The sequence below is a fragment of the Hemitrygon akajei genome, chromosome 4 (assembly GCF_048418815.1).
Source record: "Hemitrygon akajei chromosome 4, sHemAka1.3, whole genome shotgun sequence".
Classification (NCBI taxonomy): Eukaryota; Metazoa; Chordata; class Chondrichthyes; order Myliobatiformes; family Dasyatidae; genus Hemitrygon; species Hemitrygon akajei.
Genome location: NC_133127.1, coordinates 134,651,580 through 134,939,937, shown reverse-complemented (window position 1 = coordinate 134,939,937; position 288,358 = coordinate 134,651,580). Strand labels below are relative to the sequence as shown.

The 288,358-nt window shown below is 41.6% G+C and overlaps 3 protein-coding genes across 4 annotated transcripts; 2 read left to right on the top strand and 1 right to left on the bottom strand.

Moving 5' to 3' along the window:
- The first annotated feature begins 54,448 nt into the window (after positions 1-54,448).
- LOC140726673 (beta-1,4-galactosyltransferase 3-like) lies at positions 54,449-82,518 on the top strand. The gene is made up of 6 exons (XM_073043353.1): positions 54,449-54,958; positions 57,993-58,228; positions 65,755-65,945; positions 76,880-77,002; positions 77,486-77,590; positions 79,835-82,518. The coding sequence occupies exons 1-6, from the start codon at positions 54,709-54,711 to the stop codon at positions 79,971-79,973; spliced, it is 1,044 nt and encodes a 347-aa protein (XP_072899454.1). The 5' UTR covers positions 54,449-54,708; the 3' UTR covers positions 79,974-82,518.
- A 10,427-nt stretch (positions 82,519-92,945) lies between these two features.
- On the top strand, positions 92,946-205,642 carry naalad2 (N-acetylated alpha-linked acidic dipeptidase 2). Its single transcript, XM_073043352.1, has 19 exons — positions 92,946-93,503; positions 93,767-93,872; positions 116,711-116,897; positions 124,908-125,009; positions 127,794-127,919; positions 129,416-129,602; positions 141,796-141,883; positions 151,378-151,473; positions 152,709-152,794; positions 153,110-153,229; positions 154,304-154,386; positions 157,709-157,772; positions 167,977-168,044; positions 172,146-172,237; positions 189,312-189,402; positions 192,746-193,010; positions 195,907-195,988; positions 197,253-197,345; positions 203,269-205,642. The coding sequence occupies exons 1-19, from the start codon at positions 93,419-93,421 to the stop codon at positions 203,453-203,455; spliced, it is 2,208 nt and encodes a 735-aa protein (XP_072899453.1). The 5' UTR covers positions 92,946-93,418; the 3' UTR covers positions 203,456-205,642.
- A 14,362-nt stretch (positions 205,643-220,004) lies between these two features.
- LOC140726671 (cysteine and histidine-rich domain-containing protein 1-like) lies at positions 220,005-273,966 on the bottom strand. Of its 2 annotated transcripts, XM_073043349.1 has the most exons (11): positions 273,776-273,963; positions 265,562-265,611; positions 261,867-261,923; positions 256,697-256,845; positions 251,088-251,194; positions 249,921-249,979; positions 245,877-245,947; positions 244,539-244,644; positions 243,086-243,205; positions 224,702-224,764; positions 220,005-222,159 (listed from the first exon to the last, which is right to left on the bottom strand). In XM_073043349.1, exons 1-11 carry the CDS (start codon positions 273,837-273,839, stop codon positions 222,001-222,003), a joined length of 1,005 nt encoding a protein of 334 aa, XP_072899450.1. In that variant the 5' UTR covers positions 273,840-273,963; the 3' UTR covers positions 220,005-222,000. The 2 variants fall into 2 exon arrangements, with proteins under 2 accessions (XP_072899450.1, XP_072899452.1); XM_073043351.1 differs by lacking the exon at positions 224,702-224,764 and having other exon boundaries at positions 273,776-273,966.
- Between the last annotated feature and the right edge of the window lie 14,392 nt (positions 273,967-288,358).

The window sequence follows — 288,358 nt, the reverse complement described above, 5'->3', positions numbered from 1 at the left end:
CCACCAAACTCTGCCCTTCCTTTTTCTTTCCTTTCACATATCCATTCTGTCTCAGGGCATGTACTTTCTTGTACACTCCAACTTCTCCCTTCTCCTTTTTCTTCTCTCACTGATCCACCGGGGTATCCCCTGTTCTTTCTCAGGGTATATTTTATTCCTCCCTCTTCACATTCCTCTTTTTCTTTTCCATAACATTGGTCATTTACATGTGAATGTGACACAAGGGCCCCGGGTCGTTCTTTTCCTTTCTCCAAAACTCGGTTCCTACACTTGTCACATTTCCCTTCTATTTTTCCCACATACAGAATTAAATATATTACAGTCAATAATGTAACAGTCCACATTGAGTTCATTTTTGTTGCCTTTTCAGTTTCACCACCAACGGTTCTTCACTGGGAACACAGGTCCACTCCGTGTGTCCCTCAGGCTTAACTGGTCCCTTTATTCTGGATGCGTGGGTCCACCCTTTCTCTTTTGTTCGTACGGCCGCCTCGGTGATTAACAGGACCTGGAAAGGGCCTTCCCACTGTGGTTGTAACTTCTCCGGTTTCCAGGTCCGTACCAGAACCCAATCTCCAGGCACGATCTGATGTAAAGCAAAGTCGAGCGGCGGAGTCTGGGCCAAGAGACCCTTCTTCCGCAGTTCTGCAAAGGAACGAGATAGTGCCAGTAAATAGTTCCTTATAAAAATATCACCCCCTTGTAGCGTGGGGTACCCTTCTACCTTATTCCAATACGGGAGTCCAAACAGCATTTCATAGGGGGAGATTCCTATATCCTTCCTGGGTGCTGTTCGGATTCTTAACAGGGCGATGGGGAGACACTTAGTCCAGGGTAACTTGGTTTCTAGCATTAATTTGGTCAATTGCGCCTTTAAGGTACTGTTCATCCTTTCCACCCGTCCCGAACTCTGGGGATGCCACGGGGTATGGTATTTCCATTGGATACTCAATGCATCACAAATCAACTGGTGCGTCTTGGAGGCAAAGTGTGTCCCTCTGTCCGAGTCTATGGACCCCATGATCCCATATCTGGGGATTATGTTTTCTAGTAGTATTCGGGCTACTGTAGGCGCATCGGCCTTTGTGGTCGGGTATGCTTCCACCCAGTGGGTAAAATGATCCACTATTACTAACAGGTACTTCCATCTCTGCACTGAGGGTAGTTCGGTAAAGTCGATCTGGACTCTATGGAACGGTCTCATGGCCAGTGGCTGGCCACCTCTTGGAGTGGATCGCATCACTTTCTTGTTTATCCGCTGGCACGTCGGACATCCAGTTATCTCTTGCTGGGCCAGTGTGTATATTCCTTTGCATACATAGTCCCTCAGAATTGTGTCGCACATGGCCTGTACTCCCCAGTGGGTTTGATGGTGCAACTGTTGGAGGATGTTGCGGGTTACTTCCTTATTTAGTACCTGTCTCCCATCCGGGACCGTCCATTTACCATCAGTGTCTTTTCGGGCTCCTAGTTGGTTCATGCTATCAATCTCTATTTGGGTAAACATAGGTTGTTTAGTAAGTCCTTCCCTCACTGGTATCAAGGTCAGGAGTTGGATCGGGTCTTCAACGGCTGCTCGTTTGGCCTCCCCATCGGCTAGACGGTTCCCTACTGCTTCAGGTGTTGATCCTTTTTGGTGTCCGGGTACATGTACTACCGCAATCTCAGTTGGTAGGGCCAGGGCTTCCAATGTCATACTTATCATTTGCTCGTGTGCCAGTCCCTTTCCTCTGGCCGTTATCAGTCCTCTTTCTTTCCATATCTTCCCAAAGGTATGTACTATCCCATAGGCGTACTTAGAGTCAGTGTATATTGTTCCGATCCTCTTCTCCAATATCCTCAGAGCCCTCTGGAGTGCGTATAATTCGCATGACTGGGCCGACCAGTTTCCCGGTAATCTCCCGGACTCCACTATTCTTTCAGTCTCTCCGTCAATGATGGCATATCCGCTGTGCCGTACTCCATCAATACATCGTGAGGATCCATCTATATACAATTCCTGTCCTTCTCCCAGGGGAACTTCCTGTAAGTCCTCCCGGCTCTTTGTTTGCAAGTCCAGCAATTCAATACAGTCGTGTTCTGACTCCTTTTCTTCTAGTCCTCCATAGAGGAACTGGGCTGGGTTGCAACTGGAATCCTTTGCGAAGTTTAGGTCTTCTCCGGTCATCAGTATAGTTTCGTACTTTAGAATGCGGGAGTCAGTGAGCCACCGATGTGCCTTCTGGGCTAGTAGGGTGCTGACCGAGTGGGGAGAATGCACTGTGATCTTCCCTCCAAAGGTTAGTTTCCGGGCTTCCTCTACCAATACCGCTGTCGCTGCCACTGCTTGGATACAGGTGGGCCATCCACGCGATACCGGGTCTAACATTTTTGACAGGAAAGCCACGGGTTGCCGCTTTCCTCCTCTTAGTTGGGTGAGTACCCCTTGGGCCATTCCTTCGGCATTGTTGACGTACAGCTGGAATGGTTTTTCCAGGGCTGGCAAGACTAACACCGGAGCACGGATCAATTGCCCCTTGATATAGTTGAATTTTTGCTCCTCTTCCTTTGTCCATTTTACTGTTTGCTCATCTTGCCCGAGTTTATCATACAGAAATTTCACCAGGGGAGTATAATTCTCAATCCAGATTCGACAATACCCCACTAACCCCAGGAACTGTCGTATCTCCTTCTTGGTACGAGGTAGCGACATCCCTGTTATTCCAGCTATCCTTTCTGGGGTAATGCTTCGCTGTCCCTTACTGACCCGGTGTCCCAGATACCTTACTTCCTTTTCCACGAATTGTAACTTTTTCTTGGAGACCCGTAGCCCCTTTTTCCCTAGGAAGTTCAGTAATCTGATGGTATCTTCCTGCACCCCTTTCTGTGTTGGCCCGGATAGTAATAAATCATCCACATACTGTAGCAGTTGGTTCTCTGGAGCACATTGGAATTCCGCTAGTACTTGCTCCAAGACCTGCCCGAATAGGTTAGGTGACTCAGTGAATCCTTGCGGCAGGACCGTCCATCTGAGTTGTCTTTTCCGCCCTGTTGTAGGATTTTCCCATTCAAACGCAAACATGTCCCGACTGCTTTCTTCTAGCGGGCAACTCCAGAAAGCATCTTTTAGATCTATTACACTGAACCATTCATGGTCAGGGGAGATTTTACTCATCAGGGTGTACGGGTTGGGTACTACCGGGTATCGGGTCTGGACTACTGCATTTAGACCCCGCAGGTCTTGTACCATCCGATAAGTCCCGTCCGGCTTTCGCACCGGGAGGATGGGGGTATTATATGGCGACATACATTCTTCCAGCAGTCCATCTGCGATCAGCCCTTCAATTACCGGCTGCAGCCCTTTTCTTCCTTCCATCGCAATGGGATACTGCTTCCTCCTTACTGGGCGACCGTCCGGTAGCAAGGTGATCTGTAGAGGGCTAATGTTCAATCCTCCCCTATTTCCCTCTCTATACCACACCTCGGGCTCTATTTTCTGGTCGTCCTCTTCTTTTAATGCGAATAATTTTACTATTATTTCTCCATTGTTCGGCACTGTTCCAATGCCCAGTTGCACTTGCAGGTCCCTTCCTAATAGGTTGAATCCTGCCGAGGGCAGCAGGAGAAGGTCTTGCCTTGTTGCCCTATCTTCATATCCGACTTCCACATTGCCCACAATGGACACTTGTATCGTTTTTCCTCCGATACCGGATACCTTCATTACTCTTGTTCCTGTTCGGGCGCCGGGAGGTATCTGGATTACACTGGATCTTTCAGCACCCGAATCTACCATAAAGGTTGTATCTGACCCTTGGGGACCTAATTTCAGATTTACCAGGGGTTCCTGTCGATAGTTTCTTCTCCCCAAGGGTAGGAACCCCCGACCCCCCTAGTCTTCGTCCTCCATCATGGCATATGACCTGACCTCTCGCCGATACTTAGGACATTCCCGTTTAAAATGTCCTTCCTCGTTACAGTGGAAGCATCTTAGAGTCCTTCGCGTTTTCCTTCCTGGTTCTTGGCCATTGCCTCGGTCTGACCACGTTCCCCTCTTTTCCCTGTTTTCTGTGGTTACTTGCCGTACTGTCTGAACCATTATCCTAGCGGTATTTTTCTGTTTCTCCTCGTCTCTTCTTACAAACACTTTCTGCGCTTCTCGCAGTAATTCACTCAAGGGTTTTGAATTCCAGTCCTCTATCTTCTCTAGTTTCTTCCGAATGTCTGGCCAGGCTTTCGATACAAATTCTACCCTAATTAGCTGTTGTCCCACCTCTGTCTCCGGGTCTACCCCCGCATATTGTTGCATATTTTTCCGAATTCTATCCAGGAAGTCAGTTGGGGTCTCATCGGGGTTCTGGTGGCTTCCGAACGCCTTAGTGAAGTTATGACCCTTGGGGACCGCTTGTCTTATTCCCTTTATCAGGAATTCCCTCATGTCTCTCATGTTTCCTTGACCTTCTCCGGTCTGCTTATCCCAGTTCGGGTTTAACAGGGGAAACTTAGGTTCCCCGGCATTCCCCTTCTCCTTCCTCTGTGACCCTTTCTTTGCTCCCGAACGGGTCTTCATCTTAGGGAGTCGGGACCTCGGGGGATCCTTTCCTTCCTCTTCCCTCTTTCTGTCTCTATCTATCCATTCTTTTCGCTCCTCATCTCTTTTCTCTTCTTCTTCCTCCCATTCCTCCTCTTCTTTCTCTCTCTCCTCTTCCGCCTGCCGTTGCGGATCATCCGGATGCGGAGCACTAGCAGCTTGTTCGGGCTGCTGGGGCCGGGGAACATAAGGGGGAGGTAGATGATTCAACACTTCCCAAGGAGGCTCTTCCTCCTTAGTTTTAGTTTCTAGTTTAAAACTTCTTGCGGAGTCTCCTGGTCCGGGAACCCAGCAAGAGGCATACTCATTTTCTTCCTCTCTCACATTTGGTTTAGAGTTTACATATATGTTTAAGGCCTGTCTAACCCAATCCTCATCTGACCCAAATGGTGGCCACCATACCGAGGACCCTTTTATTGGCTGTTTGGACCATAATTTGCAATATTCTACCATTCTCTTTTTCTGCTTTCCCTTTGTTCGTCCATATCCCCATCCTGCAAACATTCTACCGAGGGGGCTATCAGGAGGTACCTTCGGGAACAAACCCGAACTCTCCGGCTCCTCTTCCTTTGAGCTTCCCCCTCCCATTATTCCCTTCCCGGCCCGGTTCTTTTTACTCTAGGTGTCGTCACACCTAGTTTACCCGGTCACACCCACCTAGATCTCAGTTAGCTAGTCTCACTTACCCGGTGTGCCGTAGAACCGTCTCCTTTCCTCCCTGCTTTGCCGCCTTGCGCTGTCCGGATCTCACTCGCTCAAGCCGTTTCAGACGACGAGCAAGGAATCAGGGACTGCCGAACTCGGCAGGGTGCACCTTCTCCGATGTCCTTCCTCTCGCCCTCCACGACCGGAGTGGGGATCCCGGACGAGCCCCCAGCTGTCAGAAATAATCCTACACTCTGAGTCTCAGCAAACTGCAAAGCGGCAAAGCTTTATTTTTCACGAGTCTGCAGAGTCGGACCCAAAACTGCTCCAGCAGTATTGAGCCCAGAGCATTACATTTCATTTCCTTTTATACAGTTTCAAGTAGGTTATCACGTGTCCCTCAGTTGCTGTATCATTCCTACAATTATTCATAGTCAGCTCCACTCTCCCCCTCCCCACAGGCTTGTACATTTCGGGGGTCACATACACATTTTCTCATATCCTCTGTCCTTGGAGTTAGCCATCCGCAGAGCCATGTCTGCCAAGTTTTCAAAACACTCATCGGCCTTGGAGTTAGCCACAAGAGTACAGCTTATCTCCATCTGTTTCATAATCCTCCGCTCTCAGCTCCTAGCTTAATGACTCCTTTTTAGTTCTTCATGATTACCACAAGGTACAGATTGTACCTATACAGTTTTGCAAGAATCTTATATCCTTATTTAGCAATGTGTCAGCATATGTTTTGTAAGCTTAGATCTTAGCACAGTCTAACCTTAACCCTTTCTCTTCCTTGGGGACACTCTCCAAAATAGCTTTTGTGTGGTTAATCAAAGTAGAAAGGTCTGCTCTACATTGGGAAGCGTGATGCTGGGTGGTATTGTTGAGGTATAAGTCCATGTGAGTGGGTTTCCAATAGATGCCATGTCCAAGGCTACCATCTGGTTTCCATCACATTAGAAAGTCCAGCAATGGGAGGCAACCATCCTCCTCCATCTCCATCATACATTGAATGTTTGGATGAATACTTTTCAAATGGTCGTGAAACTGTTGGAGTGCCTGGAGTCCATGAGGCCACACTACAAAGGTGTCATCAACATATCTGAAGAAGCATTTGGGGTGTGCCAGCTGGTGGCGTAGTAGCATCAGCGCTGGGCTTTGGGGTGGAAGGTCCCAAGTTTGAATCCAGCCGCTCCCGTGCACACTTTCTATCCATGCAGGGTTGAGCGTCGAGCTAGCAACTTGACCTCGTGAAGAAAGAAATTGCCTGTTACAGAAACATCAACAGTAAAAAAGTTGATGGCCTAAGCTCTCTCGTGAGTTGAAAGGTAATTTCTCTTTTATCCTTCATTTGGGGTGTAAGGACAATGAACTCTGAGCCCTGTCCTCAAAGTGCTCCAAGTAGAAATTAGCAACAGCTGGCAACAAATTTGTCATTGAAACATCTGTTATAATTGATACCTGTACCTGGCTGGAAGTTCAAGAAGAATTTATTCATCACAATATTGCTTACAAAACATCTGCCTAACCTTCCCCAACTCTGGAATAAGCTACAATTCAAATTTCAAACAGATTATAAAAATCATTATTTTTCAACTGTCCATAAGAGAGAAAACACTTTTTTTAACACTGACAAAACATTTACTCAACTCTCTACACATTTTTTTTAAATCAGTAAGTCTTATGAAACATTCACAGAAATCTCAGCAACCTGAAAAAAACAATATTTGAAATTTAAAGCACCTTCTTATAGTCTCTATTGGTGCATTGGTGAAGTCTTTGGAAGATGGAGGTCATTTTGTTCTTGTAGCTGGCCTATAGGAGATTCTGGCAGAGTATGTCTGGTACTGTGGATGGCTCTCCTCTTCCTCTCTCCCTCGATGCCCAAATTGCTGAAGGCTCTGGCTAAGGAACAGGCTGCAAATCCCCTACAACCAACTTTCACTGGGAGACTCCTCGCTCTCTATCCAGCCTACTGGCAGTTGCTGACCAGTCCTGCGTACTTCGATAGCTTCCTTTCAAAGGCCTTTTCCAAGTGATCTTCCCGTGGGACTGTCAGCTCCAGCATCACCACCTGCTTCGTAGACTCAGACACAAGGAGAATGTCTGGGAAGAGAGGGGACACAAGAGAGGGGAGCCATGGAGTCATGTGTAGCTAGCCATCTGGACACAAGCTGGGGTCTGATCAGCCCCAGCTGGGTCACCTGGAGAAGGGTGTATGATGTTGAAAGACCCGAAACACTCGATAATTCCAGAAACATCACTGATGATGTGTCCAGAAGCATCAGTAGATGTATGCACACAGCTGCTATAAAAGTTTTTACTGTCTATCTTTTCTTATCAGCAACCCTTTTGTTTTTCTGATTAACTCTCACTGTTATCTCTTCAGTCTCTGTTCGTGCTTTGATAATTATAAGATGATCTTACGTTTTCCTGTCACCCTTTTTTTTGTATCTCTTGCTTCCTCTTTCAAAGTACTGGTGATGTTCCACTGGGTCTTCTTTAATTGTGTCTCCGTATTTTTTAATCGGTCTGTTGATGATTTTGGGGCCATTTTGCCAACTTCACAACCAGTTGTGTGATGGTAAAGGATTGTGATGCTAATGATATTTCTCAGTTTTTAAAGAAAAAGTTGGTTAAGTCTTGCACTTGCTAACTCGACTGGATAGTTAGGTTATAAATGTAATTTAAATATACAGAAATAAAGTGAAGTTATTGATTTTTCAGTTAAAGCACAAATAGTAACTCGTTTGGTAATGACACATAACAAACATCCTCTCAGATCAGGAGGTATAAATTACTCACATTCCTAGACATCAAAATGTTAGTCTTCTGCCATGACAGCCATATGCTCCCCTGTCACTTCTCATTGTTATGGCAACGGCATAAACAGTTGTTTGAAAAAACTTGATAGGTTTTTAAAATGTGTTGACTGTTGGGGAAAGCAGTTCTTTGTCATAAAAAATGTACAAATTGTATAAAGAATACCCTGCATGAATTGACATGTGATTTAAAAGCTCTTGTAAGAAAATACAAACTAGAAGTTTCATGAATTTAATACTTTAATTTGAAGACAAAATTAGAGTCTTGATAGGGAACAAGCCCAAAATAGTGACATCTGGCACACTTAAGTTTTTCATTCACTCAAAATTTAAGTAAATATTATTATGAAGCATACTGAAAAAAATTTAGAGTTACTATTATGTTACTTTTAAAACCAGAATACCTGTTTTAGTAAAAACTATTTTTTATCTTGAACATCTACTCCAGGGACCAAAAAGTTACCCTAATTAAAGAATCACCTCTTTATGTCATGTGGAGTGAATTGAATTGGCTGAGATTTTAAAAGAAAGCCAAGGTAAACAATTGTAAATGCTTCAGTCTATTTTTTAAGCACTCATTTGCTGGTTTGTGTCATCACTGAAGATGGCAAAGTGCTTGCAAACTTCTCACTTCTGCTGTTTAATTGTTTAATACCATTCATTATTTAAAAAACTTCATTGGTTGTGGGATTACTCTTCTGTCTATTGCATGCTGTATTTGCAGTTTAACACGCAAGTAATTCTGTCCTGCTTCTTCACTGGGCTGGCACCCTAGCAAGCACACCTGCATTCTTGATAGAACTAGGGTTGATCATTGGTTTGATAGCAATGGCAGAATAAGAAATATGCCAGGACATTAAGTTATTGTTTGCAGCATCATGGGTACATAACATTACATACACATCATTCATAAGAAAAATATAAATTATACAAAAATTCCACAAGAAAGAACACAGTTATAAATCTTACATTTTTTTTGCACCTGTATTTACTCAGGAGCTGGACACGGAGTCTTTTGAAGTGAGGCAAAGTGACGTCAACTTCACAGACCTTATCCAGATTACAGATGAGTAGGTGTTTGCTGTCCTGAGGCAAGATAGGGTAGATAAATCCTCAGGGCCTGACAAGGTGTTCCCTGGACCATGTGGGAAGCAAGTGCAGAAACTGCTGGGGCCCCGGCAAAGATATTTAAATAATCCTTAGTGACAGGTGAGGTACCAGAGGATTACAGAATAGCCAATACTGTTCTGCTATTTAACTCTAAAAGGCTCTAAAAAAACCCAGAAAATTATAGGCTAGTAAGCCTGATATCAGTAGTGGGAAAGTTTTTGGAAGGTATTCTAAGGGACAGGATATATAAGTATTTGGATAGACACGGACTGATTAAGGATAGTCAGCATGGCTGTGCCATGGTAGGTCATGTCTAACCAATAGAGTTTTTGAGGAAGTTACCAGGAAAGTGGATGAAGGCTAGGCAGTGGATGTTGTCTACATGGACTTTAACAAAGCATCTGACAAGGTCCCACATGGGAGGTTGGTCAAAAAGGTTCTGTCGCTCAACATTCAAGATGAGGTAGTAAATTGGATTAGACATTGATTTTGTGGTAGAGTGCTAGTAGATGTTTGCCTTTCTGACTGAAGTTTTGTGGCTACAGGGATACAGGGATCGGTGCTGGGTCCATTGTTTGTATCTATGTCAACAATTTGGATGATAATGTGGTTTACCTGGATCAACAAATTTGCAGATGACATCAAGATTAGGGGTGTAGTAGATATTGAGGGATGCTATTATGGTGTGCAGCAGGTTCTGGACCAGATGGGGAAATGGGCTGAAAAATGGCAGATGCAATTTAATACAGACAAGTGTGAGGTATGGCACTTTGATAGGATCAACCAGGGTAAGTCTTACACAATGATCGGTAGGGTACTGAGGAGTGCAGTGAAACAAAGGGATCTGGGAATACAAGTCCATAATTCATTGAAAGCGCTATCACAGGTAGATAGGGTCGTAAAGAAAGTTTTTTGTACATTGACCTTCGTAGATCAAAGTATTGAGTACAGGAGATGGGATGTTATGTTGAAGTTGTATAAAACATTGGTGAGGCCTAATTTGGGTATTTTGTGCAGCTTTGGTCACCTACCTACAGGAAAGATGTAAATAAGATTGAAAGTGTACAGAGAAAATTTACAAGGACATTTCCAAGTCTGGAGGACTGGAGTTATAAGGAAGGATTGATTTTTTATTAGGACTCTATTCCTTGGAATGTAGAAGACTGAGGTGAGATTTGATAGAGGCATACAAAATTGAGGGAATAGATGGGGTAAATGCAAGCAGGTTTTTTCCACTGAGGCTGGGTGGAACAACAACCAGAGGTCATAGGTTAAGGGTGAATGGTTAAAAGTTTAAGGTGACCGTGAGGGGAAATGTCTTCACTCAGAGGGTCATAAGAGTGTGGAATGAGCTGCCAGCACAAGTGGTGCATGCAAACTCAATTTTACCTTTTGTTTGAATAGGTACATAGATGGGAGCGGTATGGAGAGTTATGGTCCCGGTGCAGATCGATAGGAGTAGGCAGTTTAAATGGTAAATCTGTGGACTTTGTTGCGATGAACAGCTGTGGAGACCAAGTCATTGGGTGTATTTAAGGCAGAGATAGATAGGTTCTTTATTAGCCAGGGCATCAAAGGGTATAGGGAAAAAGCAGGAGACTGGGAATGACTGGAAGAATTGGATCAGCCCATGATCGAAAGGTGGAGCAGACTTGATGGGCCGAATGGACTACTTCTGCTCCTATATCTTATGGTCTTATGATAGCACTAATGAAGACTGGGAGCTGTAAATTGAGAGGGTTGAACTGCATTGTAACATGAACAACATGTAGGAGCAAAAGAAAGCTCCCATGCTTGTTAGCTTAATGAGCCCAAGAACATATAGTCCCTTACACAACCTAGTAACCCCAAAAAACCAGCATGCAAGACATTCGATGAAACCGTTACAATTTTACAAAATCACTTGAGCCCTAAACTGCTGGCAATAGCTAAGGGATTTAGATTTTACAAAGGGAACCAGTCAAAAGATGATAGCCTTTCTGAATACTTTGCATAACTGTGCAAACCTTCCCAGTTTTGTGACTTTTGAGATGGACTTTCTGATGCAATAAGCGACAGGTTTATATGTGGCATGCATAGTCAAGGCACTCAAAAGAGGCTATTCTCAGAAAGAGACCTAGCCTTAGAACAGGCATTGACCAGACATTATACCAATGAAGGCAACTACCTTAGCAAAAACAGTTTCCACTCTGAGGACTATCTTTGCCAGAACTGGCTTACTAGAAGAAATTGTGAGTGACAACAGACCACATACACATCAGAAGAATTCCGACTGTTCATGAAGAAAAATGGCATCAGACATTTCAAGTCAGCTCCTCATCACCCAGCAATGAATGGATTAGCTGAAAGGTTTATCCAAACCTTCAAGAAGTCCATTAAAGCAATGATCAAGGAGGTCATTTGTCTACAGCACAAGGTGGACAACTTCCTTTTTGTGTATTGGAACACTTCATGCAATGACATATCAAACACCTGCAATGCAGTTCATGAGCAGGAATCTGAGATCTCACGCATACCTCCTGAAACCAGACCTCCGGAGGGAAGTACAGAATAAACAGTTCAGCCATTTGCCAAGTGAAGCAGCAAGGAGCATCAGGATTAGACAGAAAGTCCTAGCAAGTGATTACCGACAAGACAAGTGGACACCTGGTAGGATAGATATAAGAACTGGTCCACTCATGTACACAGTGGATATTGAAGATCATACAGGGAGATGTCATATCGGCCAAATACTGGAAGTTGAACCGATAGTTCACCTGGACAAGATGGTGAACATAAGAGGGTTCTGAAAGAGCTGGCTGAAGCGATTGTGGAGGCATTAGTAATGGCCTTTCAAGAATCACTAGATTCTGGAATGGTTCTCCAGGGCTGGAAACTTACAAACATCACTCCACTCTTCAAGAAGGGAGAGAGGCAGAAGAAAGGAAAATATAGGCCAATTAGTCTGATGTCAGTGGTTGGGAAGATATTGGAGTCAATTGTTAAGTATGTGGTTTGCAGTACTTGGAAGCACATGATAAAATAGGCTGTAGTCAACTTGGTTTCCTCAAGGGCAAATCTTGCCTGACAATTCTGTTGGAATTCTTTGAAGAAGTAACAAGCAGGTCTGTGTTGGGACTGATTCTTTTTATGTTATATGTCAATAATTTGGATGATGGAATTGATAGCTTTATTGCAAAGTTTGCAGACGATACTAAGATAGGTGGAGGGACAGGTAGCTTTAAGTAAATAATCTACGGAAGGACTTAACAGATTAGAAGAATAGGCAAAGTAGTGGCAGATGGAATGCAGAGTTGGGAAGTGTATGGTCATACACTTTGGAAGAAGAAAATAAGAGTTGACTATTTTCTAAATGGAGAGAAAATACAACAATTTGAGTTGGAATTGGGACTCCTTGTACAGGATTTTTTCAAGGTAATTTTCAGGTTGAGTTTGTGGTGAGGAAGGCAAATGCAATGTTCAATAGGTTCAATAGGTACATTTAATGTCAGAGAAATATATAAAATATACATCCTGAAATGCTTGATGCAGCAAGCATCAATAAAGATACAGACTTGCAGTACCCCAAAGACTACTTGTCCACCCAGTAATTCAACATACCACAGACTCTCTCTTTCCCTAATAAGGGGAAAAAAAGGTGTTCCCGTTTCACAGCGAGAGGGGAGAAATAACAAACAACTCACTGATTTACGATGTTAAAAGTCTGTTACATTGCTTTTTCCGAGCTCCGCACCCAGAGACTCGGCTCCAGAGCGCAGCTCTCTGGACACACAACCCCCAGCATCTCTTGATGTTCCATGTTCTCCCGCAATGCCTCAGTCAGGGGTACCGGCCTAGAATCAGCACATCTCCAGAGCAATGAAAATCTGGCACCCTGAAGGCATGCCCACCTTCCAGGCTGCGTCCTTGGGATATCAAAAAGCGGATGGTTGTGAAGCCCTGAGAGCAGGTCCCATTCCAGCAAAGAACCAAAGGCAGAGTGTAATTCCAGGTCAGTGTCTTCAAAAGAGTCTTGCAAAGGAAAAAAAAAGTTATCAAAGGTAGAAGTAGGACTGTTTCAGAAGATGCAAGCAAAGGAGGCTGTTTAGTACCAGGATTAAACAACTTGTCATATGAAGAGCATTTGATGGCTCTGGACCTGTATTCATTGGAATTCAGAAGAATGAGGGGAGACCTAATTGAAACATCAAATAGTGTAAGGCCTTGATAGGGCAGATGTGGAGAGGATGTTTCCTATGTTGGGAGTGTCTATGACCAGAGGACACAGCCTCAGAAGAAAGGGATGTCCTTTTAGAGTGGAGATGAGGCAGGATTTCTTTAGCTAGTGGGTGATAAATATGTGGAATTTGTAGCCACAAGCAGCCATGGAGGTCAAGTCTTTATGTACATTTAAGGCAGAGGTTGATAGATTCTTGATTGATCAGGGCATGAAGGGATATGGGCAGGAAAGACAGGAAATTGTGGCTGAGAGGAAAAATGGATGAAATGATGAAATGGCGAAGCAGGCTCAATGGGCCAAATGGCCTAATTCTGCTCCTACATCTTATGGTCTTATGATCTTTTTAAGGATCTAAGTATTAGTCTACTGAGGTATAGTGAAAAACTTTGTATCTATCCAGAATGGCATTGGTACAGTAGGTGCAACAGCCACACACTTCTTTTGAAGACAATTGCATTATTTGGAATGGTAGTAACAGATACAGTAAATAACATAAAAGCTTGTATAAAAGCTTGATAGAGTTGAGTGGAAAGAGGAACTTAGTTTGGTGAATTTTTGGCTGTTCCAAAGAGCCAACACAAACATAAAAGGCCAAGTAGCTTCCTCCTATGCCATATAATTCTATGATTCATGGCCAGAAGATCAGTATCAGAGTTAGTATTCCATAGAAAAAGAAAATTTAACAAATTTAAGGAGCCAAATGGTTTATTTCTCTGCTACAAGCTTCTTGCTATTCAATTATACATTATTTGTTGCAAGATGCATTAAAGAATATGTATTAATTTTTATTTTATTAATAGCAAAAAAACCACAACAAAGTATACTCATTTTCCTGAGCATACTTTGATAGCATGCAAGTAACTGCCAAACACATGCTTACACAAGCAGATTTTCGGTCACTAAGTGGCCTCCTGTGTTCCTTATTAGGCTTTCCCTGTAAGGATTACATTTTAGAATAAATAGCCAATCATTGTTGAAATGCTTAATACAAACCACAATATAACCACTGGAAAAACCAAACATGCTGCAAACTGCAAAACAGTACAACAACCAAAGACCAAATGCCAAATGTATGTGCATATGCTTTCCAGAAGATGTCTGTACCAGCTGTAGGAATATCTTCTGTTGTCACAACACAGAAACCAACAATCCTTAAAAATAACAAACTGTCGTAATGCCAAACCAACGCAAGTCCTCTCTTGCAAATCAATTTTAAACACTTTCTGTCTGTTTCCCTTCATTTCAATTTTGACTTGATCTCTGAAGGGCTTTATTTTTTTTATCTTTTTATGTTTTTGGCAACTTACATGTTATCAGCTTTGAGAGTCAGGTTTCATTCATTTTCAAGATGCTGCTATGAACTAAAGTGCAGATGTGCAAATGTTGGCTAGTCAAGTCACAAGATATGTAAGCTTTACCTAAAGATTACAATATTTTATTTTTATTTTCAGTAACTTATGTTGTGGTCAAAGGCAGATTAGTGAGTCATTCTAGCAAGGTATAAACTTTGAATTTACAAACACATAGGGAGGTGTTACAAACCAATGCAACTTAGAAACCTATAAATTATTTCCAAGCATTCTAGAAGATAATTGATTAATACATTTGTTAGTCTTTCCTTTGTGAGCTACTTTAGCCCAAGTGTTAACTTATTTCAAATAAATGTTTCTAATTGTTTTATATATTAGTCTTAGGGTTTAATAAATTACTGATTTACTCATAACAAGTTTCAACACATTTCAAACTTCTTTTTTATGCTCCCGTGCAATGAGTAGAAATTACTGACAAATGAGATATGACAGAGTGTCAGCAGGTGATTCAGCTGGGGTAATCAAAAAAGACAGTGCTGGGGAATAAAATTCCTGTCCCCATCAGATATCCTCTTATAAAGACCTCTTGCAGAGTTTTCTCAAAAGAGTGCAAAAAGCATCGAAGAAGGTTGATTGAGGATACATGTAAACAATTTTAAAAGTTCAAGGCTTGGATATTACATCTATAATATAGAAAATGTTTCATTCATCTTGCAGACGAAAACCAATGTATTCAAGGCAAGTTATCAGCTAACAAAAACTTCTGATTACAGACTGTCTTCCTACATACCAAGGCATTCAATAGATCTCCATCAGTAAAAACAACTACTTTGACTCTCAGCTCCAGAAGAATATATCAGGAAAAATGAATTAAAACATGGTTAAATGGTATGTTTTAAGAAAGAGATCCAATAGAAGTTTAAGAAGTGAATTCCACAGTTTATGGCTAAAGCAGCTGAAAACACATCTGCCATTGGTGTTGGAATTAAAACTAGGAGATATACAAGAGACTGGAACTAGAAAGCAGAGTTCTCAAAGGCTCAGAGAGAGACAAGGCCATAGAGAGACATGAAAACATAGATGAGGATATTTAGAGACTTGGACAAGAATTAGTGAAGGTAAGTGAGTACAGGTAGAATGAGTAAAGAGCAGCATGAAACAAATTAATATATGATCAGTAGGGTTTGAAAGGTAAAACAGTGCAAGATATTATGAATTGAACTTTTCATCTGATGGTTATAAATATTTTGAAAACTAAATTTCATTGACTACTTCAGTTAGTAATGAAATGATAAGGAACGTGCAGAAAATGAAACTTCATACTAGTTCAGAACAGAACAAATTGCTACAAATTGGTAACTGAATAACTTTAGAGCATCTGTTTTTCAATATCTTCTTATTATACCCTTGGTAACAGTTTTAAACCAAATTGTTAAGCAGGAGCCTTTAATTATTTTTAATTAACTGTTTGAATTTAAATACTTTTCAGAGGTTTCTAGTTATCCAGTTTTTGTTCTATGTTCCTCAAAAATAAAATATGAAAACTATTCCATTAAAATGACTTTCTGCTCATATCCCAAATTACAAAACTACAGAAATACAAACATATTCTGATTTTGCTACAGTTGGTTTCATTCTGTTTTGGACTATGCCATTAAGATCATAAGACATAGGAGAAGAATTTGGCCATTTGGCCCATCAAGTCTGCTCTGCCATTCAATCATGACTCATTTATTATCCCTCTCAAACTCACTTTCCTGCCTTCTGCCCATAATATTTGACACCCTTGCTAATCAAGAACCTATCAACCTGCACTTTAAATGCAGACAATGACTTGGCCTCCACAGCTGTCTGTAGCAATGAATTCCATTGATTCATCATCCCCTGACTAAATAAATTTCTTTTCATCTCTGTTCTAAATGGATGTTATTGCATTCTGAAGATGCGCCTTCTGTTCCTAAACCCTCCCACTATCCTCTGTTCCTGGACTCTCCCACTACTGGCAACAACCTCTTCGTATACACTCTATATAGGCCTTTCAATATTCAATAGGTGTCAATGAGATCACCCCCATTCTTCTAAATGTCAGCAAGTACAGACCAAGAGCCATCAACTGCACCTCACACATTAACCCTTTCATTTCCAGGCTAATTATTATAAACAATCTTTGGATCATCTCCAATGGCAGCACATCCTTTCTTTGATAAGGGGCCCCAAAACTACTCATGAATACTCCAAGTGCAGTCTGACCAATGCCTTATAAAGCCTCAGCATCACATCCTTGTTTTTATATTCTAGTTCACTTGAATGAATGTTAACATTGCATTTGCCTTCCTTGCTACAAACTCAACCTGCCAGTTAATTTTTAGCACAATCTGCACAAGGTCTCCAAAGTCCTTTTTCACCTTTCACTTCTGAATTTGCCCCCTGTTTATAAAATAGTTTACTTTATTCATTCTACCAAAGTGCATGACCATACACTTCCCTACACTGTATTCCATCTGCTACGTCTTTGCTCATTCTCCTAATCTGTCCAAATTCATCTCCAGGCTTCCTGCTTCCTACATATTACCTGCCCCCCTACACCTACATTTGTATCATCCACAAACATGGCAACAAAGCCATTAATTCTGTCATTGATATAGAAAGTAAAAAGCAGTGGTCTTAACACTGCCCCCTGTGGAATATCACTAGTCACCAGAGGCCAACCAGAAAAGGCCACCTTTATTCCCACAATTTACTTCCTGTCAGCCAGCCAATCTTAGACAAGATCAAAAGACTTAGGAGGAGAATTAGGCTATTTGGACCATTGAGTCTGCTCCATCATGGCTGATCCATTTTCCCTTTCAGCCTGTATCTCCTGCCTTCTCCCTTCATGCCCTGACTAATCAACAATCTATCAACCACAGCCTTAAATATACCCAATGATTTGGCCTCCACATCCACCTGTGGCAGCAAATTCCACGTATTCACCACTCTCTGGCTCTGGCTAAAGAAATCCTTCCCCATCTCCATCCTAAAAGGACGGCCCTCTATTCTGAGGTTGTGTAACCACATCTTAGACTCACACTCACCCAACTGGAAGAATTGGTCAGCCCATGATTGAATGGTGGAGCAGACTCAATGAACCGAATGGCCTACTTCTGCTCCTATATCTTATGTTCTTATGGTCTTAAGATAAAGATTTCTGGTATTTAATCTGTTGTAGATTGTGAGGTGCAAAATATAGTAGGTGACGATTATTACAATTACTTTTTGTTTATGGATTGCTGGCATCATTGGCAAGGGTCAACCTGACTACATTATAGATGGTGCCTTCTTATTAAACTATTGTAATCTTCTTGCTGAAGTTACTCCTATGGGACTCTTAGGTAAAGAGCTTCTAGATTCTGTGTATCTAGTTCCCTTGCCCTCAGTGATTTTAGGATATCAATCCCTTTGCTATTTCTATCTTCCTAATCCAGTTTCACTTATCACCTCCTTTACTTTATCAGATTCCAGAATCTGATGCCCTTGTTGTCTTCCCTTCCACCTTCCAGCCATTATTTCTGCCTCCACCCACCCCGGCTCCATCTATCCTCTTCACCTTATTCCAACAATTGCATACAAGCATCTGCTCCCAATCTACTTTTGTCAGGTCCTCTCCTACACTATTGAAATTAGCCTTCCCCCACTTCAAGACAGTGTTCCCCTACCAACACTTCCAATATATGCCCTGTTTCATTTCTTAGGATAAGGTCAAGTACTGCCCCATCTTTAACAGGAGCCTTTACATATTATTGCAATTTATAATGAATATATTTTAAAGCAGTATTACTTTCACACCCCAAATGTTTTCATCTGTACAGTAATACTTCACTTAACACTAATTCAGTCAAAGTTGATTTTAGTGTTAAGAATCAAAAACTGTGGTTGCTAAAATCTAAAAAACAAAATATTCTAGAATATTCAGTAGATCAGGCAGTATCTTTGGAAACGGAAATTTTCAGTAGTATTGATCCGAAGCATTTATGTTGTTGACAATACCCCACAGATACTGTCAGACTTACTAAATATTTCTAACATCAGTGATATAATGGAGAACATACTGCCTTTCAAGGTTGCAATGTTTTTGGCATTTCTCAACATGCTATATTGAACTACAAAAACACAAGACACTATAGATAGTGTAATCTGAAGCAAAAAGATGCTGAAGGAACATGTGTGGAGAGAAATTTTTTGCTTTGAGACCCCTCATCTGGTCTGGGATATTGAACTATGTAAGTATTTTCTGTCATGTAGATGTAGAGGCTGTATCCTTAGTATCCAGCCTAAGTTTTGGTCTCAATATGCCATCGCACAGCATAGGTGATCTCCATTTCAGAGGCTAATGTGAGAACATCATTTAAACGGATGAACCCTTGTGATGTGTCAGGCCCTGACAGTGTACTTGGCAGGGAATTGAAAATCTGTGCTGATCAACTGGCTGCAGTGTTCAAGGACATCTTGAGCCTCTCGGTGCTGCAGTTACAGATTCCCAACTACTTCAAAAGGACATCAATCATACTGGTGCAGCAAGCTGCAGCTCCTTAGAGACCATGTTAAGGAAACAGAGCTGCAGCTTGATGACCTTTGACTCCTACAGGAAAATGAGAAAGTGATAAATAGGAGCTACTGGGATGTGGTCCCCCCTAACTTGCAGGAGGCAGGTGTCTGGGTAACTGTCAGGTGAGGGAAAGGAAATGAGAAGCCAGTGCAGAGAATCCCTATGGCTGTTCTTTTCAATAATAATTCGATAAAAAAGTATAACGCTTTGGTTACTGATAGGCATTGTTGGGGGGTGGGGTGGAGACCTACCAGGGAAAAACCACTTCAACCAGGTCTCTGTGGCTCCGAAAGGAAGGGAGGAGAAGAGAAGTACAGTAGTGAAAGAGGATTTCATAGTTACAGGAGCACACGGGAGATTTCGTGGATGTGAAAACAACACTCAAATGTAACGTTGCCTCCTATGTACCAGGGTCAGGGATGTCTTGGATAGAGTTCACAGCATTCTAAAGGGGAAAGGTAAACTGCCAGAAGTTGTGATACATATTGGTACCAACGACATAGGTAGGAAAAGGGAGGAGGTCCTAAAGAGAGAATATTCAGAATAGGTAGAAAGCTGAAAAGCAGGACCTCCAGGTTAGTAATCTCTGACTTGCTACCTGTGCCATGTGCCATTGAATGTAAGTATAGGATGTGCAGGGAACAGGATTTCAGATTTCCAAATCATTGAGATTACTTCTCAGGAAGGTACAGTATGGCCTGCACAAAAAAGATGAGTTATACCCGAATCCCAGGGGAACCAATATCCTTGTAGTCAGGTTTACCAGAGCTGTTGGGGAGGGATTAAACTAAGTTAGGTGGGGTGGGAACCAGAGTGATAGGGCTGAGGATAGGGCAGTTGGTATATAAATAGATGTAGCGTGTGGTAAGACTGTGCGGAAGGGTAGGCAGATTATAGGGCAAAATTGCATTCGTTGAGATTAGATAAAGTGTAATATTGGGGACAAAATTGAAAAGGGTGATGAACACAGGAGTGACGGTGTTGTATTTGAATGCACACAGTAAATGGAATAAAGTAGATTATCTTGTACCACATTTAGTGATGGGTAGGTATGACACAGGCATCAGTGAGTCTTGGCTAAAAGAAGATCATAGTTGGGAGTTTAACATCCAAGAATACACAGTGTATTAAAAGGACAGGCAGGTAGGCAGAGAGGGTGGGGTGGCTCAGTTGGTAAAAATTTAATCAAATTCTTAGAAAGTGATGACAGAGAATCAGAAGATGTGGAATCATTGTGAGTAGAATTAAGAAATTGTAAGGGTAAAAAGATTTTGATGAGAGCTTTATACAGGCCTCTGAACAGTAGCCAGGATGTGGGATACAAATTACAGTGGGAGATAGAAAAGGCACATAAAAAGGACAATGTTATGATAGTCATGGGGGATTTCAATATGCAGGTAAATTGGGAAAACCAGGTTGGTGCTGAACCTCAAGAGAGGGAATTTCTAGAGCAGCTTGTGGTTAAGCCCACCAGGGGAAGAGAAGTTCTGGACTGGACATTGTGTAATGAACCTGATTTCATTAGGGAGTTTAAGGTAAAGGAACTTTTTGGAAGCAGTGATCATAATATGATAGAATTCACCCTGCAGTTTGAGAGGGAGGAGATAAAGTAAAGTGAACTACAGAGACATGAGAGAGGAGTTGGCCAAATTTGATTAAAATGGGACACTAGCAGGGATGATGACAGAACAGCAATGACTGTAGTTTCTGGGGGCAAATCGGATTATGCAGTAGAAACATCACAAAGATGAAGAAGTATTTTAAAAGGAGGATGGGGCAACCATGGTTGACAAAGGCAGTCAAAGATGGCATAAATAGAAAAGAGAATGCATACAATATAGCAAGAATTAGTGGAAGGTTAGAGAATTGGGAAGTTTTTAAAACTAACAGAAGGGAATTAAAAAGCCATAAGGAGAGAAAAGATGAAATATGAAGGAAAGCTAACCAATAAAATAAAAGAAGATACTAAAAGTTCTTTTTCAGATATATAAAGAGCAAAAGAGAAGTGAGAGTGGATGTCAGATGTCTGGAAAATGAAACTGGAGAGTTAGTAATGGGGGACAAGGAATTGGCAGACAAACTTAAGTATTGGCATTGTGGTGAACTACATATACCTGTCTGGACATGCCCCCCCCCCCCCCCCGCTGACTGCTCCTGTGGCTCCTCCCACAGACCCCTGTATAAAGGCGATTGGAGGCACTGCTCCTCCCTCAGTCTCCAGGATGTTGTGTGGTGGGCTCTTGCTGCTGATGGTGCTTTCTTCCAGCTAATAAAAGCCTATCTCGACTCACATCTCCGAGAGTTATTGATGGTGCATCAATTTTATTAGCTGGAATTTTAAAACGTGGAAAGTATTTTACGTCCGGAAAAATTGGACATTGATCCTCAAGCCCCAGAAGCAGCTCTTGCCTTTCAACTCTGGCTTGCATGCTTCCAATCATACCTGGAAGAGATTCCCATGACTGAGCCTGCTATCATGCACAAAATCCTCCTCTCCAGAGTCAGTCCGCAGGTATACTCCCTTATCAGGGACCTGCCGACCTACCAGGGGGCACAGGATGCCCTGAAAAGACAGTACCTGCGGCCGGTGAACACCATTTATGCAAGACATTGCTTAGTGACACGGCGGCAGCGGGCTGGAGAGTCGAGTGCTGAGTTTCTCCGAGCCCTACAGACAGTCGTGTGGGCCTGCGACTGCAGGGGACTGATGGCGGAACAGAATGCGGAGCTCCTGGTATGAGATGTCTTCGTTACGGGGATCAGGTCAGTGTACGTGCACCAGCGGCTGCTGGAAAACACCGATCTTACCTTACGCTCAGCGATCGAGCTGGCCGACACGCTGGAGGCTGCTCTGCACAATGCTGATGCTGTCCAGCCACGCGATCTCCCGCTGGCCCCGTGGACGCCACAGAACCCGCCACCCGGCCAATCGACCTCAGCTGCTGCCACTCGTGAGTCCACGAACTCCCCGAAACCCTCCGGCGAAGCGACCACAACTGCTGCCAGTCTCAAGTCCGTGCAGTGTTACTTCTGCGGACTCGAAAAGCACCCCCGAAAACGCTGCCCGGCCCGAGAAGCTACCTGCTCCGGCTGCGGAAAGAAGGGCCATTTTGCCAAGGTCTGTAAGTCTAAACCACGAGCAGGGTCGAGCAGCGCTGCGTGCGAGGCATGGGGGTCACCATCTTGCCTGCCCGCCTTGTGCGAGGCATGGGGGCGGCCATCTTTATCGGCACCACCTCGCCCCGCCTCCAACCCACGGGTGCTTACCGGGCACCAAGACGGCGATTCAACTCTGGCCTCCGTAACATTCGACCAAAGCGCCCCACACCAGCTTGCAAGGTCAATGATGGACATCCTGGTGGAGGGGCACAGGATTAGCTGCCTGTTTGACACTGGCAGTGCTGAGAGTTTTATTCACCTGGACACGGTGCAATGCTGCGGACTCGTGACACGGCCGGTAAGCCAGAGGGTCACCTTGGCTTCTGGGTCGCATTCCACAGACATCCAGGGGGTTGTGTAGCGACATTGGTGGTGCAGGCAACAGAATATCGGGACTTTGTGCTACTGGTCATGCCTCAACTGTGTGCGCCTGTGCTATTGGGGCTGGACTCCCAGAGCCACCTAAAAAGTGTGACTATGGCATATGACGGGCCCCTCCCACCACTCACTGTCAGGAATCCTCAGTTTTGTGGGACTTCGTCATATACCCCGCTACTTACGACACACACACACACCAACCCACACATCCCACCCAGCACCATGCCGACAGCTGCGCTACTGACACCACTTGCAGCCTCTCCACCCTCAAGGTCCCTCCCCCACCGCTGTTCGCCAACCTGACCCCCGACTGTAAACCTGTGGCAACTATAAGCAGGAGGTACAGCGCGGGGGACAGGGCCTTCATTCAGTCGGAGGTGCAGCAGCTGCTCAGGGAGGGGATCATTGAGCCAAGCACAAGTCCTTGGAGGGCCCAGGTAGTTGTTGTTCGGACTGGGCAGAAAAATAGGATGGTCGTGGACTATAGCCAGACCATCAGTAGGTTCACGCAGCTTGACGCGTACCCCCTACCCCGCATCGCGGATATGGTCAACCAGATAGCTCAGTACAAGGTGTACTCGACCATAGATCTGAAATCCACTTACCACCAGCTCCCCATTCGCCCGGAGGACTGCCCCTACACCGCCTTAGAGGCTGGCGGCAGGCTCTATCACTTCCTGCACGTCCGCTTCGGTGTCACGAATGGTGTCTCTGTCTTCCAGAGGGAAATGGACTGGATGGTGGACCAGTGCCAACTGAAGGCCACATTTCTATATCTGGATAACATCACCATCTGCGGTCACGACTGGCCGGATCACAACACCAACCTCCAAGGATTTTTCCAAGTGGCCAAAACTCTGAACCTTACCTATAACAGGGACAAGTGTGTGTTCGGAACCACCCGACTCGCTATCCTTGGGTATGTCGTGGAGAACAGGATCATTGGCCCTGATCCGGACCGTACGCGCCACTGTTAGAACTCCCTCTTCCCACCACCCTCAGAGCCCTCAGACGGTGCCTGGGCTTCTTTTCCTATTACGCCCAATTTCCCTCATTACGCAGACAAGGCCCACCCCCGTTCAAGTCCACCACATTTCCCCTCTCTGCCGAGGCCCGCGCGGCCTTCAGCTGCATTAAAGGGGACATTGCCAAAGCAACGATGCATGCGGTGGATGAGACCATTCCCTTCCAAGTAGAGAGTGACGCCTCCGATTTCGCGCTGGCTGCTACCCTCAATCAGGCAGGCAGGCCAGTAGCATTCTTCTCTCGTACCCTTCAAGGCTCTGAAATTCGGCACTCCGCGGTGGAGAAAGAAGCCCAGGCCATAGTGGAAGCTATTAGGCACTGGAGGCACTATCTCGCCGGCAAAAGCTTCACCTTGCTGACCAACCAGCACTCAGTTGCGTTCATGTTCAGCAACCAACAGCGGGGCAAAATCAAAAATGATAAAATTTTGCGGTGGAGAATAGAACTCTCCACCTACAACTATGATATCCCGTACCGGCCTGGAAGGCTCAATGAGCCCCCTGATGCCCTATCCCGGGGAGCGTGTGCCAGCACGCAGCTCGACCAGCTATACGCCCTCCATGCAGATCTTTGCCAACCGGGTGTCAACTGCTTTTACCATTTCGTGAAAGCCCGGAACCTACCTTACTCCCTTGAGGACATCAGGACGATGACCAGGGACTGCCAAGTCTGCGCTGAGTGCAAACCACACTTCTACCGTCCTGAAAAGGCGCAACTTGTCAAGGCCACCCACCCCTTTGAGCGACTGAGTGTTGACTTTAAGGGCCCCCTTCCCTCCACCGACCGCAATGTCTACTTTCTCAACATTATCGACGAGTACTCGCGGTTCCCCTTTGCCATCCCCTGCCCAGACACCACTGCCACGTCCGTCATAAAAGCCCTGCGCCAGCTCTTCACTCTGTTCGGATATCCCTGCTATATCCACAGTGATAGAGGGTCCTCCTTTATGAGTGATGAGCTGCGCCAGTACCTGCTGGCTAGGGGCATTGCTACTAGTAGGACCACGAGCTATAATCCCCGGGGAAATGGACAGGTAGAGAGGGAGAATGCCACAGTGTGGAAGGCCACACTTTTAGCCCTTAAGTCAAAGGGGTTGCTGGTCTCTCGATGGCAGGAGGTCCTCCCCGAGGCACTCCACTCCATCCGCTCTCTGTTATGTACGTCCACCAATGCCACCCCTCATGAGCGCCTCTTTTCCTATCCCAGGAAGTCTGCCACTGGGACCACCCTACCGGCTTGGCTGACGTCCCCAGGGCCAGTGCTGCTCCGGAAACATGCGCGGAGCAATAAATACTCCCCACTGGTCGAGAGGGTTCACCTACTACATGCGAACCCCCAGTATGCCTACGTGGTCTTACCTGATGGGCGGGAGGACACGGTCTCCGTCCGCGACCTGGCGCCCGCAGGAGCAGCAAATCACTACCCCGAACACTCCACGGTAACTATGAACCCTGTACCCACTGAGGTGTATACCCACCTGACACCGCGCACACCAAGCCCTACATGAACTCCTCACGACACTCCCATACCAGGCACCTCACATATATCGGGCGCCTCGCACACGCATGAGGGATCACTGATGCCTAATGGACTGACACCTCAAGTCAGGCTGGAACCAGTACAACCACCTTCTCCGGTGCAATCACCGCAGGTGCTACGTAGATTGCAGCGACAGATTCAACCACCTGATAGACTTAACCTGTAAATATACTTGTAAGAAACTTTGCCCCATGGGGACTCTCTTTTAAAACAAAGGGGGGGGGGTGAATGTGGTGAACTACATATACCTGTCTGGACACGCCCCCCCCCCCGCTGACTGCTCCTGTGGCTCCTCCCACAGACCCCTGTATAAAGGCGATTGGAGGCACTGCTCCTCCCTCAGTCTCCAGGATGTTGTGTGGTGGGCTCTTGCTGCTGATGGTGCTTTCTTCCAGCTAATAAAAGCCTATCTCGACTCACGTCTCCGAGAGTTATTGATGGTGCATCAGGCGTCAGTCTTCACTGTAAGACACACTAATAGTATGCCAGAAATCCAAGAGTTTAAGGGGACAGAAGTGAGTGTAGTTGCTATCTCTAAGGAGAAGATGCTTGGGAAGCTAAAAGGTCTGAAAATAAATAAGATACCAGTTAATCTGACTTCAGTTGTTGGGAAGATGTTGGAGCCCATTATTAAGGATGAGGTTTCCGGGTACATGGAAGGACATGATAAAATAGGCCAAAGACAGCATGATTTCCTTAAGGGGAGATCTTGCCTGGAAAATTTCTTGGAATTCCTGAAGGAAATACCAGGCAGAATGGACAAAGGAGAGTGAGCAGATATTATTTACTTGGATTTTCAGAGGGCTTTGACAAGGTACCAGAGATTAGGCTGCTTAACAACGTAAGAGACCATGGTATTACAGGAAAGATACTACCATGGATAGAAGATTGCTGATTGGCAGGAGGCAAAGTGTAGGAATAAAGGGGGCCTTTTCTGGTTGGCTGCCAGTGACTAGTGGTGTTCCGCGTGAGTCAGTGTTGGGACCACTTCTTTTCTGTGATATGGATGATGGAATTGATAGCTTTTTGGTAATTCTTGTGAAAAATATGAAGATAGGTAGATGGGCAGGGAGTGTTGAGGAAGTAGAGAGTCTACAGAAGGAATTAAACATATTAGGAGAATGGTCAAAGAAGTGGCAGATAGAATATAATGTATAGATGTGTATACTCATGCAGTTTAGTAGAAAGGATAAAGGCATAGACTGTTTTCTAAACAGGGGAGAAAAGTCAAAAACCAGAGGTGCAAAGGAACTTGGGAGTCCTTGTGCAGGATTCCCTAAAGGTTAATTTGCAGGTTGAGTCAGTCGTAAGGAAGGCAAATGCAACATTAGCATTCTTTTTTGAGAAGACTAGGGTTCAAAAATAAAGATGTATTGCTGAGACTTTATCAGGCATTGGTCAGACCACACTTGGAGCAGTTTTGGGCCTTTTATCTAAGAACAGATGTTCTGGCATTAGAGAGGGTCCAGAGGAAATTCACGAGAATGATCCTGGGAATGAAAGGGTCAACATATGAGGAGTGTTTGATGGCTCTGGTCAGTATTCGCTGGAGTTCAGAAGAATGAAGGGGGATCTCAAAGAAGCCTATTGAATATTGAAAAGCCTAGGTAGAGTGAATCTGGGGAAAATGCTCCCTATAGTGGGTGAGTCTAGGACCAGAGGTTTCAACCTCAGTATAGATGAACATATAGAACAGAGATGAGGAGGAATTTCTTTAGCTAGAGGGAATTCATTGCTATAGACATCTGAAGGTCGTCATTGAGTATATTTAAAATGGTTAATAAGTCCTTGATTAGTTAGTGTCAAAAGTTACGAGGAGAAAGCAGGAGAATGGGATTAAGAGGGATAATAAGTCAGCCACTATGGAAAGGTGGAACAGGCCCTGTGAGCCAATAGGCCTAATTTTACACCTATGTTTTATGTTTTATGGTTTCCAAGAAGAGCAAGGTGAGCCGTCTCAATGATATTGCCCAGTAGCACTCACCTCTACTGTGGTGAAGTGTTTTGCAAGGATTGTTATAAGATCATAAGACATAGAGTAGAATTAGGCCATTTGGCTTCACCACTTAATCATGGTTGATCCTTTTCTTCCCTCCTCAGCCCCATTCCCTGGCTTTTCCCCCGTAACCTTTGATGCCATGTCCAATCAAGAGCCTATCAATCTCTTCCTTAAATACATCCAAAGACCTGGCCTCCACAGTTGCCAGTGGTAACAAATTCTACAAATTCAGCAGCCTCTGGCTGAAGAAATTTCTCTGCATCGTTGTTTTAAATGGACACCCCTCTATCCTGAGGCTGTGCCCTTTTGTCCTAGGCTACCCCACCATGGGAAACATCCTTTCCGTACCTACTCTGTCTAGGCCTTTCAACATTTGAAAGGTTTCAATGAGATCCCCCCCAATCCTTCTAAATTCCAGCGAGTACAGACCCAGAGCCATCCAAAGTTCCTCATATGATAACCTTTTCATTCCTGGAATCATCCTTGTGAACCACATCTGGACCCTCTCTAATGCCAGCACATCTTTTCTTAGATGAGAAGCCCAAAACTGTTATGGCTAGAGTTAACTTATGTCTGAGTAAAGACCTGGACCCATAGCAATCTACATACCAGCACAACAGTGGACACAATCTCACTGGCTCTCCACTTGACTTTGGAGCATCTAGATAACGTATAAAATTCTAAAGGGATTGGACAGGCTAGATGCAGGAAGATTGTTTCCGATGTTGGGGAAGTCCAGAACAAGGGGTCACAGTTTAAGGATAAAGGGGAAGCCTTTTAGGACCGAGATGAGGAAAAACTTCTTCACATAGAGAGTGGTGAATCTGTGGAATTCTCTGCCACAGGAAACAGTTGAGGCCAGTTCATTGGCTATATTTAAGAGGGAGTTAGATATGGCCCTTGGGGCTAAAGGGATCAGGGGGTATGGAGAGAAAGCAGGTACAGGGTTCTGAGTTGGATAATCAGCCATGATCATACTGAATGGCGGTGCAGGCTCGAAGGGCTGAATGGCCTACTCCTGCACCTATTTTCTATGTTTCTATAACAATGCAGGTTTCTGCTTATTGATTACAACTTGATATTCAACATGATCCTTCCATCGGTACTAATCAACAACCTTCAACACCTGAGCTTTGGTACCTCCCTCTGCAACTGGATTCTTACTTCCTCTCAAGAGATCACAGTCAGTGTGGATCAGTAATAAATATCTTCTCCTCTTTGACGATCAACACAGGCACACTCCAAGAATGCCCACTGCTCCACCCTTTCTACACTCATGACTGTGTGGCTAGGCACAACTCAAATGGCATCTATAAATTTGTTTCTGACACCATTGTTGCTGGCAGAATCTCAATGGTAGCCAGGTGTGTGTATGGAGGGAGACAGATTGGCTGGTTGAGTGGTGTTGCAACAACAATCTTACATCCAACATCAGCAAGACTAAGGAATTAATTGTGAACTTAAGGAAGGGTAAGTATAGAGAATATACACCAGTCCTCATTGAGAACTCAGTTGTGAAATGGTGAGCAGATTTAAGTTTCTGGGTGTCAGTATGTTGGAGTATCTATTCTTGGCCGAACATGTTGATGCAATCACAAACAAGCTATGTTCATGACTCTACCTCATGAGGAGTTTGAGGAGATTTGGTATATCACTAAAGAATCTTGCAAATTTCCACTGATGTATGATGGAGAACATTCTGGTAGGTTGAATTATCTGCTGGTATAGTAGAGGCTCCAATGTCCAGGACTGAAAAAGGCTGCAGAGAGTTGTAGACTCAGCCAGCTCCATCATAGACATAACCCTCACCACCATCAAGGACAACTTCAAGAGCTGCTGCCTTAAGAAAGCAGCATCCATCATTAAGGTACCTCATCATCTGCGAAATGGCTTCCTCATAGAGGAGGTACAGGAGCCTGTAGACTCTCACCCAATATTTAGGAACAGCTTCTTCTCATCTGCCATCTGATTTCTGCATGGTCCATGAACACCACCTCGTTATTAGTCTTTTGCACTATGTGTTTGTTTGTTTGTTTATTTATTCATTTAGTAATTTATTGCAGTTTTTCTGCTTTGTACTGCAATGCTGCTGCAAGAAATAAACAAATTTCATGACATATATCAGTGATAATAAATCTGATTCTGATTTAGATTCTGAACACATGTTCAATAAACTTTTATCCTCGTTCAGTGATTCAATCCCTGATAAGCATGTCAAAATCACTGATAATAGTGAGTGTGGTAATAAAATGTATGAATGTCTTGGGAAGATACTTGTGTTATGAATGTACCACAGCTCTGAGGGGCCGAAGGGTGTGGGGGTAGCCCCCTCCTTTGTGAGAATTGCAAGATCATTATTGAGTCAATTCAGGAGACCCAGGAAATTAGAGAAAGACATGCCGAATCCACAAGGCGTTGGAATGTGCCTTGGCCTCCGAGAGGCGGACCCATTGATGCCGGCTATTGTCTCTTGGAGACGGACTTGTGTATTACATCCTGGACGATGCAATCAAAGCCCCAGGCAATGAACCAAGGAGGAGATTGGTGGAGGGATTGCATCATCCCCAACCTGATTGACACCTGAGACCCTGTGAGTCAGAATAAAAAGAGGGTCTGTGGGAACAGCCCCTCAGACGCATCAGAAGACATGCTAGAAATCCTGTGACAGTGTTTAAGAGCGATAGCCGGTGGGGGCTCGTGTGCGTCCTTCCCTTGCCTGGGATTGGCGGCCTTACCATGGAAGAACGGCTTTAGCTAACGGAGAGGCCACAAGTGAACGGCCACCCCCAACGAGACTCCGACGGATCGAACTCATAAAGGTTAGAAAGCCCGCAGGGTAACTGTTCCCATTCTATTCCTATTTCTCTCTCTCTCCAACAAAGTGCAACACAGCGACAACCAAAAGACGGCAGCTTGTGGAACTGCAGTGAACTGTACATTTCCATCGGACAATTCATTATCCCCTAGACAACGATAGAGCTTATTTCTTATTGATTATTATTATACCCACACCTTTAGATTTAGTATTGAAAACGTATATTATCTGTATGTTTGCATTGATATTATTTTTGTGAATCTTTACTAATAAATACTGTTAAAAATAGTACCATCAAACTTCAACGGACCTCTCTATCTTTGCTGGTAAGTGACCCAGTTACGGGGTACGTAACACTTGGTATTTTACAGCATTTTGATGTTGGAGAACAGCATCAGAAGAGTGCTCAGCAACTTCCCATAATGTTGAGAACAATTATTAATTATGCTGATAAATCAAAGTGCTCAAATGGTCATACCTGTAGATCTCACCAATAACATAGTCTAGAAGCTAGTTCATGAAAATAGTACAGAAGTTCTTACCTTTTGGATTGAAGACAAAGCCAACAAACCTTTTAGTGTGATATTCATGTGAAAACTGGAAGTTGTTAAGATGACTTTCAGAATGAACAGGGCAAAAATTCACAATTGGAAAATGGTCTGGTTAGTTGTGGTTTGTTTGGATCTTTTAAGGCAGATAGCAATTTGTACAACTTCAAAGTAATGGGTAAAACAACTAGTCTGATGCCGAAGTGCCCTGGAATGTTTCTTGTCCACTTGATAAAAAATGATTAAAGGGGTCATCTGCTCACTGTAACAAGTCTTTATTGCTGATGAGACAGGGTTTTATGGAATCACATGCCGCAAAGAACAAACACTTATAAAGAGCAAATGACTGCACCAGGCTTTAAATTGGCAAAATACTTAACTCTCCTTCTTGGTGGAAACACTCCAAGAGATTTCAAATTGAAACCCTTAGTGGTGAACCTTCAGAAACTCCAATTGTATTGAAGGGCTATTCTACAGAACATTCGTGTGTTATTTAGTGATCTAATAGGAAGCCTAGGTACAATTTTTCAAGAATGGTTTTCTTGCAGTGCCATTCCTGACAAAGCAAGTCTTAACCTCATGAAAACACTTATTCTAGATAATCCCCCAGATCATCCCAGGAACCTTAACAACATCAGAGAATGTTAATGGTGCTTTCCTGCTATCCAGCATGACTTTTATAGCCATAGTCCATGGCTCAGGGGCCAATACCACTGTTCAAACCTTAATATTTATGTTATAAATTGAGGAGACATGATGAAGATGAATCAACAACTAAAACTTTTGATATAACTATAATATCCTCAAGATTTTGAAAATACTGTTGATTTGCCAAATGAAATTCCATCAACATGTCAAGTCAAGTCACTTTTTATTGTCATTTTGACCATAACTGCTGGTACAGTACATAGTAAAAATGAGACAACGTTTTTCAGGACAATGGTGCTACATGAACAATACAAAAACTACACTGAACTACATAAACCAACACAAAAACTACACTAGACTACAGACCTACCCAGGACTGCATAAAGTAACACAGAACAGTTCAGGCATTACATTAAATAATAAACAAGACAATAGGCACAGCAGAGGTCAGCAGGTTGGTAGTCCAATGGCTTAGGAGAAAGTCTGTTACATAAATAATAGGTGTGCAGCAAAAAGGCTTACGTGACAATAACTTCAAAGGATTTCATGATGTTATTCCCAAAGTTCAATACAAATTTAGCAGCTTTACAGCATTATCAGCATTCAAGGTCAGCATTGAAGAGGTGGGGGAGGCTGCTGTGGTGGAATTAAGTTGAGAAAAATCTGTCAGATGAGAATTTAATGCAGTAGCAAGTACAATAAGCATTAGAAGGAAAACAAACTATTGAGGAACAACCTCTTCAATATCATTAAAAAATTATGGTCTACGATTCTTCAGCTTACTAGAGAAGCAACGTAATTCTTTACTGAGAATGGTCTACCCAACGAGTGCATTTACAAAGTAAAAATCAGGAACAATTAAAGTCATACAGTCGAAGAGATATACAGCATAAAAACAAGATCCAATTGGTCCATGCTGACTAAATGCCCATCCAAGCTGGTCCCACTTGCCAGTGTTTGGCCCATATCTTTCAAAACCTTTCATGTCCATGTCCTTGTCCAAACAGATTTGAAATGTTGTTATTGTACCTGTTTCAGCCACTTCCTTTGGCTGCTCATTCCAAATAGTATTATATGTACCATCCTCTCTGTAAAAAAAAGGTGCCTCTCAAGGTCCAATTGAAGATTTCCAGTCTCGCCTGAACCCATGCCCTCTAGTTCTTGATTCACTGGGAAAAAGACTGAGTGCATTCACCCTCTCTATGTCTTCCATAATTTTATACAACTCCATTAGATCACTTTTCAGTCTCCTACACTCCAGTAAAAAAGTCCTAGCCTATCCAATCTCTCCCTAATTATTACATTAAATGTTTCAAGGACCTTTAACAATAAAATACATTACAAGTGTTGCAACAAATTTAGCATTTTTTTGAAAGAGAAAGGGTTGAAAGAGGATAGATGATCCAACCCTTGCCCTTCCGTCTCTTAATACTCCACAATCATCATATAAGTAACTTGCTTAAACTTTTACAATAGACGGATTATTCTTTTATAGAGAGATATCTATTTTAAAAGTCTTCACCCTCAAAAGGACTTCGGATAGCTTCAGCCAATACTTTTATCTTTTTTCCCCATGAGGCAGCAGCGGCCTTTCAGACCTGGTGTTACTTTAATTTAATTTTCTAATTTAAGTTTGAATACACAACTTTTGATTAGGGCACATGGATAACAGAGCGACTATCTACGATTGCCAGATACTACTACAATACAGAGATTGCCCAAAAACAAACCTTCACAAAGATCTACTGGTTCAATTACGTGACCTCGGCTTGCTGAGGGGGAACGGGCCTACAATCCACGGACTCGCCTGATGCTGGTAGCCAGAGATGGAGATGTTGTGAGCGATGTGTGAGGAAGTGGAAATGAGGCAAGTGTGTAGGGATCCGTGCCAGTCAAAAAGCAAACCCTAGCCGGCCGGCTCTCCAGTCCATTCTGCTCTCCAATGTCTGCTCCCTGGACAATAAATTGAACTACATGTGGTGAACTACATATACCTGTCTGGACACGCCCCCTGCTGACTGCTCCTGTGGCTCCTCCCACAGACCCTGGTATAAAGGCGATTGAGGCCTGAGCCCGGCCCACATTCTCCAGGATGTAGTATGGTGGTCAACTACTGCTTGTTTTTTCTTCCAGTCAATAAAAGCCGATATCTCACCTTTACGTCTCAGAGAGAGTTATTGATGGTGCATCAATTTTATTGACTGGAAGTTTTAAAACATGGAAAGCGTTTTACGTCCAGAAAAATAGGATGGTCGTGGACTATAGTCAAACCATCAATAGGTTCACGCAGCTTGACGCGTACCCCCTACCCCGCATCGCGGATATGGTCAACCAGATAGCTCAGTACAAGGTGTACTCGACAATAGATCTGAAATCCGCTTATCACCAGCTCCCCATCCGCCCAGAGGACCGCCCCTACACCACCTTCGAGGCGGGCGGCAGGCTCTATCACTTCCTGCGCGTCCCATTTGGTGTCACAAATGGTGTCTCGGTCTTCCAGAGGGAAATGGACCGGATGGTGGACCAGTGCCAACTGAAGGCCACATTTCCCTATCTGGATAACTTCACCATCTGTGGTCACGACTGGCCGGATCACAACGCCAACCTCCAACGATTTTTCCAAGTGGCCGAAGCCCTGAACCTTACTTATAATAGGGTCAAGTGTGTGTTCGGAACCACCCAACTCGCTATTCTTGGGTATGTCGTGGAAAACGGGGTCATTGGCCCTGATCCCGACCGTATGCGCCCCCTGTTAGAACTCCCTCTTCCCACCACTCTCAAAGCCCTCAGACGGTGCCTGGGCTTCTTTTCCTATTACGCCAAATGGGCCCCCCATTACGCAGACAAGGCCCGCCCCCTGGTCAAGTCTACCACTTTTCCCCTCTCTGCCGAGGCCTGCGCGGCCTTCAGCTGCATTAAAGGGGACATTGCCAAAGCAACGATGCATGCGGTGGACGAGACCATTCCCTTCCAAGTAGAGAGTGACGCCTCCGATTTTGCGCTTGCTGCTACCCTCAATCAGGCAGGCAGGCCAGTAGCATTCTTTTCTCGTACCCTTCAAGGCTCTGAAATTCGGCACTCCGCGGTGGAGAAAGAAGCCCAGGCCATAGTGGAAGCTATTAGGCACTGGAGGCACTATCTCGCCAGCAAAAGCTTCACCTTGCTGACCGACCAGCACTCCGTTGCGTTCATGTTCAGCAACCAACAGCGGGGCAAAATCAAAAATGATAAAATTTTGCGGTGGAGAATAGAACTCTCCACCTACAACTATGATATCCTGTACCGGTCTGGAAGGCTCAATGAGCCCCCTGATGCCCTATCCCGGGGAGCGTGTGCTAGCGCACAGCTCGACCAGCTATACGCCCTCCATGCACATCTTTGCCATCCGAGGGTCACCCGATTTTACCATTTCGTGAAAGCCCGGAACCTGCCGTACTCCTGGAGGACATCAGGACGATGACCAGGGACTGCCGAGTCTGCGCTGAGTGCAAACCGCACTTCTACCGTCCTGAAAAGGCGCAACTTGTCAAGGCCACCCGCCCCTTTGAGCGACTGAGTGTTGACTTTAAGGGTCCCCTTCCCTCCACTGACTGCAATGTCTATTTTCTCATTATTATCGACGAGTACTCGCGGTTCCCCTTTGCCATCCCCTGCCCCGACACCACTACCACTTCTGTCATAAAAGCCCTGCGCCAGCTCTTCACTCTGTTTGGATATCCCTGCTATATCCACAGTGATAGAGGGTCCTCCTTTATGAGTGACGAGCTGCGCCAGTACCTGCTGGCTAGGGGCATTGCTACTAGTCGGACCACAAGTTATAATCCCCAGGGAAATGGACAGGTGGAGAGGGAGAATGCCACAGTGTGGAAGGCCACACTTTTAGCCCTTAAGTCAAAAGGGTTGCCGGTCTCTCGATGGCAGGAAGTCCTCCCTGAGGCACTCCACTCTATCCGCTCCGTGTTATGTATGTCCACCAATGCCACCCCTCACAAGCGCCTATTCTCTTTTCCCAGGAAGTCTGCCACTGGGACCACCCTACTGGCTTGGCTGACGTCCCCAGGGCCAGTGTTGCTCCGGAAACAAGTGAGGAGTAATAAATACTCCCCGCTGGTCGAGAAGGTTCACCTTCTACATGCGAACCCCCAGTATGCCTACGTGGTCTTACCTGACGGGTGGGAGGACATGGTCTCCGTCCGCGACCTGGCGCCCACAGGAGCAGCAGACCACTACCCCGAACACTCCACGGTAACTGTGAACCCTGTACCCAAGGTGACACCGCGCACACCAAGCCCTACACAGACTCCTCACGACACTTCTATACCGGGCATCTCGTACGTGTATATACCAGGCGCCTCGCACACGTGTGAGGGATCACTGACACCTAGCGGGCTGACACCTCCAGTTAGGCCGGAACCAGCACAACCTCCGTCTCCGGTGCAATCACCACCGGCACCTGTGCAATCACAGCCGGTGCTACATAGATCGCAGCGACAGATTCGACCACCTGATAGACTTAACCTGTAAATATACTTGTAAGAAACTTCGCTACATGGGGACTCTCTTTTAAAACAAAGGGGGGGTGAATGTGGTGAACTACATATACCTGTCTGGACATGCCCCCTGCTGACTGCTCCTGTGGCTCCTCCTACAGACCCCGGTATAAAGGCGATTGAGGCCTGAGCCCGGCCCTCATTCTCCAGGATGTAGTATGGTGGTCAACTACTGCTTGTTCTTTCTTCCAGTCAATAAAAGCCGATATCTTGCTTTTACGTCTCAGAGAGAGTTATTGATAGTGCATCACTACATCCAACTACAACAAAATACTCGGCGGGAGTATTTCTACTCTGCGTATGTTTTTATGGAAACATGGCTCACTGAGGGAATTTCGGTTGCTTCCATTCAGCTGGACGGGCTCGCCTTGTTTCGAGCAGACGGATGCAGCTCTCTCTGGTGAGACTCGCGGTGGTGGTGTGTGTATTTACATCAACACAGAATGGTGTAAGAACTCTGTGCTGGTTTCCAGACACTGCTCATCGCTAGTGGAGTTTGTGGCTGTTAGATGCAGACCATTTTATTTGACACGGGAATTCACCTCTGTTCTTATATCCGGTGAGTACATTTCCCCCAGCGCTAATGCTAAGGAGGCACTCTGTGAACTGACGGGGCTATTAGCGAACTGCAGAACGCACACCCTGATGGACTGTTTATTGTCCCCGGTGATTTTAACCATGCGAACCTGAAGTCAGTGCTCCCCAAATTCCATCAGTATATGGACTTTGCAACGAAGGGGGAGAACGCATTGGACCTAGTTTATACAAATATTCCTGACGTGTACCGGGCGGAGCCCTGCCCCCACCTCGGTTACTCAGACCACATCTCTGTTATGCTAATCCCAGCATACAGACCGCTTGTCAGGTGCTCCAGACCAGTTCAGAAGCAGGTGAATACCTGGCCAGCAGGAGCCATCTCTGCTCTTCAAGACTGCTTTGAGCACACTGACTGGCACATGTTCAGGGAGGCTGCAACTGATGGCGACTCTACCAACTTAGAGGAGTACACAGCATCAGTGACCAGCTACAGCAGCAAGTGCATTGATGATGTTACTCTGTCCAAGACCATCATTATGCGTGCTAACCAGAAGCTATGGATGACCGCGGAGGTGCGTGCGCTGCTGAGGACCCATGACTCCACCTTCAGAGCAGGTGACAAGGCAGCCCTAACAGCAGCAAGGGCCAAACTGTCCAGGGCCATTAGAGGGGCAAAGCGTGCACACCCAGTGAATCCACAGCCACTTCCAGGACAGTGGCAACACGTTGCGCATGTGGAAGGGCATCCAGGACATCACCAATTACAGGACAACATCACCTGACTGTGCGGGTGATGCCTCCCTCCCAGAAGCATTGAATTTCCGTTTTGAGGCGGAAAATGATGTGTTGGCGAGGAAATCCACCCCACCTATAAATGACCAGGTGCTGTGTCTCACCGTGGCTGATGTGAGAAGAACCCTGTGCAGGGTCAACCCACGGAAAGCTGCTGGACCAGACAACATTCCTGGTAGAGTGCTCAGAGGATGTGCAGACCAGCTAGCAGATATTCTCACTGACATCTTCAAAATCTCCCTGAGCAGCGCCACCGTTCCAACGTGCTGCAAGGCCGCCACCATCACCCCCGTGCCGAAGAAGTCTTCAGTGTCCTGCCTAAATGACTACAGTCCCGTTGCACTCACATCCATCATCATGAAGTATTTCGAGAGGCTCGTCATGAGGCATATCAAGACCCTGCTGCCCCCCTCACTGGACCCCCTGCAGTTTGCGTTCTGTCCCAACCGCTCAACAGACGACGCCATTGCCATCACCCTCCACCTGGCCCTAACCACCTGGACAAAAAAGACACATACATTCGCATGCTGTTCATAGACTTCAGTTCAGCATTCAACACAATCATCCCTCAGAAACTGATTGGAAAGCTGAGCCTACTGGGCTTGAACACCTCCCTCTGCAACTGGATCCTAGACTTCCTGACTGGGAAACCTCAGTCAGTCCGGATCGGGAGAAGCATCTCCAACACCATCATACTGAGCACGGGGGCCCCCCAGGGCTGTGTGCTCAGTCCACTGCCGTTTACTCTGCTGACCCACGATTGTGCTGCAACACACAGCTTGAACCACATCATCAAGTGATGATGTGAAGCACATCATCAGCAAGAACGACGAGTCAGCTTACAAAGAGGAGGTGCAGCAGCTCATGGACTGGTGCGGAGCCAAAAACCTGTCGCTTAATGTGAACAAAACAAAAGAGATGGTTGTTGACTTCAGGAGGGCATGGAGCGACCACTCCCCGCTAAACAGTGACGGCTCCTTGGTAGAGACCATTAAGAGCATCAAATTTCTTGGTGTTCACCTGACGGAAAATCTCACCTGGTCCCTCAACACCAGCTCCATAGCAAAGAAAGCTCAGCAGTGCCTCTACTTTCTGCGAAGGCTGAGGAAAGTCCATCTCCCACCCCCCATCCTCATCACATTCTACAGGGTTTGTATTGAGAGCATCCTGAGCAGCTGCATCACCGCCTGGTTCAGAAATTGCACCATCTCGGATCGCAAGACCCTGCAGCGGATAGTGAGGTCAGCTGAGAAGATCATCGGGGTCTCTCTTCCTGCCATCATGGACATTTACACTACACGCTGCATCTGCAAAGCAAACAGCATTATGAAGGACCCCACACACCCCTCATACAAACTCTTCTCCCTCCTGCTGTCTGGGAAAAGGCACCGAAGCATTTGGACTCTCTCGACCAGACTATGTAACAGTTTCTTCCCCCAAGCTATCAGACTCCTCAATACCCAGAGCCTGGACTGACACCTTACTGCCCTATCGTCCTGTTTATTATTTATTGTATTGCCTGCACTGTTTTGTGCACTTTATGCAGTCCTGGGTAGATCTGTAGTCTAGTGTAGTTGTTTCTTTTCTCTCTGTGTTGTTTTTTACATAGTTCAGTCTAGTTTTTGTACTGTGTCATGTAACACCATGGTCCTGAAAAACGTTGTCTCATTTTTACTATGTACTGTACATAGCAGTTATGGTAAAAATGACAATGAAAGTGACTTGACTTTTAGAAACATAGAAAATAGGTGCAGGAGTAGGCCATTTGGCCCTTTGAGCCTGCACCACCATTCAGTATGATCATGGCTGATCATCCAACTCAGAACCCTATACCTGCTTTCTCTCCATACCCCCGAACCCTTTAGCCACAAGGGCCATATCTAACTTCCTCTTAAATATAGCCAATGAACCGGCCTCAACTGTTTCCTGTGGCAGAGAATTCCACAGATTCACCACTCTCTGTGTGAAGAAGTTTTTCCTCATCTCGGTCCTAAAAGGCTTCCCCTTTATCCTTAAACTGTGACCCCTCGTTCTGGACTTCCCCAACATTGGAAACAATGTTCCTGCATCTGGCCTGTCCAATCCCTTTAGAATTTTATACGTTTCAATAAGATCCCCCCTCAATCTTCTAAATTCCAGTGAGTATAAGCCTAGTCGATCCAGTCTTTCTTCATATGAAAGTCCTGCCATCCCAGGAATCAATCTGGTGAACCTTCTCTGTACTCCCTCTATGGCAAGAATGTCTTTCCTCAGATTAGGGGAACAAAACTGCACACAATATTCTAGGTGCAGTCTCACCAAGGCCTTGTACAACTGCAGTAGAACCTCCCTGCTCCTGTACTCAAATCCTTTTGCTATGAATACCAACATACCATTTGCCTTTTTCACCGCCTGCTGTACTTGCATGTCCACCTTCAGTGACTAGTGTACAATGACACCCAGGTCTCGTTGCACCTCCCCTTTTCCTAATCGGTCACCGTTCAGATAATAATCTATTTTCCTGTTCTTGCAACCAAAGTGGATAACCTCACATTTATCCACATTAAATTGCATCTGCCATGAATTTGCCCACTCACCTAACCTATCCAATTCACCCTGCATCCTCTTAGCATCCTCCTCACAGCTAACATCGCCGCCCAGCTTCGTTTTTATCGCAAACTTGGAGATGCTGCATTTAATTCCCTTGTCTAAATCTTTAATATACTTGTATATTGTAAACAACTGGGATCCCAGCACTGAGCCTTGCGGTACCCCACTAGTCACTGCCTGCCATTCTGAAAAGGTCCCGTTTACTAACACTCTTTACTTCCTGTCTGCCAACCAATTCTCTATCCACATCAATATCATACCCCCAATACCGTGTGCTTTAAGTTTGCACACTAATCTCCTGTGTGGGACCTTGTCAAAAGCCTTTTGAAAATCTAAATATACCTCATCCACTGGCTCTCCCCTATCCACTCTACTAGTTAAATCTTCAAAAAATTCTATAAGATTAGTCAGACATGATTTTCCTTTCACAAATCCATGCTGACTTTGTCCGATGATTTCACCTCTTTCCAAATGTGCTGTTATCACATCTTTGATAACCGACTCTAGCATTTTCCCCACCACAGATGTCAGACTAACCGGTCTATAATTCCCCGGTTTCTCTCTCCCTCCTTTTTTAAAAAGTGGGGTTACATTAGCCACCCTCCAATCCACAGGAACTAATCCAGAATCTAAGGAGTTTTGAAAAATTATCACTAATGCATCCACTATTTCTTGGGCTACTTCCTTAAGCACTCTGGGATGCAGACCATCTGGCCCTGGGGATTTATCTGGTTTAATCCCTTCAATTTACCTAACACCACTTCCCTACTAACATGTATTTCCCTCAGTTCCTCCACTTCACTAGACCCTCGGTCCCTTACTATTTCTGGAAGATTATTTATGTCCTTAAGGTTATTATTTTATGGTAATACTTTACGTATGTTGGGGAGGACAAAGTCAAATAAGATTTTGTCCTTTAAATGAAAGCAGAAAATGCCTCAAACTCTCAAAGGGCCATACGGCACCGATAGAGAGATTCTTTTCTTTGGTATTAATGAACATCAACCCAGTTCTAATAAAAAGCTGTCAACCTAAAATATTAACCATCGCTCCCTTCATAGTGACTGTCTAAAAACAGAGCACTTTCTGCTCTTACTTCAAATTTCAAACATTTACATTTTTTTTCTTTTGTCTTTTCCCAGTGTTGACTCCCTTGCTGCATGCTACAAGGCCAGTCTAGAGCTATGTCTTCAAGATTCAGCCAGTTCAGTCGATCACGTGTTGAACAGTAAAGTGTTCAGATAGTATTAAACCTGTACCTTTACTATCTTCAGCATATCTTCTGAATGATTGTCAATATGGAATGGTATTGATTCGTCAGTGGTTCAAGGTTGCTGGTGGTAACCTTCAGTTAATTTTTGTTGCCAAGTCTGAGAAGTATGCAACCTTTAACTGGTATTGATGGACATGAGTGAAGGAGTCTCCAAGATCAACTCCACCTTCAGTAATCATAAAATTCTGTATGAGTACAAACAACAAAACTGTCGCATTTACAACCATCTTCAACTAAAAGTGCTAAATCAATGTCAGTTGCCTGTTGAGGTCTCCAGCATCACAGAAAATTTATTTTTGATTATTTGTTTCATGACATTAAATATAGGAAAGCTGAACAAAATAGAAGCAGTAAATGTAATGGGATTTGGGATATGACAAACAACCCTGGTGTAGTACTGCAATTTCTATTCCAGAATCACCTGTACCACTAATTAGTAGCTACAATACTAGTAAAGTAAAATCTTGTGTACACATGATCTATCACAAAAAATAAGTTAGATCTAATCTAATTACTACTCATCAGAGCACTTTTAAACAAATGGAAAATTATGAAGGCACAAAGTCAGATTATTGTGACTGTTACAGATCAGTTATCGAGGCCCCCAGGTACAATTCCAGGCCAGTTTCAGGGCCAGTCTTATTTTCCCATTTCATTGTTGATCTTTCCTTGATTTTATAGTGATAAAAATGGTAATGTTCACTTTAATTAAATATTTTTTAAAGTCAACTGGCCAATTAAAACCATGTAGTTAATAAATGCATATTTCGTTTGTGAATTATATTCTGATGGCTTATATTGGGATGGCTTACAAATACAGTTTAAGTCTCCTTTTTGCATTTTTATTCTACATGAGTAGGGTAAATTGGGTATATAAAATAGGGCATAGAATTGAAATGAGCTCTGTATAGGTGGTGGTGAATTCTGCGTTTTTTGTTTATTGGCATAACATTGCCAAAGTCATTCATTAATATCTATTGCCCCCTAAAGGAAAGTAAAGGAAAGGCTCTAAAAGCCAAACTAGATCCAAATGAAATTCCATTGTTATTAATTTTGATTATACTTTTTAATGAAATTATTATATTAGATGCTGCTTGACCCACTGAGTTTTACCAGCAGTTATTTGTTTGAGATTACAGCAATTTTTTCTTGTAGGTATCAGTTGTTTTAGAGAATGCTGTAATGCCTTTTAAGCACATTATAGGTATATCAGTTTTAAAGTGTTATTTGAAAGCCATCACGTGACAATCTCCATGTAGCTCAAGCCAGAATGTTTTATATCTATCTTTCTATCTATAATCTGATAGAATTAAACATGGAGATTATTATACCTGTAATGTTCTTAAAATGCATTACAGCTGTCTCTAAATCAACTGATATCTAAGAGCAAATGTCGTAATCTTGAACAAACGACAACTGCTGGTAAAACTCAGTAGGTCAGGCAGCATCTGTGTGGCAAACATTTACTTTTCATTAATTGCATACAAGTATTTCAGAACAACCCCAGTATTAAAGTGCAATTTGATTTTCCTTGCTGTACTCATATGTAGTAGTAAAATAAGACTCATCTTAATATCTGCAAGCACCAAATCATTGGCAAGCGAGGGATAAAAGATTATCTAGCAATGGTACCGCTTAACTTGACACAATTATTCTTGAAAATCAATGACAACTTTACATCTGAAAATAACATGACTGTTGATTGGTAAGGTGTAGTCTGGGAGTACATTGTTAAATTATATGACAAAAATATATGATTCAGTATGCAAGCCTGTAAAAATACTTACAAATTCTAAGCAAATTAGAATGAAATTCTGTTAGGAGCAATTCGTATTCATATTACAGCAATAATATGAATTTAATCCATGTTTATACTTTAAACATTGCCATGATTAAGAGATTCTTGTCTTGAATAATCTTTTCATTATTTAGGAGAAGCCCCAAGCCACAATAATGCCATACTACACAATGGAAGATCAACAGGACATGCCCACTTCAGGTTAGTATCAGCAGGGAGGACTCAATGTTTTGAGAACAGCTTCTTCCTTTCCATCATTAAATTTCTGAATCATCCATAACCATGAACACTCGCTTTCTGCCTTTTGCACTATTTATCTTTGTAACTTATAGTAATGTTTACATTTGTACTGCTGCCACAAAGCAGCAAATTCTATGACACATGTCAGTGACAATATACCTGATTCTGATTCTTAAGTAATTTATTTATGAAGTGCGTTAAAGTAATATTTGTAAGTGAAAATACTTAATAAATTTGAAAACAAACTTTAATTAGAATATTTTCTTTTTAACATCCTTGTGACATTCTGTGGTGACCATCTTGCAAGTGGGATCTAATGGCCTATGTTACAAAGCAGTCGCCCCACAGGTTGCAGGAAATCTGCCTCTCTTTCCTAGGGGTATTTGCAGGCATGCAGGTCCACGAGAAACTCTTGCCTTTGGTAAGCTACCTACAGTATACAACTTATAAACAAAAGGAAATCTGCAGATGTTGGAAATAAAAGTAATACATACACAATGCTGGAGGAACCTGATGACCTCGGCCCAAAATGTCGACCATTTACTCTTTTCCATAGAAACTGCCTGGTCTGCTGATTTCCTCCAGCATTTTGTGTGTATTACAATATGCAACTACCTGCCAACTGAAGATACCACCTGAAATGTCAGAGGCAGAGATGAGAGAGAAATGCTCTTTCATAGAGACAGTGCAGCAATGCCTGGTTCCAGAGAACCTTGCAGGAAACTAGCTAGACACATGATGTTATAACCTGCAATGACCTCTTTTGTGCCACCATCGCATTACTCTCTACAGCCATTCCACTTAGATTCTTCTAGAAGGATCAATCTGCTAAAACACAGCTTCAACTCTTTTTTGATCTTCTTATCACCCTTATGTTCCTCTTAGCAACAGAACCATTACAACACTTTTGCCCACATTGTCCAACCTCACTTCCTGACCACTATGTTAGCTCTTATTGTTTATATTGAAACAAAAAGGGCATTGCTCTTTCCTCAGAGGATATTTTTCTTCTGTTTCAATTTGGTGTCAGCTTCTCAACAAAAACCCATACAAATACCAATTGCCTTCTTTTCCTTTCTAGTTCTTGAATCTAGCATTAATTGGATCATTACCCCTCCCACTGCCTCTTAGTTTCTTGTGCACACACACATGCGCACATACACACATTAAACTAAAGATATATTTAGTGGTAGGATCCCTTTGGAAATGGTGGAAGTTGTGGAGGATAATGTGTTGGATGCGGAGGCTGATGGGGGTGGTAGGTAAGGACAAAGGTACATTTAATGTCAGAGAAATGTATACAATATACATCCTGAAATACTTTTTCTTCTCAACCATCCATGAAAACAGAGGAGTGCCCCCAAAGAATAAATGACAGTTAAATGTTAGAACCCAAAGCTCCCCCCAGTTCCTCCCTCCCACGCATAAGCAGCAGCAAAGCCACGATCCCTCCTCCTGCACCAGTAAAAAAAGCATCGGCACCCACCACCGAGCACTCAAGTGTGAAGCAAAGCATCAGCAAAGACTACGCATTCAGCCAGTATTTGACATCCCACTGGCTGTCTCTCCCTAATAAGGGAGAAAGAGGGGCTCTATAACTATTACGGTGGAGGAAAGATGGGGTGAGCGTAAATGTAGAGGAATTGCAGGAGATATGGGTGAGGACAACATCAATAGTAGTGGGAAGGAAACCCATTCTTTAAAGGAGGAGGACATCTCTGATGTCTAGGAATGGAAAGCTGCATCCTAGGAACAGATGCAGTGAGGTTAAGAAACCAAGAAAAGGGAATAGCACTTCCACAGGAGATAGGGTGGGAAGAGGTATAGTCGATATAACCATGGGAAACAGTAGGTTTATAAAAGAAGTCAGTTGACAGTTTGTCTCCAGAGATGGAGACAAAGTGATCAAGAAAGGGGAGGGAGGTGTCAGAGACGGACAAAGTGAACTTAAGGACAGGGTGGCAGTTAGAGTCAAAATTGATAAAATTGATGAGCTCAGCATGGGTGCACGAAGCAATGCCAAATCAGTTGTCAATGTAGCAGAGGAAGAGTTGGGAAGTACAACTGGGGAAGGCTCCAAACAAAGACAGTTCTACATAGCCGACAAAGATACAGGCAGAGCTTGGGGTCCATGTGAACAGTGTTGATTTTCAATCCACAGGAGGACATTCCACTTACAGCAGCAACACAAATGCAGAGATGTGCTCTGCTTCTTGAAGGACTCAGTTGCAAGATTGAATACAAGAGAATGACTAATCATGAAAATGCTGATGGATTGTCCTGTTTACCCTTAGAAATGAAAATATCAGAAAAATTTACAAAACGTCAACTGTACGTCTTCCTATAGATGCTGCCTGGCCTGCTGCGTTCCACCAACATTTTGTGTGTGTTGTTTGAAGTTGACACTGCATCGTCAAGAAGTCAATCCCAGCTATCGAGGAGAAAAGGCAGAAGAGATATGAAGCAGGTCATGAACGCAGACATTCGGTGTTAGACCAGTCAAATCACAAATGCAACCGATGTGGGAGACAGTGTCGATCCAATGCTGGTCTTGTGGCCCATAAACATGCCCATATAAATGCCTGCAGAGACTAAACTCTTAGCACAGTCAACATCGAAATCGATGGACAGCCGAAGAAGAAGATTTATTTATTTATTTATTTATTGAGATGAAGCACCGAATGAGCCCTTCTGGCCTTTGGAGCTATGTCACACAGCAATCCCCTGGTTTAATCCTAGCTTAGTCACTGGACAATTTACAATGAACAAATAATCTACCAACTGGTACATCCTTGGACTGTGGGAGGAAACTGGAGCATCCGGAGAAAACCCATGTGTCATGGGAAGAACGTACAAACTCCTTACAGGTACTGGCGGGCACTGAACCTGGGTTGCTGGTACTGTAAATCATTGCACTTTGCTGCAATGTCGCGTAATATCAGCAAGTGTGTTTTCCTTTTTAAAGAAGTATTAATTATTGGACTTAATTGAAAGAAAATTAAACTTTAACAAATTAAAATATTTACAATAATGTTAAGTTTTGATACACAGAGCATGCTCAGATACTCCAAAGTATTATGCAAGTAAAAAGAAACGAAGACTTCTTTGTTGATCTCAAAAATGTTACTCCCACCAGGCACTACAATTGATTTAATGGCTAATAAACTTATATCAAAAGAGTAATATAAATACTGCCATATGATATTAACTTAGAACCACCACTTTATTAACAACAGAAATGCATTTCAATTTACATATTTTTAACAGCTAGTTTAAGATTAAAAGTATAAAATAAATAGAGCTATAAGGATATTAATTTTGCACCAGTACCTATTATGTGCATTATCCTGTAATTTATCATATTCATTTCTGTCTATTTTATTCTTTATTCCTGATTAAGGAGAACTTTACAAGCACAATTGCATTTTTTAAATGATTCAAGAATAACTATATTGTATTTGAATAATTTCCTCCTACAACATAGATGAAAAATACTATTCCATAATCTTTGTGAATTAAGAAAAATGCACATTGGTAGTGGGTTAAATTAATAGTAATCTAAAGTAACAATCAAAGCTCTAATTACACTCAAATGGTTCCAATAGACAGCCCATATAATTTACATGCTTAACACCATTTTCCCAAAACATGCTCTTTACTCTGATCTAACACATTAGATTATGACAGTAGGATAAAGGAAACAATTCAAAGATGTTAACAAACCCCCTTGAAAAAGAGTAACATCTTCCCCAAATCCCTCCATCAAGGGGAGAAGCAGATTCAAAATGTATATAAACCCTTGATCAGGAGAATGAAGAAGCCCAGCAAAACCCGTGAAAGAAACACAGCACCTCTCAAGCTCCTCAAATGTCTTTCTAATCAAGCATCCCCAAAACATCTGTTTTAGAGTCCAAGGCCAACAGTTTTAGAACACAGAACACAGAATAGTACAGCACAGTACAGGCCCTTTGGCCCACAATGTTATGCCATCCCTTAAACCCTGCCTCCCATATATCTCCCCACCTTAAATTCCTCCATATACCTGTCTAGTAGGCTCTTGAATTTCACTAGTGTATCTGCCTTCACCACAGACTCAGGCAGTGCATTTCACGCACCAACCACTCTCTGAGTAAAAAAGCCATCCTCTAATATTCCCCTTGAACTTCCTACCCCTTAACTTAAAGCCATGTCCTCTTGTATTGAGCAGTGGCACCGTGGGGAAGAGGCGCTGGCCGTCCACTCTATCTATTCCTCTTAATATCTTGAATACCTCTATCATGTCTCCTCTCATCCTCCTCTCCAAGAGTAAAGCCCTAGCTCCCTTAATCTCTGATCAAAATGCACACTCTCTAAACCAGGCAGCATCCTGGTAAATCTCTTCTGTACCCTTTCCAATGCTTCCACATCCTTCCTATAGTGAGGCGACTAGAACTGGACACAGTACTCCAAGTGTGGCCTAACCAGAGTTTTATAGAGCTGCATCATTACCTCGCGACTCTTAAACTCTACCCTCGACTTATGAAAGCTAACACCCCATAAGCTTTCTTAATACCCTATCTACCTGTGAGGCAACTTTCAGGGATCTGTGGACATGTACCTCCGGATCCCTCAGCTCCTTCACACACTACCAAGTATCCTGCCATTTACTTTTTACTCTGTCTTGGAGTTTGTCCTTCCAAAGTGTACCATCTCACACTTCTCCAGGTTGAACTCCATCTGCCACTTCTCAGACCACTTCTGCATCCTATCAATGTCTCTCTGCAATTTTCGACAATCCTCTACACTATTCACACCACCACCATCCTTTGTGTCATCTGCAAACTTGCCAACTCACACTTCTACCCCCACATCCAGGTCGTTAATAAGAATCATGGAAAGTAGGGGTCCCAGAACTGATCCTTGTGGGACACCACTAATCACAACCCTCCAATCTGAATGTACTCCGTCCACCACGACCCTTTGCTTTCTGCAGGCAAGCCAATTCTGAATCCACCTGGCCAAACTTCCCTGGATCCCATGCCTTCTGACTTTCTGAATAAGCCTACCGTGTGGAACCTTAACAAATGCCTTACTAAAATCCATGTAGATCACATCCACTGCACTACCCTCACCTATATGCCTGGTCACCTCCTCAAAGAACTCTAACAGGCTTGTTAGACACGATCTGCCATTCACAAAGCCATGCTGACTGTCCCTAATCAGACCATGATTCTCTAAATGCCCATAGATCCTATCTCTAAGAATCTTTTCCAACAGCTTTCCCACCACAGACGTAAGGCTCACTGGTCTATAATTACCCGGACTATCCCTTCTACCTTTTTTGAACAAGGGGACAACAATTGCGTCCCTCCAATCCTCCAGTACCATTCCCGTGGACAACGAGGACATAAAGATCCTAGCCAGAGGCTCAGCAATCTCTTCCCTCACCTCCTGGAGCAGCCTGGGGAATTTTCGGTCAGGACCCAGGGACTTACCCGTCATAATGTATTTTAACAACTCCAACACCTCTTTTCCCTTAATATCAACATGTTCCAGAACATCAACCTCACTCATATTGTCCTCACCGTCATCAAGTTCCCTCTCATTGAATACCGAAGAGAAGTATTCATTGAGGACCTCGCTCACTTCCACAGCCTCCAGGCACACCTTTCCACCTTTATCTCTGATCGGTCCTACCTTCACTCCTGTCATCCTTTTGTTCTTCACATAACTGAAGAATGCGTTGGGGTTTTCCTTTACCCTATTCGCCAAGGCCTCATGCTCCCTTCTTGCTCTCCTCAGTCCCTTATAAAGCTCCTTTCTTGCTATCCTATATTCCTCAATAGACCCATCTGACCCTTGCATCCTAAACCTCATGTATGCTGCCTTCTTCTACCTGACTAGATCTTCCACCTCAGTTGTCACTCATGGTTCCTTCAACCTACCATGCATTATCTTCCTCACTGGGACAAATTTACCCTTAACATCCTGCAAGAGATTCCTAAACCTTGACCACATGTCCGTAGTACATTTCCCTGCAAAAACATCATCCCAATTCACACCCACAAGTTCTAGCCTTATATGCTCATAATTTGCCCTTCCCCAATTAAAAATGTTCCTGTCCTCTCTGATTCTATCCTTTTCCATGATAATGCTAAAGACCAGGGAGCAGTGGTCACTGTCCCCCAGATGCTCACCCACTGAGAGATCTGTGACCTGACCCGGTTCGTTACCTAATACTGGATCTAGTATGGCATTCCCCATAGTCCGCCTGACAACATACTGTGACAGGAATCCGTCCTGGACACAGTTAACAAATTCTGCCCCATCTAAACGATTGGAACTAATCAGGTGCCAATCAATATTAGGGAAGTTAAAGTCACCTATGATAACAACCCTGTTATTTTTGCACCATTCCAAAATCTGCCTCCCAATCTGCTCCTCAGTATCTCTGCTGCTACCAGAATACTCCCAATAGAGTAACTGCTCCCTTCCTGTTCCTGACTTCCACCCATACTGACTCAAAAGAGGATCCTGCTGCATTATCCACCCTTTCTGTAGCTGTAATAATATCCCTGACCAGTAATGCCACCCCTCCTCCCCTTCCCCCCATCCCTTTTAAAACACAGAAATCCGGGAATATTGCGAATCCATTCCTGCCCTGGTGCCAGCCAAGTCTCTGTAATGGCCTCTACATCATAATTCCATGTATGTATCCAAGCTCTCAGTTCATCACTTTCATGTACCTTTTACAAATGACCCAGCAACATCATGTGAAATTGAATAATTTCTTTACAAAACTTCTGGTAAAACAAGTTACTATTATTCTCAAACAGGTGATATCACTATAATCTTACAGTAGTTTGTCCATACTGGTCTCAACTGTATAATATTAATTTATTAAGCCAACTAAGTTAAATAAATTTATTTCTGAATTAATTTCAGATGTAAGGATCTCACTTCATCAAAGCAAAATCTTAGAAAAGTTTATTGATAATTATTTTATTGTAGTAGGTACTACTGGCTGCAACTTTATTGCTTTGTGAGAATTGATCCATTCTATTTAGATGAACATTAAGATAAAAGGCCAAAAACATAAGAGGTCTGTCATTATAAATAATGTTGCTACACTTTCCTTAATTTCTTGGATAGAATTAAAGTCACAATCATACTATATTACACTGATAGTGCAGTTTGTATAGGTTACTATCATTTTCCAATATCTTATCCATAACCCTCATGATTGTATAAAACTTCAATGAGGTTACCTCTCATTCTCCTACACTACAAGGAATAAAGACCCAGTGTGGCCAATCTCTCTATAACCTAGGCCCTCTAGTCCAGGCAGCACCCTCATAAATCTCTTCTTTGCCTTCTCCAGCTTAACAATGTCTATTCTATAATAGTGCAGCCAAAGCTGTGCACAACACTCTAAATGCCTCACCAATGACTTATTTAACTGCAGCATAATGCCCTACTCCTAAACTTGATACACTTCCTTATGCTCTTCTTCTATTGATTCTGCCTCTGTGCCTATTTGGTTGTTATGCTGGCACCGATGATCCCTTCTCATGCCTCCAACACTCAACTGCCTTATGAATACCCCCTTCAGGCCTTTTACACTCTCAATATATTTCCATCTCGAATTGCTGCTGTGATATCAACTGCCTCAACTTCTCCACTCCCCTGGCCCACTCCAACCTCTCCCCTCAAATGCACAACTAATTTATTCACACTAATCACTAGCTTGTCACCTAGTCTTTAGACAAAGGGCAGTGGCATTATTGTCTGGCAGATCGACCTCTACCCTAGAGAGGCTAGACAATGGTTCTCAGATATCTAAATCTGATATCCCTGGATGATATACCCACCAACAAACACCAGGCCATTCTCTCACTCAATGTCACAGATCTCAACACAGCAGGAGATCTCCACCACAGCTTCTAACTTGATAGTGCCTCAATCCTGCCTTACAATAGTGCAAAAATTAGTGGGAAGGTAGAGGATTGGGAAGCACTTAAATACTAACAGAAGGCAACTAAAAAAAGTCATTAAGAAGGTAAAGATGGAATACAAAAGTAAGCTAGCTAACAATATTAAAGAGGATACCAAAAGTTTCTTCAGATATATAAAGTGTAAAAGAAAGGCGAGAGTGGATATTAGACCGCTGGAAAAAGATGCTGGAAAGGTAATAATGGAGTACAATGAGATAGCAGATGAATTGAATAAGTTTTGCATCAGTCTTCACTGTGGAGCACGCTAGCAGTACGGTGGAACTTCCAGCTGTCAAGGGTCATGAAGTGTGTGAAATTGTGCTTCTTGGGAAACTGAAAGGCCTGAAGGTAGATAAGTCACCTGGACCAGATGGTGTACACCCCAGGGTTCTGAAAGACATTTCTGAAGAGATCATGGAAACTTTAGTAATGATCTTTCAAGAATCCCTAGATTCTGGAATGGTTCCAGAAGACTGGAAAAGTGCAAATGTCACTCCACTTTTCAAGAAGGGATAGAGGCAAAAGAAAGGAAACAATAGGCCAGCTAGACTGACCTCAGTGTTTGGGAAGATGTTGGAGTCAATTATTAAGAATGAGGTCTCAGGGTACTTGGAGACATGTGATAAAATAGGCCATTGTCAGCATGGTTCCCTCAAGGGAAAATCTTGTTTGCCAGATGTGTTGGAATTCTTTGAAGAAATAACAAGCAAGATAGACAAAGGAGAATCAGTTGATGTGTAATTGTATTTTCAGAAAGCCTTTGACAAGATGCCACACATGTAGCAAGCTGCAAGCATATGGCATTACAGGAAAGATTCTGGCATGGATAAAGCAGTGACTGATTGGCAGGAGGCAAAGAATGGGAATAACTGGAGCCTTTTTAAGGCTGGCTGCCTGTGACTAGAGGTGTTCCATAGGGGTCCGTAGAAACATAGAAAACCTACAGCACAATACAGGCCCTCTGGCCCGCAAAGATGTGCCAAACATGTCCTTACCTGAGAAATTACCTAGGATTACCCATAGCCCTCTATTTTTCTGAACTCCATATACCTGCCCAGGAGTCTCTTAAAAGAGCCTATCACCTGTGTTGGGACTGATTCTTTTTATGTTATATGTCAATGATTTGGATGATGGAATTGATGATTTTGTTGTAAATTTTGCAGAGGATATGAAAATAGGTGGAGGGGCAGGTAATTTTGAGGAAGTAGAGAGGCTACAGAAGGACTTAGACAGATTAGGAGAATGGGCAAAGAAATGACAGATGGAATACAGTGTCTGGAAGTGTATGGTCATGCACTTTAGTAGAAGAAATGAAAGGGTTAACTATTTTCTAAATGGAGAATAAATACAAAGGAACTTGGGAGTCCTTGTGCAGGATTCCCTAAAGGTTAATTTGCAGGTTGAGTTTGTGGTGAGGAAGGCAAATGCAATGTTAACATTCATTTCAAGAGGACTAGAATATAAATGCATGGATGTAATGTTGAGACTTTATAAAGCACAGGTGAGGCCTCACTTGGAGTATCGTAAGCAGATTTGGGCCCCTTATCTTAGAAAGGATGCGGTGAAACTGGAGAGGTTTCAAAAGAGGTTCATGAAAATGATTCTAGGATGAAATGGCCTGTGACATGAAGAACGTTTGATGACTCTGGGCCTGTATTCACTAGATTTCAGAAGAATGTGGGGTGACCTTATTGAAACCTGTCGAATGGTGAAAGCCTTGACAGAGTGGATGCTTCCTATAGTGGGAGAGTCTAAGACCAGAGGACATGATCTCAGGATAGAGGGGTATCCTTTTGGAACAGAGATCAGGAAGAATTTCTTTAGCCAGAGAGTGGTGAATCTGTGGAATTCTTTGCCACATGCAGCAGTGGAGGCCAAGTCTTACATGTTTACTTAAGGCAGAAGTTGCTAGATTCTTGATTGGTCAGGGATGAAGGGATACGGGGAGAAGACAAGAGAGTGGAGCTGAGAGGAAAATTGGATCAGCCAGATGCAATGAACCAAATGGCCTAATTCTGCTCCTATGTTTTATGGTAGTATAGTCTTGTCCCTAATCAGGAAGATCATAAAGCCCTCAGTTTCTTTCTACAATAAAGATGAAACCAAATCTCCTCCATCAATACCCTCATCCATCTGGTTGAAGTTGTTCTTAACTTTTTTCTCATGCCTCTGCTCTCACACTGCCTCCTTCCAGATCGAGTTCCCCTAATTCTCACCTTTCATCCATAAGCCCTCACATCCAGTATATCATTCTTAACCATTTCCACCAGCTGTAACAAGATCCCATCACTGGACAAATCTTCTCCTCCCCACTCCCTTTTCACCTTCCTTCAGGATCACACACTCCATAACTCTCTTGTCCGTTCATCCATCCACACTCATCCCTCCCTGACAGTAGGTGTGAAGTGGGTGAGAAAGATAAACGGCTGGAAAAGAAGGAATCTGAGAGGAGAGTGGATTATGGGGAAAAGGGAAGGAGGAGGGATCCAGGTGAAGGTGATAGGCAGGTGAGAAGAGGGAAGGGACCAGAATGTGGAATAGAAGAAGAGGGAAGGGGAGGGAAATATTTTATTACCTGAAGGAGAAATCAGTATTCATGCCATCAGGTTGGAGGCTACCCAAATGATATATAAGGTGTTGCTCCTCCACCTTGAGGGTGGCCTCATCCTGGCTAGGTAAATACATTATTCTGCTAATAGATGGTGCTTAAGCATTCATTGGAACTCCCTGACTATCTCATTTTGTTTTGCTAGTTGAATAAATTAACCAGAAACCTTTCCTACTAAGTGATAACACATTTCTGAGTTACCTTGAGAAGGTATTCCTTAAATTTGTTTGTAATGGAATTTCCTTATTGTGTGTAAAGCATTAAAAAAAAACATCCGGGATGAAATTGATAAATTAATTGCACTAAGTGTCCTATATTACCTTGGAAGTCGTAAGAGATGCTTCCTTTACAATAATGGTCATTGCTTCTGCTGGGAGAAGTTAATTAGGACACCTCAGCTTTTCTATTTCAGTTCTTTCTGGGCGATACGCATCACTAACTAGGTCAGAAATTAATATGCATCACGAATCCTCGAGAATGTGATCGGGTGAGGGTGAGAGCTGCTCTCCAATGAATACCCCCATCCTACTCGCACTGACTGTTCCTCCCAACCCGCCGGTTTGGACGTTAGGGTACATCAGCGCGCGGAGGCTGCGGGCGGGCAGCGCGCGGTTACAGTTGCTCCTCGCGCCTCCTGTCCCTGGCAGTGAGAGCCAATGAGGAGGGGAGGCGGGGAGTGGGCGGAGTGGGAGTGCGAGTGCGACGCGCTCCCGAGCAATGCGCAGGTGTGGGTGGGCAGTGTTTATTCGCGTGCTGACTCGCTGTAAGGCAGCACGGTGCCGAGCGGGAAGGAGATCGGCAGCCGCGCTTTAACTCCTGCGGTGTCACCGTCCTGTCTTGGTACCAAGCTGCCATGCTCGTCCATTCCGGGGAGTGTAGAGGCTTGACAGCTCTCAGCAATGTAGTCGGCGGCGGCGCCGGGGACGAGTGGGCGCTGTGAAGCCGAGAGGTGGCCCGGATGGGCTGTATACGCGGGCTGCAATGACCCGCCTGTGCTCCCCAAGCCGGCCTTGTAGCCTGCTTGTCCTTGCTTTGCTGCAACTGGCTTTCGTCCTCTTCCTGTACCGCCGCAGCCTCTCCAACTCCTTCACCAGTCTGCTGTATGAGGATGACCACGGCGGCCACTGGGATTACACGAAAACCCACGACGTTTACACCAATCTCAGCCTGATCACCCCAGGTCCTGACCGGGAAACTTTAGTACAGTGTCCCGCCCAGTCGCCGCTGCTTGGTAAGAACACTTGGTGCATGAAGGGCACTGGATTGCTCTGTTATTTAACTCTTCTGACAGCAGAGCACTGGGGTTGAAGTTCATGCCGCAAGTCCGGGCTCCTGTTAAACTGTTTGATTTCCAGGCACTTTGCATCAGGTCGGGGGGGTGGGGGAGCGATATGAATTTCTTTTTGCACTTTGAAGGTAAGGGGGAAGGATGTGGTTCATTTAATGGGGAAGTGAAGATTAAAATGATGGAATAATTTGGGTAAACTTGAGTTGTAGATCTTGGTCCCTTGTAGAGAATTAGCGATTTCAGAGTTTCCATGTTTTGAACGGGAGACTGCTACTATTTTGGCTTACTATGTCAGAACTGATTAAAGCTCATCTCTGGGATTTGAACTCGTGCCTATGGACTATTAAGAAATTGCTTTGAAGCCAGGAGAGGGATTTTCGATAAAATGTCGGTCTATGTAAACAGTGTATAAAGCCAAGTTGTGTTTTGTGTCATGTGGGTTAATATTTCCCTTTCGGTCAACGTTAGTAAAATATTTCTGCGGAGTTACTTCGTGGTTATTGGCGACTGTTCGCTTCCTTTGGCTGCAACTCAACAATATTGACTCTTAGTACTCTGGACACAATTTAACTAAATCCTTTAAAACGTTCTTACTGTAATTTATTCTTGTTGAAGTTTTCGTTGTTATGTAATCTGCTTCTCACTTCCCACACTTGAACCTTTATTAGTGTTTTGTTTACTCGAGACTTTATATTCGCTCTCCCTAATTTCAGGTATGCAGAATTTCAGTATTCGCGTACTAATCCACTTGTACATTGCCCTTGTGCAGGCAATGTTATTGTCTCCTAGTTAAGTAGCCGCCTGCCTTAAAAATGTCTGCATTGCTCAAGTCCCTTTTTCCAATGTATTTGTTCTACTACTGTCCTTCTGTGGAGGGAAATAAACAGTTGACGTTTCGGGCTGAGATCCTTCATGAGGACTCGGATCTCAACCCGAAACGTCGACTGTTTATTCCCCTTCATTAATGCTGCCTGACTGGCTTAGTTCTTCCAGCATTCTGTGTGTGTTGCTCCAGATTATCAGTATTTGCAGAATCTCCTGTTTATACTTTTGTCACCAGGCCTTTCAGCTGCACTTGTATCCTAAGCAAGTTTGAAGATTTTGAAAATCTTGTGCTAAGCGTGCTTTGGCATGTTTTGCTGTTATAGTAACTCAATTTCTATAACAGCAACAGCTTTGTTTATAACAACATTGACCTTCACTACTTCTCAGCTGCTTGTTCTTTCCAACTTCAGTCAACTTGTATCCTGTCTCCTTGTTCATAATTTCCTTCCTACTCTTAATTATAAAAATGTTCTCCATTGGCTGTACAGTATTTTTAATTCCTTTTCAGTTTGCTGCTTAATTTCTGTTAAGTACTTTAGTAAGGTGAATCAAGTGGAGGCTGTAGAATGGATAGTTTGGAAATGCATGTTGATTTGAAACTAGATTGAACTAAATTTTCTATACATGTCTGATGACAGTCTGAAAAACCTGCTCTCCAGCATTCTTAAATGCATGCTGAAGCACATCATTATCAAATAACTTTGGGGAAAAACCATTGCCCTCTTTAATAAACACTTAGAGTTGCAGTAGATCACTTTGAATGTTTGTATGTATATTCTGGGTACGTTAAGTATATGCACACTGTTTCAAATACTTTGCTACTCATTTTAATTGACAGTATGCCTTGGCCTAAATCAGTTTAACCTTGTGGACAGATCACCCACGCTTCAGTTTACCAGGTCATTAAGTTTTGCAGATTCTTGCTTTCCCATTGCTATTTCTGTACCAAATTATATTAACAAGGAATAAATTTATACTGATAACTTCCTGGTGTGTGTTCTCTGAATGTATTCTGAAATATTATAGCTACTTAATTCTGTAGTTGCAATCTTAGAAAAAATGCAACTTCCTACTTCCCATAAATGGGTATAAACAAGTTAATAGCTGTAATGTACACCCAGCCAGGTTTCCAAGGCAATATACTTCTCTAACTGTTACCTTTTCTGTTGGTTTCATTGACTTTTGTCACCTTTTAAAATTTTAGTGCAGGTTTTGAATAAAACAATTGATAAAATTTTATTTAAATAAAATATCCACAATTGGTTGAAAAAGCTCACATCACTTTACATAGTTCAATTGACTTTTTTTTCTGTATAGAAGACGGTATTGGATAAGCTATGAAAATCCATTAGATACATGGTTTAATTGCATCAAAATTTGAGATTGGTGTGCAACATTTAAGAATTCTTATGACTGCAGTATAAGAAAAATCTAAGTAGTTATAGAAATTTTTATGAATTAAATGACTGCAGAGTGTTTCAAATGTAGCTTTTTAAAATAATATTTGAGGGTATTGCAAGAAATAACTTCCTACCAAACTGAATAAGCTATTGTATAACAATGGAAAAGGTCATTCGTGCTAATAAATGTAATACCTTGAAATAATTGGTGGCAAAAAAGTTCACTTTATGTCCCAAGTATTTCAGACATTGCTATTGTTACACCAAATCCAAGCAGACTAATATTTATTGTATTTGTGCAGAACAGTAAGATTTGATCTTCAGTTGGATTTTTTTTCTAATTATTGAGAACAAATTCTTGTTCTTTACCATATGTGAATAAACACCAGGCATTTGTGGATGTAAACAATTCTTTGCCACCGAATCTTGGTGCCATAGTGCTAGTGGGAAGAGAAGTTCTTGTTTTTGATGGCAATCTATGCAGTATCATAGCAAAATGTATTTTGCAGGATTTTAGCAAGGTTTGATTGCAAACATTTCTGCCTAAACTTCATTTAGTCTGAGTAACATATTCTATGTTTTCAAATCTGCATGTTTGAACTTTATGCTGAACTCTTCAGAAAGGTTTGGCAGTCTAGTTCATAGATTTTCTGTTTCTTTGGGAATGTCATATACAGAACTGCTTTATGATTAAGAATGTTTTTATGATTTTGACCATATAGAATATACATTTCTGTTGTCAACATTTACAGTTGGACCACTGACAATCAGCTTTCAGAAAATTCCAATTATGAGCAAAATTGAAAGAAAAAATCCGTATGTAAAATCTGGTGGGCGGTATACTCCTCCATACTGCAAAGCTTGGTATAAGACAGCAATTCTTGTTCCTCATCGAAACAGGGAGCCACATTTGCGCCAACTTCTATATTATCTTCATCCATTCCTGCAGCGTCAACAGCTTCAATATGCAATATATGTCATCCATCAGGTAATTAATTTTTGTTAATAATGAAATGTTCTTTTGTTACTTAGTTGTAAGCTTCAGCTTTTTAATGCCAATTAGTCTACAGGCAGTCCCCGGGTTATGAGCGAGTTCCGTTCCTGAGTCCATCTTTAAGTCGGATTTGTACGTAAGTCGGAACAAGTACATCCGGTATTATTTAGCGTCAGTTAGTCAAACATTTGTCTTAGTATATGTTTTACCTTTCTATGCATATCAAACACTTATGAAATGTTAATTAAACCACTGCATTGCTTAGTAATAATTGTAGCTTTCATCGGGGCAGGTCCTTTCACATGTTCCATTATTCTCACTTTATCCTTTAAAATTGTTCCGATCGTTGACCGACTGTAGCCTAATGCTTTTCCAATGACCAATGGTGTTTCACCTCTTTCCAAACGCTTTATTATTTCCACTTTATTTTCAATTGCAATCGCTTCCCGTCAGTGGAACAGAAACACTGCGGGCAGTGAGTCCCAACCTCCACCAAATCCTAAGCACCACCGCACTGAATTCCCCGGGTCCTAAGGTTAAATGGGACAAGTGGAGGCTGGCTGGGTTTGGGTATTTGATCCTCCACAATATTCCGTGTGGGAATTTAAACTGGAGGTGGCAGTGCTTTTTACGAGGTTGAGTTGTGAGCTTGACATTAACCCAGCACGGATGGTATGGGAGTCACTGGATCGACATCAACCCGGCACAGGAGCGTTCTGTCACTGGATCGAACTCAGGAACCACCGTTCTTGAGCCCGGCGCTGATCTCACTGCACCACCAGCCAACTGGAATGGGTGGTGGTGAGGTCAGGGTGAATCTTGCTAAGAAAAATTTAAGCCAAATACAAAGTTACACACTCAACACAGTGTCAATGGCAACGACTTAAAATGGCGGACGGCGTTGCGATCCGACTTAAAATGGCGGATGGGCTTCTCCTTCCTCGGTTCATAAGTATGAATTGTCCGTAAGTCGGATGGTCGTATCTCGGGGACTACCTGTATACTAAATTATTTGTGGATCAGACTGTCATATTTTTATGGAAGTTCTTAATTACAACGGGAGAGGAAATATAGTTTTGTTTGAACATTTTCAGCTGGTAAAAATTTCCTAATAGTTTTTGTTATTTAAAGATGCTTAACTAATTCCTGAGATTTAATATTTTACTTCAGTTATTTGTCTTCAATGTAAAATCATTTGATTTAGCCTATGTAATTGAATTACTGCTTGTTCAATATTTGCCAACATGATTTTTTTTCATTGCTTTGTTTCTTGTTTAACTACTTGAACCTAAAACTTATTGCAGGGTCAAAATACATGCTGGATTTATTATTTTTCCACTTCATTAACTTCCAATTGTTCTGGTGAATTAATTTAAGTTCATACTTGTCACTCTGTTGATTGCATCATACTTGTAGCTTTTCTTTGAGAAACCTTGAGAAAGGCAATTACACTGATTTTCAAGCACATGATGCAGATGTTAGGACAAGTTATAAGGATGTTATGATAATTATTCCACTCTGTATTAGGGTAATAAAGACTTAGTAGTGAACATCTACACCACATCACTGACAGAATAATCTAGATCACTTTAATCAATTAACAGTCATTTCTATGGAGATTGAAATCACTTGGATTAAAGATGCAGGATTTAAATGTAGGGGCCAAAGTGGATATTATTCAAAGTAATTGATTATCAAAGTATGTATACCATACACAACCTTGAGATTCATCCTCTTGCAGGCACCCATAGTAAATTAAAGGAATAAGATAGAATCCATGAAAAACCACATCCAAATACCAACAAATATACAACATGTGAAAAAGAACAAATCATGCAAATAATACATAGAACATGAGCTGTAGAGTCCCTGAAAGTGAATGCACAGGCTGGGGGAGTCACTGAGGCAAGTGAAGACAATCCAGCAGCCTAATGGCTGCAGGGCAACAACTGCTCCTAAACCAGTAGTGTGGGCCAAAACCTCCTGCCTGCAGCTGCATCTCGATGGCTTCGTCCTTGTATAGGAGAATGTGAAGGTGGTAAATGCATGTTACAGGGTAGAAGTTGCACCAGAAGCATAGAGTGGTGGTGACAGGGCATTCAACAGTTAGGACAACAGACAGGAGACTGTGGATGTGAAAGAGATCATGGATGGTATTTTGCCTCCTTGGTGCTCGAGTCGGGGACATCTCAGTCCATAGCATTATTAAGGGGAAGGGTGAACAGCCAGAGTCATGGTACATAATGGTACCAATTATATAGGTAGGAAAAAGAATGAGGTTCTGAAAAGAGAGCACAGGAAGCTAGGTAGGAAACTGAAAAGCAGGAAAAGGGTGGTAATTTCTGCTTTGCTGTCTGTGTTACGTGCCAGTGAGGGTAAGAATAAGATGATTTGGCTAGGTGTGTGGCTGAAGAATTGGTGTAGGGTGCAGGGTTTCAGATTTATGGATTATTGGGGTATCTTGAGGAAGGTGTGACTTGTACAAAAGGTACAGGTTACACCTGAACTCGAGGGGTCTCGCTATCCTTACAGACAGGTTTGCTAGAGCCATTAAGGAGTGCTTAAAATAGATTAGCAGGGGAATGGGAACCAGAGTGATAGTTTGGAGAATTGGGCAAAAAGACAATTTAGAATTGTTTTCAATGCTGTGATTTCAAGCATTCAGGCTTGGAGATGCCTGAAATGGCAGACTGAAAATGAAACTATTTCACTTCTTCAAGTTGGGATCTATGAAGAATTTGAAGGTATTGACTATCATCTTGAATGTTACAGCGAAAATGATTATTTAAAGAATGCAATCATCAAAAGCACTGTATGAAGGCAGTCCATTATCTGCACTGAGTGCACTAATTTTGTTCATTTACAGTCAATCAAATTGAAAAGGTAGCATGCTGATTGTCCATATCCAATGATGACAGTGAAACCTGTGTGGGAGAGTTGTTAAAGTGGAAAAGAAGTTGTACTGTGCAGTTCCATTCTCTCTACCTCAAACGTCTGGGTCCAGTGGTACAAGAAGTTATCATAAACTAGTATTCCTTGGTTGCAGTGGTGCAGTTGACAATCAGACTTCTGTGCCTTATCATACCTTTAACTCTCCACCGCTGCCTTGGCCATTGGATCTCACTGTTGATCTCATCCACCCAGTCCACTGGAGCTAACTTCACATGGTAGGACAGGCATGTCCATATTTCGCTGGGGTATGAAGCCCACTAGCTATCCTCACATGGTTTAGCCAGCCTGTTAAAGCAGTATACCAGGTGTGGCCACTGTCACATACAACCAGGAACTTGGAGCCACAGGTGAGAGCTGAGTGTCAAGTGAGGACCAAAGGTGAGTGTGCTGCCCCAGAAAGGACCAGACAAGACCTTTCAACAGAGATACTACCCTCCCTGGGTACCCTATACATGACAGTGTACACTGGATGAATTCCTCTGTAAATAAGTTCTAGGAGCTGAAATAGTTTTGTAGTACTGTAGTAACATTGGTAGTGTTCAAATTTGTTCTGTATTTAATTTAAATATTGTTACTCAGTTAAAAAAGTAGTTTGTGTTTTTTATACCTTTTTACTATTTCCTTGAAACTTTAGCTAATTGAGGCTCAGGGTATCCCAGTTAACTGGAACCATTGTACTTTGATAATTGTTCAAAGTACGTAGATTATGTCAATGGGAGAAATGGAGTTGGCAGCTAAAGAGTTTGTCATTATAAGTCTGAAAGTTACTTTTCCTGCAGAATTGTTTAATAAATGTGTTTTAAATAGCTGTTTATTTTGCCACTGCAAGTTCAAAACTCCTGGAGGCTGTATTTTACATTGTTTAATAGACTATCATGATCACTTGGCAATTGTAAGTTGTCTTCTGCAGTGAAACTGGCAGCCCGAGTTGAGAGGAGATGGTGTTTGATTACATGTACTGTAAATGTTCTTTTCAAAGCAGCCTTTTCTTTGCTAATTTCCAGAGTATATCGAGTGGTTCCCTGATTTTTTTTTTTAAAAAAGGTTATAACCAATTTGTCCTGCACAAGTTTTCCCAAATTTATCAACAACATTCCCAAATCACTTTATACAGACCATGTTTTAAAGTTGAACTACCTATAATCCTTCTCCGCCCAAAACCAGATATCTTTTGATTTTCATAGGATGTATTCAATATTAAGGAATGAAATTAAATAGATTGACTACATCCTGTAAGTGGTGTATCTCCAGTATCCTTGTAAGCTGTTGCAAAAAAAAGGCCATTTATTCCTAAATATTATTACTGAATATTAGTATGATCACTGTAGGTATATAGATATTTCCATTAGTTACAGGAAATTATATAGTCATTCGCCTTGAGTCTCAAGGAGATCTTTGCATTATCCCTGTGGCATAGGAGTGGGAGCAGAAGATTGGAGGATGTTCCATTATTCAAGAAAGATAATAGGGATAATTCTGGAAATAATAGACCAGTGAGTCTTATTGTTCTGATTAAACCATTGAAGAGGATACTTAAGCATTTGGAGAACATAGAACATAGAACCATACAATTTGGCTCACGATGACTTGCTCCATCAATATAACCTTTCCCTCCCACATTGCCTTTCATTTTTTTCATCCATGTGCCTGTTTCAGAGTCTCTTAAATTTCCTTAATGTTTCTGCCTCTACCACCACCCCACACACCTACCACTTTGTATGTTTAAAAAAATAAACAACACTTATCTGTGACATTCCTCTATACTTTCCTCCCAACACCTTAAAGTTATTCCTTTAGAGTTGTATTTAGCCTTGTCCACCCTGGGTAAGTCTCTGTCCGCTTGACCTATGCCTCCTATCTCGTACACCTCTATCAAGTTATCTCTCCTCCTTAGGCAGCACACAAAATGCTGGAGGAACTCAGCAGGCCAAGCAGCATCTATGGAAAAGAGTACAGTCAACGTTTTGGGCTGAGACCCTTCAGTAAACATCGCCTGTACTATTTTTCATAGGTGCTGCCTGGCCTACTGAATTCCTCCAGCATTTTGTGTGTAGCTTGGATCTCCAGCATCTGCAGATTTTCTTTAATACTCATAAGTAGGGTGATTTGAGTTCAAGCGTCATGAAGAAATTTAGCAGCTTTATGAAACTCTAGGTCAGACATAGAGTATTGTGTTCAGTTCTGGTTGCTTCTTTAATGGAGGGATATTGAAGCTTCAGAGAGAGACCAGAATGTGTCGTGGTTTTTCGTGCCTTACAAATGACCAGGAGACGCAGAAGATTCTTCAAGAAGGGTTAAACTTTAATTTGCAAATCAAAGCTGAGACAGTCATTGAGCTAGTCGCTGATTGCCCACCGATCCTCGGACACAGCAGCTTTTATAGCAATCTCTAGTTGCATTTTACATGTGCTGCAGGTACATTGTGCATAGCAAATAATAAACTCAGAACTGAGCAATGTTCTAATCTACATTTCTTTAGTTCTTTAGCTACCTCTCAATAACACACCATTGTCATCTTAAGACTGCAGTCTCCTACCAAATTGGGTGCATGCATAGCAAATAGCAAACTCAGAACTGAGCAATGTTCTAATCTACATTTCTTTAGCTCTTTAGCTACCTCTACATTCCTAAGATTTCATTCTACTAAATTGAGTACATGCATAGCAAATAACTGACTTCATAGTTAAAGTTTATACTTTTATACTCCAATAAATGCTGCTTGGAATGCTATCTGGTGAGGAAAGGTGTAGCCAGCTATGTCTGTCCTCTATAGAGAGTCAGAACATGAGAGATGACTTGATAAAGGTGACATGAAAGATTGAGAAGCATAAATAGAGTAGACAGCATTTACCGTTTTCCCAGGATGGTAATAGACAATACCAGGAGACATCTGTTTAGGGTGAGTGGAGGGAAGTTTAGGAGTTTCTGGAAGACGTCAGAAGTAGTTTTTTTATTTTACACAGTGGTATGTGCCTGGAATGCACTGCCAGGCCTGGTGTTAGAGGCCAATACAATTGGGACTCTTAGGCTCATGGATGTATGAAAAATTGAGGGTTATGGGATGTGTAGGAAGGAAAGATTAGATTGATGGTGGAGTAGGTTTTTTAATAGGTCAGATTGAAGGGTATGAACAATGCTGTGCTGTATTGTTCTATATTCTGTTTCAGATGACAAAGAAGTTGATGGAATCTAGCAAAAACTGTTTATTCTAGCAGCACCCTGGAACAAAAAATGTTAAGAGATGTAATATAGTAAATAATGGGAGGGATTTTGATAAAGAACTTTTTTGTGATGAATAATAAGACTTGTTGCCCAGGATTTTAGATAAACACAGGAAGGCAATGATGTGATTTTGTAATGTACTGCTTAGATGTTGTGGAAACAATGTAAATAAATTTCAATTTGCCCTTTCTTTTGAAGAAAGTGCTTACAGAAGGGCTGGCAGGAGTGGGCAGGGGAATGGATATGCGTCTTTTCCAAGATCCACTGGGGTATGATGGGGGTAAATGACCTCTGACTCTTTATTCAATGCCTTAAAAGAGGCATACTTGATTTTAAAAAAATGTCAGGAATGCTTGAAATTAAATAGTGAAGTCTGGAACTCTCTTCAAACATCACTGAGGCTGATCAATTGAAAATTTAAGAATTGAGTTTTGGATTTGTGTTAGTGGTATTAAACACTAAATGCCAAACTTGGTCAAGAGATTAAATTCAGATTGATGCAAGTTGCAGAAGGGTTTGAGACAATCCATTGTTCCTAGACTTGTGTAATTATCCTTATTGCCAATCACTATCCCTATAACGATGAGCCGATGTTTAGGCAATTTAAGTGCTGGGCTAGATTGAAAAGGTCAAGGTATCTGGGCTGGAGGTGAGAAACGTGTTAGTGTTTTGTTCGCTGCTCCATGAGGTTTACTCAGCTCTGCGTTGAACTGAAGTTGCGGACTACAACAAATGGGCTGCTGGACTGGCTGCATCGCTGAACTGACTCCGTCGCTGTGGACTCACCTTCATGAACTTTAGTTCTGAGTGGTATTTGTTTTGTTTTTATTTGCACAATGTGTTGTTTTTTTGCGCATTGGGAGTTTGACAGTCTTTTTATTTGGTTCTATTGGGTTTACTTGATTTTATGGGTGTAGGAAGTCAAATTTCAAGGTTGTATATAGTGTACATGTGCATACTTTGTACTTTGAATGATAGGTTCAATCCTGCTCCATAATTTGTGGCACCTTGCAGCAGCAGAATGGGGCTATTTTATCTATGGTTGCACTTTTTTTTTTAAGTTTAAAAACTGTCCAGTCAAATGTTTCTAGTTTCTGATAAACTAGAAGGCAACTAACTGGAAAATTTGCACTGGGATTCTGATTTTAATGTGACTTGTTGCATTACAATGTTAATTTTTGGTACGGTTAAGACTATAATGACAGTTTGAAAGTTGACCAAGTGTTTTGAAATTGAATTGTTTATGCCAATGACTTTATTTTCCAGCATATCACTTAATTACATAATGCAAGACTGGTTACACTTGTTTATATATTTTGTTTGAATGCAAATTATTTTCTCTTCAGACCGGAAATCGTACATTTAACAGAGCAAAACTGCTTAATGTTGGAGTGAGAGAAGCACTTAAGGATGAAGACTGGGACTGTCTGTTTCTACATGATGTTGACCTAATTCCTGAGAATGATCACAATTTGTACGTTTGTAATAAAAGATACCCCAAGCATGTATCCAGTGCTATGAATAAATTCAAGTACAGGTATTGAAAATTACAGGAACAAATAATTATTTTCTCATTCTTATATATTTTATTAACTGTTATTGCAGATAATTCAACTACTTACTAGACTGACTGCTACTAATGTAATGCACTCTTATGGCAGATGCTGCATTTCATTATAACTTTCTTTCCACCATTGAAAGTAGTGTGATGTGTCATTAATTATTAATCATAATTTGGGCTTTTCATTTCTTGGTTCCAAGGAACGCACAGTAAATGCTATTCCTTTTGTCTTTTTTTAGAACTACTGGATTGCAATTTGGTTTTTTGCTCTAGTAATATCTAATTTGGCCTTGGTGTCCCCAATGTACTATCTCATTTGAAAGATTCTGAACCATTTGTTCACCAACATAAACTGATTAAAACATTGCACTGGAAAATCGTCTCACTTCAGGGAAGAAACTGAAATTTAATCTGTGGCTAACCACTTTGTATGTGTAGTCAAGCTTAGTTGTTAAAAAGTTACTTAGGTTTGGCTTTGGAATTATGTTACACTGTTAGTAGAACTCATCACTAAATAACTTCAGCTTTTTTTTAAGGTATCAACTTAAAATACTATACTAGCAAAATTCATCTTTGGAGACTGCCTTTAAGTTTTTTAGTAATGTAGTGCAGCACAGTTGGAAGCTTAGGGTCTTCGGGAAATTGTATTTTGTTTTTGTGTCCACAGACAATTTTTGGGTTCAGTTATACTTTATTTTTCTGTGCATGTATTTTGTTTTTGTTATTGTCATTTTGGTGGCAAGCATACTTGTCTTTAAACTAAAGACCTGGTTCTTCCTGTCAACATTTATAAAGCTTAGTACACATTTAAAAATCACCTGCATATTTGACACTATCATTAATTTTAATTCCAGTTCTTTATCATTTCATTAATAATTATTAACTCCACACTTCAGTTGGAAGGATCAATTTAGCATTTCTACTTTTTTATAGTTGTTTTTTTCCGCCCCTGCTATTTTACCTTATTTCATTTATGGTTATTGACCTCTCATTTAATATGATCGCTCCAGAGTTATTAATGTTCAACTGTTTTCTATCTTTATTGATTTGGTCTCTATTAAATGAGTTTTCACTTTTGTCCTAACTGCTTCGCATAGTATGACCCAAACTATCATTTCTTGAAGTTTAGTGGACCCAGACATGAAGGCAATTTTTGAACAAATGGTCTAATCATTCAATACCATATTTGGCTAGACCATAAAGCACTAGTGTCTGCCAAGCTGCTCACTACTGAAGGATTATTCAGAGGGGCAAAAATAAACTGGATTTTCTACTGCAGCTTCCTTAAATGTTTCTCATTTCTCCATGTTCACCTTTAACAAATATGAAGAGCTCATGGATTTCTTTTCTACTGTCTTGGTTAATTTCCTACTTCCTGAGTCCTGAGCCCAATTTTGCTCCTTGTCAATTTTGAACTTTTTTTTTATAGGTTGAATCTTATCTCCCCTGATGCTGTACATGATAACCTTGGAGAGATCATTTTCTGCCTCTGGTCATTCTCTTGCTTTTCTCCTGATGACCCACCTTTTCCTTGCTGAGCCCCATATTTACTGATGGCAATGGTGTTCTTGCATATATACTTTTTAAAATGTTCACTGTTTTTAAAGAAAATACTGCCATCTTCAGCATCTCTTTTCCTATCAAGTGCATAATCAAAGTGTAGTCTCCCCAATTCATGTCCTTGATCTTGTTTGAATTCCTCAAAAGCATTTTCCACCTTTGTTACACAAGCAGAATGGCACTTATCAAAGTTACCAAAGGCATTCTCTCTGGCTGTGGTATTGTCAAAAAGTGAAGGGTCTTTTATGATATCAGATATTTAAAGACAAAAAAAATCTCTGCATCATAGCCATTCAGGCAGCATAGGTGAAAAGAGAAAGTTGATTACCCTCATCTTGATTTGCTTTTGATTTTTTTATAAAAATATGCATCCTAAGTTTTTCACCAGGATTTTTTTTTGTTTTGAAAATGTGTTGACTTTTGAAGGACCATGAGTGAAAAATGGAAAGTAGCTAAATTCCATAGAGACAGGATAAGGGGATTGAAATGTTCAATAAACTTTTATCTGTTGATTGTAATGAACTCTCAATGTTCTCTTAATGTTTCGAGGATCCAGAGTGCCAACTGCTTTCTGATTGCATGCATCAGTAGATTGCCAATGTTGAGCGGTTAGTTAAGGCTACGTCCACACTACACCAGATAAAACTGTAACTGAAGCTTTTTCTCTTCGTTTTTGCCCTCCATCCACACTAAAATGGCGTTTTCGTCCCCCGAAACCAGAGCTTTTCAGATACGCTGTCCAGGGTGTGTAATTTTGAAAATGCCGCTTGGGCAGATCAGTGTGGACAGGGTAACTGGAGAAATCTGAAAATGCTGTCAGACGGCAGCGCGCCATTTCATTGTTTTTCTGAACGCAACCCCCCACATAATCTTAACAATTTCAGAACAGACAGCAACGAGACTGAAACCAGAAGAGTTAGAAATGTACTCACCAAATACGTTGACCCATAACTTACTGAGTAAATAAGTATACTCATTTTGTCCTGTTTTCTGTCCTTGCTCATATGAAGGTGGTTTACTTATTTATGCAAGTACTTCTGACAATAGATGTATAACAGCCTAATGTAACATTGTATAGAAATACAAGATAATACTGATGCAGACATGTTGTACACATTTAACAAGGTGCTTTATTAATGCAACAGTTAGTCAGTTTTTCAATGTTCGTCATCAGCCGGTTTATACTGTCTGTGAACTCCCTGTCAGTTGCCTCCCATACACTCCAATATTTGTGTTTTTTTTTTTAACTTTTAAGTCCTCTTGCGCGAAAGCCAACAGCTGCCCGTCATTTAAGTTTTTCTAGTCTAACTGCACGAACATGCATTTTCACAGTGAGATTCGACACCAAACATGTCGCTTGTTTTCAGTAGATGTGTCCTGCGCATGCGCAGTAGGAGAAGATTTGCCAAAATCTCCATTTCAATGTGGACAGAGATATTTTAAAAAACGTCTAGTGTGGATGCCTATCGTTTTTACGCGAAACCGGCGTTTTCAAAATTATCTGGTCTAGTGTGGATGTAGCTTAAGACTAATCAAACATCTTAAAAGGCAGTTGCCTGGTTGCAAGCAAAGCTACAAGCTGTTACTACAGGAAGTTATTTGGAACTTCCAGATCCACAACTTCTGCTAAAGTGCAAGGGCAGCAAGCTGTTGTGCAAGTTAGGAAAAAATTTGCATTCCTAAATGTGCATATTCCAATAGCAAAAAAACAGTTGGAGACAGGCAATAAAAGTTGACCTTGCAAGTGATCTCCACGTCCCAAAAAGCTGGTTGTAAGAGTGATAATAATTGGTGATGAATGATTGAGTTTTTTGATACTGCATTAAAGGATTGGTGGAGATGGTGCAAACCAGATGAATTGTCCTATATTGTGAGGTATGTGGCGGCGGGGGGGATGTTTAGAGTTGCTTACGAATGAGCTCAGAAGGAAATGGGAGCAGAAAGCCACAGCAATAAAGTTAGTCATTTCCAAATGTTGTATTTAGTGACTACACTTTTAATCTTCAGAATAAGTACATTTCTATCAAAGTTATGTCAAATGAGTCATACTAAAATTACAGATGTTTAGAGTCTGCATTACTGCAGACCTGATTTCCACATCTCAAGCTTGCATTCACTGCTACTCACTACAGCTACTTGCCCAGCATTTTATCTGATAAGTGCTTTTGTAGGGTAAATATCGCTTTCAGCTAGACAGAGCGATGTGTGTCTTTTGCGGGAGATTGTCTGCCATTATTGGAATGGATTACTGAGGTGATGGCCACTGGCAAGGCTGAACCTGTTAGGTTGGATAATCCTTGTATCAAGCTTTTTCCCCCTATTTTGCTGCATTTTTGGATCATATTCTCTATGAAGTGCAGATGTGAGCATGCATATTTTGTTTTTTTATTTTTTCAGATCCTTGAGATAGGTGGACACCAAAATAGTGGTGAAAATGCATTGTAATGTTTCTCACACTTTAACCCACCGTCTTAGATGTTGAAATTACATAATGTAAGAATAGTTAATGGGTAGCAACCATGTCAGCAGCCAAATGCAGCCATTCCATTCCATGATTTTTCCTGTTTTGCTGCTGTCAGGCTCAAGTTCTTTGCTGAAGGAATCCCAACTAATTATTCCTAAAGGAAGTGAGCTACTAAGTTTGAGAGCTAAGTCTTTTTGAGACTAATTGATCTGGTTTAAGAACAATTGTGAATTTCTGAAGCATCCCTCCTCCTCTTTGGTAACTTTGCCAGGCCTTGAGAAACTTGTACTGCAATAGTTAAAGGCATATTAAATCTGAAGATGTATTCACTTCCAAATAGTACACATTAATTTGATCTACATTAATAAGCCCTAGTTTACTCACATGTATCCAGATGTATTTCAGTTAACAAGAGTTGTGTTGGAGTTTGGTTGCAGTTGCTCTTTCTATTTTTGTTTGATGCATACCTGACTCATCTATTCAATGGTGTTCATATTACTAATCTCGTGTACAACTGATATTTATGTTAAGGTTGAAGGCTTGAGATTTGAAGCATTGCACTGAAGGATGGTAATATTAAATTTTATATATGTCAAAATTAGTTTGTAATTGCCACATTTTCATAGTGGGGAAATGTTTAAATTTAAAAGCTGAATTGAGATTTTTACTCCATACAAGATGCTATATTGAGTAGAAAAGCAAGAGAAACTGCACAGTTAAACCAATTCTAACACGTATTCTAACACATGAGCACTGGTGATCATTTGCAAAGAATTGTGAATGAAAAATGGTAGTCAAATTAAACATGAAACATAAATCACACTGAGCACTGTTATACAAAGGATTTGGAGATCAATGGCAATGGTACAAAACAATACTAATGCTTAAAAATTAAAACCATCAGAAAAAAATTGAATCTTAAACTTGAATCATTAGGCCTATTTAGACATGAGATGATGTGAGGGCTAATGATTTTTAAGATGTAAGACTTGGATACTGTAGATGTAGTTGTTTCCACATGAGAAGAAAACTAACCAGCTAGCATGGTTCGGGAGGGTTTAAACTAATTTGCAAGGGGGATGGGACCCAGAGCGATAGAGCAGTGAAAGAAGTGCATGGAGTAAAGCCAGATCTAACATATAGAGAGGCTTTGAGGAAAGAGAAGCACAATAAAGGGTGTAAAGGTAGTAAGGTAGAAGGGCTAAAGTGTGTGTACTTCAATGCAAGAAGCATCAGGAACAAAGGTGATGAACTGAGAGCTTGGATACATACATGGAATTATGATGTAGTAGCCATTACAGAGACTTGGCTGGCACCAGGGCAGAAATGGATTCTCAATATTCCTGGATTTCAGTGCTTTAAAAGGGATAGAGAGGGGGGAAAGGGGAGGAGGGGTGGCATTACTAATTAGGGATACTATTACAGCTGCAGAAAGGGTGGATAATGTAGCAGGATCCTCTTTTGAGTCAGTATGGGTGGAAGTCAGGAACAGGAAGGGAGCAGTTACTCTACTGGGGGTATTCTATAGGCCCCCTGGTAGCAGCAGAGATACCAAGGAGCAGATTTGGAGGCAGATTTTTGCACCTTTCCACAATAGCAGGGTTGTTATCATGGGTGTCTTTAACTTCCCTAATACTGATTGGCACTTGATTAGTTCCAAGGGTTTAGATGGGGCAGAGTTTGTTAAGTGTGTCTAGGATGGATTCCTGTCACAGTATGTTGACAGGCTGACTAGGGGGAATGCCATACTAGATCTAGTATTAGGTAACGAACTGGGTCAGGTCACAGATCTGTCAGTGGGTGAGCATCTGGGGGACAGTGATCACTGCTCCCTGGCCTTTAGCATTATCATGGAAAAGGATAGAATCAGAGAGGACAAGAAAATTTTTAATTGGGGAAGGGTAAATTATGAGGCTATAAGGCTAGAACTTGTGGGTGTGAAATGGGATGATGTTTTTGCAGGAAATGTACTGTGGACATGTGGTCGATGTTTAGGGATCTCTTGCAGGATGTTAGGGATATATTTGTCCCGGTGAGGAAGATAAAGAATGGTAGGGTGAAGGAACCATAGGTGACAAGTTAAGTGGAAAATCTAGTCAGGTGGAAGAAGGCAGCATACGTGAGGTTTAGGAAGCAAGGATCAGATGGGTCTATTGAGGAATATAGGATAGCAAGAAAGGAGCTTAAGAAGGGGCTGAGAAGAGCAAGAAGGGGGGCATGAGAAGGCTTTGGCGAGTATGGTAAAGGAAAACCCCCTGGCATTCTTCAATTATGTGAAGAACAAAAGGATGACAGGAGTGAAGGTAGGACCGATCAGAGATAAAGGTGGGAAGATGTGCCTGGAGGCTGTGGAAGTGAGCGAGGTCCTCAATGAATACTTCTCCGGTATTCAATGAGAGGGAACTTGATGACGGTGAGGACAATCTGAGGTTGATGTTCTGGAGCATGTTGATATTAAGGGAGAGGAGGCGTTGGAGTTGTTAAAATACATTAGGATGGATAAGCCCTCGGGGCCTGACGGAATATTCCCCAGGCTGCTCCACGAGGCAAGGGAAGAGATTGCTGAACCTCTGGCTAGGATCTTTACGTCCTTGTTGTCCACAGGAATGGTACCAGAGGATTGGAGGGAGGCAAATGTTGTCCCTTTGTTCAAAAATGGTAGTAGGGATAGTCCAGGTAATTATAGACCAGTGAGCCTTACGTCTGTGGTGGGAAAGCTGTTGGAAAAGATTCTTAGAGATAGGATCTATGGGCATTTAGAGAATCATGGTCTGATCAGGGACAGTCAGCATGGCTTTGTGAAGGGAAGATCATGTCTAACAAGCCTGATAGAGTTCTTTGAGGAGGTGACCAGGCATATAGATGAGGATAGTGCAGTGGATGTGATCTACATGGATTTTAGTAAGGCATTTGACAAGGTTCCACACGGTAGGCTTATTCAGAAAGTCAGAAGGCATGGGATCCAGGGAAGTTTGGCCAGGTGGATTCAGAATTGGCTTGCCTGCAGAAGGCAGAGGGTCGTGGTGGAGGGAGTACATTCAGATTGGAGGGTTGTGACTAGTGGTGTCCCACAATGATCTGTTCTGATACCTCTACTTTTTGTGATTTTTATTAACGACCTGGATGTGGGGGTATAAGGGTGGGTTGGCAAGTTTGCAGACGACACAAAGGTTGGTGGTGTTGTAGATAGTGTAGACGATTGTAGAAGATTGCAGAGAGACATTGATAGGATGCAGAATTGGGCTGAGAAGTGGCAGATGGAGTTGAACCTGGAGAAGTGTGAGGTGGTACACTTTGGAAGGACAGACTCCAAAGCAGAGTACAAAGTAAATGGCAGGATACTTGGTAGTGTGGAGGAGCAGAGGGATCTGGGGGGGTACATGTCCGCAGATCCCTGAAAGTTGCCTCACAGATAGCTAGGGTGGTTAAGAAAGCTTATGGGGTGTTAACTTTCATAAGTCGAGGGGTAGAGTTTAAGAGACGCGATGTAATGATGCAGCTCTATAAAACTCTAGTTAGGTCACACTTGGAGTACTGTGTCCAGTTCTGGTCGCCTCAGTATAGGATGTGGAAACATTGGAAAGGGTACAGAGGAGATTTACCATGATGCTGCCTGGTTTAGAGAGTATGGATTATGATCAGAGATTAAGGGAGCTAGGGCCTTACTTTTTGGAGAGGAGGAGGATGAGAGGAGACATGATAGAGGTGTACAAGATATTAAGAGGAATAGACAGAGTGGACAGCCAGTGCCTCTTCCCCAGGGCACCACTGCTCAGTACAAGAGGACATGGTTTTAAAGTAAGGGGTGGAAAGTTCAAGGGGGATATTAGAGGAATGTTTTTCACTCAGAGTGGTTGGTGTGTGGAATGCACTGCCTGAGTCAGTGGTGGAGGCAGATACACTACTGAAGTTTAAGAGACTACTTGACAGGTATATGGAGGAATTTAAGGTGGGGGGTTATATGGAAGGCAGGGTTTGAGGGTCGGCACAACATTGTGGGCTGAAGGGCCTGTAATGTGCTGTACTATTCTATGTTTTAAAATACACCTGATCACATCCATTAGTGAAAATGAAAAAAATAATGCTGAAAGGAAAGACCTATTAATTTTGGCCCATTAAGTCTGTGGGCCATGTGAACATGGCTGACTTATTTTCCCCTCTCAACCCAGTTCTGCCTTCTCCCTGTAACCTTTGATGTCCTTTTAATGAAGATCTTATCAACCTCTGTTCTAAATATACCAATCAACTTGGCTTCCACAGCTGACTGTGGCAGTGATTTCCACTGATCCACCACCCTCTGGATTTAGAAATTCCTCATCTCTGTTCTAAAGGGACGTTGTTCTATTCCGAGGCTGTATTCACTGGCACTCTCCCGATATTGGAAACATCCTTTTCAAGTTCACTTTATTTAGGCCTTACAATGTATTGTAGCTTTCAATGAGATCCCCTCATTCTTCTAAATTCTGGTGAGTACATGCCCACAGCAATCATATGCTCTCGTGTGTTAACCCTTTTGTTCCTGTGATCATTCTCATAAGCAACCTCTGATCCCTGTGCAATGTCAACCCATCCTTTCTTAGAAATGGGGCCTGAAACTGATCACAACATTCCTAATATGTGCCTTATAAAGGCTCAGCATTATGTCCCTACTTTTATATTCTAGTCTTCTGGAAATGAATGCTAACATCACATTTGCTTTCCTTACTACCAACTCAATCTGGAAGTTAACTTTTAAGGAATTCTGCACTATGACTCCCAAGTCTCTTACACTTTTGTACAGGAGCCTGAAAGCACACATTCACTGATTCAGGATCAGCTCCCCCTCGTCCATCAGATTTTTGAACCCATGAACATTACATCATTACTTTTTTTCGTTTTGTACTAATTTAATTTATTTTTTAAATATATAAAATTTCATTTTATTATATATTGCCACATAAAAACTAATTTCATGACATATGCCAGTGATATTAAACCTGATTCTGAATTTGTTCCTCATTTAGAAAATAATCTTTGCCTTTTTTCCTTCTACTAAACTGCATGACCATACACTTCCTACACTGTATTCCAACCGCCACTTGTTTGACCATTCTTCTAATTTGTCCAAGTCCTTCTGCAGACTCCGTTTCCTCGACACTACTTTCCCCTTCACATTTTATCATCTGCACTCCTGACCACAAAGCCATCAATTCCATTATCCAGGTCGTTAACATATAATGTGAAAAATATTGAACCTGGCACCGACTCCCTGTGGAACACCATTAGTGACAGCCAGAAAACCAAAAAAGACCCCCTTTAATCCTAATAAAAACACAAAATGCTGGCAGAACTCAGCAGGCCAGACAGCATCTATGGGAGGAGGTAGTGACAACGTTTCGGGCGGAAACCCTTCATAACTCCTGATGAAGGGTTTCGGCCTGAAACGTTGTCACTACCTCCTCCCATAGATGCTGTCTGGCCTGCTGAGTTCTGCCAGCATTTTGTGTTCTTTTTTATTTTTATGTTTATATTTATTTTTATTGTGTTTTTATTTATTTCCAGCATCTACAGATTCACTTGTGTCCCCTTTAATCCTTCTCTGCCTTCTGCCAGTCAGCCAATCTTCTGTCCATGCTAGTATCTTCCCTTTAATACCATGGGCTCTTGTTTCACAGCCTCATGTGCAGTGCCTTGTCAAGGTCTTAAAAATCCACTGACTTTCCTTTGTCTATGCTGCCTGTTATTTCCTTAAAGAATTCAACCACATATGTAGGCAAGGTTTCCCCTTAAGGAAACCATGTTGATTTTGGCCAATTTTATCATGTGCCTCTGAGGACTCCAAAACCTCATCCTTAATGATCAACTCCAATATCTTGCCAACTGCTGAAGTCAGGCTAACTGGTCTATAGCTTATCTTTTGCCTCCCTTCCTTAGAGTGAAATAAATTTGCAGTTTTCCAGTCATCCAGAACCATTCCAGTACCTATTCTTGAAAAATCACTAGTAATGCTTCCACAATCTCTTCAGCTACCTCTTTCAGAACTCTAGGGTGTAGACCATCTGGTTCAGGTGACTTGCCTATCTTCAGACCATTCAGGTTCTCAAGCATCTTCTGAATAATAGTGACTTACATCCTGACCCCTGACACTCATTTTTCTGGCATGTTGCTGGTGAATTCCAAATGAAGACTGACACAAAAACGCTCAGTTCATTCACCATCTGCTTCACTAATGATGAACAAATTTCATTTTTGACCAGTCTTATTTGTATATGACTCCAAATTCCGAACACCACTTGATTCTTAACTCTAAACTAGCTAGTGTTTGCTTCAAGTGAATTAGGGATAGGTAGGAAGTGCTGTCCTAGTCAACACACCCATGTCCATGAACAAGAAAAACATTGGTCCATTTATGGCAAAGTTTGAAAAGCAGATGAATAAGGGAATATAAGGTTCAGTAAGGTGCTCTTGTGGAATATTAACTCTGCCTGATTCATTTCCTGTGCTGTTCATATGTGTTAAACTTGTTTGAATGAAATAGTGCTTATGGCAGAAATGTTGTTTCTCTCGTCACAGCTGGGGCTGGGTGATGTTCATATTAGGAAGCGCTGAATTGAAGTGATTTGCTCTCTTCATGGTTAGTAGATCAATATAGTCTTGCCTATCCCCGCAGTGTATAAATTTCAAGTTGCCTCCAATTTACATTAAACTCAGTTGTATGATAAGGTAAAGTTATTTTTGTTAATTCAGTATACATGAGTGTGCAGCATTTTTTTTGCATGTCTTTAAGGAATATCCATATAGCTTACCCCATATCACTAGTAGAATATTTTCAGTTTTTATCTGCAATTTGATATCTCATTGCATGAAACTGAATGGGACATCTGCATTTTTTCCATTATCTTTATAGGCTACCTTATAGGATGTATTTTGGTGGTGTTTCAGCCTTGACTCCTGATCAGTACATGCGAATTAATGGCTTCCCAAACACATACTGGGGTTGGGGTGGAGAAGATGATGATATCTCTGCTAGGTAAGACTTGCGTCGAAGTTTAGAGTACTGTATTTATTAAAATGGCTTGGTTTACTGTTGTTTAGAAGTAATGCTATAAACTGCTGTAGTTAGTAAGCGACAGGTTTCTATTTAAAATGCTTAATCGTTCAACTAAATTCTTTTCAAAACGATACTGGGTGATTGAAATGCAGCCCATTATTACTGGCAGATCAATTAAATACAGCCATTGTTCATTATCTATGAACTGTTCTTGTATTATTAAACTTTATTAGTATTTGTTTCCATGATTATTGGCTAAATCGATAACTGTGTGTTAGACTAAATAGATGATTAATTGGATTATTGATTTGAACTCCATGATGTATGCTTAAAGCAAGTTATTTATGAAAAGTATTAGCTATCAGCCTTGCGATAATCAAGCATCTAGCTGGGTGATTGTGCAGAGGTTCACATTGGAACAACTTGTAAATAAATCATAATTTTGTTTGTTTTTTTATTTAGGATTTACTTTGCAGGAATGAAGATAATTCGAACACCCCTCTCACTTGGACATTACAAAATGATAACACACAGTATGGATGTGGGTAATGAAAAAAATGAGAAAAGGTACTTTCAAAAGTGGTTTTAATCTGCAAGTCAGCTTTCACTAGGTGCAGGGTGAGGTGAAATTTCATTTCAGCTACCTGAGTTCATTTCACTGATACACAGTGCAGAACAGGCCCTTCCAGCCCTTTGAGCCACAACACCTACAATCCACTATTTAATCCTAGCCTAATCATGGGACAACTTACAATGACCAACTAACCTATCAACTGATCCATCTTTGGATTGTGGGAGGAAGCTGGAGCACCTGGAAGAAACCCACACATGAACAGGGAGAACTACAAACTCCTTACAGGCAGCGGTGGTGGGAATTTTGGGCCAGTTTAGATTTCAAAACAGTGATATAAAATGTATTTTAATTCTTTTGCAGTATTTACTAAGGAATACAGTTTCACTAATTTTGTAAAATAAGCTACATGGGTATTTGAAACAAACTACAAATTTAATGACAATATTTTGATTACTTTTAAAAGTATTTTCTATACTTGACTTCCAAATTTAACTTTACTATGACGGGGATGGTGTATAATTGGTTTTGCACCCATTTGTATTTTTGTCAATTAATTAATTAAAAGGCGGTTATTGATGGTTTTGACCTTAGATTTCCATTTCCTTTCATACTTGCAGTGAAAATTTGTTTCTTTCTTTGAGCACTTGTTACTTAAGTCAATACAGAATTGTTTCCTGATAGGAAAGGAAGATGAAAAGTAATTCTGGTACAGCTACTTTCTCCCCAAGATCCCTCCTAATGGGTAAATGGGTGTTGAATGGCAAATGGAGTTTAATTCTGATAGGTGTGAGATGTTACACTTTGCAAAATCAAATCAAGGTAAGACTCATAGTGAATGGTAAGGTCTGGACGAGTGTTGTAGAACAAAGGGATCTTGAAGTATAAGTGCATGATTTCTGAACATGGAGCGAGGGTGAATGAAGGTTGCTTTTGGCGCACTGACCTTCCATCAGTCAGGGGACTTGGTATAGAACTTAGAGATCGTGGTACAATATGCTGGTGAGGCTACCTTTGGAATATTGTGTCCAGATTTTGTACTCCTGCTGTAAACTGGAAAGAACATAGGGAAGTTTTAAAAGGTTGTTGCCAGGACTTTGGGGGGGGGGGGGGGGCGAGTGGGGGCTGAATTATAGGAAGATAGTGGACAGATTTCTTAGTTTCTCAAACCACATTGTCCGACACTAACAATCATTCCATGGTCAAAGTTGCTTAGATTACATTTCTTCCTCATTCTGATAATTTGACTCAATATCAACTGAATCTCTGCGTCATGACCATGCCTGCATGCTTATATGCATTGAGTTGCTGCCGCATGATTAACTGATTAGATATTTTACATTAACAAGCAGGTGAACCTAATAAAATGGCTACTGAATGTATAAAATCAAGTGTTTCATAGACAGGGTGAATGCGCTTGGTTTTCCCTGCCCCCTCCCCCAAAGTTGGCAATCAAGAACTTGAAGGGGAATTTATCAAATGGTAAATGGTCAGTGTATGAAATGAGCTGCCAAAGCAAATGGTTGAGGTGGGTACAATAACCTCCAAAAGGCCATTGGACAGGTACATGGATTGGAAATATTTAGGTTATGGGACTAGCTTGGATGGGCATTTGGGCCAGAGTCATAGCCAAAATGCTACGTCTCTGACTCTAGCAAACATTATGTTTTCTGGTCTTTTTTTTTGCTTTTACCAATAAAATAAGAAGCAAATCTTAAAATTAGATTGTGAAATAAAATGTTCTCAGCCCCTTGTTCTTCAAAAAGGGCTAATGAGTTCAGAATCAGATTTGTTGTCACTGATTTAATTGTGAAATTTGTTTTGTGGCAGCAGTACAATGCAGGAATAACAAATTACTCTAAGTTACTATAACAAAATTAAATAAGTAGTGCAAAAAAGGCATAGTGAGATGGTGTTCAAGGACTATTAAGAAATCTGAAGGCAAAGGGGAAGAAACATTAACTGTAACTGTTAACATTTTTAGAATGAAACTTTGTTGGTCACAAACTAAGGAACTACAAGGGCTCCTTAAGTAATCTGTTGGAGACATTGATGCCCTTTAATCTGTGCTGCTAAAAGCTGGGGTGCTGGGATTAGCTTTGTAGGCCCTCTGTATTGATTTAATAAGAACAAGATTAGAGAGGCAGGCAATTACTGGCACTGATCATGGTTTGATAAAATTTGACTTTTTAAATTCGCAATTCTAGCCGACTATTCAACACAATTTGATTATTTTACAGATTTGACATGGTAGTGAAGGTATCAAAGTCATGGCGATCTGATGGAATGAATTCTATCGACTATAGTTTACTTAAGAGAGAAGAACTTCCTTTGTATACCAACATTACAGTGGACTTTGGAAACAGCCCAAATGTTTAGGTGAAAGGTCAACTGCAATGTCAATCTATTATATAAAGCTAATAGTATGCTTTAAGGGGTTTCTCTAAATGCTGTAACAAATGGAAGTTACTGGATATGCTGGAAATCCAAAGACAGTCATGAAGTCTGAAGGGACAAATATAAACTCACTGCATCATATTCTTTCTTTGGGAGTTGTATTCAGAATAATATTTCAGATTTTTCAAACATTAGAGCTGTTTGATAATTGTCATCTGTGGAAAACTTTTGTTATTTATTATTTATGTTATGTCTATTTGTGCACATTGAAAACCTAAATTGTGTGACTTTCAGGATAAAGTTATTGAATGGTTAATTTATATTATTAAACATTTAGCTTCATGTTTTGGAAAATCACATGGTCAACTTCATAACTGCTTCTGCAGTGGAATTTAAGAAGTCAATAAACCAAAGGAAATTGATAAATTTATACATTTTTATGAATGTTGCATCTTAACTATTCCCTTTCAAAATTACAGCTTTAAATGGCCACAATATTGTTATAATAATAAGAAAATGTATACAGATACATGAAATTTGTCATAATATGTATATCTGGTTTGCATGTTATTTTCATACTTCAATATTCATCAACACTTGTAGGGTGCACTATGGGTTTGCGATCAATCTGCTAATGAATTTCACTTTGAAGTTAGGAGTTTTTTAAAATGAAAACTTGAAAATAAATTTGGTTCTGATACATAGAAGTACTTGCATATATGCAATATATTAATGAGAGTGTCAGTTTGAAAAAACTATCACTTAATCTGTATACGTTATTTCTATTATTACATTTTTTAGTAAGTTATCTTTTCTGTGCTGAATGCTATTTTGATTCTTTAGTGCTAGTCATTTATTATGATTGTCTTCTATTAAGTTAAATATTTGTCACTACATAAAGTGGTCAGTCTTGTTCTTTACTCAAGTCTTATCCCCTCTTTTCATTTTTCCTCTTGCAGTTCTTAACATGTAGTTACTTTTTCTGTTGACTTATTATAGGTAGCACTATCTGTCTGGCTTCCAAAGGAACATAAATATTTCTCATAAAATGCAGCCTGCTGACTTCCCCCATGCCTTTTTGTTTATTATTTTAAGTATGTGACTTGTGTCAGCAATTTGCTTAGAACAAATCCTCTGCCTCTGATCACATCGTGGCAATATATTATCCAATTGAGATGACTTGTTTCTTCTAAATAGAATGGAATTCTGTAGCACAGCTGTGTACCCATTTCTGTTTTATGTATGTATTTCCAGGTTCTTGCTGTTAACTTCTATGAAAATGACATAATTGAACTGAGTTCATTTGAAATTGTAATATAGCTGCAAAGTAAAATTGATCCAAAAGGATATCTATTTTTAATGTAATAAAGAAAATGTTGGGAATGCTCGGAGGGGTAAGTAGCATCTTTGGAAGAAAAACTAGTGTCTGTCATTGATCTCAAACTTAACCTTGTTTCTCTTTCAAGTTGCTGCTTGATCAGCTAAGCATTATTTAAGTTTTCCAGTAACTGCAGTATTTTGCTTTTATCTTGTAATTTAAGTTAGATTTCTGGGAAGCCATAAAATCCTGCACTGAAGGTAGTCATTTTGCCCATTGTGCCTTTTGTCGCCTTTTTAGAAGAGCTATATAATTATTTTTCACTTAATTACTCACTAAAACCCTGCAAACGTTCATTTTTTAGGCAGAAAACTAATTCCACTTTTGAAATCTAAATTTATACTTGTAATTCGCTGTGAGCTCTTATCACTCCTTTGCTTTCACCTGGTGGTCTATTGTAGGGATGAAAGCGAAGAGATGTTTCTGTACATCCATGGTGAAACCTGTGTCTTTTATATACTAATGTTCTTTGTTGACAAAACAATTTCTCTGCATTCATTCTAAGGTAAATGCCCCAATTGTTAACACCTGTTCAATCTCCGTTCTTTAGGGAGAACAATTTTGTTTTCTGCAGATTACAAAAAGCCCTCACCCCCATTATCATTGTAATTTAAAAAGATGTTCAAGGCCATGGTTTTGCTTAAGGTGTATGTTTATACTTCAAGTACATGGGTTATGTTATTGAATATATGCAAGGAATACTCAACAGTAAGTAAATGGTAGTTACTAGATGAGAAAAAATAATTTTGTTCATTTTCAAACTATACTGATAGTCATTCTGTGTTCATTAAATAGATTACAGATGAAACAAAGCAATGCTTAAGATGATTATTCAACTGGTTCAAGTGCCCTTTGCTTGCCAAAACTTAGTAGAAAAGAAGATTATTTGAAAACTATAATATTACAGTAGGGATCTTTCATGAAGACCCATCAAAGAGCTTGTTGCAGACACTTGAAGGGTTTTCTTCATAGTGAATGAGAATTCCACAACTTTTCCTTGCCTTGTATTGTTTTAAGTTGGTTTCTAATTTGAACATTTACTCATGGAGCTTTTGTTCACTGATGGTAGTCACATCCCTGTTTAAATGGCACATGTTGGCAATTGTTGTCCAAGATTTGTTTTGAGCATATTAAAATATCTGAAATTTGTGTTCTGATTCTTATGTTTTCACTGTAAAAAAAATTGTGTAGTAAAGATACAGTAGTATCCATTCAAACTTGGAGAGCTAAAGATTTGTGATTGTGGTGAAAGCAGTAACCTACCATGTCTTGAAGGGATTCCATCGTAATAAGGAAATGTCAATATTTGTCAGATTTTAGACTATACAGTACAATATTGTCTTGCTATGCAGAATAGGAGTTCCGAACTATCTATAATTTTTGTCTAAAATGGTGGCTGTGCGTAAATGTGTGCTGCCAAGTTGACATTTGTGTTGGATAAATAGAAATGTGGAAATGCAAATATTAACATTTGTTCATTAACTATAATTCTGCAATACACATAAGAATCGCCTGTAGTTTTAAATGTTGGTATTTTTTACTGATCTATAATTTGAAAGTTGTATGAAGTTGAGAAATACTGCTTACAAATAGTTATCATTTTTTTGAATTGCACAGTGAGTGGATTGAGGCTAAGCAAGCCAAAAATAGTTTGCATAGGTTAGCAAATGTTACTGTAAAAGAGCTACTAGTAGACTATTTAGAACATGTAACAGCAAATGTCCTTAAATCTTTGATCAATATTCTTCAATCCCCATATAGAAATGCTTCCCAAGAAAATAGTAGTATTTTGAGATCTGACTTAAGCAGTTAAATACTGTGGCAAGAACTCTTGAAGATTCTAAAATCTTCAAATTTGTAGCATTTTTCAGTCGAGCCTTGGCAGCATATGTGCATTGGTTTGTACCAGCCAACCCAATGATGTGGTTAGAAAGTAAAATTGGTTTACATGACAGTCGTCAAGATTGATAAGAACTAGAAGTTGTACCCATGTTCTTGGAGGTGACTTGTGTTATGGATTGCATGACTAAGTTATGCCCACAATTCCCAGTTGGAAATTCTTAGCCCTGATATCTACCAAGCATCTATAATGCTACACAATGTAGTTGCCATTTCACTAATCCTGTATATAAAGTACATTATTGTGTGCAATTGTTGTATTATGGGAAGCATGCAGAGGCTTTGGAGAAAGTAAGATAATATTTACCAGATGTTGCCTGGACCGGAGAGTATTAGCCATGAGGAGATTTTGGAGCATGGGAACAGGTCATTTGGCCTGTGGTGCTGTGGTGAACTTATTTAACTAATTAATCACTTCTGTCTGCATGTCCAGATACCACCATTCTCTGCACAATTATCTGCCTGTTTAAGAGCCTCTATTTTCTTCCACTACCACATCTGACAGCGCATTACGGGAACCTGCTGTTAAACAGGGGGAAAGAAAACTCCCTGCACACTTCCTTGAACTCCCTCCCCCCGCCTTAATTCCATGCCCTCTATTATTAGATATTACTACCCTGGGGGGGGGGGGGAAAGAAACAAGCTGACAATTCTTGCTAAATTTCACAAACTTCTATTTGGTCTCTCAGCCCTTGACATCCAGAGAAATCCTGTCCAGCCTTTCCCCGTAGCTCATGCCCTTTAATCAGGGCAGCATCCTTATAAACTATTGTTGAAGCTTCTTCAAAACCTCAGTATCTTTCCTATAACTGAGCATTGAGAATTGCATGCAATACCCCAGATGCAGTTTAACCAGAATTGTATAAAGCTTCACAATACATTGTGACTTTTGAATTCAATACCTTGACTAACAAAGACAATCTTTTGAACTATCCATAATGGCATCAATCTTGGTATAATCTGCAGTTCTTTAACCTGCCCTTTCAGGTTTTCATCCAAGATATTTGTATCATATAGTAAAGGTCTCAGTATGGATTCAGACATAATGTAGGATATTTAACCTCTTTCCTACCCCATTTTAGGTTGCCACCTGCTTTAAGGTGACCACTGTCATCTGGTGCTTAATAAATATAAGGTAATGTGCCTTAATGGTGTACATCAACTCCAGTCTCCTGGCCAACTTCAACTCATTGCAATTGATCTACGGATGAAACGGGTCCAAAGGAAATGCCACCTCCCTAGCGCTACATTTCTAGAGCATCTGGACTGGCAAATGCCCATGATGAACTATTGTTTATTGACTACAGCCCTGGTTTTGATATTCCATGTGAATTCATCCCCCAAATTCCTGGACCTGAGCTTCTGTATCCCTGTCTTCCTGACCAACAGCTTGCAGTCAGTACCACTATTATTCTCAAACTGGTCCCACAAGGTTGTGCCCTCAGCTCCTTACTCATTAAACATTCATGACAGCATAGCCAGATTCTGCTCTAACTCCTATGGGTGTGTATATAATACCACCATAGTGGGCTGAATCTGAAGTGTACAGTAAGGACAACAACCTTTCTCAAGGTCATTCAAACAAAAGAACTAGTCATTTCCTACAGGAAAAGGGGTTGGTGTGGAGATGCAATGAACATGTGCCTGTTTACATCAGTGGTGCTGAGGTCGAGAGGTTTGAGAGCTTCAGGTTGCAAGGAGTGAACATTACTAAATAGCTTGTTCTGGTCCAATCACATTGATGCCACAGAGAAAAAAAAACATAGTGCATCCAGCATCTCTACTTTCTCAGGAGGCTAAGGAAATTTGGCATGTACCCTTTGACACTCATCATTTTATATTGATGCACTAAAGAAAGTATCCTTTCCAGATGGCTGCAGCCCAAGTCACTGTGGATCCCATGCATCTTAATCTTCTGGTTGAGGCTACTGTGAGGGATCTTGTCAAACATCTTAGAAAAACCCCTGTTCTACTTTCACTGATCGCCACCTTCAAAAACAATTAGCTTAATAACCTGCTCTGCACAAAGCCATACTGGTGGTTACTCATCATTGCATGCATTTCCGAATGCTTATAAATGCTATATATCCCTGTAAGGACCCTCTCCAATAGCTTCCCTATCACTGACATGATACTTGATAGAGATAATCCTGGAAATTGTAGACTATTTGGATAAGGTTAACTCCGCTCCAGTCCTCTGAGACTTCTCCAGTGGCTAGAGAAGACATGAAAATATTGGTCAAGGCCCCAGCAATCTCATATTTTACACCTCTCAGTAACCTAGGGTACATCCCATCAAGCCTGGTGACGTGTCCACCTTAATATTCTTTAAGCAACTCAACAATGCCTTTATCTCAATAAACTGGCATATTAACACACTGATCACTGTCTTCTACACCCTTCTTGGTAAATACCAATGTAAAGTACGTGTTTAGAACCTTGCCCATATCCTCTATCCAAGCATATGATCCCTCCTTTATTCTTGAATGGTCTTAACCTCTCTCCTTGCTCTTAATGTATGTATCGAATATCTTAAGATTCCCTTATACTTGCAAAGGAGATTTCATGCTCTTCTAATTACCTTGAATTCTTTTCTAGCTGCTTTATGGTTCTTAAGGGCTTCATTTGATTTTAACTTCCCAAACTTTATGCTTTTATTTTCTTGACTAAGTTCACCACCTCTCTCATAATCCAAAGTTTCATTACCTTGTTGATCTTGTCCTCCCTCATATTAAAAGCAGATACAATAGCAATGTTTAAAGAACAACTGTACTCTGTGCAGTTGGTCTTTAAACACTTTTCCCATGTCAGAGGTGGACTTGTCCAAAAACCTGTTTTCAATTAGTTCTTCCTTATTTCTACCTAATACTTTTCTAATTTGACCTTCACCAATTTAATACTTTTCTACATGTATCCTTATCAATTCGTATCCTTATTTATAGCTCCATTAAAACATAAGATAGAATAAGCTTCAATTGTTTTCTATGGAGTGTTGGAAGCTGAGGGATGGGGCAAACTAATGAAAATGAATTAAGAGACATTGTGTGGATAGAGTAGAAATGTCAATTAAAAGGGCATAACTTTAAGATGTGAGGGTACTTTTAAAGTAGATTTGTGAGGCGAGTTTTTTTTTACACAGTGGTAGGTGTCAGGAAGTCACTGACAGGGAAGTACTGGAAGCAGGTACAATAGCAATGTTTGAGGTTTTTAAATATGAACAGCCAGTGAATGGATAATTGTAGACCACATTGTAGACAAATGTGCATTTAAATTGTCATCTTGGGCCACAGAGCCTGTTCCTGTGTTGTACTGTTCTATGCTCTAACTATATGAATATAGTGTTCTCCTATTTATTTCTACCAAATTTTTTGCTCTTTATGGAGGCTCCGTCATATTTTTACTTCCTGAATCCTACATCAATGGACTAACTTGCACCAGTTTTTTCTCAAATCCTACTCTCAACAAAGGAGTAAAAGTTCAAAGTACATGTCTGTTGCAATATACATCCTTGAGATTCATTTTCTTGCAGAAATCACAGCAAATACAAGAAACACAATCGAACCAATGAAAGACCACACCCAATAGGATGGATAACAGTCAATGTGGAGGGAGAAAAACAAACTACAAATACATAAAAAGGGGGAAGAGTAATAGTAGTACATAAACAATAAATGTCAAGTGTATGTGATGATGAGTCCTTGAAAGTGAGTCCATAGGCTGAGGAAACAGTTTAGTAATGGGGCAAGTAAAGTTGTCCCTGATGGTTGAGGGGTAGATTTCAAGTATAAAGCAAGTAGAGCAGGGGCTAATCACACAGCCTGTGATGTACCTGAGCTGAAGAAGATTATGGAGGAGATGTTGCCAATCTGAATGGACTGGTGTTTGCAAGTGAGGAGATCAAAGATGGAATTGTACAAGAACGTATTGAGGCCGAGGCTTGAAACTTATTGTTTAGTTTTGAGGGGGTTATGGTATTGAATGCCAAGCTATAGTCAATGAAGAGCACCCTAATGTATGCTGCTTCACTATCCAGATGTTCCAGGATTGAGTAAAGAGCTAATGAAATGGCATCTGCCATTGAATGGAGTGGATCTAAGTTGCTTCTCAGACAGGAGTTGACATGCTTCATCACCAACCTCAAAGATTTCATTACAGTGGATGTAAGTGCTCCTGCTTGATGATCTTTGACTCAAATTACCACGTTTGCCTTAGGCACTGGTATAAGTGAAGCAGGCGGGTACTTCAGACTGTGGAAGTGAGAAGTTAAAGATCTGTGAACACACCAGCACAGGTCTTTAGCATTTGCCCAGGTACCCCATCTGGGGTGGATGCTTCCTGTGAGTTCACCGTCCTGAAAGATGCTCTCATGTCAGCCTTGGAGACTGAAATTACAGGATTATCCGGGACTGTGGGAGTTTATAAAGGTAGGTTGTAGGAGATGACAGCATTCAAGACCTGTCACAGCTGTTGAGTATCCTGCAGTGATTCGTGTTTGGTCTAGAATTGCCACTTCGTACATGAGACGGTTTTCAGAGATCATACTGGACCTCTTGTATTTAACCTGATCACCAAACCTGAATGACACTGATTAGGCACCTCAAAAGATTGCGGATCTCATAGTTCATCCAGGGCTTCTGGTTAGAGAAGACTGAATGATTTTGTGGGGACACACTTGTCTATGACTGTTATAAAGTTTTTGACATCCGTGCTGAATTTGTTCAGATCTTCGAAGTCTTTGAATGTGGCCCAGTTTACCGACTTGAAGCAATCCTGTAGCCATTTGTCAGCCTCCTGCAACCACTTTTTTGTTCTTATTTCTGGAGCTTTGCTCTTTAGCCTCTACCTGTATGTAGGTAGGAGGAGAGCAGCTGATTAATCAGATTTCCTGAAATATGGTCAAGGCATGGAAAGTTAGGCTTCCCAATCACAGTTTATTGTGGCACTCAATACATCGAGAGTTTGCTTAACATCTGCTATTCTAGAGCATCTCCGGCCTATGGTTAGGCCACACTTAGACCCCCTCCAGTTTGCCTACCAGCCCCAACCAGGAGTTGAGGATGCCATCGTCTACCTGCTGAACCATGTCTACTCCCACCTGGACAAGCCAGTGAGCACTGTGAGGGTCATGTTTTTTGACTTCTCCAGTGCGTTCAATGCCATCCGCCCTGCTCTGCTGGGTGAGAAGCTGACAGAGGTGCAGGTGGATGCTTCCCTGGTGTCATGGATTATTGATTACCTGACTGGCAGACCACAGTACGTGCGCTTGCAACACTGTGTGTCAGACAGAGTGGTCAGCAGCATTGGGGCTCCACAGGGGACTGTCCTGTCTCCCTTTCTCTTCACCATCTACACCTTGGACTTCAACTACTGCACAGAGTCTTGCCATCTTCAGAAGTTTTCTGATGACTCTGCCATAGTTGGATGCATCAGCGAGGGAGATGAGGCGGAGTACAGGGCTACGGTGGGAAACTTTGACACGTGTGGAGCAGAATCATCTGCAGCTTAATGTGAAAAAGACTAAGGAGCTGGTGGTGGACCTGAGGAGGTTCTAAGGCACCGGTGACCCCTGTTTCCATCCAAGGGGTCAGTGTGGACATGGTGGAGGATTACAAATACCTGGGGATATGAACTTAAAATAAACTGGATTGGTCAAAGAACACTGAGGTCCTTTAACAACGGCCGGACGATGCTGAGGATGTTCTACGAGTCTGTGGTGGCCAGTGATATCATGTTTGCTGTTGTGTGCTGGGGCAGCAGGCTGAGGGTAGCAGACATCAACTGAATCAACAAACTCATTCATAAGGCCAGTGATGTTGTGGAGGTGGAACTGGACTCTCTGACGGCAGTGTCTGAAAAGAGGATGCTGTCTAAGTTGCATGCCATCTTGGACGATGTCTCCCATCCACTCCATAATGTACTGGTTAGGTACAGGAGTACATTCAGCCAGAGACTCATTCCACCGAGATGCAACACTGAGCGTCATAGGAAGTCATTCCTACCTGTGGCCATCAAACTTTACAACTCCTCCCTCGGAGTGTCAGACACCCTGAGCCAATAGGCTGGTCCTGGACTTATTTCCACTTGGAATAATTTATGTATTTAATTATTTATGGTTTTATATTGTTATATTTCTACACTATTCTTGGTTGGTGCGACTGTAACGAAACCCAATTTCCCTCGGGATCAATAAAGTCTGTCTGTCTGTCTATTGATGGTATGTAAACTGTGATCAGGATCATGGAGGAAATCTCTTGGTAAGTAGAACAGGTAATCATATGTTCCAGGTCGAGCAAACAAGAGTGTGACAAAACTAATTTATAATGAAACTCAAACCCTTATCTTTTGCCTTCTCCAAATCAACAGTCTGATTCATTGAGTTTATCAAGAAGTTCTTGGGTCTTAATGTGTTCGCCAGGTCCGGAGTGAACTGTTTCTGTGAAACACAGAAATCAGCAATTCCACATTTCTCTCCGATACAGCAATCTTGCCTTAGTACTGTACCTCAATCTTTTCCAGCTATTACATTTGCTAACAAGATAATGGATTGAGGAAGTTTCATTCCCTGGTGTTTCAGTCTGGCTTGGTGTTCTCCCCTCCTCCCTCTCTTTCATCCATGGTCATGCACCTTAGTCTGCTTAAAGATGCCATACTTGCGTGCTTGTGAGTCAAGTTCTCAGAGTCATTTAAAAAAGCATGAAATCACTAGTTTATTAAGGTGGTACATTGCTTAAAGGGAAATTACATACAGGCTGCAGATTGCAGTAAGAGTAATTCATAAGTGTATTTAGAAGTTTTGTAAGCAACTCACAACATATCATTATGGTTCACCGGCACCATTTTTTTTTACAAAAGATGGAAATATTCTTTTTTTGACACCATGTGTTCTTGCAGTTTTGGTTACGGCATGAAATATTTAGAGTCTGGCATTTGAGTACAGAATTGGCCTGTCTATGTGGGCAGCTGCTCAACCTAGAACCTTCCGTCGTTCATTAAATACCAGGGAAATGAACATACAAGTTTCCAATGCCAGAAGCAAATGTGTGCCATATAATGCAAATTGAGCAGAATGAAGTGCATAGATCTGTTAAATGTATCGCTGCTACTAAGGGTCTGATTTTGGACACATTGAACACAGTTTCTAAATTTTGTTCTGAATATGACTGTTCGGAATGAGGTCCAGGGCTTTTGACGTTGCTTCATAACTATAGTTAAACTAGGACTACATAATACCAGTGTTTTCCAAATTATTCCAAATCAATTTGCTGACAAAAGATTACTCCACAACCGAGGAAATAAATTTACTGCTGTTGGGCACAGCACTCTTGTAGCAAAACTTTAAACAAAATAATTATGGCTATATTACTAGTTTCTAATCAAAGGCAAACAAAAATAGATGTCTACATCCCAAGCTGTAGAGCTTTGAAGTAAAAGCAATTTTGATTATTTCTAATACACCTGGGAGCAGGGCTTTTTGGTGTAGTATCTTTGATAGGTATTTCAGGAATTATGTTAACTTGCATCATTTGAAGACATCTTTGAAAAATATCAGTTTGCTGTTGTACTCTGAGGTAACAGGACAGGAATCTGCTTTCTCTAGCATAGGAGATGAGCAATTTCTAGTGACTATCTTTATGTTTAATGCATCTTCTAAACCTGTTATCCATTTTCATCTATTCAACACCAAGGAAACACAGGCTTGTTGTAGTAGTTGCTCTTTAATTGACACCACAAATATAGTGCAATAGTTAATTACATAGTTCAGTTTTTTTAAAGATAATAACAACCCACCAACCTTAAGCTATCCTTAATAGCTAATAGATATATGCATCAAGATAAACATAATTTGTCCTAATATTATTGCCACACCATGGATTTTTATTTCTGTTTTTCCAAAACCATCTGCAGCCAGTTGATCCCTGTAGAAAGGTCAATAATTAGCAACTTTCTAGTTGAAGACAAACTTTTAGTAGTCTATAAACTTAAAGATGTATACGTACCACAAGACTTAGTATACTGTGCAATCCTGGTACTTATTGTGGGCTTGTTTTGAGTTTTATTTATGATCCCTTGCTGTGGATGTTATTTTATGTATAGCTCTCAGACATTGGCTGTGTTTATTCCAGTTTACTTGCTAATGGATATTTGTCTCTACAGGCTCTAGAAAAGACTTCTTTCTAAAAGATTCCATCTGACTTCTATTTTCCTGACAAAATAGGATTACTCCTTAACAAGTTCCAAATTTAGATTATTAATAGAGTTCTCTCTTGCTGTTGTATCCTATTCCAGAGCTCTAAGCTAACGCTTATGTTCTTTCTTGCAAAGGCGAAGATTTTGATTGTCTTTTGATTGTCTTGGCGGTGCTGATTATGTATCTCAGTATTCTTCATGTTCATTATGGGTGTGTCAATATGAGAAACTGGGCAAAATCTGAACTGCAGGAGTATTAACATTGGGCAGAGAGTGACCTGTTAGGTATCTTAGCAATGTGTTGTTTGAATTTGGTGGGCATTCATGCTGATCTTGGCTACTGGTTCCATTTTATCTCATCAAAGAAATCTTTCTGGTGCATTTTGTGTGTGTTGTTGATTTCTATCTCATCAGCCATCTCAGTAACAAGTTATCCACAATGGTGTGGAATTACAACAGTGGAAGAGTGCTGGCCTTGAAGGTTACAGGCATGGGCAATAATGCAGCAGCGTAACTTGTAGATCTGCTGAATGATGTATCCCCTCCCCCATTTAGAGGCATAGCCCCGTGTTCAATGCTGACCTTAATCTTGGGGGTGGCAGTCTGTGTGCATTCCCCATGTCTCCCTGTGATCATATAGGTTTGCTCCCACGTTCTTGGATGTGCAGATCAGTAGGTTAAATTGATTGGGGAGAGGGGTTGGAGAAGAGTTGTTAGAATAGTATTAGTGTATGGTTAATGTAATTGGGTGATTGAAGGTCTGACTGGATTCAGTGAGTTGGAGGACCTGTTTCAACGCTTCTATCTACAATTGTTATCTCTGAGTCATTAAGAACAGAAACAGACTCTTCATGCCAACCACGTTGCCTACTAAACATTTGCCTCCACCTAGCGCTCTGAAAACTTTCCATCCGTGCACCTGTCTATACTCCCTTATGCTATCTAAATTTTTTCAAATGTTGTAATTGACCTGTCTCTACAACTTTGTTTGGCAGCTTGTTCCATGCATTTACCGTGTTCCATATGGAAACATCTCCCTTCAGGTTTCTTTTAAATCTTCCCTTGCTTATGTTTTATAACTTCAAGACATTAAAGTAATTCAAAGGAAGAGGCACGCACGTACAGATGACAGCGTCATGACTTACGTAGTTCGCGTGTTTAAACATGTAACCATAATGAATTATTTAAATAAACAAGAATGCTTAAATACGTCCACACACACCAGATTACTCAAATATTACTGAAATATTTAATACAAAACCCTCACCTTAAATTTATGCCTCTTAGTTTTAGACTCTCCTACCGTGGGAAGTGGGGGGGGGGGGGGCAGTGACACGATGATCATTCAATTTATCTGAGCTACGCCCACTACTCCAGCTCTGAATTGCGAAACAGCCCAATTGGTTCAAATTAAACACTCCATTAGGAGTGTTAGACACCAGGTTCAGAAACAGTTAACGCCGCTCTTGAACCAAAGTGGATAGCTTCATTCAACTTCACCCGCCCCGTCTCACAACTCATAGACCCACTTTGAAGGACTATTCATCTCATGTTTTTGATATTTATTATTATTTATTTTTGTATTTGCACAATACGGTGTCTTTTGCACATTGGTTGAACGCCCAAGACGGTGCGGTCTGCTATTATGGTTACTAGTCTATTATGGATTTATTGAATATGCCCGCAAGAAAATGAATCTCAGGGTGGTTCATGGGGACATATACGTACTTTGATAATAAATTAACTTTGAATATTCATTTGTATTCAATGAGCATATCTAAGGGACATCTGAGTACTTTTTTTTATTTAAGGTATCTGCAAGCTGAGCAATTTGTGCCGAAGATTTAAGTATGGCCAACATTCCCGTAATCTCTCGCAGAGTTTCACGAGGTAGTGAATTGCTCCCAGCACCTCTTCGCTCAGTCTTGGCTTTCTTTCAGCGGGGAGAAGTGATAAGACAGTCATGATGAGGTCGGGAAACGTCTTGTGCAAGTGGACGCGCAGGTCGTTGATATTTTCCGCTGTCTTCTTTGTTGGATTTCTAATAGGTGAGCAAGGCGTATCAAATAATGTGCGCAATTTCTCCGGAGGCCGCTGCAGAGGGCCAGATCGACTTGAAGTTTGCGATTTTGGTTTTAATTAGACCGTTATTTGTATAACTCCTAGTTAAACCATGAAACATCTGCATGTTGTTAAGTGTATTTTCTTAACTACTGCCTGAGCCCGCTTCGAAGTTTAATTATAAGCTATAAATTAAATCCAATTGAATCAGATTAATTTCGTTAACTGAATTTGTAATTTTCTGTTCAAGGATGGATTGGTCGACCGTGTATCCACTTCATTCCGGTGAAAAATCGAGATATTCGGAGCAAATTGCTGCATGAAATGCAAGCTGAAAACATCAGAGCATATCTCCGGTACGGCTCCCAATTCTTCATATCTTGCCCTGTTTCCACCGATTTAAGTCGTTGCAAAATTGCTATCTTTCAAAAAAGTGTAAGCATTCTCCTTACAACAATAAATCTTCCTCTTTCCCATCCCCCTACCCCCCGCAAAAAAAGGCCCTTTTACCGTGCATGTGTGTCTGGGGCCACGTCTATTGGTTTAGTATGGGTTGTCACAGAAACTGTCCAACTTTGGTCCATTTTCCATGTGCACCTACATGGATTAGGGTTCTCTTTGCTAATAAAGATTTCTTGATCTCATCATCCACATTTACCTTATTCCATAAATCGATCAAATGTTTTAATATAAGAGATTCTTTCTTTTCCCGTGTCCATTTGGATTCCCATTTATATATAAAATCTTCTGGTATATTTTCTCCCATCTTATCTAGCTCTATTCTAATCCATGCCGGTTTTTCTTCATCAAAAAAAGATGCAATACATCTAAGTTCATAAAATCACAAAAATCTTGACGTTTTAATAAAATTGAATTAAATGTCCGTCTGTAAATCAATTCCTCCTTATCCATCATTATCATTGTCATTATCAAAGGGGAATGATCTGACAATATTCTTGCTTTATATTCCACACTTTTCACTCTATCCTGAATATTCATTGATAATAGGAAAAAATCAATCCTTGAATAAGTTTTATGTCTATTTGAATAAAATGAATAATCTCTTTCTCGGATTAATTCTTCTCCATATATCAATCAAATTTAAGTCTTTCATCAATGATAAAGTTAGCTTTATTACTTTTGATTTTGTAACAGCCTTAGTTGACCTATCTAGAACTGGGTCTAAACAAAAGTTAAAATCTCCACCTATTAATATTTTATCATGTGCACCAGCCAAATTCAAAAAAGCTTCTTGTATGAATTTTGCATCATTTTCATTTGGTGCATAAATGTTCATAAGAGTCCATAATTCCAAAAAGATTTGACAATGTATAATCACATATCTCCCCACAGAATCAATTAGTACATTTTGTATTTTAATTGGTAAGGTTTTATGAACCAAAATTGCAACTCCCCTCGACTTTGAATTAAATGAAGCTGCAATAACACTTCCAACCCAATCTCTCTTTAATTTCTGATGTTCTGTCTCTGTTAAATATTTCCTGCAAAAAAGCTATATCTCCTTTCATTTTCTTAATATATGTTAAAACTCTCTTTCTTTTCACAGGTCCATTAAGCCCATTAACATTAAAACTTAAAAAATTGGGTAAATTAGTCATTCATAATATCTTGGGGAATCTCTTTAAAATTCTCCATGTTGGTATGTGTCTCTCTCCCCCCCCCCCCCCCACCCCCAATCATCCAGGCAAAAAAAGAAAAATAGAAGAAAGATAGATAGTAAATAAAAAAAAATAACAAAATACCCCCCACTAATGTTGTGAATGAATAGAAACACAACATTACCCCCCTCTGTTTTACGGGTCATGGCAATCGCCATGATTATACACGTGAATCCCGCAGCAATCGATCAGAAGCTCCTCCAGCTCCCCCGTAACAAAAAAAATGTCCGACTTAGATTAGTACAATGCAATTTTTTACATCAATTATATATTACACCACAAAAAAAATAGATTAAACCCAAATTTATCTGACCAATGTTTCCGATGTAATCAAGAAATCTGTACTTTTTTACACTCTACTTGGTCTTGTTTTAAAATTCAACCTTTTTGGATAAATCTAAGACTTTTACTGGAACAAATTATTGGAATACAACTTCCACATAGCCCAATATTATTTTTATTAGGCGATATTGAAGGGATAATACCAAAACCTAAATTGAATAAATATCAGAAAACATTTATAAAAATTGCATTGGCAGTAGCCAAAAAAGCTATTGCAGTTACTTGGAAGTCAGACTTATACTTAACTATGGACTGTAGGAATAATGAAATATATAGCTGCATTCCACTTGAAAAAATTACTTATAATTTAAGAAATGGTTATGATATATTTTTGAAAATTTGTCACCCCTATCTGCAAAAGATAGGACTAAATATATAGGTCCTTTGAAGATAAAATTATTAGTTATTTGGGGGAAAAAATAAAGATATATACTAAAGTTATTTTGAACTCCATGGAGCATGTGGGGATCCTCCGACATCCAGGCAATCCTTTTTTTTCTTTTTTTCTTTTTTTTTTCTTTTTTCTTTTTTTTAGACAGGGATGTTAAGGGGGGAAGGGTTAAGGGGAGGGGGGAAGGCTAATATTAATTTTCATTATTATTCTATTCATTTTATGTAATTCTCTTAAAAATGTAATAAAAAATATATTTTTAAAAAGTTACGTTGCAGAGATGCACTGTCTGCATTGTGAATTTAGTATGACACTGTGGAAATACTTGAGAGGGAAAACTGTGGGGACCCTGTCTGCTTGATCCAGGTACCACAGCTTGGTGGAACTAAGTTTGGAATCTTCTCGTCCTGATATTTCGTCACAATATTGATCCTTTAATCAGGGGCTTGCAGCGGTTAGGAAGGGAGCAGAGAGGCATTCTTGTCATTACTTGTGCGTATTAAACTGACTGCCAAGTGCATCACCCAATAGAGCTATGGTGGGTGGTGACTAAATATATTTGAGACTCAGATATAGATCAGAAAATTCCTCAAGTGATACGGGGTCATTTCAGGAACGTGATGTGAAAATATAGCATAAATTGTGATTATATTGGATGGTAGAGCATGGGAGGTCAAATTGCTGCCTTGTTTCTTGCCTTCTGTCAAATATGAACACCCGTTTGTGAGCTCTGCATTACAACTTTGGTTCTTTATTGACTTCATAATGTGTTTGAAAAGCAATATAAAAACAAACCTCTTTCATATGTACTGTATATGTAATCTATAGCACTGCTGACCAGGACACAAGAACAAAATAAGAATCTGATTACTGAGCAGAAGATACTTCTATGTATGTGCTGGGCCCAGGATAAGACCTCTTGTATGATAATGCCAATGAGTTTAAAGCTGCTGACCCTCTCCATTGCCAATCCAGCAACGTAGACTTCCCATTCTTGAAGTCAACGACTAATAGTTCAGTTTTACTGATGTTGAGTGAGAGGCTTTTGTTGTGGTGCCTCTCAAACAGGTGTCCCCCACCCATGATTTGTTCATCAACAGTGGCATTGGAACTGTATTTAGCCACATGGTCACGTGTGCTAAGAAAGGAATACAAGGGGTGAAGCACGCAGCGTTGAGGTGCACCTGTGTTGATGGTCAGCAAGGCGGAGATGTGGTTACCAATCCTTACTGACTGAGGTCTGCTAATGAGGAAGTTGAGGATCGAGTTGCAGAGGGAGGTACAAAGGCGCAGGTCTTGATGTTTGATGATGAGTTTGGAATGGAAGCTTTGTTTCATTGTAAGGGAATCAAGGGGAATTATACTGGTGTGGCAGGTGGTTTAGAACTGAACAATCAGTTATGATATTGTAGGCATGGGATGTGGGGATACACATAGCTTACACCTGTAATACTTATATCTTCTTTTGTAATGTCTTAGAGGGAGCTTTGAAGTCTCAGAGCCTCAGGTTTTTGGCTCCTGGTTCAACTCCTGCTTTCTTGCCTCCTTTTTGTCAGCCTTCAGTTACAGTGTCAATTCCACAGTTCTCTTACACCTCTTTTTATTGGAAATTTGGCGTGGAGTAAAAGCATAGTTCCCCTTTAGAAATTGTATTTTTGTCCCAATTTGTTACATAATAGCTTCTATGGTCATATTGGCAGTTTCCAGTAAATGTAGTTACATGACATAGGCAATGGAGAAATGTAAGATTAATTGGGCAAATAAAGCGCATAAAAGGCCTAGTTATGGATAAGCTTGAGGTTGCATTGAAGACCAGAAGATCATGAGGGCTGCAAATGTTCATTCAGTATCTCTGTGGAAATCCTATCAATTAAATAAAGAGAAATCTTGCTTCCTCCTTACGCTCATTGTTCAGAGGTAAACTATAACAGAGCAGTACAGCATAGAATAAGTCCTTCATTGTCTTTTTCCACTCCCCTCCCCCCCCACCCCAGTCTGTGCCAACCTAAAATAATTCCATTTGTTTACATGTGACCCATATTCCTTGATTCCCTGTGTGTACATCTGTTCGTCCAAACATCTCTGATATTTGTATCTATCAACTACCCCAGCAGTGTATTTCAAGGCATCTCATACCCTGAGCTTTTAAAATTAATTTGCCTTGTGCATCTTCTTTGAACTTTTTCCCCTCTGACCTGAAAGCTATGCCCTGTAGTATATGTCCCTTTTTCTTTGGGAGTTTCTCCTTCCAGAGAAAAAGGACTGAACTTTCACTCCATCGATGCTTCTCAATTTTATAGATTTCTATCGGGCCACCATCAGCTTTCTAATGTGGGGTGGGGGGTGGTGAGAATCAATTTCCTGCTGCTGAATTGTCATTTATTAAGACAAATTTTGGTGAGCAATAACCAGGTCTTTATTTTGTATTCATTAATAAGGCAACTATTATTGTAGTATGATTGTATTGACAATTCCTTTCCTCACCCATATACTGCTTGACCCGTTGTGTTCTTCTGCGTTTTCTTCAAATTCCCTGCATCCTTTTTATAGTGAGGTGATTAGAACTGCGCACAATAATCCAAATGTAGTCTAACCAAAATTCGACATTGCTGTACTGTGGCTCAGCAACTTTTATGCTCAATGGCCTTATCAATTAGGTCAGCCTGCCAACTGTCCTCTTTACCACTTTATCAAGAAGATTTTGGTTTGCACCCCCACGATTCCTCAGTGTTCCTAGGGGTTCTATCATTTATAGTATGTGTTCCTCTTGTATGCCTAGGGAAGTCTGTCATCCAAACCTGGTCTGGGCTACCTGTGACTCCAGATGTAACGAAATGTTGTTGATTCTGTTCAGGGGCATTTGGGATGATCAATGAATGCCAGCAATCCTCGTCCTGACAAAGATATCTGGTTCACATTACTTGAGCTTGAGGGTGAACTGGTTGTAGAGTCAGAGACCAACACTGTCTTAGAGCATTTCTGTTAGTTTTAATGCAAGCTAGTTTATATACATGATGTTATTAAATAGCATTTCTAACATGACAACATTTTCAAGGCAAGAAGCAGCCTGCATGTAGTGATCTTGTAACAGAGAAGCAAAGGGTTAGTTAAAGAACTGGGAATTTAGATGTCTGTTAAGGTTAAGGAGATAGAAAGGCAAAGAGTTTAATGAGTGTGGCTGTGCTCAGCTGGGGATGGAGAGGAGGAGTTTTAAGGAGACAATGTGGCCAATAATGCTGAACACTACAAAGAAGTTGAAAACGATAAAAGTAGTTGGTCTACCATGTGATGGTCCCACAGGGTGCCATTTGTGGTTTTGAGTGGAGGGCTCAGTACTGTACTCTGGTTTTCCACCCTCCCCCCACCTTCTTTATAGGACACCTGCCCCCTCCTCCTTTAGTCCTGATGAAGGGTCTCAACCCAAAACGTTGACTGCTCCTTTTAAAGGATGCTGCCCGACCTGCTAAGTTCATCCAGCTTTTTTCTACGTCTTGGTTCAGTACTGTAATTGGATGGGAAATCAGTTTTTAAAAAATCAATCATATAGGTCAAGTGAAAATAAGCCCAGGTTTGGAAAGTGACATGTACATGGACTGTGGAGAAAGGAAGTGCACCAGGAATAGGTCTATAGTGAAGTGTAGTTTTTTGTCAGATTTGACAAAGATGGACATACCTAAAAACACTTGTCGATATAACATATGGGGGTTGTAAAAGGAAGTTCACTGCTTGACTATTTGAAGGAAACAATAAGAATGAGTCTGCAAAACTATAAGCTATAGTCCATTCGGGGGGGGGGGTGAACAACACTAGTAATTTTAAGTTGATGTGGATAAATAATGAGGTAAATTGGTATTAAAAGATGTTACTATATGACATTTCATATATGAGGTGCCATCCACATCTGTTACAGGACCACACAAAATTTGTAATCATAGAAGTTATTAGGGCAGGTAACCCAATGTTCTGTCAAGAATCTGTATTTGGAATATTAACAATTATTCAGAGCAATATAAAAAAAATTGAAGACATGCAATTAAAAATTGGGCAAGAGCTACATACATGTAACACCCTGGTAAAGGTTTTATTACTAATGTTGTAGGGTATTTCTGTAATGATCTTTCTGTAGAAGCAGTAGGTTCTGCTGGCAGTGTTTGGGTTGTTGTTAAAAGATGAGGGATGCGTAGGAATGTGTGGCACCCAATCAGGAGAGTGCAACTGGGAGATGATTCTAGAGAATGCTGGGTGAACAGGCTATTGAGACATATGCTGAGGTGGGACGAGGTCTTCGGTGGGAGATGAGAGAAGATGCTGAAGGGAACAGGCTGTAGGATTGGATTGTCAGTTGCAAAATGTGATTCAATAGTGCCCAAGGTGCAGTGGTCTACTGAGGATCGGTGAATATGGCTTTTAGAAGATGCGAGTCCAACCAGTACACATCTGATTAATTATAATGGGCTCTTTTTATTTTTGTTTCTTTACTAGCTCTTTGGTTAAGTTAACACTCATAAATATACTTCCTTTATAATTGTATGCAGTATGTGATCTGTTATTTCTTGCCAATGGACGATTGCAGGGGGCAGTAAATCTCACAGCATTCACACAAACTAGGGTTTGGGTGGGCGAGACATCCCAAGCTCATGGACTTGGCAGCACCAAAACCCAAGACATATACACCCTAGATGTACGAAGCCTGAGAAAGGTAGGTTTCCTCGCTGCGGAGTCTGGTAGCTGTTACCGAGAGGCTAACGAGCCATTTCTAGAGATGCCCAGTTTCATTGTAGGGGCTTCATCTCGGATTGAATTTGTTGAACGCTGTGTGATTTTTGTAAGCATTGATTGTGGGTTTGTGTTTCAGCCTGTCTTCAACTATTGTCTAGGAAAGTGATTAAGATGCAGGGATTGAGCTTTGCTGCAATTGCTTATAACTACTGCTTATGTTCTGAGCGGGGTGCATATCTGCAGCCCAAATGAATTGTTAGAGTTTTAAATACTGTTAGAGCATTAGGAACATTGAGGTGGGTTGAGGTCCTTTTTTGGTGGAAGATGGGGAGAGAAGACACTGGAGAGAACTGGTGGTAGGATTCAGTCTGGTGGGAAAACACGATTCAATGAAGCCCAAGGTGCGGAGGTCTATCGAGGGTCAGTGAATATGGCTTTTGGAAGATTTGAGTTCCAACCTGTGCACAATTGACTGTTTAATTATAATGGGCCCTTTATGTTTTTTTTCTACTTTTCTATACAGCTCTTTGGTTAAGTTAACATTTATAAATATTCTTTTATAATTGTATGCAGTGTATGATCTGTTATTTCATGCTGATGGATGATGGCAAAGGATGGTAAATCACACAGCATTCACACAAACTCAAGTCTGGGTGGGCATGACATCCCAACCTCCTGGATTTGGTACGACCAAGTCCTAGATGTATGCACACAAAAAGCTTGGGAAGGGTGAGTTTCCTCGCCACCGAGTCAAGTGGTTGTTACCGAAAGGCTAACGAGCCGTTTCTAGAGATGCCCAGTATAACGGGGGTTTCATACACAAAAAAAATTACTCATTCTACAGAAATGACATTGGCAGTTGTAGCAGATATTCCTCAGCCTGTTTTCTGCTAGGAGCTCTTTTGTCCAGACAACTTCAGAGGAAATTTGGAATGCACTCTACTGGTGACACTGTGGGAGAGGCTATTGTTCAAAGGGAAATTTAAAAATATTTTCTGAATTTCATTTTGTACAAAATCTGGATGTATAATATGATTTTCTATAATGTGTTGCGGATAAGTAGTTTGTTTCACTGTTGATTGCCTTAGCAATAAATAAAAGGGAGGCAGGTTCTAACAGGGTGGCCATTTTGAGAAAAGCTGCTTTGAAGTAGAAGTGCTATTTGTGATTGAGGTGAAAGTTTTAGTGAACAACAGGCTTCAATGAGCAGGGCAAGCAGTGGCAACTTTCTGGGGGGGTGGGGGAAGAAGAAGAAGGCCCTCAACTCTGAGTGGAGTCATCAGGACGCCGTGGCTTTAGCAGGCTTTCTTGTTTTTATGAGGCCAAGTTGCTAGCTCAATGCTCACCCAGCACGGCTGGAAAGTGTGCAAGGGAGCCGGCTGGATTCAAACTCAGGAGCCTTCGCTCTGAACTCTGGCGCGGATGCCACTACGCCACCAGCCGGCCAACTTTCGGGGAAGTGTTTGTTACTTTTTTTTCCCCTAAGTCTATCTCTTTATTAAAGGGACAATAATGTTAGATAGTGGAATGGTGACATTCAATATGGTGCAATGAAGTTGCGACTATTTGCATGCAGCTCAGACAAGAAACCTCAAATGTTCCTGTTTAATACAACTATGGCTGAAATCTGCAGTCATGGCCTCGGATCATTTTAAGATGTTTTAAAAAAAGATCCATCAATACGCAAAGTCGATGAACCTTAAGTACAGTTCCCCTTTAAGAAAGCAGAAGCAAAGATGCCATGCCTGCCTACACGTTCGATTGAAATGCAGAGGCTTTAGACTTTTACTCCTGACAATTGTGCTGGTGTGGTGAACTACATATACCTGTCTGGACATGCCCCCCCCCGCTGACTGCTCCTGTGGCTCCTCCCACAGACCCCGGTATAAAGGCGATTGAGGCCTGAACCCTGCCCTCAGTAGCCAGGATGTAGCATGGTGGTCAATTGCTGCTTGTTCTTTCTTCCAGTCAATAAAAGCCTATATCTCGCCTCACGTCTCAGAGAGTTATTGATGGTGCATCAATTTTATTGACTGGAAGTTTTAAAACATGGAAAGTATTTTACGTCCGGAAAAATTAGACTTGGACCCTCAAAACTCAGAAGCAGCTCTTGCCTTTGAACTCTGGCTTGCATGCTTCCAATCATACTTGGAGGAGGTTCGTGCGACTGAGCCCACTGTTATGCACAGAATTCTCCTTTCGAGGGTCACCCCAAAAGTTTACTCACTTATCAGGGACCTGCCGACCTACCAAGGGGCACTGGATGCCCTCAAAAGACAGTACCTGCGGCCGGTGAATACTGTCTACGCAAGACATCGCTTAGCGACGCGGCGACAGCGACCTGATGAGTCCAGTGCAGAGTTTCTCCGAGCCCTACAGACACTCGTGCGAACTTGCGACTGCAAAGGTCCGATGGCGGAACAACATGCAGAGCTGCTAGTATGAGACGTCTTCGTTACGGGGATCAGGTCAGTGTACGTGCGCCAGCGGCTGCTGGAAAATGCCGATCTTACCTTACACTTGGCGATCGAGACGGCCGACCTGCTGGAGGCTGCTCTGCATAACGCTGATGCTGTCCAGCCGCGCGATCCCCCGCCGGTCCCGTGGACACCTCAGACCCTGCCACCTGCGAGCGAATTCGCCGTCGCTGCTGCCAGTCGCGAGTCCACGAACTCCCCGAAACTGACCACAGCTGCTGCCAGTCGCAAGTCCGCACAGTGTTACTTCTGCGGACTCGAAAAGCACCCCCGAAAACGCTGCCCGGCCCAAGAAGCTACCTGCTCCGGCTGCAGGAAGAAGGGCCACTTCGCCAAGGTCTGTAAGTCTGAACCACGAGCGGGGTCGGGCAGCCCTGCGAGTGAGGCATGGGGGCCACCATCTTGCCTGCCCGCCTCGTGTGAAGCATGGGGGCGGCCATCTTGCCTGCCTGGATGGGGGCGACCATCTTTGTCGGCGCCACCTCGCCCCGCCCCCGACCCACCGGTGCTTACCGGGCACCAAGACGGCAGTTCAACTCTGGCCTCCATAACCCTCGGCCAAAGTGCCCCACACCAGCTTGCAAGGTCAATGATGGACAACCTGGTGGAGGGGCACAGGACTAGCTGCCTGTTTGACACAGGCAGCACTGAGAGATTTATTGACCGGGACACGGTGCAACGCTGCGGACTCGTGACACGGCCGGTAAGCCAGAGAGTCACCATGGCTTCTGGGTTGCATTCCACAGACATCCGGGTGGGTTGTGTAGCGACATTGGTGGTGCAGGGCACAGAATATCGGAACTTTGCGCTACTGGTCATGCCTCAACTGTACGCGCCTATGCTATTGGGGCTGGACTTCCAGAGCCACCTCGAAAGTGTGACTATGGCATATGAAGGGCCCCTCCCACCACTCACTGTCAGGAATCCTCAGTTTTGTGGGACTTCGTCATATACCCCGCTACTGACCACACACACACACCGACCCACACATCCCACCCAGCACCATGCCGACAGCTGCACTACTGACACCACTTGCAGCCTCTCCACCCTCAAGATCCCTCCCCCACTGCTGTTCGCCAACCTGACCCCCGACTGTAAACCTGTGGCAACTAAAAACAAGAGGTACAGCGTGGGGGACAGGGCCTTCATTCAGTCAGAGGTGCAGCGGCTGCTCAGGGAGGGGATCACTGAGCCAAGCACAAGTCCTTGGAGGGCCCAGATGGTCGTTGTTCGGACCGGGCAGAAAAATAGGATGGTCATGGACTATAGCCAGACCATCAATAGGTTCACGCAGCTTGACGCGTACCCCCTACCCCGCATCGCGGATATGGTCAACCAGATAGCTCAGTACAAGGTGTACTCGACAATAGATCTGAAATCCGCTTATCACCAGCTCCCCATCCGCCCAGAGGACCGCCCCTACACCGCCTTCGAGGCGGGCGGCAGGCTCTATCACTTCCTGTGCGTCCCCTTCGGTGTCAGAAATGGTGTCTCTGTCTTCCAGAGGGAAATGGACCGGATGGTGGACCAGTGCCAACTGAAGGCCACATTTCCCAGTCTGGATAATATCACCATCTGTGGTCACGACTGGTCGGATCACAACGCCAACCTCCAACGATTTTTCCAAGTGGCCAAAGCCCTGAACCTTACTTATAACAGGGACAAGTGTGTGTTTGGAACCACCCGACTCGCTATTCTTGGGTATGTCGTGGAGGACGGGGTCATTGGCCCTGATCCTGACCGTATGCGCCCCCTGTTAGAACTCCCTCTTCCCACCACCCTCAAAGCCCTCAGACGGTGCCTGGGCTTCTTTTCCTATTACGCCCAATGGGTCCCCCATTACACAGGCAAGGCCCGCCCCCTGGTCAAGTCTACCACATTTTGCCGAGGCCCGCGCGGCCTTCAGCTGCATTAAAGGGGACATTGCCAAAGCAACGATGCATGCGGTGGATGACACCATTCCCTTCCAAGTAGAGAGTGATGCCTCCGATTTCGCACTGGCTGCTACCCTCAATCAGGCAGGCAGGCCAGTAGCATTCTTCTCTCGTACCCTTTAAGGCCCTGAAATTCGGCACTCCGCGGTGGAGAAAGAAGCCCAGGCCATAGTGGAAGCTATTAGGCACTGGAGGCACTATCTCGCCAGCAAAAGATTCACCTTGCTGACCGACCAGCGCTCAGTTGCGTTCGTGTTCAGCAACCAACAGCGGGGCAAAATCAAAAATGATAAAATTTTGAATAGAACTCTCCACCTACAACTATGACATCCTGTACCGGCCTGGAAGGCTCAATGAGCCCCCTGATGCCCTATCCCGGGGAGCGTGTGCCAGCGCACAGATCGACCGGCTATACGCCCTCCATGCAGATCTTTGCCACCCGGGCGTCACCCGATTTTACCATTTCGTGAAAGCCCGGAACCTGCTGTACTCCGTTGAGGACATCAGGACGATGACCAGGGACTGCCAAGTCTGCGCTGAGTGCAAACCACACTTCTACCGTCCTGAAAAGGTGCAACTTATCAAGGCCATCCGCCCCTTTGAGCGACTGAGTGTTAACTTTAAGGGCCCCCTTCCCTCCACCGACCGCAATGTCTACTTTCTCAACATTATCGACGAGTACTCGCGGTTCCCCTTTGCCATCCCCTGCCCCGACACCACTGCCACGTCCGTCATAAAAGCCCTGCACCAGCTCTTCACTCTGTTCGGATATCCCTGCTATATCCACAGTGATAGAGGGTCCTCCTTTATGAGTGACGAATTGCGCCAGTACCTGCTGGCTAGGGGCATTACTACTAGTAGGACCACGAGCTATAATCCCCGGGGAAATGGACAGGTGGAGAGGGAGAATGCCACAGTGTGGAAGGCCACACTTTTAGCCCTTAAGTCAAAAGGGTTGCCAGTCTCTCGATGGCAGGAGGTCCTCCCCGAGGCACTCCACTCTATCCGCTCTCTGTTATGTACGTCCACCGATGCCACCCCTCATGAGCGCCTCTTTTCTTTTCCCAGGAAGTCTGCTGCTGGGACCACCCTACTGGCTTGGCTGACATCCCCAGGGCCAGTGCTGCTCCGGAAACATGCGCGGAGCAATAAATACTCCCTGCTGGTAGAGAGGGTTCACCTACTACATGCGAACCCCCAGTATGCCTACGTGGTCTTACCTGATGGGCGGGAGGACACGGTCTCCGTCCGCGACCTGGCGCCCGCAGGAGCAGCAGACCACTACCCCGAACACTCCATGGTAACTATGAACCCTGTACCCGAGGTGACACCGCACACACCGAGCCCTACACAGACTCCTTACGACACTCCTATACCGGGCGTCTCGCACGCGCATATACCAGGTGCCTCGCACACGCATGAGGGATCACTGACGCCTAGTGGGCTGACACCTCCAGTTAGGCCGGAACCAGCACAACCACTGTCTCCGGTGCAATCACCACCGGCACCTGTGCAATCGCAGCCGGTGCTACGTAGATCGCAGCGACAGATTCGACCACCTGATAGACTTAATCTGTAAATATACTTGTAAGAAATTTCGCCCCATGGGGACTCTCTTTTAAAACCAAGGGAGGGGGGTGAATGTGGTGAACTGCATATACCTGTCTGGACACCCCCCCCCCCCCCCCGTGGCTCTTCCCACTGACCGTGGCTCCTCCCACGGACCCCGGTATAAAGGCGATTGGGGCCTGAGCCTTGCCCTCAGTCTCCAGGATGTAGCATGGTGGTCAATTGCTGCTTGTTCTTTCTTCCAGTCAATAAAAGCCTATATCTCGCCTCACGTCTCAGAGAGTTATTGATGGTGCATCAGCTGGTGAATATATGGACTCTGGAAAATAAAATTGAAGACCTCAGCAAGATTGCTGTACCAGAGGGACATCAAGGACTACATAGTTTACTCCATGGAAACATGGTTCATGGGCGCCATTTTGGATGTGGCAATGCAGCTCGATGACTTCATCATTCTCTGCCAATACAGGATAGCTCAGTCTTCTAAAGGCAGAGGTTGGTGTATGTGCTTTATGAATAACTCATCGTGGTGCACAAATATGGCAGCTTCTGTCTCAATCCTGCTCACCCAACCTGGAACATCTGGCAGTCAAAGGTTGTCCTTTTTATCTGCTAAGGGAGATTTCCGCCATTATCTTGGTAGTGGTGTACAGTCCACCTCAAGCCAGCATCAGGCAGGCTCTGGAGAAACTGAGCACTGTGATCAGCAGGCTCGGAACTACGCACCCCGATGCCTTCCCTATCATTGTGGGTGATTTCACCCAAGCCAGCTTGAAAAATTCTCTGACCAAGTACTACCAAGATATCATCTGTGGAAATGGAGGAACCAACACACTTGTCCACTGTTATATCACCATCGAGAACGCTTACCATGCCATACTTCACTCACACCTGGCTGTACTTCTGCTCCCAGTGTATAGGCAGAGACTAGAGACTGCAGTGTCAGTGGTGAAGATCAAGAAGATGGAGCAGTGCATATAGGACTGCTTTGAGTCAGCAGACTGGACAATATTCAGGGTTTCATCTTCCAGTGTGAACAGATATGCCAATTGTTACCAACTTCATCAAAACCTATGTGCATGAATGTGTGTGCTAAATAAGTGGGTTATGACTAAAGAATCAGTGGCTGGAGTTGCTTAGCTATTACTGCAAGGGTGTTTATTAGATACAGTACATCAAAAATCAAACTTAAAAATTAGTGAATAGTGAAAAGATCAATGCCAATATTTACAAAATGATTTCTAAAAGAAAACGCAATAATAGCTCTGTACTTATTGTTGAGTATGAATTCACAGCTCCTATCTCTGTTACTGAGGGCGATGAGTTCCTTTTTTTAGGCATGAGGACATGTCATTTTTACCAAAGTTAACTTGACTATACATGAATTAAAATATGATGCACCTCACAATGTAGCTAGTCATATTATTAAATAAATATATTTACCTTAACTACAGTATATAAACACCATGTACACATTTACACATCCCCATTCCTAAAGAAATTATTATTCTGCAGTGTATTGTGGGAAAGGCACCATAAAGCCAACCTGAGGACATCAACTTGGTTTAGGACCCATTATAATAAAGTATCGGGAAAGACATTGAAGCGCTAAGATGCTCAGCAGCTAAGGCAAGTAATCTGCAGGAATATTCCAATTCCCTGCTTTATGGTGGATGCAAAACTCAAAGGATTGGAGTCTAGGTACCACTGTGTTACTCTGGCATTATGGTTCTTGCTTGTTTGAATGTATGTCAACGGTCTGTGTAAAGGTCAAACTCCCTGCTAAGGAGGTAGTACTGGAGGCTGTCAAGGGCCTATTAAATGACCAGACACTCCTTTTCAATGGTGGAATACTTGGTTTCCCTTGGGAGGAGTTTTAAGGACTCGTCACTCTTCACTACTCCAATGCCTACTCCTGAGGCATCCACCTGGACACAGCACTGTTTGTCAAAGTCAAAGCTCTGAAGGACAGGTGAAGTATGTAGGCTTTAAGGGCTTGACGAGCATTTTCACACCATTGTCCACATTATCTACATCACTGGGTTGCTTACAACTTTCCTAGTAGGATTAATCAGAAGTGTAGCCAAAGTGGTGAATTGGGGAATGAACCCGTGATGCCACCCTACCAGACCCAGGATGGACTTCACTTCCTCGGTGTGAGGTCATGGACTGTTATGGATCACTTCTGCTTTGTCTGTCTGTGCTCGAACGTCTCCAGCTGGCAGCCAAGGTATCTGGTTTCCCATACAATCATTTACAGTCATTATCATCACGCTCTCTCTCAGTACATAGCATATACCTGACAATTTGGTCATCTTAAGAGGAGACACAGAGGACTTATGACCTGGCTGTTTAGAAGAAGATAGCAAAGATTTTTTTGCTCTAATTCTGCAGAGTTACCCTGAGAGTCCCTTGGAGAATTGTTCTCTTTGGCTTCAGAATGATTGTGATGGTGCCCCCTTTTGGGCATTGAGGTACTGCAGGGCAAGACAGGCCACACTGAGTCTATCTACTAGGTCATGCTCTGGTATCTGGAGGAAAAACCTATAGCAGCTGCTCACCAATCTCCTCGTTCGAATCCATGGGTGATAGAGGCCCCTCAAGTGATGTTATGTTGCAGTGGGTAACTACCCTGGTGGTAGAGTACTGGAACCGAAGTGTTGGTAATAGGTTTTTGCCAAGATATAAATTTTAGCAGCAGTGCCTACTTCAGCCCAGATAGTTGTTGGACCTCTCTTTATCCATTGCATTGTAGTCTTTACCTGTCAGAAGTGGCATTAGATGGCAGGCGCATTCCTTCTCTGGCCATTGCTATATTTGAGCCATCCTCGTCAATTAGAGGAGATGGTTCCTAATATCATTACCTTGTTGATAAGAAGGCATCGTGACCCTTCTGCAGACTTTGGCGTTCCTTTCTAAAAGCATTATCTCTCCTCAGCTGGGCAAACAAAAGGTCTCTGAACAGATTTTACAGAGGGTTTGGAGGCCCTTCTACATTTGGCCTGCGTGTGGTCCTGGACTAAAGTTCTTCCTCCTCTGACAACTCTGCTATTTCCCAAGCATCTGCTTCATTTTTAGCCTTGGGCTTTCCTGACTTGGACTGCAATCCTACTGTCCCGAGTTGAGCACACCCCTTTATGACTGGTCATCCCTCTGGTGTCACCATATGTTAGATACAGGGATTATGACCAAAGGGAAAAAAGTGCCTAGAGTCACTAAACACTTTAGTGCAAGGGTGTTTATTAGGTGCGTCAAAAACCAAACATCATATAATTCAATTCAGTATCAGAGAATGTATACAGTACGCATCCTGAAATTCTTACTCTTCGCAGACATCCACAAGCAAGAAACCCCATCGAATGAATGATAGAAACATCAGAACCCCAAAGCACCCTCCCATACACAAGCAGCAGCAAAAGTGTTGACCCTCTCCTCTTCTCTTCCCCCCCCCCCAATTTGCGGAGAGGGAGAAAGGGGGACTGGGTGACTGATACACTGTTTCGTGAATGAACTGGAAGAAGTAACCTGGATCTGCAAAAACTGCTGGCACCACTTTTCCTAGCTCCTCCTTGTTACAAAAACTTAGAAAAATTTGTGAATAGTGAAAAGAAAAATGCCAATATTTACAAAATGATATCTACAAGTAAACACAATAATAGCTCTGTACTTATCCAGTGTGAACTCCTCGCAGCGTGTGCGTGTGTGTGTGTGTCTCTCTCTCTCTCTCCTTTTATTAGGCACTTGGACATAACGTCTTTAATTACCCACAAACTTAAGCTAAGACCGCACATGAGTTAGAATATGCACAATGTAGTTACAATCATTACAAAATAAACAAAAGTATCTAACTTGAGTACTGTATACAAACAGCATGCACATTTACACATTCCCATTACTAAAGAAATTGAATATTTTGCCATGTATGGCGGGGAAGGCACCATAAAGCCAACCAAAGTGTGTCAGCTTGGTTTAGGACCCATTATGAGAATATATCAGGGAAGACATTGCAGTGCACACACTCAGCATGACGACAGCAGAATGACCGGGGGGGGAGGAGTGTGTGTGTTAGTGTTATTTACTGAGTGCTCTATGTCACAGTGTGCCTTTGAGAGCATACAAGACATACCCAAAACCCATATCAAAAGCTGTGGAGGAATCAGGAGATTCATACTCTGCTGAGGGCTTGATTCCTGGACTATACAGGAAAGGCAAGTACAACCTACAGAAGGTTACCTTAAGAGTGGGGGAGGGGAAAAACAATTCTGAATGAGGTAGTGACTGAATTGCATGCATTTCAGCTGTGGTAGGGTTTGCAAGCCTTCATTCCTGACACAGTGTGTGTACAATAATTTCATGAATGGCATTGATACTTCACTCCTAGATGAGAATTTTTACACACTTTGAAAGGGAGAATAAAATTACATCTATGCAAATCCTGCAGCATTGTCAACCCTATCATTTCTGTCTTGGTGGCCAACATCAGATGATCTTTCAAGAGGGTGAACCCTCTGCAAGGCACCAGACCCTAATGGTTTACCAGGGAGTGCTCAAAACCTGCATCATCCACGTGGTGGGAGTGTTCAAAGACCTCTTCAATCTTCCACTGCTGCAGTCAGAGCACCTGCTTCAACAGATCGACAATCATACCAGTGTCCAAGAAGAGCAGGGTTACTTGTAACTGTGGGTCAGTAGCACTCACACTTACTGTGATGAAATGCTTTGAGAGGTTGATCATGGCTCGAATGAACTCCTGCCTCAGCAAGGACCTGGACCTGCTGCTGCTGCAATTTACCTATCACTACAATAGGTCTACAGTGGACGTAGTCTTGCTGGCTCTCCACTCCGCCTTGGACTACCTGGACAATCTTAGTAATTACTTACAGCTGCTATTTATTGACTACAGCTCAGCATTCAACACAATCATACCTAATTTCTAATCAAAAGGCTTCAAAACCACGGTGCCTGTATCTCCTTGCTGACAGTCAAGCTGGTGCACCTCAAGGATGTGTGCTTCACCCACTGCTCTACCTTCTCTATAAACCCATGACTGTGTGGCTTGGTGCATCTTGAATGCCTTCTATAAATTTGCCAGTGACCTAAGTTTTGTTGACAGAATTTCAGATAGTGGTAAGGAGGCGTAGAGGAATGAGAGAGTTCAGCTGGTTTTGTGGTGTTGCAGCAACAGTGTAAGACCAAAGAATTGATTGTGGACTTCAGGAAGTGTAAGTTTTGAGGGAGCACATAACAATTCTCATCAAAGGATTAGAAGTGGAAAGGGTGAGCAGTTGCAAGCTCCTGGCTGTCAACATCTCTGAGGAACTATCCCAACATTTTGATGCAATTATAAAGAAGGCATGATAGTAGCTATATTTCATTAGGTGTTTGAGAAAGATTTGTATGTCACCAAAGACACACAAATTTCTACAGATGTACTATGAAAAGTATTCTAATAGTTCTATCACTGTCTAGAATGGAGGGACAACTGCACAGGATCGGGAAAAAGTTGCAGAAAGTTGTAAACTCAACCGGCTCCATCATGGACACCAGCTTCCAGGATACCTTCAAAAAGCAATGCCTCAAGAGGGAGGCATCCATCATTAAGGACTCCTATCACCCAGGACATGCCCTCTTTTTATTGCTACCATCAAGGAGGAGGTACTGGAACTTGAAGACACTCGGCATTTCAGGATCTGATTCTTCTCCCTCACCATCAGATTTCTGAATGGACAGTGAACCCAAGAGCAACTTCTCAGCATTTTTTTCCACCCTCTCTTTTTGCATTACTTATTTAATTTATTATTATATATACTTGTAATTTTTATTTTTCTTACGATGTATTGCAGTGTATTGCTACTGTAACACAACAAATGTCACAACATTTGTCTGATATTAAACCTGATTCTGGTTCTTGTCTGCCTCTCCTGACAGGTACTGCAGGAGATCAGGGAGCAGTGTAGTATTTCTGGTGATTACATTTGCAGGAAGTATATCTAGCCACAGCTCCTCTCAGGATTGCTCAGAGCAGTAGCTGGGTTTAAGAGTATACAGAAGACAGTGACACAGTAGTTTCTACGAGGTGGTCACACCAAACGGGACCAATACAAGATGTGGGCAAGTAATGGAGGAGTCTACTGTAGTATTTCCCTCTCAAATATACCAGGTTGACGTATGAGCTGTTGGAATGGGATTGGGAAATCAAATTGAATAGGTGGCCATAGGGATGTCCCATCTTTTGTGGCCGATGGAGCAAAGGTGCTCAACAAAGCAGTCCCCCAATCTACATCAAAATGGGAAGTCAAATTCAAATGGGTGGGTACTGGGAAATCCAGTTTTGCATATTGTTTTTGTGGTGGTGGGGATTGGGAGATAACCTCTTTGGGAAGAATCTTGACTAGCTCTGCTGTAAGGCAGGTTAGGCAAAGTATAGGCAACCAACAGTGATAAGGGACTCTTCAGTTAGATATTTTTGTGGCTATGTGCAGGACTCTACAAAGGTCTTGCCTTTTTGATGCGAGAGCTAAGGATGTCTCTGAGCTGGTGCAAGATATTCTGAAAGAGGAAGTTGAGCAGGGGTAGGTCGTGGTCCCTATCTGGCGTACAGTAGGTGGAAAGAAAAATGAGGTCATGCAAAGAAATTTTAGGGAGTTGGGCAGGTAGCTTAAAAAAACTCTAGTGTTGAGCTAGCAAGGCAAAAACTAGAAGTTATTACAATCAAATGGGTGGCAAAGAAGTTGGTATGGGAAAATTTTAGATATATGGATCAGTAGGCTTGCTTCAGGGGCATGTGGGACTTGTACAAGATGTATGAGTTGCACCTTAACTGGAGGGAGATCATTGTATTCATTGGGAAGAATGCTAGTGTGACTTGGGAGGGTGTGTCTATGTGGCAATGGGTTGGAATCCAAAGCAGTTTTGTGGTAGTTGGGAAAGTTGAGGGAAATACAAGTTTTAAAATGAGCAAGTTCAGATGACAGAACAGCAGGGGCTGGACAGGGTCTGAGGAAGGTTTGATAATCCAAACTGCATTTTAATGCAAGAACTCTGATTGGTACAGCAGAGGAACTTGGGCATGGATATGTACATTGGACTGTGATTTATACCCAGTAGATAAGCCTGGTTGACAGAGGGGCAGGACTGGCAGCCCAGTGCTATAGAGGACAGATGCACCATGCATGATAGAGGCAGACATAAAGGAGGAGAAAGAGTTGCATTTTTGATTAGGGAGAACATTATAGCAGTACTTCTTCCATTAACCGTTCAATGAAACTCTGTGGGTGGATAAGAGGAGGAGGATGACCACTTTGGTATTGTCAGTCTTTTTCAAGTCCCAGCGAAAGAAAGGATATTATTTAGCTGGAGAGGATGCAGATGTGGATATTAATGAGACTAGAGTACTTCAGTTATATGAAGAGGCTGGATAGACTGGAATGACTTTTCCCCGGAACATAAGAGGCTGAGGGATGATGTTTTAGCACTATATAAAATCATGAAAGGTGTAGGTGAAAGATGAGCGGGGTACCCAAGGGGCAACTTTTGTACCCAGACTGGTGGGTATATGAAAAAAGCTACCAGAAGAACCTGTAGAGACGTGTATAAGTCATTTAGACAGATACGTGGCTAGGGAGGATATGGGTCAAATGCAAGCAACGAGACTTGGGACTAGCGACTTGGTTAGTTTAAATTAGTTAGACTAAGGGCTTATTTCTGTGCTGTAAAGCAACGACGGAAGTGTCATAACTCATGAGATGGTTAGCTAATTTCAATCTCTATCTGTTTCTACCAATGAAATCTTGACAGGTAACAAACCAAGCTAGCATGCACAAAAAAAAAAAATTGTTGGCATGTGGCATGTAGTGCCACCCGGTGATTCTTTAAACCCCATCCATAATAAAAAGATGCATAATGAATATCTTTACTGTTAAATGGAGCAACAAATTTTTTTTTTTGCCATCTGAGTCCCTAGAGATATTTTCTCAGGAAACATCTCATGCCGGCTTGCTGCCAGCCAGTCAATTGCGAGAACATGTGAGAGATGATATGTTTTGAAATCCTCGCAGATCTGCTGTATCCATAAGTAGTTTGGATAGTAAACAGCTGGGCCAATTGGCATTGGTTTCAGACTGCCTATATCTTCTAGTTATTTGATATTGAACACTGAACATTGGGTTACAATGGTAAGTACTGTCTATAATTTAACACCTAAAATATTTAGTTTTTTGCAATAACACTTGTATTGGTAAAAGTCTTATTTAAATTTATCTATGAGGTTTTTAAATTGTATTTACCCTTTTCAGATTGTTCAGAATACTATGTTCTGAGGCACAATAATAATGAATATAAATTATGACGTTTTCAATTTTTTAAACAGATTAATCTTGAACAGGTTTTTGAAAATGCTTCATTCATTTCAATTGGTCTGTTATACTTTTATTAAAACAATGTAAATATAATAAAACAATGAACACATAAATAAAGAACAGGACTCGTCCTTTTTCCTTAAAGTCCATAATTATTGTATTTCATTAATGATAATTTTTTAGAAGGTTATCACCAATGGGGGCATGGTCTCAGAAAAGGCTTGCTACCCCTTTCCTAACACATCTTGTGCTGTTGTTGAACAGTTAAAGTGAAATGTGTTTCTTTGAAACTCTTTCAGTTCAAAATGCATATTTTTCTTTTCAGCATATCACCGAAAAGTCGGTCAATTTTCTCTTTTGTTTTAGATTACGGTATGGCTTGCTAGAGTAAATGTGATCCGATCCTTTGAAAGCAATATGGGACCAAATAACAATTCAGTCTTGTACAACTTCTTGTACCATCTAAAAATATGAAAAGAATCCTTCACATTACCAATTTTATAATTAACTCAGACATTTAAAATCAGATGGGAAATTTGACAGCATGAATGTGCATGCAATTGTTTTGCTCCTTGGTGACTGTGTGTTAGTGAAGCAATTGTCAGTTATTCAATTAGTTATGAAGCCTGACAGCAGACCAAATGAAGTTGCTGTACAAAAAGGCATGAGGTGAAATCTAACGGAAACATACATGCAGGTGAATCAAAAGAATTAGAGTGCAGGAAATTAAGTTGTGGACAGAGTGCACAAGTTCCAGAAACTCAAAAGAACTGGAGAAACAGATAGCAAACATCCAAAGCAGAGTGGTGTTCCATAATGGAACTATAACTCTTTTAGACTGCATTTTCAAATTTGTGTTCCTAACACGGTAGATGTTTATCAGTGTAATGAATTTCACATGGCCAGGAGGTTGAATGGTAAAGCAAAGGAAATTAATTAGGGCATTGAGCTCAACGTTGACATTTTAAAACTAAGGCTGATACTGCAATTATTAGATTCTGCACTTCCACCACGAGTATTACATTACATGTAAATGCTGAAATCATATTCTGAGTCTGAAATGAGGAACAGGTGAGAATATTTCACATAATTTGCCAACTTGACCCAACTCCGAACTTGGGGAAGCCTTGTACTGAATAATTACAAAGGTTTAATTTATTACTGCCTTAAAACTGGTTGTTCTTCTGTCTTATTTTAGTTGACAGCAAAGCTGATCATCCTGTTGACATATTGTGAATATTGTGAACCTTAAATGATTTAACCCTTAGATTTTATTTTATCATGTTAAATTATTTTAAAACTAATTGAAATATATTGTTCCAACCGAGCATTAAAATTTGAAATGAACATTTCTAGGAATTAATGCTCAGATTTGTTGTACTGAGGCTAAAGTTCACCGGCAAGAAATTAATTTGCTCCCTTAATTAATGTGGCTTTAGATTGTGAAGAATGATAGATAAGCCAGGCAATTCAAGTTGAGCAGGTTTTAATGAAATCATGGAACAATTCAATTTCTATTGCATGTTGTCAAGTCCAAGCATCACCCACAAAATGCTGGAGGAGCTCAGCAGGCCAGGCAGCATCTATGGAAAAGAGTAAACAGTCGATGTTCCCTGCTGAGACCCTTCAACAGGATCCAAACCATTCTGTGTACTTAGACGTTGCTTTTACTTGGCAGATGGATCAGCGCTTGATTACTGATGAGTCTTAATTTTGTTTTAATCAGGAATTGGACGCAATTTCCTCATTCAGCTGGCACTATGAAGAATCTCCAGTTAGCCCAAGAGATACAAAGACAATGGAAGAACTGGGGTCTGGATTCAGTTGAATTGGCAGAATATGATGTCTTGTTGTCTTACCCAAACAAAAGCAGTCCTAATTACATCTCTATCAATAATGAAAATGGACATTCGGTAAAGTGAAACGTCTTGTATTCAAAATATTTGCTTCATCTATTATTGGTTATTCTGAAGTTTTGCACGATTAATAATTTGTATTCTGTGAAGCAATGTAATTATTGACAGTAACACTTGTCATTGCTGGAGCTCAGTATTTTGGAATTTACATTCTAGGCATTGTTTTCTTCTCTCCAGTAGCTGGGTTTCAGCCAACTTGTTGGCTTTTTTATTGATTGATATCAAAATCCATGTTTAAATTCATAAGCTTTCTATATCCTTCTCCCTGTCACAGCACTGAGCACTGTGAGCAATTTTATTTTTCTGATTGAGTTAAGGGTGGCTGCTTTCCAAAATTAAGTCTCCTAATCAATTGGAATACAGTTTTGCCAAATCAGCTGATCTGTTTATAAGAGTGAAAGATGTGTGCAAATAGTAAATCAGCAAGAGCATAATTGCCAACCAGTGACCTCTATATAGTTGTGTCATGAAGACCCCATTGATGTCTGTAAACTAGGGGATGATAATAAACATTTGGCTATTAATACATCAAAACAAAAACTGCAGATGCTGAAAATCTAAGATAAAAACACAGTGCTGTAAAGACTCAAGGCATCAGGCCACATCTGTGGAAATGGAAGAAGCAGCAGTGTGTCAGGTCTGAGTCCCTTCATCAAAGCAGTTTTTGTTTTATTATCTGAAATAATCATTGTGTAAGAATTTCCATTGATTGGAGATTTTAGAGTGGGCATAGTCTAAAACTTGGAGACAGGCCTTTCAGAAGCAAAGTCAGGAAGCAGTTCTATAAATAACAAATAATTCTTAGCCACCTCTTAATTCTAAGTATGAGATTTACATGATTTTTCTTAATAACCAATAATTTTCAAGGATATGGACAAGGGACAATTGCAGAAAGCCCTGTGACCCACTGAGTCTCTGATTCAGTCAGCAGGCTGAAATAAGTGTGATAGGACGCTCATTGGTGATGCATCATGAAATTTAAAAAGAGCTCTGGAGCTTTCAGTTTCTTGTTGGCATGCTGAAATCAGTGTGAGACCGATTTTAAAAATAAAGAAGGTGTAAGCTGAGCAGCCATTGTTGGAATGGGGCTTTGTTAGAGTGGTTCAGCTTTGGCTCAGAAAGCTTGAGTGAAAGTCATCTTGGACAGGCACAGGTGTAAGAAAGTAAGTTTCCGGTAGGTGTTTTTTTTCCCTTTATATACAGAGCTGGTGTGCTGAGAATGGATCTGGAGGTAGTGGCATGTTCCTTATGTGAGATGTGGGAAATTTGGGAGACCACATCTGCATGAAGTCCATCAAGCTGTATTTCCTTAGAGACCACGTTAAGGAACTGGAACCACAGCTGGATGACATTTGGATCAAACGGGGAAATAAGGTGGTAGATAGGAGCTAGAGGGAGGTGACTTAAGTTCCAGGAGGAAGATATCTGGGTGACTGTCAGAAGAGGGAAAGGGAATAGGCAAACAATGTGAAGTACCCCTGTGGTCATTCTCATCAATAACAAGTATGCCAGTCTGAAAACTATTTGGGGGTGGGGTAGGTGGGAACAACCTACTGGGAGAAGCTGCAGTAACCAGGTCTTTGGTACAGAGTCTGACTCTGTGGCTCAGAAGGGAAGGTGGGGCCATTTCTCCTTACAAAACAGCTTCAACTCTGGAATGTTGGTGGGCTTCTGGCATGAACTGCTTGCTTCACGACATTTCTATAAGGTTAAGGTCAGGACTTTGACTTGGCCATTCCAAAACACAAATTTTCTTCTCTTTAAACTATTCTGATGATTTACTATGGTCTTTTGGACCATTGTGCTGTTGCATTATCCAACTTCCATTAGTTTCAGGTGTTATGATCCCAGCCCCCTCCTTCCTGAGAATCGCAAGATCGCTAGTAATTCAGGTCTTGGACCCAGGAAATGAGAGAGAATCCTCAGAAAGACAACGCAACGGATTTTGACCATTGTTTCTTGGAGACACCTTTGTGGATTGCGACCCTATGCTACGTGCCAGCTATCAGGGCAACGTGCACACCCTCGGGCGATGTGGGGTGGGGATTGTATCACCCCACCTTGATTGACAGCTACAACTCTGCAAGTCAAGATAAAAGAGGGGCTGCAGGAGGCAGTCCCCTAGCGACGCACCAGAAGGAGACACCATCGCTCATCGCTCCGGTGGTAACGGGAAGCTATTCGGAAGCCACGTGTGGTTCGTTTCCCCTTGCCTGGGGAACGGGTGGCTGATAACACCAAAAAGGACTTCGAACTGACAACGGGGAACCCACGTTCCCGATTCAACGGTTTGCGTCCAACAGACTGGCAAGTTTCTTTTCTCACCAAAAATCTCTCTCTCTCCAACAAGTGAAACCCAGCGGTCCCCAAACGGCTAAAAGCCTGCATGAACTTGAAAGACTTTTATATTTCCATCGGACAATATTTTTACCCCTAGACAAAACGATAGAGCTACTTCTTATTGATGATTATCACTATACCTGCGCTTTAGATTGAGTATTGACGACGTATATTATCTGAATGTTTGTATTAACCTTACTTTTGTGCCCCTTTATAAATAAAAACGTTTAAAAATAGCACCATCAGACTTCAACGGACCTCTCTATCTTTGCTGGTAAGTGACCCAGTTACGGGGTTCGTAACACAGGGGAAGGACTGATATCCTGACATACTCTGTAAAATGCCTTAACACAATTTTGAATTAATTGTTTACTAAACAACTGCGAACTATCCAGGCCCTGATACATCAAAGCAGCTTCAAACCATGATGCTCATTCCAAAAGACATAGGAGTAGAATTAGGCCATTGAGCCCATTAAGTCTGCTGCTCCACCATTCCATTATGGCTGACCCCGGATCCCACTCAACCCCATACACCTGTCTTCTCACCATACCCTTTGATGCCCTGACCGATCAGGAAACTTTCAACTTCCACCTTAAATATACCCATGGACTTGGCCTCCACTGCAGTCTGTGGCAGAACATTCCACAGATTTACTACTCTCTGGGTAAAAATAAATTGCTTCTTACCTCTGTTCTAAAGGGTCGTCCCTCAATTTTGAGGCTGTGCTCTCTAGTTCTGGATACCCCCACCATAGGAAACATCCTTTCCACATCTGCCCTTTCAACGTTCAGTAGGTTTCAATGAGATCCCCTGGCATTCTTCAAAATTCTAGTGAGTACAGGCCCAAAGCTGCCAAATGCTCCTCCTATGTTAACCCCTTCATTCACAGAATCATGATCATGAACCTCCTCTGGACACTCTCCATTGACAACTCATCCTTTCTGAGATATGGGGTTCAAAACAGTGGGAAAGTGTGTATGGAACCGGAGGAAATAGCAGAGGTACTTAATGAACACTTTGCTTCAGTGTTCACTATGGAAAAGGATCTCGGTGATTGTAGTGATGACTTGCAGCAGACTGAAAAGCTTGAGCATGTAGATAATAAGAAAGAGGATGTGCTGGAGCTTTTAGAAAGCATCAAGTTGGATAAGTCGCTGGGACCGGATGAGATGTACCCCAGGCTACTGTGGGAGGCGAGGGAGGAGATTGCTGAGCCTCTGGCGGTGATCTTTGCATCATCAATGGGGACAAGAGAGGTTCCAGAGGATTGAAGGGTTGCAGATGTTGTTCCTTTATTCAAGAAAGGGTGTAGAGATAGTTCAGGAAATTAAAGACCAGTGAGTCTTACCTCAATGGTTGGTAAGTTGATGCAGAAGATTCTGAGAGGCAGGATTTATGAACACTTGGTGAGGTATAATATGATTAGGAGTAGTCAGCATGGCTTTGTCAAGGGCAGGTTGTGCCTTACGAACCTGATTGAATTTTTTGAGGATGTGACTAAACACTGATGGAGGAGGAGCAGTAGATGTAGTGTATATGGATTTCAGCAAGGCATTTGATAAGGTACCTCATGCAAAGCTTATTGAGAAAGTAAGGAGGCATGGGATCCAAGGGGACATTGCTTTGTGGATCCAGAACTGGCTTGCCCACAGAAGGCAAAGAGTGGTCATAGATGGGTCATATTCTGCATGGAGGTCGGTCACCAGTGGAGTGCCTCAGGGATCTGTTCTGGGACCCTTACTCTTCGTGATTTTTATAAATGACCTGAATGAGGAAGTGGAGGGATGGGTTAGTAAGTTTGTTGATGACACAAAGGTTGGAGGTGTTGTGGATAGTGTGGAGGGCTGTCAGAGGTTACAGCGGGACATTGCTAGGATGCAAAACTGGGCTGATAAGTAGCAGATGGAATTCAACCCAGATAAGTGTGAGATGGTTCATTTTGGTAGGTCAAATATGATGGCAGAATATAGTATTAATGGTAAGACTGTGGAGTGTGGAGGATCAGAGGGTTGGGGTCCGAGCCCATATGACGCTCAAAGCAGCTGCGTGGGTTGGCTCTGTGGTTAAGAAGGCGTATAGTGTATTGGCCTTCATCAATCGTGGAATTGAATTTAGGAGCCGAGAGGTAATGTTGCAGCTATATAGGACCCTGGTCAGACCCCAGTTGAGTACTGTGCTCAGTTCTGGTCGCCTCAGTACAGGACGGATGTGAAAGCCATAGAAAGGGTGCAGAGGAGACTTACAAGGATGTTGCCTGGATTGGGGAGCATACCTTATGGGAATAGGTTGAGTGAACTCAGCCTTTTCTCCTTGGAGCGACGGAGGATGAGAGGTGACCTGATAGAGGTGTATAAGATGATGAGAGGCATTGATCGTGTGGATAGTCAGAGGCTTTTTCCCAGGGCTGAAATGGTTGCCACAAGAGGACACAGGTTTAAGGTGCTGGGGAGTAGGTATAGAGGAGAAGTTAGGGGTAAGTTTTTTACTCAGAGATTGGTGAATGTGTTGAATGTGCTGCTGGCAACATTGGTGGAAGCGGATACGATAAGGTCTTTTAAGAGACTTTTGGATAGGTACATGGAGCTTAGAAAAATAGAGGGCGGTAGGTAAGCCTAGTAATTTCTAATGTAGGGACATGTTTGGCACAACCTCGTGGGCTGAAGGGCCTATATTGTGCTGTAGGTTTTCTATGTTTCTAAAACAGTTGACAATGCTTCACGTGTGGCCTGACTAGTGTCTTATAAAAGCTCAGCATCATCTCCTTGCTTTTATATTCTATTCCCCTTGAAATAAATGCAAACATTGCATTTGCCTTCTTTACCACAGATTTAACCTGCAAAGTAACCTTCTGGGAGTCATGATACAATAGGGTCTTTTAAGAGACTTCTGGGTAGGTCTCTGGATAGAAAAATAGAGGGCTTTGGGTAACCCTAGGTAATTTCTAAAGTAAGTACATGTTTGGCATAGCATTGTGGGCCGAAGGACTTGTATTGTGTTGTATGGTTTCTATATTTGTATGCACTAGCATTCCTCAGTCCCTCTGTACCTCTGATGTTTGACCCTTCATCCCATTTAGCTAATAGTCGGCAGTATTGCTCCTTTTAGCACTGTATTCCATCTGCCACTTTTTTGCCCATTCTTCCTGCTGCAATTGCATTGCTTCCTCAGCACTACTTATCCTCCACCTATCTTCATATCATCTGCAAACATTGCCACAAAGCCATGAAATCCATTATCCAACACACACAAAATGCTGCTGGTACGCAGCAGGCCAGGCAGCATCTATAGGAAGAAGATCAGTCGACATTTTGGGCTGAGACCCTTCGTTAGGACTAACTGAAAGAAAATATAGCAAGAGATATGAGAGGGGGAGGGGGAATCCGAAATGATAGAAGACGGAGAAGGCAGGAGAATGAGGTTGAGCAATATGATGGATCAGCCCTGATGGAATGGAGGAGTAGACTCAATGGATCAAATGGCCTAATTCTGTTCCTATGTCTTCTGGACTTATGATCAGCCATGATTTTATTGCGAGGTATTGCAGTCTCAAAGGGCTCAGTGGTGTATTTCTGGGTAAAAATAATATGTATGATGACTTTCATGACATCAAAAGGTGCAAAATACAGGCATGTAGAGTGACCAGAGTGTATGTATAATAAAAGATCACAAGCAGCATTGATTTAAGTAGTTGATGTGTCTTGTGATGAAGTGAAATACTCCGATCACATTGACAGGAACATCACCATGATTTGTGCCATGGGATCTTTGCCTCTACTTGAATAGTTGATCCTGTTCAATATCTGCTCATTTCTTTGCTGGGTTTAATATTCACCTGACAGTAAGTCAAGCAATGCTTCACGAGTACATACTGTCCCAGGCTAAGTTATTGGATCTTGAAATCTTATCTGTAACACCAATAGTTATTATAGCTTTGCTTGTATTACAAAGATGGCACAGTGTAAAATTAAGAATAATATTCAGTGCTACTGTGCTTCTTGAAGTATTTTGAACAGCTTCACACCCTATAAAAAGGAAATAATATACTGTATCTCTGTGAGCCATTTATTAGAGAAGGTAACCATGAGTTCCTGGTTCTCGTGTAGGCTGCTGGAGCTGGAGCCAGATATGGACATTTGTAATGGTGCATGAGGCTACTGGGGAGGGTGTATTTGTTAATCTGCATGTTTTCTTTTTTGCCTTAATTAATTTAATACAGCATAAATTACATTAAAATATTTCTCGTGACAGATTTACTGAAGGATTTTGAATTTGATGATTTGAAATGGTATACTTGTAGTTTTAACAAAGAGCCCTGAAAAATATTTAGATGCTGCCTTACTTGTACACTATTTCCAGCACTTGCAGCATCTGCAGTTTTTTTTTAATTTTTACAACACTTTTGTTTACTGCGGGTGCATTCTAACGATTTGGTACTGCATAGACACAACATACTTTTGTTTAGGTCTTCTGGCATGTGACACATGTCCTGTAGGATTTCCTAGGAATACAATGAATAATTGACACCAAGTGCATGGTTTTCTGTGGCACAAAAGAGAATTGTGAGTGGAGTGGATCTCAGTTACAGAAGGAGGACTCGAATTGTCCAGGTTCTCCACCACCTAATAAAGCTGCATCATGTTGTTCTGATGCTGCAGAGAATGTCAGTGAAGAAATGTCGAGGCTGGGTTCTTAATTTTCCATTTCTTCTAACATCCTTGCTAACTTTCCTGCCTTGTACCTGCTCCTACCTCACCTACTGACTGGATTCTGCTACTTTTCCATAGTCCTCCATAGCCCGTTGGATCTCTTCCCTTTCCTCAACAATATGTGCTGTATGTGTAACAGCACAACGAACAAGAATTATGGAAGGATCTCCCTGAATTCAAAATATTTTGAGATTATAAACTCTTTAAGCACTTAGATAGCTGCAAGTAATTGCAGTTTCAATCATTACAAAATTCACTATTTTGAGTGTTGATAAGTGGCTTCATTAAATTCAATTTTTGCCATTGAAGCACATATGGACACTCCATATCCAAATACCTTTGATAATTTACAGACATCATCAGCTGCCTTTTACCATTGTACAATGGCTCTCTCTGCAAATGATGTTATTTATACAGCTGTCCTTGTCCTGGTTTGTAATGGTCTTGCTGCCCACATTACATCTGATTTGTAAATAGCATTCAAATCCAACAATCTGCTTGCCTCCACTGCAATTGAATATCTCCCTATCGTGTCCCCACAACCACCACCTTACTGTCTTCTAAATCACCCCCGTGCCCCTCCCCTCTGCTCCCCCTCCCCCGAAGCTGCTGACCTCAGTCTGGGTTTACTATTGCAATCACAGCCAGTTCTCAGTCAAAATAAGAGACATGGACGAGGATAATCAGCTATAGAAGATCAGATAAAAATGAGAAATGAGAGGGCATAAGGAAATAAAATAGTTTCCAGTAAGAAGGAAGAGAGGAAGCACTTCAAGCTCTACAACAGAAAGACAGATTAAATAAAGAATGAGCTGAAATTAAACCATATCTGCTACACAGAAACCGAATGTAACTGAGAAAGAAGTGGGAAGAAAAGGAACAAAAAGCAGATCAGTCTTAATTTTGTGCAAATTATATTTAATATGCATAAAGTAACAAATTGCCATTTTATTTTCAGATCTATAATACATCCCTCTTTGAACCACTGCCTCCTGGATATGAACATGTAGAGGACCTGGAACCACCTTTCAATGCCTATTCTCCACCGGGGATGCCAGTGGTAATTTTTTCTTACTGCAGAAGCATCTTGTTGCTGTCTAATGATTTAGAAATAAATTGGGTGCTTTAGAAACTTTGAGTGTCTCAATAGCAATTTAGATTTCTATCAATCCAGATAATTGCTGCTCATAATCATAGTTAATGGAAAGAAGACAATTACATTTTAAATAGAAACAAGAAAAGGTTACAGGGCTGGAGCTAATTCTTTCATTTGTTAAGATGATGGCTGATGTTTGCATCTTTCTGCCCAATCATTTGATTATCCTGTTTTGCAAACAGCTGTTGATCTCATGTTCTTGCACTTTCACAGTTTTTGGGGGAGGGCACGGTTAGATTTTCCAGGAAAATCTAACTTATTTCAGTCAGGACCAGAATAAAGAGTGGGCTAAGTAATGAATAGTAGAACAATTATTTAATGTAGGAATAAACTGCTGCTCTTCGCTGCATTGCATTAATGTCACAATTAATTTAATATTGTGTAGACAGTTTGTGAAAGTGATTGCTTACAATTTACCAAGCCTTCCCAATTTTTCATATCACATTCTAAGCAAATTTAGAGATCTCATTTTCAAATTAAGTAAAATACTGTTAATATGTCTTTTGTTTCAGTTTTTGCTCAGAAACATTAATTTGAAAGCAACAGTGAAATTTGTAGCTTGTGTAACTGAAAGCCGATAGCAATATAACTGTTCAGCTGTTTTCAGTTTTTTGCTGTGTAGTAAAAGCCACAATAGATTGTAAATTTGCTTACAATGTCAAGCTGTATCATTTTTAAACCTTGTCAGAAATCAAATTAAGAAACTCGGCGCTTTTTAATGGAACTGGTCAAATTTACATGAAGTGTCTTGGTCTGCTGCTGAGGACTCTTTCAAAGATTTCACCAAGTACAAATTACTGTAATGATCAGATTAACATTGAAACAAAGTAGAAATGAACTTCGGGTCATTTTATGTAAGCCAATAACTGATGAAGGCTCAGCATTAAGAGGTTTTGCAAAATACTTTTTTATTTTATTTGCAAACCATTGAACTTGTATTCCTCAGAACTATTGAATGAAGTTAGCTCTGCAATAATGTGATTCTGAGTATTCTTAGCTGAATATCTCATTGTTACTGTGATTTGTTTAGCCTGCAATTAATGGAAGATGGGAAAAGGGTTTTTAATTTGAGTGGTTTTGAAAGGCTTTTCTGAACTAATGCACCTTAATCTCTGGCTCATTGAAGTAACAGAGATAAAGCATAAATTTTGGGTTAAGTTACTGACTGGATGATGGACAGAGCCAGACTAAATTTGAAAACTTAAATTGATTTGGAAGAGAATGAAGAGTGATTTGTTTGAACACCAACAGCACAGAATCAGAAACTCTTCAAACATTAGCCAAGATTGCACAGGAGGGCAACTGAATCTCATGAGGCAGCTTAGAAAATAGTGATTTTGGGAGCGATAATTCAGTAAATTACTCTTCCCCGGTAACTTTTCTTACCCCATTCCATCTATTTATTCTTTTACATACCTGCATTGGTATGTGTCTATATCTTCAAGTTGCACCTTTGTTTTTCCTGAGCATTTTTAGGCTAGCCCTTCATTCTTCATGCCTTTAAATTTAAATTCTTGTTGTTCATTATTATTTCCCACAAAGTTCCAGCTGTTCACTCCCCTTTATTGAACCAAAAACTCCTGAGTTGTCTTTATCAGTTGTATATGTGTGTAAAAGAGATGTCTGGGATAAGTCATAAAATAGTTTGTATATAATTTGGTAGAATTTAAAGTCTTTTAAATGCTTTATAATATCATTCACTATTAATAATAATTCAAGATTTTCTCTATCTAAAATGTAGATCAGAGTGATACAGCATGGTAACAGGACCTTTGGCCCATCTTGTTAGTGCCAGCCATGGATTCTCCATTCTAGTCCCAGTTTTCTGTGTTTGGCCCATAACCTCAAAGCTCCTCTATGTCTTTATCTAAATTACTCTTAAATGTTGCAATTTTACTTGCCTCAATCACTTCCTCTGGCAGCTCATGCCAAGTACTCTCCACCTTTTGTGTAAAGAAGTTACTTCTCAGGTCTCTTTTAAATTATTCCCTTCTTATAGCTATGCCTTGTTTTATAGTCCCCCACCCCTGGGGAAGGACTAACCCTCCAGTCTATCTATATCCCCCATGATATAAACTTCTGTGAGATCAGCCCTCTTCTCCTGTGCTCCAGGGTGTATATACATCCAGTGTTGTCAAACTCTCTCTATAACTTGGGCTCTCCAGTCCAGGCAGCATCCACATAAGACTCTTCTGCACCAGCTTGACAATGTCTTTCCCATAATAGGGTGATCAAAACAGTATGCAATACTCTAAATGTAGCCTTACCAAAGACTCATAAAATTGCAACATAAAGTCCCTCTTCTTAAACTCGATGCCGCAACAAAGGCCAACATGCTAAACATGTTTTTCACCATCTTGTCTACTTGGGCGGCCACTTTTAACAAACTTTGCACCTGTGTTCCCAGGTGCCTCAGTTTGCAACACTCATCAGTGCCCTGTCGTTCACTTTATGTGTCCTACCCTCGTTTGTCCAAAATGCATCACCTCATACTTTTCTAGGTTGAAATCCATCAGTCATTCCTAAGCTCATCTCCTTAAGTGATCAAGATCTCTTTGCAATTTATTGTAACCTGCTTTACTATCAACAAAGCCCCCGAATTTAATGTCATCTGCAAATTTGCTATTGCACTTAAAAATGTGTTTTTCTCCATTGTGCTCTCAAGTGATTCATTGTATTTGTGTGCAGGGGGACTTGATCTATGTTAATTATGCTCGTCATGAGGATTTCTCCTGGCTGCAAAAGCAAATGGGCATTGACTTCACTGGGAAGATTGTAATTGCCAGATATGGGAAAATCTTCAGAGGAAACAAGGTAGTGACTCTTCTATCTATGGCCCAAAAATCATTTTTGAAGAAGAAACGTTGATAAGGTGGAATCTTTTTAAACGGTGTGTTTAATAACCAGGCCTCCACATCTTAGAAGTCCTGAATATGAAGTATGAGGATGTTAAGTACTGACACACTTGCAGGTGTATTTTTGCTATTTCAGTTCAGGCACAAATTTATTTTAACAATATAATTGTGCATATTTATAAAGTGTGTGCATTACTTATTGTATCCAGTCACAGGTTTGCACAATTTATATTAAATGTTACAGATTTCCTGTCTGTGGGGGAACTCACTCATGCATGTAATCCACAGATCCCAAACACAACTGAAATTAATGGCAGAAAAGAACCAAAATGTTTTTGTCAGTTTAACTCGCTACGCATCCTACTTTTTTTCTATTATTATTTTACTTTCAATCATCAGTACAAATATATCCAGTCATTTGGAAAGATTTTAAATTCTTTCCTTGATTCTTTGAATATAGTCTCCATTGATAAAGCCAGTATTCATTGTCCATCCCACTTCTTGCTACCTATGGGAACTTGATGTGGTCCTTGAACCATTGTAGGCTATTGAAAGCCATTGGAAATTAAAGGTTTTATTTATTGACTCAACAACAATATTCAGATCAACACTTTTTAAAATTGTCCAATTTTGCCTACCTTTTTCAATCATAGACATTGAAATAATCACCAGTAACTTTAGAAACATATTATATTTGGAAAAAATGAGAATGAATTGTTCTAAAACTATTAATGCTTAAATAAACATGTATTTACTGTACTTAAATTCAGTACATTTAAACCAACAAAATTTAAATAAAAATACAAAGGGTCCATTCTTTCAGTAACCATTTCTTACCATTGGTTTCAACACACGATGCATTGAGACTCAAGAGCACCAGACCCAGCAAGTCAGGCCGAATTTCAACCTGAAGTGACAGTCAGTGATCTGTCCAGATCGAGTCTCAACATGAAACATCAAGTATGCTTTCCCTTCCAGATCCTAAACTGCTAAGTTCTCTAGTTCAAGTCTCACCCGAAGTCGGTCGGAAAAGCCTGCTTGCATGTACCCCATCTATACCCTCATAGTTTTTGTACTTGTGGATCATGAGTCTCCCAAGTGCTTCAAAATTATCAACCAGCACAGCAGTCTGCAGAGTGGGGGTCTGCTGAGTGACGTGTGGACACACTACTCCAGTTGCTACAATGCACATCTTGCTTTTCAATTGCTGAGTACTTCTCTGTTTTCAAATCGCTGCTGATCAGATGGAGATTGTAGCAGATTCCCAATTCCCCTTCCAGCATTGATTGTTCAGAGTTTTAAGACATTTAACATTCCATACTGAAAATCCGGATATTTGAAAATTATAAAAAGGCCTGAACAATTTCTGCCTAAAAGTTTTAAAAAGTTTACTTTAAAATAAAAGAACCTTTTATTTTCAGTTTAAGTTGATGGTATCTTGTTCCAACTTCCTAGGTTAAGAACGCAGTGGAAGCCGGTGCTAAAGGAATCATTCTTTTCTCTGACCCAGCTGATTATGGCGCACCAGGGGTGCTACCTTACCCAAGAGGCTGGAACCTCCCTGAGACTGGTGTTCAGCGTGGAAATGTATTGCTCACGAATGGAGCTGGAGATCCTCTAACTCCTGGATTTCCAGCTAATGGTATATACTACGGCAAGCAATTTTTATCCTTTGAGCAGAGTGTGACAGATCACTTCGGTAACATGTTAAGTCTCTGCTTTATTTTCTTGAAGCAGATTATTTTAATTTAGCCTAGATTGATACCAGTGTATCAATACTTATAAGTCTTCAGGTTTAAAGCATTGCTCTCTGTTCCAATTTGAACAAAAATTGTTTGATACTTGGTTCAAATTTAGCAAAACATTGAAATGAACAATATAAACCAACTTGTAAATTGTTGCAGTCAAGGAATTGAAGGTCTTCCTGCCCCTTCTGTGTTGGTTATGTAAGATGAGTTATTTTAATTCTAGTTGTTGTGACCATTGGAAAGTTACTTTCTGGAAGATTCTGAACAATACCCATCAAAATGGTGAGATTCTTGAACAACTCTTACCTAATGAAGTGGGATTAAAATAGATTGAAATCTCAGACTACGACAGAACAGCAGAAATCACAACATAGAAACAGAGAAAATAGGTGCAGGAGTAGGCCATTCGGCCTACTTCAAGCCTGCACCGCCATTCAGTATGATCATGGCTGATCATCCAACTCAGAACCCTGTACCTGCTTTCTCTCCATACCCCCTGATCCCTTTAGCCACAAGGGCCATATCTAACTCCCTCTTAAATATAGCCAATGAACCGGCCACAACTGTTTGCTGTGGCAGAGAATTTCACAGATTCACCACTCTCTGTGTGAAGAAGTTTTTCCTCATCTCATGTCCTAAAAGGCTTCCCCTTTATCCTTAAACTGTGACCCCTCGTTCTGGACTCCCCCAACATCGGAAACAATCTTCCTGCATCTAGCCTGTCCAATCCCTTTAGAATTTTATACGTTTCAATAAGATCCCCCCTCAATCTTCTAAATTCCAGTGAGTATAAGCCTAGTCGATCCAGTCTTTCTTCATGTGAAAGTCCTGCTATCCCAGGAATCAATCTGGTGAACCTTCTTTGTACTCCCTCTATGGCAAGAATGTTTTTCCTCAGATTAGGGGACCAAAACTGCATACAATACTCCAGCTGTGATCTCACCAAGGCCTTGTACAACTGCAGTAGAACCTCCCTGCGCCTGTACTCGAATCCTCTTGCTATGAATGCTAACATACCATTTGCCTTTTTCACCGCCTGCTGTACCTGCATGCCCACTTTCAATGACTGGTGTACAATGACACCTAGGTCTCATTGTACCTCCCCTTTTCCTAATCGGCCACTATTCAGATAATAATCTGTTTTCCTGTTTTTGCAACCAAAGTGGATAACCTCACATTTATCCACATTAAATTGCATCTGCCATGAATTTGCCCACTTACCTAACCTATCCAAGTCACCCTGCATCCTCCTCACAGCTAACACCGCCGCCCAGCTTTGTGTCATCCGCAAACTTGGAGATGCTGCATTTAATTCCCTCGTCTAAATCATTAATATACTTGTATATTGTAAACAACTGGGGTCCAAGCACTGAGCCTTGCGGTACCCCACTAGTCACTGCCTGCCATTCTGAAAATGTCCTGTTTACTCCCACTCTTTACTTCCTGTCTGCTATCCACATCAATACCATACCCCCAATACTGTGTGCTTTAAGTTTGCACACTAATCTCCTGTGTGGGACCTTGTCAAAAGCCTTTTGAAAATCCAAATATACCACATCCACTGGTTCTCCCCTATCCACTCTACTAGTTACATCTTCAAACAATTTTATAAGATTCGTCAGACATAATTTTCCTTTCACAAATCCATGCTGACTTTGTCCGATGATTTCACCGCTTTCCAAATGTGCTGTTATCACATCTTTGATAACTGACTCTAGCATTTTCCCCACCACCAATGTCAGGCTAAACCAGGTCTATAATTCCCTGGTTTTTCTCTCCCTCCATTTTTAAAAAGTGGGGTTACATTAGCCACCCTCCAATCCTCAGGAGCTAATCCAGAATCTAAGGAGTTTTGAAAAATTATCACTAATGCATCCACTATTTCTTGGGCTACTTCCTTAAGCACTCTGGGATGTGCAGACCATCTGGCCCTGGGGATTTATCTGCCTTTAATCCCTTCAATTTACCTAACACCTCTTCCCTACTAACATGTATTTTCCTCAATTTCTCCATCTCACTAGACACTTGGTCCCCTACTATTTCCGGAAGATTATTTATGTCCTCCTTAGTGAAGACAGAACCAAAGTAGTTATTCAATTGGTCTGCCATGTCCTTGTTCCCCATGATCAATTCACTTGTTTCTGACTGTAAGGGACCTACATTTGTCTTAACCAATCTTTTTCTTTTCACATTATCTATAAAAGCTTTTACAGTCAGTTTTATGTTCCCTGCCAGCTTTCTCTCATAATCATTTTTCCCTTTCCTAATTAATCCCTTTGTCCTCCTCTGCTGGACTCTGAATTTCTCCCAGTCCTCAGGTGTGCTGCTTTTTCTGGCTAATTTATATGTTTCTTCTTTGGACTTGATTCTATCCCTAATTTCCCTTGTCAGCTACGGGTGCACTACCTTCCCTGGTTTATTCTTTTGCCAAACTGGGATGAACAATTGTTGTAGTTCATCCATGCGATCTTTAAATGCTTGCCATTGCATATCCACCGTCAACCCTTTAAGTATCATTTGCCAGTCTATCTTAGCTAGTTCATGTCTCATACCTTCAAAGTTACCCTTCTTTAAGTTCAGAACCTTTGTTTCTGAATTAACTATGTCACTCTCCATCTTAATGAAGTATTCCACCATATTATGGTCACTCTTACCCAAGGGGCCTCGCACGACAAGATTGCTAACTAACCCTTCCTCATTGCTCAATACCCAATCTAGAATGGCCTGCTCTCTATTTGGTTCCTCGACATGTTGGTTCAGAAAACCATCCTGCATACATTCCAAGAAATCCTCTTCCTCAGCACCAATTTGGTTCACCCAATCTATATGTAGATTGAAGACACCCATTATAACTACTGTTCCTTTATTGTACGCATTTCTTATTTCCTGTTTAATGCCATCCCCAACCTCACTACTACTGTTAGGTGGCCTGTACGCAACTCCCACCAGCGTTTTCTGCCCCTTAGTGTTATGCAGCTCTACCCATATCGATTCCACATCCTCCAGGCTAATGTCCTTCATTTCTATTGTGTTAATCTCCTCTCTAACCAGCAATGCTACCCCACCTCCTTTTCTTTCCTGTCTATCTCTCCTGAATATTGAATATCCCTGGATGTTGAGCTCCCATCCTTGGTCACCCTGGAGCCATGTCTCTGTGATCCCAACTATATCATAATCATTAATAACTATCTGCACATTCAATTCATCCACCTTGTTACGAATGCTGCTTGCACTGACACACAAAGCCTTCAGGCTTGTTTTTACAACACTCTTAGCCCTTATACAATTATGTTGAAAAGTGGCCCTTTTTGATTTTTGCCCTGGATTTGCCTGCCTGCCATTTTTACTTTTCACCTTACTACTTTTTGCTTCTACCCTCATTTTACACCCCTCTGTCTCTCTGCACTTGTTCCCATCCTCCTGCCACATTAGTTTAAATCCTCCTGCACAGCAGTAGCAAATGCTCCCCCTAGGACATTGGTTCCAGTCCAGCCCAGGTGCAGACCGTGCTGTTTGTACTGGTTCGACCTACCCCAGAAGGTCCTGTTGTCAAAAATAATAATGGAAGTGATCAGATTTATTTGTTTGGAACTCATGGGGTTGAAATCTATCCATCACATGATTACACAAGATAAATGCAGAGAAGATGGCTCCAGAGCATCACGGCTCATCCTGAAAAACTGAACCCAATCTCCTCCTCCCCCCAACAGAGTTAAATTGCTCCCCTTTTTTTTACAGGGTTCGGTACAATGTTGAACAAAATTTGACTTTCCTGCCATTAACTTTCTCACCTTCCCTCTTTTTCTCCCACAGTCGAGAGGTTCCTCACAAAACATTAGCTCAGTCTATTACATCAAAGAGGACTGGTAGTCATATTTAGCTGCAACAGATCCAATGGTCTTTGGTGGATTGGAACCATTTTAGGAGGATAAATTCACCTCAAATGTAAATTGGTTTATTCTGTCACGTATACTGAGATACAGTGGATTTATTTTCTTTATGCATGGCATCTGTACAGATCAGTGCAATCACATGCGTGCATAGAGGTAGTATCAGAGAAAGCAACGAAACAGAGTAGAATGTTACAGTTACTGAGGGAGTGCAGTGCAGGCAGATAATAAGATGCAAGTTCATAATGAGGTAGATTTCATGGTCAGAAATTTAATTCTTATTGTACTAGGGGATCATTCAATATTCTTGTAACAGCAGGATAGAAGCCGGTGATGAATGCTTTCAAGTCTTTTTTATATCTTTTTGTCTGATCGGAGGGGGAAAGGAGAGAATGTATGGGGTGTGTGGGGTTTTGATTATGTTGGCTGCATACCAAGGTAGTGAGAAATGTAGACAGTGTATGGAAGGGAGGCTGGTTTTCATGATACATTGAGCTGTGTTTACACCTTAGTGCATTTTCTTGGGTGATCACAGGCAGAGCAATTGCCATACTAAGCCAGGATGCATCTGGGTAGGATGATTTCTGTGACACATCTATCAAAGTTGGTGAAGTTCAAATGGGACATGCCAAATTTCTTTAGCCTCCTGAGGAAGTAGAGGTGCTGGTGAGTTTTCTTGGCCATGGCATCTGTGATTGGACCAGGACAGGTTATTGGTGATGATCATTCCTAGAAACCTGAAGCTCTTAACCTTTATGCTGTAGGCATCCCACCCTTCCCTGAAGTCAATGACGAGTTCTTTTGTTTTCCTGACATTGATGGAAAAGTTTTTGTCAAGACATCATGCATCCAGGATCTTTATCTCCTTCCTATACTTTGACTCATTGTTAAGTGAAATTGTGCCCACTACATGTGGTGATATTTGCAAATTTGTAGATGAGTTAGAGCAGAATCTGGCATTTGTGAGTGTACTTGGAGAATGGTACAGGGCAAAGGATGCAGTCCTGTGGGACACCAATGTTGAGGGTAATCCTAGTGGATGTCTTGCTGCCTATCTTTACTGGTTATGGTCTTTTAACTGCAACGTCAAGGATCCAGTTGCAAAGGGAGGTGTTGAGCCCAGATCTAGGAATTTGAACATGGGTTTGGTTGGAATTATAGTATTGAAGGTGGTGCTATAGTCAATAAACAATAGTCTAAAGTATAGTATGTGTTCTTACTGTACAGCTGATCCTGTGATGCGTTTAGGGCCAGAGAATGGCAGTGGGTTGAGGTTTTCTGGGAGGTTGGCGTAAACACATGCCATTAACTGCCTCTCAAAGTGCTTCATGTTGATGGATCAGAGCCACCAGGTGATAGTTGTTGAGGCACATTGCCTTATATAGTATTTCTTCTGTACCTGGATCATAGTGGTCTTATTGAAGCAAATGGAACCTTGGACTGATGTAAGGAGAGACAAAAATGTATGTAAATACTCCCCATCTCCCCCACTTACCCCCAGCTACTTGATCTACATAGAGTCGAAGGACACAGCCAAGGACATCATCTGGGCCAGTTTGCTTTCACTAGAGAATAGACTTGATGTTTGCAGTGGTCACTGTGGGTACAGGTGCACTGAAAGCTGTCATGGAGGGTAGTAACATTCCATTCCCCTTCTGTTCTAAATGTGATAAGCTCATCAGGAAGGGATGTGCTGCCCTCAGCAATGCTGCCTGATTTTATTTTGTAGCCTGTTATGGCATGTAGGCCCTGCTACAACTGATGACTACTCTTGGAATTGACTTTGGATTGGCATTGCTTCTTGGCATCCACAATAGTTTTGCAGACACAGCATCTTGATATCTTGTGTAGGCCAGGGTCAGTTGATTTCAATGTCACAGTTCTGGATTTCAGTGGATCTCCCATTTCATCCATTGTTTCCAGTTTGGCAACACTCAGATTGACCTGTCTTGGTACACATTTTCTCCATACTATCCATGATGGTACTGACATTATCATCCAGGTTGGCACTCCTTTCCCAAAGATCCCAATAATTCCAATGTGCTAACTAATTCTTGTCCCTTAATTCATTCAAGATGGATGACCTCTTCATGGATGTCTTAGAGTTATACAAGCACAGAAACAAGACCTTAGGCCCACCATGTCTACGGCAACCATAATGTACCTATCCACACTGGTCCCTAACCTACTATTCCTCAGTAATTTAAGTAGTCATCCAGATGATGATTTAAGCATTGTAAGAGTATCAGTCTTCACTAATTTCCTAAGTATGCATTCCAGATTGCAAGCATCTTCTGAAAGGAAAATAAGAATTCTTCCTCGTGTCCCCTCTAAAACTCTTCCTCTAAACTCGTACGTTGTGGAATTGGGCACCTCCAAGATGGTTACTTTCTTCTTATCAATGCTATCTATGCTGTTCCTACTTGAATATACCTCTTTAGGTATCCCCCTAAGCCTCCTCCAAGGAAAGCATCCCAGGCAATTTTCTGTGACCTTTTTATTCACCTTCTAGGGTACAATTACATTACTCCTATGGTGTGATGACCAGAACTGCAAACAGTACTCCAGACATGGCTAACCATTGTTATAAAGTTCAACCAGGGCTTCCCTACATATGCCTTCTTTCTCTTAGATTCCAGTGCTGCCACCTTCACAACTTGTACACCTTAGCCCTTTGTTCCTCAATGCTTCCAAAACCACTAGTTTATTGTATATGTCCTTATTTAACCAAAATGTATCACATTACACTCATCAGGATTAAACTTCATCAGCCATAAAGCAAGGAGATAATGCTGAGCCCTTATAAGACAGCAGTCAGGCCGCACGGAGTATTGGCAACAGTTTTGGGCCCCATATCTTGGAAAGGATTTGGAGAGAATTTAGAGGAGGTTCACGAGGATGATTCCATGATTTAAAGTGTTTACATAGGAGTGTTTGGCAGCTTTGGGCTTGTACTCACTGGAATTTAGAAGGATGCAGGGGGATCTTTTTGAAACCTACCAAATGTTGAACTGACTAGATAGGGTGGATGTGGAAAGGATGTTTCCTTTGCTGGGGGTATCCAGAACTAAAGGGCACAGCATCAGAATTGAGGGGCAACCTTTTAGAACAGAGGTAAGGAGGAATATTTTTAGCCAGAGTAGTAAATCTGTGGAATGCTCTGCCACAGACTGCAGTGATGGCCAAGTCTGTGGATATATTCAAAGCAGAAGTTGATAGTTTCCTGATTGGTCGGGGCATCAAAGGATATGGCAAGAAGGCAGGGTTATAGGGCTCAGTGGGATCTGGGATCAGCCAAGGTGGAATGGTGGAGCAGGCTTGATGGACTGAATAGCCTGATTCTGCTCTGTCTTATGGTCTAAACTTACAAGTAGGTCACTGCCACTCTGTAACTAAGATTATACTTTTTTTTTTATCAACAGCAGTTTTTCATATTTAACAGAAGGATGACCAGAATGAGAGTAAGACTGATCAGGAATGAAAGAGGAAGTGTTTGTGTGGAGTCAATGGTGGTGGGGAGGGCCATAATGGATACTTGGCTTCAGTATTTACCTGTGAGAGGGACCTTGATGAATGTGAGGACTACGTAAAACTGGCTGATATACTGGAACATAGTGATGTTTAAAACAGTATGTTCTCAAACTTTTGAAAAACTTTATGATAGATAATGCTTGGAATGGATATGCAGTATCCCACGTTACTACAGCAATTGAGGGAAGAGATTGCTGAACCTTTGGTAATGATCTCTACATCTTAACTGAGCACAGGAATTGTACCAGAAGATTGGTGGCATATGTTATTCCTTTGTTCAAGAAACTGGGATCTATAGATGAGTGAGCTTGCATTAATGTGGGCAAATTGTTGGAGAAGATTCTTAAAGTCAGGAGTTACGAACATTTACAGAACCAATTAGGATTAGTCAGCATGCCTTTGTGAAGAGCAGGTTGTACCTCTTGAGTTCTTCAAGGAAGTGCCAAAACAAATTGATGAAGGTAGAGCAGTGAATGGAGTGTATGGATTTTAGAAAAAGAATTTGACAAGGTTCCCCATCATAGACTCATTCAAAAAGTCAGGGGGTACGAGAACTTTGGTTGAGTGGATTCAGAATTGGCTTGCCCACAGAAGTCAGAACATTTTAGTATATTGAAAGTATTCTGCCTGGAGTTTGGTAACCAATGGTGTTCTGCAGGGATCTATTCTGGTACCCCTGCTCTCTGTGACTTTGATAAATGACTTGGATGAGGAAATGGAAAGTGTATTAGTAAGTCTACAAATGATACGAAGGTTGGTGGTGTTGTGGATAGTGTAGATCTTTGTTGAAGGGTAAAGCAGGATATTGATATGACGCAGAGCTGGGCAGAGAAGTGGCAGATGGAGTTCAATCCAGTAAAGTGTGAAGTGATACACTTTGGAAGGCTGAAGTTGAAGACAGAGTACAGGGTTAATGGCAGGACTCAGCAGTGCAGAGAAGTAGGGATCTTGTCCACATCCATAGATACTGTAAAGTTGCTATGCACTGTAAATTGACTAGATGGCCAGGAAGGCACATGGTGTATTGGCCTGCATTAGCCAGGGGATTGAATTCAAGAGTTGCAAGGTAATGTTGTCGCTCTCTAAAATTCTGATTAGGCCACACTTGGAGAATTGTGTTCAGCTCTGGTCACCTCATTTTAGATAGGAAGGATGTGGAAGTTTTAGACAGAGGACAGGGATTAACCAGGTGCTGCATGAACTGGAAAGCATGTTTTATGAGGGTAGGTTGAGCGACCTAAAGCTTTTCTCTTTGGGCAGAAGGAGGATGAAAAGTTCTTTTGTAGAGTTGTGTAAGATGATAAGAGGCATAGATAGAGTGGACAACCATCACTATTTTCCCAAGGTTTAATATGAGTAAACGTAATTTTAAAAGGTGGTCTGAAGGAACGTATAGGAGGGATATCAGAGGTAGGATTTTTACGGAGTTGTGGATGCATGGAATGTGCTTCCAAGGGTTGTCATAGAAGCAACTACATTAGGGGCATTTATGAGACTCTCAGACAAATGGATGAAAGAAAAAATGGAGATTTATGTGGGAGGGAAGTTAGATTGAAGCAAGTTAAAAGTTTAGCCTGTACTATACTGTACTGCTGTGTTCTATCTAGAGGTGATGAGGGTGAGCATGGAAGACCTAATACAAAGTTTTCTCTAATAGCATGGAAGGTAATTGGTTATAGAATACTGGACAATCAGTCATTGTAATAACATTTAAAATTGTATCTGCTTCAGATAAATACACCAAAGAGCATTGGTGAACAAATTTTGCTGAAGATGTACTACTCAAGCACTATTTCTAGCTCTATCCATCACTTTAATGATTGAGTGTGAGCTGCTAGAATAGCAATTATATGCATTGAATTTTGCAGATAGGAAATCTCTGGTCAATTTTCCACAAAGTTAGATGCAAGAGTAATAGTAATCCAGAAGTGACAATTCTATTTTAAGAAATTTATGTTACCAGTTAGTTTCATCACTGGGTAGATGCTGGATTGCTGTATAAACCCGATTTATTTATCAAAGTGAAATACATTGTTTGCGCTGAGGATGTGCCCAGAGCAGCCCTTGAGTGTTGCATATGCCCACAATGATTAGTCGGAGGGGTTGTGCTCCAGTAACAGGTATGAGGAGGAACCTGAGAACTGTTGTCTGGTCTCTGTAAGGTGGAGTTCTGTGTACCAGACCACAACAGCACCACCCTTGTTTGTGGGTTTGATGAGGTGAGGATGGAGTGCGTGAGGGACGTCGTTAACTCAGGGAGGTTGAATATCTGCAAAGACCATTGGAGGCTAGAGATGGCCTGGTCTGAGGCTGGAAGTGTGAGTGTGAGTAAGTAAAGGGGCTTGTTTTGCTCCTGTTGCTTTGCTGCTTTGCTGCTTGTTGTGTTCTGTGTTGTTCTGCCGAACTCTATTGGCATCAGAACGTGTAGTGACCCTTGTGGGCTGCCCCCAGCACACGCTTGGACTGTGTTGGCTGTCAACACGTGCCACTTTTCGATGTACATGTGATAAATAAATGAATCTGAAGTTGCAACAGCTGTAGGGAATTTAAAGGTGAAAAGATGGTATAAGGCCAAATGTGGGTATCCAAGAGGAAAGGAGATGGTGAGAAAAGCTCATCTATTAAGTCTAGAGATGGGTAATGACTCCTTGCGAATGGACTTGGAACACGTTGAGGTGTGGGTACATGGGCTGAGGCTGGGCCAAAGTATGGGCTCAGAAAAAGGTAATCAGAGGGAGAGCGTAGGAAGCCAGAGTGGGATGCTGAGGGAAAGGGTACCTTGGGCAGAAGAGAAGGGGAAAGGGTGGTGTTGGGGCTTGTGGTCAGATGTAAGGTCAGAGGAGGATGGATGTTATGGTGAGAATGGCAGAGGGGAAGAAGGACAGGGTCCCTGCGGAGCATTGGTAACGTGGAGCTGGGCAAGGTTTTAATCTTCTGTTAAGAACTGCTTATTGAAAGAGTAAATCCACCAGAGAATGGACTCTGGTGCATTAAAGATTAATGTAAGTGAGTGTTTTTTCTTCAGGATAGGCTTGGTGGGCCAAAGGCCTGTTTCTGTCTTGTATACCCATGAATTTATATTAAAAGAAGCTACTGTTTTTACCAAAGTAAGGTGATAATGATTGAAGATGTACGAAGATTAAAATCTTGCATGGAGATAAAGACAGATTTTATAAGCGACAGATTTATCTGTTGGCAAAAATCACATTTCCTTCTTTTGAAGCAACAATATTGACACTAGAGATATGAATGTTACAATGCTTCCTACCTGAACATTTACTGCCATGTCTATTATGAACAAGTACCATATGTAGAATTTCCAGGCCAGTTGAACAGTAGAGGTCGTAATACATATGGACTGCTCTTCCAGCGTGGAGATGCTTTGGAACAAATGAAGGAAAAGAAAACAAATTGCTGATCATAGCAAGAAATATGAATTTAAAATAATTACTTAAGAATGCAAGAAATTAAATAGGAAATAAAGCACATTAAAAACCAGCCATGTATGGCATCTTGATTTAAGGTGATAGTGAAAGTGGTGTACTTGATGAATGTGTATTTTCAGGATATATATGACAACGTAATATAAATGATTTTGAAGCAGAATTGATTTTAAAGGTAATAGTTGAATGGTAGTAGAATGGCTACAAAAGTAATTAAGGGACAGGGAGTAGAGAGGTGTGATATCAGATTGGAGGAACATAAAGAAGTCCTCCAGGGATTGGCACTAGCACTAAACTTTCTGGATAATTACCTAGACTGGAGTATTGAGGTAATCATATTGAAATATGCAGATAACAGATTAACTGAAAGCATGGTAAACCCTGAGGAGAATATTATCTGGTTCTGGGGAGGTAAAGATTGAGGAAATAGGCATTTGAAGAGGAACACTAACTTCAGTTGAAAAACAGAATTTTAAAGAGGATGCAAGAAAAGCCTGGAGGTGCGTGATTGCGGACACTTGTGATGCACCATCAATAACTCTCGGAGACGGGAGGTGAACGATAGGCTTTTATTAGCAGCAAAATGGAGCACGGCATCTCGGAGACTGAGGGAGGAGCAGTGCCTCCAATCGCCTTTATACAGGGGTCTGTGGGAGGAGCCACAGGAGCAGTCAGCAGAGGGGCGTGTCCAGACAGGTATACATAGTTTACCACAACTTGTTAGGGCGTTCAACTTTAACATGCCTACTCTGCCGTTCAGTCAGATCATAGCGGATCTTTTAACTCAGCACCACTTTCCTGCATGAACACCATATCACTTGATTCCCCTAATATCCAGAATCCATTAATTTTCTAAACTTGATTATTTTTTAATGCAAATGAAATCAAGAATGTAAACTTAAAGTTGACAAAATCATATTAAAATATTTAGTTTTCCCTTTGGTTTGAATCCACTTGAAGTCCTTTCTTTAAAAGTCTTTTGGATAAGAATTTGTCAACCTCCTTGTATAATAATGGAAACCGCGGCTGTTGCTATTTGTATGATTGATTTGAAGTATGTTATCATTGAGAACTTTATGTAAAAATGGATGCTTAAGAAATCACAAAAATATTTCCATTGTCAATAATAAATTGCTGAAAATGAACTCAATGTAGATTCATGCTTTTTGAAACTAAAAGTTTTTCTTATAATAGATTTGATTCTTTCCCCACCTCCCCCACAGAATATGCCTTCAGATTGGATGAAGCTGTTGGTCTTCCAAACATCCCTGTTCATCCTATCAGCTATCGAGATGCAGAAAAGTTGTTGCAGTAAGTTCTCTGAAAATTCTTATAAATTTGGTTTCAAATTTTCACTATAAGGATAGGATTTTAGCTAATGGATTTCCCGGTTAATAGAGTTAATCATGACACCAATAGGTATTTTTGTCATTCAGATATTGCTTTATCTATATCAGTAGCAACCAATGCATGTAATTGTAAAATAACTGAACAATGTTTTTACATGCCTCTAAGCAATTTGTACTAACTATTGTATCCATCGAAATCAAATTTTGTCTCAAAGTATGTTCCAAAGCTACGAGAGATGCTGTCGTTGACATCTTTTTCTTTTCTTTTCAAATGTTTTTATTATTATTATCCAAAACAACAAGAGTACATCAAAGTAGGTAACACTTACAATGTCTCAAAGGAAAAGAAAACAGTGTTTTAAAGATTGAAAAATATGGTGACACAAAAAAAAGAAAAAAAAACTTACTAAAGCAAAGTGAGAGGAAAAATAAAGAACCCATTAGGTGTTCAACCACGGAGTCATGCGTCATACAAAAAACTTCTAATGATAAACATCAAACCGCCAGCAAAAAAATATTGTACCAAAATTTATAATTAGATCGTGGAGGAAATCTATCAATTAACTGAAATGGTAGTAACGAGCAAACGAACCCCATCTTTTCTCAAAATCAAACATAGGTTTGACTTCTAATTTTCTCCAAACTAAGACATAACATCACTTGAGAGAACCATTGTGACAGAGTGGGAGCCGACGTATCCTTCCACTTCAACAGATTGGCCCTCTTTGCTATCAATGTAACAAACGCAATAACATGTTTGTTATGTTGGTCAGATAAAGAAATACCGCGGATATTTTGAGGAGTTATTCCAAGGAGCACAGTTAATTTGTTAGGTTGTAAATTAATTTTAAGTGCTTTAGAAATTGTAGAAAAGGCTGACTTCCAAAACTGTTCCAGTATAGAACAAGACCAAAACATGTGTCAGTGTAGCTGTCTCAGTTTTACATCAATCACAATAACTATCAACATTAGGAAAGATTTTAGACAATCTCTCCTTTGTCAAATAGTAACAATTTTAAATTGAATCAGTGAATGACTAGCACAAATCGAAGAAGAGTTAACTAACTTCAGAATCCGCATCCAGTCCTCTTGTCATAAAAGTCAAATTAAGTTCCTTTTCCCAATCTTTTTTAATCTTAAATAAAGGATGTTTATCCCATTGTAATAATAAATTATAAATTCTTCTGATGGAACCCTTCATCAAAGGGTTCATACTCGTAATAGTATCTAACAGGTTGGCATCCAATATGTAAAGAAAATTACTTAAATATTTTTGTAAGAAATGTCTAACTTGAAGGTATTGTATAAGGTGTGAATATGAAAGAGAATATTTATCAACTAATTGTTCAAATGACATTAGTCTATCTTCTTTAAATAGATCCAAAGAAGAATTAATACCTTTATTTTACCAAAGTAAAAAAAATCGATCACTCAAAGAAGGCTTAAATAATAATTTCAATAAATTAAACTACAAAGTTTAAATTTTTTAAGATTGAAAAAATTACAGAACTGGAGCCAAATTTGAAAAGAATACTTAATCACAGGGTATAAATTTAGATTAGCAACTTTAGCTAATTGTATAGGTAGAGCAGCTCCCAATAACGAGGTTAGATAAAACTGTTTCACAGCTTTCAATTCCAAATCTACCCAAATTGGCTGCTCATTCTTATCAACCCAGTGTAACCAAAAGGACATATATTGCATATTAACAACCCAGTAATACATTCTTAAATTAGGCAAAGCAAGACCTCCATCCTTTTTCAATTTTTGTAAGTGATATTTACTAATTCTTGGTCTTTTATCATTCCAAATAAAAGATGAGATAATAGAATCAATTCGATCAAAAGAACTCCTTAGTCAAAAAAACAGGGATATTCTGAAATAAATATAAAAATTTTGGTAAAATCTTTTTTTTCATATTTTTTTCTATAGAGATATCTAGGTTTTTGTTTTGCAGACACGAAAAGAATTCATGCAAGTTCAGAAGTTTTTCAAGTAGCCTACCTGGGTCATACTTGCAACTGGAAATTGAGTGTTGTAGTTCTCTGAATTGCATCATGCTAACACTTCAAATGATGATATTCTTTGGGGTGTCTTAACATCCATCAAAGCTATCAGATAAATGAGCATTCTTTTTGTATTTTATTTCTTCGTGAAATCACTTTGAGTATATAATCATGCCCGCTGATAGACATTGATGATAAACAGTTGATGAAAAAAGACAGGAGATGGCCTTGACCATATGCAGATTTTGTTAAATTTATTTATGGAATGTAACACTGACAGAGCCAGCTTTTAGCAACCAATCCCTATGATCTCAAACTATCTGGAAGCTGTTCAGGGTCAGAGTGCATGAAATATTATGATTAATCCTAACTGACTGAGTCTGCCAGAAAGTACAGAAGCCATGTACAGATGTGGCACTTTTCAAGCCAAGAATGTTAAATATTTTCAAGGAGGCTTTCAGAACAACTTTGAAGTGTTTCATCTGAGCTCCTACTAATCTCTTGTCATGGTAGAAACCTGGCATTGAAGTAATACAGACTGCCTAGATATTGATAACTTGTACTTTGGTTATGATAATGCCAGTGAGTGTCAAAAGTGGATGGTTAGAGTGTCTTTGGATGCCAGGAATTTGGGTAACTCAAATGCTGTTTGCCTCTTATCAGCTGATTCTTTAATATTACTATTTGGGTTTTAGTGAACCTAATTCTACAATTGTCAATAAATGCCCCCATTTCTGAACTTTAGGATGGAAGGTTATTAATTAGCCAGCAGAAGAGTACTGGGCCTTGGACACTGTCCCTAAGAAACTCCCTGCAGAAATCTTTTGAGGCTGAAATGGACTGGGGTTCATTTTTCTGCACTTGATTAAATACTACAGTACCTTGATGCTCAGAGCAATCACTCCCACCTTGCTTTAGAAATACAGCTCTTTTTACATGTTTACACCCAGTCGCAACATCGTATGAAGCTAAGTGTTCCCATGAAACCAAAACTGAGCATTAGTAAGTATCACTTAACATCATGGTCAATGACACAATCCATGGCCTTGGACCGTAATTAGATGGATCTTGTTTGCCTTGTTATTATCTTTTGATTTCACATACACAGGCATTGTCAAAAGTGCTGGGGCAATATAAATGATTAATTTCCAATCTTTCAAGATGAGAATATTTCATTATGGATCAAAAATAGTTCCTTAACTCCAGCATACAGTGGGTGAAGTAGCAGACTTGGAGATATCATGTCTCACGTCAGCTTGGCAATATCAAGAAGACTTGGGTAGATGCTAAAGTGCTAAGAAGGAGCAAAAGAAACATCAGGACAAAAGGGATAAAGTGAGACTAAGCTGGTAGTTAACATAAAAGGGATTCCAAAGATGTAAAAGAGAGGAGATGCCAGCCAATCAGGATCAAAATGGAGGCCTTCTGGTAAAGGGCAAAGGTCCTAAATGAGAGTCTGTTTTTCTGGGATAAAGAGCTTGTCAAAGTCACAGTAAGCAGAATATATTGGGATACTAAATACGGATAAGGAGGAAATGCTAGCAAGTGTAGAGTCAGTTTCAATGTCATCTCCTCTTAGGCAGAAGAAGACTTGCCACAGGTGGGGTGGGAGGTGTAATGGGCTGGTTTGATCAGACCCAACAATTCGAGTGTCCAGGAGATGTAATAAGTGACAAGCACAACAAAGTAACTTAAGCCTAATTTATTACAATAAAATAGAAAGCTCAAATAAACCACACAAAACATAGCAAGTCACAAACATTTCTGGGTTCACAATCTTTGTCACCACCTAATTGTTGCTGTTGGGGAAACTTTGATTTCTGATTCACTCGTGAAACCCCTGGGCCCTGGACACTGATTGCGATCCCGTTCTGGGTAAAATCCAAAGAAAATATGAAAAAGCAGCCCAATATATTTACAAGCTTCACAAGGCAGACACTCAGAAACAGACAAACTCTTTGGTCTTTTGTCTCCATACAGCCTGTTTTTTTTTCCAAATGCTTCCTGTGTCCATTAATGCAGTCCTTATAAATTAATTAGACATTTTAATGGTCACTGCTTGTTAGCACATAGCACGCAACGTTCCCAGTGTCCAGACACATAACATTCCTTGACCTTACAGAAGGGCATTAATGTTTCCATACAGTATAAGCGATAAGTCCGAAGAAAGAATCCAGCTACAAACAGACATTTAGTCTCTAATAGATCTACAATGTTTACTCTACAGACCTCATGCTGTGAGTTAAGTTGTCATTTGACCTGACAAACATTCATTCATTGTTTTACAAAATCTAATATGACACAGGATGTGGTGTGCTCCTTCCACTGCTTTTGCTGGCCTTGGACATGCAGTTTTCAGTGCCCATCCGAAAAGTTCCTTCTCTATTTTGATCATAGTTTATCAGCCAAAAATTTGCACGCATTGATTCAGATTTCGATTGGTTTATTGTCATGTACACCAGAGTGCAATAAAATTCCTTGTTTGCATAAAACTCTGAGTATGCACTATGCATGGTACTACTAGATACAACAATAATAAATACAGTGATGGGTGCAAAGTGTTGGAATGGTGTAAAGTACATTACTGCAAACTGATGTAGTGCAAAAACAAGTACTAAAGTGACAGTAACTGAGAAAGGTAAAATTAAGGATTGGAGAACATGGCAGTACTACCAGAATAGGGAAGTGAAAGAGATGATTGGTTCAGAGGTCTGATAGCAGTGATGAAAAAGATGTTCATGAGTCAGGTTGTCCAGGTTTTCAAATCCATGTATCTTGTCCTAGAATTTAGAAGAGAGTAAAGGGAATTTCCAGGGGAAATCTCCATCTACAACAGGATCCCACCAACAAGCACATCTTCTCTCCCCTGCCCCACCTCCACTTTCTGCTTTCCGCAGGGATCACTCCCTATGCAACTCCCTTGTCCATTCATCACTCCCCACTGATCTCCCTCCTAGCACTTATCCTTGCAAGCGGAACAAGTGCTACACCTGCCCTTACACTGTCTCCCTCACCACCATTCAGGTCCATAAATGGTCCTTCCAGGTGAGGCAACACTTCACCTGTGAGTCTGTTGGGTCATATACTGTGTCTGGTGCTCCAGGTGTGGCCTTCTGTGTATTGATGAGACCTGACATAGATTGGGAGACTGCTTCGATGAGCACCTATGCTCTGTCCACCAGAAAAAGCAGGATCTCGCAGTGGCCACCCATTTTAATTCCACTTCCTATTCCTATTCCAACATGTCTATCCATGGCCTCCTCCACTGTCATGATGAAGCCACACTCATGTTGGAAGAACAACACCTTATATTTTGTCTTGGTATCCTCCAATCTGATGGCATGAACATGAATTTCTCAAACTTCTGGTAATGCCCACCCCCTTTTTCCCTCTCTCATCTTATATCCTTGCCCGCCCATTGCCTCCCTTTCATGTTCCTCCCCCTTTACTTTCTTCCACAGCCTTCTGTCCTCTTCTATCAGATTCCCCCTTCTCCAGCCCTATATCTTTCACCGATCAACTTCCCAGCTCTTTACTTCATTTCTCCCCCTCAGGTTTCACCTATCACCTTGTGTTTCTCTCTCCCCTCCCCCCATCTTTTAAATCTATTCCTCAGCTTTTTTCTCCATTCCTGCTGAAGGGTCTCAGCCCGAAATGTCAACTGTACTCTTTACTATAGATGCTGCCTGGCCTGCTGAGCTCGTTCAGCATTTTGTGTATGTTGCTAGGATTTCCAGCATCTGCAGATTTTCTTTTGTTTGGAATTTCCAGGGTGGCTGCTTCTCAACTCCAGTGATCTGGTGTTGATTTTGATGTCCAGCGCTGGCTGTGGGGTGTCTGCACCACCAGGTGACTGTGGGTTTCCCTTTGACACTTTTCTTCTAAGTCCCAAACATGTGCTAGTTGATTGGCAGATTGACCCTAGTGCAGGTGAACTGTTTTGTTGTAATGAAGTTAATCAAATTGCTCATGCTTTGAGGTGTCTGAAATGAGGAGTGCATGACTCAGAAGTTTGTAGAAGGGCAGTAATTATGCCAGGTTTGAGGTCTTATTCTTCAATCACTAATTCATTTGTCCACAGACAGGGCTGCTGCACAGAAGGTAATAGTGAAGTTCATCATCAACACCTCCCTTGTAAGAAGTGGCTTTAATAGATGTAAAATGGTCACTGTTTCCCAAACACAAGGAAATCTGCAGATGCTGGAAATTCAAGCAAGACACACAAAATGCTGGTGGAACGCAGCGGGCCAGGCAGCATCTATAGGAAGAAGCACAGTCGATGTTTCGGGCCGAGACAAGGGTCGAGACGAAACATCGACTGTGCTTCTTCCTATAGATGCTGCCTGGCCTGCTGCATTCCACCAGCATTTTGTGTGTGTTGCCACTGTTTCTCAAGCTGTTATTGTTAGCTTAAGTATTTTTGTTAGAGATGTGTGGTTAGTTGGAGTGGGGGTTGATGTGAAAGTATTATGCAGTGTGGGCAGAATGCCCGATATGCTTGATTCTGCAATTAGTTTATTGTAATGCTAACTATATATGTAATGCTTCATAATGCTAAAGTGAACAGGTCTGTGTTGACTTGAGCTTGGCCTGTGGATTTGAATTTTGTTTGCCTGCAGCATTCAATGACCTTGGTTCCTCAGTGAGTACTTTTTTGCAGTCCTTGACTCTGCAGTTGCTGGAGCTGAGAAACAACAACATGACTGCTGTGTTATTTTGATGCCAGGTTTCATCATGGGAGGACCAAGGAAACACTTAAGAGATGGATGTGAGATGTCATACTAAAAAATGAGAGTAGTGTCACGGTGATGACAGTCTTGCTGGATTCCACTTTGCATTGAAATTAGGCCAGTTGTCCTCTGGGTTAAGGTCAGGGCTTCATGTCATCTTGTAAAAGACAAAGTCGGAACTTATTTTTGAGGGCAGCCATACATGAGGATTCTCCCTAGTTCCTCTTGAAGGTATTTGTAAGATCGGAAAAAAGATTGATTGAAACCATTCTGGCAAATTTGTTGTATTTGAGTCTTCTGTCCATTTTGTCTCTTCATGAATTGAATTTTCACTGTGATTCAGGGAGCAGCTCTTTGGTCAGTCAGTCGAAGCAGATGGAAAGAACACTTGTAGTAACTTTTGCTGCAGTAGTCAGCAAGGAGCAATTGGATTTATTATTTATTATTTTTCATGCTCATGACGATGGTTGTGATTAGATAGATAGATAGATACTTTATTCATCCCCATGGGGAAATTCAACTTTTTTTCCAATGTCCCATACACTTGTTGTAGCAAAACTAATTACATACAATACTTAACTCAGTAAAAAATATGATATGCATCTAAATCACTATCTCAAAAAGCATTAATAATAGCTTTTAAAAAGTTCTTAAGTCCTGGCGGTTGAATTGTAAAGCCTAATGGCATTGGGGAGTATTGACCTCTTCATCCTGTCTGAGGAGCATTGCATCGATAGTAACCTGTCGCTGAAACTGCTTCTCTGTCTCTGGATGGTGCTATGTAGAGGATGTTCAGAGTTTTCCATAATTGACCGTAGCCTACTCAGCGCCCTTCGCTCAGCTACCGATGTTAAACTCTCCAGTACTTTGCCCACGACAGAGCCCGCCTTCCTTACCAGCTTATTGAGACGTGAGGCGTCCCTCTTCTTAATGCTTCCTCCCCAACACGCCACCACAAAGAAGAGGGCGCTCTCCACAACTGACCTATAGAACATGGATGGGATTTTTTTTTACTGAGTTAAGTATTGTATGTAATTAGTTTTGCTACAACAAGTGTATGGGACATTGGAAAAAAAGTTGAATTTCCCCATGGGGATGAATAAAGTATCTATCTATCTATCTATCTTCAGCATCTCACTACAGACATTGAATGACGCCAACCTTCTAAGGAAGTACAGTCGACTCTGTGCCTTCCTGCACAAGGCATCTGTGTTGGCAGTCCAGTCTAGCTTCTCGTCCAACTGTACTCCCAGATACTTGTAGGTCTTAACCTGCTCCACACATTCTCCATTAATGATCACTGGCTCCATATGAGGCCTAGATCTCCTAAAGTCCACCACCATCTCCTTGGTCTTGGTGATATTGAGACGCAGGTAGTTTGAGTTGCACCATATCACAAAGTCCTGTATCAGTTTCCTATACTCCTCCTCCTGTCCATTCCTGACACACCCCACTATGGCCGTGTCATCAGCGAACTTCTGCACATGGCAGGACTCCGAGTTATATTGGAAGTCTGATGTGTACAGGGTGAACAGGACCGGAGAGAGTACGGTTCCCTGCGGCGCTCCTGTGCTGCTGACCACCGTGTCAGACCTACAGTCTCCCAACCGCACATACTGAGGTCTATCTGTCAAGTAGTCCACTATCCAATCCACCATGTGAGAGTCTACTCCCATCTCCGTTAGTTTGTGCCTTAAGATCTTGGGCTGGATGGTGTTAAAGGCACTAGAGAAGTCCAGGAATGTAATCCTCACAGCACAACTGACCCCATCTAGGTGAGAGAGTGATTTGTGCAGCAAATACGTGATAGCATCCTCCACTCCCACCTTCTCCTTATATGCAAACTGAAGAGGATCCTGGACGTTCCTGGGCGTTACAGCATCTCTGATGACCTTTGGTGTGTCCTTTACCCAGAAGGGGAGAGGATACTGAGAATTTGTGTCAGAGTCAGCACACTCATTTCTGAACTTTAGTTTCAGAAGCCTTGATACTTTTAAAAGGATCTTTCAATCTCTTGTTGGCCTGAAATGGCAGCAAGACTACTCATAGATGAATGGAAACGACTGAGTTTTGGCTGAGCAGTTCTCAAGCATGTTCTTTCTTGCTGACTTTGCCGGCCTCTGTTTTCAATCAACTCTCTCCATTTCTGCAGGTCCTTAGGAGACTGCCCAGTACCACAGGGAAGATGTGTAAGTGTTAGAAGTGGCTCAGATAAGATTTACTGGAATTGATCTAGCAGTATTGGGTTCATTCACCTGGAGAGACTGGGCAAACTGGGATTGTGCTTCCTTGGAAGAGAAAATGCTGAGAAGGAATTTGGTAGGGTTTATATCTGTGGGAGGTTTAGAAAGAGCAAATAAAGACTGGCTGTTTTCGATAGTTAAATTATACCCCTGGATAAAGACAATGTAATTGGCAGAAGCAGCAGAGGCTTTGTTTGAATTAGAGTGCTTTTATGGAACGGACACTTGGGGTTTAGAATCTTTTGACTGATAGGGAATGGAATTGGATTCCATTGGAGACTTCGAGAGAAGTGGCTAAGTATTTGAAAGAGAAAATACTGTGTGGAACTTGTGGAATGGAAGGAGAGAGACTGTAAAATAGCTACTCATTTAACTGAATAATCCCTTGCTGAGTGGGCTTTGATTTATGCAATGGACTTGTTTTAAAACAATTATATAAGCTGCTATTTCAAATTCATCACTTGCTCTTCTTAACAGACACATGGCAGGATTTCAAGCCCCCCCTGAATGGAAAGGACAACTGAATGTTTCTTACAATATTGGACCTGGCTTCAAGGACAGTTACACCTCACAGTAGGTTGATGTATATGGTGGATAGAGGCGCAGACTGAAGCCTTCATGTGATCAGTAACATTTTATCTTGGCCTCTCCTAATTTTAGTATATTGTGAAAATGTTCGTATGTTACCTCTGCATTGAGGAGCTCAAATCCCAGGGTGGTGTATTTCTTAATATTAATAATTTTAAATGAGGAGTAAGCAAAAATACACCCTATGGGCAATTTGTATTTAAAGGAAGTAAAACTGATCTCATCAGCAGCCTCAGCACCAAATCCCAGGCCATAACTCCTCCCTTGCCTGCACAGCCCCTGGAGAGGAGGGTCTGGACCGCAATTTAAACCAGGACCACATGCACAGTGGCTGTTGTGACTAAGAACCTTGGTGGTAATTGAATTTTGATGGAGTGGGACACCACATAAACCACAGTTCAGCCACCATAATCAGGCCTCTCTTCCTCAGCCTGGTGGTCATTTAAGCCCTCATCTAACTCAGCATTTCAAGCCTTCCATCTCCTCCCTCCCTCTGAGCCATGCCACCCAGCAATCCTAATTTAACCCCAGCCTAATCACGCAACAATTTACAATTTGGGCAGGTAGGGCTCATCAGCCTTGGATAGCAGCCCACCGAGGAGAAGAAAGGTCCCTAAGGCAGTTTGATGTTGTTTACAACTTCACTCTGGCAACCTCTGGTGCTTGCCCTTCCCTTGGACGACATCAGTGATGTGGAGAGCGAGAATGCGCTGCATGGACAACAGCCAGTTCTTCAAATCTTCCCACCCAGACTTGCGCCAGAGGTTGCGCCAGACTTGTGTCCTCTGAGAGGACACGGTCCACCAGAGGCACAAACCCATGATTCCCTAGGATCAACAGCTGCCTATTACCTACTACTACCTAATCACGGAACAATTTGCAATGACCAATTAACCTACCAACCAATACGTCTTTTGACTGTGGGAGGAAACTGGAGCACTCAGAGGAAACCCATGCGATCATAGGGAGAACATACAAATTCCTTACAGACAGCAGACGGAATCAAACCCAGGTCACTGGTACTGTAAAGTGTTATGCTAACCACTACTGTGCTGCCCTTTTCTAGGACCAAGCCTTGCTCATCTATCATTCTATCCTTGCTAGCCAATATAAAGGCAGAACCTTTATCTGTGGTGAAGGGTATGATGTGGATTAATGAGGGTAATTAATCTGAGTATGTACTTTACCTTGAATGCTAAGAGACTTGTTTTCAATTTTAGTAAAGTCCAAATGCATGTCTACACGAGAAACGAGGTGAGAAGAATTTACAATGTCATTGGGAAAATTCAGGGAGCTGTGGAGCCAGGTGAGATTGTTAATGAATTTAATATCATTTGAATTTATTATATTGCTTATTTTTAAAATTGTAGTGATGGACATCTTTTATATTGCAAGATGTTGAATACATTGATGGGAAATGATTTGTAAATAACTTGCAACTAAGTGTACCGTGTTGGAGTTCTGAGTCTGGCCAGGATGAAGAGAACTCCGATCTGGGCACTGACTCAAAAGTTTCATTTTCCAATATAAAATTACATACAAATGGGTGTGAGAGTAGTTACTTGAAAATCAAAGTTTCTTGATGTAGGAGAATAAACTGTGCCTTAATTTGCTCTGACAGATCGGTATGTGATACTAGGAGGTCATCGTGATGCGTGGGTCTTTGGAGGTATAGATCCAACCACTGGAGCTGCTGTCATGCATGAAGCTGTGAGGAGTTTTGCAAAGCTTGTGAAAGAGGGTAAAGAATATCTCAAAACGTGTTGCAGTTTATTGTGATGATAAGCTTGCTGCTGCTAGTAGCTGGGTTTTTCATTCTCCTTTCCTGAAGGCACAGATCTTTCTTCGAATAGACTCGTTTGGTTTTCTAGTACATAATCTAAGTAGCTGTTCATGCGGGAGCCTAAATGATGATGGTCAGCAAGCTTTTATACCAGCTCTCTCCCCTCTTTCTTACACACTAAATAAAGGGTCTCAATCCTTTTTCCTCCACAGATGCTGCTGTGACCCATTTAGTTCCTCCAGTGCTTTGTACGTTATTCAACATAAAGGGCAGCATTGGTCAAATTGGATTGCAATAAAGGTTGCAGTTTAGCAATCAGGAATCTGATCTGGTTGCTTTCTCTTGGTCCAAGTGAACAATTGTGGCATCCCAATATCTGCTTAAGCAACATTACTGAATCCTGTACTTTATATGGAGTACATGTTCCTTCCAGCCTATTAATTTTAATTGAGAATAAGTCACAATTTTTGTTAACATAATCCTTGAGTGAGTTGTGGGGTAAGTTTATTGAACTCTTTATAATCTGGAAACTTGCTCAACTGAAGTGCACATTGGACAATAGGATTATTGAAGCTGCTGTCACAGAAGGAGTCCATTTCACCATTGGGTTTATGTCAATTAAAAAAAAAAGTAAGTCTAATCTAAGAAATAAAAATGGATAAGTTTACAACAGTCTAATATTACAGTTTTTTGTTTCCAAGAGATTCATGTTAACTTTACAAAATTTGACAGCTGTATTTCAACTGAAGAGGGGTAACGTCATTTCAAGGTCTAGCCTTGTTTAAAAAGATTTTCCCAATTTAGGATCTGCTCTAATGATTGGAATATCTGAACCAATGTGACTTGGATGACCATATCCAGTTCTCTAAATCAGTGTTGCAAAGTGAGCTCCAGAGGTCTCAAAATTTAAACAAGTTTTGCCTTGATTGTTTAGAAGAGTCCCATCCTTGTGGCATCTAGTAGCTGTAGAAAGGAGCTATGGGTGAAATCGTAACATTTCAAATGCTAACTCTGTTGCAATTATCCATTTAGGTTGGAGGCCCAGAAGAACCATAATATTTGCCAGCTGGGATGCTGAAGAATATGGTATGTTGGGATCCACAGAGTGGGTAGAGGTAAGTTGTTTAAAATTCAGGCACAAATACACATTTTGGGTATTTCAACCAGATCTTGTACTGTAGAGGCACCTTACTTTGATATTAATCTTCCCTTAGGGTACTTCATTCCAGCACAGCACAATTAGTTGCAAATGTGAAGTTATTTGGGGAATATTGAATAGGAGATAGCAAAAAACTTTAATCTTTAACTGCCGATACTTGCAATTGCTTTCATTTGGACATAGAAAATCGTGCTCTTCCATTTTGTACTTCCTGTTGATATAAAAAGAACACAAATTTGAATTTATGCCCATCCTGTATAAGATTTGAATGAAACAAAATAAATCCCTTAATTTCTTGATGAAAGGGCCCCCAACCTAAAACTTTTTCTGTTTCTTTCTTCACTGATGCTGCCTGATCGGTTAAGTACACTCAGTGGCCACTTTCAGTGCAACTGTAAACCTCGCTAATTTAAATATCTAATCAGCCAGTCTTGTGGCAGCAACACAACGTATAAATGCATGTAGATATACATGGTCAGGAGATTCAGTTGTTGTTCAGATCAAGCATCAGAATGGGAAAGAAAAGAGACTTTGAGCATCTGGCTGGGTTTTGACCCATCTGTATCCAGAGAGCCGTGCCTGTCAAGTGAGAGCATTGCCCTCACCTGGTCGGGAGTCACACCACCTGCCAGTCAACATTTCACCCCTCCCAACTAATCAATGCACACTTAACCATTGGCCACCTTAATTGAATTAACCCATCTAGCACCAAGCCGTTGGCCCCTTGGTGAATCACCTGAGCTGGACCCTCTAGCCCCCCTGACCTATAAAGGGTGCTACATGTGCTTAGCTCGCTCTCTTTTTGCCATCCTTGAGGTACCACCCTGCTTCAATCCAGGCTGAAGACTGCAGAACAGCGCTGGAGACACGTGGTAAGGTGTGCATTGAATAGGGTAGCGGAAGCGTTTATTGTTGTCCCTTTAGCAAAGAGCCGTGCCTGCCCATAGTCAAGGGATGGCAGGTATTGTAGTTACTTTTCCCTTGCTTCTATGTGTACCTGTACTCTGTCCCCACAACGTATTCCAGTGTATTGTACTGCCCACCCGACTTTTCCCACGCTCGTCTGTTCTAAGCGCGTTTGTGCGAATATTGTAGCTGCTTGTGTTGCTCCCAAGCTTTTTCTCCCCTTGTAAATAAACTCGTTATTTCTAACACTGTGTGTCCAGAGCTCTTGCCTTTGAGACCCAAAGAATCTTTCTCATTTCCATCACAATGCCATCCCTCTCTCTTCTCACTGCTGCCAGTGGGCAGGTGGTGCAGTAGTCCTGTGTTCCAAGCCATCAGGTTAGGGAGTGTTGTTGCTCTGCAGCCATTGGGGCTCCTGGACCAGCTTCACTCACCTCAGTGCTGAACTGACTCTGTGGTTGTGGACTCACTTTCAGGGACTTTGCGTATTATGTTCTGGGTATTATTTGTTTGCTTGATTTGTTCTTTTTTCACACATTGAATGTTGGTTGGTCTTCCGTTGGTCCCAGATGGGTTGGTTTGAGTATTTCAGAAACTGCAGACCTCCTGAGACTTTCATACACAACAAACTCTAGACTTTACAGAGGATGCTGCGAGAAACAGAGAGGTAATACAATACAGAGAGGTAATGTTGCAGCTATACAGGACCCTGGTCAGACCCCACTTGGAGTACTGTACTCAGTTCTGGTCACCTCACTACAGGAAGGATGTGGAAACCATAGAAAGGGTGCAGAGGAGATTTACAAGGATGTTGCCTGGATTAGGGAGCATGCCTTATGAAAACAGGTTGAGTGAACTTGGCCTTTTCTCCTTGGAGCGACAGAGGATGAGAGGTGACCTGATAGAGGTGTATAAGATGTTGAGAGGCATTGATCATGTGGATAGTCAGGGGTTTTTCCCAGGGCTGAAATGGCTGCCACAAGAGGGCATAGGTTTAAGGTGATTGGGAGTAGGTACAGAAGAGATGTCAGGGGTAAGTTTTTTACTCAGAAAGTGGTGAGTGTGTGGAATGAGCTGCCGGCAACAGTGGTGGAGGTGGATATGATAGGGTCTTTTAAGAGACTTTTGGATAGGTACATGGAGCTTAGAAAAATAGAGGGCTATGGGTAACCCTAGTAATTTGTAAGGTAGAGAGATGGTTGGCACAACTTTGTGGGCCGAAGGGCCTGTATTGTGCTGTAGGTTTTCTGTATTTCTAAACAAAAAAGGTCCAGTCAGTGACAGTTCTATAGGCAAAAATGTCTTGTTAATGAGAGAGGTTGGAGGAGAATGGTCAGACTGGTTAAAACTGATAGGAAGGCAATAGTAACTCAAGTAACCATGCATTACAACAGTGGTGTGCAGAAGAGCATCTCTGAATGCACAACACATTGAACCTTGAAGTGGATGGGCTACAGCAGCAGAAGACCACAAACATACACTCAGTGATCTTCTGCACTGAGTATATGTTTTAGGTACAGGAGGCCTCTGAATATAGTTGCAGTGTTTTCTGTTTTATGTCAAATTTCCCACATCTGTTGCTATTTTGCTTTTCAGAATATCTGTGTTAATATGCTAATACCCAAGTACCTAAAGATTAATCCTCATATTTTCAAAACCATAGTACTCATCCCTTGAAACTTGATTCCTTGAAGCTGTGAACAGCTGTCCCCATTTTGTGCAAATGAACACAGACATTTCAAGAAGATTAATGTTTTAGCGGAACTTCCCAGGTGGTAATATAAAATATCAATGTTCAAAAGTGGGAAGATTTTTAAAAAGTTTGTTTCATGTGGCAGTAATATATTATGTGGCTATATTCCCAGCACTGATAGGTTAATTAATTTCTAATATTTGAAATTTGGCTTAAATTTAAGCAACATCCCCACAGGAAAAAGCTGTAATGAACATTGAAATGTAATGAAGTCTATATTCTAGAATTTTCTCTGTTAACCTGTGGCAAGCACGTTCCAGTTAGAGAGAGAATGTATTAATTTGTTCTGCATAACAGTATTTGTTCCAAGAAGGAAAACTCTTTAGGCTCAAATGGGATCCACTCAGGGTAATGCAAAAAACTTTACTATAAATCATAATGTTTCCTTTAGATCAGAATTAATATCAACCATTACTGCTTGATCTGTTCTGAATGTATGCAAATTACGTAAACATGTATTGTTTCTTTTTGAAACCTCTTACCATCTGAAAGTGCTTTACAACTAATTTGGCATTTTTAAACTGTGGTTGACAATCATGTAAGCTAACTTTGAACTAGAGGTGATGTCCCTTTGTTAAAGTGGTGTAATCAATAATGCTTTGATATTTTTACATTAAAGGACAATGCCAAACTGCTTCAGGAACGAGCTGTGGCATATATCAATGCAGATTCAGCTATTGAAGGTAACTAAATTGAGTTGACGTAGACAAATAATCTGAGATCTTTCTCTCCCAAAAAAAACACTAAGAAGTGGAATGTGAGCCTGCACTAGGACTGATTGTCATTGTACAGCAGCATGATGGGATGGGATAGTGGCTAGTAAGTGACAGTTACAACCAGAAAGGGTGGGAATAATTAACATATGGAATGAGCTTGGGAAGGAGATAGGAAGAATGAACAAAGGGGAACGCATCTAGGTAGATGTATATGTGTAGAGAGTTTCATGAAATTGGAAACTTCAATATTAATACCACTGGGCTATAAGTTATCCAAGCAGAATACGAGATGTATTTGCAATGTAAGTGTGTTTGGCCTCTGCATATCAATGGAGGAGGCCGAGGATGTGCGTATGGAGTGGGAATGAGAGTTAAACTGACACACAACTGTAAACATATGCTGACCATTACAACCAGGGTGCAGGCGCTCATATAACAGTTACTGATGTAGATGAGATAACATCATGAAAATTAAATGCCATGGACCAGGTTGGAGGAAGTGCAGGTGAACCACCTCTTCACCTGGACGGAACACTTGGGCCCTTGGATGAGGGAGGTGAAGGAACAAATGTTGCATGGTACAGCACCAGGGAAGGATGAGAGAATCGGGGTGGGGTGGGGTGGATGGTCCAGGGTGTCCCTGAGAGCACTGTCTCTTGGCAAAGTAGAAAGAAGAGGAGAGGGGAGAAGTAACTGTGGACAGGATCAAACTGAAGCTGGCAAATATGCAGAGGCAAGTAGAGTGATGGGTGAACACCAAAGCTGTTCTTGGTGATGTTGGTATGAGCAGACAAATGGGGGAAATTGAAGAAATGTGTGAGGGCCCAGGGATGGCACAAGGAAAGCTAAATTTCTAGAAGGAAGAGGATATTTCAGCAGCTGTGGGGCAGGCTTGAGACCAGATGCAGTGGATGTTGAGAAAAATGGATGGCATCATTACAGGAGCAGGCTAGGATGAGATTTTAGTTGAGTTAACTGTGGGAGTCTGTAGGTTTATAAAGTATTAGTGGAAATAAACAGATCCAGAAAAGGAAGAAAAGTCCAGGTGAATACGAGAACAGGACTGAAGTGCAAGAACCTTAGTTTTATATATTCCAACCATCTGTTGCTGATTGGAACATGCTGAGATTGTTAAAGGCTAAGAACATGTGAGGTAGACTGGAGGGTAGTGAATGTTGTGCCTTTGTTAAAGAAGGGCAGCAAAGAAATATCTGGGAACTCTAGACCAATAAGACTAATGCTTGTGGTAAGTTAATTACTGGAGAGGATTCTGAGGGATAAAAAATATGTACATCTGGAAAGATGGGTTAAGTAGAGGTCATCAGTACATCTTTGTGCATGGGAGATCATGTCATACAAACCTGATTTTTTTTTTTGATGAGGTGATCAAGAAAGTACATAAGGGTAGGGTGGAAGACATGGCTTATATTGACTTCAGTAAGGTCTTTGATAAGATTTGTATGGTAGACTTCTCTGGAAGTTTATATTGCATGAAATCCAGGGATTAATGACTAATTGGCTTAATGATAGAAAAAAAGAGTGAATGTGGAAGATTGTCCCTCGACTGGAAGGCCATGATTGGTGGTATACCTCAGGGGTCAGTGCTGGGTTCCTTGTTGTTTGTCATCTATATCAATGACTTGGAGAAAAATGTACAGGGTATATTAAGTTTGCAGACATGATAAGTGGACAGTGAAGAAGGTGATCAAATTTCGCCAACTAAAGTGACGAGGGAAATTGAAGCATCAAGGTGTGTTCGGAAGGTGAGCACTAGCTGCCTGTCTTTTGATTGATCTGCTACAGAGAGGGAAAGTTCTGCCACAGGGCCCGGAGAGTGTTCCCCAGGTTTTTCTGCATTTTTGATGTGGACTTGGACTATAGACTTTTTTTTCAGTCTTATAGTTTTTTAGATTTTGTGTTTTTTGTCCAATCTTGGTTTCTTTTGTGTGGGGAAGGGGATTTGGGGGTCAATGTGCCTGGTCTGCTTTTGTTCAGTTTTTTGATCAGGAAGGGGTTTTTGGGGGTTGATGATCCTGCTACCTTTTCTTGGTTTCATGGCTACCTGAAGAAGAATAATTTCAAGTTGTATACTTTGATAATAAATGAACCTTTGAAATATTACAAGGGTATCTTGATATCTTGATTAGCTGAGTAGGTGCACTGAGCAATGGTAAATGGAGTTTAATTCAGATAAGTGTGAATCATTGCATTTTGGAAAATCAAATCCAAGTAAAACTTTGGCAGTAAATGGCAGGGTCCTGGGGAGTGTTATAGACCAGGGACCTTGGAGTACAAGAATATGGTTCACTGAAAGTAGAGTCACAGGTAGACACCATGATGGAGAAGACTCTTGGCATGCTGGCCTACATCAATCAGGGCATTGAGTATAAAAGCAGGGAGGTCATGATACAGTTGTAGAGGGCACTCGTGAGGCTGCACTTGAAGTATTACTGCTTTTGGTCACCTTGGTATAGGAAAGACATTCTTAAACTGGAAAGACTACAGAAAAAATTACAAGAATGTTGTCAGGACTTGATGTGCTGTGTTATAGGAAAAGGTTTTATTCCTTAGAGTGTAGGAGACTGAAATGTGATCTTTAGGAGGTGTATAAAGTCATGAGGGTCATGGATAGGGAGAGTGCACTCAAGTCATTCCCCCCCCCCCCCCCAGAGTTGGGGAATCAAGGATTAGAGGGCATAGGGTTAATGTTTAGAGGATAACGTTTTAGTAGGAGTTTGAATGGCAACTGTTTTTACACAAGGTATAAACACTTTTTATGTCTGTGGAATGAGCTGCTGGAGGAAGAGATCGCAGCTGGTACAATAACAAATTTTAAGAGATGTAGACAGGTATCGAATTGAATTGTCTTTATTACTTACATCCTTCATATACATGAGTAAACATCTTTACATTATGTCTCCATCTAAATGTGCAATGTGTAATTTATAATAAATAGTATGTACAACAGGTCAGTCAATATTACATACAAATACAATTGTATCAGCATGAATTAGTCAGTCCGATGGCCTGGTGGAAGAAGCTGCACCGGAGCCTGGCTTTTATGCTGCGATACCGTTTCCTGGATGGTAGCAGCTGGAACAATTTGTGGTTGGGGTGACTTGAGTCGCCAATGATCCTTTGGTTCTTTTTACACACCTGTCTTTGTAAATGTCCTGAATAGTGGGAATTTGACATCTACAGATGTGCTGGGCTGTCTGCACCACTCTCGGCAGAGTCCTGTGATTGAGGGAGGTACAGTTCCCATACCAGGCAGTGATGCAGCCAGTCAGGATGCTCTCAATTGTGCCCGTGTAGAAAGTTCTTGGGATTTGGAGACCCATACCAAACTTCAACCGTCTGAGTTGAAAGAGGCACTGTTGTGCCTTTTTCACCACACAGCTGGTATGTGCAGACCACGTGAGATCCTCGGTGATGTGTATGCCGAGGAACTTAAAGCTGTTCACTCTCTTAACCCCAGATCCATTGATGTCAATAAGGGTTAGCTTGTCTCCATTCCTCCTGTAGTCCTCAACCAGCTACTTTGTTTTTGTGACATTGAGGGAGAGGTGGTTTTCTTGACACCACTGTGTCAGGGTGATGATTTCTCTGTAGGCTACATCATTATTTTTTGAGATTAGGCCAATCAGTGTAGTGTTGTCCGCAAATTTAATTAGCAGATTGGAGCTGTGGGTGGCGACACAGTCATGGGTATACAGAGAGTAAAGGAGGGGGATTAGGACACAGCCCTGAGGGGCACCTGTGTTGAGGGTCAGAGGGATAATGGTGAGGGAGCCCACTCTAAACACTTGCCGGCGATCTGACAGGAAGTCCAGTATCCAGCTACGAAAGGCAGGGTGAAGGCCAAGGTCTCTGAGCTTCTTGTTGAGTCTGGAGAGAATTATGGTGTTGAATGCTGAACTGTAGTCCAAGAACAGCATTCTCACATAAGCATCCTTCTTCTCCAGATGTGTAAGGACGGTGTGTAGAGCTATGGCTATTGCATCATCTGTCAATCAGTTCAAGTCAAGTCAAGTCAACTTTTATTGTCATTTTGACCATAACAGCTGGTACAGTGCATAGTAGAAATGAGACGATGTTTTTCAGGACCATGGTGTTACATGACACAGTACAAAAAACTAGACTGAACTATGTAATAAAAAAAACAGAGAAAGCTACACTAGACTACAGATCTACACTGAACTGCATAAAGTGCACAAAAACAGTGCAGGCATTACAATAAGTAATAACAAGGACAGTAGGGCAAGGTGTCAGTCCAGGCTTCAGGTATTGAGGAGTCTGATAGCTTGGGGGAAGAAGCTGTTACATAGTCTGGTCATGAGAGCCCGAATGCTTCGGAGCCTTTTCCCAGACGGCAGGAGGGAGAAGAGATTGTATGAGGGGTGCATGGGGTCCTTCATAATGCTGTTTCCTCTGCGGATGTAGTGTGTAGTGTAAATGTCTGTGATGGTGGGAAGAGAGACCCCGATGATCTTCTCAGCTGACCTCCCTATCCGCTGCAGGGTCTTGCGATCCGAGATGGTGCAATTTCCAAACCAGGCAGTGATGCAGCTGCTCAGGATGCTCTCAATACAACCCCTGTAGAATGTGATGAGGATGGGGGGTGGGAGATGGACTTTCCTCAGCCTTCGCAAAAAGTAGAGACGCTGCTGGGCTTTCTTTGCCATGGAGCTGGTGTTGAGGGACCAGGTGAGATTCTCCGCCAGGTGAACACCAAGAAATTTGATGCTCTTAATGGTCTCTACCAAGGAGCCGTCGATGTTCAGTGGGGAGTGGTCGCTCTGTGCCCTCTGGAAGTCAACAACCATCTCTTTTGTTCACATTAAGAGACAGGTTGTTGGCTCTGCACCAGTCCGTTAGCTGCTGCACCTCCTCTCTGTAAGCTGACTCATCGTTCTTGCTGATGAGACCCACCACGGTCGTGTCATCGGTGAACTTGATGATGTGGTTTGAGCTGTGTGTTGCAGCACAGTCGTGGGTCAGCAGAGTGAACAGCAGTGGACTGAGCACGCAACCCTGGGGAGCCCCCGTGCTCAGTGTGATGGTGTTGGAGATGCTGCTCCTGTTCCGGACTGACTGAGGTCTCCCAGTCAGGAAGTCTAGGATCCAGTTGCAGAGGGAGGTGTTCAGGCCCAGTAGGCTCAGCTTTCCAATCAGTTTCTGAGGGATGATTGTGTTGAATGCTGAACTGAAGTCTATGAACAGCATCCGAACGTATGTGTCTTTTTTGTCCAGGTGGGTTAGGGCCGGGTGGAGGGTGGTGGCAATGGCGTCATCTGTTGAGCGGTTGGGACGATACGCAAACTGCAGGGGGTCCAGTGAGGGTCCAGTTGTGTCGGTAGGCAAATTGTAGGGGGTCCAGTGTGGTGGTAGCATGCTGCGGATGTAATCCTTAACCAGCCTCTCAAAGCATTTGCTTATTATTGAGGTGAGTGTGATAGGACACCAGTCATTCAGATATGTTACCTTGGTCATCTTAGGTACAGGAAGTATGGTGGATGTTTTGAAGCAAGAGGGCACTCTACACTGGGAGAGGGAGAGATTAAAATGTCTGTAAATACACCTGTCGGTTGTGTTGCGCACACTCTGAGATGCCAACTGGTCCCGCAGCCTTGCAACTGTCTGCTCGTTGGAAATGCCTGGATACCTCAGCCTCAGAGGTGACCAAGCTGCAGGTCACATCCACGGCTCTCCTTGAGCCTAGTGTTGGCAACATCGAATCGAGCATAAAAAAATTTGGATCATCTGGGAGAGTGGCAGGGATGTTGGAACTCCACTGCAATTGTGTGTAGACTTTACCATAATCTGTGTGCGTTGTTGGTGGAGAGTTGAGTCTGAATCTTGTCCCTGTATTGTTGTTGTTTTGCTGCCTTCATGACTTTGTGCAGATCGTAGCTGCATTTCTCGAATTCCTGTTAGTCACCGGCAATGTAGCTCTGTGTTGCTCACACGGAACTGTTGATCTCGAGCATATATGTCAAACTCAAGGCCCGGTGGAATTATCTTTGGCCGGCAAGATAATATCTAATTACTATTAAAGCTGGCCCCAGTAATTGAAGTGCCTATGGCGTATGACATGGCTAATGCTGAGTTTATTCAGGTACCAGGTTTTCAGGGTTTTTAGTGTTTATTCGGCAGTCTTGCTCAGCAGTCTTCTTCATAAGAAATGGAATTTGTAAAGAGACACATGAGAGCAGGCTGAAAAAACGGAGGCAACGAAAGCTGCGTTCGCACGCGTCCGACTGATCCGGCCCACATGAAGCTGCATTTTGCTCAATCCGGCCCGTGACCTAAAATGAGTTTGACACCCCTGATTCTAGAGTTTCTGGTTTGGATAGACCCTGACTGATTTTCCGGGGGACAACATCCAATATGCACTTCAGGATGAAACTTGTGACCCCATCCGTGAACTTGGAGACATCCTCATCATGGAAGACATTCCAGTGACATCATCAAAGCAGTCCTGTAGCATGGACACCGATTGGTCAGACCAACAGTGGACAGTTTTAACTGTGGCCACCTCTTGTTTCAGCTTCTGCCTGTACTCGGGCAGCAGCAAAATGGAGGAGTAATCCGATTTTCCATGTGGTGGGCAGAGGAGTGCTTTGAAAGTGTTGCGGAAGAGAGAGTAGCAGTGGTCGAGTATACTATCTCCCTATGTGTTCTCCTGGATATGTTGACAAAACTTTGGAAAGACTGTAGTCAGCGATGCTCCATTAAAGTCACCGGCAACGATGAAGACAGCCTTTGGGTGTGCGGTCTCCAGGGTGCCTGTGGTCTTGTACAATTCCTTGACAGCCACGTCAGTATCAGCTTGCAGTGGAATATACACAGCTGTGATAATAAAGCTGTGAATTCCCTAGGCAACCAGAAAGGCCTACACAGTAGCACAAGGTACTCCAGATCTGGGGAACAAAGGGATTTGAGGGCATGCACATTCTGGGGGTCGCACCAGGCATTATTGCCCATGAAGCATATCCCCACCTCCTTTATTCTTCCCAGAGGGGTTTTCTGGCCTGTCCACCCGGAACAGGGAGAACATGGAGCATTCGATGGCATGATCTGGTATCTCATCCATCAGCCAGATCTCCACAAAGCACAAAACATTACATTCCTTTGTTTCCCACTGGTAGGAGATTCTGTCTCTCAGTTTGCACAGCTTATTGGATTGGCAAAGTTTTGAAGGGGTTTTAGGGAGCAGCTTGGATGGGGCATCTTGCTAGATGCTAAATCTGGCTAGAATGTAGACTCCAAGTTCAAAGTTCAAAATAAATTCATCAAAGTACATACATGTCACCATATACAACCCTGAGATTTATTTTCTTGAGGGAATACTGAATAAATCTATAAGAGAATCAATGAAAGACCACACCAGCTTGGGCATTCAACCTGTGTGTAAAAGACAACAAATTGCAAATGAAAAGAGAAAGAAATTTATGTAATTTCTGTACGTAAACTGAATTTATATACAATGTCATAGATTTCAGAGAATGTAACACTAACTTTATAAGCAAACCATTAAAAGGTAACAAAGTTTGTCTTGATTTTCAGCAACCAATTATTTCAATATCAACCAGAGACAAATAAATACAGTCAATATTTTAGGGACTGTATTGGGAAGAATAATTATTGAGCTGTTTTCACAAACTAGTTAAAGGAGAGATGATGAAGGATCCAGACAAGAGTACAAATTCCCAGTTACTTGATCTTCTTGATGTCACTTTGCTGGAATTCTGCAATCTATCCCTCTAACAAGCAGTTTAATAAGTGCAATCATGGGCAGTGGAAGCAAGGCATGTTCTAGAACTGTATCAGTCTAAAATTGCAGTGAAATTTAACACTTTAAAAAAAATAAAAATTCCTTTGGTAAAAAAGGTGGTGGATTAACACTTAACAGAGTTTCCAAAAGATGCAGCAGTAGGAATTCTATGGGTTATGTGGTACAGTTCCAATAACTATCATTAAAGGAATCAGACCTACAGCAAGGCCTACGTTGTTCACAATTTTCCACCCAGACCTTACCAGGAAGCAGTTAGCCAGTGAAGGCCACTAAATACCTGGCTATCATTTCTGTCATTTTTGGTTTCACCCAAAAATGGACTCTTAAAAACACATACAAAGTCTGTCTTGTTATTGGTATGGTTACTAGCCTGAGCAGATCCAAAGCTGTGAAGTCTATTATTGTGAATCTTAGTTATTTTAAGAAAACCGTTAACATCTTATTGCTATCTCTGAAACCCTGAAGTTGGCAATTTCTCCTGCAACCCAAGTTCATAAAACTACCCCCACCTTTGATCACTAACCCAACCTTGCTCCCTCAACCCAACTGCAAGCTGAGTCAGGTTCTCATCAGAATCAGAAGCAGATTTAATGTCATCAGCATATGTCATGAAATTTGTTAACTTTACAGCAGTACAGTGAAATACACGATAAATACAGTTAATAAAACTGAGTTACATTTAGTATATACGTGACTATAAATTGTTAAGCTAAAATAAGTAGAGCAAAATAACAGAAATAAAAAATTAGTGAAGTAGTGTTCATAGGTTCAATGTTCTTTTAGAAACCAGATGGCAAAGACGAAGCTGCTCCTAAATCGCTAAGTGTGTGCCTTCAGGCTTTGGTACTGCCTTCCCTACAGTAACAATGTGAAGGGGGAATGTCCTGGGTGGTGGAGATCCTTAACGATAGATGCCACCTTCCTAATGCACCACTCCATGTCTTGGATACTATGGAAGCTAGTATCCATGATGGATCTGACTAATTTTATAAGTTTCTGCAACTTATTTCAATCTTATGCAGTAGCCACCCCTCCACCATACCAGATGGTGATGTAGCCAGTCAGAATGCTCTCTGTGGTACATTTGTAGAAGCTTTTGAGTGCTTTGGTTGACAAACTAAATCTCCTCAAAGTCCTAATGAAATATAGCCGCTGTCTTGCCACCTTTATAGCTGCGTCAATATGTTGCATCCAGGTTAGGTCCTCAGAGATATTAACAGCCAGGAACTTGAAATTGCTCACTCTCTCCACTTCTGATCTCTCTGAGTATTGATTTATGCTCCCTCATCTTACCCTTCCTGAAGTCCACAATCAGCTCTTTGGTCTTACTGATGTTGAGTGCAAGGTTGTTGCTGCAACACGACTCAACTAACTGGTATATCTCACTCCTGTACAGCCTCTCGTCACCACCTGAAATTCTGCCAAAAATGGTTGTGTCATCAGCAAATTTGTAGATGCTGTTTGAACTATGCATAGCCACATAGTCATGGGTGTAGAGAAAGTAGAGCATAGAGCTGAGCACACATCCCTGTGGGGCACCAGTTTTAATTGTCAGTGAGGTGGGGATGTTATTTCCAATCCACACAGATTGTGGTCTTCTGGTTAAGAAGTTGAGGATCTGGTTACAAGGCCTAGGTTCTGTAGATTTTTGATCAGTTCTGTGAGAATGATAGTGTTAAATACTGAGCTATAGTCAATAAACAGCATCCTGACAGAGGTATTTGCATTGTCCAGGTGATCCAAGGCTGCGTGGAAAGCCATTAAGATTGCAACTGCTGTAGACTTATAGTGGCAATAGGCAATTTGCAGTGGGTCCAGATCCTTCCTGAGACGGGTGTTGATTCTAGCCCTGGCCAGCCTCTCAAAGCATTTCATCACCATAGATGTGAGCGCTACTGGACGATAGTCATTAAGCCTGCTCACATTACACCTCTTGAGCACTGGTATAATTGTTGCCCTTTTGAAGCAAATTCCATCATATCCTGTCGACTATCACACGAACAGACCTCACCATGGCCAATTGAACATAACCCTTTCCATCACCTTTCGACCTCTGCTCCTGATGCTTTGAACTTGATCCAGGCTTTGAAGTCCAACCACTACCCCCTTCCCCACTATTACAATCTTCTTGTTTGATCACACTGACCCAATCCCAAATTCAGATGTAATGGACCAATTTTTCTTATGACAGATGAAACACATTACAGTGCCCAACTTGTAACACAAAAATTTGTGATTAAATTCACTGTCATTTAATATTGCAACTTAATTCAGATTTGTGCTAAGGATGTAATTATTTTGTCTACTTGTATATTGCTACTTGTCAAGGTTGTAGTTTAATCATGTTCCCTTTTTTTTGTATCTATCTCTTAGGTAACTACACACTGAGAGTTGACTCTAGTCCATTACTCAACCAGTTGGTTTATAACTTGACTAAAAAGGTAAGGAACTATTCACTCACAGAATTTGGTTGTATAGTTTGAAATGTTTACTGAATATTTAAGGAATTTGTTGTAAATCATTTTTCTTACTGAAAGATTCAGTGTATAGAGACATTGTGAAGTATTTCTGAGAGTGCAGTGCTGAGGTGGAAAGTTTAGATACCATGCAACTCTTTCAATGCAGCCAGTATATTTCCAATTGGTGTTCTCCATATTGTACACATGAAAAGAGGTTTCTAAGGGCACATCAGCAGTGTAGCTGGTTAAGTATGGAACTGGATTGAAAAGTATGGATGTTAAAGATCATAATGATGGTTCAGCAGGTTGAATAGTAGAATATGGCAGGGGTCACCAAACTTTTTTGCACCGTAGACCGGTTTAATATTGACAATATTCTTGCAAACCGACCTACCGCGGGGGTGGGGGGTGTTAATCAGGACTGGAATATAGGTGATTAGTCAACTATAAGTCACTTATGAGTGGCTAATACACTCAATTTCATTTCTAAAAGGGTTTATCTAATGAATTTAATATTAAACACACAGCGCATATTTTCCTCGCATGAACATAGTGATAAGTCAATTATAACTCACTTATAAGTCAATAGCATCATAACATTTTAATTAATGTTTGGATATTAAATACACAGCACATATTTTCCTCGTATGAACATATAAAATTATTGCAACACACCAGTGAGAGGACAAGGCAAGGGCTGGAGGTCCCTGTACCGGGGCCGCGGCAGTCGTAGTCCGGAGAGAGAGTGACCGACCGAGCGAGGAGTGTGACAGGGCATGTGCCTGCCGCCCCCTTGTAAGTAGGTAGGATCTATCGGCTGACAAAAGTTTGGCTTGAGGGATGACTTCCAGTAGATCGTAGCGAGGTAGCTGCTCTGCTACTTACGAAACCCTGAGTCTGAATTAGGTTGTCTGTGAATATTTTAGCACCAGGTTCCCCACGAACATTCAGTGTGCTAAACAGGTTTAGAGGCAGCACCCATCTGTCCGCACTCCAGTTCAGTAGCAACGGCACCTCGCCGGCCGCGTGAGGCGGCCAGTTACCCGAGGCCAACCAGTGATCCCTGGCACTAGGATATCACGGTGTTCAGGTGACTAATGACCTCACGTGGGTAATGACCATGCATGCGTACAAGTTCAACAGTGGGCGTTTCAGAGAATGAGGAAAGGTGCAACTGACTCGTATCGTTTCATATCGACAAATCATATTGTTTCTTTGTGGCCCAGTAGCACATGCTTTGCGGCCCGATACCAGTCCATGGCTTGGGGGTTGGGGAGCACTGGAATATGGGATTGAGAAATAACTTTCCTGTAACTTTTTTTGAAATGTAGAGTTTTCAGGTATGTTTTGCAAAAGTACAGTGACGTAGATGTTACGTACCCCGTAACTGGGTCACTTACCAGCAAAGATAGAGAGGTCCGTTGAAGTCTGATGGTACTATTTTTAACAGTATTTATTGGTAAAAATACACAAAAATAATATCAATGCAAACATACAGATAATATACGTTGTCAATACTAACTCTAAAAGTGCAGGTATAATAATAATCAATAAGAAATACTCTATCATTGTCTAGGGGATAATGTATTGTCCGATGGAAATATAAAAGTCATTCAGTTCATACAGGCTTCAACCTTTGGTTGAAGTCAAGAGAGGAATTTTAAACTTGCCAGCTTTTCCTTTTTATGATGTCGATCCTTCGAAATTTCATTGATGGTGGTCTCTTCTTTAGCTAAACCGTCTTCCGTGGTAAGGCCCGCCAATTCCGAGGCAAATGGAAAAGGACGCACGCGGGCCCCCCACCGGCTGTCGCTATTAAACACTGTCACGGGATTTCTAGCGTTTCTCCTGGTGCGTCTGGAGGGGTTGTTCCCCAGACCCTCTTTTATCCTTACTCACGGGGTCTCAGTGTCAATCAGGTTGGGATGATGCAATCCCTCAATCAGCCCACTCTGGTCATTCCCTGAGGGCTTCAATGAATAGTACAGTACTCAATACACAATTCTGTCTCCAAGAGACAATGGCCGGTATCCGTGGCTTTGTATCACAGAGGCCAGGACACATTCCAAACGTCTCTCTCTCATTTCCTGGGTCCTCTGACCTGAATTAATAGCGATCTTGCAATTCTCAAAAAGGAGGGGGCTACTTTGTACCCTTCGGCCCTCAGAGTTGTGGCACATTCGTAACATAGACAAGCATTGTCTAGTAGTTATAGAGGACACAGAAGAGCAATAAATGAACTTTGACATAGCTGTTGATGGAATTGGATTCAGGAATTGATGGATTCATACTCGTTCATTATTGCGTATGGAAAATAAGGACTGTAGCACAGGAATATTGTTTAATACGAATATGAATAAATATGATATATCACGTGTTAAGACGGAATTGAGGACTGCAAATCTGCCTGGAAGAGCATGGACAATGAGATATAAATATATAGTTAACTCTTGTCAAATAAAACAATTGTTAAGAGCATTTCAGTTTTTCATATGCAGTTTTAAATACAATGTTAAACCTTACTGCGGTTCAAAAGACAGGTACCCCTTTACTACTTGGCTTACGTGAAGATTTTAAAATGGAATTTGACATCTGAATTTCAAAGGGGGTATAACATGTTATAATAAGACATATCAGTTTAAATGTCTGCTCTTAGCAGATCATTTTTTATTGATGACCATGATTTTAATATATCCGGTGAGATTGAGACAAGTATCTACTGGATTATCTCTAAATATCAGCTGGATGTGACATTTGTGGAGCAAGCTATGTAGATCCTATGCATCCACTTTCACTGCTGATGTGGAACTGGGCCAGATACAGGTTGGCCGTAGGTGGGTTACGTAAAGGCTTGGAGTCCATCTCACCCACTTCTGAAGTAAAATGCTAGAATCTTATAGGAGGTGAAATGACATCTGCTATGACCTTTCATCCTGCCCCTCTCTACCCCAGCTGTACCCCATGCAGCCACCTTTCTTGTCTTCTGTAATATATGAATCTAGACTTCATTTCCTCTTCCCATTTCCACCTTGAATAGAGGGTCCTTGACAAAGAGAAAATTATAACCCACACATGCCCCAACGACTTGTGGCTGGGCTTTGTGAGCCACAATAAGACCGCCACATAACACAAGATGCAGGGAGCAGCAGAGGCAGAATGGGGCCAAACTATTTCCAAAAACTTACACGTTGTATAAATGATAAATAAATGAAAAAAGTAAAGGAGAAAATACTAAATGTTCTGCCAATGGTCATGAAATTAAACTACTTATTTTTAAAAAATGCAAACCGCAATGTGTGGTGATAAGTGAAAATCCAAAGCTGGAGACCAGTAAGAAAATATGTGTAATCTAATTTATTTTACAATGAAAGACCTATAACGTGCCCCAGTGTTACATACATACAAACATGCTACTAGTGCTGTATCTATGCCATACTGATGGTTTTTGCCCACTTATGCAATGCTCATTGGTCGATAGAGAGGTGTGGTACACCTGTCCTCGACTTGGATGGGATCAAAAGATTTAACCCTTTTGACCTAATCCAATGGGTCTCTGGTTTCTGTTCTGTGCACCTTGCTTAGTCTGGCCCTGAATATGTTCTTAAAGTTTCTGAACCTTCTGCACTGAGGAAGAAGATAAATGAGGTAAAATTTAAGCAGCACTTCAAGTCATTTGCATCCTCCCTGGCAGCTTGGCACTGTTATGAAATTGAAATGATAAGGCCCCAATAATGTTTGATACCACAAACTTGTTCTTAACAATCCCGCAGGCATTTACTTCTAGTACAAATTTCAGCTCCTTTATCAAGCTGGCCTCTCGTTTCAAATAGTTTTAGCAACAGGTCCATCTTGGTTGTTTTTAGTGTCTGAATCTTCACCGTGAAATTGAGCCAATGTCTTGAACCTGGAAGATGTTCTGCTCCCAAAAATTTAGAAAAAGGCCTTCTAATCTTGTATCAGATAAACGTCCCAGGGTTTGACTTTATCAAACATATATACTTATGAATTGGCTGTTTCTGACAGAAGACTAATGAAAGAATGTGAAAATGCTGAAATAAAGGATTCAATTTTGCCTTCCTTCAGATGCCAAGCCCTGATGATGGCTTTGAGGGAAAATCCCTTTACCAGAGTTGGTATGAGAAAGATCCTTGGACAGAGTACAAGGAAGCTCCCAGGTCAGACAGAAATGTTTTTCCTTCACTATTTCTTAACTTATAAATTGTGAGGGGAAAATCTGTTGCTGCTGGAAATGATTGGTTTGGAATGGATACTTCTTAGCTTATATTGGCCTACAGTATCATGTAGAAAAACTTGATTAATTCATCCATTTGAATAATTATTCATTGTTCCCAGCCTGACTTAACAGGTGGTTCTGGGAGGTTGATGTTCTTGCATTTGAAGGAAAGGGAGAATTGGGGATCGATGTTCTTGTTACATTTTTGTTGGTATATTTGTGTGGGGAGAGGGGGATTTGGGGGCCAGTGTTCTTGTGTTTGGTGCGGGGGGATTGGATTTTGGGGTTGTTGATCTTGGTGACGTTCTTTTTCAATGCAGGGGGTGGGTTTGCTGTTTTACTCCAAACTGACTTCCATGGGTTTTCTTTGTTTCGCGGCTTTCTGGAGAAGAGTCTCAAAGTTGTATACTGCATACAGTACATACTTTGATAATAAACAGACCTTTGAACATTAGAACATTTTGCAAAGAACTACTTTTAAAGATAACTATAATGTTAAGGTGTAGGTAAGAATGCGGGAGAATTAGAACATGTGGAACAAAAATCCATGCTTAATCAGCAACACCATACAGGCTTCAAGTGGTTACTGCGTGTTAAATGCCATTAGATCCCTAAACTTTAGCACACCCACTTTAGAAGCAGAGTACAATAAGCAGCCACAAACATTGTGCAGTTAATATTACTTAAGATGAATTGTGGGGGACGTCACGTGATGACGTAGGATCGAGACGTGGAAATCCAGCTCTCCCGTAAAAAGCCAGTAAAATAATATTTAAGTGAAGAAAAGTTAGTAAATACTTTCTAAAAATTACTTATAAACTACTCAGGATTGTCTTTAGATATGTCTCTTAAACAGAAACAGAAGAAAACTACTACTTTGAAGACAGCATGAGTTGGGAAGGAAACAGCCGACCATTATGAGGGAGCCTCGTACTCAGGTTGGACCTCTGCTTGGCGAGGTGCACTTTGCCTCTGGCGGTGCAGAACAGGAAACTGCGGCAACATCAACAGTCTCTAAGAAGAAGCAGCAGGAACTGCACATGCGTGAAGAAATGGGCATGCGCAAACAGGAGCAAACCAAACTACAAATCCCAGCTATGACTGAAAGTGAAAGTGAATCGGAGGTGGAGTCGGATTCACTGGACAACACAGATGAAGATGAGGAGGAAAAAGAAGAACAGCAGGAAGAGGTTGGAAGTGGAAGACTTCCTGGAGACATAAGAAAAGCCTTGGTGCAAATAATGCATGAATTAAAAGAATTAAAAGCATTAAAAGTAATAAAAACAGATATTAAAAATATGAAGATTATGTTTGATAAAGTTGTTAAAAAACAGGAGAAAATGGATAAGAAAGTTAAAAAGCTGGAAGAAATAATGGGAGACACCATTGCTAGAGTGAACAAAATGGAAGATAATATCTTTGCCTGGACATCAGAAAGAAAACGGTTGTTGGAAAAAGTGGACGTGCTTGAAAATTGTAGCAGACAAAATAATATTAAGATTGTTGGTCTTAAAGAAGGTACAGAGGGAGAAGATCCAATCAATTTTTTTCAAAAACGGATCCTGGAAAATTTGGAAATGGAAGAGGGAAATCAGTTAATTGAAATCGAAAGGGCTCATTGAGCCTTAAGACCAAAACCTCAACACGATCAAAAACCCGCGACCAATCGATAAAATGCTTAAGATATCAAGATAAAGAAAGGATCCTGAAGGCGGCTGCCCAATGTGCCAGAAAGAGAAATGGGCCATTGATGATAGAAGGGAAAAGAGTTCTTTTCTATCCTGACATAAGTTATGATCTTTTGAAGAGAAAGAAGGAATTTAACCCAGTGAAAAAAGGCTTATGGGAAAAGGGTTATAAATTTATACTGCGCCACCTGGCAACCGATAATTTTTTTGGATGATGAAAAAAGAAGATTTTTTACTGATTATCAGAAAGCGGAGGAGTTTGCACAAGAACTCCCAAATATTCACTGGACACAGCTAAGAACTTATGGAAGCGAAATGGATTAAAGATGAAGACTGAGATAGTGAATGGAATTGATGGATTTAAGGACAGAAGAATGTACAAATATACTCTTAATTATATGTTAGAGGGGAGAAAGGTAAAAATTTGAGGAATATTAATCGGGAGTAGTGATATTTTCTTCTCTTACGTATACCTTTTTTTTCGTTACGGGGGAGCTGGGGGAACTTCTGATTGATTGCTACAGGATTCATGTGTGTAATCATGGCGATTTCCATGACCCGTACAACGGAGGGGGGTAATGTTGTGGTTTTTTTCATTCACAACATTAGTAGGGAAGTATATTGTTATCTTTTTTTTACAATCTATCTTTCTTTGCCTGGATGATGTGGGGGGGGGGGGTGGGGAGACACATAGCAACATGGAGAATTTTTAAAAAATTCCCCAAGGTACTACGAGAGCTGAAATATGTATTGTTATAGATTGGAGTAACCATATTAAAAATAATGACTAATTTACTGAACATTTTAAGTTTTAATGTTAATGGGCTTAATGGACCAGTGAAAAGAGAAAGAATTTTAACATACATTAAGAAAATTAAAATAGATATAGCCTTTTTACAGGAAACACATTTAACAGAGATAGAACATCAGAAATTAAAGAGAGATTGGGTAGAAATGTTAGTGCAGCTTCATTTAATTCAAAGGCGAGAGGAGTTGCAATTTTGGTTAATAAAACTTTACCAATTAAAATACAAAATGTATTAATTGATTCTGCAGGGAGATATGTGTTTATACATTGTCAAATCTTTTCAGAATTATGGATTCTTATGAATATTTATGCACCAAATGAAAATAATGCAAAATTTATACAAGAGGCCTTTTTGAATTTGGCTGATGCACATGATAAAATATTAATAGGTGGAGACTTTAACTTCTGTCTAGACCCAGTTTTAGACAGGTCAACAAAGGTTGTTACAAAATCAAAAGTAGTAAAATTAACTTTACTATTGATGAAAGATTTAAATTTGATTGATATATGGAGAAGAATTAACCCAACAGAAAGAGATTATTCATTTTATTCAGATAGACATAAAACTTACTCAAGGATAGATTTTTTCCTATTATCAACGAATATTCAGGATAGAGTGAAAAATATGGAATATGAAGCAAGAATATTGTCAGATCATTCCCCCTTGACAATGACAATGATAATGATGGATAAGGTGGAACCGATTTACAGATGGAGATTTAATTCAATATTATTAAAACGTCAAGATTTTTGTGATTTTATGAAAAAACAGATTGTTTTTTTTTAGATACAAACTCACATTCAGTTGATGATAAATTTGCATTATGGGAAGCGATGAAGGCAAATTTGAGGGGCTAGATAATAAGTTATACTTCTAAAATCAAGAAGGAATATATGGTAAAACAGATCAATTGGAAAAAGAGATTACAAAATTGGAAAAAGAATCTCAAAGATATATGACAGAAGAAAAGTGAAGACAACTTGTTAATAAGAAGCTACAATATAATACACTTCAGACATACTGAACAGAAAAAGCAATTATGAGAACTAAACAGAGATATTATGAACTAGGTGAAAGATCACACAAGATTCTTGCTTGGCAGTTAAAAACAGACCAGGCTTCCAAAATGATAAATGCAATTAGAACAAGTGTAAATAAAATTACTTATAAACCTTTAGAAATTAATGAAACTTTTAAAAGTTTTTATTCTGAATTATATCAATCAGAATCACAAAATGATATGATAAGGTTTTTATCACAAATAACTCTCCCAAAATTGAATTCGGAAGAACAGAAGGGATTAGATACGCCTTTTACTTTAAAAGAGGTCGAAGGAGCTCTAGGATCACTTCAGAGTAATAAATCTCCAGGAGAAGATGGTTTTCCGCCTGAATTTTATAAAAAGTTTAAAGATTTATTAATTCCTCCTTTTATGGAGTTAATACATCAAGCGGAAAGAACACATAAACTTCCAGAATCTTTTTCGACAGCGATTTTAATAGTATTGCCAAAAAAAGATAGAGATCTTTTAAAGCCAACATCATATAGGCCTATTTCTTTGTTGAACACGGACTATAAAATAATAGCAAAGATTTTATCTAATAGATTATCTAAATACTTACCAAAATTAATATATATGGATCAAACAGGATTTATTAAAAACAGACAATTGGCAGATAATGTAACTCGGTTACTTAGCATAATTCATCTGGCACAAAAGAGGGAGGAAATGAGCGTGGCAGTTGCTTTGGATGCAGAAAAAGCATTTGATAGATTGGAATGGGATTTTTTATTTAAGGTATTGGAAAAATATGGATTAGGAGTATCTTTTATAAATTGGATTAAAACCTTAAATACTAATCCCAAAGCTAAAGTAGTGACAAACGGCCAAATTTCGACATCATTTCAGTTAACAAGGTCGACTAGACAAGGTTGTCCACTATCACCTGCTTTATTTGTATTGGCGATAGAACCATTAGCTGAATTAATTAGAACTGACTCAGATATTATGGGTTTCAGAGTTAATCAGGAGGAATATAAGATTAACCTATTTGCTGCTGATGTTCTGATTTATCTAACAAATCCATTGTATTTGTTGCATAAATTATCTTCTAGATTGGAAGAATATGGGAAAATATTAGGGTATAAAATAAATTGGGATAAAAGTGAAATTTTACCCCTTACTAAAGGAGATTATAGTCAACGTCGATTAGTAACTCAATTTAGATGGCCGATAAATGGTATAAAGTATTTGGGTATAAGAGTTGATAACGATATAAAGAATTTATATAAATTAAATTATTTGCCATTATTGAAAAAAATTCAAGAAGATCTCGATAAATGGATGATGTTACCAATAACATTAGTAGGTAGAGTTAATGCTGTAAAAATGAATATATTCCCTAGATTACAGTATTTATTCCAAACACTACCAATACAACTACCGCAGAAGTTTTTTCAAGAGTTAAATAAATGTGTGAGGAAGTTCCTTTGGAAAGGTAAGATGTCAAGAATATCATTGGAAAAATTGACATGGAAATTTGACCTAGGAGGGTTACAATTACCAAACTTTAAGAATTATTATAAAACAAATCAACCTAGATTTCTTGCATCTTTTTTTGATGAAGATAAGCCGGCATGGATTAGAATAGAATTAGATAAAATAGGAGAAAATATACCAGAAGATTTTATATATAAATGAAAATCTAAATGGATACGAGAAAAGAAAGAATCCCTTATATTAAAACATTTGATCTATGGAATAAGACAAATGATGAGATAAAGAAATCTTTATTAACAAAGAGACCTCTAATTCAGAATAGACTTATTCCTTTTACAATGGATAACCAACTCATATAGCTAGTTTCAAAAAGGGATTAGATATATAGGAGACTGTTTTGAAGGAGGTATATTAATGTCATTTGGTCAATTAAAGAATAAATATCAAATATCAAATAACACTCTTCTGTTATTTCCAATTAAGAGCTTATTTAAGAGATAAAATCTGGGTCAAACAATGTTAATGCCGAAACCTAATGAAATAGAAACTTTAATTCAAAAAGGGAAAATTAAAAAATTTACTTCGTGTATGTATAATTTCATTCAAAAACAGACAATTAAACAAGGAATTCATAAATCAAGACAAAAATGGGAAACTGATTTGAATATTAAAATTGATGAAACAAGTTGGTCAAGATTATGTCTTGATAGTATGACAAATACAACAAATGTCTGACTTAGATTAGTACAATACAATTTTTTACATCAATTACATGTCAATTACCACAAAAAATAGATTAAACCCAAATTTATCTGATCAATGTTTTCGATGTAGTCAAGAAATTGGTACTTTTTTTACACTCTACTTGGTCTTGTTTTAAAATTCAACCTTTTTGGATAAATATAAGAGTTTTATTGGAACAAATTATTGGAACACAACTTCCACATAACCCAATATTAATTTTACTTGGTGATATTGAAGAGATAAAACCAAAACCTAAATAGAACAAATATCAGAAAGAATTCATAAAAATTGCATTGGCAGTAGCCAAAAAGGCTATTGCAGTTACTTGGAAATCGGATTCGTACTTAAGTATGGATCATTGGAAGAATGAAATGTTTAGCTGCATTCCACTTGAAAAAATTACTTATAATTTAAGAAATAAATATGACATATTTCTGAAAATTTGGCACCCTTATTTACTAAAGATAGGATTACATATATAGGTGTTCCGAAGATAAAGTTATTGGTCATCTGGGGAAAGAAATAAATATATATATTAAAGCTATTTTGAATTCCATGGAGCATGTGGGGATCTTCCGATATCCAGGCAGTCTTTTTTTCTCTTATTCTTTTAGATAGGGATATGGTAGGGGGGAGGGTTTAAGGGGAGGGGGGAGGGCTGATATTATTCTATTCTACTCTATATAACCTATTTGAAAATTTAATTTTAAAACATTTTTTAAAAAAAAGATTAATTGCAGTGCTCTGCAGAAAGACAAACTTTGTTCGATTGCCAGATCTGAGGTAGAGCAATCAATTAGTTCCATTGATCCTCCTTCCTTCAATTAAACTAATTTCTTTATTGCTTCTTACAAGTGAATCTTTATAGTTTCAGCAAGTTCAAATCATTGTAGGTATTTGTAGGCTTCCTATGTGTCACTGGCTGGATCCATTTAATATATATGGGCTTCTGCCTGCTCTGGATCTCTTTATTGCTAATTGCCCACAGAACATCAACCGTCTTGACTTCACCACACTGTGTTCCAATTCCAACCTCTCTCCTTCCGAACGCTCTGCTCTCCGCTCCCTCCGCACCAATCCCAACCTCATTATAAAACCCGCTGATAAGGGGGGAGCTGTTGTAGTCTGGCGTACTGACCTCTACCTGCCCGAGGCACAGCAACAGCTCTCTGATACTTCCTCTTATTTACCCCTTGATCATGACCCCACGAAGGAGCACCAGGCCATTGTCTCCTATACCATCACCAACCTTATCAGCTCTGGGGATCTCCCATCCACTGCCACCAACCTCATAGTTCCCACACTCCGCACTTCCTGTTTCTACCTCCTACCCAAGATCCACAAACCTGCCTGTCCAGGTAGACCCATTGTCTCAGCTTGCTCCTGCCCCACCAAACTCATTTCTGCATACCTTGACACTGTCTTATCCCCCCTTGTTCAATCTCTTCCCACCAATGTTCGTGACACTTCTCATGCTTTGATTTTTTCAACGATTTTAAGTTCCCTGGCCCCCACCGCCTTATTTTCACCATGGACGTCCAGTCCCTATATACCTCCATCCCCCACCAGGAAGGTCTCAAAGCTCTTCGCTTCTTTTTGGATTCCAGACCTAACCAATTCCCCTCTACCACCACTCTCCTCCGTCTAGCAGAATTAGTTCTTACTCTCAATAATTTTTCCTTTGGCTCTTCCCACTTCCTCCAAACCAAAGGTGTAGCCATAGGTACCCGCATGGGTCCCAGTTATGCCTGCCTTTTTGTTGGCTTTGTGGAACAGTCCATGTTCCAAGCCGATACAGGTATCCGTCCCCCTCTTTTCCTTCGCTACATCGATGACTGCTTTGGTGCTGCCTCCTGCACGCATGCTGAGCTCATTGACTTCATTAACTTTGCCTCCAACTTTCACCCTGCCCTCAAATTTACCTGGTCTATTTCTGACACCTCCCTCCCTTTTCTTGATCTTTCTGTCTCCATCTCTGGAGACGGCCTATCTACTGATATCTACTATAAGCCTAGAGACTCTCACAGCTACCTGGACTATTCCTCTTCCCATCTTGTCTCTTGCAAAAATGCTATCCCCTTCTCACAATTCCTCCGTCTCCGCTGCATCTGCTCTCAGGATGAGGCTTTTCATTCCAGGACGAAGGAGATGTCTTACTTTTTTAAACAAAGGGGCTTCCTTTCTTCCACCATCAACTCTGCTCTCAAACGCATCTCTCCCATTTCCCGCACATCAGCCCTCACCCCATCCGCCCACTATCCCACTCGGGATAGGGCCCCCCCTGTCCTCACCTACCACCCCCCCCAGCCTCCAGATCCAACATATAATTCTCCGTAACTTCCGCCACCTCCGACGGGATCCCACTACCAAGCACATCTTTCACTCCCCCCCCCCCCCCCCCCCCCTTTCTGCTTTCCGCACGGATCGCTCCCTACACGGCTCCCTTGTCCATTCATCACCCCCATCCCTTCCCACCGATCTCCCTCCTGGCACTTGTCCTTGCAAGCAGAACAAGTGCTACACCTGCCCTTACACTTCCTCCCTCACCAGCATTCAGGGCCCCAGACAGTCCTTCCAGGTGAGGCGACACTTCACCTGTGATTCGGCTGGTGTGGTATACTGTGTCCGGTGCTCCCGGTGTGGCCTTTTATATATTGGTAAGACCCGACGCAGACTGGGAGACCGTTTTGCTGAACACCTACGCTTTGTCCGCCAGAGAAAGCAGGATCTCCCAGTGGCCACACATTTTAATTCCACGTCCCATTCCCATTCTGATATGTCAATCCATGGCCTCCTCTACTGTCAAGATGAAGTCACACTCAGGTTGGAGGAACAACACCTTATATACTGACTGGATAGCCTCCAACCTGATGGCATGAACATTGATTTCTCTAACTTCTGTTAATGCCCCTCCTCCCCTTCTTACCCCATCCCTGATATATTTAGTTTTTTTTTGTTTTTTCCCCCTCACTTTTTTTCCTTTCTCTCTCTGCCTGTTCTCCATCTCCCTCTGGTGCTCCCCTCCCCCTTTCTTTCTCCCTAGGCCTCCCGTGCCTGATACTTTCCCTTCTCTAGGTCTGTATCCCTTTTGCCAATCACCTTTCTGGCTCTCAGCTTCACCCCAACCCCTCCGGTCTTCTCCTATCATTTCACATTTTCCACTCCCCCTCCGACTTTCAAATCTCTTACTATCTTACCTTTCAGTTAGTCCTGATGAAGGGTCTCGGCCCGAACCGTCGACAGCGCTTCTCTCTATAGATGCTGCCTGGTCTGCTGTGTTCCACCAGCATTTTGTGTGTGTTGCTTTAATCTATTTCAACTGGATTCAGACTTTTCTGTTAATGGGAATAGTTTTTCATCATTTACTGTCAAATTTAAATATTTCTATTTTTAGAATATAGAACAGAACAGTTTCTTAAGCCACGTTGTGCTGAACTAATTAAGCTAATGATGCCTAATTAAACTAATTTCTTCTGCTTTCACACCTCTTCATTCCCTGTGTGTTCATGTGACTACCTAGGAGCCTTTTAAATGCATCCAACAAGTCTAACTTCAGCATCTGCCACTCCAGAGAATACAATCCTAGTTTGTCCAACTCTTGAAATAGCACTTGCCTTCTAGTTATCAAAGTCTATCAAAACTTTTCTGAACTCTCTTCAAAAGACTTAATATTCCTTCTTGTAATTGGGTGACTTGATTGTATGCAATACTCTTCATGCAGCCTAAACAGTATTTTATAAAGCTGCAACATAACTTCCTGACTTAAACCCAAAGCCCCAACTAATGAAAGCAAGCATGTCATGAGCTTTCTTTATCACCCTATTAGTCTTTGTAGCCATTTTAAGGGAGTTATGGACTTGGACCTCAAGATCCTTTTGTATATTGGTGCTTTTAAGGATCCTGGTATTAGCTGTCAACCTCCCCTTTACCACGCACTTTCCCAGATCAAACTCTATATGCCATGTCTCTGTTCATATCTGCAACTGATCTATCTTCCACTAAATTCTTTGATCTTCCACACTATCTACAATGTCTCCACTATTTGTGTCTTTGTGCTATTTGGTCTTATTCAATTGCCTCTTGGTTTAGTCCACTCAAAGGTGAACCTGCACCACTAACAAACCTCCAAATCATTATGGGCATTTCGTTTACACATTTACCCCATATTCACTACAGTGATCATTCTTTCTTGCAAGGCTGTTCAAAACTGCATTCTGGAAAAATATGTACATTGCTCATGAGTTCAGTTATTTGGAGGAGATGGTGTGGGTAATCATAGACGTAGCTGTTAGTGCCTGTGGTGATTTGGAAATCTGAGGATGCTTTTATATCCAATCATTTGCTTTGTCACTTTTTGCCTTTTGCTTGTTGATATCCACATTGTATGATCGCACCTTTGATAATCATTGTGTCCTGTGGCCACTTGAGCAGGCTTCTGCGGTGAAGCCTGTCCCACGATGATATTACATTTTACACTTGAGTCCAGGGCCATGTAGAGTAAAGTTGTACATCATTTTAGGTCCAGGAGTCTCTGAAGAGAAGACTGATGGCCTTCTGTGTGCAGAGGCTGCGAGTATATACATGCTGGGCCATTGCTTGAAAGGTGGCCTTTACAGCAGCCAACCCTACCCCTAGTGAGCAATAACTGTCCAGCTCAGCTGCATCACAGTAAGAGCATGGTTTGTATGTAGAGACACAGGAGAAGAACTGGATTTATAGAAAGGCATTAGTCTGTAATGGAACACACTTGCTCTTGACTGTATGTGTAGAAATGTTTGCCTTGTTGGATGACTTGGTTCTGGCTGTTACAATTTGTGCAGTGGGGAGACTGAGATGAGAGGAATGACAAAGTGGGACTGTTACAAAGTCGAAGCCAGATTTTCTTCATTGGTTATCACGGCTCAATGAGATGCATACCAGTTAGTGCTTATCCTCATTTGCCATAGAGGCTGGTGACACAGAGCAAGGCTTGAGGAAATCCTCAGGAAGTAGTGTGGGAGAACTCCACTGTAGGGAATCAGCAAGCGCATAGGAACGGAACAGTAGGTTTCCACAAGAGGATGATGTGTGTTTTGGGGTTTTCTTGGTGATGTTAAAATATCCATCAGTACTTTGCCCCTGTCAAGTTGTTTCAGGCATTTTCTGCTTAGCTGGAAACTGTCATGACTTGTAACAAACTGTGTTGGGCTGTTGAATGAGTCTAGTGCTTCATACAGATCTCGACATACCACGTTCCTTCCTGCTGAATGGAGCAGAGCAAATGAGGAGTGGCAAGCTCCCAGTCCACTGACCTGGCTCCAATTCCAATTTTCAGTGCTGTCAGTCAAGAGCTTGCACATTCTCCCTGTGACCACGTGTCTTCTCCAGGTGCCAGGCTTTCATTGTGCATCCCAGTGAGGTGGGTTGATAGGTTAATTGCTGTAAATTGGTACAAGTGTACAAGTAATTGATGTAATGCAGGGAAGTGAGTGTGTAGGTGAGTGTTGTAATCCGGGGAGAGCGAGTGTGCAGGTGAGTGTTGTAATCCAGGGAGAGTGAGTGTGCAGGTGAATTTTGTATTCCGGGGAGAGTGAGTGTGCGGGTGAGTGTTGTAATCCGGGGAGAGCGAGAGTGCGGGTGAGTGTTGTAATCCGGGGAGAGCGAGTGTGCGGGTGAGTGTTGTAATCCGGGGAGAGCGAGTGTGCGGGTGAGTGTTGTAATCCGGGGAGAGCGAGTGTGCGGGTGAGTGTTGTAATCTGGGGAGAGCGAGTGTGCGGGTGAGTGTTGTAATCCGGGGAGAGCGAGTGTGCAGGTAAGTGTTGTAATCCAGGGAGAGTGCGTGTGCGGGTGAGTGTCATAATCCGGGGAGAGTGCGTGTGCAGGCGAGTTTTGTAATCCGGGGGAGTGAATGCGCAGGTGAGTGTTGTTATCAAGAGAGAGCGAGTTTGCAGGGGGATTTGACAAGAAATTAGAAGAGGTTTTAGGGAAAATGAGCAGGGGATAGAATTGCTCTGTGAGCAGGCATAGTCTTGATGAGCTGAAATACTTTCTTCTAAATAATCACCAGTTTTAGAACGATTCGACTGGAGGTCGAGAATTTGTCAGTAATTTTGCAGATGTAGAGGACTACTCTTGTGATGGTGGCCTGATCTTTAGAAATTATGAAATGACTTTGAAGTACGGGGATAGAACATACTAGTGGTTCATTTGGGGATGCCTTAGCTCCAAGTCTCCTTTCTGAATCTTTGGGAAGGTTATAACCTGTGTTCTGGCTGGACATAGAGCAGCCACATCCAAACATGCTTGTGTGCTTGAACAGGAACAAGTGTTGTAGTCTGGTCACTGCTGTCTAGATTGTTTTGGAGGTTGTCAGGAAGATTGTGGCTTACATCTTTAGAGGCATAATGAGACCCTTCCTGTTAAGAATAACCGGTCTCAACAAGTTCTGCATTAAACAACCTCTGTTTGGAGCTGCGTAGATACCTGAGAGGTGGAAGTGGGATCAAAGTCTCAGCCCCCTCCGCCTCCTGTTCAGAACCACCAATAAAATGGCTAAAAGCCTTCATTTCTTCCACAAGTTACAGTTACCTCCCAAATTACTGATCAAGATCTGTGTCCTTAATACCAATGAGCTTTTCTGCAAATAATTCCCCTGCAAATAATTCATGACTCCTTTAAGTATTTTAAGCACAGATTGTTTCTGTGGTTCATGTCCATTTTCCTATGTATTAGACTACAGTGATAGCTAATTGCATACAAAGTGAATCGGTTTCACAGTGAGAAAACAATTCAACCTTGCATCTGGATTGCCATTAACCCTGGGCACTCAGTACTTCATGGAAATGTGCACCATTAGCTCCCATTTGCAGGCAGGTAGTGGGTAATCTGTTTTTACCTACAGTTTAGTTGAAGTTACGCAATTGAATAGTTTTCTCTCCCATGTTTATCAGGTTAGCATAGACCAAAGTTACAGCTTGCTTCTATGTTAAGCTTGTATTGGTTTGCTTTTTTAAAAAAAAAATTGGGTCAATCTTGAAAAGTGGATTGGGATTTGCATGTAAATATAGGGTTTTATCATTCTGATTAATTTATCTGAATCATCAGCAAATTAAAAATGCTGAAGCACAGATGGTCCATTGGCAGAAAGGAATTATATTGATGAAGTGACAGTTCTGCCAGAGCAAATTGTAAGCGTAAGCAACAGAAAAAGTGACTTTGAATACAGTTGACTACATCAATCTGTTACTTCTATGTAGCAAAGATAAACAGAGGTGCCCATCCATTCCTGAATTAGTACATAAACTTCCTGCATGCTATTCAACACAACTGAATGCAGAATTTCTTTGTTGTGAATATTATTTTGGAAAATAAAAATTCAAGGAGATAAATTGGAACGTGTGCAATGGATATATGGTGTCCAGTTAACCTGCACCCAACTAACAGAAGGAGACCATGCACAAGATTTGATCCTGATTTAGCACTGTCAGTGCTAATGGAACTGCCTATTGTCATGGACCCCAACCTTGCGAATGGCTGATAAATGCTCAGTCACCTAGCATGAATTTAAGCTAGATTGACCTATCGAAGTGGAGGTGGCTTGTGGCTGCAGAGATCGATTGTTTTGGCATAGGAGGTGCTGGACTTAAACACACAAGCAATTGAAGCTTTTACAATGGAAGAGAGGAGGAGGGTGCCATCTAGCTGCAGGCATCTGGAAATCTTCAGAGTGAGAGGAATCATCATTCAGGTCAATGTAAGGAGTACACTGGGGGTGGGGAGGGTGATGAATGAAGTTTTGCAAACAGATCAGCATTCATAAATGTGGTTAGGATTAGTTAAGGAACCCCTAAGTTAATGCATCTTTAAATGTTACCAGTTGCATCACTACCTGGAACAAAGATTTATGCATCACATCTCCATCAGTGACCTATCAAATTGCTGAAAGGACGTAGACCTAACAATTTCACACACTTGTAAGTACTCCAAACCTCAAATCAGTATCCCAGCCTGCAAATAATCAACCCATCACCTAAACACATTGTGGGACGTCAATACACTTTGCTCTTTCTTGCCAAGAGCTGGGGACCCAAGTGACCATTGCCTGCAGAAAAGAGATCCTGATCATCATTGGAAATCCAAAGACTGACCATATTGGGAATATAAGAATATATTCTCTATTGAGAACCTAAGAGGCAGTAATATACTTACATTAATCATTTGTCTCATACCACAGTTTTCACATAAACTCCACACTACGTCACTTGCAAAGACTACTAGGCAGCAAATCATATCTGATTTAGGAATGAATGTGAGCCAGCTTTACGATCTGTGACTGTTTTAACATCAATACATTCAGGACAATGTGATATTCAAATACAAGAAACTCAAAACAGCTGTTGTGATTCTGGATTTGAGTACAGCTGACATTGGTAGAGATTATCCATAATGAACTGGACAAATCTGTTAACAAAATACAATTGAGGGTTGTGGTGAGAGTACTGAAAAAGAAAACAAAACACCGTAGGAAAACAAGTGAAGGAAAGCAACAGGCAAACATCAGCACGACTTACAGCCGTTTACAGTGTTACGAGGAGTAGGAAAAGATAATCACAAAAGAAATCGAAACTGTAAGGAAAGGAAACCTGCACTGGGTATCAATTTCAACATGATTCCATTTTTATCAAGAGGCATTATGGACAGCATTAAAACAGATAATATTTTTTATTTGGAGATAGAGTGTGGAAAAGTCCTTTTTGGCCCAGTGAGCCCCACTGCCCAGCAACCCACCTAAGCCTAATTAGGCTAATCAGAGGACAGTTTACAATGACACATTAACCTACTAACTGGTACATCTTTGGCATGTGGGAAGAAACCAAAGTATCCAGAGGAAGCCCATGCGCTTAGGAGAATGGCATATAAACTTCTTACAGGCAGCATCGAAATCAAACTCTAAACTCCAGCACCCTGAGATGCAATATTGCTGTGCTAATTGCTATGCTTTTGTGGTTTGTAAATGGCAGCCTTGATTAAGGGCTCTTAGTTTGATTTTCATTATGATACAGGAAGAGGAAAAATATGTTACATATTCCAAACAGAACAATATGGACTCTAAAGACAGAGGCTCACTTGGCCAGCACAAGCAAGTCAACAGTGATGAAGCAAATAGCACGAGACAGTGACAAATCTCCAGGAACAAACAGATGACTTCCGTCCCAGGGTTTAAGATGATATGACAGACCATAGTGCACATTCCAAACTATAAGCTTCAAGATTTCCTAAGACTATATCCATTCATTGACTCCCAAGTCATTTTGCAATTGACTGCTATTTTCACAACATTTTGAAAGCTTTAGTCTTCATAGAGCCGAGCCAAATGATCACATATATCCCCACATTGATGTCTTTTTGCTGGAGTTTTGCATCTTGGAAGTTTAATGCTGCATCCGTAATGCTTACATTATACATTTTGATATCATCAGAGGACTTCTAAACCTGGCTTTTCATCCCCTAATCTAATTTATTTGTAAATAGATTTTAATGGTTGTGACTCCACTACCACTCATTATAGGATATTAGTAGCCATATCCTGCTGATGTAATGTCATAACTGTTCTCCCTCTCTCCTCCATCACATTCAAGTTTAACTGATCTGGTCAAAATCCTAAGCTCCCAATTGCTCCCTCTCTAATTATTATCTTCAAGTAGTTTATTAACCACAGACATATGGCTAACAGATTTCCCTCAATATTACATAGCAATGTTTGATTCAAGAGAATTTTGAAGATGCATCTCACTATAATCTTCTAATATCCTCATCTAATTTCTTCAGAATCTGGGACTGAAAACATCCTGTCCATTATGATTTACTACTCTTTCATAAATTGTTTTTGTTTTCACTGATATATTTAGCTTGCATTAATTCCAGTGAGGCTGCTTCCTGCTTGTTCACCTCAGAATGACTGAGATACTGTTCATTCCCTGTTGTAGTCTGACGGAAGGTGAAGTCTTTTGGAGTAGAGAATGCCAGCAGACACTTTGTTTCAGTGCAGCATTGTGCTTGCAGGCTGTGAAATGTAATATCTGTCCCCTGCACATACTTAAATGCAGCAATAAAGATATTAATGGAAATCTTTAAAAATATTGCTCTTGCAGTTCTAACTTTATTCTTCACCTGCAGCAGTGGCAGCTTTACGTTCAATATCTCCAAGAGCACTGTTGTACTGTAGCAGAATATCCTAGAGCTGAGAAATATGAATGGAAAGTGCTTCCTAACCCCCCCCCCCCCCACAGGATAACTACCTGCACATTACATCACAATGTTGCTTATTTTAGAACTTATTTATGTACTGTACCCAGTAACTTTGCTATATTTTACATTGAATACAATCATATTAGGATCACTTTGTAAACATTTAATCATTGTTAGCCTGTTATTTTAAACCCCCTTTCATGCTAAATCTAATATGGAGACATAAAAGATGCTGGAATTTGGAGCAAGGTAAAAAAACAACTGCTAGATGAATTCAGTGAGTCAAGCAGCAGTTATAGGCAAGGGGATGATCACCATTTTGGGTCGAGACCCTACATCAGAACTGAGAACGTAGAGGCCAGTAGGTGAAAGGAAGGAGCGAATCAGGCTGCTAGGCAATAGATGAAGTCAAGGGGGGAAAGGGTAGACCAGTTTCAGGTGTGTATCTTGTTTTTGGAGAAGATTTTTCATTTCTGTATTGCCTTGTGTGGATCAGCTGCTGCTAGTGACATTATAGCTCCTGGCCAGAATGGAAATGATTGGATAACTCTCCTGCTGGTTGTGCTTGGTGACCACACTGCTAAAAATAACTTGGATTGATTTGACCTGGATATTTTGCTTTATACTTCCTGTTTGAACAGGAGGATGCAATAATTAATTAGCTTCTATCTTCCACAGCAGTCTTTCACCTTGTCAGTTACTGTTAATGAACTCTTAATCAGAAGCTAACAAGATGTGTAATCAATAAAGTCGTTGATGAAATTTGATATTTCTACACTGTGCCATGATTATTTACCTTAAAAACAGTGTCTTTTTTCTTTTAAAATATCTTGTTTGCTAGTTTAAACAGTGAGATGAAGTACCACAGACTTGAAGTGAGGTTGATTCAATATTTGGTTCACAAGAGTGTTTCCTACTAGAAAGTTATAGAATATAGCATATGAATTCTGCATTGAATACATTGCAAATTTGGGCATTTTTTTTATGGGGATCTTGTAAGATGTGTTTATTCATGTTACAGTTGTTCTAATTTGTTAACGTGCATAGGATAAGAAAACTAGGATCAGGCAGTGACTTTGAAGCTTTCTTTCACCGACTTGGCATTACATCTGGCCGTGTGCGATACACAAAAAACAGAGTGAGTATGTGAAATTGTGAAATACAGACTGAGAGTTTTGTTCCGTTTTACGTGAGTGTTTAATATTTGTGGTTCAGAGTGAAAATCTGTTCGATTACGAATATGAAACCTGATTGAGGCCAGTGCAAACCTAATGATTTGGATGACTTTGATACCAGAATTTAACCCATATTTGGTTGGTTTCAAGTTGCAGAGAGTATGGCAGAGGGATGCATAAGATGGGGAATATCTATAATGGAGTGTGGCTAGGGATACCGTGATGAAAAGCTGTTGATGAATCTGCTGGTTGATGAGGGCACCTAGAGAGGTGGGAAACACAAGCAAAAGCTATGGCATGCAGAGATGTAGGAAATGCCCAGCAGGTCAGGTATGTTAGCAGAAAGAAAACCAAGTCTGTATTACACAGAGAGAACCAGATTTAATATCACTGGCATAGGTCGTGAAATGTTAACTTTGCAGCAGCAGTACAATGCATAAGTAAAGAAAAAACTGAGTTACAGTAAGAATGTATATATTAAACAGTTAAAGAAGGTAGAACAAAAAAAAACAAATTAAAAAAAAGTAGTGAAGTAGTGTTCACAGGTTCAATTATCATTTAGAAATTGGATGGCAAAGGGGAAGAAGCTGTTTCTGAATTGCTGAGTGTGTACCTTCAGGCTTCTGTATCTCCTACCTGATGGTAACAGTGAGAAGAGGGTGTGTCCTGGGTGGTGGGAGTCCTCAATGATGGACACTGCCTTTTTCAAATCCAGTCAGTTTTCATGCAAAGTCCAAATTACCTGATTTTTTTCCCCAATAACTTCCCACCTCTTCATCCGTTCTGACCTTGCCCTGTCACTAATATTCCCGTTGCCCTTTCTGTCTCTTCCCCATTCTCTTGACATGATAAAACAAGACAGTTTTCTTAGTTTTCCAGTTCTGACAAAGGGTCTTTGACCTGAAATATTAACACTGTTTCTCTTTCCCTTTGCCTGGCCCGTTGAGTGTTTCCAGCATTTGTTTGTTGTCTAGCAACTCCAGATTTTTTGATCTTTCACATATATGTTTGGTCTTGAGCCTGGTCAGAGTATTACTATTCTTCTCTGAGGTAACAGAGTAGTTAGATAGAAGTTGTTATTTTGCATGTATTTTCTAAAAATAGAATCTATACATCAGTTTTGCAGTATGGCCTGTGAAATTGGAGATACAGCTGCTTTATATCCTGGGCTCCATCTGCACTGCCCATTGCATCGAGCTTCGTGTTTGGATATCATTGCTTCCTGATCCTCCTCCATTGAGACGTGGGGTATAGCAGAGCATCCCTTGATTTTCAGCAACACTTTTTTGGTCGATGAAATGCCACCAGAATTTGCTTTCATTTTGAAACCCTGGCCTTTATTACAAAGTTCCACACCAGATGACTTTCCACTATTTTATTTTAAGGAGCACACTCACAGTGATAGTGTTTCTGCCTATGCAAACCATTATATGGACAAAAATTGACCAGCTAATTTAGTTTTCTGATACAATCAACTGGGAGAGGTGCAGCCTTCATCCGTAATGCATTTTGGAAGGACAAACCAGAAGACTGTGTACAGGGTTAATGGTTGGTTACTTAAGAGTGTGGATGAACAAAGGGACCTTGGGGTTCAAATCCATACATCCCTCAAGGTCGCTGCACAGGTTGATAGGGTAGTTAAGAAGGCCTATGGGATGCCAGGCTTCATTAATAGGGGGATTGAGTTCAAGAGTAGAGAGGTCATGTTGCAACTCTACAAATCTCTGGTGAGACCACACTTAGAGTATTGTGTTCAGTTCTGGTCACCTCATTATAGGAAGAATGTGGAAGCTATGGAAAGGGTGCAGAGGAGATTTACCAGGATGTTGCCTGGATTGGAGAACAAGTCATATGAAGTAAGGTTAGCAGAGCTGGGACTTTTCTCTTTGGAGTGTAGAAGGATGAGAGGAGACTTGATAGAAGTCTACAAGATTATGAGAGGCATAGATAGGGTGGATAGCCAGTACCTGTTTCCCAGGGCACAAATAGCAAACACCAGAGGGCTTATGTATAAAGTGAAGGGAGGGAAGTTTAGTGGAGACATCAGGGGTAAGTTTTTTTTACACAGAGGGTTGTGGTGGTGGTGGAGGCTAAAACATTAAGGGTATTTAAGAGCCTCTTGGCCAGGCACATGGATGAAAGAAAAATAGAGGGTTATGGGGTAGTGTGGGTTTAGTACTTTTTAAAGGAATATATGGGTCGGCAAAACATCGAGGACTGAAGGGCCTGTACTGTGCTGTAGTATTCTAGTGTCTAGTAAATTGACAATTTACATTTATAGTTCAGGATAGCTGAGTATGGGGATAAATTTGGTTGTAAAGTGCTCCTCAGAATGGGTTTCCATTTATTACTGAGTGGTTTCCATTCATTGTGTTGCTGCAACTTTTTTACCTCAAGATCCTGATCCACTGGAGCCCACTTACTGTTTAGTTTTATTTGATATCCATTCTGCCATGCACGAGTTTACATCTTCTATTCTCACCTCTGTCTTTTCATTTTCATCATTTTCTGTGCTAATCATTTGAAACCCTGCTGGTTTTGTTGGCTGTGTAAGTCTAGGGAAGACACACTCCAGTCTCACTAGACCTGTGAGATTAAGATGGCTCTCCCACCCCAAAGCCAGGTTTGTGTGGATGCTGTGTAATTTGCCACCCTGTTACAACTCAGTGCCAAGAAATAACAGACAGCACACTGCATACAATTAAAGGAATTATATTTATGAATCTTTACTTGATTAAAGGGTTAGTAAAGAAAAGAAAGAAAAAAAACAAAAAGGGTCCAATATAATTAAACAGTCAAAAGTACACAAGTTGGAGCTCAACTCTTCCCAAAATTCATATTCACCTTTGCTCAGTTGACTACAGCACCTTGCTTCATCGAATCACGGTGCCCCACCCGGTCGAATCCTACAACTGGCTCTCTCCAGTGTCTTCCCACTTCATCTCCCACCGAACAAAGGACCCAGTTCACATTCCAAAGCATCCATTATTTCTAACCATAACCCAAACACTGCTTCTACAGAAAGACCTTTCCCAGGGTTTTACACATTTAACCACCAATTTACAGAAGAGGGGGAGAATAAATTAATTTTTGCTGATCTTTAGCAGATATAAAATGGTCCTGAGACAATAAGTTGACCCTCACTCCTTGTTGCTGCTCCTGCACAATAGCTAAATTTTCTGTATTTATTTGTCACAAAACTTTGCAAGTGTGAATTGATGATGAATTCCAGGCAAATGTCTTTCATAATGAACTTTACTGTCACTAACATTGGTTAACAGGCTTGGATATTCTTGTCTTTTGCAGAAAATTGACAAATACAGCAATTACCCAATGTATCATACTGTGTATGAAACATTTGAGTTGGTGGAACAGTTCTATGACCCATCCTTTAGAAAACTGCTTACGGTGGCCCAGATAAGAGGAGGATTAGTTTACGAGATAGCGGACTCTACCATCATACCTTTTGACTGCAGGGATTATGCTGATGCTTTGAATGAATATGCAAAAGTAATTTATGAGCAAGCAAAGCAGAATCAAATGCTGCTTGACAAGTATCATGTTGTCTTCGGTGAGTATAGACAACCTGTGTTGCAGGAGAGTCACGTTCCTTGGAAATGGTCCATATCATGGTTTTGTGTTATGAGATGCTGCCTCGTCTGCAAGTATCAGAATGCAAGTTCAAAAGAAATGGCTTAGTTACATTTTTCATATAAATTTCATTTGAGCAATTTTTTATTTCTTATTCCAGACATTTTGATAGTTATTTGTAAATTCTGAAAGGGCAAATTTGAATTGCCCAAACTGCTATAATATGTGGTTTGTTTGGCTGTATGTGGTTTGACTTACAGCTTTAAGATGGCGTTACCAAAGACGTGCGACAGCTTACTTGCGGTTCAAAAACAAAGGAATTTGATTAAAAACATTATCAGTAACACATATTTTGAAGTAAATTGTGGTAGACAATCACTGCAAACAATGAAGAGACAGCTGAGGGCAAGAGATGTGCCCTGCTGCTGTGCTGCAAAATTGACATACTTTGAATTGGAGCCGTGCTGGTTGGAGAGGACAGGACGGAGGAGTTCCGATAGCCGTACAACTTACCTGGGTGCGAGCACGGATCTCTCTTAAGTGCTAAGCTGATTTGGTGAGGTTGAGAATGGCTTCTTTGGCAGCAAAATCCAGGTCTGAAGTGAATCACTGTTTGGAGAATCTAAACACTGGCCCGGATAGACTGGAAAGACATGGTATTGAGAGTTGGATGAAGTTGGATCACTTTAAGTGCCAAGCTGAACTGGAGAGGTTGAGAATAGCTTCTCTGGCAGCAAATCTGGCTGGAGCAATTTGCCATGCTGGGGCCCAGTTCCTAGTGCAAGCTTCAGACAATTTAAACCCTGGCCCAGATAGTCAGGGGGCTCCTCTCTCCATGCCACTGCCCCTGGCTGCTGTACATCTTGTCTGTGAACTTTGTGGTGACTTGCCCTCACTAACACGATGAGCTGAATACCGAGGCTTTGGGCCTACTCTAAGCTGCTTCGAAGATTTGGATCTCAGGACTCAGTACGGTTCGGAATTCTGTTGCTTGCTTCTATTGCATGTGTGATTTGTTTCTTTTCTCTTTCTCTGTCTGCGGGTTGGTATTATTTCAGCTTCCTTGCTTTGTGACTGCCTGTAGGGCAAACAAATCTCAAGGTTGTATAATTTTTACAATTCGTTGATAATAAATTCACGTTGAATCTTGTATGTTTGTATGATGGAAAGTACTCTGTAAATGCACTCCTTACACGTGCATTCACTCACATGCAAACGTGGTCTTGTCATGCTGCTGTCGTTGCAGTGAGTGTACACACGTCAGTGTCTTACCCAGTATATTCTCATAATTAACCCATTGTTTTCTCTCTGCATTCAGAGTCAGACACCAAAGTTTATTTTAATTTCATTCTTTCTTTGTGCTTGATCGTTAAGTATGTGATTGCGTTGAACATTTTGCTGTTCTGTCTCTCACCAGTCTCATGGCATGTTAATGGATTTTGTGCAGTCCCAAGTATAGTGTATCTAATTTTCCTACATATTTGACACTATACCCAAATCATTTTTAATGTATACGTCGTGTTATTCTTTGGAAATTGAAGCACTGAGTTATTGGAAGCCTACTGATAATTGTAGTTTGGATTGTTAATGATGATTATTTGCATGTCATTTTATCACTTAACACACTTGTTAAATTGTTCCTTAATGCTATTAATAGTTGATATGCAGTGAATCATGTTGTAAATCATTAATGCATGAAATATGATCAAAGTTATTTTCAGTGAGCTGACATTTATTCATTGCTAATGAATAAATAAGGACAAAATAGCTTAACAGCTCCAGAGAAATTTGCCTCTTGGCTACCATTACTAAACCCATATGCAAGTATTAGCCACTGGTTGCATTCTCTGCTTGTCAAGAAAAAAATGGGTAAATATCAAAGTAAGCACAGTCAAAACATGCTTTTATGCTGACCGATTCTGAATTTCTCCTTTGATCTGTCTGAAAGATAACCGCAGAGCATCCACCTAAGGTAATAGTAGGACATTGCATCTTTATGATAATTTAAGATACTGAATTGTTACCCTAGTCCATTATAAATTATACCTCCACCCCAAAGATACGGACAATGTTTAATTACAGAATTACAGAAAGATTGTAGCTTGGGTGGAAGCTGTTTGATTGAATCTCTGCTATTTTATTTCCAATCAATTAAAATCTAATCACTTAAATGCTCTGCAGTATATCAAATGGATATTAAAAGAAGAAAATGTTAAGCGTACTTAACAGTTGGGTAGCATCTATGGAGAGAGGAGGTCAAGAGTTGACTTTTCAAATCATGCAAGATTATTGCCCTGAAACATGAACTGTTTTGATATTAAAATATTCTGATGTTATTGACCCTCACCATTGTTTCATTGTATATAGAACAGCGAATGCTATTAATATCATATGCATTGCTAAACACGAAAACAGATTTTTACTGTCCTGGCTGTCAAGAGACTCGAGAATTGAAATATTTGGATGTGTGCAAAGTTGCAGAAATTAGGTCCAGTAATAAAGTACACAGGAACACCGTTTAATGGACAAGTAAATTCTGAAAGGCAATGAATTGTAATTATTGTCAAACAACCTTTTGTGGCACTGAAAATTAACACTTGTTTTATTAATATAGGGTCTGGTTACTTTAAGCTTTCCTGCCAGAGATGTTAAAACAACAAAACATTTTATTATTCTATTTCTTTGCTCTATCTTATAATTATGCAAGTTTGATTCTATGTTAAAGTTAAATTAAGTTTTACTTGTAGAGTTTAACAGACACTAGCAACAATGAAAGTGATTTACTTCTATTTTCAATGAGGGCGAAGTTTTAAAATAATTTTCATTTAATTAAAAGTGCATTCCCTGAAATTAATTTAGTTGCAATTATATTTCAGACTCTTTGTTCTCTGCTGCACTTAACTTTACACGTGTTGCCATGGAGTTTCATGAACGATTAAAAATGATTGACACTAACAAGTGAGTATTAAACGGAATGAAGTTCAAGTTATCTTTTATCCCCTTTCTCTGTTATTGTTCCATCTCTTACCACATTTTCTTTATCCCCCTATTTTTCAATAAGGCAAACCCTGGATTCTGTCCGTTGTTCGACATTGGCCATCATCCATTGTGATTTAGTGGACAAACTGGAATGAGATCTTACACTCTTTCCATTGCGTGATAAAGCTCAAAAGAAAGCATAGTTCAGTATTGGCCCACTTTGGAGTTCCATGAGCTGAACCTGCAACTGTGAATGTATGAATTCATAGATATGAAGAGAGAATAAAAGCAAATGTTTGAATTTAATCAGGCCTGATGAATGAAGGTGATGGCTGATTACTGGAAGGAAGAGTATGCACAACAATTTATTGACCATTTTCAGTGATTGCCCTGATGAATGGTCTTGGCCTGAAGCATCGGCTGTTTATTCATTTCCATAGATGCTGCTTGACCTGCTGAGTTCCTCCAGCACTTTGTGTGGGTTGCTCTGGATTTCCAGCATCTGCAGAATTTCCTGTGTTATTGATCATTTCAGATAGGTTCTGGAGTTTAGACCTTGAAGTGAGAATTGTTCCACAACAACATTCACATAGGTGTGATTTAAAGCAGAGGTCCTATGTGTTCTTCTATTGTAAACATGGTTATCCTGACCACCAGGCTTACAGACTTCAGTTTCTCACTGACTTCACTCTTTTGAGTCCCACCCACCTGCCAATCTAGTATAAACACTCTCTGGTAGTAAAAGATATTGGTTCCCCCTTCTTTTCAAGTACAATTCATCCCTGTTGAACAGGGCATTTCTACCCCAGAAGAGTTCCCAATGATTTGAGAACCTGAATCCCTGCCCCTTTCACCAGCTCTTCAGTCACACATTCACTTGGCCTACCCTTCTATTCCTGAGCTAACTAGCCATAGCACCGTGAGTAATCCGGAGATCACCACTCTCAAGGTCCTGCATTTTAATTTCTTATCTAACTTTGTATACTCATTCTGCTGGATCTCATCTTGTGTTCTACCCGTGTCATTTGTACCAACATGCATAACTACCTCTGGCAGCTGTTCAGAGATATTCTTAACCCATAAGTGGGGAATTCAGATTTATCAGAAAGTCAGCATAGACACAATGGGTTGAGTGGCCTCCTAATTTACCCTGAAATATACTAAAATTATTATTTTAAAAAATTGAGACAAATTAAGTTTTCTTAATGATTGTAATTTGTCACTTTGTGAATGTCTTTAACAGCCCCCTAGTGGCACGAATGTTAAATGACCAGTTGATGCTGTTGGAAAGATCCTTCATTCATCCTCTGGGATTACCAGGAAGACCCTTCTACAGGTAGGTACTGTGAGCCTTTATTGATGGCCCCATTATCTGGTTCTTTTCATCACACTCATCTGCTGTACAAATAACTCCTAAATTCATAGGAAGTTTAGTCAGTCACTATGTTCCCCTTGTTGCTTTTCAGCTTGTTAAAATCACTTGAATTATTTGCTTAATCTAGTACTTAGTCAACTTAATGGATCTTTGTTTTTAAAGTTATATTTTTCTTTAATGACCTCAACTAACCAAAATGGATGAATAATGCGTTTAGCTTCATAGGAGAATAGCCGGAGCTGTTTATGGGAAATTCTAAATAGGCTCATATCTTACTATGAATAAAGGTGGAGACCATGACAGTAATTAGTTGACCACATATGGTGACAAGGTGAGATGAGATGATTATGTGATTTCTCAATCAAATTTTGTGATGATATTGCTACAATTTACTAGCTAATTTGATGTACATAGTTTGTATTTATTCACTAACTACTCTACTTTTCTGGAGTAATTCCTGGCTCCTTGGAAATGTTCCTGCTGTTTGTTTCCTCTGTTCTTTGAGCAGACTCGATTTTCTGAACAAACTGAATTTGTAGAAATTTAAAAAACATGGAAAACGTACGGCACAATACAGGCCCTTCGGCCCACAGTGCTGTGCTGAACATATACTTACTTTAGAAATTACTTAGGGTTACCCATAGCCGTCTAGTCTTCTAAGCTCCATGTACCTGTCCAGGAGACTCTTAAAAGACCCTTTCGCATCTGCCTCCATCACCGTTGCCGGCAGCCCATTCCATGCACTCACCACTGACATCTCTATTGTACCTACTTCCAAGCACCTTAAAACTGTGCCCTCTCGTGTTAGCTGTTTCAATCCTGGGAAAAAGCCTCTGACTATCCACACGATCAGTGCCTCTCATCATCTTATAAACCTCTATCAGGTCACCTCTCATCCTCCGCCACTCCGAGGAGAAAATGCCAAGTTCACTCAACCTATTCTCTTAAGGCATGGTCCCCAATCCAGGCAACATCCTTGTAAATCTCCTCTGCACCCTTTCTATAGTTTCCACATCCTTCCTGTATTGAGGTGACCAGAACTGGGCACAGCTGTGGTCAGCTGTTTGCTGTGAATAGTAATCTTTCTCCATCTCGAACTCGGTAGCCAATAGAATGCTGTCAATGCTCTATAACTGGCTTGGTTTTAGTGCTACTGAGAGTTGCTGAAAAATGTGAGACAAGGGCGCAGGAAGATGCAATAGCCAGCCAGTCTAGAACAAAAATCTGCCTATTTAAATTGATTGATTTTAAAAGTGTTAGTTTTATGTAGTATGTATATTTAAATAGAACGCAAGAAAATGGAGACAAATGGTCCTCAGGCCTGCCCCACATTCAATATGATCAAGGCTAATCTATGCTGGCCTCAACTCTTTTTCTGTACCGGTTCCCAATAAATTTTAATTCCTTGGTCTTTCAAATACTTCTGCCTTAAAAAAAATTCAATGATTTGGTCTCCTTGACTCCCAGGGCAGAGAATTCCAGAGATTCACTATCCTCTGAATCTCATTAAGAAATTTCTATGCAACTCATACCAGCCCCTTTGTTCGTTCTCTCCCCTTGTTAGTGACCTATTAGTGAAAACTACTGTATTTCTGAAGTGTAACCTCTCCAGTCAGCCAGCTTTTTGCGCTATGTTCCTCAGTACTATATTCCAAGCCCAATTTTATGTTCTTGACCCAAACCACTTCCACTTCCCATGGTCAGATTCCTGTCGTCAGCCATGATCTGCCACCTCTTGCACACAGCTCACCTCTGACAGGGTGATCTTCTGACAATAAAGCTCAACAATAAAAAAAACCCTTTGCGTGCTTGAAAACACAAAAGCAAAGGGAATTAAGAAAAAGGACAAGATGGAAACTGCACAAAGGCAGAAAAGTCCCTGAGTAAATAAAGGAAGTCAAAGCAAAAATAGTAGAGGGAACAGGAGTACAAGCAGATTATAAAGGATGAACTTGCAGGCTCTCCCATGCCACTTCTGGTCACGTTTGATGTTACGGGCTGTCACTGTCACTTCACTTCTAAGGTTCAACTCTTTGATCTGTAGTTGGACCAAGGCTCTGACAAACTGGAATTAAACATCAAGATGATGTTTAGATTGATAGGAACACCTTCCACCAATTTGCTGAGTAGATTTACTGGGCAAAAATGGCCAATTTGAATTGTACTGCTCTTGAATATCTGAACAGTTTTCCAAATTGTGAGAGGTAACAAAACTGGAATTTTGATGGATTCATAGCTAGTTCTGGAGCACGAGTTTTCCATTAACCAAGGATAGGCCACAAGATGGAGGAGCAGAATTAGGCCATTGCCCATCAAGTCTTTTCTGCCATTTCATCATGGCTGATCCAATTTTTCCCTCAGCCCCAATCTCCTGCCTTCTCCCCAAATCCCTTCATGTCTTGACCAATCAAGAATCTATCAACCTCTGCCTTAAACATACATAAAGACTTGGCCTCTACCACTGCCTATGGCAAAGAATCACACAGATTTACCCCTCAGTTACATCTGGTAATTGGCCCTCCCTTCCTTACAGGATAAAGAAAATATAGGCAAATGGATTAGGGAAGCAAGCAGGCAAAAGACGGTGTGGAAGAGAGTGGTAGTCGATTGGATGTAGGGGTGTTAAGTGGAAGCTGCTGCTCTGTTATCAAGACATGGTTAAAAACCTGACAGAGGAGCACCAGACTCCAATGATGATGGCAATGATTCATCTGGCCCATGAAATGTAATGTGGTTAGTTTTCTTATTTCTATATGCATCCGTCCACTTGGGTGTAGAGCAAGTATGGGGAAGAATGCTTACCTGTAAATGAATAATCTAAAATTATGTTCTTTTGAGTTAATTGATTGGAAAACTGTGTGAACTCTCATGGGTTTTATGATCACACCTGTTGAACCCTTGGACCCACCTCATTCATTAATTCCAGCCTAAGGAATTCCTTAGGTGCTGCAAAACAATCCAATCATTTCAAAACAACATACAAAACACTGGAGGAACTCAGCAGGCCAGGCAGCATCTGTGGAAAAGAGTACACAGTTGACTCTTCAGGCCAAGACTTTTCATCAGAACTGGAAGCAGAGATGAAAAGTCAAAAGTATGAAGGTGGGGGGGAGGGAAGGAAGTAGTACAAGGGTGAGGGTGAAGTAAAGAGCTGGGAAGTTGATTGGTGAAAGAGATAAAGGACTGGAAAAGGAGGGATCTGATAGAAGAGGACAGAAGACCATGGAAGGGGAGGAGGAGGAGCACCAGAGGGAGGTGATGGGTAGGTAAGGAGATAAGGTGAGAGAGGGAATCAGGAATGGGGAATTTTGAAGGGAGGGGCAATTACTAGATGTTCGAGAAATCAATGTTCATACCATCAGGTTGGAAACTACCCAGACAGAATACAATGTGAACTCTTGCAGTGACTGTTTACTCTTTTTCCATAGATGCTGCCTGGTCCGCTGAAATTCTCCAGCATTTTCTATGTGTTGCTTTAGATTTTCAGCATCTGCAGATTTTCTCGTGTTTGTATTCCAATTATGTCAAATATTCTTGCAATATCCACAAACAGCATTCTTTGCTTCACTGACCATTACCAGACCAATCATCAGTCCAGGTAAGTGAAGATCATAGGTAGAAGCATCAACGCGTGACTTCTCCTCTGCAGAAATGAGCAAAAGGAGATAAAGCTCCAGTTTACACCCATCTTTTCTCTCCACACTGCTACAGAGCTGGGTGGATGTTAAACAGCAAAAGAAACTGTTTTTCTTATGCTTAAGAAGTGTTGATGTATTTTGCAGGATCATTGTCAAATAAAAAGTAACATTTAGGCATGAACGGAAATGGCAGGGCAGGTGATCGAAGGCTTGGTTCAAGTTAATTTGCAACTGTGTCCTAATACCGAGAGAGGATGGGGAGATTTATGGAAGGAATCCCAGAGTACAGGACATACAGCAGAAAGAGAAGCCGTCAGTTGTGATAAACATATACAGTGCTTGCGCTCATCCATGGTCAGTGAGCAGTAATTTGGAAGTTTGGTTGGTCACCGTGCTTGGCAAATTGTTTGCAGACATTTTGACTGCAATCGAGAAGCCATCAGAAGTGCGCAATTGAGGCTGCTGTCTCCTCACAATGACTGCTTATATGCACACCTGGGGTCCAAATGGATATTGATTAGATGTTGGCTGGTTCAAAACACTGTATACAGTTTAGCAGCAGAAATTCTGATTGGTTAACTTCAAGGGAGGTTCATTGGAAGTGTTTGCTTTGCTGTCCACAAGCTCATACACTCCCACCGACATTCTGAGATGACACCCTCCACTGCGCACTGATGGCTTCTCACTTGGAGCCAATATGTCTGCAATCATTTTACTAAACTAAACGATCAACCAAACTTCTACTAGCCAGCTCGAGTTAGTTGCAGAGATGAGTAAACCTTGCGGAACAAGAAGCTCGAACACCCTGACACCCTGACCTTCTCAATCTGGCCCGGCCCTTAAATTGACAAAACCTCAGGTTGTTGGTTGCTCTTGGCCACAGACCGTGCTGCTTCAATATGCTCTCAGGCTCGGGCCTTGTCGCTTTGCTGCAGCCTGTACTCAACCGTTCCAATTTGGCCTGGTGCTTGAATCGGCCAAGCTTCAGGTCCTTCCTCACTCTTGGGCCCCACTGTCTCGACTCAGTTCTGCTGTATCGAATCGTGTCCAAGTCTGCTTCAGTAATGGTCAAACATTGGCTCATTCCCTGCTCTTAGTTCCAGGCCCCACCATCTTGATTCGGGCCATATACGCCCTGCCGCAACTGTCCAGCACCATTGAGACTTGAGTTCACATTGCAAAAATGCCAGGTCATACGGGCATTTCAAAAGCTCAAATTCGAAAAGGAAGTTACAGGCTATCGATTGCAGTGTTTGTAACCAATAAAAAGTGTGATTAATACGGTAATTTAGTTTTGTTTGCTACCAGCTGTGCTTCACCAGCGCTATTTTAAACATTTCTTTATGATATTCATTAATCCTGAACAATGATTAACTGATCCCCTGGTAGTGAGTAACAGATTAATTCTCAAATCAAGATCAACCAAACTGTCTTCATCCCTGATCTATATTACTCATAGCGTAAACTCAAATGATGAAATTCAGATGTGCTATCACTCTTAGAATACTGTAATGTTGAAAGCTGGAAGCTGATGATGCATTTCTTACACTAGAAGCGCAATGGACCAGTTGATTGATCTTTACTTGACAATTATTATTTAATAGCACAATATAAAATTCATAATCTATCATTTAAGATTTTCAAAATTATCAGTTCACATTAGGAATGTAACTCGAATCATTTGAAAGAGTAGATGTAAATATAGGCTTAACTAAATTGCAAATGAATTCAGGAATACATTTTGCAGCGAATACAAGAACTAAGGCTGGAGCCTGAGTTGATTGAATATATTCAATATATAATGGCTACATTTTTAAAGTATATGAAATTTGAGAGTTATGGGGAGTGATTAGGAAAAGTAAGGCCAGGTGTGATCAGATTTACAGTTGTTTTGGATGGGGAAGGCTTAAAGCTCCAATGACTTACTCTTGCTCCTAATTCTTTTGTTCAAACCCACGGGTCTCCATTGTTCTCATTAATGCATCTCTACTTTTCGAGGAATAATGTCCTAGTTTTACCTGGTGCTGTTGGTATGGATATTTTCAACAACAACTTTGTTGCTACAAGTATATTTTTAAAAAAGATTTAATTTATGTAAACTTTAAATCCAGGTTGTTGTGTTTTGGTAGTTTAATTCTGTTAACTTGGAACATTAACTAAGCACCACTAATGTATGTCAAATTCTGACAATGCTATTTGATGGATGTGGCATTTGATTTTTTTTAAACATTTCTTTTCTCTCATAGGCATATCATTTATGCTCCTAGTGCCCACAATAAGTATGCAGGAATACCCTTTCCAGGAATCTATGATGCACTCTTTGACATAGCATATGTTCCAGATCAATATAAAGCCTGGCAGGAAGTGAAAAAGCAGATTGCTATTGCGTCCTTTACAGTGCAGGCTTCGGCTGAGACATTAAAGCAAATGTAATTTAATTGGTTTTATGACTGATGGATGGTATTCAAAACAAAGTTTTTCACTGTGTTTCAGTGCACAAGACAAGAACAATTTACTTTGAGATGCTGTGGAAAAGAAATTAGAAATGGAGCTAAAGATGTATCATTAAGCCCATCCTATCTTGATTAACCATTTCAGAATATAAGGAAATCAAATAAAGCTATCTTTCACACAAAACCAATTATTTGTTCATCGTTCTCTATAATGTACTCTCAGACGTGCTAATTATTATGTTCTGTTTTAGTTGAATCATATTAAAAGCTAATCTTTGTACACAACAGGATAATTCAGGCTAAATATGTTGATGTAAATGTACAATGTACTGTGTATGTTAATCAAAATGGCTTCTTTGGTTTGCTAGAGTAGGAATGCTTTTATGTTTGATAAGTGTTTTCTCTCGCAGTTGTTTAGCTTTGGACTTGCTGATATGGGGATTGTATTTATTTGTTAACCAAAGGGGAATGTTATTTTGTCTTGTGAGGCTGGGAGCTTGGGGGTTTCGCGGTCTTTTCAGGGGAGGCAGGAAGGAGACGCCGAGGAAGGTGAACGTGCACTGCACTGCTCGGTCGACCACCGGGGGTGGTCCCAGGTGCGAGGACGTGGAGGTCGGAGGAAAGTGACGAGGGGTCGAATGGTTCGATGGTTGAGCTCCAATATTGTGCACTAAACTGACTGAACTTTGATAAGTTGGCGCCTTTTACTTTATTTTCTTTTCCTTCATATATATTGCATTGCATAGTACTCTTTTAGTTTTAGTAAAATCTTTAAAGTGTATTGCATAACAGTATCTGGTGTGAGTTTGATATTGTGTGTGTATGCACGGCATAAACTTGATTCTCACGGCACCTGCGTGTACGGGAGGTGGGGTTGGTGAGTGGCTGGATCTCCTTTTCCCCCAGACATATACAGCCTGTTGGGTAAGTGTTACATAAATATAAACTGCAAATTGCAATCAGTATTCAAATGCCAGAATTGTGAACATCCAACTGTTTAAAATAGCAGCAACTCTGAAACTTGTTAATAATATCGATTTTATGTTTAAATTCAGTTCAATATATCCAGCTGACCTTGCACCGTAACTATCAGAATGTTTGCTGCTGCTATTTCTCTCCGTGCCTTGTGGTGCGTCGGGCAGCAACCTTGCTGTTTCTTTAGCATTTTATCTGTTTTCTTTCATGAAGCCGAGTGGCTAGCTGGACGCTCTACCCAGCATGGATGGAAAGCGTGCAAGGAGCCAGCCAGATTCTAACCTAGGGCCAGTCACCTCATCCCGGCTGAGGTCATTACACCACCAGCAATATCAGAATGTTTATAGCCTCAATACTATGTACAACTTTTAATTATTTAATCACGTTGCTGTAAAACTCAGAAATCCAGAGTTTGACCTTCTCTAGATTAATTGTATGTTTAAATATATTCCTCATTTACATAAAAATTGGCATTTCATTCAAATTGTGAAGTTTGACTAGTATATTTTGATGAATTTTTACTGTCAATCATTAAATGTGATACTTGGGTTTGGTAAAATTCATTTGGTTGGTGATATGCATAAAATATAGCTTATAGATTTCACACCCTGATGGTCTTTATTGTCGCCGGTGATTTTAACCACGCGAACCTTAAAGTCAGTGCTCCCCAAATTTCGTCAGTATGTGGACTTTGCAACGGGGTGGGGGGGTGGGGGAGGAACATGTTGGACCTGGTTTACACAAACATCCCCGACGCGTACCGGGCAGAGCCCCGCCCCCACCTCGGTTACTCAGACCACATCTCTGTTATGCTAATCCCAGCATACAGACCGCTCGTCAGACGCTCCAGACCAGTTCAGAAGCAGGTGAAAACCTGGCCAGCAGGAGCCATCTCTGCTCTGCAAGACTGCTTTGAGCACACTGACTGCACATGTTCAGGAAGGCTGCAACCAATGGCAACTCTACCAACTTAGAGGAGTACACGGCATCAGTGACCAGCTACATCAGCAAGTGCATTGATGATGTTACTCTGTCCAAGACCATCACTATACGTGCCAACCAGAAGCCATGGATGACCACGGAGGTGTGTGCGCTGCTGAGGTCCCGCGACTCCGCCTTCAGAGCAGGCGACAAGGCAGCTTTAACAACAGCAAGGGCCAAACTGTCCCGAGCCATCAGAGGGGCAAAGCGTGCACATGCCCAGCTAATCCACAGCCACTTCCAGGATAGTGGCGACACGCGGCGCATGTGGAAGGGCATCCAGGACATCAATTACAGGACAACATCACCTGACTGTGCGGGTGATGCCTCCCTCCCAGATGCGCTGAATAACTTCTACGCCTGATTTGAGGCAGAAAATGATGTGGCGGTGAGGAAGTCAAATGACCAGGTGCTGTGTCTCACTGTGGCCGATGTGAGAAGAACCCTGTGCAGTGTCAACCCATGGAAGGCTGCTGGACCAGACAACATTCCTGGTAGAGTGCTCAGAGGATGTGCAGACCAGCTAGCAGATGTCAGTGAGAACATCTTTAAATTCTCCCTGATCAGCGCCACTGTTCCAACGTGCTTCAAGGCCGCCACCATCGTCCCTGTGCCAAAGAAGTCTTCAGTGTCCTGCCTAAATGACTACCATCCTGTTGCACTTATATCCATCATCATGAATTGTTTTGAGAGGCTCATCATGAGGCATATCAAGACCCTGCTGTCCCCCTCACTGGACCCCCTGCAGTTTGCATTCTGTCCCAACCGCTCAACGGATGATGCCATTTCCACCACCCTCCACCTGGCCCTAACCCACCTGGACAAAAAAGACACATACGTTCGGATGCTGTTCATAGACTTCAGTTCAGCATTCAACACAATCATCCCTCAGAAACTGATTGGAAAGCTGAGCCTACTGGGCCTGAACTGCAACTGGATCCTAGACTTCCTGACTGGGAGACCTCAGTCAGTCCGGATCGGGAGCAGCATCTCCAACACCATTACACTGAGCATGGGGACTCCCCAGGGCTGTGTGCTCAGTCCACTGCTGTTCACTCTGCTGACCCATGACTGTGCTGCAACACACAGCTCAAACCACATCATCAAGTTTGCCGATGATAAGACTGTGGTGGGTCTCATCAGCAAGAATGATGAGTCAGCTTACAGAGAGGAGGTGCAGCAGCTAACAGACTGGTGCAGAGCCAACAACCTGTCTCTTAATGTGAACAAAACAAAAGAGATGGTTACACGAGTGAATCTGCAGATGCCGGAAATAAATAAAAACACAAAATGCTGGCAGAACTCAGCAGGCCAGACAGCATCAATGGGAGGAGGTAGTGATGATGTTTCGGGCCGAAACCCAATGGTTGTTGACTTCAGGAGGGCACGGAGCGACCACTCCCCGTTGAACATCGGCTCCACGGTAGAGATAATAAAGAGCACTAAATTTCTTGGTGTTCACCTGACAGAGAATCTCACCTGGTCCCTCAACACCAGCTACATAGCAAAGAAAGTCCAGCAGCTTCTCTACTTTCTGCAAAGGCTGAGGAAAGTCCATCTCCCACCCCCTATCCTCATCACATTCTACAGGGGTTGTATTGAGAGCATCCTGAGCAGCTGCATCACCGTCTGGTTCGGAAATTGCACCATCTCGGATCGCAAGACTCTGCAGCGGATAGTGAGGTCAGCTGAGAAGATAATCGGGGTCTCTCTTCCCACCATCATGAACATTTACACTACACAGACGTACAAAAAAGCTGGATGAACTCAGCAGGTCGGCAGCATCCGTTGAAAGAAGCAGTCAACGTTTTGGGTCAAGATCCTTTGTCAGGGCTAAAGAAGGAGGGAGCAGGGGCCCTATAAAGAAGGTGGGGGGAGGGTGGAAAACCAGTCAGAGGAAAGATCAAGGGGTGGGGGAGGGGATAGGCAGGAGAGGTGAAGAAGGAATGTAAGGGGAAAGCACTATGTCTAATAGAAGAAGGCAGAGTCATGAGAGGTGATAGGCAGCTAGAAGAGGAGACAGTGAAGGTGGGATGGGGGAAGGGAGAGGGAGGGAATTACCGGAAGTTGGCGAAGTTGATGTTCATCCAGCTTTTTTGTACGTCTTGGGATGCTGCCCGACCTGCTGAGTTCATCCAGTTTTTTTGTACGTCTTGATTTGACTGCAGCATCTGCAGTGTACTTTGTAGTTACACTACACACTGCATCCGCAAAGGAAACAGCATTATGAAGGACCCCAAGCACCCCTCATTCAATCTCTTCTCCCTCCTGCCGTCTGGGAAAAGGCACCGAAGCATTCGGGCTCTCACGACCAGACTGTGTAACAGTTTCTTTCCCCAGGCTATCAGACTCCTCAATACCCAGAGCCTGGACTGACACCTTGCCCTATTGTCCTGTTTATTATTTATTGTATTGCCTGCACTGTTTTTGTGCACTTTACGCAGTCCTGTGTAGGTCTGTAGCCTAGTGTAGCTTTCTCTTTTTTAACGTAGTTCAGACTAATTTTTGTACTTTGTCATGTAACACCATGGTCCTGAAAAACGTCTCATTTTTACTATGTACTGTACCAGCAGTTACGTTCGAAATGACAATAAAAGTGACGACTTGACTCAAGGTGTCTTAATTGCATCATTTCAGTAGATATTCAAGATAAAAACAATTACTAAAAATACTCAACAGGCAGCATTTGTGGAGGAACAATTGAAGTTTCAGGGTCAATGACCTTTCATCAGAACTGGAAATGTGAGAAAACCTGTTTTAAGAAGGGAAGGGATAGGAAAAGCTGAATCTGGGGAGACCAAAGTTGTCCAGGTGACACAATGCTTTCAGATGAAGGTAGATATTCAGAGAGGCAAAATATGTATTTTAAAAAAAACATGCTGGAATTGTGGGACAACAAATCAGGCATCATCTCTAGACATAGTGTTACAGTTGGATGACTTTACAACTGAGCCAGGCAATTCTAATACAGTACTGGCAGGTAAGTTTTGTTATTTCCTCAGCGGTTTGAACAGGGCATGACTGCACAAGCACATGGAAGTCAGCCAGTGAGAAGAGTTTAAAAAGACAGATTCATACAGCGGGTGTCGGAGTAGAGGGAGGCAGAGTAGGAAGGCTTTGGATCAACAGGGCTTTGGTGATAAAGGGTTGAGGTGAGGTAGGTTATCTGTGTAGATTACAGACAAAGTATGTGTGTGAGGCCAGTTTTCTGTGCTCTATGTCAGATGTGGGAAGTCCGGGAGACTCCCAGCCTCCTGGATGGCCACACCTGTGCTAAGTGTGTTGAGCTGCAGCTCCTTAGGGACTGTGTTAGGGAACTGCAGATGCAGCTCGACGACCTTCGTCTGGTCAGGGAGAGTGAGGAGGTGACAGAGAGGAGCTATAGGCAAGTAGTCACACCAGGGCCTGGGGACAGATAAGTGGGCAACAGGAGAGGGAAGGACAAGAAGCAGATGCTAGAGAGTACCCCAGTGGCTGTCCCCCTTAACAATAAGTACTCCTGTTTGACTACTGTTGGGGGAAGATGGCCTATCAGGGGGAAGCAGCAGTGGTCATGCCTCTGGCACAGAGTCTGGCCCTGTAGCTCAGAAGGTAGGAAAAGGAAGAGGAAGGCAGCAGTGATAGGGAACTCTATAGTTAGGGGGTCAGATAGGCGACTGTGGATGCAGGAAAGAAACGCGGATGGTAGTTTGCCTCCCAGGTGCCAGGGTACGGGATATTTCTGATCACGTCCACGATAACTTTACATGGGAAGAACAACCAGAGGTCATGGTACACATAGGTACGGAATGGCAGGATGTCCTGAAAACAGACTACAGGGAGTTAGGAAAGAAGTTGAGAAGCAGGACCACAAAGGTAGTAATCTCGGGATTACTGCCTGTGCCATGTGACAGTGGATATAGGAATAGATTGAGGTGGTGGATAAATGGATGGCTGAAGGATTGGAGCAGGGGGGCAGGGATTCAGATTTCTGGATCATTGGGACCTCTTTTTGGGCAGGTGTGACCTGTACAGAAAGGACGGGTTGCACTTGATTCCCAAGGCAGGGACATGCTCAGACTGATGGCTTGAGATGTGTTTATTTTAATGTGAGGAGTGTTATGAACAAAGAAGATGAGCTTAGAGCGTGGATCAGCACTTGGAGCTATGATGTAGTGGCCATTACAGAGACTTGGATGGTGCAGGGGCAGGAATAGCTACTTCATGTGCCAGGCTTTAGACATTTCAGAAAGGACAGGGAAGGAGGCAAAAGAGGTGGAGGCATAGCACTGTTGATCGGGGATAGTGTCACAGCTGCGGAAAAGGGGTAAGTCATGGAGGGGTTGTCCATGGAGTCTCTGTGGGTGGAAGTTAGGAAAAGGAAGGGGTCAATAACTCTACTGCGTGTTTTTTTTTAGTAATAGTGTTACGTACCCCGTAACTGGGTCACTTACCAGCAAAGATAGAGAGGTCCGTTGAAGTCTGATGGTACTATTTTTAACAGTCTTTATTTATAAAAGGGCACAAAAATAAGATTAATGCAAAGATTCAGATAATATATGTTGTCAATACTCAATCTAAAAGCGCGGGTATAATAATAATAATCAATAAGAAATAAGCTCTATCGTTGTCTAGGGGATAATGTATTGTCGGATGGAAATATAAAGTTCACTCAGTTCATGCAGGCTGCAGCCTTTGGGTTTAAGAGAGACGGTTTTAAACTTGCCCGGGTCTTTTATGATGTCAATCCATTGAGTCGGGTGAGTTGGTTCCCCGTTATTAGTTCAAAGTCTTTTTCTGTGGTATCAGCCACCGGTCCCCAGGCAAGGGAACCGAACGCACGTGGCTTCCTTCAAATGGCTTCCCGCTATTCCGGGATCGCTAGCGTGTCTTCTGGTGCGTCTCAGGGGGCTGTTCCTACAGCCCCTCTTTTATCCTGACTTGCAGGGTTGTAGATGTCAATCAGGTTGGGGGATGATGCAATCTCTCCCCTTCACGCAGCCCACTTTTGCCCGAAGGCGGTCACGTAGCAAAGGATCACAGTCCACAAATGTGTCTCCAAGAGACAATGGATATGTCTCGTGACTTTACATCGCTGGGGAACGAGGCATTTTTGCACGTCTCTCTCTCATTTCCTGGGTCCTCTGACCCAACCCAACAGTGCTCTTGCAATTCTCACAAAGGAGTGGGCTGCGGGTATAACAATAGGGACATCGAGAAGCAGATATGGAGACAGATTCTGCAAAGGTGTAATAATAACAGGGTTCTTGTGGTGGGAGATTTTAATTTCCCAAATATTCATTGACATCTCCCTAGAGTGAGGGGTGTAGATGGGGTGGAGTTTGTAAGGTGTGTTCAGGAAGGTTTCTTGACACAATATGTAGATAAGCCTACAAAAGATGAGGCTGCACTTGATCTGGTATTGGGAAATGGACCAGGTCAGGTGTCAGGTCTCTCAGTGGGAGAGCATTTTGGAGATAGTGATCATGATTCTATCTCCTTTACCATAGATTGGAGAGGGATAGGAACAGACAAGTTAAGGGAATGTTTAAGTGGAGTAAGGGGAAACAATGAGGCTATCAGACAGGAACTTGGAAGCATAACTTGGAAACAGATGTTCTCAGGGAAATGTACAGAAGAAATGTGCATCGGTACGTTCCAATGAGACGGAAAGGATGGTAGGCTACAGGAACCGTGGTGGACAAAGGCTGTTGTAAATCTAGTTGAGAAGAAGAGCTTACAAAAGATTCAAAAAACTGGGTAATGATAGAGATCTAGAAAATTATAAGGCTAGCAGGAAGGAGCTTAAGAATAAAATTAGGAGAGCCAGAAGGGGCCACGAGAAGGCCTTGGCTGACAGAATTAAGGAAAACCCCAAGGCTTTCTACAAGTATGTGAAGAGCAAGAGGATAAGACATGAGAGAATAGGACCAATCAAGTGTGACAGTGGAAAAGTGTGTATGGAACCGGAAGAGATAGCAGAGGTACTTAATGAATACTTTGCTTCAGTATGCACTACGGAAAAGGATCCTGGCAATTGTAGGGATGACTTGCAGCGGACTGAAAAGCGTGAGCATGCAGATATTAAGGAAGAGAATGTGCTGGAGCTTTCGGAAAGCATCAAGTTGGATAAGTCACCGGGACCAGACGGGATGTACCCTAGGCTAATGTGGGAAGCAAGGGAGGAGATTGCTGAGCCTCTGGTGATGATCTTTGCATCATCAATGAGAATGGGAGACGTTCCGGCAGATTGGAGAGTTGCAGATATTGTTCTCTTATTCAAGAAAGGGAGTAGAGATAGCCCAATAAATTATAGACCAGTGAGTCTTACTTCAGTGGTTGGTAAGTTGATGGAGAAGATCCTGAGAGGCAGGATTTATGAACAGTTGGAGAGGCATAATATGATTAGGAATAGTCAGCATGGTCAGCATGGCTTTGTCAAAGGCAGGTCGTGCCTTACGAGCCTGATTGAATTTTTTGAGGATGTGACTAAGCACATTGATGAAGGTAGAGCCGTAGATGTAGTGTATATGGACTTCAGCAAAGCATTTGATAAGGTGCCCCATGCAAGGCTTATGGAGAAAGTAAGGAGGCATGGGATCTGAGGCAACATTGCTTTGTGGATCCAGAACTGGCTTGCCCACAGAATGCAAAGAGTGGTTGTAGATGGGTCGTATACTGCATGGAGGTCGGTGACCAGTGGTGTGCACCTGGGATCTGTTCTGGGACCCCTACTCTTTGTGATTTTTATAAATGACCTGGATGAGGAAGTGGAGGGATGTCAGAGGTTACAGCGGGACATTGATGGGATGCAAAACTGGACTGAGAAGTGGCAGATGGAGTTCAACCCAGAGAAGTGTGAGGTGGTTCAGTTTGGTAGGTCAAATATGGCAGAATGTAGCATTAATGGTAAGACTCTTGGCTGGCAATCCATCTCAAACTATCAGATTTCCCACCATATCATACGCTACAACCAGATCTCCCCAGTGTCTTCTCTCTTCATCTCCTCTCAAGTAAAGGCCGAAGACCAACCTTACTGCCCCTCACCAAGAAAACCTTCTGCTAATTGGATGGTACACATTCTACTTAATCCCTTATCTACAAAAATAACTCAAATAGGCTGAAAGTAGAACAGACTGCTAAATGAAATATTTGCAGCATAACAATAAACATGTGAACCAGGGCATAGTTGTGTCCTCACAACTTTCAAATAATTTGTCATCCCGTCATTAATAACACCCTTTTTAGAGGAATTTTGTGACGTCAGAACCTCCAATCCATTTGTAAATGGTATCTCACTAGGGGAATAGTCACAACCCTGTTACCCCGATGCTACATAGGCCAGCCTATCTGGGAGTCTCTTGACTCATTGAGACCTCCACATCCCATCATCCATGTCTCCAGTTTCAGCCATTCCTTGGGATACTTCTGGTCTACCTGGTGAGGCCTTGATCGGTCTATTACTCGTGCCTTCCAGCAACTCAGGCCCCTCTTCCACTTCGCTGAGCTCAGCTTCATTCCTAGTTACTTTAGAGCCCAGCCCTCCTTTGCGGTCCAGCTGCAAACCTGCTTGTCCACAGATAGTCCCCCCCATTTCCACTTGCCTCAATGTGAGAAGGGTTGGGAGTCTGTTCCTCACTTAGTGGGGAGTTAGCAAAAGGCAGCGTATACCACACCCCCATTTCCTCATCCTCCGAATCCATATCCCATTCAGGGGCCGAATGTCCTCCATCTCTAGAGGTGCCTGTCACTGCGACCTTTCTCTGAATGGGATGTCCTCTGTCAGCCGGATGGTATGGTGAGTGCTCTTGGAACTAGTCAGTAGAAAAGGCACTTCCTAGCTTCAACATATTCTCTATCAACCTCTTCTTCCAGCCTCCAGGTACCAGGGAGTCCCCAATCATCTTTCCTCTTTGCAAAGAGTTTCTCCCTGCTATGTCTCACAGGGACACTAAACATTACCATCACTGGGAAGAGGTGGCATCCTCTGCCTGAGGGTGACCTCCTGCTCCGAAGTGTTCCTGACACTCACTGTCATCTTGTTCACCTGCACAACAGAGAGCTTCTGCAGTTCAGGCCTCACCAGTACCCCAGCGGATAAGCCTGACTCTTCTTTGTGGTCTTCCGGAGTAGCCACCAAGAGGGCCTCGGCCTCCGGCATTCTTGAAAGTTTGGGGTTCCCTTCACTCTTGCGACTTCCCCAGGATGTAACATGGCTGGTTTAGACTGTGGAAACCACACAGTCCCTCGTTTATGCTTAGCATCCAGTCCAGTGTGGCCACTCACTCCATCAAAAGCAGCTTGGAACACAGGGTGAATGGACAATGTTTCCAGAAAGCCCTCTCCAACTTTCTCCTTGCAGGCTCCCATAAGCCTCCTCATAATAGTTGTATTCGTCCCTCTTGACTGGGTCCAGGTAAATCAGTGCTAATGTATCAAGGACCTCAGCTATTCCCACATTTGCCTCCGAAAACTCCAACTTCAATGACAACTAAGACCCCAGATCTCTGGCACACAGTGTGGAGAAATGGCAAATGCGTCAAGTACCAGTTGTAAAATGAACAGAGGATCCTGACAGCCGGTGTCAAGTATGGCTCTAACATAAATACCCTCAATCTGTAGCGATACACTAAGCCTTCAGGAATAGTGATTTTTGTTTTAGCATGTTCCTTGATATATTTGCTGGGAACATATTCCCCCCACCACCCCGAGATGCCAGGACTGGATCTCTCTGCTTGGGTACCCCGGGGCTCACTCTCCAAGAGGTTTCCCATTGTTCACAGTCCCAGCTGAAGAGTCTCTCTTCACCAGTTATAACAGACATCGGCTGCTCCCCTTCTCACGGGACCCCTGCCACTAGCAGGACATCTCAGTCCTAAACTCTGCCATGAGCTCCTTTACCACTCCCCAGGGTTGGTTATCAGTGGTCACCTCAGCCAAGGGGCCCACTACCAAGGACTAGACCCTGCAGATGGAGACGTCCTGCACCTCCATCGCATTCTCCTCCCCTCTTACCTCTCTGATCAGCTCAACAAACGAGGGAGGGGGATGCTTCTTACGAGACTTTCAGAGACCCCAAGTGATCCGGTCCGGTGAATGGGCACCTTTTGCCACTTGGTCCATTCTTAACTGATTCAGCTGAGTCGCATGAATGGCCCCTCTGTGCTGCAAGCTGCCTCTCTAGCCGAAAAATGTAGGCAGAAAGCTTCTCTCCCTTCTCCTGAAACATGTTCTAAAACCCCGTCATAAGCTCCATTGGGCATCCCATCGTGCCAAACGCCTAGTCCTTGCATGCAGGCCACAGAGGTAACAAAGAGGTTCTGTGTCTTTACAGATCTCACTACGGCAACTGCCAGCCCCTTCAAATTTTCAACCAATCCCTGTCTTTTTTCGTCATCAGAACACTGCCACCCATCCAGCAACTGAGAGGACTGCTCTGCCCAAGTCTCATACTCCACTTCCCCTTCAGGGGTGGGCTTCGTTCCTGAGAACAGGAAAAGCCTACGATAGCTGGAACTTTGAACCCGGGCATTTTGTTATTTACCGTAAATTCCGGTGTTTAAGCTGAGAATTTGGCCTTAATTTAGGGGTCGTCTTATAGAGAGGGTGCCAACTTTGGAAAAACGAATACATGGAGGACAGGTCGTATTTATTGGCTGTTTTTGAGTCAAATTTGTTCCACTGTCGACGCATGAATTCTTTGGTTTGTTTAAACTCACATCTAATGGCTGGAGCACGGACATCAAACCACCGGGGATGACTGCAATGTCAAGTATTTTCAGCTTTCAATGCTGCTTTTGTCTCACCTGACAAGTGCGCTTTGAACATGTCCCAGACAAGTAGTGACTTTTCCTTCTTGAAACCTTCGGGACGTCGACACCACACCTCTTTAACCCACTTCATCCATCCAGCAGTGTTCTTGAACATAAACAACACCCCGCGGGAATTTTCTGGGCAATCTTTGTTTTTTGTCTCAACACAAGATCACGTCTATTCATAAATCGGGTGCACCAACTTCGCGAAGCCTTGAAATTTTCGCTGACCTGTATTTTTCATCCCATTTCAACACTCGTACTCGAATCAATTCTCTGGAAACAATGTATCCAGATGATCGCTGGTGATCCACCCACTCTAAAACTTTTTCTTCCAGTTCTAGCCACTGGCATGTTTTCCCGGGTTTGCACATTTCATCTTTGGCATTTCCCTCAGCGTGTCCTCTGCCTTTCTCCGCTCTCTCACTTGTTTCTCGTTTACACTAAACTTCTTAGCAGCTGCAGAATTATTCGTTCCTTTAGCAAAATCAGCAACCTTCAGCCTGAAGCCAGCATCATATCGCATTTGTTTTAATCTTTTGTACATGGTAGTGGCAAACTCAATACTGAGTACATGTACTGATCCCCCCACCCCGTGTTGTGTTTTAACGAGATTACGATGGGCGCTAAATGGTTTCTCGGGGTTATATTTCAGAGGATTCTTTTCCATTGGGAACCCAATCCAAAACTTCCTTCACTGATATATTTATCAAGAATTCGCTTATAACGCTCTACAATGTGTAGGCATGTTTTCTTAGCAGGTTCTCAAAATTCCCAGGTTCCGGATCCGGCAAAGCTGAGTACTGGCATGTGAAATCTTGTGATCTTTTCTGGTTAAATCAAAAGCCTCTACAAAAGGGGTCAGCTTATACAAAGTTAACATGAAAAAGTCACTTCTTTAAACTTGAAAATGGGGGGGGGGGGGGGGGGGTGGCTTATACTCTGGAATTTACGGTATTCATCAGGGCGATAAGGGCCGCTACCAACTCAGAGTGCTCAGCCCTCGCTGGAGTACTCATTAGACATTTCAAATCAGACCACTCCTTTCTTCTCACTCCACAGAAATGAGAGCAATCTGTCTTTGAAGTCTCTACCCCCAGCTAAGGGAGACTCAGCTTACGATTCGGCACGCTTGCCTTCGCTCCCCTCCTTCCAGAAAGAATATATAGCCCACGTCCCCCATCTCCCGGAGCCCCGATAGTACCTGGCAGTTCTACTGCTATTACATCAGTGCTAGACTGAACTAGAACAAAGTCTTTGCCTGCCCTTTTATCAAACCTCCGCTCCAGCCCTGCAGCATCCTTAACCTTGTTTCATAATCACTTTACCAAACAATAGTTTACGCAGACAAACACACAACCCACTGGATCAATGCTCAGGGCAATCACGCGGCATTCAGCAAAATCTATCCCGGACGATACCCCCACAATGAAACACCCTGGTTTCCTTGGCTGCACAAGTCTAGGGAAGACAACCTTCAACCCTGTCAAACCCGTGAGACTGAGGCACACGCGATCCCACCCCAAACCCCAGTTTGTGTGGATGTTGTGTCATTCGCTACCCTGTTACAAATTAATGCCATGAAATAACACAGCACACTGCATACGATTAAAGGAACTATATTTATGAATCTTAACTGAAGGTTTAGTAAAGAATAACAAAATAGGAAATGGCCCATTCTAATGAAACAGTCAAATATGCACAAATTGGAGTTCATATTGAACTTTTCTGTCACTCAGACACCGGACCCTCGGTCAACGTGAAAGCACACACAAACATCGCTGGCAATCCATCTTGAACAATCGGGTCTCCCACTGAATCGTATGCTACAACTGGTTCTTCCCAGCATCTTCTCTCTTCATCTGCGCTCGAACAAAAGCCCAAAACCAACCTTACTGTCCTTTACCAAGAAAACCACCTACCTGCTAATTGGATGGCCCATATTCCACATCATCCCTAATCTTCAACAATAACCCAAACCAACAGACTGCTCTTACAGAGTTGCTAAACGAAGTACCTACAGCATAACAGTAAAGAGATGAACCAGGGCATTACACTTACCATTAATGCATGTTTCAGTAATGATATGTTTGTTTTGAAGTTCAAAGTGCATTTATTATCAAAGAATGTATGGTGGTGCTAGAAAGTTTGTGAACACTTTAGAATTTTCTCTATTTCTGCATATATAGGACCTAAAATGTGATCTGGTCTTCGTGCAAGTCCCAAAACTAGATAGAGAACCAAATTAAATAAATAACACAAAAAAAATTATACTTCATTTGTTAAAAAAAATCATCCAATATTATGAGTTTGTTGGAAAAAGTGTGTGAACCTTTAGGATATCAGTTCATTTAAAGGGGAAATTAAAGACCCATGTTTCAATCAATGGGATAACAATCAGGTGTGAGTGTGGGAGGCCCTGCCCTATTTAAAGAACATAAACCAGGGTACTCACTATCAAAGCCTGATATTGACCATACAGGTTTTTAAAACTGTGCCATGCCTTGATCAAAGGAGATTTATGAGGGGCTCAGAAAAAAAAAGTTGCTTATGCTCACCAGGCTGGAAAAGGGTCCAAATCAAATTTCTAAAGTTTGGGCTCCACCAATCCAGTCAGGCAGATGGTGTACAAATGGAAGAAATTCAACACCTTTGTTTCTTTCCCAGGGAGTGGTTGGCCAACAAAAATCACTCCAAGAGCAAGTAATATTCCAGATAGTCCCAAAGAACCCCACAGTAACACCTAAGGAGCTACAGGCCTCTCTTGCATTGGCTAATGTCACTGTTCATGACCTTACCATCATGCAAACATTGAACAACAATGATGTGTATGAAAGGATTGATTGCAAAGAGAAAGCCATTCTCCAAGAACCTTGTTGCCCGTCTAAAGTTCGCTAATGACCACATGGATAAGCCAGAAAGCTATTGGAAGAATGTCCTGTGGACAGACGAGTCCAGAATAGAAGTTTTTGGCTTAAATGAGAAGTGTTATGTTTGGTGAAAAGCAAACACTGCATTTCAGTATAAGAACCTCATCCCATCTGTGAAACATGCTGGTGGCAGTGTCATGGTTTGGGCCTGCTTTGCTGCCTCAGGACCAGAACGGCTTGCTATCATTGATGGAACTTTGAATTCTAAATTGCACCAGCAAATTCTACAGGAAAATGTCAGGGTATCTGTCTGTGAACTGAAGCTCAAGAGAAAGTAGGTCATGCAGCAAGACAATGATCCTAAACACATTAGTCTACCAAAGAATAGTTAAAGCAGAAGAAATTTCACAGACTAGCTGACTCAAAGCCCTGACCTTAATCCTACAGAAATATTGAAGTACTTGAAGCACAAAGTTCATGCAAGGAAATCCACCAACATCCCACAGTTGAAGCAGTTTTGTAAGGAGGAATGGCCTGAAATTCCTTCAAGCTGCAAGACTGATCAGTAGTTACCAGAAACGTTAAATTGGTTTAAGTTATTGCTGTACAAGGGGGTCACACCAGTTACTGAAGGCAAAGCTTCACATACTTTTTCCCACAAATACTTGTAATATTGGATCATTTTTCTCAATAAATAAAAAGCACAGTCAGCCCTTCTTTTCCGCGGATTCAACCAACCTTGGATCCGGAAAACCCATAAGTTCTCTCTCCAGCACTCGTTGTTTGAGCATGTACAGACTATTTTTTCTTGTCATTATTCCCTAAACAATAGTGTAATAACTATTTACATTGTATTAGGTATTATAAGTAATCTAGAAATTACTTAAAAGTACAGGCAGTCCCCAGGTTATGAATGAGTTCCATTCCAGAGTCCGTCTTTAAGTCGGAACAGGTATATCCAGTATTATTTAGCGTCAGTTAGTCAAACGTTTCTCTTAGTATATAGTACATATTTTACCTTTCTATGCATATAAAACACTTAAACATACGTATTTCAATAATTAAGCCACTGTGTTGATTAGTAATAATTGTAGCTTTCATCGGGGCAGAGCCTTTCACATGCTCCATTAAAATTGTTCCGATCGTTGACCAACTGTAGCCTAATACTTTTCCAATGACCGATGGCATTTCACCTCTTTCTGATCGCTTTATTACTTCCACCTTATTTTCAATCGTGATCGTGGTTATTTTCGTGAAAAGAAACACTGCGGATTCAGAGCAGCACCGCCGGGTCCTATTGTCTACCGCACTGAGACATGTTAAATAAAGGAACTTGGACATCCTCGTTTTTTGGTATCCACGGTGGGGGTCTCAGAACCAATCCCCCGTGGATAAGGAGGGCTGACTGTATAGATGTTTTTATTTATTTAATTAGATTGTTTATCTAGTTTTAGGACTTGCATGAAGACCTGATCACATTTTGGGTCATATTTATGCAGAAATAGAGAAAAGTCTAAAAGTCACAGACTTTCTAGAACCACAAGCTTGATGTTTGTCTCCTTACAGGGAGCCACAAAACAAAGAGATCCAATAGAACCCATTAAAAAGAGACTGTTAAACATCCAATGTGCAGAGAATGAAAAAAAAAACAAATCAAAGTTTGTCTCAATATAGCGCAGTGATGACTTCACAGAGGAGCAAACTGAACAGGCCTGTCCCTCACCTCCAGCCTTGGCACCTTGACCTTTTCAATCTGGTGTAGTGCTTACATCATCTTAGATTAATAATTTGTTTATGTTTGCATTGTTTCTCCTGAATTGTTTGTTTTCCTAGTTGGTTGCCAAGGCTGAAATGCCTGAAGGAATTGATTGATGTCAGAACAACATCAATCATTTGCTAATATAATGGAGAATTTTTTTTTATTAACATTTGAGTTTTATTGAAGCTGAATTTCTAAAGGATACACAGGAATTAATACATGATTGAAAGAAATCTGAAGTATGTCCTTTAGTTTCAAATTAACATTAAAAATTATAGTGCTTACTGAACTACTCTGCAGTATAAGGGAATGCAGGTAATATGCAAAAAGTTGGGCTGTTTTCATTACACCAATGGAAATACAATATTTAATATTATGATGGAATGGGGACAAAGGATAGAACTAGATGACGAGTCAAAGTTAAGATACAGTCGGCCCTCCGCATCCATGGATCGAAAATATTCAATAAAAAATTCCAGAAAGTTCCAAAAAACAAAACTTGAATTTGCCATGTGCTGAGCACTACGCTGAATCCACATGAATGAAGTGATGTGTAGGCATACCCTGCTGTAGCCTCCCGCCATTTCACAGATCCTCAGTCTTTCTCCAGCACTCGTCGTTTGAGCATTGTTCGCCTCACAACTCATTCATTCACTACTTGTGTTGTGAGCGAGGAAGGAGCTTAAGGCTAGTAAGGGATGGCTGGCTAGCCAGGTAATGCACTACAGCCTCAAGAACTTAAAGATCACGGGAGAATCAGCATCAGTGTTCTCAGAAGAGCTACAATGGTTGAGTCTGTACTGAACATGTACAGACACTTTTTTTCTTGTCATTATTCCCTGAACAATAGTCTGACAACTATTTACATAGCATTTACATTGTATTAGGTATTATAAGTAATCTAGAGATGATTTAAAGTATACGGGAGGAAGTGCATAGGTTAAATGCAAATACTACGCCATTTTATATAGGGACCTGAGCATCCGCAGGGGATCTTGGAACCAATCCCCCATGGATACCGAGGGACGACCGTATTTATGGTCCATGGACAAATGCAATACTGTGTACAGGTGATGTGGGACAAAAGGAGGGAAAACGTAAGTTTTGTGCATGCACCAGGAGTAGCAAAGGGCTTTGGCCTCGATCTTAACAGGTAGGTAAGCAGAAAGTGAGCAGAGATGGAGGAGGCAGAGAATGTGAAGAGTTGATTTCTCCCAGTTCTTCCCAAATTTAATTAAACAACAGTTTTAGAATTCTGGTGCAGCTATTCAGATTGAGAAGCTGGCAAGTTGTTGGACTGGTAAAAGCAATTTAAAAAAAAAAGGCCATTCAATTCCTAGTACCTACCCTGCAGGACTAAGTTCAACAATTTTAGATAACTTGCTATTTGAACAAGAACTGGCCATTTCTGTCATAATGTTTGTAAAGTTAAACTATTCAACTGTACCATACATTAAAGCAGAGGTTCACCATAACTGCCTATTATATATTAAAAAATTACTTTTGTTCCATTCTTTGCTCTCCACCATCTTTGATTAACTTGTTTCATTCTGTCTAATGAAGAGGCCTGGATCTGAAATGTTAGCTGCTATTCTTCACGTGTCCTAAGTTTTCCAGAATTATGTTTTTTTAAAAACCTTCATGGAACTAAGTGTTGATTTCTTTTACATCAATCCCTTCTCCTAGATTGCCAATAAAAACTAGTAATTATTACCCCTAGTTTTTTATTTCCAGTTTACTGAGAAAAATTCAGTAGATTATTTCATTTCAGCAGGGGAGTAAATGTAATTCAACAAGGCTATGTAAAACATCATCTGATAGGTGAGCATTAACAATCATTTTCCATTATATTAATTTCAGTCATTGAAGATGCTGCTATAGATTTGGCCATGATATGTGCTGCATAATTGAGTTACACAGGTTAAACAATGCACATCTTTGCAGTTTAAATCTAGAGCAAGATGTAATATGTTCATAAGTCTCTCTCTACAGAGTGCACCCAAATATAAGGCAAGCAATCAGTGAAAAAACTATTTCCAAAATGGAACATAACATAAGTATATCATAATAAACCAACTTCAACAATAAGTTCTCTACTCCTTATTGTCCATGTCACCATTTCACAATCCTCTATTGCTCTTTGTTTCATTCAATCTTCTTCATCACTTGATCCCTGTGGCTGGACTTCCTTCTGAGGCTCAGGCGCAGGTAGTTCAAGTCGAGACCATAATACAGGCTCAGCTTTCTTCATAGTAATTTCAACCTTCGCAGGTGTCATGCTCATTTGACTCTTACTAACATCAATAACCTTTTACGTATAGAAGTGCAGAAAGAAAAAAAATGTTTCATTACAATAGAAAACAAATTGAAAAGAATTCCAATATATTGTCAAATAAGCACCTAACAAGAAGTGCAAATTATAAATTAATATGCTCACTTTAAAAAAACTCCAGTTGTTAACAAGAAATGAAAGCTGAAACAACTTTAATAAAGAATTAATTGAGGCTGTGAGAAAAAGCTTCAAACCAAGAATGGCCAGGAAAGATGGAGCCAGAAATGAGTTTGTAGTCTAGGCTACAGATGACAGCTTCAGATAACCAATATTCAATAGAAGATAGCAAAGTTCATTCTGATTGGAAATGCTAGACAAGCATGCAAAAACAAATTGCAGACAGGTGAAGGAAAATAATACAGAATCACAAGTGTCCTTCCAGTATACATATGCACATTTAAGTAACCAATTGTAGTGCACTATTTAAAAAAAAGTAGAGGGCTTAAGTTGAATCTTTGGTAGATACAGCAACAGTCAAATAGTATGCAGAAAAATAATTCCATTACATTTATCCAACTGTATTCAGAAAATGAGATGGTCTAATCCAGCTGGGCCAAAAAAAAGTAAACATTTCTAATTTTGTAAGGCTTAAACCAGGAGTTTCCAACCTGGGGTCCACAGACCCCTTGCTGAATGGTATTGATCCAATAAAAAATGTTGGGATCCCCTGATGTAATTGATGAATGGAATGATTGAAGCACAAAACTACAGAAAATATACAGATTTGAGGGGAATGTGAGTATTACATCGAAGAACAGCAGTGGTGTTTTGAAAGAGAGAAGATACACGAAGGCCAAGAAAAGATTTAGTAGAAATGAAAATGACATGAACTAATGATCAAAAATCAGCTTGGAGAAACCATAGAGAGAAACAGAAAAATATAAATTGTATTCAGGACCCAGGAATGCAGTAAATCAAGACAGGATGAAGCAGAAACTAAAACTTCTGAGCCCTCTGTACTTACTCTTCACTATAAAACAAAAATGTACTTCATCTCTACCTTCAATTGGTGGTAGGTAATACCTTGTTCTAAATTCACAAATGTTCTCTTCACCCCCATATAGTTTACAATTCACCTACAGATTAAAATGCACTCTCAGTGAATTTCATTGTGATCACCCTGTCTTTAAAAACACATGGGTCTAGACTGTGCAATTGTTTTTGTTGGGTCTGGAACATAAGAACAAACAGGAACTCACTAACCCTTACCGTAACTTTATAAGAAAGGAACTCTACTTGAGCAAAATATGATTTCTCTTTTGTTTTTACCCCTATTTGTGCTCTGCATGACAGGTAAAAGCCTCAGTTCAATTAGACCGTGTCTAATATGAGCAAAGTTTATGACCCTCTACAAATACAAATTCTTGAAATCCCAATTCCTGCACGTAACCCTCTCAAGGGATAAAATTATACCTAGGATTCTTCAATGCAGGTAATCACATCAGAATGAGAGAAAACATTGACTAATTATTAACTTATGATGCTTCAAAATCAAAACTTAAAAATGCAAATGCTTTAATTTATCAATTGCAGAACGACGCAGATGACAATTTAAACTACAAAATTCCAGGAATTAAATATTATAGCAACCACTCCATGTTTAATCAATGAGCAGAAAATCAAAATCCAATTTTGCTCAATCCTCAATACACTAATCCTCAATTCTTTGAGAGGGAAACTACAGTAGCATCAACTCCAAATTAATTACATAAAAATGAGGTATTTCATAAAGTTGGTGCAGGTAGAATCTGAAAATTGGAATATTGAATAAATGGCCTCCAAATCTTTTCAAATTTAATAGAAGGGTCATATACGACACTTCTAATTTTCTCCCAATTTAGACATAATATAGTTTGAGAAAACCAATGAAATACAGTAGGGGGATTAATTTCTTTCCAATTCAACAAAATAGATGTTCTAGCCATTAATGTAAGAAATGCAATCATCCGACAAGCAGAAGAAGATAAATGGATTGACCCCATCATTGGTAAACCAAAGATTGCAGTAATAGGATGAGGTTGTAAATCAATGTTCAATACCGTGGAAATAATATCGAAAATGTCTTTCCAATATTTTTTCCAATCCTATTTGTTTTTCCGGTTTTGATTATATATATGTTGAGAGGATCGGAGTTGGGGACACTGATGATTTTGTAATTTTTTTTAAGATACTATAAACAGCCCATTTTTTTTTCTTCTTCCCTTTTTTTTCTTAATAGTTAGTGGTTAGTTTGTTAGTTTAGTTTTTCTTAGGGTATTATTATCTTTTTTCTTTTTCTCTTTTCTGTTTTTTCCCCAACATGAATTACTTAGTTTTTTTTGTTTCGTTTATATGACATTTGTATCATTCATGATTTGGGAAGACTTAACTATAATGTACTTATTTGCTTGTGTATCCTTTTATGTTCATTTTAATTTTGTAAGTTTGTAATCCCATTACCTATGTACTAATCTTATGTTGATATTAATAAAAAGATTGAAAAAGAATCTGAAAATTATTTTTTAATATCTGTACTTACACCCCATAAATTCAATCTCTGTTCAAATTTCTGATCCCTTTCAAATATAATGTGGATATTCAGCTGTAATATAAAAACAATTATATTAATATACAAAATTGAATTTATCAAAATCTACACATTCTTAAATAAATTCAACTTTTAAGGCTGGTAAAAATGTACTAAAACTATTTATAACTAAGTCAGATCTCATTGAGCCTGTCTCTGTGGCTCAGAGGGAAGGGGGGGGGGGGGGGAAGGGAGAGAAAGAGTGCAATAGTGATAAAAGAATTCCATAGTTAGAGAAGAAAGCAGATTCTGTGGACCTGAAAGGACACCTAAATGGAATGTTGCCTCCCAGGTTCCAGCATCAGGGATGTCTTGGATACGGGCAGGGTGACAAAGGACTGGAAAATTACAAATGTCACTCCACTCTAAGGAAGGAGGAAGGCAGCAGAAAGGAAATTATAGACCAGTTATCCTGACCTTGGTGCTTGGGAAAATATTGGAGTCAATTGTTAAGGGTGAGGTTATGGAGTACTTGGTGACACAGGACAAGATAGGACAAAATCAACATGGTTTCCTTAAGGGAGAATCCTACCTGATCTTTCGTGCTTTGAGTGTTCGATGTTCTCTTTAAACTGGTTTAATGTGTTTATTTCATAGCTGCCAGTGGGAGGAAGAATCTCAGGGTTGTACAGTATACCATTTACATATTTTAATAATAAATGTAAATTGAAACCACTGGAAAGGTTGTAATGGGACACAATGAAGTAACGGTTGAACTTCATAAATATTTTGCATCAGTCTTCACTATGGAAGACACTAGCAGAGTGCTAGAAATGCGACAGTGTCAGGGCAGAAGTGAGTGCAGTTACTATTACTAAGGAGATTGGAAATTGTAGAGCTTGTAGGTCATCTAGTTTCTGAATGAGGTAGCTGAAGAGATTGTGGAGGCATTAGTAAAGACCTTTCAAGAATCACTGGATTCTGGAATGGTTCCAGAGGTCTGGCAAATTGAAAAGTGTCACACCATTCTTTAAAAAGGGAGGGAGGCAGAAGAAAGGAAAATATAGACAAGTTTGCCTGGCTTCAATGGTTGAGTCTGTTATTAAGGATGAAGTGTTGGGGTACTTGGAAGCACACAATAAAATAAGTCAAAGTTAGCATGGTTTTCTCAAGAGGAAATCTTGCCTGACAAATCTGTTGGAATTCTTTAAGGAAATAAAATGCAGGAAAGTCAAAAGAGTATCAGTGGATGTTGTTTATTTAGACTTTCAGAAGGCAAGTTGCTGCACGAGGCTGCTAACAAGAGCCAGGGAAATAGTGCAATTGAACATGTAAGGTTCAACCATGGATAGAAGATTGGCTGACTGGCAGGAGGCAAAGAGTGAGAATAAAGGAGGCTTCTTTTCACCTTATCAATGATTTGGATGGTGAAATTGATGGTTTTGTGGCCAACTTTACAAAATGATACAAAGATTGGTGGAGGGGCAGTGGTGGTTAAAGAAGCAGGATCTCTGCAGGACTTAGATTGAGGGAATGGACAAAGAAGTGGCAGATGGAAAATAGATGGATGTGCACAGTTATTCCAAGTGGGAAACTTTGTCACATGGTGTGAGCAGAATCATCTGCAGCTTAATGTGAAAAAGACTAAGGAGCTGGTGGAGGACCTGTGGAGGGCTAAGGCACCGGTGACCCCTTTTCCATCCAAGGGGTCAGTGTGGACATGGTGGAGGATTACAAGTACCTGGGGATACGAATGGACAATAAACTGGACTGGTCAAAGAACACTGAGGCTGTCTACAAGAAGGGTCAGAGCCGTCTCTATTTCCTGAGGAGACTGAGGTCCTTTAACATCTGCCGGATGATGCTGAGGATGTTCTACAAGGCTGTGGTGGCCAGTGCTATCATGTTTGCTGTTGTGTGCTGGGGCAGCAGGCTGAGGGTAGCAGACACCAACAGAATCAACAAACTCATTCATAAGGCCAGTGACGTTGTGGGGGTGGAACTGGACTCTCTGATGGTGGTGTCTGAAAAGAGGATGCTGTCCAAGTTGCATGCCATTATGGACAATGACTCCCATCCACTCCATAATGTACTGGTTAGGCACAGGAGTACATTCAGCCAGAGACTCATTCCACCGAGATGTAACACCGAGCGTCATAAGAATTCATTCCTACCTGTGGCCATCAAACTTTACAACTCCTCCCTCAGAGTGTCAGACACCCTGTGCCAATAGATTGGTCCTGGACTTATTTCCACTTGGCATGATTAACTTATTATTTAATTACTTATGGTTTTATATTGCTATATTTCTTCACTATTCTTGGTTGGTGCGGCTGTAACAAAACTCAATTTCCCACGGGATCAATAAAGTCTGTCTTTTGCCAAAGTGTATGAAAGTGCAGACTATTTTGTAAATGGAGAGAAAATTCAGAAATCAGAGGTTCAAAGGGAGTCCTCATGCAGAATTCTCTAAAAGGTTAACTTGCAGGTCGAGTTGGTGGTAAGGAAGGCAAATGCAATGTTAGCATCTATTTCAAGAAGAGTAGAATACAGAAGCGTGGATTTAATTCTGATGCTTTGTAACACACTGGTCAGACTACACTTGTTCCTTAACCAAGCAAAGATATGCTGTCATTGCAGAGGTTCACAAGAATGGTCCCAGGAATGATAGGGTTAATGTATGAGGAGCTTTTGACAGCTCTAAGCCTGTACTCACTGGAGTTTAGAAGAATGTGAGGGGAACTCATTGAAACCTATCAAATGCTGAAAGCCCTGAACAGAGTGGACTTGGAAAGGATAGTTCATATTCTGCAAGTCTAAGTCCTGAAGGCAAAAAAAAGTTCAGAATTGGGGGATATCCATTTAGAACAGAGATAAGGAAAAATCTTTAACCAGAGGGTGGTTAATATGTGGAATGTATTGCCAGAGACAGCTGTGCAGGCCAGTTCACTGGGTATTTCAGGTTGTTGTTCAATCAGGACATGAAAGGTTACAGAGAGAAGGCAGATAAATAATGGAATGGCAGGGCAGGTTTGATGGGCCAAATTCCTAATTCTGCTCCTATGTCTTATGGCCCAAGTAATAATAACAATTTATTGATTAGCGGGGAATGTCCTTAGCAACATTTTGTCATGGTGTTCCAACTGCAAATAATAAAATATTCCCAATCGGAATAGGAACCATACTTAGTAAGATTGTAGCTGTGTAAACTGATCAAGTACATCTAGATGTGGATGCACTTGTCAATAGGAAAAAGTCAATTCCCAAATCAATTCCACTGTGCTTTGAACAGCAAGGTTGGTCACATTTACTTTGTGGTATTTGTGAAAAGCAATACAAACATCCATAAAACCGTGCAAGCAGACAATGCATATTCTAAATTTACAAAAATACCAATTACTGTCACTGCAGTACAGGCAGTCCCCGGGTTACGTACAAGTTCCGTTCCTGAGTCCGTCTTTAAGTCGGATTTGTACGCAAGTCGGAACAAGTACATCCGGTATTATTTAGCGTCAGTTAGTCAAAGGTTTGTCTTAGTATATATAAACCACATTTCCAGAAAAGTTGGGATATTTTCCAAAATGCAATAAAAACAAAAATCTGTGATATGTTAATTCACGTGAACCTTTATTTAACTGACAAAAGTACTGAGGATACTAATTGTAGATTTGCAATTGGAAATTTTGTCCATTCTTGCTTGATGTAAGACTTCAGCTGCTCAACAGTCCGTGGTCTCCATTGTCTGATTCTCCTCTTCATGATGCACCATACATTTTCAATAGGAGATAGATCTGGACTGGCAGCAGGCCAGTCAAGCAAACACACTCTGTGTCTACAAAGCCACGCTGTTGTAGCCCGTGCAGAATGTGGTCTGGCATTGTCCTGCTGAAATAAGCATGGACGTCCCGGGAAGAGACGTCGCCTTGATGGCAACATACGTCTCTCTAAAATCCTAATATACGCCTCAGAGTCAATGGTACCTTCACATACATGCAACTCACCCATGCCGTGGGCACTGATGCACCCCCATACCATCACAGATGCTGGCTTTAACACCATTCGCTGATAACAATCAGGATGGTCGTTTTCACCTTTGACACGGAGAACTCGACGCCTGTTTTTTCCGAAAACTAACTGAAATGTGGACTCATCTGACCACAGCACACAGTTCCACAGTCTTTCGGTCCATCTGAGATGAGCTCGGGCCCAGAGAACTAGCTGGCATTTCTGCATAGAGTTGATGTATGGCTTCTTCCTTGCGTAATACAGTTTCAAGTTGCATTTCTGGATGCAGCGACGGACTGTGTTAAGTGACAATGGTTTTCCAAAGTACTCCCAAGCCCAGGTGGCTATAATTGTCACAGTAGCATGAAGGTTTCTTAGGCAGTGCCGTCTGAGGGCTTGAAGATCACGCACATTCAACAGTGGTTTCCGACCTTGCCCTCTACACACTGAGATGTCTCTGAATTCTCTGAATCTTTTCACAATATTATGTACTGTAGATGTTGAAAGACCTAAATTCTCTGCAATCTTGCATTGAGAAATGTTTTTTGAACTAACAATTCTCTCACGAATTTTGGCACAAAGGGGTGAGCCATGACCCATCCTTGCTTGCAAAGACTGAGCCTTTGATGGACGCTACTTTTATACCCAGTCATGATACCTCACCTGCTACCAATTAGCCTGCTTAATGTGGAGTTGTAGCGATGTGCTACACACAGTGCTGAAATAACGACACGCAGTCAGTAAGTCGTTTGGAGACTAGTTTATTCAAACTTCGCAGCGCTGGCATTTAATCCCTAGCGCCCGCCCTCTCCAGGCAGAAATGACGTCAGAGAAATTACCAAAGTCTCCCACCGCGCGCTGGCTATTTGTGAGCCGGTTCGCCTGCGCAGAAAGTGGGTCGCCACATAACCCCCCCCCCTCAGAACCGGCGATACACCCCCCCAATGTCCACAGTCTGTATCAGCCTCTGCGCCGCGGTGCCTGAACTTCGACCAGCTGCGCCAAGTACACATGGGCTGGTTTGAGTCGGTCCACCGTGAAAAACTCCCCTCTCCCCCAAATGTCCAGAATGTACGTGGACCCGTTGTTGTTGATCACCTTGAATGGCCCCTCATACGGCCGCTGTAGCGGTGCCCGGTGTTCGCCCCTTCGTACAAACACAAACTTACAATTCTACAGGTCTTTGGGTACATGGGTCAGGGTCTGTCCGTGCTGTGAAGTTGGTACGGGGGCCAGGTTGCCGAGCCTTTTGCATAGCCTGTCCAGGACTGCTGCGGGTTCTTCCTCTTGCCCCCTTGGGGCTGGTATGAACTCTCCTGGGACGGCCAGGGGCGCGCCGTACACCATCGCGGCCGACGAGGCATGCAGATCCTCTTTGGGCGCTGTGCGAATTCCAAGCAGGACCCAAGGAAGCTCGTCCACCCAGTTAGGTCCTCTTAGGCGGGCCAAGAGAGCCGACTTCAGGTGACGGTGTAAGCGTTCCACCAGTCCGTTTGACTGTGGGTGGTAGGCAGTTGTGTGGTGTAGCTGCGTTCCCAACAGGCTGGCCACAGCCGACCACAGGCTGGAGGTGAACTGGGCACCTTTGTCGGAGGTAATGTGGGCCGGTACCCCAAAGCGTGCTACCCAGGTTGCGATCAGTGCTCGGGCGCAGGAATCGGCAGATGTGTCAGTAAGCGGGACTGCCTCTGGCCACTTCGTGAACCGGTCTACCATAGTTAGGAGGTACTGCGCTCCTCGGGACACTGGTAGGGGGCCCATGATATCCACATGAATGTGGTCGAACCTCCAGTGGGTGGGTTTGAACTGCTGCGGTGGGGCTTTAGTGTGCCGCTGCACCTTGGCTGTTTGGCACTGCGTGCGTGTTCTGGCCCATTCACTGACCTGCTTGCGAAGCCCGTGCCACGTGAACTTGCTGGAGACCAGCCGGACGGTTGTCCTGATAGATGGGTGCGCCAAACCGTGTATGCAGTTGAAAACTCGCCGCCTCCAGGCTGCCGGGACGATGTTGGCCGGTAGCCACTTCGCACAGGAGGGTCCTATCACCTGGGCCTACAAGAAAGTCCTGCAGCTGCAAACCCGAGACTGCGGTCCCATAGCTGGGCATCTCGTCGTCTGCCTGCTGTGCCTCCGCCAGTGCTGCATAGTCCGCCCCCAGGGACAGGGCCTGGACAGCTGGTCTGGAGTATGCGTCCGCCACGACGTTGTCCTTTTCCGAGACATGCTGGATGTCCGTCGTGTACTCGGAGATGTAGGACAGATGTCGCTGCTGGCAAGCCGACCAGGGATCGGACACCTTCGTGAACGCGAAGGTCAACGGTTTGTGGTCCGTGAACGCGGTGAACAGCCTGCCTTCCAAGAAGTACCTGAAATGCCGGATTGCCAGATACAGTGCCAACAGCTCCCGGTCGAAAGCACTGTACTTGAGTTCGGGTGGTCGTAGGTGCTTGCTGAAGAACGCCAGGGGTTGCCAGCGCCCCTCGATGAGTTGCTCCAGCACCCCACCGACTGCTGTGTCGGATGCGTCCACCGTGAGGGCAGTCGGAACGTCCGTTCTGGGGTGCATCAGCATCGCGGCATCTGCCAAGGCTACCTTGGCTTTAACAAAAGCGGCCGCTGCCTCCTCGTCCCAAGTAATGTCCTTGCCTTTACCCGACATCAGGGTGTACAAAGGGCGCATGATACGGGCTGCTGAGGGGAGGAAACGGTGGTAGAAGTTCACCATACCAACGAACTCCTGCAGGCCTTTGACCGTGTTGGGCCGGGCAAAGTGGCGGATCGCGTCTACCTTGGTGGGCAGAGGTGTTGCCCCGTCTTTGGTAATCCTGTGGACCAGGAAATCGATGGTATCGAGACCGAACTGGCATTTGGCCGGGTTGATCGTGAGGCCGAAATCACTCAGGTGGGTGTAGAGCTGGCGGAGGTGGGACAGATGCTCCTGCCGACAACTGCTGGCTAAAAGGATGTCATCCAAATAGATGAACGCAAAGTCCAGGTCGCGTCCCACCACGTCCATTAGCCGCTGGAACGTCTGTGCAGCATTCTTCAGGCCAAACGGCATTCGGAGGAACTCGAACAGGCCGAACGGGGTGATGAGTGCTGTTTTGGGGATGTCTTCAGGGTGCACCGGGATTTGATGGTATCCCCGGACGAGGTCTACTTTGGAAAAGATTCTTGCCCCGTGCAGGTTTGCTGCAAAGTCCTGTATGTGCGGCACGGGGTAGCGGTCTGGAGTGGTAGCCTCGTTCAGTCTGTGGTAGTCGCCGCATGGTCTCCAACTCCCGGCTGCTTTGGGCACCATGTGCAGGGGGGAGGCCCATGGGCTGTCCGACCTCCGTACAATCCCTAATTCCTCCATTCTCTTGAACTCCTCCTTCGCCAGGCGGAGCTTTCCGGGGGGGAGCCTTCGTGTGCGGGCGTGGAGGGGTGGTCCCTGGGTCAGAATGTGGTGCTGTACCCAGTGTCTGGGCATGGCTGCCGTGAACTGCGGTGCCAGAATCGATAGAAAATCCGCCAGGATTCTGGTGAATTTGTTGTCTGACAGCGTGATGGAGTCCAGGTGTGGGGCCGGCAACTTGGCTTCACCCAGGGAGAACGTCTGGAAAGTCTCGGCATGTACCAGTCTTTTCCCTTGCAAGTCGACCAGCAGGCTGTGAGCTCGCAAGAAGTCTGCCCCTAGGAGTGGTTGGGCCACCGCGGCCAGTGTGAAGTCCCACATGAACCGGCTGGCGCCGAACTGCAGCTGCACTGTGCAGGTGCCGTAGGTCCGTAACGTGCTGCCGTTTGTGGCCCTCAGGGTGGGTCCTGGCTTCCTGTTGCGGGTGTCGTACCCCGTCGGGGGCAAGACGCTGATCTCCGCTCCGGTGTCGACCAAGAAGCGGCGTCCCGACTGTTTGTCCCAGACGTACACGAGGCTGTCCTGGTGGCCAGCCGCCATAGTTATTCGCGGCAGCTGGCCCTGGCCCTTGCAGGGCGGGCGACAACGGCGGGCTTTTGTGCCCCACCGCTGGTGGTAGAAACACCACTGTTCACTGGCCTCCTCACTCCTGCCTCTGTGTTGTGTGCGCCCCACTGTCGGGCCTGGTCTGGTCCGCTGTTGGGCGCGTGGCCTGGTAATCTGACCGACGGATGCCACACTCTCCCTCTTGGCTTTCCACAGCACGTCTGCCCAGGCCACCACCTTCCGGGGGTCGCTGAAATCTGCGTCGGCCAGCAGCAGATGTATGCCCTCGGGCAGTTGCTCTAGGAATGCTTGCTCGAACATGAGGCAGGGCTTGTGTCCGTCAGCCAGGGACAGCATCTCGTTCATCAATGCTGACGGCAGCCTGTCTCCCAATCCGTCCAGGTGAAGCAGGCGGGCACCGCGCTCACGCCGTGAGAGGCCAAAGGTCCCAATGAGCAGCACTTCGAATGCTTCATATTTGCCTTCTTCCGGGGGCGACTGTATGAAATCTGCAACCTGGGCGGCCGTCTCCTGGTCAAGGGCGCTCACCACGTGGTAGTAACGCGTGAAATCAGAGGATATCTGCCGAATCTGGAACTGGGCTTCTGCTTGGCTAAACCACACGCATGGTCGCAGCATCCAGAAAGTCAGCAGTTTTAGCAAAACTGTGTGAACAGATGAAGAATCGGTCATCTTTGGTCCAAATCCCATTTGGACCGTCGGGGTCACCAATGTAGCAATGTGCTACACACAGCGCTGAAATAACGACACGCAATCAGTAAGTCGTTTGGAGATTAATTTATTCAAACTTCGCGGCGCGGGCATTTAATCCCTAGAGCCCGCCCTCTCCGGGCGGAAATGACATCAGAGTTGCATTACCAAAGTCTTCCCCCGTGCGCTGGCTATTTGTGAGCCGGTTCGCCTGCGCAGAAAGTGGGTCGCCACAGAGTCTTCCAAACCGGTGTTACTTGAATATTCTGTGCACTTTTCAATCTTAACTCTGTCCCAACTTTTGCTGAGTGTGTTGCAGCCATCAAATTCTAAAATTGTGTATATTTACAAAATACAATTAAGTTGCTCAATAAAACTATTGACAATCTTTTCTTTGTACTTTTTGTCAGTTAAATAAAGGTTCACGTGAATTAACATATCACAGATTTTTTGTTTTTATTGCATTTCGGAAAATATCCCAACTTTTCTGGAAATGGGGTTTGTAGTATACATTCCTGACAAAGGGTCTCGACCCGAAACGTCGACTCTGCTTCTCCTTATAGATGCTGCCTGGCCTGCTGTGTTCCACCAGTATTTTGTATGTGTTGTTTAAATTTTCAGCATCTGCAGATTTCCTCATGTTAGTATATATTTTACCTTTCTATGCATATAAAACACTTAAGAAACGTACGCATTCCAATAACTAAACCACTGCGTTGCTTAGTACTAATTGTAGCTTTCATCGGGGCAGGGCCTTTCACATGCTCCATTATTCTCACTTTATCCGTTATCCTTTAAAGTTGTTCCGATCGTTGACCGACTGTAGCCTAACACTTTTCCAATGATCGCTTCCCGTCAATGGAACATAAACACTGCAGATGGCGGGTCCCGACCTGCGCCGGCTCCTGAGGTCCGCCAGGTCTTAAGGACCACAGCACGGAATTCCCCGGGTGCTAAACTGCACCGCGCTGAGACAGGTTAAATGGGACAAGTGAGGGGTGTGCTGGGTTTAGGTATTTGATCCTCCACGCTATTCTGCATAGGAATTTAAACTGGAGGTGGCAGTGATTCTTTTTTTTTTTACAAGGTCGAGTTGAGAGCTCGACATCAACCTGGCACGGATGGTATGGGAGTCACTGGATCGACATCAACCTGGTACGGGAGCGATCTGTCACTAAATCGAACTCGTGAACCTCCGTTCTCTAGCCCGGTGCTGATCTGACTGTGCCACCAGCCTACCGGAATGGGGGGGGAGAGGGTCAGGGTGGATCTTACTAAGAGAAATTTAAGCCAAATACAAAGTTAGACACTCAACACAGCGTCAACAGCAACGACTTAAAATGGCCGACGCGGTGTCGCGATCCGACTTAAAATGGTGGACAGCGTTCTCCTTCCTCGATCCGTAAGTACTTATTGTCCGTAAGTCGGACTTTCATAACTCGGGGACTGCCTGTAATTTTAAATGATGTAACCCAACAGATGGGAAAGCTACTTCAGACAAATGCTTTAATTATTCTTATTTAGAAAACTACTTTAATTTGCCTTCCAATTTTAAAGACCATTTTATCCATTCACTAGGTTCAGTAGAAAGATAGACGTGTGTATCAAATTTATTGATTCATTGAAATCACTTTTGTTGTGTGCACAATTCAATTTTAAATCCAAGTCATCAGGCCAACTGTTTCTTGCCCCACATAAACATTCACATGCCTACTGTCTACCTTAAATCCTCTTGCTTGACCCGCACCTGAAAGAGAAACTGTTCAGTGACTAAAGGGTCAAGTCCTAATGAAACAGATCTGTATAGGTGTCCCCAGTTTTCTGAACGTTCACTTTAAGTCAACTCGCTGTTATGAAAGACCTACATTACTTACCCGTTTTCACTAACAGGTGTTTTCACTGTTACGAAGAAAGGCAGCGCGCAAAAAAAGCAGCCAAGCTCCTCCCCAGAACTGCATTTAGCCGCCATTGCTTAAACATGTGCCTGTGAGCAGCTGTGCTTTACTGTATGTCGATTTATTTTGCATTCTTTAGCAAGATGAGTTCTAAGGTACCTGTATCGGAAAAGCCTAAAAGAGCTTGTAAGGGTGTTAGACTTAACGTAAAACTAGACATAATTAAGCATTTCGATCGTGGTGAACAAAGTAAGGACATTGTCCACACGTTGAATTTGCCTGCATCCACTATTCGCACTATTTATACGCAGAGAGAAAGAATTTTGAAAGCTACCAATGTTATTGTTGGTTCTGCTCATAGCAAAGTGGTCTCTTAGCCGGCATTCAATAATGGATAAAATGGAAAGTCTACTGCTTGAGTGGATTGATGGGTGTACAAAGCGTGGTGTTCCGTTAAGTTATCTTATACTTAAGGAAAAATCAGTCAGTCTTTTTAAATAATCTGAAACAGAAAGCACTGGTCGATGGTGATGAAAGTGTTGCGAAAGTGGAATTTAAAGGCAGTCATGGGTGGTTTGATCGGTTTCTGAGGCGAGGGCAGCTTCATAGTTTAAAGTTTACTGGACAGTGCTTCAGCTGATACTGAAGCTGCCGAAAGGTTCCCAGAAAAACTGAAGAAAATAATTACAGAAGATGGTTATTCATATAAGCAAGTGTTTAACTGTGACGAAACTGCAATTTATTGGAAAAAAATTGCCGAGCAAGACATTTATTTCGATAGAAGAAAAGCAGGCTATAGATCTAAGCCCACTCAAGCTCTTCCGAATAAATCGGCCTCTCTTATTAATTCCTTTATGACTGATTCTGCAATTTCCAAAATATGGCATTTTTTTCCACCCCAATGACAGAGTTTTCATACTTTTCTCATGTTTATCATAATTATTCAAGAATTGATTACTTTTTCATTGATCACCGTTTACTTACAGATGTTATCGATTGTAAATATGACTCTATTACCATTTCTGACCATACACCTTTGAAGCTATCAAGACAACTGACTCATCTATTAATGCTAAATCTTGGAGGTTCAACTCTATTTTATTGCAGGACTTAGGACTTTGTTAATTTTATTAAACAACAAATTGATTTGTTTTTCTCAACAAATTCTACAGCAGAGATCTCTAGTGGAATTTCATGGGACACTTTTAAAGCATTTATTCGTGGACAGATTATTTCATACTCTGCTAGAGTTAGGAAACGAACTAATTCTAAAATATTAACATTAGTTGATAAAATCAAAGCAATTGATAAGATTTATTCAGTGACCCCCAGCAATGAACTTTATAAAGAAAGAGTGGAACTTCAAATGGAGCATAGTTTGTTATTATCCTCTTCGATTGAAAATCAGTTAATTAAATCTAGAACCCAGTTTTATGTACATGGAGATAAGTCTGGCAAATTATTGGCTAATCAATTGAAAACTGCTTCGGTTAAACGACAGATTACTAGGATTCGTAAACAAGATGGCACTCTGACGATCGACCATAAAGAGATAAATAAAGCCTTTCAAGATTTTTATAATTCTTTATATCAATCAGAATTTGTTGAGGATTCTTCTGTAATAGATGAATTTAAGAAAATTGAATATTCCAAAATTAACAGTAGAGGATAGTGTAATCCTAGATACACCTATTACGGAAACTGAAATTAAAAAGGCTATTTTTTCAATGAATTCCAGTAAAGCTCCTGGTCCGAATGGTTATACTGTAGAATTTTTAAAATCCTTTTCCTCTATACTTTCTCCTTGGCTTTGTAAAATTCTTAAAGATGCGTTAATTATAGGCAAATTGCCACAATCTTTTTATGAAGCCTCTATTTCTTTAATTCTTAAAAAAGATAAAGACCCTACTGAATGTACATCCTATCGGCCTATATCCTTGCTGAATACGGATTTAAAGATTTTTAGTAAAATTTGGGCTACTAGATTAGAAAATATATTATCTCGAATTATTTCTGAAGATCAGACTGGATTTATTAAAAACCGCTACTCATCTTTTAACATTAGAAAATTAATTAACATTATTTATACTCCTTCACCCAAAATACCAGAATGTGTCATTTCCTTAGATGCTGAAAAAGCATTTGATAAGAGTTGAATGGCCATATTTATTTAATACGTTGCAGCATTTTAATTTTAGTTCGAAATTTATATCATGGATTAAATTAGTATATTATAAACCCTTGGCTTTGGTCTTTACCAATAATCAAAGATCTTTTTTTCAGTTATTCCGTGGTACAAGGCAAGGCTGCCCTTTAAGTCCTTTACTATTTGACATTGTTTTGGAACCTTTAGCTATAGCCATTCGTGAAACACCTGATATTTTGGGTATTACTCGTGGGGAAGGGACGTATAAGTTAATATTATATGCTGATGATTTGTTACTATACATATCCGACCCCGAGAGATCTATTCCTGCTATTTCATCCTTGCTTGCTCAGTTTAGTAACTTTTCTGGTTATAAATTGAATTTTAATAAGAGCGAATTATTTCCATTAAATATGCAAGTTCCAATTAATAAACATTTACCATTTAAAGTTGTCACAGATTACTTTACTTATTTGGGTATTAAAATTACCAAAAAACATAAAGATTTATTTAAAGTTAATTTCTTTCCTTTAATTGACCAAATTAAGCAACTTGCTACCAGGTGGTCTCCATTATCTTTGTCATTGGTTGGTCGAATTAATGCTATTAAGATTATTACCCAAATTCTTATATTTATTTCAAGCATTACCAATTTTTATTCCTAAATCTTTTTTTGATATTATTGACTCCAAAATATCTTCCTATCTGTGGCAGAATAAAAGTCCTAGACTAAGCAAAAAATATTTACAGAAGCCTAAGAAGGAGGGCGGTTTGGCTTTGCCAAACTTGAGATTTTACTATCGGGCAGTTAATATACGATATTTAATATTTTGGACGCAAGAATCAACTATAGCAGCTTGTCCACAATGGGTAAATTTGGAATGTAAATCTGTACAAGACTTTTCATTGTTTTCAATTTTAGGATTTTAATTTCCTTTTTCTTTATCTAAATTAAATAAACAAATAACTAATCCTATAGTTAAACATACATTGCGAATTTGGTTTCAATTTCATAAATTTTTTGGTTTGAATAAGTTCATCTTATCAAGCCCTATAATATCTAACTTTTTTTTCGGCCCTCTTTTATGGATCAAGCCTTTGTGCTATGGAAAACAAAAGGTATAACATGTTTTCGTGATCTGTTTTTAGATGATAGCTTTATGTCCTTTGAACAGCTATCTAATAAATATAATTTACCTAAAACTCATTTTTTTAGATATTTGCAAGTTAGAAATTTTTTGAATAATGAGTTACAGTCTTTTCCGAAACTATGTCCATCGGACATTATGGAAAGAATTTTAGCTCTGAATCCTTGTCCGAAGGGTTTAGTAGCTGTCATTTATAATATGATCATGAAAATACAGCCAGAAGTATCAGAAAAAATTAAGAAGGAATGGGAAGAAGAACTTCATTGTCTTATACCCACTGAGCAATGGGAGAAAATTTTACTATTAGTCAATTCGTCTTCTATTTGTGCTAAACATGCCCTAATACAATTTAAGGTTGTACATAGAGCTTATATTTCTAAGGATAAACTTGCTCGATTTTATTCTTATGTTAATCCAACCTGTGACAGATGTCATTCTGATGTTGCTTCATTGACCCATATGTTTTGGTCTTGTCCTTGTTTGCAAAATTACTGGAAAGATATTTTCAGTATTATTTCAATAGTTCTGAGTATCAATTTCCAACTGCATCCTATTACTGCAATTTTTGGTTTACCAATGGCGGATAATAGTCATTTATCCCCCCTCATCTCGACGAATGATTACATTTGTTACATTAATGGCTAGAAGATCTATTTTATTGAATTGGAAATAAATTAATCCTCCAACTATATTTCAGTGGTTTTCTCAAACTATCTCTTGTTTGAGCTTAGAAAAAATTAGAAGTGTTGTCTTTGATCCTTCAGTTAAATTTGAAGAAACTTGGAGACCATTTATTCAACATTTTCATACGAGTTAAATTGCCTTTTCCTAAACCTCACGTTTATTATCCTTAATTATTTGGATGGAGGTTCGGAGTTATTGGCACTACTGTATATATTTGACATTATGCAATGGCCCATGTTGGTTAATGTTTTGTTTTTTCCCCTCTTTTTTGGGGGGGGGGGTTTAATTTCTTTTGTTCATAAATACTATGAGTTTGGGAGGTTATATATTGATTATCATATATTTGAATGTTTACTTAAACTATTAACTATGTACTCTCAAACTCTCTGTATTCATGTTTCATTTATGTTTGCCTAAAAATTAATAAAAAGATTTAAAAAAAAGAAAAGCAGGCTAAGGGACACAAGGCATCGAAGGACAGGTTTACCCTAATGCCTATTATTAACGCCACTGGTGATGCTGTCCTTAAGCCTCTACTAGTGTACTATTCAGAAAATCCCAGGGCACTTAAATGCGTTGATAAGAAAACACTTCCCATTGTGTTCCGTTCACATCCAAGTGTTTGGAATACCCAAGTGCTTTTTTCTGAGTATATGAGTGGATACGTTAGTCCCTTTGTTGAAAAATACTGTAGAGAAAATAACCTCGATATTAAGTGTTTTGTGATTATCAATAATTGTGCTGCTCATCCACCTGGCATTACCGAGTATGGCGTTAACATTCGTGTTCTTATCATTGAATACGACATCATTGCTGCAGCCGTGTGACCAAGGCCTAATAGCCACAATCAAGGCTTACTATACGCAAAATGTGATGCGTTTTATTGTAAGTGCCATTGACAGAGGGCAACTCCGAAGCATCTTTGCAAGAGATCCGGAAAGAGTACAATATAAAATTGGCAATCACCAACACTGGAGATGCTCTCGATAGGCTAACAGTCTCGATGAGAAATGGCGTTTGGAGGAAACTATGTCCCGAGGCAGTGAACGATTTTAAAGGCTTTGAACCATCAACAATAAATACGGCAATACTGAGTTTGGCTAAGGAGGCTGGGTTTGTGGAAGTTGACGAAGATGATGTTAAAGAGGTTTAGCATCCCATGACCAAGAAGTGACAGATTAAGAGTTGATACAATTGGAAGAGGAAAGGATAACAATTGAAACCGAACACAGTAGCAAACAGCACAAAAGTGAAATCGTCCAGGAACTGAACATGAAGCAATTGCGTGAGATTTTCGCTGCAATGACTGCAGAAAAGTATGACTTTAATTTTGAAAGGGTACCTAGGTTTACGGCAGGTTTGCAGGATGCTCTGAGCGCTTACAAAGAACTGTATAGAAAAATGCGTGAGACTAAGCAGTCAAGCATACTGTCGTTTTTCAAGCCTTCTACACCAGCCACAGCAGATGACGAACCTCAACCTTCGACATCGAGGTAGGCAGACATAGAAGAAGGTGACCTACCTGCCCTGATGGAAACAGACGATGATGATACAACACCCCAGTCTCCTCTACTTCCCACCACCCCAATCTCTGACGACTCAGCCTAACACACCATCATCGGTGTGCTCACTGTCTTCCCAATTCCAGTAAGTGAAATTACACTTATTTCTACTTACTTACACATATTTCTACTTTATATAGGCTGTGTATTTTTATGTGTTATTTGGTATGATTTCTTATTTAGTTTCATTTGGCAGCTTCATAGATTAAAGTTTACTAGAGAGTGTTTCTGCCGAGAGTGCTGCCGAGTGCGCATGCGCCGAATGTTTCTGCCGGAGCGCATGCGTTGAGTGTGCTGCTGAGAGCGCTTGCGTGAGACTTTCACTACGGTGGATAGTACTGTACTGCAATGATTGCAGAAAAGTATTTCTACTTTATATAGGCTGTGTATTTATCAAAACATTCCTGCTTTTACTATATGTTACTGTTATTTTAGGTTTTATGTGTTATTTGGCATGATTTGGTAGGTTATTTTTGGATGTGGAACGCTCACAAATTTTCCCCATATAAATAAATGGTAATTGCTTCTTCACTTTACGACATTCCGGCTTACGAACTATTTCATTGGAACGCTCTACCTTCGTATCGCGGGGGAACCTGTAATCGGCAACTGACAAAACAGCAGAGCCATCAACTACTCCCCCCCCCACTTTTGTTTTATACACATGATCTAGAATGCAATGACCAAAAGAGTGGCAAATGCAGATTGGGTGACCTTCTAAAGTGATAAGCAGTTGAAGGGAAGTTTAAACTGTAAAGAGCTGGGAAATAAGGCACACAAGATGTCACAGGGATAACTGTCTAAACAGCCAATTACTTTGCAAAATCATCCTATATCAGTATGAACCTGCAAAAGTTTTAAAATTCCATTATTGCCAAAAGAAGGACTGATCAATATACAGGTTTCCCCTGCTGTCCAAAGGTACAGTGTTCCTATGAAATGGTTCATAAGCCGAAATGGCGTAAAGAGAAGAAGCAATTACCATTAATTTATATAGGAAAATTTTTTTTTATAAGCGTTCCCAGTACCAAAAAAATAACCTACCAAATAACACATAAAACCTAAAATAACACAAACATATAGTAAAAGCAGGAATGATATGATAAATATCAGCCTATATAAAGTAGAAAAATTGTATATACAGTGTAGTTTCACTTATCAAAATCTGGAAGACAGCCAGCCAAAATCAATGGGGGGGGGGGGGGAAGAAAATCGGCACATACACGCCTACGCGTGTACACGTATGCACATACAACCGGTCATGGTAGTCTTTCTTGGGGTAAACACACGTATAAAGCAGGCGTCTTTTTCTCGTAAAAGCGAAAATCCTCTTTGGTTAGCAAAAACAGGTACTAATGTAGGTCTTTCGGAACAGCGAGCTGTCGTAAAGTGAACGTTCAAAAAAATGGGGGCCACCTGTACATTGCAATTTCTTTACAAATCTTTCTTTGTGGATTTAAAAAGAATACTCTTAAGTATCATGTTAATTCAGTTCAATAACTTATCTTTGCCTGTTCAGTGTCAGTTTGCTGTGATCCATAGTGAGATTAAAACAGAATGCTAGTTTGACTTCTTTACTTCCACTACATTTCTAGCTGTAGAGAAACAAGTCAGAGAACGCCCTTTCCCCCCACCCAAAAAAAAAGACTAGATGGAAAAAAAATGACCAACTATCATCCATTTGGATTTTCAGAGATCTCGAACCTAAAGGGAGCATAATAAGGACAAGCAAGATACTATTCGAGGTCTTCCAAGCAACAATAGGCTAAATAGTGGCTACCCACCAAAGGATACACCAAGGGTCACCTAAAAATGTCATCGACAGGGCACAAAGCAGCACTCTCAACTTTTCCACACACCAAATACTTTACACCTTGTATATTAATGAAAATTAAATTAAGAAATTAGACTCAACTTCACATTGCAACAACCAGTGGTATTTTTTGTAAAGAAAACAGTTGCTTATCTCTGGAAAAAAATGTTAACATTTCAAGTTTAAGTGCTTCAATTAACCTTCTTTTTCCTTAGATGACTATTTCCAGCAATTTCCGTTCTACTTCAGATTTCGTGTGCCAATTTTCTATTTCCAATTTAGTTTTCAACATATTGAGTATTTGTGCGAGTTAAATAACATTTTAAAATTAGTCTTCCAGCTACAATTAGAGTGTATAGAGATGGTACATTAATGACATGCAGTGAATTTTACAAAAATGCTAGAAAAGGCACCTTTAGTTTCTAGCTATCCATTTATGATAACACTTTACTCAAAATCAAGCATTTTAAAAGATATAATTGCACATACCACCGTGCTGTTAGCTTCAACATAACTTTGTTCTGGGATAGCATTTTTGGAATAAATTGTAATTGTGACTTGTCCTCCAGTCTGGTGCCAATCATGTCGACAAGCTACAATTTTATTACCCTGTAAAAAATGAAAGAAACACTAGTTTGCTTTATAGTTTATAATATTCTTACAAAAGTCTAATCAACCTCTTTTAGAAGGAATACTACCTGTATGGAAGATTGTTAAAGTACATACTAGCCAGATCTATGAGCTAACAAAACGATTCTCTTACATGAAAATGACAAATCCAACTGTACCACATACAACCCCTTACCCAAGAAAACTACAATACAAGCAGTTCACCTCACATACTGAACTGGTAGTATAGTCTGTCAAAGCTGAGTGTCCTCTTACTCAGAATTGGCTGAATATTCAATACCCCAATCTCACTCACCAAGCAAATTTATAGCAACAAGATCACAGCAAGGGCAAGTACAGCCATTCAGGCCTTCCAAGAATTAAAAAATTTGTAGCGTTCTTCACAAACTTTTTATAATATGCTCCTGAATGTTCTAGATTACAGGTTTACCACAAAATTCTCTGCATTGCTTTGTACTCATACACTGATGCTTCAGACTAATATGGCACTAGCAATCCCAATCTAAAATCTACTCTATATTCAAATGAAAAGTTCTGGAGGAGAACCTTGTATGCACTTCCCCTTCTTACCAAAGAACCATCTCAGACAGCAGAATCTCAGATGGTGACAAGGTGTGTAGGAATGAGACAGATCTACTGGTTGAGTGGTGTTGCAACAAAAACCTTGCACTCAACGTCAACAAGACCAAGAAATTGATGGTAGACTTCAGGAAGGGGAAGTCAGGAGAAAACATGCCAATCCTCATTGAGGGATCAGCTGTGGAAAGGGTGAGTAGTTTCAAGTTCCCAAAATATGAGGCAAGAAGGCGGCATGACAGCAGCTATATTTCATTAGGAGTTTGAGGAGAATTGCTATGTCACCAAAGACTTAAGCAAACTTCTACAGATGAATTGTGGAGAGTATTCTAATTGGTTGCATTGCCATCTGGTACAATGCACTGTTGTGAAAAAGTGGCAGAGGGTTATAAACTCAGCCAGCTCATCATGGACATTAGCCTCAAAATGGTGGTATCCATCATTAAGGACCCCCACCATCCAGCACGTGCACTCTTCTCATTACCATCAGAGAAGAGGTACAGGAGCCAGAATGATTTATGAACAGTTTCTTCGCTTCTGCCATGAGATTCCTGAACAAACAATTAATCCCTGAACACTACCTCACTATTTTTACACTACTTGTGTTTATAAATATTAAAATATATAGTACTATAAATTACATGTATTGCACTGTACTGCTACGCAACAACTTTCACAATAAATATTGGTGATAACGAACCTGAATCTAAACAGCACAGGGGTGAATGTGACTTACAGTTTCTGCTTTGATCCACACATGTTTGCTTTGAGTGCACCCTGCCTGGGCCAGGAAAGAATTGAAATCTGAAGTTTTCCTCTTACAGCAGCTCCAGTATTTCATTCTGGGATAAAATAAAATTAATTGCAGAAAATACTTTTTTTTTTTTTTTTTTTTTTTTTTTTTTACACAATTAATTTAAAAACAAAGTTAGTGCAGCAATGTAATACTTAAGAATCCTAAATTGAACGTAATCATGCAATTCTGAAGTTTACCGATTAGGAATATTTTTCATCAACATTATTCACCCACTGAAGTACTTACATGAATTGTTGGAAACAGCCAAACAATCCACATGAATGACACAAAAGTGTAACTAGTAGATTAGCTGCCTCAGTCTCAGCACTCCAGACTCAAACCTAATATACAGGGCTGCCTATGTGAAGTTGTAACATTCTTCTGTGACCATATTGTTTCCTCTATTTTCATTCTAAATTGCAAACTTGTGCAAGGTGATAAATTAACACTGCTTTTACAGCTCAACATTTATGACAGTGATGAAGCTTCTAAAATCAAGGATCATTGTGAGCTAGAAATGGAAAATTGCAGATATTGTGCAGCAGTAAAGAAGGGACGAGGTAGAAAATTTTGAAGTTCAGCCACTGATTAAATAAATCAAAATACACTGTACATCATACTAAAAATGTTAAGAAAAACATTACTTACCGAAATAATAAGAACACAACTTTGAAAAGTAAATCAATTCTGATGACATTTTGCTTACTGATGAATGCTAATTTCTAGGTTGGATGGGCACCAATAAGCAAGCCAAAATGAAAATACCACATTTGTGTTTAAATTATTTAAAGGATTCAGCCAATGAAACTGCACATGCTTCATACGTCTCAGTGAATAAACTGGGGGCACAGTGATGCACCTAATAAACCTGCCGCCTCACAAGAACTGGGTTAAATTCTGACCTCAGGTTCTCTGTGTAGTTTGGTGGCTCTCCATGGTCATGGAGATATCCCCCAGTGCACTAGTTTCCTGCCATGTTCCAAAAATTGCATTTGATAGGTTAACTGGCTACTGCAAATTGTTCCTAGTGTATGAATGTGTGCAAGTTTGACTAAGTGAATGAAAGAGGGTTAATATAGGATTAATCTAAGTGGATAGTTGATAGAGTATACGCAAAGAATTAAAGAGCCTGATTCCATGCCACACATTGCTATGAGCATCCTTTGAACAATGCAAATTGGACAGGAAGTCTCAATGGCTAATTTTTCTACTTCTCTACCATTCAAAAATTAGAGCTGACATGATATTGACCTAACTTTGAACATTAAACACACTTACCCTTCATGGAAAATGGGCACTCCAGAGTGATGGACGCATATCTCTTCATTGCTGCTTGTATCTTGAAAAGTCTTTTAGAGATCATCAAAACAAAATGAACTCAGTGGCCACTTTATTAGGAACACCTATACATTAATGCTAATATCTAATCAGCTAACCACCTGGCAGTAACTGAATACACAAAACTATGTAGACATGGTCAAGAGGTTCAGTTGTTGTTCAGATCAAACATCAGAATGAGGAAGAAATGTGATGCAAGTGACTTTGACCATGGAATGATTATTGCTGCCAGATGGGGTGGTTTGAGCATCTCAGAAACAGCTGGACTCTTGGGATTTTCACACACAAGTCTCTGAACTTACAAAGAATGGTGCTAAAAACAAAAGAAAAACACACCAAAAGAAACATCCAGTGAGTGGCAGTTCTGTGGGGGGAGAAAAAAGCCTTGTTAATCAGAGATCACGGAGAATGATCAGACTGGTTCAAGGTGACAGGAAGGAGAGAGTAACTCAAATAACTACGCTTTACAACAGTGGTGTGCAGAAGAGCATCTGTAAACACAAAGCACAACAAACCTTGAAGTGGATGGGCTATGCAGTACAAGACCACACTGAACTCCATTCCTAAACCTAATAACGTGGCCACTGAGTGTACATAAAAATTAATAAAATGAACTTTGATTTTTTGAATAACTCAAATGTTCTATAACAGATCTATACTGTCAGAAATTAACTATTCCATCATAGTAAGACAATCAGATACATTTGAATAAATACTTCATCGTAGGATAATTCTGTTGAGCCATGTTCTTGAACTAAAAGAAATTCTGCTATGATCAGAAGCACTTAATTTCACTTTATAAGACACAAGAGCAGAATCAGGCCATTTGACTCATTCAATCATGCCGATTCTTTTATTCTTCTCCTCCTCAACCCCATTTTCTGGCCTTCTCCCCGCAATCTTTGATGCCATGTCCAATCAAGAACCTATCAATCTCTGCCTTAAATACACCCAGCGACCTGTCCTCCACAGCTGCACGTGGCAACAAATTCCTCATATTCACCACCCTTCGGCTAAAGAAATTTCTCCACATCTGTTTTGAATGAATGCCCCTCTATTCTGAGGCTGTGTCCTCTTGTCCTAGACTCTCCCACCATGGGAAATATCCTTTCCACATCTACTCTGTATAGGCCTTTCAACATTCGAAAAGTTTCAATGAGATCCCCCCCTTATCCTTCTAAATTCCAGCGAGTACTGACCACAGCCATCAAACATTCCTTGTATGATAACCCTTCCATTCCTGGAATCATTCTTGTGAACCTCCTCTGGACCCTCTCCAATGCCAGACATCTCTTCTAAGATGAGGAGCCCAAAAGTGTACATAGTGTACAAGTGTACAATGGTGTTCACCAGTGCCATATAAACCCTCAGAATCACATCCCTGCTCCTGTATTCTAGACCTCTTAAAATGAATGCTAACATGGCATTTGCCTTCCTCACCACTGACTCAAGCTGCAACTTAATCTTTAGGGTGTTCTGCACAAGGACTCCCAAGTCCCTCTGCATCTCAGATTTTTGGATTTTCTCCCCATTTAGAATAGAAAACAGTCTGCACATTTATTTCTACTACCAAAGTGCATGACCATGCTTTTCCAACATTATATTTAATTTGCCACTTTATTGCCCATTCTCCTAATCTAAGTCCTTCTGCATCCTGTTTCCTCAACACTACCTACCCCTCCATCAATCTTCGTATTATCTGAAAACTTGGCAACAAAGCCATCTACTTCATCATCTAAATCATTATACACAGCATAAAAAGTGGTCCCAACACCAACCCCTGCAGAACACCACTAGTCACTGGCAGGCAACCTTTTACTCCCACTTGCTGCCTTCTTCCAATCTGCCAATGTTCTGACCAGCTTAGTAACTTTCCTGTAATACCATGGGATTTCCTGTAATAACTTGGAAAGCAACCTTATGTGTGGCACCTTGTCAAAGGTCTTCTGAAAGTCCAAATATACAACATCCACTGCATCCCCTTTATCTATCCTACTTGTAATCTCCTCAAAGAATTCCAACAGGTTCGTCACAGGATTTTCCCTGAAGGAACCATGCTAACTTTGCCCCATCTTGTCCTTTATCACCAAGTATTCCATCACCACGTCCTTAACAACTGAATCCAACATCTTCCCAACCACTGAGGTCAGGCTAACTGGTCTATAATTTCCTTTCTGCTGCCTTCCTCCTTTCTTAAAGAGTGGAGCAACATTTGCAATTTTCCAGTCCTTTGGCACCATGCCAGAATCCAATGATTTTTGAAAGATTATTTCTAATGCTGCCACAATTTCTAACGCTACCTCTTACAGAACCCTAGGGTGCAGTTCATCTGGTCCGGGTGACTTATGTACTTTTACGTCTTTCAGCTTTTTGAGCATCTTCTCCCTTGTAATAGTAACTGCACTCACTTCTCTTCCTTCACACAACATCTGGCACACTGCTAGTGTCTTCTACAGTGAAGACTGATGCAAAATACTCATTTAGTTCATCTGCCATCTCCTTGTCCCGTTATTATTTCTCTTGCCTCATTTTCTAGCAGCTCTCTATCCACTCTCATCTTTTATTGTTTTTTTAAAACGTACTTGGAAAAAGCCTTTACTATCCACTTTGATATTATTTGCTAGCTTGCTTTCATATTTCATCTTTTCCTTTCTAACAATTCTTTTAGTTGCTCTCTGTAGGCTTTTAAAAATTTCCCAATCCTTTATCTTCCTCCTGATTTTTGCTTTGCTGTACGCCCTCTTTTGTCTTTACATTAGCTTTGACTTCCTTTGTCAGCCATGGCTGTATTATTTTGCCATGTATTTCTTCATTTTTTAAAATACACATGTCCTGCACCTTCCTCATTTTTCCCAGAAACACAAGCCACTTCTGCTCTGCTGACATCCCTGCCAGGATCTCCTTCCAATTTAATTTTGCCATCTCCTCTCTCATACTACTGAAATTTCCCTTACTCCAGACTTTACTTATGTCAGACTTTACTTTCTCCCTATCAAATTTCAAGTTGGAACTCAATCATATTGTGATCACTGGTTCCTAAGGGTTATTTTACCTTAAGCTCCCTAATCATCTCCAGTTCATTTTATAACACCCAATCCAGTATAGCTGATCCCCTAGTAGGCTCAACAACAAACTGACTCTCTTGAGATCTGTTATCAACCTGATTTTCCTCAATCGACCTGCATGTTGAAATCTCCTTTGACTATCATAACATTGCCCTTTTGACGTGCCTTTTCTATTTCCCGTTGTAAACTGTGGTCCACATCCCAGCTATTGTTGGAAGGCCTGTATACAACTGTTATCAAGGTCCTTTTCCCTTGCAGTTTCTTAACACAACCCACAAGGATTCAACATTTTCTGATCTTATGTCACATCTTTCTATTGATTTGCGTGGTTGCATCACAGGCTGGTACAGAGACTCCAATGCACAGGATCCCAAGAGCTGCAGAGAGTTGTAGACACAGCCTCACCCAGTTCCATCATGGACACAACCCCCTTCACTGATGATGATATCTTTAAGAGGCATCCATCACTACACCACACCATCCAGGATATGCCCTCTTCCAGTTACTAACATTTGGAGGAGGTATAGAAGCCTGAAGACCCACACTTAATAACTTAGGAACAGCTTTTTTACTTCTGCCTTTGATTTCCAAATGGTCAATGAACACTACTTCCTTTCTGCGTTTAGTACTTTTTAAAAAAAATGTTTGCATAGTGCTCAAGTCTCTGAACTGTACTGCTGCTGCAAACGAACATATTTCACAACATACGTGTCAGTTATAATAAACCTGATCCTGAATTAGCAATCCCAACAAAACACACAAACTGCAGTGTTTCAACACGACAGCTCTTCAGCTATTTAAGAGTAACTAAAAGTAAGCAATGAGTGTGGTTTTCACTAGCAATAGCCATTCTATTAGAAAAAATTAACACAGTAGCATTAAAACTGCACTAAAGATACATTTTTATATCAAAGCTTACCTTATTACAACCTGCATTTTTACATGTGGTTCCAATCATTATTTCTTTAGTTTCTGGTCCTGAAAAAACATGCAATTTTTAAGAAATTATGAATATTCAATTTCCAGAGTGAAAATGAGAAAACATGATTACAAATCATCAGTTTCAAAAATGTGCAGTTTTCATAATGTAACTCCTCACATTTATGCCAACAACACAAAAACAGATAATATTTGAGACTTCATCTTAGCTCATCATTGTTTTTAACTAATGGCACTTGTTACGAACCCCGTAACTGGGTCACTTACCAGCAAAGATAGAGAGGTCCGTTGAAGTCTGATGGTACTATTTTTAACAGTATTTATTAGTAAAAATACACAAAAATAATATCAATGCAAACATACAGATAATATACGTCGTCAATACTAAATATAAAAGTGCGGGTATAATAATAATCAATAAGAAATAAGCTCTATAGTTGTCTAAGGGATAATGTATTCTCCGATGGAAATATAAAAGTCACTCAGTTCATTCAGGCTGCAGCCTTTGGTTGGAGTCAAGAGAGATTCTTATAAACTTGCCAGCTTTTCCTTTTAATGATTTCGAACCTTCGAGAGTTCCGTTGGTGTGACCTCTCCTCTAGCTAAAGCCGTTCTTCCGTGGCGAGGCCCCAATCCCAGGCAACGGGAAAGGACGCACGCGAGTCCCCCACCGGCTGTCACTATTAAACGCTGTCACTGGATTTTTAGCATTTCTCCTGGTGCGTCTGAAGGGGTTGTTCCCCAGACTCTCTTTTATCCTTACTCACGGGGTCTCAGATGTCAATCAGGTTGGGATGATGCAATCCCTCAACCAGCCCACTCAGGTCATCTCCTGAGGGCTTCAATAAATAGTACAGTACTCAATACACAATTCCGTCTCCAAGAGACAATGGCCGTTATCCGTGGCTTTGTCTTGCTGAGGCCAGGACACATTCCAAACCCTGTGTATTCGGGACGTCTCTCTCTCATTTCCTGGGTCCCAGACCCGAATTAATAGTGATCTTGCGATTCTCAAAAAGGAGGGGGCTACTTTGTACCCTTCGGCCCCTCAGAGTTGTGGCACATTCGTAACACACTCAAGTGTAATTATCAATGTAGATTACAAACTTGGATTAGCAGCATTTTAAGAAAGTCCAAAATGACTTGCCTTTATTTTCTGATCCATTGTTACACACAGTTAGTGCTAGTTTTTCCAGTGCTTTCTTCAATGTTAGAGAAACCTTTTGTTCCAATTTTACCATTGGATCATCTGGACTAATGGTAAAAAAAACACAAAAACATAGTATATTTTTGTGTGGTCATCATTTAATAGTAAATTCAATTCAAATTTGTAAAGATACCTAGATCACTTGCCTCCTGTATGCTTTTTTAAAAAAGTTAAGACAGCTTAGCAAGTCTGCCATCAAGAATACTAACATAATAATTTTACAGATAGAAACAAACTTTCCTTAGAACTTCAAAAGTATTATCAATTCTCAACTAAAGAATATTGGAATGATCTTATACCCAGAGCATTTGAAATACAAGACACCCCCAGCCCACTCATTAAAAATGATTCCCAAGATAATATGTTAAGTTTAAAAATCTGCAAAGACTGAATATGTTCCTGCTTTCTCAAATCCAAGTTAGTAAATATTCTAATTACAACAGTTGGCAAATATTCCAAAATATAAAATCTTATTTGAAAGCTCCATTCTGTACTTAATGTCCACTCACAAATTCATCAACAGCATGAATACAGGTAAAACTAGGCATGCTCATTTTTCATACATGACCCAACACTCCTGTTCAATATGATACAACAGCAATTACTAAGTGGCATTTGGACACATACAAGAACAAATCAGGGAAGAGTGACATGAACAGCTACACTGGCATCATGGTTGACGCAGACATGGTGGGTTAAAGTACTAGTTCCTGTGCTGTATTAATCAATGTTCCAAATAAGCTTTATTAGTGATTATTACATTTGCCTTAATGTCTTAGCACACTGCAGATGAACCTCACTATGCCATCAGAGCAAGTTCAAACAATTTAAAAACCAATGCCAGGTTTTTAAAATAAAACTTCCTCAGGTTATATTAACTGTGGGAGGGAGATCATTTATTGTCCTGAAATTGCTGCTTGCTTGCCCCCATGCCACACTGTTTATTTCAACCAGTATAAGGTGTTTGCTCTGTGTGGTCAAGAGAGAAGACAGCAAGTGCAAATTGTATCCAAGGCCAAGGGAGCCATTGAAGTTGGAGGAGCAAAGATAACCATAATAGTCTACTGAATGCCAGTAAAGGGATCAGACTATTCTCCACACAAAAAAAGGATATGTTGTCCTTAATCATAGCACCAGGCAGAAACCTCTTCTGGACTGAAGAAGAACTTGAAACAGGAAAGGGAGGCTCCTATTGTAGTCCACGTAGACAGTATTGACACAGGTAGGACTACAAAGGAACTTCTGTCGATAGATTGAGGAACTTGAGGTACACAGAAAAGCAAAAATCACAAGGGTGATAATATCTGGATATTACCTGGGCCACTCACAAATTGACTAGGGGCAAACAAATATGGTTAAATGCAAATGAATGACTCAGATATTGGTGTGGGAAAAATGGGTCCTGATTCATGGGACACGGCACCACAAGCAGCAAAGAAGAGAGCTATTCTACTGGGATCTGAATTGTGCTGGGGCTAGTATCCTGGCAAATCACATAAATATGGATCTAGATGAGGCTTTAAACTAAAAGAGGATGGAACAAGCTGTTTAATTAATCAAGAGGAAATTAGAGTACAGTGTTACTGGATGACATGAGAAATTGGTAAGCCAAATGTGACAGGCTGGATCAAAAATAGAAAAGTTATGCCACAGACCAAATACACTGCTATTAAAAATTAAAGAAATCATATTTGAATGCATCTAGTACTGACACTATGATGGAAGGGTTGGCACAAATCATACTTATTCAGCATGTTGCTATCTAGCATCGACTATGGAGCCATGGCTGCAGTGTGACCAGGACCAAGTGTTCAATATTCCAAGTTATACAATGTCCATTATTAATCAAGGAAGGAATCGGAGCAGTTGTTGTGATATAGAGGCGGTGGATAGCAACACAGAATCGGCTTGGATTAAAATCATGTTTAGCAAGGGAAAATACACCACAGGTGGAAGTATATTACAGAGCCTCAAAATATGACTATTCAAAAGTGTGGTATTAATGGGGGGGGGGTGATCTTTAGGGAATATGTAAAGAGAATTGCAATTATTGTAATAGATTTGAATCTAGGTATTGAATGGATGAATCGAACTGGCAAGGGCATCAAAGAATTTGTGGAGTGCAAACATCCCCAAAGTAAAAGTCTGATTTCAAATAACAGGAAGAAGTTTTCAATAATCCTGATCAGAAGATTGAAGAAACTCATAAGGCTATAGGCAGACACATCACCAGAAACTGATAGTGGACACATTGGATGAAAATGTTCAAAACTTGGTATCCTGTGACTCTCTTATTTAAAAAGGAGTGCAGAAACTAAAGCTCTACAATCTAGTTGTAGATTGGATAGTGATCTAGTAATTGGATAGTGGACTACTTGACAGATAGACCTCAGTATGTGCGGTTGGGAGACTGTAGGTCTGACACAGTGGTCAGCAGCACAGGAGCGCCACAGGGAACCGTACTCTCTCCGGTCCTGTTCACCCTGTACACATCTGACTTCCAATATAACTCGGAGTCCTGCCATGTGCAGAAGTTCGCTGATGACACGGCCATAGTGGGGTGTGTCAGGAATGGACAGGAGGAGGAGTATAGGAAACTGATACAGGACTTTGTGATATGGTGCAACTCAAACTACCTGCGTCTCAATGTCACCAAGACCAAGGAGATGGTGGTGGACTTTAGGAGATCTAGGCCTCATATGGAGCCAGTGATCATTAATGGAGAATGTGTGGAGCAGGTTAAGACCTACAAGTATCTGGGAGTACAGTTGGACGAGAAGCTAGACTGGACTGCCAACACAGATGCCTTGTGCAGGAAGGCACAGAGTCGACTGTACTTCCTTAGAAGGTTGGCGTCATTCAATGTCTGCAGTGAGATGCTGAAGATGTTCTATAGGTCAGTTGTTGAGAGCGCCCTCTTCTTTGTGGTGGCGTGTTGGGGAGGAAGCATTAAGAAGAAGGATGCCTCACGTCTTAATAAGCTGATAAGGAAGGCGGGCTCTGTCGTGGGCAAAGTACTGGAGAGTTTAACATCGGTAGCTGAGCGAAGGGCGCTGAGTAGGCTACGGTCAATTATGGAAAACCCTGAACATCCTCTACATAGCACCATCCAGAGACAGAGAAGCAGTTTCAGCGACAGGTTACTGTCGATGCAATGCTCCTCAGACAGGATGAAGAGGTCAATACTCCCCAATGCCATTAGGCTTTACAATTCAACTGCCAGGACTTAAGAACTTTTTTTTAAAGCTATTATTAATGCTTTTTGAGTTAGTGATTTAGATGCATATCATATTATTACTGAGTTAAGTATTGTATGTAATGAGTTTTTGCTACAACAAGTGTATGGGACATTGGAAAAAATGTTGAATTTCCCCATGGGGATGAATAAAGTATCTATCTATCTATCTATCTATCTAGTTAGCTTAAAAGTAATTGCCAACAAGATACCCAAGTCCATAACCTGGAAGTAACTTTTTTTTGGTGGTGTAGTGGCATCCATACCAGACTTCCAGATGAATGGTCCCGGGTTCAAACCCGGCTGGCTCCTTGCATACCTTCCATCCGTGCTTGGCTGAACATCGACCTAGCAACTTGGCCTCGTATAAAAACAAATGCTAAAGGGCAAGGTTGCAACCCAATGTGCCACACGGTGTCGAGAGGAACAACATTTTTTTTTGAAAGAAAAGCTAAATATATTGAAACCGAGTTAATGCAGTTTTATGAAAGATTTGGTGAATTTGCTTGGCAGAGAATTGATAATAGTTGAATATATATATGTAGCATACTTAGATTTCCATAAGACATTTGACACTATTTGATCCAAAAGATTTAGGTATACAAGATCCAATGTGACTCATTATTGGATTCAAAATTGGTTTGGCCATAAAAGAGAGAGGGTAGAGGTGAAAAGGATAATCTGACTAGAGTCTGACAGTGGAATTCCGCATGGATCATTGCAGGTAATGATTCGGTCAAAACTGTAGATGGGCTGATTAGTAAATCTGCAGACAACACAAGATTTTCATTACCACAAGCTCAAGTAGATTCCCCTCCCCCCGCAAAGCTTGAAATTTGAGGAAGATCTTGCTACTCTATTGTACCCCATGAGGTGTCAATCTAAAACAGCACAGGACAAGGTACAGTACAGTAGGGAAGTAATTATTGCTAAAAGCTGGGAAAACTCAGCAGGTAAGGCAGTGTCTATGGAGGAAAATGGACAATCAACTCATTTAGATGAAGGGTGTCAACATGAACACCCAGTTATTCTACATGAAGGGTCTCGATCCAAAATGTTGACTGTACATCTGAGGGACTCAATCCAAAACATCTACTGTCCATTTGCCTTCATGGACGCCGCCTCACCTGATGAACTCCTCCAGCTCTCTGTGTGCTGCTCTAAACTACAGCATCTTCAGTCTCGCGTTTCCAATTAGTCACCAAAGCTGGTTTAAGATCAATGCCAGCACTAGAAATCAGAACTCCTGCACAGCTAAATAGAAACATTTTAGCATTTGTTCAGTTCTTTTTTTTCCAGTTTGGAGATAACAGGCAAATACAATGGAAACAACATGTACAAACAAGCTGGATGAACTCAGCAGGTCAGGCAGCATCTGTGGAAACGAGTAGTCAATGTTTCGGGCTGAGACCCTTCGTCAGGACTGAAGAGAGAGGGGGCAGGGGCCCTACAAGGAAGGTGGGGGGGGAGGGGGAAGGTGCAGGTGAAAAACCAATCAGAGGAAAGATCAAGGGGTGGGGGAGGGGAAGCAGGGAGGGGTTAGGTCAGAGAGGTGAAGGAGGAATGTAAGGGGAAAGCACTATGGGTAGTAGAAGAAGGCAGAATCATGAGAGAGGTGATAGGCAGCTAGAAGAGGAGGCAGAGTGAAAGTGTGATAGGGGAAGGGAGAGGGAGGGAATTACCAGAAGTTGGGAGAATTCTATGTTCATACTAAGGGGCTGGAGACTACCCAGATGGTATATGAGGTGTTGCTCCTCCAACCTGAGTTTGGCCTCATCATGGCAGTAGAGGAGGCCATGTATGGACATATTCGAATGAGAATGTGAAGGAGAGTTGAAGTGGGTGGCAACCGGGAGAACCTGTCTGCTGTGGCGGAAGGAGTGGAGGTGCTCGAGCTCCACGGATGCTGCCCGACCTGCTGAGTTCATCCAGCTTGTTTGTACATGTTGATTTGACCACAGCATCTGCAGTGTACTTTGTGAAATACAATGGAATTCTGTACAATTTTTAGTGCATTCTTCAATTGCAGAAAGGAACACACATTGCCTCTTTCCAAAAAAATCAGTTTCAATTTTAGTTGAGATGAAGCATAGCCTTGCCCATGAAAGATGGCTGATGTTAAGGAAAATCAAAAAGAAATTTTTTTAAAAAGTACAGAAATTGCAACCTGAAGAACTTGCAGATGAACTAATTTACAAACTAGAGCAATTTATATTCTAACACAATATGGTTTCTAGGTGTATTCTTTCAATATACTATAAACAAAAAACAGCATTGCCTTTTAACTCACTTTCTATTTTAAATAATCATTTACCTTGGTCTTATAATTGTTTCAACTGGTTTTCTGTTCTGGACAACATTCTCATTAATTTTGGGTGTTGTCACTGATTCTGAAGAGGTCTTCACTTCAGGCTTCACTGGCTCTGGGGGCTTTACATTGTTGTGCCGTCCTTTGGTGCAACCCTAAAGAGTGTTAAAAATTTTATCTTTTACATACAAATTATATAATTTCCCTGAAACAAAGTGAAAGTAAGGATGCAGTCAGATCAGGTCTCACCTAACATAGCCTTTCTATGGTGGCACTGACAATTTCAGCAAGTAATCTGAATACCTTGCATTAAACCAAAATTGACAAGTTAACTCAAGTAGCTCATCAAAACCAAAAGAGCTTTAAATTAGTCATTTTACACAATCTCTTCACTACATCTTCTATTTAAAAAAAGCTTGGAAAATACTGCAGAGATACACATTGATAGAAACTAGCTCCCTGAAGCACTAGCATTACCATCTGAAAAATAGTCCCATTGTAATTGCAGCTACCGAAGAACTAAAGAATCATAAATGAGTGTAACATCTGTTTTCACCAAGTGACAAATGATATTCTAACTACTTAGTGGGGAAATTTTGGACGTTGGCATCAATTCTGAAAGTTCTTCACTTCAGTTTTGACTGGCTCTGAGGGCTTTACCTTGTTGCTGTCCTTTGGATTTTAAATGTTTATAATCAATTTTGGAAGAAAAATGTACATCCTTTACTTGAGTGGACAGAATTAAGAGGATTCTAGAATTCTGCCAGGAACTTAAATAGAATCAGAAAAAAAACACAACACACACTTCTCAAATTTTCATCATTATTTTGATACATTTATGCCTTAGTGGCATTTGATGTAAAATGACTAAACATGCAAAAAATAATTAGTGAAAGATGTGCAATAAGAACTGGAAACCACAGATATAACAGTAAACCTTCTCCAACTCACTCATAACACAAATCACCAACCTTTTTGTCATTAAAAGTTATCAGATGTGAATGAATTCAATAGTTCAGCCAATTAGTTACACATTTAAATTTGACACATTTCCAGTGGCCATTATATTGTTAACTCCTTGGAGTTAAAGAACTGCAGTGCAGAAGTGCCACCAAGAACATTCTGGAGGCTGCTGAAAAGGCCTCGTGGTGGCTGTGAATCTGGAGGGGGGATCCGTGGATTAGTGCGCCACTTGGACACAAGTCAGGGGCTGATCACCCCCGGCTGGATCGCCCGGGCGAAAGTGTCTGATGATTAAAGACCTTGAAACATCCTATGACCTCAGGTTCATCACTGAAGACATGTCCAAGTAGCACCAGAAAGTGTATTCTACAACTACCACATCTAGCTCAGCCAGTGACTTCTAGGAAAGTCTGGATGATGTCCATGAATAGAATGGTGACGGCCGGACAAACAAGGTACAAAAAAACCCTTCTGAAACATACCTTCAGGGATGCCCAGGGGGAGGGGTGGGGTAGGATAAGCAACCCAATTGGACAGATCTGTTGGCAACGACTCAAGCGAATGGACCATTGACTATGAGCGCAGTCTGTATCTGCGGCAAGGTATGCAAAAACCTGAGAAGTCTGAAGATCCACCAGACAAAGATGGCCTGCGTGAGGGGGGAACAAGTGAAACAACGCACAGGAATGGTAGCTAGTACTACAAGTTCTGTGGTGCTGACTTACAGAACCTGGTCAGACGAAGGAGGTGCCAGGCCTGGAGTTACCCCACAGTGCCCGGAACCTCCAAGCAACACAAGTCACTCCACTAAGCAGGAAGTCAAAACAGCGTCAGGTGAAGTGGCTTGCCACTAACAAGGAGTGGCTCCAGTTGGATGAAGATGTAGACAGGATTCTGGTGGTGATATCGAAGGGCAATGCTGACCAGAGCTCAAGACTATGTGCACCCTCATAATGGGCATAGGCTCAGAATGGTTTGGCATCAAGGAAAAGCATGGAACAAGTAATCCAGCGAGACCAAACCAGAGGGAACTTTAGATCAGCCAGCTGAGACAAGAACTCAAATCTCTGAAGCACCATTTTAAGTTGGCCAAGGAGGAGGAGAAAACTGCCCTGTCAGACTTCACAGATATCATAAGGAGGAGGCTCATCACACTCAGGCAGGCTGAGTGGCACTGAAGGAAGGGCAAGGAGAGGGCCTGAAAGCACAGTGCTTTCATTACCAATCCCTTCAGCTTCACCAAGCGGATACTGAGACAGAAGCAAATCAGCCACCTCACTTGTTCTGTAGAGGAGATAAACCACCATCTCAGTATCATTTTCAGTGACGCCTCGAGAAAGCAGGAACTCGGTCATTGTGAGGCACTGGTGACACATCCTGAACCAGTGACCCAATTCAACATCTCGGAGTCCACCCTGAAAGAGGTCAAAGGAGCAGTCAAGGCAGCAGAGCAAGTTCCGCCCCTGGCCCCAACAGAGTGACTTACAAAATTCTACAAGCAGTGCCCAAGGCTCATTGTGCAACTCTGGAAGATCTTAAAGGTGATCTAGTGGAGGAAAGGTTGCTGTTTAGTGGAGGCAAGCGGTGAGTGTTTGGATACCAGAAGAGGATTCAAGCAAAATCGAGCAGTTTTGTATCATCTCCCTGCTCAGCGTTGACGGGAAGATCTTCTTCAAGATTGTGGCCCAACATTTAACTGAGTTCCTCTTGAAGAATGGATACATAGACACCTCAGTACAGAAGGGGGGAGTCCCAGGAGTACCTGGATGCCTACAGCACACAGGAGCGGTGACCCAGCTGATCCAGGAGGCAAGGGAAAACAGAGGAGACCTTGCAGCACTTTGGCTAGACCTAACAAATGCCTATGGATCCGTCCCACACAAGCTCGTTGAAACAGCACTGACAAGACACCATGTTCCAGAGATAATCCGAAACCTCATTCCGGACTATTACAGCAACTTCAGGTTCAGCGTCTCCTCAGGGTCACTAACATCCGCCAGCCATTGGCTGGAGAAGGGCATAATCACTGGTTGCATAATCTCACTGGTTGCATAATCTCGGTGTCACTCTTCTCACTGGCTGTGAACATGATTGTCAAGTCAGCAGAGGTGGAATGTAGAGGACCCAAATCTAGATCTGGCACTCGGCAGCCCCCATAAGAGCATTCATGGACAACCTGACGGTGATGGCAACATCCATCCCTAGGTGCAGATGGCTCCTTCAATGGCTAGAACGGCTCATTGCATGGGCAAGGATGAGCTTTAAATCAGCCAAGTCCAGGTCTCTGGTCCTGAAGAAGGGAAGAGCGGCTGACCGGTTCTGCTTTACCCTGGGAGGGATCCAGATACCAACAGTGACAGAAAAGCCAGTCAAGAGCCTGGGCAAGATCTTCAACAGTTCCCTGAAGGACAAAGCCGCACTTCAACAAACCAGGAGCTACTGATAACCTGGCTCACCGCAATTAACAAATTTGGGCTTCCAGGAAAATTCAAAGCCTGGATGTACCAACACGGAGTCTTGCCAAGGCTACTCTGGCCACTTCTAGTCTATGAGGTGCCAATACAGCATCAGCCAGTTTCTCTGGAAGTGGTTGGGGCTCCCTCGGAACTTAAGCAGCATTGCCCTGTATGGACATTCCACCAAGCTGCAGCTCCCCATCAGCAGTCTACCAGAGGAATTCAAAGTCACTCGAGCCAGGGAAGTTATGACGTACGGAGACTCCGCCGATGTTAAAGTCTCTTCAGCAGGAATCCGCGTAATGACCGGAAGGAAGTGGCAGGCACAGGAAGCTGTCGACAGAGCAGAGGCACTGTGGTGGTGGGGTGGGCAAGACTGGGCTGTTTTCCCAAACCATGCTATGACAAAACCCGCGGAAAGGACAAGTGTCAACTGGTTCAGGACGAGATACGAGCAGAAGGGGAGGAGGAACGATACATCAAGATGGTCAGCATGTACAAACAGGGTGCCCGGACTAGATGGGAGCATGCGGAACCTCGCAAGTTCACCTGGACAGAGCTCTGGAGAGCTGAACCATTGCGCATCAAGTTTCTCATCCAATCAGTCTATGATGTTCTCCCAAGCCCAGCCAACCTGCACAGCTGGGGCATGGCAAGCACTTCAGCCTGCCAACTGTGGCAGAAGAAGGGCACTTTGAAGCATATCCTCATTTGCTGCCCGAAGGTGTTGGGGGAAGGGCGATACCGCTGGCACCATGACCAAGTCCTAAGGTCTATGGCGGACGCAATCAGCACAGCGATTCATGACAGCAAAAATCAGCATGCTCCCAAATAGTCCATCACCTTTATTAGAGCAGGGGAGAAGGGTCAGCATCAGTCTAGCTCCTTGGGAGGGCTTCTTGCCACTGCACAAGACTGGCAGCTCAAATTCCCAGAGATCATCGCAGCTACTACGCTCCGCCCAGACGTGGTGTTAATATCGGAGTCTACAAAGCAAGTTCCTGCTGGAACTTACTGCCCTCTGGGAAGACTGGATTGAAGAGGCCAACGAGTGCAAGAGGGCTAAATACACAGATCTCATTGCAGAATGCTAGAGAGCTCACTGTGAGCCAGTCAGGGCTTTGCTGGCCATTCATTTAACTCCTTGGAGTTAAAGAACTGCAGTGCAGAAGAGCCACCAAGAACATTCCGGATGCTGAAAAGGCCTCGTGGTGGCTGTGGATCCGGAGGGGGGGATCCATGGATTAGTGCACCACTTGGACACAAGTTCGGGGCTGATCAACCCCGGCTGGGTCGCCCAGGCACAGGTGTCTGATGATTAAAGACCCAAAACATCCTACGACCCCGGGTTTATCACTGAAGACGTGTCCAAGTAGCACCAGAAGGTGTACTCTACAACTAATTAATATGACAGTATTTGGTAAACTTGAATTGCTCACTATGTCTCCACAGCAGACCTCATTAGAAAAGAAATTAAACAGATTCTGTAATAAAAATAACAGCTTTTTGAATAAAGTCCAATCGGTCTTAAATTTAATCTTGCAGTAATTTACTCATATGTTAGTAATTCTATTGAAGCACCAGAAGAGCCTTGAGATCAGTTTTCATTATCAACCAAATGTCACCTGCATCAAGGTTCTCTTAAGAATATTAAGTGCTATGCTTTGCTACACAAAGATTTTCAGTATTCTAATTCCAACATATTACTGCAACCAAGAAACAAACATTTATAAAATTTAAAGAATCTCTTCTCTTACCACAATACTCAAGAAATCTGAAAAATCCGTGGTTCGTCGCTTACAGCAGGACCACCCCTATGAAATAAAAAAAAGTTCCCATAAATCACTTTAACTACTTTCTTTTAACTATATTCCACTGGAGACCTTCAGTAATTGCTTGAGTGGTTGTGAAATAAACTTTTTTTTTATTGCTTATATCTAGTTTTGCTGGGTGGAAGAACAAATGCAAAAGCTTACAGCACAAAAAATATACTTAATGAGACTTTAAGTGGTTACCTATCTAAATTTACATTTTACTTTTAACGTTTTATTTTCCCAAAGTTTACAGCTTTCTCCACAATGCTTCCAATCAATGTTCTCTATGATAGTTTTTGTAGAATGCAAGCTCTCCACATTAAATTACTTTAAGAATACTGTCAGATTTAAATGTGTTCAAAATACTGAGAAATTTCAGATAGAAAAGGTTAATGGCATAAAAAATGGCAACCTAGCTTGCTAAACAAATCCACTTTGATCTAAATCTGTCAAAATGCAACTACTCTTGATAGAGAAAAGTAGCCACCCCAAAATAAAAAGCACAGTTTAACAAATTAATTGCTAAAATTTATAATCACTATGTGGGGGGGGGGGGGGGGAGAAGAGAAAGAAGGCATTAGGAAATGCCCTGTTCTCAACCAACTGAAATATCCTGCAATTCTACAGCAGGTGGCAAATCTATCCCTATCCATTCCACCGGCCTCCCAAACACCTGTTTGTATAGGGAAACAATGAGTTGAACAAGTGTAACTTGAGGAAATCTGTACAAGTAGAAAAATTAAAGTATTCAATGTGAAATTTAGTCAGAAAATATGCAGGTTTCCAGAAAAATGGATAAAATATAATGCAGAATTCTCTATTTTAAAGAAGCAATTTCTCATGTACAACAGTGCAAAGTGTATTGCTATTTTTACAGGCCATCTTGCAAGAAAGAACCTGTTGCAATATTGCAGAGGGCTCTAAGATTATAGCTGCAAGTGTTCCACAGCACATTTACAGAGGCATAAGTAACAACTGCTATTCAAAGTCTGGCTTCAGAATTGGCAGCATTGTGAAGCACCAGTAAACAAGCAATTTAAAATTAGTTCGACCAACACAACAGAATTTAAATGTAACTAATGCTACTCAATGTGCAAGTAAGGGCAGATGGATACAGCAGAGTTAAAAGGCCACCTCTGATGTCCATAGGACAGTAGGATGACAGCAGAGTTAAGAGAAGTAACAACTCCCACCAAAAACCTATATGACCCATATGCCTAATCAGATTTTGCTCTTGCCATCAACTTAACCACCTTGCAACTCTGAGAGGTCACCGAGTACAGCTGATATTTTTTCTACTCTCCACCTTACTTAACACAGCCTCAAATATTGCCACGCTCATCAAGCGTGATACAGTGCGGACAGGGTCCATCAAGATTATCCTTCTGATATACATGTATTAGTAGTCCCTTTGGAGTCCACTATTTTCATCACACAAAGCAAAACATCTGAACTAATTGCAAAGGCATATAAAGTACCTAGATACATGGATCTCCACTAACTGGATGTGCCAGTTCCATTTCCTAAGTAATGATGGCTTGAGACAAGGGGAGAAATGGGCAGAGAGCGAAAAGTATCAATTGAATTATTTTATTGACAAATATTCCTTATTTTATATAGTTTGAACTATGCTAGTGGTACCTTTCTTCTTAACATCAATATTTGGAGATAGCAATCTTCCTAGAATGGTTGCCATCCAGACCTTTGGAGGAGGTTCTCCATATCTGCTATAGCCATCTAATCTTCCTGCATTATTTAACTTTAAAATACACCTGTGGAATCAATTTTAATATTCTTGATGCAATAATTCTGAAACCAATCACAAACGCAAAATGCTGAAGGAACTCAAAGATAAACGCCATGGAGGGCAATAAACGGTTGGCATCTTGGGCTGAAACCCTTCATTAGGACTCAAATCTGAAGCCAAACCATGGATTGACCCCAATGCCTCTTCCAGTTATCTCTGAGCCTTATGAAATATAGCAATCTTTGGATTAGCATTTGTAAAGAAGTACTGAATGGTCATTACACATATTTTTCAAGTATTATCATGGATACTTTAGAGAAACGAAGACCTTTAAAGATAATTTTAAAACCTCAAACACATTATTTCAATGCTAGTTAATTTAATAACCTTCCAAAAGCATTCAGTATAGTGGATTCCAATCGATTGGGACACATCAGGACCAGTACGTTTTGGCCCAATTAAAGCAGCTGCCCCAAATAGCCAGTTTCATAGTTTGTTGGAAATAGTTTAAAAAGGTACCAAAAATAAAGACAAACTACCATTTAACTAAGTAATAAATTATATATACTTAGGCACATTGTTAATATAACTGGAGTGCCTAAAAATTTTGCACAGTATTGCCCTTGTCAATGTGGAACAAACAGCAAGTGTGTAAACCTGGCAGGAACAAAGTATGTTGGGACCAGTGAGGATGAGGCACCACAGATGGGGTGTGTGTGGAACAGGTGGCAGATGAGTGCCAAGAGCAAGGGGTGTTGCAATGCAGACACACCCACCCCTGAGACACCAGGCAAGGTAATTTAATTCTGAACAGTTGGTTTATGGATTATTACAAAATGTGTCTCAGATGCTTCCCACTCCCTCCCCTCTCCCTTCCTCTTTCCCTTTCCCTAAATATGATTCCCATTTTCCTGCCACTTTCTCTCCCACTTCCAGTCCACAATAGAGACCCTGTAGCGATGTGCTACACACAGCGCTGAAATAACGACACGCAGTCGGTAAGTCATTTCGAGACTAGTTTATTCAAACTTTGTGGCGCTGGCATCTAATCCCTAGCGTCCGACCTCTCCGAGCAGAAATGGCATCAGAGGTGCACTACCAAAGTCTCCCCCCGCGCGCTGGCTATTTGTGAGCTGGTTTGCCAGCGCAGAAAGTGGGTCGCCACAACCCATCTCAGAATTAGGTTTATTATCACCCATGTCATGAAATTTGTTTTTTTGCAGCAGTACAGTGCAATACATGAAATTACTACAGTACTGTGCAAGTCATAAGCCAAACTACAGTACTATAAAACTGTTAGTTCCTAATGGTTATTGACAGAGGAATTTATTAAGTGTACACTGATGTGTTCCTTTGATTGCCTATAAATGAACAAATTCAGAAGTCATCTAGTGCAGATAGTGGACTGCATTCTCCAAATCTTCACTTTCATTGTAATATTCAAGATGACTGTCAATACCTTCAAATATTTTCTAATTCCCAACTTGAAATAATGAAATTGCTTCATTTTTCACTCCGGGCCATTTCTGGGATCTTCAAGCCTGAATGTCCATTTCTGAATTTTCTTACTGTTCATTACCCACCTACTATTAGTGACAAAAATCTTTGCTTTTTGAACACAAGCACACAAGTGTCGATATTTAAAAATTGTTTGTTCCAAGCACGGTGCAGCATCAAACAACCACATGATTTGCATGTGACTGACTCTACTTAGAAATGTTCTACAAGTCTCCTGCCACAATTAAATGGCACTGTGTTCCAAATAAATGCAGGAAACCCTGGCTATTTTCTCAACTAGTTTTTGTTCTTTAAGAGTTGCCCCAAGTAAGTGGCTGTCCCAATTAACCAGTACCCACTGTAGTTACAAATAGAATCTTAAGAAACATCTTACCTTCAATGCATCATGAAAAACAGGTACACCAGGATGGTAAGTACAGGCATCTTTAAAGACAAAAAAAAGTCATTGATCTGTTTGAAATATATATTTTTACAAAAGCATTATTTTAAGCAACAGCCCTAAGAGTTCAGATTGGAAATGAATTCCATCAGATGTCTTTTTTCAAATTGCATCGTGGAGTGAGGCACAACATGGCAGCACGATCAAACAATGGGACATTGTTAAAACAGGTAGCCACCAAAACTGATCAAATAGCAGTCCCATAAAGGGGAGGGACTTGATTTACAGTAGGAATACTTTGGGGCAAGAAAAACTGACAATTGGAGAATGATTTGAGCTGGAAGAGACTGTAGAGATAGAGTAGCAACAATATAAAGGAATCTGAAAACAAAAAAAACATTGGTGGACCAAGGGACAACACAGCTCAGTTAACACTTAAATAACAGGAACAGCAACACAGATGTTAAGTGACCAAACCAGCAGAGGTAGTGGTTAGCATAACATTTTTACAGCACCAGTGATTCCAGGTTCTATAAGGAGTCTGTACATTCTCCCTGCGGCTGCACGCATTTCTTCCAGGTGCTCCACTTTTCCTTCCACATTCCAAAGACATATGGTTAGGGTTAGTTACTTGTGGGCATGCTAAGCTGTCACCAGAAGCATGGAAACACTTGCAGGCTGCCTCCAACATATCCTTGGACTATGTCAATCTTTGATGCAAGCAATGCATTTCACTGTACAGGTTGATATTCTGTATCTGTGACAAAGCTAAATCTTATTGTTCAAATAAATCAGGCAACACAAACAACAGTTAACATTTTAGATTGGTGACCTTTCAAGAAAACTGAAAAAATACATCAAAGATGTTTTAAGTTTCAGAAAAAAGGCAAGAGTGGAGAGGTTACAAAAGGGATTTTTCTGATGGGGTGAGGATCACAAGACTGCTTATCGCAGATGATCCTTCTGAAAGTAATACAGTTAAGAGGACACAAACAGTAAATAATGGAACAGCAAAGTTTACACTGGAAAAGCAAACTGCTGCAGATACTTGAAATATGACAGATACTTGACATACTTGAATATGAAATACTTGACAGATAGACCTCAGTATGTGCGGTTGGGAGACTGTAGGTCTGACACGGTGGTCAGCAGCACAGGAGCGCCGCAGGGAACCGTACTCTCTCCGGTCCTGTTCACCCTGTACACATCAGACTTCCAATATAACTCGGAGTCCTGCCATGTGCAGAAGTTCGCTGATGATACGGCCATAGTGGGGTGTGTCAGGAATGGACAGGAGGAGGAGTATAGGAAACTGATACAGGACTTTGTGATATGGTGCAACTCAAACTACCTGCGTCTCAATATCACCAAGACCAAGGAGATGGTGGTGGACTTTAGGAGATCTAGGCCTCATATGGAGCCAGTGATCATTAATGGAGAATGTGTGGAGCAGGTTAAGACCTACAAGTATCTGGGAGTACAGTTAGACGAGAAGCTAGACTGGACTGCCAACACAGATGCCTTGTGCAGGAAGGCACAGAGTCGACTGTACTTCCTAAGAAGGTTGGCGTCATTCAATGTCTGTAGTGAGATGCTGAAGATGTTCTATAGGTCAGTTGTGGAGAGCGCCCTCTTCTTTGTGGTGGCGTGTTGGGGAGGAAGCATTAAGAAGAGGGACGCCTCACGTCTTAATAAGCTGGTAAGGAAGGCGGGCTCTGTCGTGGGCAAAGTACTGGAGAGTTTAACATTGGTAGCTGAGCGAAGGGCGCTGAGTAGGCTACGGTCAATTATGGATAACTCTGAACATCCTCTACATAGCACCATCCAGAGACAGAGAAGCAGTTTCAGCGACAGGTTACTATCGATACAATGCTCCTCAGACAGGATGAAGAGGTCAATACTCCCCAATGCCATTAGGCTTTACAATTCTACCGCCAGGACTTAAGAACTTTTTAAAAGCTATTATTAATGCTTTTTGAGATAGTGATTTAGATGCATATCATATTTTTTTTTTTACTGAGTTAAGTATTGTATGTAATTAGTTTTGCTACAACAAGTGTATGGGACATTGGAAAAAAAGTTGAATTTCCCCATGGGGATGAATAAAGTATCTATCTATCTATCTATCTATCTATGAAATAAAACAGAATGTGGAAATAAACTCTAAAGATCAAGCAATAGCATTAGGTACAGAATTCAAGTTCAGATTGATGAACTTTCATTAGAAAGATTGGTTATCTAAATTAATTGAGTTCAGAGTTAACCCCCACAATGTACTAGGATGATGTGCAGTGCCTTTAAGTTCCACTACACTTTGCTGAATATGTGAAATAGGAAAAGAACAGAGAGGTCAGTGTAGGAATGGGGTGAAGAAATCATGAGCAAGTGAAAGCTCAGTATCATCCTTGCAAGTACTACAAATACTACAAATCATCACCTTATCTGCTTTGATTTCTACAATGCTGGGAAGACTTCATCATAAGCACCAAATGCTGAAATCAGAATCATTAACACCATGAAAACAGAGCCCTTGGCCAAGTTGGAATTAACCACAAGAGATTCACTTATACTACTACAAGGGGCATATATTAAGGTGATCAAAGTATAGGGATTGCCGCAGGCAGGTTTTTGTTGAACTTGGGAAGTGGCTAATTATATAACGCTTTGGTAGAGTCACACTGGTAAAGGCAGATACATTAGAGGCATTTACGTCATTTGATAAGCACATGGATGAAAGTAAAAAATGGAGGGCTATGTGGAGGGAGGGGTTAGATTGATCTTGGGAGTAGATTAAAAGGTTGGCACATCATGGGCCGAAGGGCCTCTTCTGTACTGTCCTATGTTCAATTAAACAATGCAGTCACCTAGACGTGCCCCATGTTACTCTATTTTTTTTAAACCAGAAGACATCTTTTTTCTCTCCCAGCTCTACTCTTTCATTGACAACAGAACCCCTTCTTCATCTCACATTTGTCCCCTTATCTTTATCCCCTTCTACAATTCAGATTCAAGAATTCCTTAGAGGTGAAATCATTCTAGTTGAACTTCCTTTTGAATAAAAACAGCAAATTTCAAAAGTGTTCATATTCAGAAGGGCTTAAAAGTCCCTGTAAATGATCTGCTTTAAATTAACATGCAAATACAACAATTTACAGTAAGCTGTCTATTGCAAAAGGATTTCAGTACAGTATATGATATAAAGAAACAAAAAGACAAGTTACTGAAGTTTTATAGTGACTGTGATGACCATAAACTAATGAAAAACAGGAAAACACTTGCATAGGGCAAAAAATGAAGATCTTGACCGTGTTAATTGGATTGAACAATGAAAAAGTGAACGTATGCCACTGAATGGCATGTTGATCATGAAACAAGCTAGAATATACCATGAAGAACTGAACATTGGAGGTGAGTGTCAATGTTCTTGCATCTATTTTTATTGTTATGTCACGCACTTAAGCCATTATCTTGTTCAAATAGAAACACAGAAAACCTACAGCACAATACAGGCCCTTTGGCCCACAATCCTGTGCTGAACATGTACTTACTTTAGAACTTACCTAGGGTTACCCATAGCTCTCTTTTTGTAAGCTCCATGTAGCTATCTAGGAGTCTCTTAAAAGACCCTACTGTATCTACCTCCACCACTGTCGCCGGCAGCTCATCCCACGCACTCACCACTCTCTGCGTAAAAAACGCACCCCGACATCCCCTCTGTACCTTCTTCCCAGCACCTTAAAACTGTGGCCTCTTGTGTTAGCCATTTCAGCCCTGGAAAAAAGCCTCTGATTATCCACCCAATCAATGCCTCTCAACATCTTATACACTTCTAACAGGTCACCTCTCATCTCCACCACACGAAGGAGAAAAGGCCGAGTTCACTCAACCTATTCTCATAAAGCATGCTCCCCAATCCAGCAACACCCTTGTAAATCTCCTCTGCACCCTTTCTATAGTTTCCACATCCTTCCTGTAGTGAGGTGACCAGAACTGAGCACAGCACTCCAAGTGGGGTCTGACCAGGGTCCTATATAGCTGCAACATTACCTCTTGGTTCTTAATCTCAATCCCACAGTTGAAGGCCAATGCACTGTATGCCTTCTTAACCACACTATAAACCTGTGCAGCAGCTTTGAGTGTCCTATGGACTCAGACCCCTAGATCCCTCTGATCCTCCACACTACCAAGAGTCTTACCACTAATACTATATTCTGCCATCATGTTTGCAAAATGAACCACCTGACACTTATCTGGGTTGAACTCCATCTGTGTCACTTTTCAGCCCAGTTTTGCATCCTATTGATGTCCCACTGTAACCTCTGACAGCCCTCCACACTATCCACAACACCCCCAACCTTTGTGTCATCGGCAAATTTACTAACCCATCCCTCCACTTCCTCATCCAAGTCATTTATAAAAATCACAAAGAGAAGGGGATCTAGAACAGATCCCAGATGCACACCACTGGTCACCAACCTCCATGCAGAATATGACACATCTACAACCACTCTTTGCCTTCTGTGGGCAAGCCAATTCTGGATCCAGAAAGGTCCCCTTAGATCCCGTGCCTCCTTACTTTCTTAATAAGCCTTGCATGGGGTACTTTATCAAATGTCTTGCTAAAATCCATATACACTACATCTACAGCTCTACTTTCATCAACTTGTTTAGTCACATACTCAAAAAAATTTAATTGGACTCATAAGGCACGACCTGCCTGACAAAGCCATGCCGACTATTCCTTATCATATTATGCCTCTCTAAATGTTCATAAATCCTACTTCTCAGGATCTTTTCCATCAACTTACCAACCACTTAAGTAAGACTCACTGGTCTATAATTTCCTGGGTGATCTCTACCCCCTTTCTTGAATAACAGAACAATATCCGTAACCCTCCAAACCCTCTCCCATCCCCAATGACAATGCAAAGATCATTGCTAGAGGCTCAGCAATCTCCTCCCTCACTTCCCACAGTAGCTTGGGGTATATCTTGTCTGGTCCTGGTGATTTATCCAACTTGATGCTTTCCAAACGCTCCAGCACATCGTCTTTCTTAATGTCTATATGTTCAAGCTTTTCAATCTGTTGTAAATATTACGGTACTATCAATACAGCCAAGGTAAACTACCAAGGGGCTCACATTGTTTTTTTCAATCTCATCCATTATAACAAATGCTCTTAAAGAACTACATTTCTTCATAGTAAAGTCTACTATCAAGCTCAATGCATACAAGTAGAACAAGACTCCAAAGGTAAAGACAGCATAGAGGCGGTCGCAGGAGACAGAAAGGGCAATGGGATTGCTTTAAATTAGTGGACTGGGCCTTGTTCAAGTTCTCATCAGGAGGATCTGAATGAATACACCACGCTTGTCATAGACTTTATAAAGACAAATGGTCTCCAAAAGATCATTTAGTCTTCCCTAACCAGAAGCCCTGGATAAACCAAGAGATCTGCAATCCGTAGAGGGCCAGATTAGTGGAGTTCAGGTATGCCCTCTGGAAAGCCATCTCACATGCAAAGTGGCAATTGCAGACAACACTGAATCAAAGAAGGATGCTTGACAGCTGCGGCAGGGCTTGCATGCTATCACCTCCTATGAAGCAGAATCAGCCCAGTCCATCACGGGTAAAGCATTCCCCACCACTGAGCACATCTATAAAGAGCACTGTTGCAGGAAAACAGCATCCATCATCAAGGACTCCCACCATCCAGGCCAGGCTCTCTTCTCACTACTGTAATCATAAAGAGGTACAGGAGCCTCAGGTCTCACACCACCAAGTTCAGGCAAAGTTATTACCCCTCAAACATCAGGCTTTGAACCAGAGGGGCTAACTTCATTCACTCCAGCAATGAACTGGTTACACAACCTATGGCAGGGGTCACCAACCTTTTCTGCACCGCAGACTGGTTTAATATTGACAATATTCTTGTGGACCAGCCGACGGGGGGTGGGGGGTGGTAATCTGAATATAGGTGCTTAGTCAACAATAAGTCACTTATAATTGGCTAATACACTCCATTTTGTGTCTAAAAGGGTTTATCTAATGAATTCAATATTAAACACACAGCGCATATTTTCCTCGCATGAACATATAAAATCATTGCAACACAACAGTGAGAGGACAAGGTAAGGGCCGGAGGTCCCCATACCAGGGCCGTGCGAGGCCGCCAGTTACCTGAGGCCAACCAGTGATCCCTGGTGCGAGGGTATCACTGCGTTTAGGCAACTGATGGCCTCGTACAGGTAATGACCTCCCATGCGTTTAAGTTCAATGGTGGGCGTGACAGAATGAGAAAAGGTACAGCTGACTCATATCAACAAATCATTTTGTTTCCTCGCGGCCTGGTAGCACACGCTTTGGGGCCCGGTACCAGTCCGTGGCCTGGTGGTTGGGGATCACTGGCCTATGAACTCACTTTCAAGGATGGCAACTCATGTTCAATATTCTTTGTTTATTCAATTATTGTGTTGTTTTTATTTTCTTTTTATTTGCATAGTCTGTTGTCTTTTGCACATTGTTTGTCTTTGTTGTATGCAGTTTTTCCATTGTTTCATTTATTGTTTCTTTTTATTCACTTTGAATGCCCACAAGAAAATTAATCTCAGGGTAGTATATGGTAACATACATGTACTTTCACAATTTATTTACCTTGAACTTTCAGCCTCTTAGATAGGGACATAGAGCTTAGAAAAATAGAGGGCTACATGCTAGGCAAATTCTAGGCGGTTTCTAGAGTAGGTTACATGGTCGCACAAAATTATGAGCTGAAGGGCCTGTAATGTGCTGTAGATTTCTATGTTTCAGCCTCATTTTCCATAAATGAAGCCATTAGAAATGGCAGCTATTCAATGTTCCCTCTAATTTGTGATGAACAGTGTGCACAAAAATCTTGTGTTGGGCAATTTTTGTTGCCCAGTGACAATAACATGCACACTGAATAATTTCTTCAACAAAATCAGAATAAGCTAGTTCTAAAATCTGTAGCCAAACCTCTGCAAACTTCCCACTGTCAACACCATTAACATCAGAAACTATAAAAAGAATGTAATTGTATACAATCATAATATAGTTAACATGCCAGAGAGTGACAACCATTTGTGCAGTTTAAATTCCTTTGTATGCTAGTAGCAAAAGACGTACATGTGCACACCTCAGAAGGAACATTGCACCCATTCTCTATTAACAGTGCCTGAGGTTTTTCAGGAGCTACTCAACTACTTAGCTATTTTTGATCCAAAGGGAAGCCATAAGAGAACTTCAAAATGTCAAGTACATCAAAACAATATGCTAAGATGGCTATAAACAGTACAAGCAAAATTGAAGACGACTTCAATTGAAGTTGAAGGGCAGTGGGCAGGAGTAATTGAAGCCTTATCTGACATAAAGGAATTCATGGCTGCCAGAGGCTAACCAGAGCCCCAACACGGGATACACGAACATCAGTGACTTATTTGCAAAACTAAAACAACTTCTCTTCCTCATTATTGAGAATTGCAACATTTCTCCTGACAAATTCAAATCTTATTCCCAACAATATACTCTTGACATTGAGGAATCGTCCAGCAACTCCAAAGAACTGCTGATGTAAACGACTCCAGATAGAGGTCTATGGGTAAGCCTAGGTAGGTTCTAAGGTAAGGACATGTTAGACACAGCTTTGTGGGCCGAAGGGCTTGTATTGTGCTGTAGGTTTTCAATGTTTTTTCAATCTCATTTTGGACTTTGTCCCTCCGCTTTAGTAAGAGCAACAGAGTTTGCTGAAATGGGAGCAATGGGATTTATTGAAGAATAGCAAACTGGGTTGAAAACCAACAGTATCAGGAAGCAAAGGATAATAACTGATGCTCTTGAGACTGTTTGCAGATCTTAGTACTTGCCGCTTGATTTTTGTCATTTACCACTATCAAGGTGGCCAAAATTGAGGAAGGGCTGAGAAAAGATTGATGGGATTCAGGTGAAGCACCGCAAAGCCAGGCCGGGACAGCAGACAGGACATGTGCCGTCTTACAAAAATTAAACCACCTACCGGCACGCCGTGTCCCATAAACAGCGCAATGAAAGTAGGAAAAGCACAACCGCTAAAGACCGGGGAAGTGACGGGGCTGGAAGGTAATTCACCCGCGGCTGTGTGGGGATAAAACCCAGTCTCCGTCCCGGGAGGAGGAAACACCGGCCCTCGGCGTGCGGACGGCTCACGCTTACCATCGCTGTTCTCATCGGGGTCGAAGCGCTGCCCGCAGCTCTTGTTGTAACACAGCAGGGACATCGCCGCGGCGGCACCAGCCCACGATCAGCACCCGGCAAATCTGCAGCCGCCTGCCCGCCGGCCGGCCGGCACCACTCGCCGCTCTCCGGAAACTCTCGGCTCCTTCCGCACTTGTTCGCGAACATTCCATCCCGCCCCCGCTCCACGTCAGCGCGCGTGCGCGGGCGGCGCGAAACGTGTTCTAGAATTTGCCAGGGCTACCGCGCGGCTGTATAAGTGGCGGAGTGCTGAACTTTGCCTACCGGACTTCTTTGGTGGGGTGGGGGCGTCCCATTTTACTGATTCTCTTTTAATGAATTGTTGGGAATATATCAGCAAAGTTGGTAAAGGTTTTGAGTGGATAATTAAGGAATATGTGTGGGAGTATGGTCTAGGGGATTTGCAGATTAGCCCATCAAGTCAATTCATTTCAGTTCAATCTGTGGCCTGGCCAGGAGTTCCACTGAGGAAACTTGCAGACAGGGCATTACCTGAGGATAGACAGGGTCTTGTGAGTGGTGAGAGGTTGTCTAATCTTTTATGTCACCAGCATATTTCCTTATTGCTTATCTTTACAGATGCTTCGAAAGGCTTGATTAGTAACCAGGTGTACTCAGGGATATTTATCCCCTGGTGTAATGTCAAGGTGTGGAAAAGACTGACAGATGGGCTGTCTGTGATGGGTTGAACAGGTTAAGCCGAACAGAGTTGTGATCTGCTCAGACTCTGCCTTGGTACTGCAGAGTTTGGAATTGAAGCGTTCCAGGGGACCTGACCTGGCTGGGATCGGGAATTGGCAGAAATAGTGGATAGGAAGGTGGTATTATTTGTTTCCATCACTCCATGGATGGTTCCTTTTGGGATGGAATAGGAGGGAAAATGTGTGGTTGGCAAGACGGGCTTGGGCATATGGGTTTGGCACTTGTTGGTAGGCATGGGAATAGGTGCTAAGGTCCCAGAGACAGTGAAATGTGATCATGGTGTGCCATAGATATTGAAACATGGGAAGCTGTTTGGGCAATTATTGAGGTGCTTAGTTTTGCAGGATATTCTGGCAACCCAAGGCAGGGACAGCTAAATTGTGTAGGGTCCTGGTGAACTTTTAAATTAAAACAGCCTTGGGAGGAAGGTTTTAGTCCCTCCATATTCCATTACAGTATGTGGCGGTAATGAACCTTCCTGATTGGTGAGTATTGCCATTAGCACAACAGAATGGAAGCTTTCATCAATATCATTCTTTTAATTTAACGGTATAATCGTGTTCCTAGGCATTTTATCGAAGCATGACCAACATTATCTTCCTATTACATGGTCTGGAACTGAAACGTCAACAGTTCCTAAACCACCCCGTGCACCCGTCACTGTGATGCTGCTCAACCCACTGAGTTCTTTAAATGGATTGCTTGTCCAGATTGCACCATCTGCAGACTTTGTGTCGCAATGTTTTGTTTTTTGAGCCATGTTCTTAACATATATAGTTCAAGACCCTGAGCAACAATGTCTGGCGATCGATGGTACAGTCTCTCGGCAGTGTGCAGATGCACGCAATCCTGCCTTCATTCCACTGATCCAACATGGGAGGGCAGCACCGACAGGAGAGGCCAGTCCCCAGCTGAGCGTGGACAACACGCTGTAATGCTTCCGTGTCTTCTCATCTGGTCCGTAGCAGCAGGCGAGATCAAGACTTGAGGGCTAATCCTTGCTATAGCCTAGCACTGGCCACCACAGACTCGTAGAACATCCTCAGCATCGTCCGGCAGATGTTAAAGGACCTCAGTCTCCTCAGGAAATAGAGACGGCTCTGACCCTTCTTGTAGACAGCCTCAGTGTTCTTTGACCAGTCCAGTTTATTGTCAGTTCATATCCCCAGGTACTTGTAATCCTCCACCATGTCCACACTGACCCTTTGGATGGAAGCAGGGGTCACCGGTGCTTTGGCATGGGTAGCCTACCTATAAAGACTTCAAGATGAATTTCATGGTAGCAGGTGGATTGGTAGAATGAAACATTTTCTCCTCAGTTTTCATTACAATAGTAGGGAATGTAATGTAATTAAGGAACTTGTGGCCAGTCTAGATTTTTGAGGAGATGGACAATATCTCAGTAATGTCAGTACCAAATCATATGTACAAAATTAAGGGAGGGAAGTTTAGGGGAGACATCAGGGGTAAGTTTTTTACACAGAGGGTTGTGAGTGCCTGAAATGACTTGCTAGGGATGGTGGTGGAGGCTTAAACATTAGGGGTATTTAAGAGCCTCTTGGACAGGCACATGGATGAAGGAAAAATGGAGGGTTATGGGGTAGTGTGGGTTTAGTACTTTTTTAAAAACGATTATATGGGTCAGCACAACATGGAGGGCCGAAGGGCCTGTACTGTGCTGTAGTGTTCTATGGTTAAATCTGAGAAGGGGTCAGGCTGTTGCTATATGGTATATAGATTAGGATTGTCACTGAGTCTGTTTATGCTGACTGTGCATTAGACTGATGCGGTGACCATGTCCTGTTTGGGTCTGATTAAGAGCCTTCCAAATTTTCTGTGAAAGGTCAAAATCAAGTCACTTAAATGTTGATTTGAAAACTATATATTCTGAATAATGCTTTTATGCCATTTATACAGCAATTGTTAGCTTGATCATGGAGTAGATTAAAGGGTCAGTACCACATCATGGGCCAAAGGGCATGAACTATACTGTACTGTTCTACGTTCTACCATCCGAGATTTAACAGTGATGTCATTGGTGGATTTATAGATGGCATTTGAGATGTGTCTAATCACACAATCATGGGTGTAGAGAGAACAGAACATGCAACCTTGAGGCGTTATTACTATCTGCACCTACTGTGACCTCCCAGTGAGGAAATCAAGGATCTAGTTGCAAAAGGAGAAACCAAAGCACAGGTTTTGATTCTTGTTGATTAGTACTGAGGGTATGATAAATGTTGAATACTAAGTTGTAATTGATAAACAACATCCTGACTTGTGTATTGCTGTTGTTCAGGTACACCATTGGGGCCTGACACCCTGTGAGAGTTCACCCTCTAGAAGAATATTCTGATATCACCTCTTAGACAGATCATAGGCTCGCCTGGTGCTGTGAGGATAAACACAGTTGTAGTGTGCATAAAAGGCTTTGCGCTCACTGGGGAGTGAAGCATCACTGCCATTTATGCTGTTACGTTTCACATTATAGGATGCAATGGCAGGCAAACTGCCATGGCTGTCATGCATTCAACTATGTCTCTAACCTCACACAGAATTTCCTTTTTGCTCTGACAATGTTAGAGCAGATGTCTTGCATGGTTCTAGATTGCCAGTATTAAATTTCACAGATCTACCCACCCAGTAGCCTCTTTTATTTACAGTGAGAAAAACAACTCTGATTGAAGTCAGAGACAGAATAGGATGCACATCAACTCTGACAGGGTTTGCGGGCCATTACTTTCTACAAGGCAAAGCCTAACATCATAATGGCTGTGATGTTTCACTCCCAGATGAGCTCAATGCCTTTATGCATACTTTGAATGGGAGAATAAAACTACACCTGTGCAAATCCCTGCAGCATCTGGTGACCCTGTGATCTCAATCTTGGAGACCGACATGAGAACATTTTTCGAGAGGGGGAGCCCCTAAAAGGCATCAACCCCGATGGTGTACCTGATAGAGCTCTGACAACCTGTGCCAACCAACTGCCCGGAGTGTTTAAAGACATCCATAATCTCTCACTGTTGCATCTGATGGTTCCCACCTGCTTCAAAAGGGTGACAATCATATTAGTGCTCAAGAAGACTAGGATGAGCTGCCTCAATGACTATCGACCAGTTACATTCACATCTACGAGGGGGTGATTGATAAGTAAAGAGTTGAACTGCATGTGCATGTAACAAAAGCTGTATAACTCATCTCCTTCTACCTTAGGCCACGAACTTATCAATCACCCATGTTGTGGACACTTTCTGGAGGTCCAAGATCTGTAAGCTCCATGACCACTGGACTAAGTGTGTAAATGTAGGAGGGGACTATGTTGAAAAATAAATATGCTAGTTTTTCTAAAATTGACTCCTTCTGTCTTAGGCCACAAACTTATCAATGACCTTCGTACTTTGAGAGATTGGTCATGTCCAAAATCAACTTCTGCCTAAGCAAAGACCTGGACCAGCTGCAATTGCCTATCGCCACAATAGATCTACAGTAGATAAAATCTCACTGGCTCTCCACTCGGCCTTGGATCACCTGGACAATAGCACTTCCTATGTCAGGCTGCTGCTGATTACTGCTCAGTGTTCAATACCATTAAAACCTCAGTACTAATCAATAAGCTACAAAACCTGAGCCTCTGTACTTCTCTCTGCAACTGGATCATTGACTTCCTCACCAGGAGACCACAGTCAGTGCAGATTACATCCCTTTCTCTGTATCAACATCTCTGAATGTCTATCCTGCACCCAGCATATTGATGCAATTATAAAGAAGCTGTGATATATTTCATCAAGGATTTTGGGAGATTTGGCATGACACCAATGAATCTTGCAAATTTCTACAGATGTACTGTGGAGAGCATTCCATCTGGTTGCATCATCAGATTTCTGAATGGATAATGAACCCATGAACACTTCCTCAATATATTTTTGGTCTTTTGTACTACTACTTAATTTAAAAAATATATATTTCTTATTGTAATTTATGTTTAAATTATTATTATGCATTGAATGTACTGCTGCCACAAAACGAAATTTCATGACATATGCCCCTGATATTAAACCTGATTCTGTCTTTGTTTCTGCTTTTGAATCTCCTGGTTCATCCAGGGCTTCTAGTTTGGGTATTTTCAGTATGTTTTTGAACACACACATTCATCCTACAGGTGTTGATGAAGTTGGTGACAACTGTGGCATACTTACTGTTATGGACCCGTAATAGTTTAAGTGAAACAGCAGCAATAGACCATGCCTTAAGTCTGGTTTTGATGTTAAAACCACTATCTTTATTAGTATCTACTTAATATATCAACTTAAACATGAATAATCAGAAGTTAACTGTTATGAGTATACATATATGCAAATACAGCTCCCAAACTATTGAGCTCGGTAGGGGGCGGCACCAAGCTTAAAATCTTGAGATGGTAAGGTATGAAAGTTCAGTTCATCCACGGATTAAATGATGTGAGAGAGATATTTGTAATCCAAGGTGAATGTCGAGAGAAGGCATTTATGTCATATTCCACAGGTTCCATGGTGCTAAAACAGGATAACAATCGCCGTAGGTTTCATCTGTCGTCGTTCCAAATCCACTTAGGAATTATCACCAATAGTAGCTTATCACAGGGGTACTGTCTTCAAAGGGAACTACCACCCAGGCAAGGGTTAACACATAGGTAGATTCCACAAGGTTGCCCCAATCACACAATGTGATAGCCACTTATCAATGTGCTGGGTCGGTGCTCAACCCACCTGTGTGGGCACTCGAAAGTGGGAGACACTGAAAACCCAGCAGCCTATGTAGAAAACCAGTTGAAAAGCTGGAGACTGAGCACGAGGTGGAAAATAGCTTATTTATATCCTCACTGTTCTGACATAGCATTTTGGATGCAATGCCTCCGCAAGTTAAATCCAAACTGGAGGAAGTGGTTGGTCTGACGTCAATGACCCCACAAGAATTCAGAGACCACGTAGTCCATTCGGTTGAGAAATACCGGAAAGACAAATGAAGGTTGGCTGAGCAGCAAGAAGAGGTGCAAAGAAAGTTAATACAAATGCAGCTCGAAGAACTCAAAAAGAAGGAAAAAGAGAAAAGCAAAAAGATGCTGCCAGCAATCACCGGTCCGAGTACAGCCATCGAACTAGATGAAGCACCGCTATATGGAAGAACCGATCATACTGTAAGACAAGGGCCGGAAAACCCCATGCCAATAATCAAAGTCTCTGGAGGAGCATTCCCACAAATGCCCTATCAGGAACAGACTAAATTCAAACAGCCCAGACAGGACTGGAAGTCCTAAGGAGGGGGACAGAGGAGCTATGGGCAGAGGGGACCAGTGAGGAAACGGGGAAAGAGAGGTAGAGAGATTGCGCTGGGGATGTAATCAGCCTGGTCACATGAGAAGAGATTGTCCGTTTACACCATGACTTATCACACACCAGCAGGAACCGATAAGAAGGGAACTAAAGTTTAGCCAAGGACCAGGCCCAAGCGGACCTGTGAACCCCCATGCGAGGTATTAGGGGTGCCCCGAGAACTCGAGTGGGAAGGGACATTTCCCAATGATAACAAGAGAGGCAGAAGAGGAACCCATTGTTCAGGTTATGTTAGAAGGGCAACTGACACCAATGATGATAGATACTGGAGCCATGTACACTTGTGTACAGCCACAGTATGCCCTTCACCTTCCTGTGTCAGGAAAGTTTATTAAGACGGTAGGGTTCTCGGGGAAAACACAGTTGACACAGTGCACGGCTCCAGTGCAGTTGAGAATGGGAAATAAAGGAATTGTTTTCCCAGTGCTAGTATCTAAAGGAACTCCAATTAATTTGTTAGGCAGATATGCCTTATTGAAACTGAAATTAAAATTAGAATGCACCAGAAATGGGCTGAGTGTGGAAAGAGCAGGGGCTCAATTGATAGTGCGGGAAGACAAGAAGGCTAATGTCTTTTGGATAGGAGACATAGCAGATTAGATTCAGGAAACCTGGGAAAAATGGAAAAAGGGTGTGCAGGCTATATTACCCAGGGCTGTAATGCCCAAATCTGAGCTACATTGTACAGTGATTTTTGACGAGACTCAGACCAGGGAGTTAGAGGAGAGATGGCACGTGGAGGCATGTATCCAACAGCACCTGGAAGGGGAGGCTGTGATAATTGGAAAGCAAGGGGCAACTTTACAAGTTAAGTGGAACACCTTTTTAGAAAAATGGTACAGGATACCGGAGGCTGCGCCCCACATAAAGTTGTTGGTAAACAAGGGATATCAGTCTAAAGACTTAGGACCCTTAGTTAAGAGTGCTGAAACCGTAACAGTGTGGAGGAAAATCACGCCAGAGGTGTGGATATCAGAAGACAACAATTGCATTAAAATAATGGTAAGTGTAGATATGGTAGGGACACGAAAGAGGTCGAAATAACTCCCCAACCACACATGCCATTGCTGGGAAAGGAGAGAGGCCAGCAGAAAGATGGAAGGTTGGATGAGTTGCCATCTATTCTGTGGTCACAGCATGACACGGACGTAGGGAAAATAAAAACAGCTAGTTCGGTGGAAATAAGGCTGAAAAAGGGAGCAATTCCACCCAGGAGACCACAATACCTTCTAAGACCAGAAGCAGAAGAGGGAATAGCATCAACAGTGCAGGGGTTGCTTGAAGCAGGAGTGCTTAAAAGAACAAACAGTCCATGCAATACCCCATTGCTGCTGGTCTTAAAAGCAGACAAATCTAAAGAGATTGGTGCACGATTTGCGAGTGGTAAATGACATGGTGGAGGACTGGTCAGCGGTAGTCCCCAACTCACACACGCTTTTGACTAATGTTTCGCCAGAAGCAAGTTACTTTTTAGTGATTGATTTGTGTTCGGCTTTCTTCAGCATTCCTCTGGCCGACCAGAGTCAGTATCTGTTTGCATTTACTTACAGAGGTGCTCAGTATACCTATACCAGAATGCCGCAAGGTTTTAAACATTCACCACATGTTTTTAATCAGGTGTTAAAGACAGACCTAGAGGGCATACCATTGGAAAGTACATTGTTACAGTATGTGGATGATCTGTTGTTTTGCTCCCACAGCGAGGAACAGTGTGAGCAGGACACTATAACTCTGTTAGAGAAGCTGATGCACGGAGGACATAAAGTATCCAAAAAGAAACTGCAATTTTGCAAGCAGCAAGTGGAATACTTAGGCAGGGTAATAACCAAGGGAGTGAAGGCAATAGCACCAGATCAGATTGAGGCAATAACTAAGACCCCAAAACCCCAGACAGTAGGGCAGATGATGACGTTTTTGGGAATGGCAGGGTACAGTTCAGATTGGACAGGAGAATATGCTGAGATTGTGGCACCTTTGAGAAAGATAATGAAAGAAGCAGGACATACAAATTTGAAGAATGGCTTACAGTGGAACGAAGAGGCGGAGATAGCTTTCAATACTATTAAGCAGGAATTGCAGTCAGCACCAGCATTAGTTTTGCCTGACTACGGGAAGGTTTTTCATTTGTATGTATCCAACCGACAGGAGGGTTATGTCACAGCGGTTCTAACACAAGAGACAGGCACAGGAAAAGCAAAGCAGCCGATAGCATACTACGGTACGAGACTAGATGAGGTGGCTCGGGGGTATCCACCCCGTTATCAGGGATTGGCGGTGCTGTACTATGCGTATGAAAAGGCATCATCTGTAACCCTGGGCTATCCTGTGACTGTACACACACCACAAAGTAGCAGAATTGCTGGAAAGAGGGAAATTTGTGCTGATGCCAGCCAGGATAGCAGCGTATCAGATGCTATTGACATTTGCAGACATAACCATACAGAGATGCACTACCAGTAATATAGCCGATTTTGTCCCTTTGGGTTATGAAGGAGAACCCCATGATTGTGTAGGGAAGACGATGACATTTGCCAAATTGAGAGCAGATTTACGGTCAGAACCACTAGAGGATGCAGATAAAAAGTTTCTGTTTGTAGATGGCTCTTGTTATAGGGATTATGAAGGAAATCATGCAGGGTTCTCAGTAGTGCAGCAGGATCAGTCGAGCTTCAAGATTATTAGGATGGAGTCCTGCCCCCAACAGTGTTCCGTCCAACTAGCGGAAATCAAAGCCCTGACAGCTGCGTGTGAAATGATGGAAGGTGAGAAAGTAGACATTTATACTGATTCGGCATATGCTCATGGAGTATGCCATTTGTTCGGGGCAGTGTGGAAACAGAGAGGTTTTAAAAAAAAGCAGTGGAGATCCCATACACCATTGTCAGCAAATTCTAGACTTAATAAGAGCGATGATGAAACCTAAAGCATTGGCTATAGTAAAATGCCAGGCACATAAAAAGGGAAATGATGTAATAACAAAGAGAAATCAAGTTGCGGACAAGGCAGCCAGAAAAGCGACTGGATGTACATCAGCTGTCATTGCCCCCCAGGTAAGCCTAGCTCCAGAACCTATGGTAGAGGACCTAATTGAAATACAAGGTAAGGCAACCTTGGCAGAACAGACAATGTGGAGACGAAGGGGGGGCCAAGCAGAACCGGGAAGGCTTGTGGAGCATGGAAGACGGTTTGCTGGTAGTGCTCACCCCTCTACTGACGATTCTGATTTCAGAAGCACAGGGGATTGACCATTGTGCAAGGGGGGAAGTGATAAAGAAGGATGGTTTTTGGTCACCTTATTTACAGGCTTCAGTGGACTTTGTCGTGTCACAGTGCGAGGTATGCGCACAGAATAATGTTCGGAAGGGAATTACAACCCCAGTAGGTCACATTCCCGTACCTGAAGGACCATTTAAACATCTAGTGATCGATTATGTAGACATGATAAAGACAGTGAGAGGGAAAAAATACATGCTGGTAGTAATTGATCAATTTAGCAGATGGGTGGAGGCGGTACCTTCGAGAGATCAAGGGGCAGAGACAGTGGTAAAATTTCTGATAAATGAAGTAATCCCAAGGTTTGGAATACCTACAGAAGTTAGCTCAGACAATGGTTCAGCTTTTATCCAGAAAGTGATTAAATTGGTATTACAAGCACTGAGGATAAAGCAAAGATTTGTGTATACCACCCTCAGTCACAGGGCATGGCAGAGCTAATTAATGGAACCCTGAAAGCCAAACTGAACAAAATCTGTGCAGACTCTAAACTTAATTGGGTCGATGCTTTACCATTAGCATTGATGAGTTACCGCATGCAAACTAATCGAATGACATGCCTGATATCGCATGAGATGCTAACTGGGAGGCCCATGCTAGTGCCCCAGTGGAGAGGGCCGTATAAAGGACCGAGTTTGGAACAATTGGAAATAGAAGTGAAACAATACATGCAGCAGCTAACTATGATATATGTCTATTTATGCACAGGAAAAACAGAAAAACCTGGAGACTGTACAAGGGGAAGGACCGATCAAACCAGGAGACCAGGTTTACGTGCGAGTTTTTCGAAGAAAGTGGAACGAGCCGAGAAGGGACGGACCCTTTATGGTGACCAAGGCATCACCCACCGCAGTTCAGGTAGAAGGATGCTCCACCTGGTACCATCTGAATCACTGCACGAGGGCAGTCCCGCAAGGACAATCAGGTGAGGATTCCGAGGTTAGTTAGCAGGAGACAGTCAGGAGGAACAAGGAGCCAGACACCTACACTGGAACAGCTTATAATGCAGTATCAGTTGAGCTATGAATGTTTTACGGGGACAGGTGCTCGTCCAGTGGGTCATTTCAGAGGTAGCTGCACTCAGATGTGGAATGTGACCCCAGGCGAAAGACACATAGTAGGTTCCCCTCCACCCGAAGGTGCGTTGGACGCTCAGACCATCCCCTTAGCAGACACCTGGTGGTTGTGTGGTGAGGAAGGGGGTCTGAGATCCACGCTTCCCCTCAATTGGGCAGGTACGTGTACACGTGTTATGCTACTTCAAGAAGTTATAGTATCCCCAGAAGTACACTTCAACACTGATATCGCTGAACAGCAGACACTATTGCGGAGAAGGAGAAAATATGAACCCGACTCGACGATTTGGATAGATAGTATAGATCAACCAATATGTAACGAATTTAAGGTGAGGAATGAGATTGCTGCAGGCTTCGAAGCATTTCTACCCTTGATGGGAACTATTAAGAATGTTGAATGGATAAATTATATATATTACAATCAGCAAAGATTCATCAACTACACCGATGATGCATTGGAGGCATTGGGACAACAGTTAGATGCAACTAGCAAAATGGTGTGGCAGAATAGACAAGCGTTGGACTGGCTGTTGGCAGAAAAAAAAGGAGTTTGTGTGATGTTTGGAGAGCAGTGCTGTACTTTTATACCAAATAACATTAGTCCAGAAGGATCATTTACTAAGGCAATGTATAAGTTGAAAAGTCTCAGAAAGGAAGTTAAACAGAATGCAGAGTTCGGACATCAGTTATTTGACTGGTTAGAAAGTAGACTCAGAGGATGGGGAGTATGGCTGACTAAGATGGCAATGACTGTCGGTATTGTATTGCTGAGCTGTGCACTTGTTCTGTGCTGTTTTCTTCCTTGTCTCAAGTCTCTTGTAGAGCGTGCTGCAACCAAACAATTTCTGATGCTCGTGGCGATTACTGAACCAAGCTTAGTGGAGAAAGAAGCACCGAAGAAGTATTGTTACAGCCTACAATGCCTGCAGGATGAACAAGAGCAAAACGACAGTGTGGGACTAGATTGTAAGGGCTTCTGAGTTTTTTTCCCTGTCTCAGATACAAAGGGACAGGTCTTTGACTCAGCGGCCTAGGGTAACAGGGAGAGAATACTTTGAGGTCTTGGTGCAGAAAATTATAGTTTAACCTGAGATTTGGGAATAAGTGCTGGACTTTATTGGGGCTTTTGTGCGCGGACTTTTAGTCTTCTTTCTCTGTGTGAGACCCTGTGGGTCTCAAAGGGGGGATTATATTGGAGAATAAAGTTGCAATGTTTGCTGTGTGGCCAGAACTATGTGACCAGCCTTGTGTTTGCTATTTACTATGTATCCAATTTATTAGCCAGAATGTAATCTCTGTATTGACTCTGTACTATAGAATGCATCAGTGCCTTGAGAATGTAGCTAAGTGAAAGTAAGCTCAGTGCCTTGAGAATGTAGCTAAGTGAAAGTAAGCTCAATGCCTTAAGAATGTAGCTAACAGTGAAAGTAAGCATGTAGAGATAACGGTGGTAGGCGGGATTGTGGAGTGGTGTGATGGTATGGGAACCAGTCAAAGCCGGGAAGGGGGACATGTGTTCCAAGGAGTAGACTGGACAGGATCGTGCAACGGTGTGAGAACCAGTCAAGGCACTAGAACAAGTATATGCCAATGAAACCAAGATAAGAAATTACTATAAAGAATACTGTGAACTAGGCTCGGCAGACAATTAGTGACATGCTCATTAATTGTCTCAGCTTTTGTTTGCAAATAAAGGCTTAAACTTCTCGAAGAACCTTCTGCGTCTCCTGGTTATTTCAAGAAACCACGACACTAATTTCTTGATGCTTCACAGGAACCATCAAACAAATATTAAAATATAAAAATTAAAGGTAGTTCTTTATACACTGTGACCCAACCACAACACTTCTCCTCTACCCCATTTCCACCCCCAGCTCCTAGTCTGAACCAGAGACATAATATTTTTTTCCCCCAGATCTGTTTTGTGCTATTCAGCATTTCAGGTTAGTGAGAGATTTTGGCAGAGATTGCATTGCTGCCAGCAAAAATCTCCCATTGCTGCGAAGGCTGGGAGGTTTCTTGTTCCTTGTAGCATGAAAAGGCAGTAATGTAAGGCTGGATATTTGAAAAGCAGGCAATAGAATATTACCAGCTCAATGGGCAATGAGCAACTTTTCAAACCAAAAATAAAGTCAGCGCTGAGAGTATTGCCATAACTGCTAATCGGCAGTTAACTGAACCACCCATTTAGAGGTAAAACATTTCTGTAGCTGGCAGAATGTTGCATGTATTGTAAAATGTCCCATTAACAGATTATAGCTGCCAGGGTAAATGTCAGGACTTGCAGGAACTTTTACTAAATCACTGAGAATGCCACGGTGAAATTGACACTGCAGTGTTGTTCTATAAACCATGCAATTGTGATCTTTATGGGATTTCCACAAACAGTATTGGTTTTAATTTAATAAGATGCAATAAAGCAATTCCTGATTCAAAGTTCAAAGTAAATTTATTATCTAAGTATGTATACATTACATTGATATTCATTTTCCTGCTGACAATTACAGGAAAAAGAAATTCAATAGAATTTGTGAAGACCTATACATAGACAGGGTTGCTGATTAGAGAGATCTTGAAGTCCAAATTCATAGTATTTTGAAAGTGCCTACACAGGTCAATAGGGTGCTTAAGAAGGCTTATGGAATGCATGCTTTTATTAAATGAGGCATTGAGTTCAAAAATCAAGAGGTTATGTTGCAACTTTATAGAACTCTGGTTAGGCCACATCTGAAATATATAGTTCTGGTTGTCCTATTATAGGAAGGATGATGGGGCTTTGGATAGGGCGCAGAAGAGGTTTACCAGGATGCTGCCTGGTTTAGAGGGCATGTGCTATCATAAAAGCCTGGACAAACTTGGATTGTTTTCTCGAGTGGCGGGGTATGAGGGGAGATCTGACAAAGGTTTATAAGATTATAAAAGACATAGATAAAGTAGGAAATATCTTTTTCCCAGGGTAGAAATGTCTAGTACTAGAGGACATGCATTGAAGGTATGAGGGGGTAGGTTCAAAGGGGATGTGAAGGGTGAGTTTATAACTCAGAGTGGTGGATGCCTGGAATGCACTGCCTGGTATGGTGGTAGAAGTAAATACATTAGAGGTTTTTAAGAGAAATTTAGATAGGCACATGCATATGAGGAAGATGAAGTGATATGGACATTGTGTAGGTAGGAGGGATTAGTTTTTGGGTTTTTAAAAGATTTACTTTTTAGCTGGTTTGGCACAACATTGTGGGCTGGAGAATCTTTCCTGTGCTGTACTGTTTTATGTTGTATGTTCTGAAGACTGACAAACATGACAAACAAACAATGTACTAAAGAAGCCAATCTGTGCATATAAAATATATTGAGAATAAATTTGTAAAGAGTCCTTGAAAGTGAGTCTATAGTTCATCAAATTAGTGCTGAGTAGCACTGGTTTATAGAATCTTGATAGTTGCAGAGCAATAACTGTTCCTGAACCTGGTGGTGTGAGACCTAAGGCTTCTGTATCTCCTGCCAAGGTGATGGGCTAGATGGTGAGGGTCTTTGATGGTGGGTGCTGCTTTCTTGTGGCTGTGCTCCATGTAAATATACTCAGTGGTGGCAAGGGCTTTCCCTGTGATAGACTGGGCTGCATCCACCACCTCCTATTCCACTCTTGGACATTAGTATTCCCATTCTAGACCATGATGCAACCAGGTAGGATATTCTCCACTGCTCATCTATAGAGTTGGTCAATGATTTTGGTGACATGCTGAATCTATTTAAGCTTCTATGAATGTAGAAGTACTGTTGTGCCTTCTTTTTGATGAAGTGTGGAAGGTCAAGATTTTCCCTGTAGAAGTGGGATGCAGGGGATTAGTTGCTACATCTACAATCAGTCTATTGAAGAAGGTGGGGGTGAGGGGTGTCTCCCTCCAACAAGCAATCAAGTCCTTGTCAAATGCAGCAGAAGAAAGCAGCAATTGGATTTGGATTAAAAGGAAAGACAACAATTGGGCTGCAAGATGAAGACAGGAGGTTACTGAACTGAGGGGGTGTATCTGGGGCGCCAGGTAGCACCGTTGAGCCCTCTGGAGACGTCGAGGGTTTATCAACGAAACATCAAAGAAGGAGGGTGCCCACCTGATGACCCC

Coding starts and splice junctions, on each gene's coding strand:
- naalad2 (XM_073043352.1), top strand. CDS start 93,419: ATGATGAGGTCGGGAAACGTCTTGTGCAAGTGGACGCGCAGGTCGTTG. Junction 153,230..154,303: donor TGCAAAGCTTGTGAAAGAGG/GTAAAGAATATC, acceptor TTATCCATTTAG/GTTGGAGGCCCAGAAGAACC. Junction 168,045..172,145: donor TTTATAACTTGACTAAAAAG/GTAAGGAACTAT, acceptor GCCTTCCTTCAG/ATGCCAAGCCCTGATGATGG.
- LOC140726671 (XM_073043349.1), bottom strand. CDS start 273,839: ATGTCCCTGCTGTGTTACAACAAGAGCTGCGGGCAGCGCTTCGACCCC. Junction 261,924..265,561: donor TTTTTCATGATGCATTGAAG/GTAAGATGTTTC, acceptor TTTATTTCATAG/GGGTGGTCCTGCTGTAAGCG. Junction 244,645..245,876: donor GTGCCCATTTTCCATGAAGG/GTAAGTGTGTTT, acceptor ATTTTATCCCAG/AATGAAATACTGGAGCTGCT.
- LOC140726673 (XM_073043353.1), top strand. CDS start 54,709: ATGACCCGCCTGTGCTCCCCAAGCCGGCCTTGTAGCCTGCTTGTCCTT. Junction 54,959..57,992: donor CGCCCAGTCGCCGCTGCTTG/GTAAGAACACTT, acceptor CAACATTTACAG/TTGGACCACTGACAATCAGC. Junction 65,946..76,879: donor ATGAATAAATTCAAGTACAG/GTATTGAAAATT, acceptor TTATCTTTATAG/GCTACCTTATAGGATGTATT.